General features: G+C 41.2%; 4 protein-coding genes and 3 non-coding genes across 10 annotated transcripts; 1 reads left to right on the top strand and 6 right to left on the bottom strand.

Moving 5' to 3' along the window:
- Positions 1 to 28,400: 28,400 nt before the first annotated feature.
- On the bottom strand, positions 28,401 to 85,076 carry WDR43 (WD repeat domain 43). Its single transcript, XM_007971063.3, has 18 exons — positions 84,815 to 85,076; positions 77,066 to 77,203; positions 71,676 to 71,797; positions 65,864 to 65,984; positions 64,680 to 64,819; positions 60,879 to 60,981; positions 55,672 to 55,736; positions 53,515 to 53,686; positions 52,122 to 52,208; positions 50,752 to 50,883; positions 48,446 to 48,577; positions 41,531 to 41,617; positions 39,876 to 39,907; positions 38,171 to 38,234; positions 35,170 to 35,283; positions 34,363 to 34,432; positions 30,107 to 30,156; positions 28,401 to 30,006 (listed from the first exon to the last, which is right to left on the bottom strand). The coding sequence occupies exons 1-18, from the start codon at positions 85,037 to 85,039 to the stop codon at positions 29,824 to 29,826; spliced, it is 2,037 nt and encodes a 678-aa protein (XP_007969254.3). The 5' UTR covers positions 85,040 to 85,076; the 3' UTR covers positions 28,401 to 29,823.
- LOC119627429 (small nucleolar RNA SNORD53/SNORD92) lies at positions 50,061 to 50,138 on the bottom strand. Its single transcript, XR_005243623.1, has one exon. It is a non-coding gene; the product is annotated as a small nucleolar RNA SNORD53/SNORD92 (small nucleolar RNA).
- Positions 51,313 to 51,390, bottom strand: LOC119627428 (small nucleolar RNA SNORD53/SNORD92). Its single transcript, XR_005243622.1, has one exon. It is a non-coding gene; the product is annotated as a small nucleolar RNA SNORD53/SNORD92 (small nucleolar RNA).
- LOC119627430 (small nucleolar RNA SNORD53/SNORD92) lies at positions 65,144 to 65,228 on the bottom strand. Its single transcript, XR_005243624.1, has one exon. It is a non-coding gene; the product is annotated as a small nucleolar RNA SNORD53/SNORD92 (small nucleolar RNA).
- Positions 85,077 to 109,470: 24,394 nt separating the features above from the next.
- Positions 109,471 to 131,445, top strand: TRMT61B (tRNA methyltransferase 61B). Of its 3 annotated transcripts, none has more exons than XM_007971064.3 (7): positions 109,471 to 110,783; positions 115,587 to 115,689; positions 119,380 to 119,570; positions 128,457 to 128,548; positions 129,968 to 130,194; positions 130,867 to 130,944; positions 131,030 to 131,445. In XM_007971064.3, exons 1-7 carry the CDS (start codon positions 110,010 to 110,012, stop codon positions 131,089 to 131,091), a joined length of 1,527 nt encoding a protein of 508 aa, XP_007969255.3. In that variant the 5' UTR covers positions 109,471 to 110,009; the 3' UTR covers positions 131,092 to 131,445. The 3 variants fall into 3 exon arrangements, with proteins under 3 accessions (XP_007969255.3, XP_007969258.3, XP_007969257.3); XM_007971066.3 differs by having other exon boundaries at positions 110,061 to 110,783; positions 129,968 to 130,167; XM_007971067.3 differs by lacking the exon at positions 115,587 to 115,689 and having other exon boundaries at positions 110,060 to 110,700.
- SPDYA (speedy/RINGO cell cycle regulator family member A) lies at positions 131,325 to 166,921 on the bottom strand. The gene is made up of 6 exons (XM_038006739.2): positions 164,219 to 166,921; positions 161,354 to 161,412; positions 157,793 to 157,878; positions 150,821 to 150,992; positions 141,112 to 141,409; positions 131,325 to 131,416 (listed from the first exon to the last, which is right to left on the bottom strand). The coding sequence occupies exons 1-6, from the start codon at positions 164,451 to 164,453 to the stop codon at positions 131,325 to 131,327; spliced, it is 942 nt and encodes a 313-aa protein (XP_037862667.1). The 5' UTR covers positions 164,454 to 166,921.
- A 13,377-nt stretch (positions 166,922 to 180,298) lies between these two features.
- PPP1CB (protein phosphatase 1 catalytic subunit beta) lies at positions 180,299 to 229,637 on the bottom strand. Of its 2 annotated transcripts, none has more exons than XM_007971068.3 (9): positions 229,419 to 229,637; positions 229,063 to 229,201; positions 204,511 to 204,642; positions 202,446 to 202,676; positions 199,692 to 199,796; positions 197,545 to 197,616; positions 192,991 to 193,142; positions 187,704 to 187,838; positions 180,299 to 182,165 (listed from the first exon to the last, which is right to left on the bottom strand). In XM_007971068.3, the coding sequence occupies exons 2-9, from the start codon at positions 229,112 to 229,114 to the stop codon at positions 182,061 to 182,063; spliced, it is 984 nt and encodes a 327-aa protein (XP_007969259.1). In that variant the 5' UTR covers positions 229,115 to 229,201; positions 229,419 to 229,637; the 3' UTR covers positions 180,299 to 182,060. The 2 variants fall into 2 exon arrangements, with proteins under 2 accessions (XP_007969259.1, XP_072878990.1); XM_073022889.1 differs by having other exon boundaries at positions 229,368 to 229,424.
- Positions 229,638 to 264,032: the final 34,395 nt, after the last annotated feature.

Below are 264,032 nucleotides of genomic sequence, written 5' to 3'. Positions count from 1 at the left end.
GGAAAGAGAGGCCTGGCAAGGTAAGCCCTTGCCCCAAGCCACACAGCTTGTGAGTGAGAGCGAGTCAACCATGGGAACCCAGGGCGGGGATGTGACAAGGCAGGTTTTGGTGTCCCTCAGCTCTGCCAGGGAGACGGTGTGTGTGCAGCTCCCCCAAAGCCCATCCGCACGTCGCTGCTTGAGTCATAGCTTCTAGAACACAGATCCGATGGGTGTGCCCTGCTGGACACCCCTCGTGGCCCCTACTGTCCTTGGAGTAAGGGCCAGACTCAGCACCATGGCCGCCAAGCCCCTCCAATCAGGCCCCACTGCATCCTCCTTCGGCTCCCGGACTCTCCACACTCTGCCTCCACTGGATGGTCGAGCATTATGTGTTCCTGAGGTGAGCTGGCCATGCTCTGTGCCAAGTGCTAGAGACGCAGGAGGCAGCACTACCTGCCCTCAGGAGCTGAGTGATGGAGAAAGGCCCCAGCAGGTAACCTCCTGTTCATTCCTGTGTTACCTGCAATAAGGGGGGATTGATAGCACAGCCCTTAAGAACCAGGGCTCTGAAGCCCCTGGATTCCAGACTGGATTCTGATCCCAGCAATGATATCTTAGGCAAGAAACAAACTCTGAGTCTTGGTTCTTTCACACGCCCAGCAGGGAGACTGCAGATCCTCCCTCCCTGGGGTGGCTCCAGTGACCCTCAGTGTGCCCGCCAGACACAGAGCTGCACTCACCCTCACTGTGACTATGGACAGAGAGCAAATCCCAGGGGCAGTGAGGTATGAAATCCACATGAAATCCCCGAGGTAAGGAGCAGGCCAGGGGAGGAGCATGGGTGGAAACCGCTGAGACAAACACAACCTGGGCCCTGGGCCTCTGGGGGAGCCAGGAGCTGCCTGGAAGGATGGAGGCACTCCAGGTGGAGAGGGGAGCCAGGCTGCCACCTAGAAGCTCTCTGAAACTCCCCTGAAGAGATCTCAGAAAGAGAGGGACATGAATCCAGGCCCCAGTCATTTGTTGTACTTCTTTTCTCATTCTAAAAAAACATTTTCATACTTAATTTGGTTTTCTTTCTTAAAGAAGCCCCCAAATTGTTTAAGCCCCGAGCCTCACATAGCCTGTATCGACCCCTGGCGGAAGGGTGGCCAGACCCTTGGAAGAGGGTCAACAGCTACGGAAGGAAGCCAGGTGTTACCTGTCTCCTCCAGTGCCCAGTGTTCCCAGTCATCGCCCCGACTCTCCTGGGTGTGTTCACACTGGCCTGCCCCCGCCCCCCAGAACCGATGAACAAATACTTGATGTGAATGAATTAAACTGACTCACGATACAGAATCACAAGTTGGGAGGAGGGCTCTTGAAAGCACCAAATAAGTAGCCCCCTCCATATCCACAGGGGATAGCCCCCATCTACCCCAGAAAGTCACTCAAGATTTCAGAAACCAACATTCTGTAACTTTCCATGCTAATGGATTTGGTCAGTGGAAGATTACTAAATTCTGATCCTGTTCCCTCAGTAAAAAATGTCACTAAGCGTCCTCTTGGCCATTGTTGATTTGTAAAGTGAACAAAGCTGTTTCTATATCTAGCAACAAGAGGGACTAGATGCCCTGAACACACTTCCCATTGCAAATGACCTGGACATCCTATATCCAAATAGTCTCCTGAACACGTAGCTGGGCTATTAACAGGGACTCCACAGAGGGGTCTTCTCCTCCCCCTGTTCTGGGATGTAGCTGTCATGCTCCTCTCCTCTCCTGGCCTTTGTTCATGCTATTCCCTCCACCCCAAAAGCCTTTCCCATATCCCTTCCTACCCTTTACTTACACCTATCTCCGACCGGGCGCAGTGGCTCATGCCTGTAATCCCAGCACTTTGGGAGGCCAAGGCAGGCAGATCACCTGAGGTCAGGAGTTCGAGATCAGCCTGGCCAACATGGTAAAACCCTGTCTCTACCAAAAATACAAAGATTAGCTGGGCATGGTGGCGCATGTCTGTAATCTCAGCTACTCAGGAGGCTGAGACAGGAGAATTGCTTGATCTCAGGAGGCAGAAGTTGTAGTGAGTCGAGATTGTGCCACTGCACTCCAGCCTGGATGACAGAATGAGACGCCATCTCAAAACACAAACAACCAACAAAAAAAACCTTGTACCTATCTCCCTTGGCCAATTCCCACCCCTTGCTCCCAAGGGGAGCCCTTGCTAACTGTCTAGAAAAGAGGTGCCTCTCCTCTGCCTTTCCAGGGCCAGCACTTCCCCATCACAGCACCACTAATCCACTGACTGTAACTGCCCGCCCCTGTCCTGGCCCAGCAGCCAGCCACACAGACCTGGACTGTGAGCTCCTTGGGGGTAGGACTCATGCCTTATATCTCTAGAACCAGCGCCAGCCAGGCCCATGATAGACATTAACCTGACTGCACGTGGGGAGAGGAGATGGCTGGCAGCATAAGAACCCCCTTCCCCTGCAACATTTGCCACTTTTTCCAGGACCAGACCTGAGATCCAAGCTGCAGACCAGAGTCTGAGCCCCACACATTGTATGGCAGGGAACAGGTAGGGGGAGTTCTGACCCCCTGGGCTGGCGCTGCCCCCTTATAAACCAGGACCATCCCAGGCCCAGCTGGAGGTCAGATCCCAGGGAGCATGTGGGGTGAGGGCCCCTGGTAGGGACCCTACGAAGTGGAATGCTCAGGCGCCTCCCCTATCTCTGCCTCAGGTACCCATCCCTCAGGAAAATGTGCCCCCCCCAGGCTAAGGATGGTTAGCATATGGCATGGCCAAGTGTTCCAGGCAAGGGGACAGAGAGTTCGTTCCAGTCCTGACTTTGTCACCATTACTGTGTGCCCTCCAACAAGCCCCTGCCCTCCTTGGGCTTCCAAACTGTCATTTGTGATCAGACACTGGGTGACCTCCTGGTCCCTTAGAGCCCTGATGCCCTGTGTTCTGGGCCCCGGCCCAGGCTGAGGAGAAGGGCTGGAAGCCCCCTCCCTTCACAGGCCACGCGCCCCCAGGTAGAAAAGCGGATGGTGCAGGCAAGCTGGCACTGCCTCCAGACTGACACTGTGCGGGCTTATCTCCCGAAATACCACTACCCCACCCCTGCAAGGCCAGCCCCAGCCCGGAGAGCCTGGAAGGCTCTATCGGTACCACAGGCTGGGTGGGGGCGCTCAGACACTGCCAAGGACACAGAACAGGCCCCTCCCAACCAGCACCTGCCACTGGGCTGACAGGTTCCCTGGGAAGTTCCTGGGAAACTCTAGAATAATAGATGCAACCTAAGCACAGGATCCGAGAGAGGACCAGGCCAAGCCCCTCTTGTCACAGATGATGGAGTCACGCGGGAACTCAGTGGTAATGACAGAATGGGGACTAAGTCCTTCTGGTTATGCTGCTTCTGGCCCCAGCTGCCCTTCAGGGCTTCTCGCAACAGAAGCCAACCCCTAACCTCACATGGGGTGTGCCTCTCCCTCCTTTCTCCCCATTCCACAAAAGGACATGTCAGAGAAGAGCAGCTCCCTGCCCCACAGCCACAGGAAAGCTCGAGAGATGGAGGGCAAGGGGAGAGGAGGAGTTAACAGATGAGTAAATAACTCTGGAAGCTAATGGTGAAAAAGAGTTTGATATGTTTTTATAAGAACATGCAAAGAAATAGGAAAATGTATAAAATGCTCCTGAACTTCCAGTTTGTAAAAATTAAGCATATGTTTCACATACTTAAAATATGTACATATTCCTGTATGTATATTATCATTGTTTTAAAAAAGCGTCCACCAGCAGGGCCCGGCGGGGAGCTGAAGTTCTATCCCATCATTAGCAGTGAGGAAAGATGCAGAGCTGTGAGGTGATGTCCCGCTTTTGCTGAGATGGTATCAGCAAGGCCCACGGTGAACTGAACATCCAATCCCACCTAGATCTGTGTGCTAGACCTAATCAGGCTAAATGCCCCGCAAAAAAAGAAGACAGAAGAGGATCTAGAATCTCACAACACAATACCCAAAATGTCTAGGAGACAACTGAAAACCCTCATCACACCAAGAACAGGTAAAATAACTTGAATGAGAAGAGGTAATCAGTGACGCGACGCCAAGATGACAGATTTGAGGATCCCCTAACAAGGATTTTTAAACAGTCATCATAAAAATGCTTCAATTTGCAATTATGAACATGCTTAAAACACGTTAAAAAAAAAAAGTCTCAGCAAAGAAACACGAGACCCAAAGAAAAACAACCAGAAGTTTTAGAACTAAAAAATACATAATTTGTCACAGGAGTAGAGGGAAAAAAGAAAAAAATTTAAGAAAGAAAAATACAATATAAATAATTCAGCATTGATCAGCTATGATCATACCACCGCACTCCAACCTGGGCAACAGAGCAAGACCCTGACTCATAAAAAAAGAAAAGAAATTAAACTTCCATCAAACACAAGCCTTTGTGAGCAATTTCAACCCCCCTCTGGAATGTGATTGACAAATACTTTCCAGAGATTCCCACTCTGTACCTGAGGAGCCAGGCTTCAGGGGAGCTCTCAAAAGCAATTAGTCCCAGTTCGGGGTCTGCAGCCTCCAGACCTGCTGGCTCGAGCTGTGAGCCAGGGCTCCCTGGGAAGGAGAGGTGAGAGGGCGAGGACACCTACTTCCTCCTCAAGGAGATGAGCCAGGGCCGGCCGGGGTGAGAGTCAGTGCCCAGAGACCTCTGTTTGATGTGAATGGAAGAAAAGATTCTTGTTTCTCACAGTTCCCCTGGGTGACAGTTACCATGGATATAAATCAATTTTAGGTGGCTGTCAGTAGCCACATGAATAGAAAGAGTGCACTCTCTTAGAGCCACAGTCAGACAGAGACATGCATGGGGACAGAGTTTGACAGCAAGTTTGACAGTTTGACACTCAAGTCAGCCAATAGAGTGGACGCAGGTGGGTGCCTGGCTCCTGGGAGTGCACCCTGGGCTTCTAACAGGGTGCACACGTGGCCCCACGGCACTCACCACCAGGGAGAAGCAACTTGATATAGTTGAATAGTGATTTCCCCACATTCATAGGCAGGACACCCAGAACTCTGAAAGACATTCCCTAGAATATCCAAAGAAAATGTTCAAAAACAAGCCCCAGAGAGCAGGCCAGGATCCTAACGGCTCATTTAAGAATCAGAGCTACCACTTATTATTTGCCAGTCTAAGCGCTTTACATATTAGCTCATTTATCTTCAAAACAACCCTTTGGATAGGTTCTGTTATTATCCCCGCTTTACAAATGAGGGAGGCTCAGAGAGGTCACTCAACTAGCACTGGTCACAAAAATATTAAAACCCAGCTTATCTAATTCTGTAGCAGCTTTACTCTATGGTCAAGACTTCCGGGATCCAGACCCAGCTCTGTCCCTGGGGCCTCATGCAAATCATTAAACTTCTCTCAATCCCATTTTCTCATCTCAAAAATAGGGGGAAAAATTGTTCCTGCCTATGTCCTGGGACTTTTGTAAGAATTGCATAGAAGGCAACAGAAATTTAGGGAACGGAAGATAAAAAGAAAGGAAATTAACATTCATTAGGCATCTATTGTGTGTCAGAGCAGTTACATTGTTACTTATAAGAGTTATCTCTCATTCCAAGGTGACTTTCTGAAACTTATCTCTCATTCCGCGGTCAAAGACCTTATCAGAGGCCTCGTAGTCAGGCAGCTGGAGTCTAGATTCCCACAGAGGTCTGTCTGGTGCCAAACTTCTGGGCGTTTTTGTTTTTCTTCTTGTGCTCCGAGATGTCACAGGTACAAAAGTTAATGACCCATTGGTGTGAATGGCCCGAGTCCCACTGGGCCTCCTGTCTTCTGGAATCCTCACTTGTTCTGCCAGTGTAGCTTCCAACTTCTGCATTTGGGAAAGGTGCCCACCCAGGACCAAAACCCCCTGCCTCTGACTCCACTGTAGCACTCACGACTGCTGCCCCACATGCTGCCAGGCAGCGACAGATGTTGTGTGGCCTTGGGCAAAGCCCTTGACTTCTCAGACCCTAATAATCTCACATTTCAATGGGGCTAAAACCAGAACAGAAAACCTCTGTGGCAAATTTCAATCCCCCAGAGATGGCCGGCAGTGCAAACCTTGCAAACCTCCTGAGGCCCAGCTAGAATCCACCCGAAACCTCTCTGTACAGCCTATCATGGTGCTCCATCCTAAAATACATGAGGACCTTTGTCCTCTCTGTGAATAATGGATGGCATATTCTTCTGGTGAGACCAAAGAGCAAATATCCTGGCTTCCTCTCATGCTGACCTTCTTGACACTCAGACTGCCTGCACCAATAGCCTCATTCATCCCAGATGCAGAGAGAGCCAGCTTCCGAAATACTGACCACCATCACAGCAGAAGCAATGGCTCTTTAAGGACCCTTTACAGGGAAGTACTTCACCCAGAAGCATGTTCAGTGCGCACTTTTTTCTTTTTCCTTTTCCTTTTTTTTTGAGACACAGTCTCACTCTGTCTCCCTGGCTAGAGTGCAGTGACACAATCTTCAGTCACTGCAACCTCCACCTACTGGGTTCAGTGATCCTCCTACCTCAGCCTCCTAAGTAGCTGGGACTACAGGCACACGCCACCATGCTCAGCTAATATTTTTTGTATTTTCAGTAGAGACGGGGTTTTGCCATGTTGCCCAGGCGGGTCTCAATCTCCTGGAGTCACACAATCCACTTGCCTTGGCCTCCCAAAGTCATACACACATTTCCTAGGGTGCATATGGGTGGGAGGAAAAGGACAAAGGTATAAAGGACCAAGATGGCCTCATTGCAACCAACAGACACACTGAGGAAATGGGCAACCTCCGCTGGGGGTAAGGGGGAAGGACAGGGAGGGGGGAGGGAGGAGGGAAGAGGGGAGAGAGAGAATATGAGAGCAGAACATATCAGTGAATCTAGAAACCAAGGTGGCCAAATGTAGAATTTGCTGTGTGATAAAAATAATAATAATTTAGCCATTAGAAAGAGAAGACCTAGCTGGAAAAGAGATGAACATAATGGGAATAAATGGAAGGTGTGATTTTATATCTATTGCTCTGTTGACTCTATTTAAGCTAGTTTTGTAACATTGCTGAGACTTTTTACTGAGCACCTGAGGGTACTTGTCCCCAGACACATTAAAGACCATCTTATTGGCCCAGCGTGGTGCCTCATGGCTGTAATCCCAACACGTTGGGAGGCCAAGGCAGGAGGATCACCTGAAGTCAGGAGTTCGAGACCAGCCTGGCCAACATGACAAAACCCCATCTCTACTAAAAACACAAAAATTAGCCGGGTGTGGTGGTGTATGCCTGTAATCCCAGCTACTCAGGAGGCTGAGACAGGAGAATCGCTTGAACCAGGAGGGGGAGGTTGCAGTGTCATGAGCCGAGACCACACCACTGCACTCCAGCCTGGGCGATAGAGCAACAGAGCAAGACTCCATCTAAAAAAAAAAAAGACCATCTTATTTCATCTTCATGTTCACCCTTTGAATTGCTCTTATCTTCACTTTGTAGATGAGGAAATTGACACTCGTGGAAGGTAAGCAGTTTGCCAAAGGTCATGGAGTAAGTGCTGGAGACTGGATCCTCACCCCTCTAATCAGTGCTTTTTCAATACTGAATTTCTTTATAGGAAAAGGCACCAGTTAGAATGGCAATCATTAAAAAATCAGGAAACAACAAGTGCTGGAGAGGATGTGGAGAAACAGGAACACTTTTACACTGTTGGTGGGACTGTAAACTAGTTCAACCATTGTGGAAGACAGTGTGGTGATTCCTCAAGGATCTAGAACTAGAAATACCTTTTGACCCAGCCATCCCATTACTGGGTATATACCCAAAGGATTATAAATTATGCTGCTATAAAGACACATGCACACGTATGTTTATTGCAGCACTATTCACCATAGCAGAGACTTGGAATCAACCCAAATGTCCATCAGTGACAGACTGGACTAAGAAAATGTGGCACACATACACCATGGAATACTATGCAGCCATAAAAAAGGATGAGTTTGTGTCCTTTGTAGGGACATGGATGCAGCTGGAAACCATCATTCTCAGCAAACTATCACAAGAACAGAAAACCAAACACCGCATGTTCTCACTTATAGGTGGGAATTGAACAATGAGATCATTTGGACACAGGAAGGGGAACATCACACACCGGGTCCTATTGTGGGGAGGGGGGAGGGGGGAGGGATAGTATTAGGAGATATACCTAATGTAAATGACGAGTTAATGGGTGCAGCACACCAACATGGCACATGTATACATATGTAACAAACCTGCACGTTGTGCACATGTACCCTAGAACTTAAAGTATAATAAAAAAAAAGAAAGAAAGAAAGAAAAGGCACGCTAGGCCAGCCCATGGCCACCTCAGCTAGGGTCAGTGGAGGACATTTCATGATTAGAGCTTCAGAGCTTTAATTTCTACTTTTTTGTTGTTGTTTGTTTGTTTGTTTGTTTTTGTTTGTGTATTTTTTTGAGACAGAGTCTCGCTCTGTTGCCCAGGCTGGAGTGCAGTGGCGCAATCTTGGTTCACTGCAACCTCTGCGTCCCGGGTTCATGCCATTCTCCTGCCTCGGCCTTCTGCGTACCTGGGACTACAGGCACCCACTACCACACTCGGCTTAATTTCTACATTTTTTAAGCAGAGTGGCCTGTTTGATTTTGTTTTGTTCTTATTGTTGTTTTTTGAGACAGGATCTCACTGTGTCACCCAGGCAGGAGTGCAGTAGTGTGATCACAGCTCACTACAGCCTCAAGTGCCTGAGTTCAAGGGATCCTCCCACCTCATCTTCCTGAGTAGCTGGGACCACAGGTGCACTCCACCATGCCTGGCTTTTTTTTTTTTTGTATTATTCATAGAGACAAGGTCTCACTATGTTGCCCAGGTTGGTCTCAAACTCCTGAGCTCAAGAAATCCTCCCATTTTGGCCTGCCAAAGTACAGGGTTTTTTTTTTTTTTTTAATTTTTAAAAGATCCAAATGAATAAACAGTCGAGACTTTGGCAAATTTATTGAAATCTGATCATCTATTTTGGAAATGTTATCTGTTTATGCCCATTCACTTGAACAATGCATTTGATGTCAAGCACCTTGGGAGCCTAAAAATGTAATGTAAAAGCTGCTGCTTTCCTTTTTTTTAATGAAATAAAATTCTTCCTCTTGAAACCTTTTACATTTGCAGACTTGCAGACTTGAAAAAATAAAACATATATAGCTTTCTTTTACACATGAAATTTCTCAAGTCCAGAGCCTTACAAACATTGCTGAAATGCAGTAGGCTTCCCTGTGAAACTCATGAGCTGTCATAATACACATGAAAAATGGATGCCATTTCTCCTGCGCTCTTGAGGAGTAGGCAGCCAGTATAAACCATCATGTGGTACAGATGATATGGTCTTATTTTTATATTTATAGATACATAGACACAGAAAAAAAGTCTGGAAGGATATATGCTAAAACATTAATTTTGCCTATATCAGGATACAGGGGATTGTGGGTAATTCTTGCTTCAATTGTTATTTCAAGATTTTTCTACTGTAAACATGGATTATTTATATACGTTCTTAAATTATTACAATAATTTGGCCAGGCATGGTGGCTCACACCTGTAATCCCAGCACTTTGGGAGGCTGAGGTGGGCGGATCATGAGGTCAGGAGATTGAGACCATCATAGCCAACATGGTGAAACCCCGTCTCTACTAAAAATACAAAAATTAGCTGGGCATGGTGGTGCTTGCCTGTAGTCCCAGCTACTCGGGAGGCTGAGGCAGGAGAATCGCTTGAACCCAGGAGGTGGAGATTGCAGTGCGCTGAGATCACACCACTGCGCTCCAGCCTGGCAAGAGAGCAAGACTCCATCTCAAAAAAAAAAAGAAAAGAAAAAAGAAAAAAATTAAGTAAGCTCATACCTGTAATCCCAGCACTTTGGGACGCCGAGGTGGGTGGATCACCTGAGGTCAGGAGTTTGAGACCAGCCTGGCCAACATGGTGAAACCCCATCTCTAATAAAAATACAAAAACTAGCCAGGCGTGGTGGCGCATGCCTGTAATCCCAGCTACTCAGCAGGCTAAGGCAGGAGAATCGCTTGAACCTGGGAGGCAGAGGTTGCAGTCAGCCAACATCATGCCACTGCACTCCAGCCTGGGCGGCAGAGGGAGACTCTGTCTCAAATAAAAAAGATAAGTGAGCCCTCTGTTTCTGACATGATGGAATAACATGGACCAAATACCCTCTCAGAAGAAACAATGAGAAAACTGGATAAAGTGTGAAACAATTATTTTCAGACACTGGATTACAGGCAGCCCTTCCATTCCTGAGAGAAGGGTAACAGAGGAAGTGAGGCCTCCAGGACTCAGGCATTCTAGACCATGGAGCAGGGAAGGGGTATCCCAATCTAGTGGTATTGAGGAGACCGTGACTGGAATCCAGAAAAGTTGAGGCAGCTGCTCTTAGAGAAGAGGGAGGTAGGCAGAAAGTCTTCTCCAAAAAAACACCAAAAGTCTGCCTGGGAGTCCGCTTGAGTCTTTACTCCACACTCAGATGTGCACAAGAAGGTACAATTCCGGGAAGCCAGGCGAAGAGCTGCTGAGAAACAGTGATCTGAAGGGGTCCCAGGGCTTACACAGCATCTGAGTTCCAACGATTCAGAAAGAGGGATCCCTGTTGACAACTCGGGGCCTTCACTAGGGAACGGGAAAGGCCATGCATATTGCGACACACATGATAAACCCCAGAGCCATCACTAAAACAACAACACAAAGAAGCAGCGCTAACAAGCCAATAGTGGAGATGCAGTGAAATTTTAAAATTATTCAATCCAAAAGTCATGAGAAGAAGGGGGAAAAGGGCAATAAAAACAGATGAGATGGATAGAAAAGAAATAGGAAAGTGGCACACTTAATCCCAATCAAACTGGTAACTAAACTACATGAAAATAGTCTAAACATTCCAATAAAAGGAAGAGTTCAATTGGATAAAAAAGCAAAACCCCACCAGTCAGAACATCAATTATTAAAAAGTCAAGAAACAACAGATGCTGGTGAGGTTGTGGATAAATAGGAAAGCTTTTACACCGTTGGTGGGAATGTAAATTAGTTCAGCCACTGTGGAAGAGGATGTGGGGATTCCTCAAAGATCTAGAACCAGAAATACCATTTGACTCAGCAATCCCATTACTGGGTATATACCCAAAGAAATATAAATCATTCTATTATAAAGACACATACATGCATATGTTCACTGCAGCACTATTCACAATAGCAAAGACATGGGATCAACCCGAACACCCATCTGTGATAGACTGGATAAAGAAAAGGTGGTACATAGACACCATGGAATACCATGCAGCCATAAAAAGGAATGAGACAATGTCCTTTGCAGGGACATGGATGGAGCTGGAAGCCATTATCCTCAGCCAACCAGTGCAGGAACAGAAACCAAACACCACATATTCTCACTTACAAGCGGGAGCTGAACAATGAGAACACATGGACACAGGGAAGGGAACAACACACACTGGGGCCTGCTGGGGGGTTGGGTAGGGGGAGGGAGAGCATTAGGAAAACTAGCTGATGCATTCTGGGCTTAATACGTAGGTGATGAGTTGATCTGCGCAGCAAACCACCATTGCACACGTTTACCTATGTAACCAACCTGCACATCCTCCAGATGTAACCCAGAACTAAAAATTAAAATTAAAACTAAAAAAAAGACCCAATTAGGTGCTGTTTATAACAAAAACACTTTGAAATTAAATGCACAGATAAAGAGGGAAAAAAAGAGATACATCATACAAATAAGAAGCCACTTGAAAAACCAGAGTGGCTACATTAGACAAAGTAGACATTAGTGCAAGAAATGCTCCCTGGTATAAAGATGGACATTTCATAACGTCAGAAGGGTCAATTCATCAAGAAGATGCAACAGCCTTAAATGTGAACATACCCAATAACAAAGCATAGTATACATGCAGCAAGAACTGGCAGAACTGAAGGAAAAACAGAGAAAGGTACATTGATATTTGAATACTTTAATAGACCTATTTCAATAAGTAATGGGAGAAGTAGACACAAAAAGTAGAAAACCTGCACAACACTATCAAGCAATTTGATTCCATTGATATTTACAGATCATTCCACCCAACAATAGCAGATACACCTTCTTTTCTTTTTAGACAGAGTTTTTGCTCTGTCGCCCATGCTGGAGTGCAATGGCACAATCTTAGCTCACTGCAACCTACACCTCCTGGGTTCAAGCGATTCTCCTGCCTCGACCTCCAAGCAGCTGGGACTACAGGCGCACGCCACCACACCCAGCTAATTTTTGTATTTTTAGTAGAGACAAGTTTTCACCATGTTGGCCAGGCTGGTCTTGAACTCTTGACCTCAGGCAATCTGCCCACCTCAGCCTCCCAAAGTGCTGGGATTACAGGTGTGAGCCACCGCATTCGGCCAGATGCACATTCTTTTCAAGTGCATAAGAAACCTTCACCAGCTGGGTGCACTGCATGCCTTGGCTGTCATCCCAGCATGTTGGGAAGCCAAGGCAGGAGGACAGGAGGATCACTTGAGGCCAGGAGTTCAAGACCAGCCTGGGCAACACAGCAAGACCTCGTCTCTACAAAAAAAAACATTAAAAGTTAGCCAGGTGTGGTGGCATATGCCTGTAGTCCTAGCTACTTGGGAAGCTGAGGCAGGAGGATCACTTGAGGCTAGAAGTTGGAGGCTGCAGTGAACTCTGATGGCACCACTGCACAGTTGCCTGGGTGACAGCAAGACCTCATCTCTGAAACAAAAGAAAAAAAGAAGAAACATTTGCCAAGATAGGTCATACACTGAGTCATAAAACAAATCTCAATAAATATAAAGGATTAAATCCTATAAAATATGTTCTCTTAGAACAAAATTAATCAGAAATGTCAAAAAAATCTTTGGAAAATCCTTATATATTTGGAAATTTAAAATCACACTTTTAAATAATCCAGGAGTCAAAGGAGAAAAACAAGAGAAGGAAAAATTAGACAATACTAAGAACTGAATTCTTAAAATGAAAACACCACAGGCTAGGCACAGTGGCTCATGCCTGTAACTCAGCATTTTCGGAGGCTGAGGTGGGAAGACCACTTGAGCCCAGGACTTCAAGACTAGCCTGGGTAACATAGGGAGACCCCAACTCTACAAAAAACAAAATGTAAAAATTAGCCAGGTGTGGTGGCTTACACCTGTAGTCCTAGCTACTCAGGAGGCTGAGGTGGTAGGATCACTTGAGCCCAGGAGGTCAGGGCTGCAGAGCTGCCTGGGCAATGGTGTAAGACCCTGGAGAGAGAGAAAAGGAAGGGAGGGAGGATGGGAGGGAGGGAGGAAAGGAAGGAAGGAGGGAAGGAGAGGGAAGGAGAGGGAAGGAGAAGGAAGGAGAGGGAAGGGGAGGGAAGGAAAGGGAAGGGGAGGGAAGGGGAGGGAAGGGAGAGGGAGAGGGAGAAGGAGAGGTAATCAAAATTTATGGGGTGCAACTAAAGCAGTGCATAGAGGGAAAGTCTACCTTCAGTGCTTACCTGGAAACGATGCAGATCTGCACCAGCAGAAGGGATAAACTACTTGTGGCATATCCACACCAAGACATACCACTCGGCAATAAGAACAAACGACAGATACATGCAACATCAATCAATCTCAAAACCATGGAGGATCCATCAATGGAAAACCAGAATCAAGAGTACATATGTAGGCTGGGCACAGAGGCTCACACCTGTAATTCCAGCACTTTGGGAGGCCGAGGTGGGTGCATCATGAGGTCAGGAGTTCAAGACCAGCCTGGCCAATATGATGAAACCCTATCTCTACTAAACATACAAAAATTAGCCAGGCGTGGTGGCGCATGCCTGTAATCCGAGCTACCTGGGAGGCTGAGGCAGGAGAATTGCTTGAACCCGGGAGGCGGAGCTTGCAGTGAGCCAAGATCATGACAGTGCACTCCAGCCTGGGTGACAAAGTGAGACTCTGTCTCAAAAAAAAACCAACTACCTGTGTATATATAATAAATATAGCAATATCCACAAATTCTCCAACCATGAGACTTACATGTTCCAATAAGATGATATAAATCTCCTCCTTAATGATGATTTTTTAAAAATTTCTGGAAGAATCATAGGCCTAACTTCCCTTCTGACTATAGTCATATTAAACAAGCAGATTGCATCAATGATAAATGTCACTACTGTAAAAACTACTTAAGTTGTAAGGAAATATTGTTTCAGAGACTTAAAATAATAGTAGTTGGAGAAGAAACAAAGAGTATCTTTGTATGATGTTACTTATATGAAGCTCGAGCAAAGACACTTATTCCATAGTGATAGAAAGTATGCCATTGGTTGCCTCAGACTTGTGGGAAAAGAGGGACATTTGGGATTAACTGGGAAGGTGCACAAGGGAACTCTTTGGGATAATAGAAATTTTCTGTATCTGGATTGTGTTGTGACTATACAGGTGTAGATTTCAATTTGTTGAAACTCATTGATCTTTACACTTAAAATATTTTTATTGATTATAAATTATTCCTCATGCCAGGCGCGGTGGCTCAGGCCTGTAATCCCAGTACTTTGGGAGGCTGAGACAGGCAGATCACTTGAGATCAGGAGTTTGAGACCGGCCTGGCCAACATGGTGAAACCTCATCTCTATTAAAAATACAAAAACCAGCCGGGCATGGTGGTGGGCGCTTGTAATCCCAGCTACTTGGGAGGCTGAAGTGGGAAAATCGCTTGAACCTAGGAGGCGGAGGTTGCTGTGAGCCGAGATCGTGCTACTATACTCCAGCCTGGGTGACAAAGTGAGCAAGATTCTGCCTCAAAAAAAAATTAAAAATTAAATAATAAATTATACCTCAAAGCTTTTTTTTTTTTAAAAAAAAAAAAAAAAGCCCTTGTCTACTGCTCTGATGGCTGGGGCCAGTCTCTTGTCACTCTGGAAACTGAGGACACTTGGATTCTACCCAAGCCTCCAAGTAGTGGCGTTATCAGTCTTGGAGCTCCTAGCTGGTATGTGCAGAGGGCCTTGGAGCACTCGGGACAGCAGGGTCAATTTTTTTGCCCAAGTGCCTAGGCTGCTGACTCACTGACTAGAACTGAATCTGGTACTCTTCAGTTTTGCACCAACTCTGCCAAGTCACTCTATCTTATACTAAATATCATACTCAAACCGCCCCCCCCCCCAAAAAAAGAAAGACTTTGTCATTATCTTGCCTTTTGGTGTGTTCCAATATGAAGTATACAGCATCACCTTTGATGTCTTGTCAAATCTAATCAAGCTTAAGACCTGTGCTGTTTCAGACCATAGCCACTAGCTACATGTGGCTATTTAAATGTAATTTAGTGAAAATGACATAAAATTAAAAATTCTGTCACTCAGTCACATTGGCTAGATCTTAGGTGCTCACTGGCCACCTGTGGTGAATGACCCCATTGTGGACAGCACAGAGAATACTTCTGTCATCACAGAAAGTTGTACTGGGTAGTGCCGAGGTACAACTTCCAGATTATAGAAAATACAGAGGGACAGAGGGTACAGGAATGAGTTAAATTCACTTAGGAAAATGGTCTAATCCAGCATGCGGCACATTCAGCAAGACGACTGGCCTGGTGTCCTCCGTGTGTCAACGTTACGGAAGAAACTAAGGGGGCAAGAGGGTAAGGAACTGTTTTAGAGCAAAAGTAACTAAAGGAGACTTGACAAGCGAATCCAATGAGTGAATATGGACTGGATCCTGATGTGAAAAGAAACTGGGCAAGGCGCAGTGGCTCACGCTTGTAATCCCAGCACTTTGGGAGGCCGAGGCAGGTGGATCACAAGGTCAGGAGTTCGAGACCATCCTGGCTAACATGGTGAAATCCCGTCTGTACTAAAAATACAAAAAATTAGCCAGGCGTGGTGGCGGGCACTGTAGTCCCAGCTGCTCAGGAGGCTGAGGCAGGAGAATGGTGTGAACCCGGGAGGCGGAGCTTGCAGTGAGCCGAGATTGTGCCACTGTACTCCAGCCTGGGCGACAGAGTGAGACTCCGTCTCAAAAAAAAAAAAAAAAAAAAAAGAAAAGAAACTGAATATGAACTGGCTATTGGATGGTATTAGGGAATTACGGTTTAGAGCTTCAGAGGTATAAGAATGGTATTGTAGTTATGCAGGAGTCATAATTTTTAGGCATGTCACCTTGAAGTAGTTAAGAGTAAAGTGTTACGATGCCTTCGGTTTACTTTCCAGTAGATCAGCAGAAATAAATACATGCACACAAATATAGAGGAAGAAAAATATAGCGAAATATAGTCATGGACTGCATAATGACATTTTGGTCAATGTTGGACCACATATACGATGGTGGTCCCATAAAATTATAACACAATACCATATTACTGTGCTTTTTCTATGTTTAGATCTCTGTGTTCCAACTGCCTACAACTCAGTACAGGAACATACGGCACAGGTTTGTAGCCTAGAAACAATGCAGGCTACACAATATATTCTACATGTGTAGTGGGCTGTGCCATCCAGGTTTATGTCAGTACATTCTACGATGTTCTCACAATGACACAATTTCACCTAACAACATCTTTCAGAACATACCCCGTTGTTAAGGGTTGTATGACTATATCAACAGTGTTTTCCTTTAAGTGGTGTGTATGAGATCATTACACTATTCTTTTTTTTTGTTTTTTTTTGTTTTGAGGCGGAGTCTCGCTCTGTCGCCCAGGCTGGAGTGCGGTAGTGCCATCTCGGCTCACTGCAAGCTCCGCCTCCCGGGTTCACGTCATTCTCCTGCCTCAGTCTCCCGAGTAGCTGGGACTACAGGCGCCCGCCACCACGCCCGGCTAATTTTTTGTACTTTTAGTAGAGATGGGGTTTCACTGTGTTAGCCAGAATGGTCTCGATCTCCTGAGCTTGTGATCTGCCAGCCTTGGCCTCCCAAAGTGCTGGGATTACAGGCATGAGCCACCATGCGCTGCCTATACTATTATTTTAACTTTTCTGTATATTTGAAATTTTCCTAAGTTGGGAAAAGAAGTGAAAAACCATATTCTTCTCCCTCTCCCCCGCTATCATTGACAGTGTGTAAACTCCTGGTTTTCATGGACAAAGTCTATGGGAAAATCAATGCAGTTGGTGTATGATGTGGTTAATTTCTTTCTTATTTTGGCTTACTATTACTTCACTTTTTAAGGACATAAGGAGGGGGAAACATCAATTCAAGCTTTCTATGCTCAGCAACTGTGTCAGACTAAAGAGCTGCTACCGCTTCTCTTGCCAGCTGGGCACTTTATCGGGTTAGCATCTGTAGCCTGATGGGGAGTGTGGTCCGGTCCAGGGAGGGTACAGCCAGGCCAGGGAAACTGGAGGTGCAGCCACCACCTGGAGACTCGATCTCCTCCCATCAGGATTCCCTCTAGGTCCCTCTCGTCATGCCTGTTGCTGGGCTACAGTCATTCAGGTTCTGCTTCAGGACTTGTACATTGGAAAAGAGCTGGAAGCACTTTGGAGACTCTCTCAGCCAATCCCAGAGGGCTGGCGCACAGAGAGCTCACATCCCCGCCCTCTGTGGGAGTTTAGACAGGAGGAGGCTGGAACCAACTGCTTTCCCAGAAGGCTGGGACAAAAAAGAAATTTGCACAAAGCAAGGCTGGCACCTAGTGGATGCTTTTTATATTGATGTTTGTATTATACTTCTAACCAGAGAAAGTAACCTGGACAATCCCGACAGGCCTGGAGAAGGTGAGAAAAAATACAATTGTAGCACCCTGGTGGTACTTCCCCTAAATTCACCAAATCCAAGCAACAGTAAAAAGCCAGTACACACATGTGCACTCTAAAATCCAAAAACGGAATGTCAGCCCTGTGCAGTGGCTCACGCCCATAATCCCAACATTTGGGGAAGCTGAGCAGGGAGGACCGCTTGAGCCCAGGAGTTCAAAATCTGGGCAACTTAGCAAGACCCCATCTCTACAAAAAGATTAAAAACTATCCAGGTATGGTGGTGCATGCCCGTAGTCCCAGCTACTCGGGAGGCTGAAGCAGGAGGATCACTTGAGCCCAGGAGTCCGAGGCTGCAGTGAGCCATGATCATGCCACTGCACTCCAGCCTGGACAACAGGGCGAGACTCCGTCTCAAAAGAAAAGGGGGAAAAAAAAACCCAGGTCTAGTGAGGGAGAAAGGAACATGTGGAGACACCTGAAAAGAATTTGCCATAGGCTCTCCACTCATTAAAACTCATTTTGGTTGCCTAACACCAGATAATCTCTTACACCTGATTTCCAACTGATCAAGGACATCCGTTCTAAAATGCTCGAGTTGAGAGTTTCTAGAATGGACCTATTTGCCTTTGACTTTCATCACTCTTGCTTCCTAGAAGGCCCTCCCTCCAATCCTAAAATCTTTTAGATCCCTGGCTCTTAATAGATCCATTTCTTTTTTGTGATGACTGTAATGGCTTCACTGGTGAAAGTTAATGACTCATTCTACCTCACGTCCTAATCAGTTGCTCAACTGTGTCTCCCTACTCATCCCTACGCCATAGTCCCACTCCTAGGGACATTCAACACAGTGTAAATGCAGGGCCCTGAGCACCAGCTGTGAGACAGTGGGAATAAAAACCCCCAAAAAAACAAAAAAAAACCACCACTCCTGTCGAAGATACCCTCCCCACCCTTGTAGACCCTCCACTTCTTCCCTATCCTGTGAAACTGAAGTTGGAAATAAACACACAAAATCATTCATTCAGGAGGTAAAAGCGTGGTAAGTACCATGTGTACAAACCTTATCAATGTTGCCCAAAGTGGGATGTTCAGATACACACACTCCTAAAGGAGCAATGAGATCATTTCTTCCAATGTCATGACTCCAGCCAGAGGCAGAAGAGCCACAATTCCCAATTTTTAAAAATCATCATCATGGTATTACTATCATATGAGAGAAGTAAATTTTAATGTTATAATATTCCATCATGAAATCAATTCTTGGCTGGGCGCAGTGGCTCACACCTTGTAATCCCAGCACTTTGAGAGGCCGAGGCAGGCAGATCACCTGAGGTCAGGAGTTCAAGACTAGCCTGGCCAACATGGTGAAACCCTGTCTCTACTAAAAATACAAAAATTAGCCGGGCATGGTGGAGGTGCCTGTAATCCCAGCCACTTGGGAGGCTGAGGCAGGAGAATCACTTGAACCCAGGAGGCGGAGGTTGCAGTGAGCCGAGATCGTACCATTGCACTTCAGCCTGGGCAACAAGAGCAAAACTCCATCTCAAAAAAAAAAAAAAGAAACAAAATCAATTGTGAATTAACATATTGGCTTATCACAAGCCCAGAATTCCCAGAGTACTTTTTTTTTTTTTTTTTTTTTTTGGAGACAAAGTTTCGCTTTGTCTCAAAATCTGGTGGCATGATCTTGGCTCACTACAACTTCCGCCTCCCAGATTCAAGCAATCCTCCTGCCTCAGCCTCCTGAGTAGCTGGGATTACAGATGCCCGCCATCATGCCCAGCTAATTTTTGTACCTTTAGTAGAGACAGGAGTTCGCCATGTTGGCTAGGCTGGTGTCGAACTCTTGACCTCAGGTGATCCGCCTGCCTCAGCTTCCCAAAGTGTTGAGATTACAGGCGTGAGCCACCACGCTCAGCCAGGATTTATTTTTAACTTTGGTAAAAATATTGTGTGAAAGCTCATCTATAAATTGTTACAGCCATACTGAGAGGCAATTTGATGGAACCTATTGAAATTGAAGGTACATGTAACAAGCCCGTGACCAGAATTCCACCTCTCCTTACCCACCTGAGAAAGATGCTGGCACAGGTGCACAGAAGGCAGGCACGAGGTCGCTGCAACTTCACTTTACTGAGAAACTGGAAGCACCCCAAACATCTATCAATCAGGTAATGGTTCAACAGCCTGAGCTACGACCATGATTCTCAGAAGTGCAGCCGGAACACAGCAGCAGCAGCATCACGTGGGACGCATTCTTTGGTCCCCATCCGGTTGAATGAGAAACTCCGGGGTAGGGCAAAGCGGTCTGTGTTTTAACCAGCCCTCCCGCTGATCCTGCTGCAGTTAAAATGAACCTAGTCCTATGTTACTAATTTGGAAAGTCCTCCAAAATATATTGGGTTTTAAAAAAACAACAAACGCAAGCTCAAGTTGCAGAATGCTACATACAGTATACCATTTATGTGGGGGAGAGAAATCACTTATTTTCTAAGAGCACACCTGTATATATACAGATTCACAGGAACGACTTAGAGTCCCAAACTAAAGAAACCATGGTAGCCTCTGCATGTAATCACTAAGCTGGAAGCAGCCCAGGTGACGGGCAAAGTTAATCTATCCTTAGGTGTCATGTTTACATCTTTTTTACAAGAATGTACTTCTATATTACTTGTCTAATTAATATGCATTTCTTAATGAGCTTCCTAGAATAGTCGGTCATAGAGCAGGAAAGAAGAATGGTGGTTACCAGGGGCTGGAGGGAGAGTTCATTGTTTAATGGATACGGAGTTTCAGTGTGGAAAGATGAGAAAGTTCTGGAGACAGATGGTGGTGATACACAGCGTGAATGTGCTCACTGCCACTGAACTGTGTACTTTAAATGGTTAAAATGGTAGATTTTATATTTTACAACTTTAAAAAATAAAAATAAGTGTGTTTTTAAAATGTTAACAGCTGTGAGGCAGCTCACATTCCCAGCTTAATTCCCAATGAAACAAACTATTCTAGCATGAAAACTGCCCTGTTCACAAGGCTCCTGGCAGTCACCAGTGCAGTGTGACCCCAGCCCAGGCAGGGGTGACTGGGCTAGGATGAACACCTGAACCAAAATGCAGTCAATCAGATGTTCCTCCCAGGAACTGGGAGTGTGGACTGGCTCAGGCTCCCAGCAGGAAACAAACACTTTTAAGCAGAGCTAACAGATTTTTATAAAGGGACTACAGTACTTAAAACAGTGTGAGTGGAGTTAAGGGAGCCTACAGGGGAGAGTGAGGCATTCTGGCACAGGCAGAAAGCGACCAACAGAAGGAAATTGTCACTGGACTTCCAGCCAGAGTGAAGGGCACAGCCAGAGGACCAGGGCGGTCCCCACCAAACCACAGCCCTGCAGAGCTCAGCAGGGAAATGTAGACTCTGACCGCGTGGCCTCCCACCCTCCAATCTCCAGCAAGGGAGTTGAGCTGATGCCATCAGTGGAACTCAGCCTCCAAGGGCATAGAGCAGATGGAGAAAGGTGTGGGGAGAGGGCTGGATCTAAGACAGCAGAGAATTCCCAGCTCTCCTAAGAATCGGCAAGTGGCTGGATGATAACATCATAACCTCAGGAACAGTCAGGCAGCCAAACGACAGCAGGAACTCTAAGGCAGCAGTTAAGAGACCACACAGCACTTTGGGAGGCCGAGGCCAGTGGATCACCTGAGGTCAGGAGTTCAAGACCAGCCTAGCCAACATAGTGAAACCCCACCTCTACTAAAAATACAAAAAATTAGTCCGGCGTGGTGGCGGGCACCTGTAATCCCAGCTACTCAGGAGGCTGAGGCAGGAGAATCGCTTGAACCTGGGAGGTGGAGGTTGTAGTGAGCCAAGATCTTGCTCCGGCCCAGGCAACAGTGCAAGACTCAAAAAAAAAAAAAAAAAAAAAGAGACTACACAAAAGCCCTAAAGATTCTGTCTCCTGTAATCCTCCCTGCAGCCAAGCTGTCTCTGTGTACCCTGACAATTCTTTGAAATTGTAATTACACTTGTTTTGCTTAAATGCCCCAATTTTTGTTTCTTACAACCAAATAATCTTTACTTAGCAAAGTGGGAGAATGAAAAGGCAAGAGGCATTTAGGAAAATATTTCAAGAGGTATAAAGACACCAACAATAAAAGTGAATTCTAAAGCCCCCAAAGTTAAAAATAATGTATTGTCAAGAGAGAGCAATGGAACAGAATGGATAGTGCTGAAACAGACTAGGATCCTACCGTAATAAAGCACAAGTGTGCAGGATGGAAAGAATAATCCAGTGTGCAGAAAACGGGCTTTGTGTGTGTGTGAATCCCAAGTTAGAGCCTCATCTCACAAGACACACCGAAAAGAACTCCGTATAGATCAGAGGCAGCTTTCAACTGCCTTAGCACAAGAACACATTTTACATTGTGTACCCCCTAAAACAAGTTACTCTTAAGTACATGCAATGCACTGGCATATCCTATTTTAATTACATTTTCTTCTTTAAAAAGTGGTGGCTGCAACCCACTTTAATGATTTCATAATGCACTGAAAAGTCACAGTTTACTAAAGTGTAAAAAATATACACACACATACACACAGAGAAAACGAGACGAGAACAAAATGCAAGAAATACCTGCCTGGTTTCAGAAAAGGAACTTTTTTTAAGCTTAAAGTTTAAAGGAAAACAGTATCAGCTGGGTGCAGTGGTTAACACATGTAATCCTAGCACTTTGGGAGGCCGAAGCAGGCGGATCACTTGAGGTCAGGAGTTCGAGACCAGCCTGACCAATACAGTGAAACCCCATCTCTACTAAAAATACAAAAATTAGCCAGGCATGTTGGCAGGCAACTATAATCCCAGCTACTTAGAAAACTGAGGCAGGAGAATTGCTTGCAATTCGGGAGGCAGAGGCTGCAGTGAGCCGAGATCATGTCACTACACTCCAGCCTGGGTGACAGAGTGAGACTTTGTCTCAAAGAAAAAGAAAAGTAGTGTCAAAAAAATGAAAAGGCAAAACGTGGAAAATATTTGTGGCATATCTTTGGAAAGGAATGATTCTCTTTTATAAAGACTTTATAGGTAAACAAGACAATGCCTTTTTAAGCATGGACAAGGATCTAAACCCACAATAAAGAAATACAAATGGCAATGAACATAAAAAAAAAAAAGTAGTTAAACTGAGTCATGATGAAATGGAAATAAAAACACTACATATGGAGCCTAAAATTGATGGAACCTTTCTGGAAGGGGATTTTGGTATATTTCTTAAGTCTTAAGGGAGTATGTATGTCATTTTTCTCAGTAACACTACTCCTAGAAATATCTCGTAAGGATACATTTTAAGAAAAATACAAAATGTGTCTGAGAATGTTCCCTCTGGTATTACCTACAACAAATTAAAACATGAGAACAGTGAAAGTATAATATGGGCGGAATAGTGAGAATCACAAACATGATTTCAAAGGATAATTGACAATGATACTGTGTGAAAGATGACAAAATGAATATGTATTGATTCCAGTTTCCTAAGAAAAGCATGTGTATTCATGCAAAGAGAAAAATTAAAAGGAGACACACCAAAACATCATAGTTATCTGTGTCATATGATTTTATTTTCCTTCTTTGCCAAAATTTCCTCAATGAACATGTCACTGGCTTTCAAAACAATAGATTTTTACAGTCTTATTTTTTTAAAAAAAGATTGTATTAAGTTCCCTTTTTCACCTTTGGAAAGGGGAACCGCGTCCACCCATAAGGCTGTGTCTGGATTTCTTGATAACGCCAAAGACAAAAAGGAATTTCCGTTAGAACTTATTCTCCCATCATGTAACAATTAACTGCTCTGAAAATAATCCCTTAGCCAGGCGCTGCACTCTGATGTTCAACGTGTACCCACAGACGCAGATCCATGGGGTTCTTACAGCATCCATGAGACAGGTGGCACTGCTGTTACTCTCCTGTCACGCTCCAGAAAAAAGAAGTTGTGTTATCACTGCCACGCTGTGGGGTGGACCCAGAACTAGCACTCAGCTTCTGGACCCCAGTGCGGTCTCTTCTCACAACAGACCGACTTGCATTCCTGTCTGCCCTCCTTTTATTTCTGGTACCTCATCAAACCACAAAAGTCACCAATTGAGAGATTCTGCCAGTTGCACAACAATGTGACTGTACTTCATGACACAGAACTGCACTCTTAAAAATGATTAACATGGTAAATGTGATGTATATTTTGCCACAGAAAAAAGGGAGAGGCCTTTGTCGAGGTTGAGTCATGAATTACCAAGGTCAAAGTCTGGCTGAATCTATCCAGTTTGTTTTTTAGGTATAACCATATTCCTATGGTACCCATGCTCACCAGCAAGCTATCCCTAAACTATGAGAAAGCACCTTGACCGGCAACCCTAAGTGGGTGCCTGAGGAGAGTCAAAACATCCACATTCCAGCCAGTCAACTGTTTTTTAACAATTCCTGTTACAAAAGGAGAGTGGTTAGCAGGCAGTAAGAGGACGTAGCACAACACACAACGGAGCCAAGAACTCCAACCCTGTCAGTACAGACAGGCCAGACTTCGTCCACACCACCAGCTACAAAGGCCATCCAGTTCATTTCTCTTACTCCACACTCTGGTCCAAACACAATCTTCCAATTACGTAACTGGTTTATTATGCAACTCTCCTGAGTACAAAGAACGGTCACCACCCAACGGGAACATCCTGCTCCACTGAGAGGAATGTTACCTGTCGCAAATAAATACAACATGCAACACAATTTCTCTTGGCAGCCTGGTTAGCGATTCGACTCTGTGAAATTGCATCAGCTCTAGAGACAAGAACAAAATTTGAAGTTTCTGAATCTGCAAAGCTTTGGTCCAGCTTTGGAACATCATGACCACACAGGACCAACTAAGGGAGCTGCTGAGTCCTCATTCAACTTCAGGGCTGCTTCCAGTCTCTGTTGAACTTTCTGGACAGCTCTAGGTCGGGGAGGAATCTCTAACAAACTAAGCTACAACAGGGCCATGGGCAGGCCCGGGGCAACATGTTTTCATTACCTCGTTTTTATTTCCCTTTAAAAGCCCTTTCTAACTTCAGCACCCGAAAGATTATTTCCTCTCCCTTTGAGCCACAATTACCTAGGATATGCCAGGCCATTTTAAAGTGGTAATTTTCAACCTCTGGATTTTTCATATGACATCCAAACAAACTTTATTTTGCACTGCTTTCTACACAATGACTTATAATTGTTGTGGGACCACAGGCGTCTGCTATCATGCCCAGGTATTTATTTTCCTCAGAAATATTTTCATATTAGAAGTTACCCACACACATATGAACACAAGTTATAGTATGGATGAGTACAGCCAACCCAGTGCCCTCACACAGAGTCAGCCGGCACCATGTGAAGACAAAGCACTACCCACCCCACCCCATGCTTTGTCCACACCAGGCGTCCTCTGTCTGAATGACACCTGCTAATCCTGTTACACTGCTACGGCTTCTCATTCTGCCACTGCTTTGTGATCCACTGCACAATTTTGTCAGCATAAGGACAGTGCTGAGGTGCCACAAAAGTCAAAGGCTAACTACATTTGATTAAAATAAAATCTAATTTTATGCCTGAGTTGTCTTCAAAGACATGATCACAAATGGTCACAGGAGGAGCATCGAAAAAGCCACTGCTGCCTGGGTGGGTTTACCAGTTATCTTACCAATTACAACTGAAAGAAACTACAGCTAAGGGATGGCAAGAATTCAAATCTGGCCAGGCATGGTGGCTTGCACCTAAGCACCACGCCCAGCCAGCACTTTGGGAGGCCAAGGCAGGAGGATCACTTCAGCCTAGGAGTTTAGGACCAGCAACATGGCAAAACCTAATCTCTACAAAATAAATACCAAAATTAGCCAGGCATGGTGGTGTGCACCTCTAGCTCCAGCTACTCAAGAGGATGAGAGGTGGAAGGATCACTTGAACTGGGGAAGCATGATCATGCCACTGCACTCCAACTTGGGTGAGAACGAGACCTGTCTCCACAAAAAAAAAAAAAAAAAAAAAAAAAAAAAAAAAAACAAGGGAATTCAAATTTGAAGAGAGTAGAACAAATATCAGTTCCTCCTACCTCACTGTCACTCTTTCTTGGGATCCCTGGGGTCCCTGCTCCTGCCCAGGGCGAGGCCTGGGGGCTCTTTCTCTATTCAGACCACGCCCTTGGGAAGCTCACCCAGTCTTGGACGGCTTTAATGTCACATCTATGCCAACACCAAATTACTACCTCCATCCAACCTCTCCCCCAAGTTACGTGGGTATGTACCTGCATGCCTAATAGGTATCTATAACTCAACATGTCCAGAACTCAGTTCCTGATCTCCCCTCACAAACCCACTCCACCCACAGCAGCATCCAGGTGCTAGCAAAAAGCACCTGTGAATCATACCTGCTTTCTGGCTTCCTTGCACATCTCAAAAGAAATCCCATCAGCTCTAACTTCCACATATCAGAAGTCAACCAATTCTTTCCAACTCCAATACCACCCTGGCCCAAGTCACCATCGCCTTTTCCCTGGATTGCTCTAAAAGCACATTACCGGTTTCTGCCTTTCAAGAAACTGTCCTTCAGTGCTTTCTCAACACAACAGCCAGGACGATACTGAATTCTTAACACAGAAGGCAGACCATGTCACTCTCTCAAACTCTCAGTCAGCATAAGACAGTTCCTACAATGGCCTCAAGGCCCTACACAACCTGACTGCTCACTACCTTCTGCTTTAATCTCCTTTTCTCACTATGTACCACATGGACCGCCTCTCAGTCTTCCATACAGCAGGCTCATGCGGACCTTAGACTCAAGCTCTTTTCTCTTCCCCCAGATAACTACTTCCCAGACACCTCTTCCCAGTCTATATTCAAATCTCTCCCTCTCAATAAACCCTACCCTGATCATGTATTTAATTCTGCAACCAGCACTCCCTCACCCTAACTCCCAGCCTCCTTAATCTGCTATTCCACCTGTAGGTTGCCACCTTCTAACATAGGTCCGTGGCCTGTTAAGAGCTGGGTTGCACAACAGGTGAGTGGAGGGTCAGCCAAAGCTTCATCTGTATTTACAGTCGCTCCCCATCACTCACATCACTGCCAGAGCTCCACCTCCTGTCAGATCAGCAGTGGCATTTGATTCTCACAGGAGGGCTGCACTGTGAGGGATCTAGATGGCATGCTCCTTATGAAAATCTAATGCCTAATGATCTGTCACCGTCTCCCATCACCCCCAGATGGAACTGTGTAGTTGCAAGAAAACAAGCTCTGGGCTCCCACTGATTCTACATTATGGTGAGTTGTATAATTATTTCATTATATATTACAATGTAATAATATTAGAAATAAAGTGCACAATAAATGTAATGTACTTGAATCATCCTGAAACCATCCCCTGCCCCACCCGGTTCGTGGAAAAACTGTCTTCCACCAAACCAGTCCTTGGTGCCAAAAAGGTTGGCATTTACTCACTCATACATTGTTTATGGCCATCATCTCCCTGGTAGAATGTCAGCTTCTCAAAGGCAGATATCCTCCCCTGCTGCTGTTCAATGGTTATGCATCAAGCTACTAAATAATCCCTGACACAGAGTAGGCAATCAAGAAGTACTTGCTGAATGAATGAAGGTAGCATGTTGGGCATTAACCTCCAATGGAATTATAACAACCCTAGAGATATCAATGCACCCAATGTTTCCATTATGAAGTCCCAATTTCTGAGCCTCACCAGAAGTATTAACCGTTCTACTACGGCTTCAAAACCCCCAAAGCTGAGGCCCTGACATCTACTCACATTAAAACCTTCTCATATTCATTTATACCCAAATAATTCTCTTTTAAAAATTCATCTCAAATACCACCACCTTTTTAGGATTGCTACCAAAAAGTATTTAAACCAGAATCTAATCATAAGGAAACAACTGGACAAATTCACAATGTAGGACATTCTACAACATGGCTTAATTTATGTGGACTCATTTAAATATTAAAATACACACACACACAGGATGAGGGTGACTATTCTGAATTATTAGAGCAATATGACAAGAAATTACAATATATGATGACTGACTTGATTGTGGTTGGAGGGCTGAAATTTTTCAAAATGAAAAGTTGGGAAGAAAAATTAATCTCAAAAAAGAAAACACACACAGGAAAAAGACAATGAAATACTCTAAAAATAGAAGATTCTTTTCGTAACAAGACAATTTAACTCTGGATTTTTCTAAACCAAAAAAATAATTAGAAATTACCATATGGTTTGTCATCATTTACTTCTTTAGGCAGAGTTAGGTATAAGGGAAATCGGACTTCTAAGCCAAGTGTCGGTTACCAGTACAGGACTGAATTCACCAGCACGTATCTCTTTCTTTACTGTCACTACAGCCCTGGGTTGTGAAGTCACAACCCAGTCAAGTGGGAATGCATGAAGAATCAACCAGCTACAGCTGACACTAGACTAACACAAATGTCTTGATTCTTCCACTTCGTTGCAAATTCTAGGTTATCCACAAGCTTTGAAAGCATTTTGAAAGCTTTGAAGCCTATTTAATGCCAGGGGAGCAAAATTGCTTTTTAAAAACCTTCACACCACAAGCCCAAACATGTGGCTGTATTCTCCTACATATACCACAAGACAAGCACTGGGTAAAGATGAATATTTATTCACTTTACAAAGAGAATGGTATTAAATTGCCATAAACAGCTCCATTTATAGACAAATATAACTGTACATTACACCAGCAGCTGGTTCAAACTTGCTTTCCCAAGATGCTTATATGGCTCTGGCTCTTAAGTTGAGCACACAAATCTCTGTTCTGCCATTGGTATTAAAAAGTCCCTCAAAGATAATGGTTTTGTTTTACATATTCACAGGTGGGAAAAAATAAATCCATCTGTCCAGCCGTTTCTTAGAGGTGAGCTTCCATCTGCATGTCCCCTAGTGAGCACTAAGCCAATATCGGCTCATTCTTTTAAAAAAAAAAAAAACTACTGATAATTTGCAAAGGCTTTTGTAGCACACCAAAATATTTATACATACATAAAAAATCTTGAGTGAGATTTATCATTTTGAAGGTAAACACATACCCTAACACTGCCAAGAGTAGGTAATGAAAAGGAAGAAAAACATTAAATTATTTAATTATAAAAATATTTTCTTTGGAAAAAAATTCCAACAAGGTTATCATTAATATCTAAAACCAAAGAGAAAAAATAAACAATTGTTCTTTGATCCATTAGTAATTTAAATAAAATGAAAACCTCTTCAAAAGCAGCTATAACTGAATTTTTTTAAAAGTTGCAGGTAATGAGCACTTCTAATCTATATACTGATGATTCTTTACAAGCAATTTGCAGTCAAGAAAAATCCTTAATAAGGCTAATCTAGCTTTTTTAATGACCATAATTTTTGTTTTGTTTTAAAAAAAATACTTCACATGACAGCTTAAAAAATAAGTGGTTATTCTGGGGAAGCACTCCAAATATTCAATCTGACTCATGTCGGATTATCACAGTTAATACACAAACTAGGGATACTGATGATTTTTTTTAATTACCATCATTTTCACTTCAGTTTTTAGTTATCCCTTCATATTTTATGAAAATGTATCAAATTAAATGTACTAAATTAAAAAAATTTTCACTAGTGCTGCTTTGCATCTGGATTTGATGAAAGATACCAACCTGAGATAAGAGCTGACTCCTTCACAACAGTCCAGTTCTTGAACTCCTATGGGAAAGGTCTTTATCTGCACTTGTCAATTCTTGATATAACCAATCAGACTAGGATATTATATTATAAAAATATACCATATATTGGACACTGATGTCAGTACATTGCAGAAAATGTGTCTATATACTGTGTAAAGTTTATTAACATTTGAATGAAACACTCTTATTTACACAGTCAAGTCTGGGGTGCTCAGGACAGCAAAGTGGCATGGGATCCACCGCTGTGAATTTGGAAATGTGCAGCGGTCCTTGGCATCCTGGCACAGAGGCAACCCTCACCACTGGGCAAGGTGAGCCAGAGTTTATATGGTTTGACCGGCTTGCTTTGCTGTCTTCATTCTTCTTCACTTTCATTTTCAGGATCTAAGTCAGAATCTCCATTTAATTCTTTTTCACTTGCTATATCTCTGTCCTCACCATTTTCTTCATCTTTTCCTTCAGCATCCTCATCTTCCTCTTCATCAACGTCCTCATCTTTTTCACTTTCACTCTCCTCCTCATCTTCATCCCAATTATCCTAGTAGAAATACCAACAAGGAAAGCATTCATGAAGGCCTCATTCTTACAGAGTATGAGGATATACAGGCTGATGTATATACAGGGAACAAATCACTCACTTCAGAATCCTTATCTGCTATTTCATCGTCAGACTCCTCTTCAGAAGATTCTGTAAGGGGAGAAAAAATCCAGCCTTAATTTTAGAACAAAACAGAGGGTATGCCTGGAAAATAAACAGAACCAGATTCCTGAACTTACTTTTAGAAATATTATTTATATTTAGCAATTATCCAACTAAGACGTAACTTTAATTTTTTTTTTTTTTTTTTTGCAGGCTGGAGTGCAGTGGAGCAATCTTGGCTCACTGCAGCCTCTGCCTCTCGGGTTCAAGCCTCAGGCTTCTGTGTCAGCCTCCTGAGTAGTCACCACATCCAGCTAACTTTTGGTAGAGATGGGGTTTCACCATGTTGTCCAGGCCAATCTCGAACTCCTGGACTTAAAGGATCCGCTCACATCTGCCTCCCTAAGTGCTGGGATTACAGGCGTGAGCCACCACACCTGGCTAATTTATTCTTACATGTATAAAGGTATATTCATTATATTATTCCTTCAAGATCTCACTGGGCCAAACCAACTAGCCAAACCCCTTACAAAAATCTCATCTTAAAATACTAAGCCATATCAGGGCCACCAAATAGCCCCAGTGGATGAGGAAAACTTCAACACAGAAAAGCTGGCTTATGGAAGAATTAGCATTATTTTTAATCCACAAAGTACTAACAATGTAATATTAGCAACTGATAAATTAGATGTATGATTACTGGGGGGGGGTAAACACTCAAACATTTAAAAAAATTAACACAGCTAGATTATTTTCTAAGCACTAAGGACAATGTATCTCACAATGGAGAGGAAAAAACTGTGAACACGCACAATGTGGTTCTTGGTGTGATATAATATGAGTGATGAGTATTGATGCAACCCCTCCAAAAATAAAATCTAATCAAACCTTTAGACCTCACATTCAGTTTAAAGGAACTGTAGCTTACAGGAGCAAACTAAAAGAAGCCAAAAGGAAGCAAATCCACAACCACAAGGTGGGGCATTCTGTGAAATACACTTCCCAGTCTCCAGCGAAGTCCATGTCATGAAAAGGGGAGTTCTTAAAAACTAAAAAGAGACTTCAGAAACACAGTAACCAGATTCAACCCCATGATGCACAACTCGAGTCTAGTATGGGAAAAACCGCTTTAAAGGATATTTTATGGATAACTGGAGAAAGATGAAGATAAACTGGGCATTGGATAAAACTAAGGAATTGATTTTGTTACGTGTGCTAATGTTATCATAGAATGAGGTTCCTATTTTTTTAAGACATTCTAACATCCTTCTTCTATCTACTTTTTCTTAAGAAAATAAATCATTATCTCCAGATGAAGTTCCCTTACATGCCCATCTCGCCAAGCCCATTCCCCAAAAGAAACCACTATTGTGAGCTTCTCATTCCTCAGTATGCTGTTATAACATATACATTATATTACCCATGAATTACACATGTACATATTCACGAAAGACTTATACAGCAGTTCCCCCAATATGTGTTCCTTTTCCCCAGTTTCAGTTTCCCTTGGCAACTGCAGTCCAAAACTATTAAACGGAAAATGTAACAAATCAAGGATTTCTGAGTTTTCCATTGCGTGCTGTTACGTGCAGCATGGTGAAGTGTCATGCTATCTGGCTCCGCCTGGCCGGAGAGGTAACTCATCCCTCTGTCCAGCTTCGCTGTCTACACTAACCACCCGTTAGTCATTTAGTAGCCACCTCAGTTACCAAACCGAACGTTGCAGTATCACGGAGCTTATGTTCAAGCCACCCTTATTTTGCTTACTAATCCTTTACAATTATACGATGCTATACAGAAGGTATCATTTTATGACTTGATTTTGTAATCAAACTTATGCATGTTAACTCGACCTCGACTCCAGGCACTCTGGCTAAAGTAGTGTTATGCTAAAGGAATAAATCATTTTAAACATGCTCCCACTAATGAAGAATTATGTTGTTTACAAGTCTTTTTCTTAATTATAAAGGCTGCAATGAACATACTTATATAATCTCTTTACATTTATGTTTTAAAGCTATGTTGTCAAGCCTTTTAGCCTTAAAATGCTTTCACATTCTTAAAAAACTGAGGGCTCCAAAAAGTTTTTGGTTATGTGGGAAAAGTCTACCTATATTTATCACATTCAAATTCAATTTTTAAATTTAAGAATATTTAATCTGTTTACAAATGCCCATCCATTACATGTTAACATAAATAATGTTTTAATGAAAAATGGTATTTCTGTGCTCACTTTGGCAACACATATACTAAAATTGAAAAATGGAATTTCCAAAACAACAACAGCAAATTCTACTAAGTGGAGTGGCACTGTTACGAACTTCTCATATTTGCTTCTGCATTCTATTTTTTGGATATGTTGTTTTATTTGAACTATATGAAGAAAATCTAGCCTCCCACAGACAACTGGTTGAAAAGTGGAGGACATCATGAGCCTCTCGAAGAGTTCCGGGCATCCCCATAGGTCCTCTGTTCATACTTGGAGAAGTGTTGGTCCTTGGGACACACAAAAGCACTTCGGGATCCAAGCACTTTGGGATCACTTTGGGACTGCCCCCGATGAATGGAAGGATATGCAAACTGCAAACTTTGAGATTACAAAGTTGCTCTCTAATAAGAATGCACACATACTCCCACCACAGCATGAGTTCCCATTTCCCAAATCATGGCCAACACCTGACCATTTTTACTCTTTTAAATTTCTCCATTTCTCACAATATGGAATGTGATGTGTGATGTGATGATGGTAAAATTTTTTGTTCCATGTAAATTACCGTGTTTCTAACGATTTACTGAGCAGGCTATCTTCTCCACAATGAAGACAATACACACCATCAATTAATACACCAAGAGTCCACAGAGCTGCGGGTTTTTCAGGGGTAACTATGCCAATCCATTGGTCTAGCTGTAACTCTACATCTACGATCAATTTGCTACTCAGGATATTTGAGGATGATCTAAAATGTTCTCTTTTTGACATTTCCAGGTTTTGTTATAAGATTCTACTTGGCGGCTGAGGCAGGAGAATGGCGTAAACCCGGGAGGCGGAGCTTGCAGTGAGCTGAGATCCGGCCACTGCACTCCAGCCCGGGCGACAGAGCAAGACTCCGTCTCAAAAAAAAAAAAAAAAAAAAAAATTCTACTTGGCTCATAAAATGACTAAACTGTTAGTACATGACAAAAAGCACAGCCCAGTGCTGTGGGTCATGCTTCTATTCCCAGCACTTTGGGAAGCTGATGCGAGAAGACTGTTTTTGAGGCCACATGCACAACACCAGCTTGGGCAACAAAGAGACCTCATTTCTACCTTAAAAAAATAAATAAATAAAAAATTAGCCAGGCACAGTGGCTCAAGCCTGCAGTCCCAGCTACTCTAGAGGCTAAAGCAGGAGGATTGCTTGTGTAGGAGTTTGAGGCTGCAGTGAGCTATGATCGACCTCGAGCCACTGCACTCCAGCCTGAGCAATAGACAGACCCTGTCAAAAACAACAACAAAAAAGACTTGTTCTTTGAAGGCTTGATCAAATAACCTTCAAAATTTCTGGGCGTATCTTGTGAGAGGTTTTATAAAGTCAATTTTAGAGCTACTGGCTTTTTCAAACTTTTTATTTCTTTTAAAGTCAATTTTGGTCATTAATGTTTCCTTAAAAATTAACTATACCACCTAGATTTTTAAATGTATTAACATTAAGTTTGTTCATATAGTGTTCTTCTATTTAAATCTTTTCCATACCTGGCCGGGCACGGTGGCTCACACCTGTAATCCGAGCACGTTGGGATCACTTGAGCCCAAGAGTTTGAGACCAGCCTGGGCAACATAGTGAAACTCTGTCTTGACAAAAAATCTCAAAGTTGGTCAGACATGGTGGTAGCACGCCTGCAGTCCCAGCTACTCAGGAGGCTGAGGCAGGAAGACTGCACTGAGCCCAGGAGGTCAAGGCTGCAGCGAGCTGTGAGCATGCCATTGCACTACAACCTGGGCAACAGCCTGAGACCCTGTCTTAAAAAAAAAAAGAAAAAAAGAAAAAAATCTCTTCCATACCTAATGCCCTTTTTTGTCATTGTATTATACTTGTGCCTTTTCTTTTCTTATCTGATCAACCACAGACTTTTGCCATGGACTTGCCTATTTTAATTAGAGGAGGCTTGCCAAAGGAAGATTTTACACTGATGTTTCCACAAAGATAACAGAACTCAGTCACTGAAAACTGAATGTTGTAATTCTAGACTCCATCCCATGCCCCCAATCTTTACCTTCTTCATACACCAACTTTGCCTTCTGTCCAGGGGAAGGTGCTCCCTTTGTTTTCTCTGATGCTGTTACCTGGAAGAAGATGAAGTACTGTTCTGAAGTAGAGTGTAAGCATATCCCAAGTATCACAACCACCAGCATTCCCAACCTTCCCACTGCTGCTAACTCACCCTCCACCACCGTAATGGAGGACTTTCACACAATACAGAGCAAAAAAAAAAATCCTTCAGATACAAGAGAGAAAGAATTACTCTGTAAAGCTGAAAAACTCTGAGGTGATTAGAATATCTTTCTGTGCCAGAATTTTAACTGTATAAATACCCTGTAACTTACTAACTGTATAACAATTGAAACACAACAGTGAGAAAAAAATGTGAGTAAAAGTTGAAATAGGCACAACTAAACTTCCTTACTGTCAAATTGATAAGCTTTCCAAGTTAAAGACTAGATCCTGATTTACCAATTTCTTATTGAAACAGGGAGCTCTCAGCCAGGCGTGGTGGGTCATGCCTGTAATTCCAGCACTTTGGGACGTCAAGGTGGGAGGATCCCTTGAGCCTAGGAGTTCAAAACCAGCCTGGGTAACGCCATCTCTACGAAAAATTTAAAAATTAGCCAGGCATGGTGGTGCATCCCTGTAGTCCCAGCTACTTGGGAGGCACCTGAGCAAGGCTGCAGTGAGCTATGATCACGCTACTGCAGTGCAGCCTCAGCAACAGAACAAGACCCTGTCTCAAAATGATCCCTATTCCTCTCTCCATTCCTACCAAATCCAAAAGTTTTAGCCCAGAACAATACAATTTACTCACTTGTGTAATCAGAAGAATAAGCTTTCCATGAAGGTGTGAAAGTTTCTGAAAAGTTTTGACTCTGCTTTCCATTAACTGGTAGAGCGTCCCCAGCTGGGGTACCAGGTCAGGCAACTAGAGAAAAAAATGATCATTTGGCACTATTAACATATTAGAGATGGCAAACATGCAAATCATGCTCAGCTATGCCTCAGTATTTAGCCACTGCACCACACACATCTGCTTACAAGTACTTCCAGTGGCAGTGGCTACTTGCAACACAGCCTAACAACATCACGAATTTTCACAGAAGACCCTCAATGTCCTAAGAGGAAAAAATAATAGTCTTATAAAAAAACAACGATACAAGTGCAAGAGAGGGAAACTGCAAGGTGGGACTTTTCTGTATTGATTGAATTATTTCAGATAAGGCCAATATCCAGTATAAAGTATACAGGAAATTAAAAATGCCTCTACCACATATCTCCAGGCTAAAGAGGCTTTCCTCTGAATCTTATCCTCTGATGCTAACATATTATCTACCCTTACTATAAGGCCCAAAGAGGTAGAGAAACCTTTTCCCAGCTCCCAGAGACCAGCAGAACACAATACAAAGCTGACCTTTTGCATTTTAAATATACTTCCTGTTAATGAGTCCTCTGAAGCATGCTTACAACATGAAAGTAGGACACTCTCTTTTCTGCTCCCATGTTGCTCTCATCGGAGTCTTTTGTATTGAGAATATTGCTGTTACATTTGGAACACAACACGACTGATAAAGGCCTGGCTCCTCCAGGTTCGTTGAGCAATAAAACAATGGTAATTTGCCTTTCTCATAAAATCTTAAAGGCCCTTGCTCTCTCTACTTTCACACAGATGATCATTTTTAACATTATGAAAGGAAACCATCATGGCCATAATTTTTCTATCCTAGATCAACTATAAAAAGCAACTGGAAAAATATAAATGCCTCTTTTTAAAGGAAGCCATTTGGAAGTCCAGAACAAAGGTCTTCCTGTCCCACTGCCTTCAAACACCTGCATCTGGTTAATTTTCCTCCCATCTCTGGGCTCTAAGAACAATGCTGGCGGCTGGGTGCAGTGGCTCACCCGTGATCCCAGCACTTTGGGAGGCTGAGGCAGGAAGATCACCTGAGGTCGGGAGTTCGAGACCAGCCTGACCAACATGGAGAAACCCCATCTCTACTAAAAATACAAAAATTAGCCGGGCGTGGTGGTACATGCCTGTAATCCCAGCTACTCGGGAGGCTGGGGCAGGAGAATCATTTGAACCCGGGAGGCGGAGGTTGCGGTGAACCAAGATCGTGCCATTGCATTCCAGCCTGGGCAAAAAGAGTGAAACTCCGTCTCAAGAAAAAACAAAAAAAAGAACAATGCTGGCTTTCCCAACTCACCCCCTACCCCTAGGACATGCTTTCATCTGTCCCTGTAGCACTACAGAAAAAGGGACCCCACTCTTTACCCCTGATTAGCCTTTCCCTGCACTCCTGTTTCTGATACTTTAGTAAATAAGTGTTTCATTCAAATGTTAACTTTAAACAGCAGACAGACATGAAAATTAGTAAAGCAAGGTTTAAGGTGACTGCATTCCAATTTATCACCTCCCTTTTGTGTCCCTGGTCAGACTATGAGCTCCAAGAAGATGGGGACCAGAGTGTTTTGTACAGTGATGAATTCCCATGCCTGGCATAGCCCTTGGCTTAGAGAAAGCACTTAAAAATATCTGCAAAGGAAGGAAGAAATGAAGGAAAAGAGCGAGGAAAAACATGGTTTCCTCAATAACTGCTACGGGCTGAGGGGCCCTCCCTATACCATTCTTTGGTCTGTTCTGCCATGACCCTGAATGTTATACCACGACTATTCTGATAGTTATACCTCAGGAGTTGATTCCAGAAAAGACTTCACTACAAGGCCTCCTGGTCTCTCCTCACTTCTAAGCAAGTAACTGAGGCCACATTAGTGTTGCCCCATTTGCCATCCAGATTCCTAAGATTCGACATCTGCTGGGATCGTTCATGCAACTGTAATACCCCTCGGCCACCCTCTTACCAGTGCTCCCAGGTCACCTCCCAAGAATCCTACAGGTTGGGAGACCCAGGATCCATCCTTACTGTTATCTCCACGCCATTTCAGCATCTTACCGAGTTCTCCCCAGACACACAAAGAACAAACTATTGACCTCAAAACGGATTAACCAAGTTTTCCCTAATTCAAGCCACTGAAGGCAAACGAGCCAGTGACAGAGAACAAGGGACTGCGACAAGGCAAGAGCTGGGTGTGACTGTGTTAAGAAGAGCTACAGTTTAAAGAACAATTCAGGATTTTTTTACAACTATCCACTAAAAACTTAAAACTTAATGTAAAACACTAGATAAAGAAAAAGAATTGAATACTTTCATTTCCAGCTTAAAATATGACAGATGTAATGATGTGGCAAAGAACCCAACTCATATTATGAATACAAATTTTTTTTTTTTCTGGTGTTGCTTTCCCTCTTCTATTTGCATAGGCGATCAAGAGCTGACAGCAGCACCAGCAAATCGTCAGGTAGTAAATATTTATTTATGTTACTGTTACCATTAACTACAGTTTATCCTCCTGGGGCAAGGCAGGACAGACATGTTAGCATGTATAAAAACATTTAAAACTTGCCAAGTGTGTGTGTGTGTGTGTGTGTGTGTGTATAGAAAAACATCTAAATCCTAGTACGCCATTATATAACTTTTCTCCTTTCTGTATTTGTAAAGATCTCTATAGAATACATGCTAATTTTTAAATCGGGGGGGCAGGGAGAGACCAATTTATAAAAGGCCACAGCAGTGACATCATGAAAGGGCTCGTGTCATTGCACCTGGAGTAAAACAAAATCTCTAAAGGAAGCATCTAACGGCTGAAGGACAGATGGGGAAAGGATGGTTTTGTTCAGCCATACTTGTCAAAGTTTACAATCCTTATCAAAGCCAAACTATTCTTACTCGGCAACTGAAGCTGAAAAGACTCACCGTGGACAGGTAAGATGCATGAACTGTTAACACACATTTTAGCCACTGAACCATTAGCACAGCACTGGGGAAAAACAAAACAAAACCCAAGTAAACTGATGTTCACAAATTCAAAAGTAAATGCAACTGAGCTATTACAAAAACCCAGACAGACAAGTGAAGATCTATAAATGTTGCTCTGTGAAGATGACTATAATAAATATTATCACTGTGTATATATCACTTTCCGTTTTCTCTTTCAGATTATCTGAGATCTGTGTCATAGATCTTGGGCAGGGATTGGGGGCCACATCAGAGAACAGGACAAAAACCCCTTCCTCTATAACAGTTCAAGAATAAGGTCGGGCGCGGTGGCTCATGCCTGTAATCCCAGCACTTTGGGAAGCCAAGGCGGGCGGATCACGAGGTCAGGAGATCAAGACCATCCTGGCTAACATGATGAAACCCCGTCTCTACTAAAAACACAAAAAAATTAGCCGGGCATGGTGGCAGGTGCCTGTAGTCCCAGCTACTCGGAGGCTGAGGCAGGAGAATGGCATGAACCTAGGAGGCAGAGCTTGCAGTGAGCTGAGATCGCGCCACTGCACTCCAGGCTAGGTGACAGAGAAAGACTCTGTCTCAAAACATAAATAAATAAATAAATAAATAAATAAATAAAGCCCATGTTTTGCTTCATAATTAACTGATATGAGGGCAGTAATCTTCATCCAAATTGAGTTCAACTGGTTTTGCATTTTATGTTAACGATAAACATAAAAACCTATTCTGTCAAGAACAGCAGTTCTCTATTAACATTAAAAGGCAAATACAGACCAAAAGTGTGCAAAAAACAATCACAATTAATGAATTATTTAGTTTTCCTCCTTCGTGAGCTCAGAAGGGTTATGCAGCCCATGAGAAAAAAATTTTTTATAAGAAAACCTACATATTTTACTATCTAGATACTGATGATAATATATATACTATAAGCTTAGGATCTTTAAGATGTCATCTTATTTAAATGTTTGATCAGATTATCAAGAAAAAAGACACAATATTTAGTCTTTTAACTAAAATATATTTTTACAGAGTCTTAAGCAGCTATCAGAGGTTTGGCAGGTACTATAAGCAGCTATTTTGTGATATCAACACTAAGTTATTAAATAAAATAAGACTAATCATTTAAATGACCTGCTAATAAAGCTAAAATATCTATTTAGGCATTCTCCAAAAGAAAACTATAATAAAACGCTAAGAATAAGAATCATTCAACTTAAAATAAGGGAGGTGACAGGGGGTTAATAGTTGACATTTAAAGAGTTTTACTGGCCAGGCGTGGTGGCTCACACCTGTAATCCCAGCACTTGTGAGGCTGAGGCGGGCGGATCACGAGGTCAGGAGATCGAGACCATCCTGGCTAACACAGTGAAACCCCATCTCTACTAAAAATACAAAAAATTAGCCGGGAGCGGTGGCGGGCGCCTGTAGTCCCAGCTACTCCGGAGGCTGAGGCAGAAGAACTGCGTGAACCCAGGAGGCGGAGCTTGCAGTGAGCTGAGAGCACACCACTGCACTCCAGCCTGGGCGACAGAGCGAGACTCCGTCTCAAAAAAAAAAAAAAAAAAAAAAAAAAAAAATTGTTTTATTAGTTAGAAATCAGAACCACCTAATATTTAATTTCATGCTGTCAGACAACACTGTTTTTAAGTCACATGTTTAATCTTACCTATTAGGATGTCCTTGTAACCTCTTTGTAAGCTAAGGGAGAAAAAAACACTATTAACAACAGCACTTCAGACGCAACCAATGCTGTCAATTCCTATGACACAATGACAATACTGAGAAATTATTATTCTAATAAGTAGTCTATTTTAAACCAGCATAATATAGTCTATGAAGACATTCCCAAAATCAGAGTAATTAGCTGATAAAAGTCTAGGATAGGACTTATATGAAGGAATGTCCAGAACTGGCAAATCCACAGGCAGAAAATAGCTTAGTGATTGCCAGGAACTGGGAGAAGGAAGAATAGAGAGTGACTGCTAATAGATACAGGATTTCTTTTTGGGGTGACAATTGCATAACTTACAAACATACTGAAAAACACTAAAATGTATACTTTAAAAGAGTTAAATTTTATGCTATGTGAATTATATCTCAATTTTTAAAATACAAAGAAAAAAATCAAGGTTAGGCAAATTTTTATAGTAGGTAATATTACAAAAACATATGATCACCCTTTTCTATACAAGACACTGCTTTTTTAGGTACACAGTTTTCTCCACCAATAACAGTACACCAGTCCACATGTTAATACTATAACTATACTTGCAAAATACTTCAGCAGCATGTTAGACAAATGGAATCCAAGCATAATTTCTAATTACAAAGAATACACTCTATTTTTAGGCCTAATTTTTAAAAATGTATACCCAGTCTTGTAGGGCAAGTTTCAGTGAAATTATGCATACTTTTTTTTTTTTTTTTTTTTAAGTGAGGGGGCCGGGTGCGGTGGCTCACGCCTGTAATCCCAGCACTTTGGGAGGCCGAGATGGGCGGATCACGAGGTCAACAGATCAAGACCATCCTGGCTAACACGGTGAAACCCCGTCTCTACTAAAAATACAAAAAACTAGCCGGGCGTAGTGGCGGGCGCCTGTAGTCCCAGCTACTTGGGAGGCTGAGGCAGGAGAATGGCGAGAACCCGGGAGGCGGAGCTTGCAGTGAGCCGAAATCGTGCCACCGCACTCCAGCCTGGGCGACAGAGCAAGACTCCGTCTCAAAAAAAAAAAAAAAAAAAAAAAGGTGAGGGGGTCTTGCTATGTTGCCCAGGCTAGAGTGTAGTGGCTATTCAGAGGTACAATCATAGCGCATTACAGTCTTAAACTCCTGGGCTCAAGCAGTCCTCCCACCTCCAATTCCATATTGCCAGTCACAGAGATTAACAACCCATCTGTGATTAAGAAAATCAACACATATAAAAACGGTTTCGGTGTTAGGTTAAGGTACCTCACAGGACATAATGGGAAAAGCCAAAATGAGAATTTGGGAGCTTTATGTTGGGGTGTTTACAACAATTATTCCCATGTAGATAATATCCCGTACAAACAGCATTCTGTGCCACAAGTTCCAAGTGCCTCCAGGTAAACAGACACACAACAGCCATTAGCAGAATAAAGGTAAAACTGCCAATGACATTTCCTTTCACTGCCCCAGGAATTAATCATTTCACTTTTTTTTTGTCTAAAGTACTTTCTTTCATCCATTATTCACTCTAAATGCCATCTGTCCTGACGTATTACAAATCCATTTCTCTAACTACTGAATTTTCCATTTAACTCATGGCATTAGGATGCTAAAATGAAAAAAGCAGTCAGTTACCTCTTGTAACAATGGAATAACAGTATGCAGGGGCATCCTTAATACAGTCTTCTTTATAAGGTTTACATTCCTAGTTTGAAGTACTTTCTGTGAGAAAATAAAAGGATTATTAAGATGAGCATACTCACAAACCAAGGACACTACAGGGAAAAAAAAAAATCTGTAAAAATGAATTCTTTACATCATTTAAGACCAAGGCAATAAACTACAAACAGAATTCTGCAAAAATAAAGGTTGGAGGGACTGAATGGAGTATGTTATATTATGTCCTGTGGTTAACAGACAAGCACAGTCTTTGGGTATCAGTAAATTTACTTCGTTACTGAAGTAATTTTACTTCTTTGTGTTTTATTAAAACATCTCTAGACATTTGAATACAGACATACGCCACTTTAGAGATGTTCCCAAACCTCCATTTTATGAAATTTGAGCTGTATCCCCCCTAGAGTGAGCAAAACAGTAAAATTACTCAGAAAGCAAGAAATCCTTTTAAATTAGGTGTCAAATTTTTGGTAAAATTTTACGCCAATCAAAAGATGACATAATGAGAGCTTGAATCAAAATCCTTTAAGGGTACGTCTATGGTAGAGACCCAGTCTCCACACTGGGTTACAGCAAAGGACACAGAGCAGATCTGTTCTGGTCCTGCCCCTTAGAAGCACATCTTCTGGGGCAGGTTGTTCAACTTCTTCAAGCCCCACATGCTTTATAGAAGTAGAAGGTGAAAATTAGGGTCCTTTTGAAAGAGTTTAGTCCCAGAGAGTCTTTCTAATGGTGTCTGTATTTTTTGGTGATGGTTGTTGCTATAAATGTGCTCAGAATAGAAACAGCAGTGGCACCGAAAGGCAAAAATAGAGAAAGTTAGTTTCCAACCTATTAATGTATTTATTTGAAACAGGGTCCTCATTCTGCTGCCTGGGCTGGAGTGCACTGACATGATCACAGCTCACTGCAGCTTCGACCTCCCAGGCTCAAGGGATCCTCCTGCCTCAGCCTCTTGAGTAGCTAGGCACACCACTATGCCTAGCTAGTTTTTTAATTTTTATTTTGTAGGGCTGGGGTTTCATTATGTTGCCCAGGCTGGTCTCAAACTCCTGGGCTCAAGCAAAGCTCCTGCCTCAGACTCCCAAAATATAAGGATTACAGGCATGAGCCACCATGCCTGGTTTCCAACCTACTTTAACAGTTCCTAAAATATTTTTTCAGAATTCCCTATGGATTTAATTTGCTTGTAAAGCTATCTTTACACTAAGCCCTTCTAAAACCATCAAGTACTATTTAAAAACTATCACTGACACAATTATATAGTTTGTTTCTTATGCAGAAGAAATAAAACATTTTATACATCATTACTGAAGAACTGAGGGATAGACTATACTGATTTAATCATCTTAACCTAAATTTTCATTTTCAAATAACCAGAATACAAGATTCAAAACAAACTATGCTGATATTAACTTTAACAATTCAAGAGGTGCTTGATGACACTAAATACTCCTCAAACCATCTCTTCATTATAAATAACAGCACAAAGTTCCAATAATCTAGAGGCTATAGGAAACATTCTGCATGAACTAGTCTACAAATTATCTTTTGATATACAACATGCTCTTGTAAAGGTCTCCAATTTTCACAAGATGGTTACCCAGACCACCAGGCTTCATTGTCTTAAATGGCCAAATAGAGTGGCAGCGCATCAGGTCAATGAATACAACCCTAAAGAACCCTGAACTTGTTCTCCATTATGTATACCGAGAAACCAGAAAGGACTGAAACATAATGGAAGGTTCAAAGACAGGAGGTTTGTGAAAACCACAAGTGCTCTAAATAGAGAATGATCATATAATTTCTTGTCCAAACTGGGACACTTCTGTGAATGGAAGGAGTCACTATTAATTATACCAAGATGAGAGGTATAAACCAGAACTGGTGCAGACAAAAAAGTATGGCCTAGCTATTTAGAAGTTATCCCAAACTGTAGGGCACAAGAATTTTTAACAAGCTCTTGGATACTTCCATGCCCACTAAAGACCAAGGCTCTATAGTAATGATTTTCTAATTTAAAATAAGCAAATAAAAATACGTTATCCCAAACTAAGTGAAATGATAAAAAACAGAGAAGTCAGCCTCATTCATTTCTGTAAGGATGTATGTAAAGAAACAAACCTAGAAGCCATAGTTACAACTACTAAAAAGGTGGTGTTGAAGACAAGATTTTTCTTTTACAACTTTACTGCAGTACACATGAAGCATAATAAACACCACATACTTAAAGTGTACTACTTGATCAGTTTGACATACTCTTTACCCATGAAACAAATACTATGATAAAAATAAACACTGTTATCACCCTCGGGTCTCCTTGGCTCCCTTTAAATGTATCCCTCCTTCCACACCCATTCCAGGCAGCTAATGAACTACATATTGGTCTGCTTTTCCAGAATTTTTATATAAATAGGAATTCATATTACTTTTTGCCTGGCTTCTTTCTCACAGCCTTAGTTTGAGATTCATGCATACTACTGGTCTATTAATAACACAGTACTTATATTGCTAGATAAACAATTTGTTTCTCCATTCACCTGTTAAAGGACATATGTGTTCTTTCCAGTTTGGGGCCATTACAAAGAACATTCACGAGCAAGTCTTTGTATGAACGTATGTGTGTTACTCTCTTGGTAAATATCTAGCAGCAGAATGGCTGCATCATATGGTGGATATATCCTCAATTTTTAATAAACTAATTGTTTTCCAAAGTAGTTATACCATTTACATTTCCACCAGCAACACAACATATTTGAACTTCAGCTGCTCTACATCCTCACCAACAGATGGTATTATTGTCTGTCTGTCTCATTTTTATCAACCTACAAGGGGTGTATGCAAGCTTTATTTCATTGTGGTTTTAATTTGCCTCTCTGTGATAATTAATAATGCATAATACCTTTACACGTGCTTATTGGCCATTTGAATTCTATTGTGAAGTGTCTGTTCAAACCCTTACCAATTGCTTTTGAGTTCAGATTCAAATCCTTTGTCTAACTTGAGTTGCTAATATTTTGTTACCAGCCCTCAGCTTGTTTTGTTATACTCCTAACACTGTTTTTCCAAGAACAGAAGTTTCTAATTTTGATAAGGTTCAAATGACCAATTTTTTTCTTTAACATTTCATGCATTTTGTGCTATATCTAAGAAATCTTTCTCCACTCCTGTTCACAAAGATGTTCTCCTGTTTTTTCCTAGAAGTTTTGTAGTTTTAGGTTTTATAGTCAAGTCTACAGTCTATTTTGCATTGATTTTGTGAAGGTGAGATAAAACTGAGATCCATTTTTTCCAATTGTATGTGGTCTATTTCTGGACTCTGTTTTGGCCCCTTAATCTATATTTATTTTTTCACCAATATTAAACTATCTTGACTACTAGAGCTTTATTTTGAAATCAACTGGGTGATTCCTCCAACTTGTTCTTTATTTTACCATTTCTTTGGTTATTCAATGTCCTTTGCATTTCCACATAAATTTTAGGATAGGTTTGTCAATTTCTATGAAGGTGGCTGACAAGGACTGCTGGAATTTTAATTGAGAATGGATTAGATATATAGATGAATTTGGGGAGAATTCTTGACCCTTAAAATACAGAATATTCTAACCCATGAACAGGGCTTAGACCTCTATTTACTTAGGTCTTCATTAACTTCTCTCAACTGTTTTAATTTTCAGTGTAGAGACAGTTATATGTTTTAGATATACCCTAGGTATTTTTTGGTACTACTATAAATGGAACTTTTAAAAAATATTTAACTTAAATGCTTTTTAAAATATTTAAAAGTATCTCCTATGGGTGCCATGAATTACATAAATACGCTTCTCTTTTTGCATAAGCTACAGACTAATTCATTGAGTTACAATTCCACCTTCCAAACGCCATTAATGTTAATGCCAGGTTTTCTATGACAGACAGTATTAACCTCTTGCAAGCACCCACGTTGTACCCCTGTCACTGCTCACATTCTTCTTTTGTTCTTATTTTTAATATCCTCATAACTATGTATCCTCATAAGGCAGCTTTTGAGAAGGGGGAAAACTTTTTTAGAGGGAAAAATGTTACTTCCCTCTTTCTTTATTAGAGTACAGAATGTATAAATGCATAATCTCCTAGGTAATACATTATAAGAACGTCCATTCTTTTCTTTTTTAAAAAAGGGTTTACTTGGCTGAGAGCGGTGGCTCACGCCTGTAATCCCAGCATTCTGGGAGGCCGAGAGGGGCAGGTGACCTGAGATCAGGAGTTTGAGACCATCCTGGCAAATGTGGTGAAGCCTCGTCTTTACTAAAAATACAAAATTAGCCGGGTGTGGTGGCACACACCCATAATCTCAGTTACTTAGGAGGCTGAGGCAGGAGAATCACTTGAACCTGGGAGGTAGAGGTTGCAGTGAGCTAAAATCGCACCACTGCACTCCAGCCTGGGTGACAATCCATCAATCAATCAACAGAATAAAAATTTTCTGAAAGGGTTATTTTATGCCAGCACTTTGTGAGGCTAAGGCAGGAGGATTACTTGAGAACAAGACTTTGAAACCAACCTAAGCAACACAGCAGACCCTGTCTCTATCAAAAAAATGTTAAAAATTAACTGGCTATGGCAGTCCCAGATACTCGGGAGGCTGAGGTGGGAGGATCACTTGAGCCCAGGATTTCATGTAGTGAGCTACAATTGCACCACTGCCCTTCCAGCCTAGGTGACAGAGACCCTTGTCTCATTAAAAAAAAAAAGCAGAGGGGCATGTGTATTTTATGCTCTATACTTTTCAAGCACACAATTTTTCATCATTCAACCACTTCTCTATTATTTCTACCTAAGTAACCTATACAATTTAAGAAGTGTTTTCATAAACAGCATTTTACTTTTCCTTTCAACAACCTATAACACTTAATGAAAGTTACACATTAACATCTTTGAAATGTTCCTGCCAAAAATGATTTTAAACTGAATCTCTTCTAGCTTATAGATCTAACCAGATCTAGATCTAGATCGTCAAGCTTCTAGATCTAACCTATATAGAGAATAAGATAGACAAAGCAATGTGTTAAATGATACCACAATGATGCAGTATGCAAAATACTGAACATGGAACTCTCTACTGCGCAAATAACCTAACTTCTCCAAAAAAATAAACTGCAAGACACAGAAGGGGCATACCAACTAAATACAGTGTAGACTCTGTTGAAATCTTGTTTTAAAGAAAGTAATAGGCTGGCACAGTGGCTCATGCCTGTAACCCCAGCACTTTGAGACCCCAAGGCGGGTGGATCACGAGGTCAGGAGTTCAAGACCAGCCTGGCCAACATGGTAAAACCCCGTCTCTACTAAAAATACAAAAATTAGCTGGGTATGGTGTCATGCACCTATAATCCTAGCAACTTGGGAAGCTGAGGCAGGAGAATTGCTTGAACCAGGACCCGGGATGCAGAGATAGCAGTGAGCTGAGATTGCGCCACTGCACTCCAGCCTGGGCTACAGAACAAGACTGTCTCAAAAATAAATAAATAAAGCAAAACTTTAAAAAAAAACTTTGAGACAATCAGGAAAATATAAACACTAATATTTGATAATTTTTAAAGAATTACTTTTTTGAGGTGCAACAATGGATTATGGTTATTTTTTAAAAGGATGTTTTAAGTTGAATGGGGTATATTTATGGATAAAATGTATGTAATCATTTGAGACTTGCTTCACCATAACTTGGGGAGACAAGTGAGACTATCAACAAATCAACAGTTGATTGGCTAGTATTGATAATTTTTGAAACTAGGTAATGAGTTCGTGATGGCCCACTGTACTATTCTAAATGTTTTGAACTGTTTCTTAATAAGAAAAAGCAAAAATTTGTACTCGATTCATTTGTACCTACTGAGGAAGGTTTCAAAGCATAATTAGTAGGCAATGAGGGCAGTTAAGTTATATTCCGTTTCAAAAACACTATTAATTGTTTTCTACAGATTTTTCACCAAATCTTCACCCAGGTTTCTATGCCATGGTAAACTAAAATCTACCTCCACAATACATTCACAAACTATTTTAAAAGTAATTTTAGGATCAATGTACCCTAAAAAAACGGATCAAGTAAAATCAGACACACTACTCACAGGTTATGGATTAAAGTCACACTGACATTCAGTGAAATCATAACACTGCTCTGAGTCATTCAGAATAAACGCATTAGCAAATGTCAACTGCTTTAATCTGATCAGGCAGTACTTGAATCCAACCAGTTTTCACTTAAATGTTCTAGATAGAATGCTGTCAAACTGTAGAATTTACGAGAATCAAACTGAGTAACTTCATACAAGCAGTCACCAACTTACACAGAAATCAAAAATGTCTCCCATTATACAAAGTTTCTAGTAATTTTACCTCTACATATTTTACAACATAACCCCCAACCCTCTTGAATTTTCCCCCAAACCTCCTACCCATTGCCAAGGTTCCACCTCACTGCCCCCTCTCACGGCCAGGGGGAAATAAGTTTCTGGAATCCAGAGTAAAAACTCAGGAACGCATTTTCCTACAGAAAAAAATATAAATTGTGATCTAGAATGCTGAGTATTATCATTCAGCTACACTATGTTTATAAAGGCTTTTATGAACTAAAGCCTAATAACCTAGTAATTCAGAACAGTATTTCTATGAGAAAATGCATTCCAGGTTCAAAATAACTCAATGCAATCCCTTTGTAGGTTGGTGACTGTCTGTATAATGCCACCAAGTGATACATGTTTGACTAAACTCATAAAACATTACATTCCAAATGGCTCTGTAACATGATGGCTCACAGCTGTGAATGTGCTATGTCAATCATTTTCTAAGAAATATTAACCATGTTAATTTAGTTAAAAATTGCTACATACTTACATTTAGCATTTCAAAATCATTACTTTCTAAGCCCTGGGTAAGAAGAACTGGAAAGCTATTCGTCTGGAGGTCATCCTTTCCTTTTTTGCGTGTGTCTATATCCATTGCTCCCAGGCGTTCTTCAATACTAACCTACAGAACAGAAAGGATTGTTAATGTGTTACCAGACGAGACTTAAAGAAGTTTGGAGACAAAAAAAAAAAAAAACAGGATTTACACCTCAACCCTGGAAAACACTAATATGCTCATTCTTATTCCAAGAGAACCTCATTACCATAATGCCAATGTTGGAGACAGGTGAAACATCTGCAATCCAAGCTTCCAGATTCTAGTGAAAAAAACAACGGCCCAAGAAGCACATGGTTTGAAAATGTTCATTCATAAAAATCCTTCAGAAGAGGCAAGGACCTGGCATCTGATTCTAAAACCCAAGACTTAAGACCTATTCTCAGAGAAGCTTGCCCCACTACAACTACCCCTTGGTGTCACCCTCAGATCTGCAGGAGGAAACAAAATATTATTACAAGGGCATAAAGACCGTTATGTTCCCAAAACAATTTGTAAAAAAAAGTCTTCCTATTTTTAACGGTGAGCTCCAAATGATTAGCTAGAATATGCTATACTACAACTAAGTGTCCTTGATAAATACTTAACAGTTATGTGTAAATAAACATGATGCAATTTGCTATACAAAAACTCAACTGTGGTCTCGGTGTGGTGGCTCTCACCTATAATCCCAGCACTCTGGGAGACTGAGGCAGGCGGAACACTTGAGCCCAGGTGTTCAAGACCAGCCTGGGCAACATGGCAAAACCCTGTCTCTACAAAACAATAAGCCAGGCATAGTGGCATGCACCTATGGTCCCAGCTACTCAAGAGGCTGAGGTTGGAGGATCACTTGAGCCCAGGAGGCAGAGGTTGCAGTGAGCTGAGATCAAACCACTGCACCCCAGTCTGGGTGACAGGATAAGACCCCATCTCCAAAAAACAAACAAAAACAACAACAAACACCCTCAATTGTATAGAACTGATTCCTGACCAAATCAAGTCTTACATGTTCTGTCAGCCTCTTAGTAACTAAGTCAAAAAGAAATTTGTTCTATGACTAACAGAGCAAAACAGATGTGCTTGGTTTATCCTAACACAAAAAATATTAAAAAGGACATGGGGAAATTAAGAAGTTGAAACTAGGCCACGCCAAAGAAAGTTGGTACTTTATTTTTAAAGTCATCTATCACGTAACTGAGGAATAACTTTTATGAACACATTATGAACATGTTTTATGAAGCTATGTTATCCCCACCGCACCACCCAATAAACACATTTAAAATCAGTTAAATTATCCTTCGAAGTGGACAAAGAAAAACAAAAGAATAAAAATTAAAGTAAAATCAGCTAAACACACACAGTATTTCTGTAAGAATAAAAGTTAAAATTCCAGATTCCTTATGTAAGAGGGAAGAATGTGAATGGAAGACAAAAAACAACTCTGCACAGACATGTACAGTAACCACAAAGGATTTTGGGAATTGAGAAAAAAATGAAAATCATAAACACTTACGTAGTTATAATGACTATTACTTTTAGAGACCAACTGGCACTAAGTTAGCCAGGATTGCTCAGACAGCCAAGAGAAAAGAGGCATCACTGAAACTCAGCAACATGCGAAACCCAATAATAGTCATCACAGCAAGTCCTGGCTTGACTTATTCCATTTATGTTACCTAGCTAAATACTAACTAATGGTCAAAACAGCACCCTCTCTAGTTACTAAAGGTTCCATCTTCTCCGTTAAACAAAGATGACAATCTAGAATTTTGAAACCTAGGATGGTGAAGATAAAAGAGAGCATAAAGAGCATAACAGCAGAAATCTCAGTAAATTTCTACAGATTTAACTTTGGCTCTATCCAACACACTTATTAGAATTTGCCAGTAATTTTTTTTTCTTTTTTTTTTTTTTTTGAGACGGAGTCGTACTCTGTCGCCCAGGCTGGAGTGCAGTGGCGCCATCTCAGCTCACTGCAAGCTCCACTTCCCGGGTTGACGCCATTCTCCTGCCTCAGCCTCCTGAGTAGCTGGGACTGCAGGCACCAGTCACCATGCTCGGCTAATTTTTTGTATTTTTTAGTAGAGACAGGGTTTCGCCGTGTTAGCCAGGATGGTCTTGATCTCCTGACCTCGTGATCCACCTGCCTCGGCCTCCCAAAGTGCTGGGATTACAGGCGAGAGCCACCACGCCCGGCCATAATTTCCCAGTAATTTTAAATCACAAACTCAAATATATGGTCAAAGTGGTTGCATTACCTCATTTCCCCCTGATTTCCTCTTGCTCTCTACTTGCTCGGTTTGTGGAGGAGCGGGCTTGATAGCTGCATGATGACCAGGAATCCCAGGCACCAGAACTTTTGCTTCAGAATTCATCACTGGTGTCCTCACCTGTTCAACAGGAATAGCCAAAATGTGAAAAAGGAAATCATACCTTAGTCCTTACGTATCCTCAATGAGAAAACAGCTTTTAAAAGGGCTCCTCTCTTGGAAAAATGCAATATAATTAATTTAACATAATATTAATTTAAGACATATTTTAAATTGAATGTTGACAAACTTTTTAGGTGACAATCTGAAAGACTGTGAATTTAAAGCTTACAATACCACATAAGAGTAAAATCCGACTGGCCCGATGGTAGTAGGTTATCAGAACTTATTAATATTTAGTGTCACTAACATTGGTATACAAGCCCCCACTACTAAATTCGACTGGCTTTAAAAAACTACAGATTACATAAGGACACAATGATTTTTTAAAATTTAAAAAGTGAAGTTACACATTTTACAACTACCTCCGGAATTCAATCTCTGCCAGAAATGCTCAGACAGCCAAGAGAAAGGTGTCATCTCTGAAACTCAGCCAGCAGCGAAACCATATGGATGTCATCATAGCATGTCTTGGCTTTCCCTTTCTCATTAAACCATGAAACACGACCCCTACATGTAGACACCAAGTTATATGCAAAATAGAGCACCATGATGATGTTCATATGCTTTTGTAGTGTTAAATTCTAACCCCATGATGGTTTTACTACACCCTGAAATACAGCATTCCTCTCAGCAAAGTAATGCTCTCTTTTTTTTTTTTTTTTGAGATGCGGTCTTGCTCTGTCGCCCAGGCTGGAGTGCAATGGCATGGTCTCGGTTCACTGCAACCTCCAGCTCCCAGGTTCAAGTGATTCTCCCACCTCAGCCTCCCAAGTAGGTGGGACTACAGGCGCCCGCCACCACGCCCAGTTAATTTTTTGTATTTTTAGCAGAGATGGGGAGTAATGCTCTTTTAAGCACTGAGACTGATAAAAACCATCTATTGGTAAATCTGATATTGATATTTATCCCTACATTCTTCCTGGCCCAGACGATTATGCATGGTGGGCAGGGAAGAACCACATCCAAGGTCTTCAACTGCTAGTCTTCTATTCACTCATTCACTCAACAAATCAGGAGTACAATCTTGACATCTAAAAGCATAATCCCACAAAATTTATAAGACAAGAGAATAAAGATATTAAAGAATAAAAAGATAAACTCAGTTTAATCATAATACTAAGTAACAGTTCCATTCACCCAAATTCACCCAAAGAAATATCCTTTTTCTTAAAACTTCGAATTTGTAATGTGCTCACCTTTGTTATAGCTGTTTCTACTTTGGGGGCCCAGCAGTTTGAAATATCTCTTACTAAACACATATGAGGTTCTCTGGAGTTTAAAGCCTGAAAACATATTTTTTTAAAGGGGGAGATGAGAGGAAAGAAAAAAAAAGACAGTGTCAAACAAAGCAAATGGAAACAAGAACAAAATGAAAAATAAATGACTACTTGTGCGTTTTTATAAAATATTAAAAAGTATAGAAGGCTTCCATACTCAATTGTTAACCATGATCACCACTCAGACTGATGGCAGTTAAGACAAATGGTAACTCTGAAGACATTGGGTACCAAGGTTTACTTTCCTCAGCCATGAACTGCTTGAATCTTTCACATTTATTGTTTTTAAAGGTCAACAGAATTTTGAAATGTAACAGGTTTTAAAGAAAACATATCAGTTCATCATCCTTTTAAGAAATAGTCTGTGCTCAAAATAGTAAATGGTTCTACTCTTAACTCTCCTATTGTCCTTTCCATAAGCAAGTCAGAGATAGCACTGATGATTAACAAAATGCATCTGTATGTTCTGACATATTAAATAGGATTGGGGGAGTCAGATGCAGCAAACAAAGATTTAAAGTAATACATAATTCTATATGCCCATGTAATTAATCAATATCGGGAAAGACACAAAACAAATAGTTAACAATGGCTGCAACCAGAGAGGGATGGAATTCACATACAGAAAGGAGCCATGTTTACAGCTTAACACTTTTCTCCCTTTTTTTTTTTTAAATTAAACCATATGTATGTATGCTTGTGTGGGCATATGATAGTCCACTCATAGTCTTGCTAAGGACCATACTAAGTAAAAGTATTTTAAATGCAAGCTTAAGAAATAACGTATTGTACATGCTTATGATAACTCACAAGTCTTCACAGAAATGTCTGTAGTAAACAACGTTAAATCATTGCACTGCCCATTACATTTCCACTTAAAAAATGACTGTTAACACTAAGAGACCCTATTATTAAGATTCATATCTTCGTAACTAGGCAAAATTCAACTAAGTCATACCTGTACTGCCCAACTGGTAAGACACCAGGAACATGTGGCACTGAGCACTTGAAATGTGGCTAGTCCAAACTGAGATATGCCAGAAGTGCAAAATACACACCAGATTTTTAAAACATAGTACCAAGGGAGAGGGCTGATACAAATAACTCAAACAATGGATTCTATTGACCAGGTGTTAAAATATGTTGGATATAGAGCTCTCAAAATTAAAATAAACCATTCCATGAAGAAATCCTTTAATTAAAAAAGAATAAATTATTTATCTTAAAGACCAATGTTGTTATTTTTAAAATCACTCTCTTCCATGGACATAGGGATGCTATATTGCTTTACTCCAGAGTAGCAGCTACGTACCACTCGCTCAATAGTAGGCTGAAACCAACTGCCATATACAAGCAACAATGACATTTTGTCTGAGCAAAAACCAGCAGCTAGAATAGGGATGGGTTTTGGTGTTGATTTCTTGCCTTTCCCAGGTGTTGCTATCTGAATTGTGCAGTTTGAAGTCAAAGGCTTTTTGCAGTACCTGGAAATGGAGGGGGAAATGAGATTAGAGAATCTGAAAAAACGTCTCACACTAACTCTCTGGAACTGACATCAAGTCATGAAATGTGACCCTCCTCTAGCCTCTATACTGCCATCAGGAATCACCTGGGTCTCTGGAACATGAGTGCTCCTTTCAAGATCTCACCTACCTCTACCCATGCTCAAAACCTCACCACCAAAATCAGCCTGGAGACCTACTTCCCCCTCTCTCTCATTTTCTCAGGCCCCACCAAGAACTCCAAACTGCCAAACATTCTCTCGCCACCCTGTACTTCAGGTTCTGTATGGTTCTGTCCGTGCCCTGTTCCAGTCAGTCCCGTCTCCAGTTTTTCCCAACCCCCAAAAGCCTCAGCAAGCCTCTGGAATGTAGTTCCAGCAGCAAAATTATGTCCTCAATGGCTTCTCTAGGGGTTCTCTTCACATTCTTCCTCTACCCTGGCTTGTCCCTGCAGCACTCCCAACTTGTACCTGTTTTCTCTCCCATACCCTTTGTGCCAGTGGCCTTGGACATGATGCAAGTGAGTTCCTTGTTCTTCACTAACACTTTAAAACAAAAGTCTATCCCTTTTTTGTCCCTAAAATCTTTTCAATTCTTGTCACCAGATACCAGCTACCGCTCCCTCCTGCCATCATCCAATGATCTCTGCCGCCATCCACATTTCTTAAAGATTTCAATGGCTTGAGGTCATTACTTCTAATATTACTCTAAATGAATTCCTTTCTTAGTGGTTTCCACACCCAGTGTCCAGGTTGACGGACACTTCTGACACTCAGATCTGTCTACTCCTTTCTCAAACGAACATGCTCCTCACTATTTCAGCCACAAACTCCTCACACCCTACATATCTTATTACCACTTATTCTCCACAAGTGTACATCCTGCATAATATTCCAGGTGTAAGCATCTCATGATCCCTATCTTTCCAATTTACTCCTCCTATCATCCTGACTCCACAATTATCTCTAGACCCAGGATTTGGGATCTCTGCTTTAGCCTTTCGCCCTCTATAGTCTATTCTCAACGAATGACTGTCTTAATTTAGGTCAAAGCTCATCGAATCCTCTGCTTGTAATCCTTCACTGGCTTGCCACTGCCCAGGGAATCCTCACTGTGGCCAGCCACCAAAGGCCCCACTTCTTCTGAGTCTCAATTATATATTCCAGGTACACACATCCTTCTATAAATAAAAGCTTCAAGAGTTACACACTAAAAGGTTAACAGTCACTGAGAGGAACAGAACTCAATGGAGGGAGACTCAGGTTTTAAAATCAAGTGTTTGGGCATCCTGGGTGTTTTGAAATGAGTATACACTTTTTTCATAATCTGTTTATATTTAAATAAATTCCTATACTGGTATTTTAAAAGAAGGGTGCCAACTGACAAGAGGTTAAAACCATTTTAAAGCTTAACTGTGTGCAAAACTGAGTCTCAGACCATGTTTACAGTATAATGACAAGGTTTGGCAAGTTTTCTGAAAAGGGCAAAATAATAAAAATTTCAGGTTCTCCAGACCCCAAATGGTCTCCACTGAATGTGGCCTGCAAGCCAGTTTGCTCACTCCTGGTCTATGACTGCTACACAACCTAACAACAATCCTCCCCTCTGTCCATGAAAACAACAGCACTGGCAAGGGAAAGTAAAGCACGCTCAAAGATCAAGAAAACATCATCAAGGCTCACAAGTGAATCTCTCCAACTGAGCCACTTTCTTCTGAAATGTATCATTAGAATTATCCAACATTTACTAAGGATGCATCATAAAAAGCCACTCTCCTCATCACAAATATATAAATTTGACACCCAGCTTTAACTGGCAATGTATATAGTCATGTGGACAAAGAAAATTGTTATCAAAATAATCTAGCTGAATAGTAATATGATGCAAAGAATAACCTGGTGGGAGTATGACCAAGTAACAAGTCAGGGAAAGAAACAAATTTCTTACTTGGAAAATTTCTTACTTACCCATTTAATATGTGTTCAAAAAGATGGACTTGACCATCTCTGCAAACAACAGCCAACTTGACAGGCTGAAAGAAAAATGTAACCAACGTATTATAATGGATAACATACTCCAGTCCCCAATCTAACTTATGAAAACTCAGCTCTCCTTCTCACCCCATTACATAACCAGAAAAAAATAAAATAAAATAAAAACAGCAAGAATCCATTTAAAAATAATTACCTCTGTCAAAATAACCACTAGTGGTGGTGGTGTCAAGATTCTAGATAAATATTTAAGCCAAGAAGGTAACAATCAAGGAGAATGGGCCCTCGAAGTTAGATGAACAAAGTTACCACCAAGTGCAAAGGCTGACAATGTGGAGCTCACATGCCCTCATGCCGGGAATACAGAAAAAGCCATTTTGCATGTATGGCTAGGAAGGGGTGTTGTAAGCCCTCATCACCTCTCTTCCTCCATCCCCTGTCAACGTAAGTGGCCTAAGCTGTCTGGAGACGCCCCTATCCACCTAGAAAGGGGTGTTATAAGCCCTTACTGCCTCTCTCCCTCCGTCCACTATCAATGAGTGGCCTAGGCTCCCTGCATGCTTCCACCTAACAGACTCTTGCTGTCAGCCTCTCTAAAGCTCATTTTTTAAAATTCTGGAACTTTCTTAAGGAAAGCTTAAATGAAAGTACTTTCAAAACACTGCTATCCCTACTCTAGTTACAAAAGTAATGAGAGAATTCAGGGAGTAGCCAATACATTGAGAGAAAATGAAATATATAAAACATTTTAAGACTAACTTTGCACAACTATAATATATCAATTAAAAACTAGAAAAAAGAGACTAACTTCCATTGTGAAAACAACTTTGACAATGTTTAAAATTCTTTACTGGTGTATTTAAAAATAAGAAATTTCAGAAAGGAGACATTTTATTAGAGAAAATTTCAGTCTTTCTGAGGTTTAGTGCTACATGGCAGTTGTCAGGGAGGGCCAGACACGGTGGCTCAGGCCTGTAATCCCAGCACTTTGGGAGGCCAAGGCGGGAAGATAGCTAGAGCCTAGAAGTTCGAGACCAGACTAGGAAATACAGTGAAACCCCATTTGCACAAAAAATACAATAAAAATTAGCAGGGTATGGTGGGCACACGCCTGTAGTCCCAGCATGAGACTGGGGTGGGATCACTTGAGCCCGGGGAGGTCAAGGCTACAGTAAGCCTTGATGGCACCACTGCACTCCAGCCTGGGCAACAGGGTGAAACCCCATCTCGAAAAAAAAAAAAAGAAAAACAAAGTTTAGGGGAAGAGATCATTTCCCCGTCATCAAATTTTCTAGTTCTCCGTTCTGCAACTTCAACTGACAGGCATCCAAATCTAATCTCCAACTGTCTATAGAGAGGCTGGCAATTTTTGAAGATAAAATAAGCAGATTATTCTGCAATACCATAATCAGTTTTGTTTTGGAATGTTAATTCTAACTTATTGCTGTTAACTACAATCTTATATGAAGTGCTGGAACTAGATCTTGGCTTCCTGATCCATCACTCCTAGTTTAATATGTTAAAAAATTATTTAAAAGGCTGGGCACAGAGGCTTATGCCTGTAAACCCGGCACTTTGGGAGGCCGAGGCAGGCCGATCACAAGGTCAAGAGATCAAGACCATCCTGGCCAACATGGTGAAACCCCGTCTCTACTAAAAATACAAAAATTAGCTGGACATGGTGGCATGCGCCTGTAGTCCCAGCTACTCAGGAGGCTGAGGCAGGAGAACCACTTGAACCTGGGAGGCAGAGGTTACAGTGGGCTGAGATTGTGCCACTGCACTCCAGCCTGGTGACAAAGCAAGACTCCATCTCAAAAGCAAAGCAAAACAAACAAAAAAAACCAGTTGTGCTCCCTCTTTTATTATTGATCATTTTAAATATAATGCCAACAGTATTCCAAGATAAACTCTGAATCAAACCTAAAATTAAATCTAAAAGTAGCAACAGAATTCACTCAGAAAAAAGAAAGTAAAAACTCAGTCTTGCCCAGGCGCAATGGCTTACGCCTATAATCCCAGCACTTTGGGAGGCCAATGCAGGCAGAACACCTGAGGTCAGGAGTTCGAGACCAGCCTGGCCAACATGGTGAAACCCCATCTCTGCTAAAAATACAAAGATTAGCTGGGTGTGATGGTGTGTGCCTGTAGTACCAGCTACCCAGGAGGCTGAGGCAGGAGAATTGCTCGAACCTGGGAGGCACAGGTTGCCGTGAGCTGAGATCGCACCACTGCACTCCAGCCTGACCGATAGAGGGAGACTCTGTCTCAAAAACAAAAAAACAAACCAAAAACACCCCTCAGTCTATTCTCTACATAGACTAGTGGCAAGTTTTACTACTCCAAGGAAAGTGATTTTTCTTCCATAAATTACTTGTATTTAGACTTAAAGAACCTACCTCTAAAAATCACACACACACAAATAAAGGTTTAAAACTTTTGGCCGGGCAGGGTGGCTTATGCCTGTAATCCTAGCACTTTGGGAGGCCAAGGCAGACAGATCACTTGAGGTCAGGAGTTAAGACCAGTCTGCCGAACATGGCAAAACCCCATCTCTACTAGAAAAATACAAAAATTAGCCAGGCGTGGTGGTATGCACCTATAGTCCCAGCTACTTGGGATACTGAGGCAGAAGGATCACTTGAACCTGAGAAGCAGAGGCTGCAGTGAGCTGAGATTGTACCAGTATACTCCAGCCTGGGTGACAGAGCAAGATTTTGTCTAAAAAAAATTACAGGCTTATACCTATAATTCCAGCACTTTGGGGGGCCAAGACAGGCAGATCACTCAAGGCCAGTTCGAAACCAGCCTGGCCAACATGGCAAAACCCTGTCTCTACTAAAGTACACAAATTAGCCAGGCGTGGTAGTGCAGGCTGTATTTTCAGCTACTAGGGAGGCTGAGGTAAGAGAACTGCTTGAACCCGGGGGCGGAGATTGCAGTGAGCCAAGATCATGCCACTGCACTCCAGCCTGGGCGACAAAGAGAGACATTGTCTCAAAAAAAAAAAAAAAAGTTATAGGGGAAAATACCAAAATGTTTCTCACGAGTTCCCTATGATCAGAACGTCCAATCATCAGAATAGTGAGTGCACTGATCACACTGAATATGTACAAGCGTGTCCAACAACTTTATAATAACATTAAATCATCATTGTAATTAAGTGTAGGATTCCTACTAGTTTTCTTTTTTTTTTTGAGATGGAGTCTTGCTCTGTCGCCCAGGTTGGAGTGCAGGGGTGCTATCTCGGCTCACTGCAAACTCCGCCTCCCGGGTTCACAGCATTCTCCTGCCTCAGCCTCCCAAGTAGCTGGGACTACAGGCATCTGCCACCACGTCCAGCTAATTTTTTGTATTTTTAGTAGAGACGGGGTTTCACCGTGTTAGCCAGGAAGGTCTCAATTGCCTGACCTCATGATTCGCCCGCCTCGGCCTCCCAAAGTGCTGAGATTACAGGTGTGAGCCACTGCGCCTGGCCCCTACTAGTTTTCTTAAAGACAAAAATCTTTATAGGGAATCACTGATCTGATCATCAATGGCCCCCACTTCATATTAGAAAGCCAAGTTTATTAGCAACAGAAGCTGTATATATTTATTTATTTACTTATTTACTGAGACGAGGTCTCACTGCCACCTAGGCTGGAATGCAGTGGCAGGATCACAGCTCACTACAGCTTCAACCTCCCAGGCTCAAGCAATCTTCCCATCACAGCCTCCCAAGTATCTGGGACCACCGGTGCATGCCACCATGTCCAGGTAATTTTTTTATTTTTTGTAGAGACAGGGTCTCGCTATGCTGCCCAGGCTGGTCAGGAACTCCTGGGCTCAAGTTATCCACCACACCCAGCCAGAAACAACATTAAACCAAATTTTTTTTAGTTTTAAACAAATGCTTTTTCCCCAAAACACTTTTTCAAAGTATTAAAACATGATGAAAAATGTCTAAATCATCTCTAAATCCTAGAGGTTAATGCAAAATATGCATTTCAAAACTAAACTGAGTTAAAAGTGAAATATCCTTAACTTGCATTAAAAACATGAGATTCTGCGCAAATCAAAATCCTGCAAAGCTTTAGTCAAACAGAAACATCAAGTACTTGAGTGACAACAGGTTTAATCCTTTAATCATCGAATCCCTAATTTTTACATGAAAAATTCTTTTTTTATAGGCAGCAAACAAGAGGACATCATTCTTATAAAATATATACATATATAGGCTGGGTGCAGTGGCTCATACCTGTAATCCCAGCTCTTTGGGAGGCTGAGGCGGGTGGATCACCTGAGATAGGGAGTTCGAGACCAGCCTGACCAACATGGAGAAAACCCATCTCTACTAAAAAATACAAAATTAGCCGGGCATGGTGGCGCATGCCTGTAATCCCAGCTACTCGGGAGGCTGAGGCAGGAGAATCGCTTGAACCCGGGAGGTAGAGGTCGTGGTAAGCCATTGCACTCCAGCCTGGGCAACAAGAGCGAAACTCCATCTCAAAAAAATGTTTTAAAAAAGAGATTATTTATATGTATATATACATAAACAAATACACACACACACACACACACCCCTTAGTTAGGACCTATCACCAACAATTTCATCTGATTAAAAAACAGTATATACATACTCCTAGCAACAAAATCCATCTCAACAACTTTTTTTTTTTTTTTTTTTTTGAGACGGAGTCTTGCTCTGTCGCCCAGGCTGGAGTAGAGTGGCCAGATCTCAGCCTCCCGGGTCTACGCCATTCTCCTGCCTCAGCCTCCCGAGTAGCTGGGACTACAGGCGCCCACCACCTCACCCGGCTAGTTTTTTGTATTTTTTTAGTAGAGACGGGGTTTCACCGTGTTAATCAGGCTGGTCTCGATCTCCTGACCTTGTGATCCGCCCGTCTCGGCCTCCCAAAGTGCTGGGATTACAGGCTTGAGCCACCGCGCCCGGCCTCAACAACTTTTCTTAATTCACATAACGAGTTCCTGAATTTACTACCGTCCTGTACAAAATTTTCCCTTCCCCCATAAGAGATTATCACAGTGATTTAAGTTCCTTTGACAGTCTAAATTTTGTTACAGTTTGTTGTTATTCCCTCAGGTCCTCTCTATTTTTCAAGTCATTAAATCATCAAAACCTTGACTGTAAAAATAACATCTGTGAAACCCAAAAACAAATTCTCAAAAATCGAGCCATTTACCTCTTCTTTGTTTTCTGACAAAGTTAAGTCAATATAGACAGGTTCATCGGTAACTGTAAATGACATCACTGCACTCTTTTCTTTGTTTTCTGATCGGACCTGCCTAGATAACAAAACCAGCAATTAGATCGCAAGACAGATTTAATTTTTTTTTTCTAAAAAGGCAAACACCTAAGGGGGCAGGGAGATCGGCACATGAGATTCCCAATAGCTTTGTCATCTTTTGAAAACTGGTAAAGTGACTAAAGATCAAAACAAGGGAAACATCCATGTCACTACCATATAACATGGTTGCTTGAGAAAAGAGAAAGCAATAATGCATTTGTAGCAGATTTAAACAAGAGTAACATTCTGTTCTTTTCTATTGATCTGTTTGTCTACCTTGATACTAACACCACACTGTCATGATTAATGCTACTTGATAACAGGTCTTGAAATCAATCTTAGTCCTCCAATGTTTTTCTTCTTTTTCAAAATGATTTTGCCTATTGTCATTTGTATTTCCATTTGAATTTTAGAATCAGTTTGTCAATTTCTCAAACAAAAAAGCCTGCTAAGATTTTGAATGGGTCTGCATTGAATCTGTAGGTCAATTTGGGGAGAATTAACATGATAATGGTATTGAGTAAAGAGCACAGAAACAGACCTATATATACACACGTATACAACTGATTGTCACTATTCATGGATTCCTTATTTGCAAACTCATCTTTTGCAAAATTTTATTTGTAACCTCAAAATCACTGTGACAATTTTATGCTCCTTCAGTCATGTAGACTAGTGAAAAATCTGAGTTGCCTAACACATTCAACGTCTTCAGCTAAGGTAGCTACCTTCCCATTGCCGTTTTCATACTATCAACAAGTAGTTCACCTAGTACCATGTTTTTTGCATTTCTGTGCTTTCTTGGAGATTTCACTATTTAAAATGGCCCCCAAGCATACTTCTGAAGTGTTCTATGGTGTTCCTAAGCACAAGAAGGCTGTGATGTGCCTTACAGTGAAAATATGTGTTAAATAAGCTTCACTCAGACATGAGTTGTAGTGCTCTGAATTCCAAGTTAATCAATCAAAAATATATGCATTAAATATCTTTAAATAGAAACAAACATAAAACAAGGTTTTATATATTAATGACAAAAATGTTACAAGTTGGCTATCTTTACAATACAAATAATATAAACAAAAAATAAATAGATGACAAAAATGTTGTAACTGGAGGCTCACAGGAACCTAATCTTCTATTTCCCAAAGGAGTAATGTTATTGCCTAAATCAGTGTTCATGGGGACTTTATAGGACTTAACAACTATAAATGAGAACTGATATAGGGATAAGAGTGTGGGTGCAGGGATGTGTGGGTGTGTGTAGATGTTCGGGGTTACAGGGGGAGGGGTATATGCAAAACCAAGTCAGCAGAGATAATCTTTTCAACAAATGATACTGGGATCCCTGGATATCCATAACGCAAAAACATGACTCTTAACATCATGAGCCATTAGAGAAAGCCAATTTAACAGCACAAAATACCACTACCCACCTATTAGAATGGCTAAAAGTAAATGCTATATCAAGTGTTGATGAGGATGTGAAGGAATTTCCATTTTCATACACTGCTGGTAAAAATGCAGAATGATACAACCATTTTGAAAAAAAATCTGGTGATGTCTTGAAAAGCTAAATGTACACCTATCATATGATCCAGCCACTGCACTCCTAGGTATTTACCCAAAAGAAATGAAATCACATGTCCATATAAAGACTTGTACACAAAAAATGTCCATAGCAACTTTATTTGTAATGGCCCAAAACCTGTCAACAAGTCTGGAAACTGAGAGGTTACAAGAAGACATGAAGACACGCATTCAACATCTTGTTTGTGGTGAGAGTTTCACAATGTGTATGTATGTTACAATTCATCAGTTTGTACATTCTGGTATGTGCAGTTCATTACATGTCAACTATACTTCAATATAGCTGTTTTTAAAATTTAGGTACACATTTTAAAAAATAATATATAACAAACATGATTTACAAACATGACTCAAATCAGCTTCTTTGGAGTCCAGAAGAAAATTAAGAGTTGATTTGATAAATTCTAAATGTTTTCATGCAAAAATTCTGAGTAAGATGCACTCTAACATGAAGTCATTCATGTATGTTCAAAATCTCTGCCATCAGACCACTATACACAGTATCTTGACTAATCAATAGAAGATAGTACTGGGGTTGATCTTTTAATCTTCGCTCAGCAAGAAGCCTTTGCATGTTATGTACTCACAGAAATGTGTCTTTCAAAGGAAATTATCAGGGAACTTTAGGCCTGCTCTACCTATCCCCACGCAAATTTACAGAGCTCGTTGGGCAGCTTTTCAATATGGGTTTTAATATTTTTCTTTTGTGTGTATGGTTAATTTTAAGTTTACTTCCTTTATACCAAGATACTATTCAGGTTCTTAAGATTAACTTTTTTAAAGCAACTTTTATTTTATATTATGAAATTTTGTAGCTGGAGACTCCTACGTATGAGGGAGCCTAAGTGGTAAAACATTTGAGATTGAAGCAACTCAGTAATGCCAGGGAATGCTGGTAGTAGATTTTAATTTTTTAGTACTACTAATTTCTTATGTAATTGTTAGACCCTCTAAAACTAAAAGAATTTATCTCCATTGGCTCTTCTCAAAAATCAAACACGAAACAGAAAACCAAATCTGTTTAATTATAAGAGTCATAATTAGGAATTATGGCTTTGCTGGTGGTTTTGAAGGTAAACAGAGGCCCACATTTTGACTTATGACCCCCACACAACTACCTTTTTAAGGAATACATATTGGATGAGTCCCACTTCTAATGAGTATTATCTTGTATAAATTCATAGTAATTGTATATGGTGAAGAGCATGCTCAATTAATTATTACTAAGATGAGAAAAGTAGAGATCTAAAAAGATCTCTAATCTCTACTTATTTTGTCTATGAATAGCAGGATGGTTTTTTTTCAAGCCAACTTCACCATCAGATGCTGTAATAAAATCCAGGAAATTTCTAAAAAATTTTTTTGATGACTTTGTATCACCGATTTTTTTTTTTTTTGAGACCGAGTCTCTTTCTGTCGCTAGAGTGCAGTGGCGCGATCTCGGCTCACTGCAACCTCTACCTCCTGAGTTAAGCAATTCTCCTGCCTCAGCCTCCCGAGTAGCTGGGACTACAGGTGTGTGCCACCACGCCCGGCTAATTTTTGTATTTTTAGTACAGACAGGGTTTCGCCATGTTGGCCAGGATGGTCTTGATCTCTTGACCTCGTGATCTGCCCGCCTCGTCCTCCCAATGTGCTGGGATGACAGGCGTGAGCCATGGCGCCCGGCCTGATTTTAACTTTTAAAAGTGGTTTCAAAGGGAACTAGTTAATAGCAGCTACTGCAAAAAGGGGTTACTGGAAATTCTCAGACAGCCAAGGAATTTGTATGCCCTCCATAAACAGACATTACTGCATTAACCCAGTGGTGCCACATATTTCAAAATCAAAGGTCTTTCTAAATTTTTTAAAAGTTATTTCTAAATTGCCCAACCACAAAACTATTCAGTCCACTGTATCACTAAACAAGCACAGGAGGCTTTATTACATAATGCACTTAATTTTTTTCTCAGAAAGATCTGTTTTGTAGACAGGCTCAATTCTTTATTATGACTCAATGTAAATCCAATATTAGATACAACAAAGTCCCACAGTCATAATTTACATTAACTACATAAGCTCTGACAGATTCTTTCAATGCTACCTCCCAAATCCAAAAGAACTACATACCAGACATTAAGCAACCGGTCATGTACTGCTCCAGATAAGAAATAAAGACCTGTAATTCCATCAAAGGGCTGGCTCTCATTAGGAGGTCTGATGGTAGTGAACATCAGTGACGAAACTGGCGTTGCATGTCCTGTGAAATGCTAGAGAAAGTTAAATCCCAGTTAGGAGAGCAGATTCAAAGCAGGGACAAAAATTAATAGTATATATGTATCATAAACAAGCCATATGTGATACATATCTGAAAGGAGAGCTTCACAATGAAGTAACTATTAAATTCAATTCTAAGCAAATAAGGCTATTTGTGCTACAATACTCCCACTTCTTAAAAAAAATGCATCTGAAAATACTGAAAATTTAGATGTTCCTTCTAACTCCCATGACCCTACCACTCTGCACCTTTATTTCTTACATTCTTGAATTAAAGATTCACTTAATTCTATCCATTTTAAAAGGCGTACACTTGGGTGCTCAGACACAGCCAAGGAATTGTAGGTCCTCATTTTACTCTCAGTGAGTCGAAACCACAATATTAAGGCATCATCACAGCACCAAATGTTCAGTAAGCCCTGAGTGAAAGCTTTTTCCTCCTCCAAAAATGTAATACTAAATCTCCACAGTCAAATACAGTAAGTGGACTAAATGCTGAAAGTAGGCTAGAAATCAAAATTACCATAATCATCACATAGTAAAAAATTTTTTTATTAAGAAAATCTTTTTTGAGCTAGGCATGGTGGCAAGCGCCTATATTCCCAGCTGCTCAGGAGGCTGAGGTGGGATGATTGCTTGAGCCTGGGAGGTCAAGGCTGCAGTGAGCTGTGATGGCGTTACTGCACTCCAGCCTGGGCGACAGAGAGAGATCCTGTCTCAAAATCTATTTTGTTTTTTATAAGGTAACTTTTTCTTTTTTGTGGATACACAGTTGGTATATATATTTAAATTTCTTTTAAAATCTTGTTTCTTGAATATTGGTTCTATTCATTTTTCCAATACATTTGAAGTAGACACCTGTAGTCTTTTTAACATCAACAAATCAGATTAGGAGGCTAACTTTTGTCCACTAAACTATTTGATGTCCCTGACAATGAAGAATTTGTATTCTTAAAATAATATTTTATGGCTCAAACTTCTGCCTTTCTCCATGTTTACTGTAATTTTTATGCTTACAAGTAATTTGATTCACTCACTCTGTAGACTTCTTTGGTCTCCAAAACCCATAGTTTGATTGTTCGACCAGCTGAAAGCAACATCTTTCCATCTGGGCTGATACATAAGGAACTGACACTGCTATTGTCGCCTTTCCATTTGCTATATTGTGAAGAGAAACAAAAGCATCTCAATACATAAGAGAAAATTTTACTCAGAGCAGAAAATAACAAAAAAACAAACTGAGCAATCATTAAAAATATCACCTCAGGTCCTATGACAATTACATTCCCTAAAAGCTTGTGTCAGGTAACTAACCCTGGATATACCACTGTGATAAAACCTCACTGATTGGGTTCCTTAACACGGCACAATCTCCCTTTGTCAGGCATGCCATAAAGATTCTCAACATATCAGAAAATGGGTGAGTGAGAGTGGCAAGAATGTAAAATGGGTAGTTATACATTCTGTGACCCAGGAGATGAACTTTGTGAAAGTCCAGGAAAGTTCCATACTGGCTAGACCTCCCCAAGCCCATCCTAACCCTATCTCAACTCTTGCTTTCTCTGGAAGGCTGGCCTTTAATTAATTCCCTTAATAACACAAATGATTTCTCAAAAGCTGCAACCGAAAAAGGTTATTTCTACCCCAAATTCACATGAATACACCCCAGTCTGACAGGTAAAAATTAATTAAATACAAATGATTCCTTTTCATCACCTCAAATATGACCAGAAGCTCAAGTCTTTGCTGTTTGTTACTCATATTAATGCTGTCATAGGCAACAGGGAACTTGGCTATTCACTTATACAATCAAGAAGTAACAGCAGGGGCTGGGCATGGCGGCTCATGTCTGTAATCCCAGCACTTTGGGAGATCAAGGTGGGCAGATGGCCTAAGTCCAGGAGTTCGAGACCTCCAGCCTGGATAATATAGTGAGACCCTGACTCTACAAAAACTACAAAAATTAGCCAGGCATGCTGTAGTAGTCCCAGCTACCCAGGAAGCTGAGATGGTAGGATCGCTTGAGCCCGGGAGGCAGAGACTACAATGAGCCAAGATCGCAACACTGCACTCCAGCCTGGGTGGCAGATCAAGACTCTGTCTCCAAGAAAAAACAAGGAAGTAACAGTAGGAACCTTAATAACAAAAGAGGTTATTAAGTGGAAGAAAATGTATGGTTCTGCCAGTCAATACTGGAGTAAGTCAAATTAGTCATTGGAAAAACAAAATTAGATACCTACATTATGCCACACATGCAAAAAAAATTAATTTATTAAATTTAAAAGTATTTAAACAGGGTATGAAAATGTTTTTATAATCCTGGGGTTAGGAAAGGTCTTCCACAACAATTATAAACCAGAAATTATAAAGAAAAAAAGGCCTGATTTAATTACATAAAACTTCTGTTCCACAAATAAGTCATAAAATTAAAATGTAAGTAAAAAGTGACCAGACACAGTGGCTCACATCTGTAAACCCAGCACTTTGGGAGCCGAAGGCAGGTGTATTACCTGAGGCCAGGAGTTCAAGATCAGCCTGGAAAACATGGTGAAACCCTGTCTCTACTAAAAATACAAAAATTAGACAGGGCTGGTGGCAAACACTTGCAATCCCAGGTACTTGGGAGGCTGAGACAGGAGGATCGCTTGAACCCCAGAGGCAGAGTTTACAGTGAGCTGAGATACCACCGCTGCACTCCACCTGGGTGACGGAGTGAGACCTTGTCTCAAAAATAATAATAATAATAATAATATATATGTAAAAAGCTAGAAAAAAGTATCAAAAATATATATTACAAAGGAGTAACATAATACACAAATAGCTTCTTCATATCAACAAGAAAAATAACTCAAAATAAAAATAGACAAAGGATATAAATAGGCAAACAGGCAACTCATAGGAAAAATACAAATTGTTGATAAACACAAAACATTCGACCTCACTGATAATCAAAGAAATGCAGCTATAATGTACGAGAGAACTTTTCCTTTACCCTTACCAGCTTCTACAATTTTTGCCAATTTATCATCAATTCCTACAACTTCAATTCTCATTTACATTCAATATTCAACATATATTCACTATGTTGATACATACATAAAAGACACAATCGCCATTCTGCCTAGAGGAGGCTGATAAGCTTCCTGAAACTTCCCCACTCGGTATTGAAAATGTTAGTTAAGCTAATACCACCTTCTGTCTATCCTCCCCACACCCCAATCCCTCAGGAGCTTTGCAACTCAAAGCATAAATCAGCATCATCTGGGAACTTGTGAGAATTATGCCTTCTCAAGCTCTAACCTAGATACACCTACTAAATCAGATCTGTATGCACAAGTAAGATGTATGTACATTTAAGCCTTAAGAAGCACTAGATGAAAAAATTCCTCTCTGGGAAATGTAACTGGTTCCAGTGGAATGACCTACACATATTGATATTTGAAGGCTTCCCAATCACTCTATAAATGAAGTGCAACAATTGAAAAGTCACAAACTCATAACTAAGCCTTCCAATCAGTATTTTTCCCCCCAAACAGGGTCTCACTCTGTTGCCCAGGCAGAGTGCAGTAGCAAGGTTAACAGCTCACTACAGCCTTGATCTCCTGAGCTCAAGTGACCCTCCTGCCCGAGCCTCTTAGGTGGTTGGGACTACAGGTACACACCACCACGCCTGGCTAATTTTTTCCATTTTTGTAGAGAGGGGGTTCTCACTATGTTGCCCAGGACGGTCTCGAAACTCCTAAGCTCAAGCAATCCTTTCACCTCAGCCTTCCAAAGTGCTGAGATTTTAGGCATAAGCCACCACACCCAGCCACCAATCAGTTTTTTAATGCTTTGTTTCCAAATAGCAACAGGCAGCCCAGGATCTCCAGTGATTTGAAAGATGCCTTAAACATAAAAGAGGCCAAATCAAACAAATCAAAACACACCCACAATAGAGAGGATGTAAGGAACAAAAGAAAATAATTCATGGTCAGGCACGGTAGCTCACACCTGTAATCTCAGCACTTTGGGAGGCCAAGGCAGGTGGATCACCTGAGGTCAGGAGTTCAAGACCAGCCTGACCAACATGCTGAAACCTCGTCTCTACTAAAAATAAAAAATTAGCCAGGCATGGTGGCAGGTGCCTATAATCCCAGCTACTCAGGAGGCTGAGGCAGAATAATCACTTGAATCCGGGAGGCAGAGGTTGCAGTGAGCTGAGATCGCGCCATTGCACTCCAGCCTGGGCAACAAGAGCGAAACTCCATCTAAAGAAAAAAAAAAAAGAGAGAAAGGAAAACCTGAGGATAATCATCATTCAGCAGAACTTACAAGACAAAGAAATCTTCCAAGAAATGAATAAAACTGACTGAGTGATGTGTCTAGAAACAACTGAGAAGATTTATACCACTAATAGAAAATGACCTAGTAACTAATAAAATGAAATTAAACCAAAGCAATTATAAACCCCAAGAAAAGCAAAATTTTGTACAAAAAATATTAAACATAGGAAAGTCTAAGGCTCAGCTGTAACAACATTTAACTAGTCATAACGTAAACAAATACTGCTTATCAAACACTGTGATACGACAATATTGAGAGAATTGAGAGGGGGAAAAGAAGGTAAGAGCTAAATCCTCATCTTCTACAACAGAAAATCAATACATAGTGTCTAGAACAGAAAACAAAATCAAGTAACGGCAGCATAAGAATGCTAAGGATGAAGCTGGAAACATAATGAAATTATGAGACAACACAGTTTAGTATATGAGAGGTCAGGCTCTTGTTTAACCTACTTCAAAACAGCAAAGTGGGGCTAGAGTCCACCTCACAGGCTTATGATTACATACAATAAAGCACACAATGTGTTGAACGGCTCCTTGAACATTACTAGTCCCTATGTGAAGGACTTATCTTTGTGAGCTCTCATCCAGAATACAGTAACACAGGCCCTATCCCAGACCTACTGGATCAGAATCTCTGCAGGCATTTCTAACAGGTTACTAACATAGAAATTATTATGTCTGCTACAAGTAAATGAAGCACAAATACTCACTGAGCCATCAGGGAGAAGATTTACTCACCTGCATCTCCAACCCCAAACCCCCACTTAAATTCTAAGCCTCTATCACCACCCTGTCTGCTGGGTCTTATCTTTCACAAAGTGTTATTTCAAAGCCAACTTGTCTAAAAACCCCAAAACCATTTATCTCTTCTAACCATAATTTCTATCCTCTACCATGCATTACCCCCCAGTACGTCCTCCCTCTAAACTGGTTTACTTGCCTAGTTAGCAAATTTGAAAACTAAACTCAGTATCCCTCCTCCACATCAACTCAATGATTGCGATCATTCCCATTTTAACTTCCCACACTTACCATCCTATAACCGGATTACAGTAACAATCTATCCGCCTTCTCTGACTTTAACTAGCTTCTTTCCCTAAATTGTACACATTGCTGACAGATTACTTTTTCCTAAAGCATTACTCTGAATACTCTATCCCACAGACACTGACCTGCAGTGGCTTTTTTTTTTTTTTTTTTTTTGAGATGGAGTCTCGCTGTGTCGCCCAGGCTGGAGTGCAGTGGCGCGATCTCGGCTCACTGCAACCTCCGCCTCCCAGGTTCACGCCATTCTCCTGCCTCGGGCTCCTGAGTAGCTGGGACTGCAGATGCCCGCCACCATGCCCAGCTAATTTTTTTTTGTCTTTTTAGTAGAGACGGGGTTTCACCGTGTTAGCAAGGATGGTCTTGATTTCCTGACCTTGTGATCTGCCCGCCTCGGTCCCCCAAAGTGCTGGGATCACAGGCGTGAGCCACCAAGCTCACCCTTTTTTTTTTTTGAGACAGCGTCTTGCTCTGTTACCCAGGCTGGAGTGCAGTGGCACAATCACGGCTCACTACAGACTCAACCTCCCAGGCTCAAGCAATCCTCCCACCTCAGACTCCATCGTATCTGGGGTCACAGGCCATGTATACCGCCACACCCAACTGGTTTGTCGTTATTTTTTTGTAAAGAGGTGGTTCTATGTTGTTCAGTCTTGTCTCAAGAAATCCTCCCACCTTGGCCTCCCAAAGTGCTGGGATTACAGGTATGAGCCACTGCACTCGGCCAGTGGCTCTCTCTTGCATACCAGACAGAATCTAAAACCCCAACTATACCAGAACTCAAAAGAGCACGATCTTCTCTGGCAGCTGCAGGACCATGGGCATCATTTTCCTCATGAGTGTCCTCAACTACACAGTAGGTGGAACTGTATTCAACAGCCCACATTTACTAAGCATCTCCTACGCAGCCAACCTCAGGATCAGGTGGTTGAACTATAATCAACTGTTTATAACCTTTATCTACGACACAAAGCCAGGCTCTTAGGATACTTTCACCCATACCACCTACCATCCATTATCCCCTAGTATGTCCCTCCTCTGAATTACTTTACTCTGTGCCAAGTCAATCTTTTACATTCCTGTCTCCCTGCATTTGCTCTTGCCATCTCCCCAACTTCTTTTCTCCACCCTTGAAAGGATTATCCCATCCTCCTCTATCCAAATCTTACCTATCCTGGAAGGTTCAACTGAAATCCCTTCTCCTCCTCCAGGCCTTCCCATCACTACTGTACTCATCTGACGAACAGTCACATGCTACCTTGTGACATCTCTCATACAGTTGCTTTACTTTTGTACCATTTTTAGCTTTTACGTATTTTATGTATTTTAGTATTTTATGTATTAAAATCTTGCATGCTCGATTTGATTAAAGGTTCTTTGAAAATGGAACCTATAACCTTATTAATGTCTGCATTCCCCATAAGTCCAGCATTTATCCACCTCTACTGCATCTCCTGATACCATGAATGTTACTCACCACTTTACTTTGCATGCCTGTACGTTCCATTCCACAATATGCTTATCATCTGAACAACTAAATAAACAGTCACTGTCTTGATGCCACTGTATGCAGTTGACTCTGTTGTCATGTCCACCACTCTGTAGATTAAAAACAAAAATTTAAGGCTGGTCTCAAACTCCTGGGCTCAAGTGATCCTCCTTCCCCACCCTCCCAAGATGCTGGGATTACAGGCATAAGCCAGTGTCCCTGGCCCATACGTGGATATTTTAGATCAGTAGAACTAGATAGAGCCAATCGCGTAGTTTTTTAAAAGGTTCCACTGGTGATCTGAGGCCAGTCACTGGCAGAGGATGTGAAAGGCAAATAGAGGCAACCGTGTTAGAGATGCAGTTAATAATCTGTAGAGGTAGGAGTCAACTCTTTTTTTTTTTTTTTTTTTTTTTTGAGACGGAGTCTCGCTCTGTCCCCCAGGCTGGAGTGCAGTGGCGCGATCTCCACTCACTGCAAGCTCCGCCTCCCAGGTTCACGCCATTCTCCTGCCTCAGCCTCCTGAGTAGCTGGGACTACAGGCGCCCGCCACCGCACCCTGCTAATTTTTTGTATTTTTAGTAGAGACGGGGTTTCACCATGGTCTCGATCTCCTGACCTTCTGATCCGCCCGCCTCGGCCTCCCAAAGTGCTGGGATTACAGGCGTGAGCCACTGCGCCCGTCTCTTTTTTTTAACTGACAAATAAAAATGAAGATATTTATGGTATACAAAAAAAAAAAAATTCAATAAGAAAATAAAACTTGTCTTATATGTTATGATAATATGAACCCTAGAGTCATTACCAAATAATTAACTAAAATGTTAGGCCTTAACTAAAAGCTTTAACCTTTATCCATTTTAGTTTTCCAATATCAAAAATGAGATAAACAGTTTGGGTGTGGTGGGGCTCACACTTGTAATCCCAGCACTTTGGGAGGCTGAGGCAAGTGGATCACCTGAGGTCAGGAGTTCAAGACCAGCCTGACCAACATGGTGAAACTCCCGTCTCTACTAAAAAAAAAAAAACAAAATTAGCTGGGTATGGTAGCGCATGCCTGTAATCCCAGCTACTTGAGAGGCTGAGGCAGGAGAATCACTTGAACCCGGGAGGCAGAGGTTGCAGTGAGCCAAGATCGCGCCATTGCCTCCAGCCTGGGTGACAACAGCGAAACTCCATATCCAAAAAAAAAAAAAAAAAAGAGGGATACACAGCTAGAACTCCAAAATGTTAACTTTCCTTCTTCTCTGTTTAAAAATAAATAAACTGGCCGGGCACGGTGGCTCAAGCCTGTAATCCCAGCACTTTGGGAGGCCGATACGGGCGGATCATGAGGTCAGGAGATCGAGACCATCCTGGTTAACACAGTGAAACTCCGTCTCTACTAAAAAATACAAAAAACTAGCCAGGCGAGGTGGCGGGCGCCTGCAGTCCCAGCTACTCGGGAGGCTGAGGCAGGAGAATGGCGTAAACCCGGGAGGCGGAGCTCGCAGTGAGCCGAGATCTGGCCACTGCACTCCAGCCTGGGTGACAGAGCAAGACTCCATCTCAAAAAAATAAATAAATAAATAAATAAATAAACAAACAAACTACTTTCACACCCCAAGTCAACATTTAAGGTAAAAATCAAGTATACTCAAAAATATTCTTTAAAAATCTCCTATAAAAAAAGTACCAAAGCTATGTCTCAAAACAAAAGTCACTGTTACTTCAGGTAAACACTAAATGCTTACTTGTACTATGGGGCCATAGCATAGAAACAATACTTACACATTTACAGCACAGCAAGATGCCCACTCACTAAGAAGCACGTAGAAATAGAAACTAACTGAGAAGAGCTCATTCATGTTTCTCATCTCACAAACATTCCAGGACTAACTCGCTTAGCAGAATGAGGTACTAAATCACCCACACTGCAAGCATTTCATTCTTTCTACCTAAAGTCACATTTATCCATTATCCATTACCCCCTAGTATGCCTCTCCTCTAAATTAGGTTACTCTGTGCCAAGTCAATCTTTTACATTCTGGTCTCCCTGCATTTGCTCTTGCCATCTCCCCAACTTCCTTTCTCCACCCTTGAAACGATTCTCCACCCTTCTCTATCCAAATCTTACCTATCCCAGAAGGTCCAAATGAAAACCCTTCTCCTCCAGACCTTCCCAAGACTGTTGTAACTCATCTGACAAATAGTCACATGCTACCTTGTGACATCTCTCCTACAGTTACTTTACTTTTGTACCATTTTTAGCTTTATGTATTAAAATCTTGCATGAATAAAGTAAATACATATACAATGAAACATTACTATGTACACAGCTAAGAATAAAAGTGATTACTCAAAATTACTAAAGCTACTTCCAAATAACATTGTTACCACTTCAAAAGAAAAACATTTTAAAATGTTACATTCAGTTACTTTCCTTCCTATCAGCTGTGTACTCAAAGAACTTTTTTTTTTTTTTTTTTTTTTTTTTTTTTTTTTTTTGAGACAGAGTCTCACTCTGTCGCCCAGGCTGGAGTACAGTGGCCGGATCTCAGCTCACTGCAAGCTCCGACTCCCGGGTTTATGCCATTCTCCTGCCTCAGCCTCCCGAGTAGCTGGGACTACAGGCGCCCGCCACCTCGCCCGGCTAGTTTTTTTGTATTTTTTAGTAGAGACAGGGTTTCACCGTGTTAGCCAGGATGGTCTCGATCTCCTGACCTCGTGATCCGCCCGTCTCGGCCTCCCAAAGTGCCGGATTACAGGCTTGAGCCACCGCGCCCGGCCTCTGAGCTAATTCTTATTACACGCAAATAACTAAAAGACATGAACGGATACGTGCCATAGAAAGAATTCAGTTAGAAAATATACCAAAATATTCAACCTTGTTAGTAATCAAAGAAATACAAACCAAAACAAAGTGGCATTTTTAGTCTGTTCCTGTAGCAATGTGTTTAGCCTTATGATGCCCATGCTGGTGAGGTTACATACTACTTATTGCCAGCGGCAGTGTCAACTAGCATACCCTTTTGGAAAGCAATTTAGCAATGTGTTCACTCACTTGTTCACTTACTCATTCAACAAATATTTACTAAATACCACTTACAAGCCAGACACTTTCAATATATTATTACATCTAAGTCTTCATAAAATCATGCAAGGTAGGTTGTTAATACCCACTTAAGGAATGGGTATTAAGTGGAATGAGAAGTTAAATTATTCACACATGAACACACAACGAGTAGGATTCAACCTCAGGACAGGCTAGCTCCAAAGCCTGGTCCTTTTCCACTTTACCATACCATCCCAGCACCCCTCACCCTGACCCTCTTGACTCCTTTTTGATAAATTCATCCCTGTCAAAGATGTATTTACAATCTTGTAAGGTACTGAAATGATATAAAAAGGAGTTCTAGGCTGGGTACAGAGGCTCATGCCTGTAACCCCAGCACTTTGGGAGGCCAAGGCAGGCAGACCACACGAGGCCAGGAGTTCGAGACCAGCACGGCCAACATGACAAAACCCCATCTCTACTAAAAATACAAAAATTAGCCGGCAGTGGCGGTACACATCTGTAATCCCACCTACTCAGGAGGCTGAGGCATGAAAATCGCTTGAACCCAGGAGGCAGAGGTTGCAGTGAGCTGAGATCGCACCACTGTACTCTAGCCTGGGCGACAGAGTGAGACTCTGTCTTTAAAAAATAAGTCTTCTAAGCTCCAGCAGCCACAGCAGCTGAGCGGCTACCACACTGCACAAGATGCTAGGTACCTGCTGACCACAAAAAACCTATCAAATTAAAGGACAGCCTCCTACCTATAGTAGATGTACGAGCTCACCTGAGGACCACACTCAACTTGGAGTGGGGAAGAATATAGGGAAGGATGCCTTCTTGAGATGGATCTCTGAATGCTTTAAAATTCATTTATGGTTGAGTATTATTTTTGTAATATTCAATAAAAAAACAAGTAATACATTCCTAAATGCAAACTTAAAATCAGATTAAAATGTTCATCTACCAAATTATCTGTTTCTTTGTTGTCATGGTTGCTGTTTTAATGGGCTATTCAGTATGAATAATGATACTGCTGAGATAAAGTACTTATCTCCTATCACTGATATTAAGCATAAATTAGTAAAAATTATTCCAGAAAGTATTTTTATACTACATATATAGCATCCCTTTGGCTCACTAATTTTCGGTTAGTAATTCTGTCAATTCATGTAAGAAAAAAAAAAATTCATTGTTTTACAACAATTTAAAAATTTGGAAACCCCTAAATGGTCAACAAGTTAAGTAACATAATGGACTATTCCACTTAATGGGATTTTAGGCTGGCATTAAAAATCTCTACAACCAGTTCTTGACAAATATAAAAGATAGTTATGTTGTAACCTAATGAAAAAAATCAGGATACAAACTAGATGAACAGATGGCCAACTATATTTTTTTTAATGTATGTATAAAGCAAAGAAATACACAAATTATTAAGAAGATCTCTCAGTGAGAGACTTAGGTATAAATTTTTTTCCTTTTCAACTTTATGTAGTTAAAAATTTTCTATAGATAAATGTTACCTAAAACAAAAAACTTAAAACACTCCTATATACAGAAGTCCAGCGAACAAAAACACACTGCAATAGATACTGTCTGAACCAACTAGGCCAGTTCAGTTACTGTCTTCCAATGCCAAACCCGCCCTTTATATTCTGCTGTGATGCTGGGACTCAGCAAACCTGATTTCTGATTTCCCAGCTGGACCCATAGGCTCTGCCAATAGGAATTGCTAGAGGGAGACAAGGATGGAGACAAAAGGGACTTGTCCTTCCTGTCTCTTTATTTGCATCACCCCAACAGTGGTAATGCCCAACAGCAGCAGCTGAACCCAATATGCAATTTTTCCAACCCTAGGAGAACCAGTCTCATCACCTCCGTCAGAGACACTAGCACCAGGCAGCTGAAGCCTCCTTCTCAGTTTGAGGTCTGGATCCCATGCCCGTGGGGCCACTCCTCAAGAGAAAGCAACAGCAGCACAACACCTGCCCCTAAAAGATCTCAGTGTCAGCAGTAACTCCAACTGCCTCCTTTATTCCCCTAGGTCAAGAGTTGGGGAGCTGCTTCCCACAGTTGCTATCTATGATTCCTTAGAGTTCCTGTAACCCTTCCTTATTTTAAACCTAGTCAAGAAGTCTTCATCCTCTGACCCATAATTAAGTACTGCTGTTAACTATTACAGCTTTTACCAAATATTACTATTCAGCTACTTAAACGTAGATGAGACTGAAAACTGTCCCTACAGCACAGATCCATCACATACCTTGAAGTGTTTTTTAATAATCTCTAGTAATCAGCTTCCCTGTCACATCACTTTTAAATAAAATATATACACACTTACTATTAATTTACTGTGTAATTCTCCTTTTACTGTGCTGTATAATAAAATGCTACCAACTGCTGTGCCAAGAGCCAATAAGTCAGTTTGGTTACTCGTTCCTACAGCTTCTGATTTCCTTTTTTTCCTCTGGGGACTTTCCTGGAAAACAAGAAAAACAATGTTTTTATTTAGTATTTCAAACACTAAAACATCATTAATGAACAAATACAAATGCCCACCAGCCAACAAAAGACATTTTAAAAGGCAGGAAGAGAGAAGCTATTGGGTGATTTACTTCTCACTACTTTAAAAAGAAATCCCTCCAATGGGAAGAGAAATTCATAATTCTCTGTCCCCTGTCTCCCACCCCTACGAAAAAAAGACAGCAAATAGGAAAACCTGGTGTGTTCTTGGTACTCTCCTAACAGGTCCAAGAAGCCTCAATGGTGCTCGTCTCAGAAACAGACCACCCCTCCTGACAGGTCCAAACTAAGCGAAGCCTTCACTCCCCAACCAAAGAGATTCATACCCAAAACTCTCTGAATCTGTAAGTCCATACCTCAGCAGCCAACTCTCCTTTTCCCCTCCTAATTTTTCCACAAATTCTAGCTTAGTTGTCGAGAAAAGGGACTCAAAAGTTTTTACCTTTATAAACATGCATTAACTTCAATTTGAGTCAACAAACAGCTTTAACTAGCAGAGCAGCTCAGAGCACACACAAAAGAAGTTGCCCCAGTGACTGGTCCAGGGCTGGCTCGGTGATTCAATGACTTCAGAGACATAAGTCTCACTCAAGTGGCAAATGCCACAAGATTTCTTTTATTTCAAAAGTGATGCTAACAGCTCATGTCTACCCAACAAAAAGACAATGACTCTAACTTAAAAGCACTACATCAGTTTATAATGCTGAATATTTATTACGATTTCAGAAGTTCTCTTCCATGTTTTTTTAAATTACAGCTCACCAGCCTATAAGTTTTTAGCATAAAGTTCTGAGAAATCCATTCTTTCACTGTAAAACAAGCCAATGCCATAGAAGAGAACATCTTCTTCTTAATAGTGTAGGATCTTAGCTCTACAGCACACATGGGCACGCACACAGCCCAAGACATGTAAAAATCTGTCTTAATTCAAAAACAACCAATGACAACCACAACGTTACTAGTGCATAAAGAGTATGAGGGGGGCCGGGCGCGGTGGCTCAAGCCTGTAATCCCAGCACTGTGGGAGGCCGAGACGGGAGGATCACGAGGTCAGGAGATCGAGACCATCCTGGCTAACACGGTGAAACCCCGTCTCTACTAAAAATACAAAAAACTAGCCGGGCGAGGTGGCGGGCGCCTGTAGTCCCAGCTACTCGGGAGGCTGAGGCAGGAGAATGGCGTAAACCCGGGAGGCGGAGCTTGCAGTGAGCTGAGATCCGGCCACTGCACTCCAGCCTGGGCGACAGAGCGAGACTCCGTCTCAAAAAAAAAAAAAAAAAAAAGAGTATGAGGGAGACGAGCACCATTGAGGCTTCTTGGACCTGTTAGGAGAGTACCAAGAACACAAAAGAGTATGAGTGCTTATTAACAGAGTTAAAAAGCACTTCCCAGCCGGGCACGGTGGCTCATGCCTGTAATCCCAGCACTTTGGAAGGCCGAGGTGAGCAGATCACGAGGTCAGGAGATGGAGACCATCCTGGCTAACACGGTGAAACCGTGTCTCTACTAAAAATACAAAAAATTAGCTGGGCGTGGTAGCAGGCGCCTGTAGTCCCAGCTACTCCAGAGGCTGAGGCAGGAGAATGGCATGAACCCAGGAGGCGGAGCTTACAGTGAGTCAAGATTGCACCACTGCACTCCAGCCTGGGAGACAGAGCAAGACTCGGTCTCAAAAAAAATAAAAATAAAAATAAAATAAAAAAAGCACTTCCCATTTTTTTCTTTTAGTTATCCTAGGGGGATGTTACATTTAAAGAATTTGACTCATTGGACACACTTAGATTAACAAAATGCAGTCTAACAAAAAAAGATAACCTTCTACTTACAGGAAAAATAATATACATCTTGCAAGTCTTTAGAAATGTATTAATAAACACAAAAGAGAAGTTACAATTAAAAGCCAAAGAATAAGAAGTCTGATGGTCTCATTTAATTTGTTGAAACATTGAAACCTCAGCTTTAGCAGTGTTCTAGGTACTCGCTTCAGTTACATGAATTTCTAAGACTACCTTTCAATGATTTCAGGGGCAAATGTAATTTCTGTATAAGGTTATAAATACAAACACCTATTTCAGGCAAGGAAAGTGAGTGGAAGTACATCAACCTAGTACCATCTCAGCAGGAAAAGATTCATCTTTTTTAAAAGACTTCAAGAAGGCTGAGCACGGTGGCTCACTCCTTTGGGAGGCTGAGGCAAGTGGATCACGAAGTCAGGAGTTCAAGACCAGCCTGGCCAAAATGGTGAAACCCTGTCTCTACTAAAAATACTAAAAAAATTAGCTGGGTGTGGTGGTGGGCGCCAGTAATCCCAGCTACTTGGGAGGCAGAGAATTGCTTGAACCCGGGAGGCAGAGGTTGCAGTGAGCCAAGATCCTGTCACTGCACTCCAGCCTGAGCAACAAGAGACTCTGTCTCAAACAAAACAAAACAAAAAAGATTCCAGGAAATCTTTCTTCTACTCTTGGTTTTTCCAAATCAAAACTATCTAAATGGAAGTTTCTCAATGTGTGAAACAAAGATAAGCCCAAATATGCATATGCTTTATAGACAATTTGAATTTCCATTAAAAAGCACAAAAAAATTTTAGAAATTTACATAGCCTATGTCAAACATAACATAGTCAAAGCCTTAATTTCTGCATCTGCAAATCTCTGTATTTTTTGGTACAAGCAAGCAGGGGCAGGCAGAAAGAATATCTACAAGATTTATGACCAACTTTGAGGATCACTGGTCTAAACCTAAATAATACTCCAGTTTATTAAACTCAAAGAACTCACAACTCATTTATTTTTCAGGTTGGATAGTCTTTATTCAGCAGGATGAGCATACCTAAAAAGGTAACACATCAATCAGACCAGAAGTGTATATAACCAACGTACATTTTAATGAAAACTAATATTCCAAGTATTACTCATACTAAACATGTTTGAAACCAAGAGTTTAGTGCTGATTATAGATCACAAACTTCTGTTCGCATTTATTATCTAAACATGTTATTCCTGTAATCAAAAAACTTCAATGACTCTCCAGAGAATAAATCAATATGAACAGTTCTATGGCATTCAAAAGCATCCACAATTTGCCTTCAACCCACCTTCTCCAGTCTTATCTCCAATTCTGCCCTTACAGTAACACTCCCTATACACACATTTTCCCATTTTGCTTTTGCTTTTCCCTTCACTTGGGAGGGGACCTTTCCTACTCACATCAATTTTCATTAGTTGAAAATCCTATCCATGCTTTAAGTCGCACCTCAAATACCACCTCCTCCACGGAAATTTCTTTCCCTTAAGACACACGTCATACTCCGCATTAGACACGGCAAATATGAAACGTATTTCTTCTTTTACACCTTAGTCAGTCAGTTGGTGCTTCCTCTTAAGTGCCCAGCACAGATTATACAGATAAATATGTAAAGTAATAAAAAGGTAAGATAAAAAATTTAGTTCATATATTTGTAACTGGAAAATCTCAATTCCTGAAGGCACCAGGAGTGAATATCCCAAGGAGGTGATTTCTCAGACTAAGGCGTCTTTTCCACCATGAAGAGACTGAGTTAAGCAATGAGTAATACTGAAACCTGTCTTACAAGAAAAGCTTATCAGCATTTGATCCATTATCAGCATCTGATCCAGAAACAATAAGGCTGAGGGAGAATCTGAATGGCACATGTGCATGATTTATAAAAGCAAGGAGTTGTACAGATGGGATGAAGACAGAAAAAAAGCACATTCAGGTTATGTGAAGTCTGAATTTGTACAGTAATTAAAGTAATGACTTTTTAGACTGAGATCCCAGAGAAAGGAGTTTTACATGCAGAGTCACTACACTCTCATAAAAATACATGTATAGAAACAAGTTTCACAGAGAAGTTTCTCATGGCTAGCAGTACTGATACTTTCAATTCTTTTTTTTTTTTAAATGTTACAATCCACTAAATTTATTATGCACTTCACTAATGGATCAAAATCTGCTCTGAAAAATACTGAACTCTAGACACCAAAAAGTATGCCAAGTTTCAAGTTTCATTCTGCAATTAGTCTCCTAATCCATTTCTTCCTCTACCTCACTGCCACTGCATGTAAGTTTCTTGATCTACCTCACTGCCACTGTATGTGTGTAAGTTTTTACATAAAATCACATACAGCATTTATAACAAATCAATTAAGTCCTAATACATAGAAACGTCTATTTCTGCCAATCAGATCTATCTGCAACCTTTACTTCTTAGGAAGTTTAACTGTTAGCAAGACCTCAAGACAGACATGTGAACTGTCCTACATCTCTAAGGGATAGTAATGCGAACACCCAGCTCAGATATCCTGTCCAATGTCTGAAATGCCATGTGCTTCATTCAACAAGTACTAAGCTGTACAGGGTCATCCTAATTGCAGTGACAGCAAAGCAGTATAAACACATTTATTATGACAGCCAATAGCAGACAGGTCTGTTAGAGAAGGAAAAGCAGAAAAGTTGGAAGACTTTCAAAAGTTTGAAGACAAACAGCAGCATCGGTTCCTAGGTGGCCGAGCTACTGTACTGTGTGGCTTTGGTAGAGAATATAATTAACATTTCTGCCTCAGTTTACACACATAAACTTGAGGAACTCTTAAAAATAGTATCCATCTAGATAGAGTCCATCCACTTGTATTTTTGCACTTTCCTATTTTCTTGTCCTCATTAAAGGTCCTCTTACCCCTGGCTCCAAAGACCAAATGGAGTGCTCAGCTACATAACATATGAAAACCCTCTAAAAACTATTGTGGCATGAATGTAAAGTACTGTAATCATTCTGTGACCAACAAGAGGTGAGAATCTAATTGTTCTAAACACTCGTGAACCACAAACTTAACCCGTTACCCAAGAAACCCAACACTATCTTTCTCCATTGATGAGTTATCATCACCACACTTTGTCTTTGGGTGGCAAACTGACAATTACTAAACCAAAGGTAGACTATTTTTCTTACAAACTGATTTACCATATTAAATGCCATATTAAATGGTAAAATGAGTCCAGATTCATTCAATAATAACATTAAGCCACTTATTACATGCTATGCCATGCTACACCAGTCACATACACTGCCTAATTTAATCCTGAGGATCCTAAAAGGTGGATGATGTTACTTCTATTTCCAATTTGAGAGTACTATATGCCATCATATACCAGGACCTTAACAAAATGCTGGAAAGTGGGTTCAGAGTATACCCTTTTCATGCCTCATATACTAAGCCTCAAAGATGTAAAATAAAAGGAAGGGTTTAGTAAGATGAGAGCACCTTAACATGTGCCTTTTTTTCTAAGACATACGACTTTTCAATTTTATACCATAATATATGTGCATGTTTATTTTAATACAAGAAAACTGCCTCTCCTTGGTTTTTAAGTCAAACTGATGCTCCAAGAGGACACACCCTCAAAGTAGGAAATGTCTCTACATTCCTTCCAGCTCTCTCAGTTCTGTGACTCAAGACCGAAGAGTAACAAAATTAGGGCACTGGACCAGGAGTTCGGGGCACCTTGACTTTAGAGGCCACACTCCTTTATTGGTTATTAAGGCTTGGGTCAAGTCATTCGACGCTGAAATCTAAAAAAAAAAAATTTGTTTAATGTAGCTCAACTCTCATTTGTCAATGAGGTCCTCAAAATTAAAACAACTTGCTCAATATGACATAACAAGTTTTGAGTCTTAGTTATGAACTCAAATCCAGTTATTTTTCTAATTTACCATAGTGTTGCACATATTCCAAAATTATGACTTTTAATGTGAGGTTAGGAAACTTCTCTTGGGCATACAGTGCAACTGAAAGTCAAGAGAAAAGCAAAGTGGGTGACATTTTTTCCAACCTAATATTAACTATTTTTTGCAGATAACCAAGAACTGGGCTCTCAAGGACCTGAGTTTTAATCCTGGTTCCATTTTTTACTTTATTCAAGTTGCTTAGTTTCCCAGAGTTTGTTTCTTCCCCCCAAACAAGGCAGAAAGTTCCTTCCTTATCAACATTTCAGGACTAACCATACAAATATCAGACATTAATAATACTTAACACTTAAAGCACTTACCTGTCAAGAACTATTCCAAGTGTTCTCTGCATTATTAAATATATTAATCTTCACAACCACTCTATGAAGTAGGTATTATTATCCTCATTTTATAAATGAGGAACCAGAGGCGCAATTACCACTATGAAGCAGAGGCTGGAATCAAATGTAGACAGTATAGCTAGCTCGGGTCCATGCACCTACCTAACCACTGCTCCGTATTTCTCTCAGCATTAGTATTACTATCACTTTACAGGACTGTTTAAATACAAACACAGAAAACTTTGAAAATAAAAGATAAGCAGAGCACTGTAATTCTAACAATAAAAACTGATTTTTTTAAGTTTTGTGTTTGACTTATAAGCCCCAATAGGTTTATTTTATGAATCAACAGAATAAACTATGAAAACGTAGTGTAAAATTTGAAAAATATCTGAACATATCCAAAGTATAGCAACTTAGATGTATCCCTTCTGCCAACCCAAAAATTTAGCAGGTTTCCCAGGTCGTCAACGAGAGTAAGATCTATCCTAAATACGAGCTTTTGCAGTTCTCCATACTGAAACAGCTCACACCACACACCTCAGGATACCTGATGCTTCCAAATCAATTTGCAGTGATTCGGTTTGACTACTCTATGAATGCAATAACCACGTGCGTGCTGAGTTAGAGAGATGGAGCTGAGTGACTCAACTGTGAATGGCATTTACCTGACACGGGTCCCTAACAATGAAAAGCTTTGCCTAACTCGGCAGTTTTCCATCTAAGGGTAACTTCATCTGGCCTCATGAAACATTCACTAAATCAAGCTACTACTTCACTTTACCTCCACATCCTAACACAGACTTCAGATTGGGGTGGGTGGGGAGTGGTGTGATGGGCTTGAAAGCGGGGCGGAAGGGGCGAGCAGATGTTAAAATAAAAAAGCAGCGAGTTCAAAAGGCTGAGAATTCAGAGGTGCCTGGGAAAGGCAAAAGTTAAGAGTTGAGAGTCCCACGACCTGGATGTGGACAAGAACACGTGGTGAGCCGGCACCCAAAAAGGGGGGCAGGAGGGGGAAGGTCCGGAAGCAAGTACAGACTAGTCCACACCAACTGCCCAGGGCAAAACCGATGAGCTGGATCAGTGAGAAAGGAAAGTTAGATAGTCCCAAGATGGGGCTCTATCAAAAACCAGGACTCTGATGAGCAAGCTCCGGCAGAAGCAAGCCGCCCCAGGGGGGCCAGGGGACTCGGCGAACATGGCTGCCCGTCAAGAGTGGGGCCCAGGCCGCATAGAGCCAGCCGGCAAGGCTCGGACACGCGACCGGCCGAGTCGAGCTGCGCCCTCCCTCACTGCCCTCGCGACAGGCCGCACGCGGGGCTGGCGGCTTGGGCCCAGTGCGCGCCGACGCCGCGCTCCGTGCCTTCTCGCCCCGGGCCGCCGAGAGCCATGCGCGATGCCGGGCCACGCGCCACCCGGCCCGGAGGACCGAAGCCGAGCCCGGGAAGGCGCCCGCCCCGCGCTGTCCCGCTCTCTTTACCTTGGCCTGCAGCCGCGCTGGCGCCCAGGCCAGACAGGTGCAGGTACCACTGAGGTGCGCGGAAGGCACGTACTCCTGGTGCAGCCGGTTGTTGGCTGTCTCCCATACTCGTAGGTGACCGTCGGTAGAGGCCAAAGCGAAGTAGGCCTGGCTGTGCGGGGAGAAGGCGCAAGGGACCCCAGCCGGGGCCAGGGGGTCGCCGCTACCGCAGCCGCCCGCCGCCATTGCTGCTCTGGCCCCGCTGCAGCCACGTGTTCGTCCGTGCGCAGGCGCACCGGCGCGGGGCGGGGCCTGGAGGAGGAAGTGAGGCGGAGGGAGCGCCGGGGGCTGAGGGGGTGGCTCTTCGCGTCGCGGGAGAGCTTCGGACGGATGCACCCTGTGGACGGTGGCCCGCTAGGGCCTGCTGCTAACGTTCTGGGGCGGGCGTGGGAGTATGGGAGAAAGTAATTGCAGAATCAAGATCAAGTCCCGTTCCTTTAAAAAAGAAAAAAAAAAAAGAAAGCACGAAAGAGGGTCGGGCGCGGTGGCTCACGCCTGTAATCACAGCACTTTGGGAGGCAGAGGCGGGCGGATCCCCTAAGATCGAGTGTTCGAGACCAGCCTTTCCAACATGGAGAAACCCTCGTCTCTACTAAAAATTAACAAATTAGCCGGGCGTGGTGGCGCATGTCTGTAATCCCAGCTACTCGGGAGGCTGAGGCAGGAGAATCGCTTCAACTCGGGAGGTGGAGGTTGCAGTGAGCCGAGATCGCGCCATTGCACTCCAGCTCTGGGCAACAAGAGGGAAACTCCGTCTCAAAAATAAATAATAATTTTTAAAACTTTTTTTAAAATGATAAGGTAGAACGAAAGGTTTAAAGGAAATCTTCAGCGGAGCGCGGTGGCTTACGCCTGTTACCGCAGCACTCTGGGAGGCCCAAGGCGGTCAGATCGCCCGAGGTGAGACCAACCTAGGCAAAATGGCGAAACCTTGTCTCTACTTAAAATACAAAAATTAACCGGGAGTGGTGGCGCGCTCCTGTAGTCCCAGCTACTCGGGAGGATGAGGCAGGAGAATCCTTGAACCCGGGAGGTGGAGGTTGCAGTGAGCCGAGATCGTCACGCCACTGCACTCCAGTCTAGGTGACAGAGCGAGACTGTGTCCCAAAAAAAAAAAAAAGAGAGAGAAGAAATCTTCACTTTCGAATTCATGATGATTGTAACAACTGCTTCCGTTTTCCCCTATTCAATTCCAGGCTGTAATCATTTACAACACAACAATTTATTCAATTATAATAATGTAAAAGTAATTATTGAAACGGCTATTCCCTCCTGTTTCTCCAGATTTATCTCATGTTGCTACATCAAATAGACATTTTTAGGCACGGGCCCATAGTCTGGAGGCTGAGGGAGGAGGATGGCTTGAGCCCACGAGGTCGAGGCCACAGTGAGCTGCTCCACTGCACTCTAGCCTGGGTGACATAGTGAGATCCTGTATCCAAAAAAGAAAAAAAAGGGGGGTAGATTTTTATGTTTCTCTTAAATATTTCACCAAATCAATGCATTCTAATTCAAGGAATGCCAGGTACTGTTCTGCCCACACAGAGCTTATTGCCTGCCAGGAAAGATAAAAACCACTCTCAGGGCCATTGAAAGGCTCAAACTTTTACAGCTACAGAATGGCATGGTGAGATTTGCATTTTATTGTGTTGTTTTGTTCTGTTTTCTTGTTTGTTTTTATTTTTTGAGGCACAGTCTCACTGTGCCCAGGCTGGAGTGCAATGGCACAATCTCAGCTCACTGCAACCTCCACCTTCTGGTTCAAGCCATTCTCCTGCCTCAGCCTCATGAGTAGCTGGGATTACAGGCGTGCGCCACCACACTCAGCTAATTTTTGCATTTTTGTAGAGACAGGGTTTCACCATGTTGGCCAGGCTGGTCTCAAACTCCTGACCTCAAGTAATCTGCCTGCCTCAGCTTCCCAAAGTTCTGGGATTATAGGCGCCAGCCACTGCGCCTGGCCAAGATTTGCATTTTAGAAAGATTACATGGAGACAGTGTAATGAATGTGTTAGGAGGAAGCTAGGTTGGAGGGTCGAAAACCCAGGTGGAGATGATGGTGAGTGGCTTGGAGAAATGGCGATGCAAGGAAGTTTCAAGAGGTGTTTATTATGTACAATGAGCCAGATTTCAAGTGGCCAAGGGAGAGAGAGAGAGAGAGAGAAAGGGCCAAGGATTACTCACTGAGCCTTTACTGGGAGAGACTGCTTGGTGACCCAATTCACTTAGGATAGTGAATCCTGGAAGATTTTTGTGCAAGAAGATGATAGTGTCTTTAGTCTGGGAATGCTAAATTTGAGACATCTAATTTGGCACTTGGATTCATTCAGTCACTCAAACAAACTGAATGCCTGCTATGTGCCAGGCACTGTTTTAGGGTACCAGGAATCCCCCAGTGATCATGAGAGACAAGATTCCTGCTTTCATGAAGCTTACATTCTAGTCAGGGAAGCACATAATAAACAAACAAAGAAAACTGTATTTCAGCTAGTGCAAGCTGCTATAAAGAGAAATAAAGAGGGAAAACAGAGTTTAAGTATTGGAAGGAATTAGTGACAGCCTCACTCAGACCATGCAAGATCAGAAGGAAGAGCAGTCAATGTGGAAAGAATAGCAAGTGCAAAGGCTGAGGCAACAAAGACCTTGACTAATTGAAAGAAAAAGCTTTGGAGAAACTTAGAAAAATCAAAGGTAGTAGCTGAGTTCAGAGGGAGCCAGATTATTCAGTACCTTGTTAATTAAAGTATTTGGATTTTATTCTAAGTATGATAGAAATAAGCCACTGGAGAGTTGTTTTGTTGTTTTTTTTTTTAAAGAGATGGGGTCTTTCTGTGTTGCCCAGGCTAGTCTCGAACTCCTGTGCTCAAGGGATCCTCCTGCCTTGGCCTCCCAAAGTGCTGGGATTACAGGTGTGAGCCACCGCATCCCGCCCCACTGCAGTTTTGAGCAATGAAATAACATGATCTGATTTATATTATTGAAAGACCTCCTGGCTGCTAGATGAAGTCTGTAGGCAAGAATGAAAGCAGAAAGACAAGGTAGAAGGCTGTGGAGTAGTAGTCAGAACAAGGGCAATGATTGGTAGGACTCTGATGAAAGCAATGAAAGTAGCGAAAAATGATCGGATTCCAAATATAATCTGAAGTTAGAGCCAACAGGAATTGCTACATGAATTGATTATGAAGGGTGAGGAAAACCGATGGATGAAGAGTGACTCTGATGCCTGGGCAAATAAGTGAATAGTGATACCATTAGCTAAATTGAGGAAAGAGTTTTGAGTGGAATGGAGATCAGTGTTCGCACTTGCTGTTCTCTGCACACTGACTGCCCTTCCTTCTGACCTGGCAGGGCCTGAGTGAGGCTTTTCCTAATTCCTTCGAATACTTAAGCTCTCATTTCCTTTCTCTGCTTTATTTCTCCTTGTAGCAGTTTGCACTAGCTGAAATAAAGATTCTTTTTTTTTTTTTTTTTTTTTGAAATGGAGTCTTGCTCAGCCACCCAGGCTGGAGTGCAGTGGCGCAATCTCCACTCACTGAAACCACCATCTCCTGGGTTCAAGTGATTCTCCTGTTTCAGCCTCCTGAGTAGCTGGGATTACAGGCATCCGCCATCATGCCCAGCTAATTTTTGTATTTTAGTAGAGACAGGGTTTCACCATGTTGGCTAGGCTGGTCTCGAACTCCTGACCTCAGGTGATCTGCCCACCTCGGCCTCCCAAAGTGCTAGGATTACAGGTGTGAGCCACTGCACCCAGCCTAGAGATTCATATTTAAATGTGTTTATTATCTGCTTCCCTGACTAGAATGTAATCAGTTTTGGATAGTTAAGTTTGAGATACCTACTATACATTCAAGTAGGGTTGTTCAATAAGAAGTTAAGATATATGAGTTGGGACTTGGAGAAAACATCACAGTTAGATATATGAATTTGGGAAGCATTAGCATACAGATGCTATATGAAACCGTGGGACTGGAATGATCATGTTGAGTGTTAGTATAGATAGAAAAGAATTTAGCCCCAAGCTGTGCCAATCTTTAGAGGTCAGGGAGAGGAAGAGGATCTTGCAGAGGAGATTGAGAAGAGAAAACAGCAAGGCAGGATGAAAACCCAGGAGAAGGAGGTGACCCAGAAACCAAATTTTTATAATTTCAGAAGCAAAACACGATAAAGCCATGTCAAATGCAGCAAAGATGAAAACTAAGAATTAACTAGTGGATTTGGGAAGATCGGGTCATTGATGCCTTCAAAAGCATTTTTAGGCCAGGTGCAGCAGCTCACTCCTGTAATCCTAGCACTCTGGGAGGCCAAGGCAAGAGGATCACTTAAGCCCAGGAGTTTGAGACCAGCCCAAGCAACATGGAGAAACCCATCTCTACAAAAAAAATTAAAAATTAGCCAGGTGTGATGGAGTGTGCCTGTGGTCCCAGCTACTTGGGAGGCTGAGGTGGGAGGATCGCCTGAACTGGGGAGGTAACGGCTGCAGTGAGCGGTGATCTTGCTACTGCACTCCAGCCTGGGCAACTGAGTGAGGTCTTGTCTCAAGACAACAACAACAAAACATTCTTAGTAGAGAGGTAGGGGGAAATTTTTATTGTGAAGGGTAGAGGAGAAAAAGGGAGGTGAAAAACTGAAGATAAGTATAGACAACTACTTCAAGGATTTTTGTTATAAAAGAGCAGATATGAGTTTGCATGAAGAAAGTTCTGAGCTAAAATTATCAGATTTGTTAGTCATAAATATGCAAATAAAAATAAAAGCTTATTGTGCACTTACTATATGTCACTCTCTATTCTAAGTGTTTTATGTGTATTAATTCATTTAGTCCTCACAATAGCCCTGCAATGTAGAAACTATTAATATCTTCATTTTTCACATAAGAAAACTAAGAAGAGCTAGGAAGTAGAAAAGGAGCTAGGTTTCTAACCCAAGTTATCTTTGGGTTCTGACAATCTTACCCAATGAGTACATGTAGGGTTCACATGTATGACCCTCCCATATCCAAGCATATCAATTTCTTAACTTGCTCCTCTTCAATAATCTTGGCCTCTACCCTACATCAGCCAGTCCCTTCCATAGTCATGTCCCATACCTTGTCATTGCAATAATGGCACCAACTCCATAATCTCAATTTCCACACCCCCTCTCTTACCACCAACTCCTATCTTTCCAGTTTGCTCCCTCTAGTTCTCAGTCTCCAGCCCATCTTTCTACCATTGAGTCCACATTCTTTTCACCATCTTTCATTTCTTCTCACTGATGGCTGCACTTCCCTCTCTATGTAACTTAAACTATATAATTATAACCCTCAATTCCCCTGCTGCTTTCTCGTATCACATTCCTACCTTGGTAAAACCACAAGCCTGGGAAAGACTATCCAACTGCAAACACCTGAAGGTCACTAAAGAGAAGCTGTAGCCACTCTATTACGACTTGTTTTCTTTTCTGTTTTTGTTTGTTTGTTTTTTTTGAGACGGAGTCTCTCTCTGTCGCCCAGGCTGGAGTTCAGTGGCACAATCTCGGCTCACTGCAACCTCCGCCTCCTGGGTTCAAGCGATTCTCCTGCCTCAGCCTCCTGAGTAACTGGGACTACAGGTGCATGCCACCACGCCTGGCTAAGTTTTTTTTGTATTTTCAGTAGAGACGCGGTTTCACCGTGTTAGCCAGGATGGTCTCGATCTCCTGATCTCAGGTGATCCACCCGCCTTGGCCTCCCAAAGTGCTGAGTTTACAGGCGTGAGCCACCGCATCTGGCCTGTTTCTGTTTTGATACAGGGTCTCACTCTGTCACCCATGCTGGAGTGCAATGGTGTGACCTTGGCTCACTGCAGCCTCTGCCTCCCAGGCTTAAGCTGTTCTCCCACCTCGGCCTCCCAAGTAGCTGAGACTACAGGCACGCACCACCACACCCGGCTGCATTTTTTGTTTTTTGGGGTTTTTTTTTTTGTTTTTTTTTTCAGAGACAGGGTTTTGCCATGTTGCCTGAGCTGGTTTCAAACTCCTGACCTCAAGCGGTCCACCCATCTCAGCCTCCCAAAGTGCTGGGATTCCGACTCTTATCCACTTGAAATTCACGTGGGAAGTTAATGTTGCCCAGTTATCAAACAACTGTTACTCTAGTCCATTCATTTCCACTAGTTCATATCATCTGTCGCCTCAAGCCTACTCCTCCATCCTCACTCCCAGCAAATGACTTTGCTTCTTATTTCCTGAGAAAATAGAGGCAATAACAAGAGGACTTCCACAAGCTTCCAGTCCCACAGAATCCACCCACCCGTGCCCCATCTCTCCTGCTACTCTGAGTGAACAGCCTATGCTCCTGGCAAAGGCTGCCCCGCATTTCAGTTCTAGGTTCCATCCCCTCTTGCCTAGTCAAGAATATGACTCTAAAAAGCCTTCCCTCTCTGCTAGCATCCATTTTTACCTCTGAACTTCATCCTTCTCATCAAGATATCAACATGCTATTATTTATCCTTTCTAAAAAAAAAAAAAAAAAAAAAATTCCTTTGACTCCACTTCCCCCCCAGTTACTGTCCCAATCTTTCCTTTAAAATGAAATTCAGGCCAGGCATGGTGGCTCATGCCTGTTATCCCAGCACTTTGGGATACCAAGGTGGGAATATCACCTGAGGTCAAGAGTTCAAGACCAGCCTGACCAACATGGTGAAACCCCCACCTCTACTAAAAATACAAACATTAGCCGGGCGTGGTGGTAGGCACCTACAATCCCAGCTATTTGGGAGGCTGAGGCAGGAGAATTGCTTGAACCCAGGAGGCAGAGGTTGCAGTGAGCCAGGTGCCACTGCACTCCAACCTGGGCAACAGAGCGAGACTCCATCTCAAAAAATAAAGAGTACTTGTGGTAAGTGCTAACAAAGGAAAGTACAGGGCATAAGAGAAAGTAGGCTGGCATGGAGGGACAGGGTCAGGGAAGAGCTCTCTAAGGAAACACATCGAAGACATTGAGAAAGGCGGTATTTCACCCTTGTCCAAAGCACATTGTTTCCTCACACAGAAAATCTCGTATAGATCTTTCAGCCACTTTGAGAGACAAATAACAAAGCCAAAGGCAATGCAATTCACCAATGTTTGCTGAGTGCTTTTTTTTTTTTTCTTTTTGAGACAGAGTCTCACTCTATCGCCCAGACTGGAGTGCAGTGGCGCAATCTCAGCTTACTCCAACCTCCACCTCCCAGGTTCAAGCAATTCTCCTGCCTCAGCCTCCTGAATCACTGGGACTACAAGATGTGCACCACCACGCCCGGCTAATTTTTAGGATAGATGGGGGTTTTCACCATGTTGATCAGGCTGGTCTTGAATTCCTGACCTCAGGTGATCCACCTGCCTCAGCCTCCCAAAGCACTAGGATTACAGGTGTAAGCCACTGCACCAGGCCCTGTTGAGTGCTTTTTAGGTACAAAGCAGAAGATGATAAGCACAGAAGTGTAGGCAAATTTTTAGAGGAATTTAGAAGATGGTAACATCTGATTCAGTTTTTGAGGATCCAATGAGGTAGACTTACTAGGTATGAACAAGAGTTCTCGAAAGGGCATTCCAGGCAGCAGGTACTAGAAGAGCAAAGGCATGCAAACAGAAAAGGACGGGGCATATTCGAAGAATAGGAGGTGGTTTTGTCAGCTAGTACCTTGAAAGGAAGTGTAGCCTGGTGCTGAATGCCAGCATAAGGAGTAAAAAGTCATTGAAAGTTTGGGGCAGACAAGTGAATTTATGAGAATCGCACTTTAGGAAAAGGAGTCACGTATCCAACTATCTGCAAGGCATTTGCACATGGACAATTCACCATGAGTGGCTTAAGCTCAATGAGTCCTAATGGAAGTCCCTATAATTCCCTCTAAAACATCTTGTTGCAGAGGCTACTAATTGTACCCTAAATTCCATTTATCCCTAAATTTCTCTACTACATTAAGGAACCTTCCATTTTTACTGGGCATAAACCTTTCCATAACAAAGACTACATTGTCCAGCTTTTTTTTTTTTTTTTTTGAGACAGAGTTTTGCTCTGTTGCCTAGGCTGGAGTGCAATGGCACAATCTCGGCTCAGTGCAATCTCCTGCTCCCGAGTTCAAGCAATTCTCCTGCCTCAGCCTCCTGAGTAGCTGGAATTACAGGTGCATGCCACCATGCTCGGTTAATGTTTGTATTTTTTGTATAGATGGGGTCTCACCATGTTGGCCAGGCTGGTCTCGAACTCCTGACCTCAAGTCATCCGCCCTCCTCGGCCTCGCAATGTGCTGGGATTGCAGGTGTGAGCCACCACACCCAGCCTGTCCAGCCTTCTTTGAAATAAGGTGAGCCCATGTAAGATGGGACTGTAGAACAATATTCTTAAAATGAGACTGTATGCTTTTCTTCACTGTTTTTTCATTATTAATCCCTAGAACTAAATGTGATAGCCAGGACTAGAACATCCACATGAGCTTTGAAGAGAAAATAACACGCTGAGAATGGCAGAGCCACAAGACTGAAGGACCTAGAAACCCAGAAGCATTACATGTGCCCTGGACCAAATCCTTTGGACTTTTTTTGTTTTTGTTTTTTGTTTTTGAGATAGGGTCCCACTCTATTGCCCAGGTTGTAGTGTAGTGGCATCATTATGGCTCACTTCAGTCTCAACCTCCTGGACTCAAGCAATCCACCTTCCTCAGCCTCCTGAGTAGCTGAAACTACAGGTGTGCACCACCACACCTGACTAATTGTTTATTTTTTTAGGGATGGTGTGTGTGTGTGTGGGGGGGGGTCTCACTATTATGCCCAGGATGGTCTCAAAATCCCGGGCTTAAGCAATCCTCTGCTTTGGCCTCCCAAAGTGCTGAAATTACAGGTGTGAGCCACCATGCCTGCACTTCATTTAGATGGGAGAAAATGAACTTTATTCTCCAAGTACTATATGTTAGGTTGTGCAGCTGGACCTAATTCTGCTCATTCTTTCGTGTTCTTTGAGTCTGTTGGTGCTACCACTAGCTGTCCAGTTAGCACTGTAGAAAGCCAGGAGTCAGTCCTCTTTATTCCCCAGCCCCACATCTCACTTCTACCCAAACACATACACACATCGGATAAATCAGCAGATTCTATTTTATCTTTTAAATAATTCCTCATTCAATCTCCTTACCTCCATCCAATTCTATCACCTCTGTTCTTATTTGAGCCTTTATATCTCTCACCTAAGCTGCCACTACTGCTTTTAATTGGACTCTCTTCCTCCAGGCTGGTACCTAAGTATGATCTTTGCAAATCGTAAGTGTAACCATGCCATCTCTCTCTAAGCCCTTCCTTCCCAATCTTGCTGGTATGTACAGGAAAAAATCTACACTGCTTAATACATATGGATTATAAAACTATCTATAACCTGGCCCCTGCCAACCTCCCCAGCATCACTCCCTATGGATTGCCTCAAACATCATATTCCAGATCCTGACCCAACCTGCTGCTGCTGCTGCTGCTTTTTTTTTTTTTTTTTTTTTTTTTGAGACGGAGTCTCGCTCTGTCGCCCAGGCTGGAGTGCAGTGGCCGGATCTCAGCTCACTGCAAGCTCCGCCTCCCGGGTTCACGCCATTCTCCTGCCTCAAGACTCCCGAGTAGCTGGGACTACAGGCGCCCGCCACCTCGCCCGGCTAGATTTTTGTATTTTTTAGTAGAGACGGGGTTTCACCGGGTTAGCCAGGATGGTCTTGATCTCCTGACCTCGTGATCCGCCTGTCTCGGCCTCCCAAAGTGCTGGGATTACAGGCTTGAGCCACCGCGCCCGGCCTTTTTTTTTTTTTTTTTTTTTGAAACAGAATCTTACTCTGCTACCCAGGCTGGAGTGCAATGGTACAATCTCAGCTCACTGCAATCTTTGCCTCCTGGGTTTAAGCGATTCTCCTGCCTCAGCCTCTCAAGCAGCTGGGGTTATAGGCATGCCCCACCACACCCAGCTGAATTTCTGTATTTTTAGTAGAGATGGGGTTTCACCATGTTGGCCAGGCTGGTCTCGAACTCCTGACTTCAGGTGATTCACCCACCTCGGCCCCCCAAAGTGGTGGGATTACAGGCGTGAGCCACCACGCCCAGCCAAGAATAGTCTTTTTAATAAATGGTACTGGGCCAACTGATATCTGCATGAAAGAATATATAAATAAACAAGAAAGTAAACAACCAGTTTAAAAATCAGCAAAAATCTCGAACAGACATTTCACCAAAGACATATGAATAGTTAATAAGCACATGAAAAATACTCAACATAGTTAGCCATTGAGGAAATGCAAGTGAAAACATTAATGAGATACAATTCCATGCCCACTAATATGGCTACAATAAAAAAGATGATGACAACAACAAGTGTTGGTGAGGATGTAAAGAAACCGGAACCGTTGTTCATTTCTTGGGGAAATATGAAAATGTACAGGCTCTTTGGAGAATACTTTGGTAGTTTCTTTTTAAAAATTAAACATGAACTTCCCATACAACCCAGCAATTCTGCTTCTAAGTATTTACCCAAGAAAAATGAAAACATATGTCCATACAAAAACTTGTACATAAATGTTCACAGTATTATTATTTCTGTAGTAAAAAACCATCAACAATCCAAATGTCTATCAACTAGTGAATGGATAAACAAAATATGATATATCCAAACAATAAAATATCATTCAGCAATAGGCTGGGCGTGGTGGCTCAAGCCTGTAATCCCAGCACTTTGGGAGGCCAAGGCATGCAGATCACCTGAGGTCAGGAGTTCGAGACCAGACTGGCCAACATGGTGAAAACCCATTTCTACTAAAAATACAAAAATTAGCTGGGTGTGGTGGTCCATGCCTGTAATTCCAGCTGCTAGGGAGACTGAGGCATGAAAATAGCTTGAACCCAAGAGGCAGAGGCTGCACTAACCGAGATGGTGCCACTGCACTCCAGCCTAGGCAACAGAGCAAGACTCTGTCTCAAAAAAAAAAAAAATATATATATATATATATTATTCAGCAATAAAAATGAAGTATTGATATATGCTACAACGTGGATATAGCTCAAGAATCTTATGCTAAGTAAAAGAAGTCAGATACAAAACAACTACATATTGTACAATGCTATTTATATGAAATGTTCAGAAAGGGCATATTTCTAGAGGTAGAAAACAGGTGAATAATTCTTGGGCTGGGTGGGAACGGAGATGAAGTGTAAACAGGCATGAGGGCGCTTTTTATGATGATAGAAATGTTAGAAATGTTCTTTTTTTTTTTTTTTTTTGAGACGGAGTCTTGCTCTGTCTCTCAGGCTGGAGTGCAATGGCGCGATCTCAGCTCACTGCAACCTCCACCTCCCAGGTTCAAGCGATTCTCCTGCCTCAGCCTCCCGAGTAGCTGGGATTACAGGCGCCCACCGCCATACCTGGCTAATTTTTGTATTTTTAGTAGAGATGGGGTTTCACCACGTTGGACAGGCTGGTCTCGAACTCCTGACCTCAGGTGATCTGCCTGCCTCAGCCTTCCAAAGTGCTGGGATTACAGGTGTTAGCCACCACGCACGGCTAATAGAAACGTTCTAAAACTGGACTGTGGCCAGCTGGGGTGGCTCAGGCCTGTAATCCCAATACTTTAAGAGGCCAAAGCAGGAGGATCACTTGAGGCCAGGAATTTTTAGCCTGGGTAATGTAGTGAGACCCTATCTCTACAAAAAATAAAAAATTAGCCATGTGTGGTGGCACACTCCTGTAGTCTGAGCTGCTCAAGAGGCTGAGGCAGAAGGATCCCTTGAGCTCAGGAGCTCAAGGCTGCAGCGAGTTACAATCATGCCATGCACTGCAGCCTGGGGGACAGAGGGAGACTCTGTCTCAAAAAAATTAAAAATAATAACATAAAGTTGGTTTGTGGTAATGATTGCACAATTTTATTAAATTACTAAAAATCACTGGATTGTTTGCTTACTAAATATTTCTAAATTTTATTAAAATTTAGCTTACAATTGTTAAATTTTATTGTATATAAATTAACCTCAATGAAGTTTAACAAAAAAAGGAAAACTTTTCCTAAGATCGTTTTTTTTTATAGTAGAGTGCTAATAATAAATACAGAAAAAGTCATCAGTGACCGTAAAACTAATCTCAATGTAGCTTCCCATAAATTACTTATTAATTTACAAAGTCAAAATAGTGACTTCACAGTGGAGATAATATAATTAATCTGACTTAACTAAGCCATCAAAGTTAACATCACCAATATAGGTACAAAACGGCAACATATGACTCCTGATATGATGTCTTACGAAGGAAAACTTCAATTCAGTAGTAATTTTTTGTTTATTTATTTATTTATTAAGATAGGGTCTCTCTCTGTCGTCCAGGCTGGAGCATAGCCTCAAACTCCCCGGCTCACGTGGTCCTCCCACCTCAGCTTCCCAAATAGCTGGAGCTACAGGCACACACCACCAAACCTGGCTAATTTTTGTATTTCTAGTAGAGATAGGGTTTCACCATGTTGCTCAGGCTGGTCTCAAACTCCTGGGCTCAAGTGATCCACCCACCTTAGCCTCCCAAAGTCCTGGGATTACAGGCGTGAGTCACCACACTGAGGCTTCAGTGATATTTCTACTAAAAATGCATAATCCAAATCTAATCAGGAAGAAACATCAGTCAATCCAAAGCAAGGAGAATCGTATGGAACAACTGACCTGTACTCTTCAAAACTGTCAAGGTCAAGAAAATAAAGCAAGGCTGAGGAGCTGTTTTTTTTTCAGATAAAAGAAGACTAAAGAGACATGACAACTAAATGAAATATGTGAATCTGGATTGGATTCTGGGCTGGAAAAAACTGTGGAAGATATTATTGGGCAAAATGACAAAATTTGAATGTGGTCTATATCAGATAATAGTATGATAACAACGTTAAATGTCCTTAATGTGATAATCTGTACCGTGATTAGGTGGGAACATGTTCTTGTTCTTAGGATATACCCGCCGAAGTATTTAGGGATAAAGGGATGCCATATCTCTAATCTGCTTTCAAATGGTTCAGTAAGAAAAGTGTTCATGTGTGTGTTATGTGCATAGAGAAAGACGGGGAGGAAAGGAAGACAGAGTGGGAGAGGGAGAGGGAGAAGGAAATCGAGAGAGAAAGAATGAAAAAGCAAACGGGGCCGGGCACAGTGGCTTACGCCTGTAATCCCAGCACTTTGGGAGGCCAAGGCAGGTGGGTCACCTGAGGTCAGGAGTTCAAGATCAGCCTGATCAACTTAGAGAAATCCTGTCTCTACTAAAAATACAAAAAGTTATCTGGGTGTGGTGCCACATTCCTGTAATCCCAGCTACTCGGGAGGCTGAGGCAGGAGAATCACTTGAACCCAGGAGGTGGAGGTTGCAGTGAGCTGAGACCGTGCCATTGCACTCCAGCCTGGGCAACAAGAGCGAAACTCTGTAAATAATAATAATAATAATAATTTTAAAAAAAAGAAAGAAAAAAGAAAAGAAAGAGCAAAGGGATGAAAAAAATGTAAAAAGTTGGGGAATGTGGAAAACAGGTATGGGACACCTTTGTGCACCTTTTTAAATTATATCAACATAAAAATTACAAGAAAGTCTTTCTTGATCCCCCACCTCAAGCCCCACCTGCTTAGGGAATCCTTGTCTGAGTCCGCACTTTGTAGGATTGCTATCATTTCATTCCCCACACTGCATTAAAAGAGCCTGTTCCAGAGCCAATCATTCCAGTGGTAGCTAGCACACCCAACACCTGAGTGGATCATCTTTTTAAAATCATCCTCCTTCTCTACAAAACAAAAATATTTTTAGTAATAATCATAACATGAAACAAATAATAATAAAGATCATGAAAGAAACATGCTGGTAATTTACTTTTATTGAATTTCACATAGGAAGCCCTGCCAGTTAAAAAAGATAAATAAATTAATAATAGATACCATAGCACAAAAAAAGGGGAAAAAAAGTGAGTTAATATTGTTAATTACATTAACTAAATTAAAACATTTTTACAACATAGACCTTGTCTCTACAAGAAAAATAAATAAATAAAAGTTAGCCAGGGCTAGTTGCGATGGCTTATGCGTGCAATCCTAGCACTTTGGGAGACTGAGGTGAGAGAATCACTTGATCCCAGGAGTTCAAGACCAGTCTGAGTGACATAGTGAGATGCCATCTCTAAAAAACAATTTTTTGAGGCCAGGCTTGGTGGCTCATGCCTGTAATCCCAGCACTTTGGGAGGCAGAGGCGGGAAGATCACTTGAGGTCAGGAGTTTGAGACTAGCCTGGCGAACATAGTGAAATCCCGTCTCCACTGAAAATACAAAAAGTAACTGGGTGTGATGGTGGGTGCCTGTAATCCCAGCAATTCGGGTGGCTGAGGCTGGAGAATCACTTGAACCCGAGAGGCAGACGTTGCAGTGAAACGAGATCGTGCCATTGCACTCCAGCCTGGGTGACACAGTGAGATTACGTGTTCATGTTTTTAATTTGCCAGGCATAGTGTTGTGTACCTGTAGTCCCAGCTACCGGTGAGGCTGAGGTTGGAGAATTGCCAAGAGTTCAAGGCTACCGTGAGCTAGGATCACCTCTCTACAATTCAGCCTGGGCAACAGAGGGGAACACAGAGTCTAAACCATAAAATTAAGAACAAATTTTTTTTTTTTTTTTTTTCCGAGACGAAGTCTGGCTCTGTTGCCCAGGCTGGAGCGCAGTGGCCGGATCTCAGCTCACTGCAAGCTCCGCCTCCCGGGTTTACGCCATTCTCCTGCCTCAGCCTCCCAAGTAGCTGGGACTACAGGTGCCCACCACCTTGCCCGGCTAGTTTTTTGTATTTTTTAGTAGAGACGGGGTTTCACCGTGTTAGACAGGATGGTCTCGATCTCCTGACCTAGTGATCCGCCCATCTTGGCCTCCCAAAGTGCTGGGATTACAGGCTTGAGCCACCGCGCCCGGCCTAAAAACAAATTTTTTTTAAAGAGGGAGAGATTATATCTACATATTTGGTCTGTTGCAGTGATGAATAATAACATTAGTTTTGTTTTCAAGCCTCTAACTTCTGCAGATTTGTGATTTCAACAAAATTGATCTTCACATATTCCCATTCAATAGTCAGTGCCGCTAGATTTCTTAATCTGTATTTTCTCACAGTTGATAGACAGCACTTTGTATTCTTTCTATTCACTTTAATTTTGTTTTGTTTGTTTTGTTATTTTGTTTTATTTGTTGAGACAGAGTCTCGCTCTGTCACCCAGGCTGGAGTGCAGTGGTCTGATCTCAGCTCACTGCAACTTCTGCCTTCTGGGTTCAAGTGATTATCCTGCCTTGGCCTCCCAAATAACTGGGATTAGAGACACCCACTACTATGCCAGCTATTTTTGTATTTTTTTTTAGTAGAGATGGGGTTTTACTATATTGGGTAGGCTGGCCATGAACTCCTGACCTCAAGTGATCCGCACGCCTTGGCCTCCCAAAGTGCTGTGATTATAGGCGTGAGCCATCGCACCTGGCATTTTTGAACAATTTCTTTTTTTTTTTTTTCTTTTTTTTGAGACGGAGTTTCACTCTTGTAGCCCAGGCTGGAGAGCAATGGTGTGATCTTGGCTCACTGCAACCTCCGCCTCCCGAATTCAAGAAATTCTCCTGCCTCAACCTCCTGAGTAGCTGGATTACAGGCATGCACACCTGGCTAATTTAGGTTTCTCCATGTTGGTGAGGCTGATCTTGAACTCTCAACCTCACGTAATTCGCCCGCCTCAGCCTCCCAAAGTGCTGGGATTACAGGCATGAACCACCACGCCCGGTCAACAATTTCTTTTACATTAAACAACATATATACAAATAGTTAAGAAAAGTTTTAAAGATAAATTTGTCAGATTCATACAAATCCTGTTTCTCAATAAATGTTAGTAATTGTTATACTCTCCATGCCTTTGTGTCTTTCAGTAACTTTCAGATGTCTAGTAACTTTCAGATGTCTCTATGGTTAAAATATTTTAAACACAAAAACGTCAGTCACAGTATGACAGGATGAAAGCACTTCAAATTCTGCTGCTGCTTCTTTATAATTGATGCGTTATTATTGCTTATTTGGAATCTCCTGTTGTAACACAGGCATATATAGTACCATGGGGGTACTATGAAGTGTGCCCATAGCAAGCTTAAATGATTCTGAAACTTTAAGAACCTAAAAATAACTCTTGGAACTGCATCCACAGTGTCAGGGCCAATTATATAATTACAAATTCTTGGAATTAACTTTCTTTTCTTTTCTTTTCTTTTTTTTTTTTTTTGAGATGGAGTCTTGCTCTGTCACTAGGCTGGAATGCAGTGGCACGATCTCAGCTCACTGCAACCTCTGCCTCCTGGGTTCAAGTGATTCCCCTTCCTCAGCCTCCCGAGTAGCTGGGACTACAGGCATGTGCCACCATGCCCGGCTAATTTTTTGTGTTTTAGTTTGACTGTGTTGGCCTGGATGGTCTCGATCTCCTGACCTCGTAATTCACCTGCCTTGGCCTCCCAAAGTGCTGGGATTACAGGTGTGAGCCACCGCGCCCAGCCAGAATTAACTTTCTTATAGAATACAGTATTTACCAAAGGATAATTAAGATATGCTCATTTGAAGCATAGGTTACATATGCATATACATACATATGTACTTCAAACTCTATAGTAGTAAGCAAAGTGCAGTGTTTAAAACTTAAGCCAATACTAAACGTTTTGGAGGAGAGTACTTTACCACTGACATTGTTTATAATTGGTGGCACACCGTGATTATAAGAAGCAGACTAACTTTTAGTTGGCTATAGTGTTGTTTTCTAATTCTTCACAGACAGTGTACCTCTTTATGGCCTGAATGCTGGGCAGGCAGCTCCCACCACTCTGACCTCGGTATACCATTGTATCTTCCCCAATGGATTGTGAGTTCTTTGGGGGAAAGACCTACTCCCTGCCCCTCTCTCCAATCTCCATATCCCCAGCCTAGCACAATGCATAGGACACAGTAGATTCTCAGCACATGTGCCAAAGTACTCAAACTTTGTGACTATGGAATAGTCTATGAGGAAGATGATTGTGCCTATAGAGGATCTGGGAAGGAAATCCATAGGAGCTGGTCACTGATCACAGGGTATGACAGTATGTCTATCTGTCTAGGTTGGAAGAGAGGTGGAAAGAAAAGAATCACAGGTGAATTGAAACTTTTTAGCCTGAAAATGATAGAAAATCATATGATTTTAACTGATATAGGGGCTATCCGGGGATAAGGCTTCCAGATAACTGGAAGAAGGGGAAAATGAAGGAGAGGTAAAAATGATGAGTTAGTCCAGTTTGATCCATGCTGAATGATGGTGGTGGTGTCTAGCAGACAGTTGCAAAAAATGGAATTTTTTTACTTCTTATAGAGATGAGGTCTTGCTATGTTGCCTAGGCTGGTCTTGGATGCCTGGCCTCAAGTAATCCTCCCACCTAGGCCTCCCAAAGTGCTGGAATTACAAGTGTGAACCATTGTGCCCAGACTCGAAAATATGGATTTTATATTTAATTTTTGCTTAAAAGATTCAAGTGTCTTTTTAATAGTTTTCTATTGGCTTTTTCAAAAATGAACACTGTTTCAGCTACTTTATCCCTAAATAGGTTTTTGAACAGACCTGGGAATGTACCCACTATTTACACCAGATTGCAAAGATCCTATTTATAACTAAGTTTTAGGAATACAACATATTTGTTCAATGGGGATTACCTAAACTAGCTAGCATGCACCCATAAGATAAAATGCGAATTGCCCCAAATCCATTCCCCCCTTCTTCAATAAAAATAGAAGTTCACTTTTAGCTGGTTTATGTCCAGCTGTAATAAAATTTTGCAGCTTCCCTTGCGGCTGGATGTGGCCATGTGATTAAGTTCTGGTCAGTGAAATGTAAGCAGAAGTAATATGAGTATTTTTAGAGACAATTTCAAAGATGGTATGACTTTATTCCTTTTCTCCTTCTTACTGACTGGGATGTAGTATAGCATGAGTACAGGATCACTACAGAATGACCATAGCATAGGATGAAGTGTAGAATGATACTTTAGAGTGTCGCTTTAGCCCAGAATGTCCTACTTCACTTACAGCTAAACTGTATCTTAACTAATACACAATCTTACCATACTGCTTGACTTTACAGAACACAAACAAGAGCCACTTAATTAGGCAAGACTTCTTGTAGTAGGAGAGCTCACCATGGTGATACTTGTACATGGTCTTGCTAAGGTGTGAGCCAAAGCATTTACTGTTGTTTATGTTCAATCATAATCTATAATACAAAGAATGAGAATGAGAAAAGAGTAAAGAATGAGAAGAAGAGAAAAAGGGCGTGACTACAATTTTGCAAAAACTAAACAAAACAAAAAACAGCAATGCACAGAAGAAAGATTAGAACAGAATTTTCCTGGGTATCCAGATAAATCCTCTGGTTGTAAGATATGTAGGATTAGGAGCCAATTATGCAAAGTGAGTGAATGAATGAAGAATGAATCTGCCAAGGTTTTAAGACTTAAAGTTTAGAGGAGCTGACTTTTTTGTTTGTTTGTTTTTTCAGATGGAGTCTCACTCTGTCGCTGGGCTGGAGTGCAGTGGCGCAATCTCAGCTCACTGCAACATGCGCCTCCCAGGTTCAAGCGATTCTCCTGCCTCAGCCTCCCAAGTAGCTGGGTCTACAGGTGCATGCCACCATGCCCAGCTAATTTTTGTATTTTCAATAGAGATAGGGTTTCATCATGTTGGCCAGGATGGTCTTGATCTCTTGACCTCGTGATTCACCCGCTTTGGCCTCCCAAAGTGCTGGGATGACAGGCGTGAGCCACCGCAACTGGCAGTGGAGTTATTTTGTGTGCATTCATTATAAGCTTGATGAACAAAGAGAGTGAACATAAACACAAAGCTTAAATGTCTCACAACTAACTTTAAAATCCAGAGGACTTATTGACGGTGAGTTGGTACACCTGAGAAAGAGATGGAGGGTGGAAAGGAGAAACTCAGTGTGGAGGTTCTCTGAAGCCTAGACAGGAGCAGGACCCTGACTAGGTAGGGGTGGGGCAGATGGAGGTGAGGAGTCAGTCCATTCTCCAAAAGAAGGACCCTGATGAGAAGGAAAGAGGATCTAAGATCTTCCCCCGGAGGAGGAAGGATTGATCAATTCTTGAAACTCTAAAATGATGGCTTACAATGTGCTAACAAACTGGTTTTCATTCATCCTGTGTAATATCCTCTAATTTAGGAACAAAAAAGGGGTTTAGTGAGTGGTGGTAGTGGGTGGTGATAAGAAGACCCTCCAGTTCTCAATATCATCAATTTTTCCTGGATGCCTGTACACATGTTTGAGAAGGTTTTAAAGTTCTCTGAATTTGGATTTGCAGTTTCTAGTAACACAATAGTAAATCCTAGAGGAGAAGTTCTACAGGATCCAGATTCAGGTTTAGCAGCAACTGGGGAGAAAGTGAAAAAGCAGGAGAAAAGCAGGTATAGTCTTAGATGTAGATATTTTCTATTTTGCTAAAATACAGTAAGAAAAAATATGTGAACTTCAACAGTTCTAATAAAAACTAAATGAATGTACAGACACAGAACAAAATACATGATAACTATTAAATATAATTGCACCATGTTTATACATTGAGTTATTTAGTACAGGGGTCTAGGTATCAGTGCTGTTAATTTTCTCATTTTCCACTTTCTTCATTCATTTATTCAACAAATGTTTATTGAGGGATGTTGTGTGCCAGGCACTGGAATTATAATGATGAACAAGACATAGTCTTCTCCCCAACAATTCTATCCTCTATCCTGGGAAATGATAAATAGCAATTTCCATATAGTATGACATGTGCCGTGATAGATTTAAAGACAGGACCCTGGCTGGATGTGGTGACTCTCGCCTATAATTCCAGCACTTTGGTAGGCTGACGAGGGAGGATTGCTTGAGGCTAAGAATTGAGACTGCCCTGGTCAACATAGTAAGACCCTGCGTCTATAAAAATTTTTTTTTTAATTATGGCCAACCGAGGTGGCTCACACTTGTAATCCCAGCACTTTGGGAGGCCAAGGCAGGTGGATCACTTGAGGTCAGGAGTTTGAGACCAGCCTGGCCAACACAGTGAAACCCGTCTCTACTAAAAATACAAAAATCAGATGGGCATGGTGGCGTGTGCCTGTAACCCCAGTTACTCGGGAGGCTGAGGCAGGAGGATCACTTGAGCCCAGGAGGCAGACCTTGTAGTGAGTCAAGAAAATGCTAGTACACTCCAGCCTGGGTGATGGGAGTTAAACCCTGTCTCAAACAAACAAATGGAAAGCATTGGCCGAGCGCGGTGGCTTACGCATGTATTCCCAGTACTTTGGGAGGCCATGGCGGGTGGATCACCTGAGGTCAGGAGTTCAAGACCTGCCTGGCCAACGTGGTGAAACCCCATCTCTACTAAAAATACAAAAATTAGCTGGGCATGGTGGTGCATGCCTGTAATCCCAGCTACTCGGGAGGCTGAGGCAGGAAAATCGCTTGAATCCAGGATCGGGAGGTTGTAGGGAGACGAGATTGCGCCATTGCACTCCCGCCTGGGCAACAAGAGCAAGACCCTGTCTTTAAAAAAATAAAAAAATAAAAAATAAAAAATAAAAAATAAAAAAATTAGTCAGGTGTCGGTGGCACACACTTGTAGACCCAGCTTCGCAGCAAGCTGAAGCAGGACAATTGCTTGAGCTCAGGAGTTTGAGGTTGCAGTAAGCTATGATGGCACCACTGCACTCCACCCTGGGTGACAGAGCAAGACCCTATTTCTAAAAGAAAAACAAAAACAGGCAGAAGCCACTGGGAGCACAAGTGAAAGGAACTACTCTAGGTCTTTTGGGATCAGTACGAAGCCACCATCCCAGTGGCAATGTGAGGTTGATAGCTGGAGGACAAGGGAAAGCTATACAGAATAGAGGGAAGAAGCATGTGCAAAAAGCTAGAGGAGATCACCTATGGAACTAGAACTGGTGGCCTGTTTGGAGACTTTAAAACGCCAGCCATCAGCCATGATATTTATTGAGAGCTATTCAGATTTTAAAGTAATTGCTTGACTAAATGTCACTAGGCAACAGTATCTTTCTTAGCCTTATAATGTAAACGTGGGCCAGGTGGAGTAGCTCACGCCAGTAATTCCAGCACTTTGGGAGGCTGAGGCAGGCAGATCACCTGAGGTCAAGAGTTCAAGACCATTCTGGCCAACAAGGAACACCATCTCTACTAAAAATACAAAAAATTAGCCGGGCATGCTGGCACAGGCCTGTAGCACAGGCCTGTAATCCTAGCTACTTGGAGGCTGAGGCAGGAGAATCGCCTGAACCCAGGAGGCAGAGGTTGCAGTGAGCTGAGATCACGCTATTGCACTCCAGACTGGGTGACAAGAGCAAAGCTCCATTTCAATAAATAAATAAATTAATTAATTAAGTAAACATGATAAGTTGATGATGTATCACAAATTCACCATCAAGATAATAGTTTCAGAGTGCAGGTTGACAATTTCATAGGGAAAACAGAAGTAAAGAAGAATAGCCAGAAATAGAAAGGCACACATAGTGACTTCTTTTTCGAGAATTTTAATGCTCTGAAAGATCATGAATAAATAATATTACTTTCCAAACTGTACTAATGTATTTCATTAGATGTATATAAAACAAAATACTTATAACATTGTGGCTGTTATTCAAACAATGGAAAGAAAGTGATGCCATTTTCCATTTAGTTTGTTTTAAAAATCAAAGATATGTAAATTTACTTCCCATATCTTGTTAGTGTACCTTCTTTTTTTCCAATTCCTGCTTCTTCTGAAATAACAGCCAAGTATCATTTGATAATACTTAAGAAATAATAAAGTAGGTATGATACTTTTTTTTGAGACAGTCTCGCTCGTCGCCCAGGCTGGAGTGCAGTGGTGCCATCTCGGCTCACTGCAAACTCTGCCTCCTGGGTTCACACCATTCTCCTGCCTCAGCCTCCCGAGTAGCTGGGACTACAGACGCCCGCCACCATGCCCGGCTAATTTTTTGTATTTTTATAGAGACGGGGTTTCACCATGTTAGCCAGTATGGTCTCTATCTCCTGATCTGGTGATCAGCCCGCCTTGGCCTCCCAAAGTGCTGAGATTACAGGCGTGAGCCACCACGCCTGGCCGGTATGATAAATTTTAAAACCACCACAGGGCTTAGAGTTTGGGAGGTTCCGGCTCAGACCCATGTTAATCTCCTTAATTTCAAGAATTCTGTAATCAAAAATGAGTTTCTGTCTTAGAAGGCCTATCACAAGAAACAGTAGTGAGAAAAGCCTACAACTCCAGAAAATATTGGTCATAAGAACTTTTCCTAAAAAACAAACTACACAAAGTGAGACATGCAGTTGGGGTGTGGAGAGAGCAGTTTCTTTATTCATTTTTAGAATTGGAAGGGAGAAATCTGGCCAGGTGTGGTGGCTCATGGCTGTTAATTCCAGCACTTTGGGAGGCTGAGGTGGGTGGACCACCTGAGGTCAAGAGTTCGAGACCAGCCTGGCCAACATGGTGAAACCCTGTCTACTAAAAATACAAAAATTAGCTGGGTATGGTGGTGCATGCCTGTAATCCCAGCTATTTGGGAGGCTGAGGCAGCAGAATTGCTTGAACCTGGGAGGCTGACATTGCAGTGAGCCGAAATCATGCCACTGCATTCCAGCCTGGGCAAGAGTGAGACTCTGTCTCAAAAAGAAAAAAAAGGAAAAAAAGAAGGGAGAAATCCTGTTGATAGAGTTTATGATGGCTGATGTCCTAGAAAGTACCAATTAGAAAGTATTAATGTATGTCTTAGAAAGTAATAACGGCCGGGCGCAGTGGCTCACGCCTGTAATCCCAGCACATTGGGAGGCTGAGGCGGGGGGATCACAAGGTCAGGAGTTCAAGACCAGCCTGGCAACATGGCGAAACCCCATCTCTACTAAAAACACAAAAATGAGGCCGGCCTGGTGGCAGGTACCTGTAATCCCAGCTACTCAGGAGGCTGAGGCAGGAGAATCACTTGAACCCAGGAGACAGAGGTTGCAGTGAGCCAAGATCGTGTCATTGCACTCCAGCCTGGGCAACAAGAGCAAGACTCCATCTCCAAAAAAAATAAATAAATAAAAGAATAACAAGATTTATTTCACCAAATTTAAACAGAATTCACATTGACTTCACAGCCCTTTGAATATACTTGAACTTTAAGTTCAACTGTACGGTTGACCAGTCTTTCCAAACAGTGTTACAGTACAAAGAGCGTGGGCTGCTGAACCGGACTGACCAAATGGGAGACTCTGCCATGCCACATGTCAGCTATGCTTCTTGACCAACTTATTATGTTGCACAGGTGGGTCTTGAACTCCTGTGCTCAAGCAATCCTCCAGTCTGGGCCTCTCAAAGTGTTGGGGTTACAGGTGTGAGCCACCATGCCTGGTTTCCCTAAATTACTTAATCTCCCTGGGCCAGTTCTTTTACTCATAGAATGGATCTGTTTCTAACACAGAATTGTTGTAACTTAAATGAGTGTCTAACGTGCCTCCTATTGCCAGACTCTCAGTAAACTTTTGCCCAGTCAACTAATGTCCAGCAACGAGGCTAGTGATTTTTCCTTTTTTTCTTTTTCTTTCTTTTTTTTTTTGAGACAGAGTTTTGCTGTGTCGGGTGGGCTGGAATGCAGTGGTAGATCGATCTTGGCTCACTATAACCTCCACCTCCCGGGTTCGAGCTATTCTCGTGTCTCAGCCTCCTGAGTAGCTGGGATTACAGGTACCTGCCACCAGGCCGGCCTCATTTTTGTGTTTTTAGTAGAGATGGGGTTTCGCCATGTTGCTAGGCTGGTCCTGAACTCCTGACCTTGTGATCCCCCCGCCTCAGCCTCCCAATGTGCTGGTATTACAGGCGTGCACCATCGCACCCGACTAATTTTTTTTCCCGAGAGGAGTTTTGCTCTGTCGCCCAGGCTGGAGCGCATTGCAGGGATCTAAGCTCACCGCAACCTCTGCCTCCCGAATTCAAGAGATTCTCCTGCCTCAGCCTCCCGAGTAGCTGGGATTACAGGTGCGTGCCACCACGCCCAGCTAATTTTTGTATTTTTAGTAGAGACGGGGTTTCACCGTGTTGACCAGGCTGGTCCCGAACTCCTGACTTCAAATGAGCCGCTTGCCTCGGCTTCCCAAAATGCGGGGAGGCTAGTGATATTTAACGTTAAATAACTTTGGCTTCCAAAGATACCTGTTTCCATTTTAAGACACTTCTATTTAGTTTTGGGAGGGTAAACTAGTTATATTTTAATAATGAAAACATCTGTTACATAAGCACATAGTGAGTACTCTAATCGACCTTCTCGGACTCTCCAGGCGTGAGGGGTGGGTGAGGGGACCGGCAGGCTGTCACAGCCCCTTCAAAAGGGACTTGGGGCTGGGAGATGTCGCAGTCAACTGGGAAAGGAGAGCCAATCAGCAAGTGGAGCGTCCCACGCCGTTTGTCAAATGCATCCCCGGATTAGCTCTACTCATACGTATATCTTGGGGGTGACTAGGTGATGTCCGTGTTCAAGACACTAGCGTGCTAAGCCTGGCATTTCAGTTTGCACAGCGCTGTAAGTTTTGTCTCAATCTTCCTGTCCGCCAGCGAACCTGGAGGACGTCTGTTAGCGGTAAATTTATTTATGTATTTATGTATTTATGTATTTATTTATTTATTTTGAGACGGAGTTTCCCTCTTGTTGCCCGGGCTGGAGTCCAACTGCGCGATCTCGGCTCACCGCAACCTCCGCCTCCCAGGTTCACGCGATTCTCCTGCCTCGGCCTCTCTAGTAGCTGGGATTACAGGCATGTGCCACCACGCCTGCCTAATTTTGTATTTTTAGTAGAGACGTGGTTTCTCCAGTTGGTCAGACTGGTCTCGAACTCCCGACCTCAGGTGAACCGCCCGCCTCGGCCTCCCAAAGTGCTGGGATTACAGGCTTGAGCCACCGCGCCCGGCCAGCGGTAAATTCTTTACCCACATTCCGAAAAGGAAAACGGGCGCCCGCGCGCGAGGACATACTCCTTGATGGTCACTCAACCAGGACGCCGCTGCACCGGCGCCACTGCCTGACCTAGCGCACCGCCCCCTCCCCGACGCAGGCGCTGTCGGGCTGCTGCGCCATGCGCGCGACAGGGAAAGGAGGGGTCGCGCTAGGTCTGCGTCACTCGTCTGCGACGGCGCCTGCGCGAAACACCATGCTGATGGGAAGGTGCAGCCGTCCTGTCTTGCTATGCCTGCGGCAGGGACTCGGAACCAATTCATTCCTGCGCGGCCTAGGGCAAGAGCCCTTCGAAGGAGCTCGGTCACTGTGTTGCAGGTCCTCGCCTAGAGACCTGCGAGACGGAGAAAGAGAGCACGAGGCAGCACAAAGGAAAGCCCCAGGAGCAGAGTTTTGCCCATCTCTCCCTCTGAGCATCTCGGACATTGGGACCGGATGTCTTTCGTCACTGGAAAACCTCAGACTGCCTACTCCGCGGGAAGAGTCATCCCCTCGAGAGCGCGAGGACTCGAGTGGAGACCAGGGCCGGTGCGGTCCGGCACACCAGATATCCGAAGATCCTTCGATGCTCTCGCAGGCCCAGTCCGCTACCGAGATCGAAGAGCCTCACGTCTCCCCTTCTTGTTCAACTTCCAGACAGAGACCCTTTCAGGTTGGGGAACTGATTTTAGCTGAGACTGAGAAGAGAGAAACACAATTTAAGAAATTATTTAGATTGAACAAAGTTGGACTCTTAAATAGTAGCTGGGGGGCAGTCCCGTTCAGCAAGATCGTGGGCAAGTTCCCCGGCCAGATTCTGAGGAGTTCCTTGGGTAAGCAGTTCACGCTGAGGAGGCCAGCATTGGAAGACTATGTATTATTGATGAAAAGAGGGACTGCCATAACAGTCCCAAAGGTAATGTGATGGAGATAAGGTGTGTATTGTTTCCAGGAGGAGCAAAGATAGATGCAGTACTCAGTCCTGATTAATGTACTCAAAGCATATCTCAGAACGTTTGGATTTTTTATTGTACTCAGGCTTTTAAGATAAACCAATGGATATAACTTTTACATATCATGATGAAAATTAGCATTAGGAAACGCCCAGATTTTAATTTTAGCTTGGGAGTCTCGATTCCCTTATTTGTAAAATGTGGATAATATTTCAACTTTCTGTTAGGGTGATGTGAACTCATTAGTTACATAGTAAGTACTAATTTTGTTCCCCATTACTCTTAAGTTTACAACTTCAGGACTCAAGAGAATGTTGAACTCTTAGGGAACAATTTTTTAGTACTACTATGATGATATTTTAATAATATTTAATAATCATGTTACAAGAGTATATTTTATCAACAGTAGATACATTACGGTGCTTTTTCCTTTAGGGAAGAAATAGAGTTTTATGTTAAAATAGCTAACATTCAACACCAAACATAAAATGACGTCTTTATTAAAAAGTTAACTGCCTAAAGCCTAGTTTCAGTTTTTTGGTTTTTTGTTTTTTTTGTTTTTTTTTTTTTTTTGGGACAGGTTCTCACCGTGTCATCCAGGCTGGAGTGAAGTGTTGCGATCTTGGCTCACTGCAACCTCTGCCTCCCAGGTTCAAGCGATTCTCCCACCACAGCCTCCTGAGTACCTGGGACTACAGGCATGCGCCACCACCCCGGGCTAATTTTTGTAGAGATGGGGGCGGGGCGGGGGGCGGCGGGGGTTTCGCCTTTACTCCTGGCCTCAAGTGAGCCGCCCACCTCTGCCTCCCAGTGCTGGGATTACAGACGGGAGCCACCGCGCCCAGCCCTAGTTTGAAGTTTATGCTAAGCATCTATTGCTAGCAGATTATTTCAATCCTTAGTCACAGTCACAGTCCTTGAGTAGAATGTTCCTGTGTAACACAACTCCTCCTTTCTCCAGATCAGGATTCATTCATTATTTATTCAGCAAATGATTGACTGCCTTATATACTCAAGGCACTATTTAGGGAAGTATAGTGTTGAACTGCAGTCCTCACTCTCAACATAGACCTTACATTCTAGAAGGGGTGACAAAGAACAAACAAGTAAATGAAAAAATAAGGTCATTTCCAGTAGTATTGTGTCATGAAGACAAATATATTAACAATGACATTGGGGTGACCTGGGGTACGAGCATACTTTATGTCAGGTGAGTAGAGATGGTCTCCAAGGAGGTACACTTGATAGGAAACCTAAATAAGGAAGAGCTTGCCTTGTAAAGATCTAGGATAAGAATTGTTCTTGCAAAGGGAGGAATACTGCAGAGTTTCTGTTGTGGCCTCTGGGTCAGATTAGGGTCCCTCTATGAGGTGTGGTTTGAGTATTTTATTCCATTTGTAGTGAAGGACCATTAGAAGTTTCTGAGTAGGAATCCAGTCTGTATTTTAAATGGTCTACCCAGGGACTAAGAAAACTTTCCTCAGAAACTTAGGCTACTGAGGTATAATAAGCTTTTTTTTTAAAGACAGGTTCTTGCTATATCACCCAGGCTAGAGGGCAGTGGCTCAATCACCTCTTACTGTAGCCTCAACCTCCCGGGCTCCAACAATTCTCACACCTCAACCTCCTGAGTAGCTGGGACCACAGGTGTACGCCACTGTAGCTAATCAAAAAAAAAATTTTTTTTTAGAGTTGGGGTCACCCTAACTTGCCCAGACTGGTCTCAAACTTCTCTAGGCTCAAGGGATCCTCCCTTGAGGGTGCCGGGATTACAGGTGAGAATGACCGCTCCTGGCCATGGTATCGTAAGCTCTTGAAGAAAACTAAAGACTTTTGTAATTTTATCTTGCTTCCCCATGTCTCCTTTCTCCCCATTAGACAAAATCAAGAAAGATTAGTTACATTTCATGAAGTTATAAATATGCATCCTTAGTGTACTTTCTGCCTTTCCTTTTGTTACAGATATAAGTCACATTGTTCTACTCTAAGGAGGAATTTAAGTACTAAATTTGTTAGGTGTTGACTTCTCTTTATAGCTTCCAAGTAGTAGCTGGAGATAGTTTAACTTCAACTTTTACAACTTCGAAATGCTTGAGGGAATACCTCCACTGATGTTTAAAAACTGATCTCCCTGTTAGAATTACATAATTCCATCTTAGTATTAAAAAGTATGACTGGAGGCCGAATGCGGTGGCTCACGCTTGTAATCTCAGTATTTTGGGAGGCTGAGACAGGAGGATCATTTGAGCCCGGAAGTTTGAGACCAGTTAGGGCAACATAGGGAGACCTTGTCTCTACAAAAAATAAAAAGTTAGCCAGGTATGATGGCACACACTTGTGGTCCCAGCTACACAGGAGGCTGAGATGGGAGGATTGCTTGAGCCCAGGAGCTTGAGGCTGCAGTGAGCCATGATCTTGCCACTGCACTCCAGCCTAGGGAACAGTGTAAGACCCTGTCTCAAAAAAAAGGTGAGGGGGCAGGTGCAGTCACTCACACCTGTAATCTCAGTGCTTTGTGAGGCCAAGGCAATAGGACTCCTGGAGCCTAGGGTCAAGGCTAACCTGGCCAACATAGCAGGACCCCATCTTTATAAAAAATAGAAAAAAAATTAGTTGGGCATGGTGGTACATGCCTGTGGTCCCAGCTACTTTGGAGGCGGAGGTGGGAGGATTGCTTGAGCCCAGAAGTTCGAGGCTGCAGTGAGCTACTGTTGCACTACTACGCTCCAGTCTGAGCGACAGGGTGAGACCCTTTCACCAAAAAAATTTGTTTAATAAATTTAAAAAAAAACAGTTCTTATTAATGTCATCCATAATATTCGTGTTGTGTTAACAAAAACAATTCCAATTATATGTTTGGCAAATGGGTCCTCCAAACTATTTCTAGCATAGCCCCTTTTTTTCCTTATATAGCAGAGCTCCCCTACCCCCAGGCTGAGGACTGGTACCAGTGTATGGCCTGTAACAGGGAACCAGACCACACAGCAGGTTAGAGGTGGCAGTGAGCATTACTGCCTGAGCTCCATCTCTTGTCAACTCAGCCATGGCATTAGATTCTCATAGGAGTGCAAACTCCTGTGAACTGCGCATGCGCCAGATGTAGGTTGCATGCCCCTTATAAGAGACTGACTAATGCCTGATGATCTGAGGTGGAACAGTTTCATCCCAAAACCATCACCCTCTCCCCATTGTGTAGAAAAATTGTCTTCCACGAAATGGGTCCCTGGTGCCCAAAAGGTTGGGGACTGCTGTTATATAGTATCTTAATTCTAAATTAGAAGTTCATCATTTGGTCGGGCACGTTGGCTCACGACTGTAATCCCAGCACTTTGGGAGGCTGAGGCGGGCAGATCACCTGAAATCAGGAGTTTGAGACCAGCCTGGCCAACATGGTGAAACCCCATCTCTCCTAAAAATACAAAAAATTAGCTGGGCGTGGTGGCAGGTGCCTGTAATCCCAGCTATTTGGAAGGCTGAGGCAGGAGAATCGCTTGAACCCAGGAGGCGGAGGTTACTGTGAGCCGAGATTGCACCACTGTACTCCAGCTTGGGTGACAGAGCAAGACTCTGTCCCGAAAAAAATAAATAAGTTCATCATTTTGGGCTGTGCACGGTGGTTTACGCCTGTAATCCCAGCACTTTGGGAGGCCAAGGCGAGCAGATCACCTGAGGTCAGGAGTTCGAGACTAGCCTGGCCAACATGGGGAAACCCCGTGTCTACTAAAAATACAAAAATTAGCCGGGCATGGTGGAAGGCACCTGTAATCCCAGCTATTCGGGAGGCTGAGTCAGGAGAATCGCTTGAACCCGGGAGATTGCAGTGAGCCAAGATCACGCCATCGTACTGCAGCCTGGGGGACAAGAGCGAGACTTCGTCTCCAAAAAAAAAGTTCATCATTTTATGCAGTGATTATATAGTAAATTTCTAACTGGTCTTCCTGCCTCTTGATTTTTCTCCAGTAGATCCTGTATTCTTCTGCCAGATTAATCCTCATAAAATGCCATTTATATCACCTCGGTGACACACCCTGTTGCTTATCAGGCCGAGTTCTTTTTTTTTTTTTTTTTGAGGCGGAGTGTAGCTCTGTAGCCCGGGCTGGAGTGCAGTGGCCGGATCTCAGCTCACTGCAAGCTCCGCCTCCCAGGTTCACGCCATTCTCCTGCCTCAGCCTCCCGAGTAGCTGGGACTACAGGCGCCCGCCACCTCGCCCGGCTAGTTTTTTGTATTTTTTAGTAGAGACGGGGTTTCACCGTGTTCACGAGGATGGTCTCGATCTCTTGACCTCGTGATCCGCCCGTTTCGGCCTCCCAAAGTGCTGGGATTACAGGCTTGAGCCACCGCGCCCGGCCATCAGGCCGAGTTCTAATGCCTCATACTGGCATTTAGTTCTCTGCCTATCTCTCCTGAGATAACAAACTGTATTTATTCTACCTCTGCTTTGTTTAAAGCTGTTTTTACCTTGTGATTGTTCCCATAAATTTTCTACTCTTTGTCTTTAAACTAGGCCATCCTGCTGCTCTAAGAACTTATATTGTCTGTAATTTTGGTATTATTCTGAAGTGTTGCCTTATTTGTTAACTGAGTCTTGGATCTCTCTTGTTTCATCAAGTGAAATATAAACTCTGTAGGCAGAGTGCCTGTAGGCAGGTCCAGAGTCTGATTCGTTTTTTCACTCCCTTCTCCATACTCGACAGTGTAAGATAAGACTAGGCGCTTAGTACATATTTATTGGTCGCTAAGTCACCCATACTGTTTTCAATCATAGGATATTAGTATGATTCTCTTGATGATGGATATCAGCCCAGGTGATACTGTTTTGGAAGCTGGCTCAGGCTCTGGTGGAATGAGCTTATTTTTATCCAAAGCAGGTAAGAGATTGGATTGAGCTGGATCTCGGTAACAAAGAAAACGTTCAATTTGTTCATAATAACAGAAAGTTATGAGGATATTTGGGAAAATACCTAATATTGAGGTAGCATTCTCCTAGAATCTGAATGTAAGCAACTGCTTTTCTTTCCATTTTGTACATTTATTCCAGTCAGTCTCTTTCTAATCCTCCCTCCATTTTCTTTGCTTTGTCTTGTTTCCTCCATGCTCTCTAATGCTGCTGCTTTTCTCTTAAGTATACGTTTTATTGGAATATAACATAGCTACAGACAAGTGTGCAGATCGCAAGTGTATACCTCAGTGAATCTTTGTATAGTGACCACTCGTACTTATTACCGAGATCAAGGTAGGGAGTGTCTCTGCCCCACAGATGCCTCCTCGTGTCCCCTCCCAGTCCTTATCATCACCAAAGGAAACCACTATTGTGACTTTTATCACCACTGGTTAGTTTTGCCTCCTTTGAACTTATATAAATGGAATCATACAGTATGTACTCCTTTGTATCTGGCTACTCTCGTTCATCATTATGTTTGTGAGATTCACTCATTGCATACAGCAGTAGTTCTTTCATTTTAGTTGCTGTATAGTACTCTCTTCACAATTTACCCATTTTACTGTTGATAGACATTTGAGTTGGATATTATAAATAGTGCTGCTCGGAACCTCCTTGTGTACTTGTCATGTTATTGTTGAATAATAGTGCCAGATGAATACTTAGCCTGAGGGAATATGGAAGGAGGTTATCAGCTGCTGGGGGGAGAGTTAGACATCATTAGGACCAAAGAATTATAGTAGGTGTTCATAAAGAAATTAATCATAGTACAGAACTATTAAGTAAAAAGCTACATCGTGAAGAATTATCTCTTTTTTTTCCAGAAAGTCTCTAAAAATTGTCAGTTGGTAAAAGTACTGCTTGAAGGTGGGTGTCTGATCAAAAATCAAGAGGTGTATGTTAAACGTATATATTTTTTCGTGTTCCTGCCACTTAATTTCTGGTTACCTTTATGCTAGTTGATTAGTACCCCTTTGCCTACCTAATTTCTCTGAGTGTCAGCGTGGTTTTGGGTGGCCTGACTGTCAGTACAGTGTTCTCTTCCCTACATAATGATAGACTGTTGAATAGTCACAGTACTTCCTTTGAGTAGATTTCATAAAGATTACAGATCGAAATATGCTGAAATTAAACTCACACTTTTTGTTCTTTGACCTAATGTCTTCATATGTGAATATTATCTAGATTATAGTAACCCAGTAAATTCATTCTGGGCTCCTCAATCTTTTGTTTGACTTTTCTGTACATAGTTAAAGGCAGTCATTTTCTCATAATCTATGACAAATTCCTAACTGCACGGTTTCATTTGACAAAGTGGATTCATAAAAATTGGTGAGGACGGATAAGTGCCTTTATTTCTAAAATATATAGTATCAGAAGAGTGTCATGGCTTGAATAGTCCTAAACTATAAATGTGCAAGAAATTATTGCTATTTACCTATGTTATGGATATTTTTCTCCATAATTTCTTTTCCAGTTATTTAGTTCATATTACTTTTTTTTTTTTTTTTTTTTTTGAGACAGAGTCTCGCTCTGTTCCCCAGGCTGGAATGCAGTAGTATGATCGTGGCTCACTCCAGCCTTGACCCTCGGAGCTCATGTGATCTTCCAGTCCCAGCCTCCCAAGTAGCTGGGACAATAGGCACATACCACCAAAGCTGGCTAATTTTTTAAATTTTTTGTAGAGATTGGGTCTCACTGTTGCCCAGGCTGGTCTTGAACTCCTGGCCTCAAGCAATCTTGCCTAAGCCTCCCAAAGTGCTGGGATTACAGGCATGGGACACCACACCCAGCTTATGTTACTATTAACATTAATTTTTATCTCCTGAGAACCTCATAACTTTCAGTTGGAGTTACATTTCAAAAGATACCTTGGAATTTAAACTTCTTTAGTAAACTGTAAACTGATTGATCTGGGATAATCTCCAAATGGTATCAAATCACTTCAGATAGAGGTGGGTGGAAAGTTAATTGCCTTAAGTTAAAATGTAGTACTCCTCTCTGGAATGGCAGTATTACTGTGCTAATTAGTTTAAAAGTTCTTCACACACACACATACACACACACACACACACAAATATACCTTTTGTTTGTTTGTTTGTTTGTTTGGTAGAGACAGGGTTTCACCATGTTGGCCAGGCTGGTCTCAAACTCCTGACCTCAAGTGATCTGCCTGCCTTGCCCTCCCAAAGTGCTGGGATTACCTTGGCGAGCCACTGTATCAGGCCACAAATACCTTTTAAATATGTGAAAGACTCAACCTCATTCATAGTAAAAGAAATGCAAGTTAAAACTACATTAAAAGGCTGAGCGTCATGGCTCACATCTGTAATCCCAGCACTTTGGGAGGCCGAGGCAGGCAGATTTCTTGAGCTCATGAGTTTGAGACCACCTCGGGCAAAATGACAAAACCCCGTCTCTACCAAAAATACAAAAAATTAGCTGAGTGTGGTGGCACACATCTGTTGTCCCAGCTGTTCAAGAGGCTGAGGTGGGAGGATTGCTTGGGCCTGGGAGGCGGGAGGTGCAGTAAGCCATGATTGCACCACTGCACTCAACCTAGGTGACAGAGTGAGACCCTGTCTCAAAAAAAAAAAAAACCTCAAAAATCTACATTAAAAATGATAAACTCTATTCATTTTTTAGACTGACACAGATAAAAAGTTCAAAAACTTTCAGGGAGAGTATGGAGATACAGGTTTTGTTTTTTCTGAGATGCAGTCTTGCACTGTCGCCCAGGCTGGAGTGCAGTGTCGCATCTGGGCTCACCGCAACCTCCGCCTCCCGGGTTCGGGCCGTCCTCCTGCCTCCTGAGTAGCTGGGACTACAGGCATGTGCCACCATGCAGGCTAATTTTTTGTATTTTTTTTTTTAGTAGAGACGGAGTTTCACTGTGTTAGCCAGGATGGTCTTGATCACCTGACCTCGTGATCTACCCGCCTTGGCCTCCCAAAGTGCTGGGATTACAGGCGTGAGCCACTGCGCCCGGCCTGAGATATAGGTATTCTAATACATTGCTGGTTGGCATATAAGTTGACACCACTTATGTGGAGGACAATGTAATATTATGTGAATAAATTCATATGACCCTTGAGCCAGCAATTCCATTTTTAGAACTTTATCCTATAGAGATATACTGGCTTGATACAAAGACGTAGGTATAAGAATTTTCATTGCCATATTGTTTGTATTAGCATATGACTAGAAACAAGCTAAATGTTCATCATAGCCATACACTGGAATATAATGACTGTTAAAAAGAATGCAATTTTTTAAAAAAGAATGCAGTACATCTAGAATCACTAAAATGACATTGTCAGTAAGAAGGAAGGTACAGGACAGTGTGTATAATACACCACATTGTGTATTAAAAACAGAGATAGACACTTGCATGCTTGTATAGGCAGTGACTATCACGGGAAAGGTAAATAGCTGGTAATGTGGTTGCCTCTGAAGAGGGAGGGAGATTAATTGGGGATCAGGGTGAGAGTAAGACTTGTAACATTGAACTATTTGAATTATTTTTTTCACATATGTGTAGTACCTTTGCAAATACGTTTTTGACACTTTTTAATAAACTGATTAACATTGTGAAATATCAAATTATTTTTTACTTAAGTTGGATCACAAGGACGAGTCATAAGTTTTGAGATACGAAAAGACCACCATGATCTGGCTAAGAAGAATTACGAACACTGGCGTGATTCATGGAAATTAAGCCATGTAGAAGAGTGGCCAGACAATGTGGATTTTATTCATAAGGATATTTCAGGAGCAACCGAAGACATAAAAGCTTTAACATTTGACGCAGTAAGTTTTCTAACGTGGGTCCTGCTACTTTGACTACAGACAAGATAGGGGTCAGGCTTCTTTTGCATGGGCAAGGGTCTTCCTTCATTTGCTTCATGTCTATCTCTAGGGATGGAAAGAATATTTTTGTTTCATGCCTTTTAATCTCATGGTGGGATTTTGGGCAGAGACATACTGAGTTACCGAGTTAGGTACTGAAGTTGTCATTGAATGTGGGATGATGACTGAAAACTAGGACCAAAGACTAGTCAAGCATCATGAACCTCAGCATTTCCAGGATAAATCGTACTTTGGAAGCAGCATTGGAAGCATATTGAACCCAGCACCTAACCTGAATTTTGAGATTTGGGGGAATAAGTAGCTTCCATTTGACAAGGAATAGACAGAAGGCATCTTCAACTAGACAGTTAAAGTCAGGATGTCAGGAGGAGTGTGTTCATTGGAGATGTCCAGGGCGGAGGTGTTTATCATGAACAAAGCTCCAGAAAGTGGACAGAGAGATTGTGAGGAAGAGAAACACTGGGAGGTTGACTTAGGGAAAAGAAGCAGAGAAGATGAAGGTAAGAAGATAGATGACAAGAGAGGATGCATTAAGCTGTGATCAAACATGGTGGAGATCTGGGACATGGAAGTATTTGCTGGCTTAAGAGTTTCAGAATTCTAGAGTAAGTTGCCCTATCCTTGGTGATGCCACTTCACAGTTCATAGCTTCACACTATGAACTGAGGCCTTGGTTAGGAGTCTTCCTTCCTTTCCTTAATTGGCTACTGGAAGGATAGACTATTTTGGTGAGAAATGAAGCAAAGTTCAAAGAGGAGAGAAAATCTCCTTCTTTTTTTTTTTTTTGGAGACAGAGTCTCATTCTGTTGCTCAGGGTGGAGTGCAGTGGTACAGTTTCAGCTCACTGCAACCTCCGCCTCCCAGGTTCAAGCGATTCTCCTGCCTCAGCCTCCCAAATAGCTGGGATTATAGGCACATGGCACCATGCCCAGCTAATTTTTGTATTTTTAGTAGAGATGGAGTTTCACCATGTTGGCCAGGCTGGTCTCGAACTCTTAACCTTAGATGATCTGCCTGCCTCAGTCTCCCAAAGTGCTGGGATTACAGGCATGAGCCACTGTGCCCGGCCATGAAAATGATTTTTATCAGCACTGGCTTCTAGCTGTGATATAACTAAAGCCTATAGTTTTAGTGGCACAGCTTCCTGTACAGAAAGACCTCAGTTCATTTTTCTCATCTATGACTTGTTACAGCTCAATAAGGGGGAAAGGGCTCTGTTTAGGTCATCCATAGGAATGTCAAAAATACCTGGGAGATTAAATAGGTCATCAGAATTTCGTTTGATGAGCATGAAACACAACAAAGGATTTTAATGATACCATTGAAGCTTTGTAGAAACCTGCTGAACCATTCCTGATCTAAAAATAATACTCCTTTTTAGATTTATTCAGCTGACTCTCTCTTGAATAATAGTGCCAGATGATTACTCAATATGAGGGAATAGAGAAGGACGGGGGGAGGGTGTCAGCTGCTGGGGAAGAGTTATATACCGTTAGGACCAAAGAATTATAGTTGGTGTTCATAAATAATTATAATACAGAACTTTTCTGTGTGTGTGTGTGTCGCCCAGGCTGGAGTGCAGTGGCCGGATCTCTGCTCACTGCAAGCTCCGCCTCCCAGGTTTATGCCATTCTCCTGCCTCAGCCTCCCGAATAGCTGGGACTACAGGCGCCCGCTACCTCGCCCAGGAGTTTTTTGTGTTTTTTAGTAGAGACAGGGTTTCACCGTGTTAGCCAGGATGGTCTCGATCTCCTGACCTCGTGATCCACCCGTCTCGGCCTCCCAAAGTACAGAACTATTAAATAGAAGCTAGATCATGAATAATTTCCTTTTCTTAAGAATGTTTCTAAAAATTGTACATTGGTAAGAGTACTGCTTGAGGGTTGATGTTTGATCAAAGATCAAAAGGCATATGTTAAACGTAAATTTCTGGCTGGGCGCGGTGGGTCACGCCTGTAATCCCAGCACTTTGGGAGGCCGAGGCAGGCGGATCTCCTGAGGTCAGGAATTCGAGACCAGCCTGGCCAATATGGTGAAACCCCATCTCTATTAAAAATACAAAAATTAGCCAGGCGTGGTGGCGGTTGCCTGTAATCCCAGCTACTCAGGAGGCTGAGACAGGAGAATTGGTTGAACCCGGGAGGCAGAGGTTGCAGTGAGCTGAGGTTGCACCACTGCACTCAAGCCTGGGCGATAGAGCAAGACTCCGTCTCAAAACAAACAAACAAACAAACAAATTTCTCTTTTTTTTTTTTTTTTAATTGTTGCTCCCCTTAATTGTCTGCTTAATTCTTCTCCTAGCTGCCATCTCAGCTTCTGGGACTTCCCTCTTCTAATCCATTCCCCTCATCTCTAGAGTAATTTTCCTAAAATATACTTCTGGGCTGGGTGCAGTGGCTCACACCTATAATTCCAGCACTCTGGGAGACCTGAGGTCAGGAGTTCGAGACCAGCCTGGCCAACATGGCGAAACCCCGTCTCTACTAAAAATACAAAATTTAGGCCGGGCGCAGTGGCTCATGCCTGTAATCCCAGCACTTTGGGAGGCCGAGGCGGGCGGATCACCTGAGGTTGGAAGTTTGAGACCAGCCTGATCAATGTGGGAGGTCAGGAATTCGAGACCAGCCTGGCCAATATGGTGAAACCCCATCTCTACTAAAAATACAAATAAAATTAGCTGGGCGTGGTGACTTGTGCCTGTAATCCCAGCTCCTCGGAAGGCTGAGGCAGGAGAAGCGCTTGAACTCGGGAGTTGGAGGTTGTTGTGAGCTGAGATTGCGTCATTGCACTCCAGCCTGGGCAACAAGAGTGAAACTCCATTCTAAAACAAACAAACAAACAAAACAAAAGAAAGAAAGAAAAATACAAAAATTAGCCAGGCATGGTGGTGGGTGCCTACAATCCCAGCTACTTGGGAGGCTGAGTCAGGAGAATCGCTTGAACCTGGGAGGTGGAGGTTCCAGTGAGCCAAGATTGCGCCACTGCACTCCAGCCTGGGCGACAGAGCAAAACTCTATCTCAAAAAAGCAAAAAAGAAAAAAACAAATATATATGTATATATATATGTATTTCTGATACTGTCATTCTCCTGCTGAAAAAACAATCCAGAGCTTTTCATTCAAAGATTTCTGGTGTCCAGAATCTGATCTGAAGCTTCCTTTTGCTAGTCCTTTATGTAACCTGACTCCATGCCTGCCAACCAAAATGATGCTAAATGAATCAAAACGGTGTTAAACCATAAAGAAAAACAAAAAAGAGCATGACTAATAAAAGAATTTAACACATTTTGGAAACAGCCTAACCATCAGAAGGGAGCGGACACAATGGAATACTAACAATAAATGTACTCTAGCTACATCAATAAATCTGAAAGACTTGGTGTTTGGTAGAAAAAGCATTATAAGAGAGTATGTGAAATGACTACCTACATGGAAAATTTAAAACTACACAACATGTATTGTTTATAGCTATTTACATATGTTGTAGAAGTATAAAATTTGGGAATGTTACCAACTTCTGGACACTGACTGTTTCTGAGGAGAGAAAAGGAAGGGAAAGGAATAGAGGGAGATAAGTTTGGGGTCCATTCAGATTGGTCCACCGCCAGGCTCCATAATCGCCAGTGTAACCTTGGGTAAGTCACTGAATCTTTCCATGCCTCAGTCACCTCATGTATTAAACAGTAATGATAATAGTACCTGTTTCATAGTTGTTGAGGATTAAATAAGAAAATTCATGTGAGCAATGAATAAATATAATAAGTACATAGTAAGCAATGAATAAATGTTGGTTATGATTTTCATCATTTTGATTTTCTTCCTTTCCCCTTTTCTCTGCCTGTTTAAACTCTGTTCTCCCTTCAGAGCTTAAAGGTCATCTCTTGCGTGAAATATCCTGCCTCATCTAACCAGAGGATTATTACCTTCCTCTGAATTTCTGAACCACTTTGTTTCTGGAGTCAATAAGCATTTAAGAACCTGCCATGTGCCATGTGCTGTGCTAAGACAAAAATTATGCATTCAAAAGATACAAAAACAAAAAATGAATAAGAAATATTAAAAAATTAAAAAATAATAGCTGTCGGCCAGGCATGATGGCTCATGGCAGTAATCCCAGCACTTTGGGAGGCTGAGACAGGTGGATCACTTGAGGTCAGGAGTTCGAGACCAGCCTGACCAATATAGTGAAACCCCATCTCTACTAAAAGTATGAAAATTAGCTGGGTGTGGTGGTGGTGCATGCCAGTAATCCCAGCTGCTTGGGAGGCTGAGACAGGAGGATTGCTGGAACCCAGGAGGCAGAGGCTGCAGTGAGCTGAGATCGCGCCACTGCACTCTAGCCTAAGTGACACAGCAAGACTCTGTCTCAAAAATTAAATTAAATTGGCCGGGTGCAGTGACTTACACCTGTAATCCCAGCACTTTGGAAGGCTGAGGCAAGTGGATCATGAGGTCAGGAGTTCAAGACCAGCCTGGCCAACATGGTGAAACCCTGTCTCTACTAAAGATAAAAAAAAAAAAAATTAGTTTTGCGTGGTGGTACACACCTGTAATCCCAGCTACTCGGGAGGCTGAGGCAGAAGAATCTCTGGAACCTGGGAGGCGGAGGTTGCAGTGAGCTAAGATCGCACCATTGCACCCCAACCTGGGCAACAGGGCAAGACTCCATCTCAAAAAAAAAAAAAAAAAAAAAAATTAATAAGATGAAATGAAGTGGACACATAAACAGTTACTAAAAAGACTCAGAAGTATAAAACACCATGGCTGTAGAACTTGGTATGAGGAGATGAGGCTGTAAATGCAGTCATGAGGGGCTAGATAATAAAGTTGTATGTTTATCAAGCTGGATAGTATGGACATTATCTTGTAAGTAGGAGAGCAGACTGTCTAGATTTCTGTTTTAGAATACTGGAGAAAGAATGGAGGCTGGGAGTCTATGCAGAAAGGTATTATAATATTTCAACAAGATATGATGAGGTCTTGACCTAAGCCAATGTCGGTGGGATTAATTTGAGAAACACTGGTGGTAGATTTATGAGACTTTAATTCAAACAGAAGCACCAAAACCCCAGAGTCTCAAAAGAGAATTCTAGGTGAAGAAAATGGTGGCTTCTTGATTAGGCTTTGAAAAAAGAAAATGATGACTCTAAGTTTCTGGTTTGAGTCACTGGATAAATGCTGTTAACTGAGAATTGAGCATTCAAGAGGATTTACAGTTTTTTTGGTTATCTGACTTTGGTCCTTGTCAATAACATAGTAAAACTACAGTCTAAGAGCCCATGTATGTCATCATGTTGACCCTTGATTGTCATTGAAATCTTCACTTGGATATTTATTTATTTATGTATTTATTTGAGACGGAGTCTCGCTCTGTTGCCCAGGCTGGAGTGCAATGGCGCGATCTCGGCTCACTGCAAGCTCCGCCTCCCGGGTTCAAGCATTTCTGCTGTCTCAGCCCTCTGTGTAGCTGGGACTACAGGCACCCGCCACCACGCCCAGCTATTTTTTTTGTATTTTTAGTAGAGACAGGGTTTTGTCATGTTGGCCAGGTTGGTCTCGAATTCCTGACCTCAGGTGATCCACCCGCCTTGGTCTCCCAAACTGCTTGGATTACAGGCATGAGCCACCATGCCTGGCCTCGACTTGGATATTTAATAGGCATCTTAAATACATATCCAAACCTGGATTCTTATTTCCCCCAAGCTTGCTCTCCCATAATCTTCATCATTTTCCTCATTAGTAAATGACATCTCCATTCTTTCAGTGGCTTAGGCTAAAAACTTTGAATTCAGTCTTCTTTTTCTCACATCCTACTGCCAATCCTAATCCTAATTCCAATTGGCTCTGTCTTCAAAATATATACCACTTCTTACCACACCAACTGCTCTTTGCTATTACAAGCCACCGTCATCCTTCCTTGCATTCTCAGTGTTTTCTGCATGTAGATTTTAAAGTGAGTCAGAGTATACTTAATGACAGTGAATTGTACACTTAAAATGGCAATGTTGATTTTACCACACAAAAAGTTTTTTTAAAAAGTTCAGATCGTGTCATTCTTTAAAATTCTTCAGTGGCTTCTCAGTTGAGAAGTAAAGCTAAAGACTGCGTGATTCTATGTAATCTGTGTCCACCACCTTCGATGTCATCTCTTACCACTTCCCCCCTTTTATCTCCACTGCAGTGACAGTAGCCTCAACAGACTTTCCAAGTAGCCTACTACCTCAGACTGTTTGTATCAAATATTTGCTGTTCCCTCCACCAGGAGCTCACTTCTTCCCTACATTTCCATGGGTTAAACTTAATTTTATTTTCTTCAGATCTCTTCACTGACCAGCCTGTGTATAAAATGACACCTCCTTTCCCTAACCTGTCACTTTCTTTCCCTCTTACTCTGCTTGTTTTGTTTGTTTGTTTTGAGATAGGGTCTCACCCTGTCACCTAGGCTGGAGTGCAGTGACACAATCACAGCTCACTGCAGCCTTGATTTCCCAAGCCCAAGTGATCCTCCCTCCTCAGCCTCCCAAGTAGCTGGAACCACAGGTGCACGCCACCACGCCTGGCAGTTTTTTTCTTGAGACGGGTCTCACTCTGTTGCCCAGGCTAGAGTGCAGTGGCGTGATCTCTGCTCACTTCAACCTCCCGGGTTCAAGCTATTCTCCTGCCTCAGCCTCCTAAGTAGCTGGGATTACAGGTGTGCGCCACTGCACCCGGCTAATTTTTGTACTTTTAGTAGAGATGGGGTTTTGCCATGTTGGCCTGGCTGGTCTTGAATTCCTGACCTCAGGTGATCCACCCGCCTCGGCCTCCCAAAGTGCTGGAATTCCAGGCGTGAGCCACCGCGCCCAGCCGAATTTTTTATTTTTATAAATGTGGGGTCTCACTGTATTGCCCACGCTGGTCTGGAACTCCTGGGCTCAAGCAGTCCTCCTGCCTTGGCTTCCCAAAGTGCTGGGATTACAGGCGTGAGTTACCACGCCTATTCTGCTTTATAACTGTTTTTCTTCGTGTCACTCACCACCCTCTGTCCTATTTATTTATATTTTTTAAATTTTTGTTTAATGTCTACCCCTTCATTAGATCCCATGAAACAGACTATAAGTTCCAACTATATCCTTACCACTTAGAAAAATTTTTGTCATGTAGAGAGTGCTTAATAAATATTTGGTGAATTAATAAGATGTCCCTTGACCGATTAGTACTGTTTTTAAAAAACACATAAACAATCTTAATATTTTCTCATTTAGTAAATAGATATGCCAGCATAACTCCAAGCTTTCTGGAGCTAATACGACAGTAAATGTTACTTTATTTTCTATTTTGACCAGATTTATTTTTTGTTTTTAATTAATTTTTTATTTGAAAAATTTTCACTTATCTTTTGTACTTACTGGCATCTTCTGTGACTACAGCTGTGTACACTGCAATTGAAATTGAAAGAAGAGTAAAGAGGAAATAAGGGATATGATTCTTTTTTTTTTTTTGAGACAATCTCACTCCGTCACCCAGGCTGGAGTGCAGTGGTTTAATCTTGGCTCACTGCAACCTCCACCTTCTGGGTTCAAGCAGTTCTCCTGCCTCAGCTTTCCCAGTAGCTGGGACTATAGGTGTGCACCACCACACCTGGCTAATTTTTGTATTTTTAGTAGAGACAGGGTTTTGCCATGTTAGCCAGGCTGGTCTCAAACTCCTGACCTCAGGTGATCCACCCACCTCAGTCTCCCAAAAGTGCTGGGATTATAGGCGTGAGCCACTGCCTCTGGCCAACAATGTGAATTTCTGTTGCCAAAGCTGAAATAAAGCATTTAGATTTACAAGTTTTGGCAATAGACATTTACATTGTCAGCCAGGTGCAGTGGTTCACATCTATAATCCCAGCATTTTGGAAGGCTAAGGCGGGCAGATCGCTTGAATCCAGGAGTTCAAAACCAGCCTGGGCAACATGGCAAAACCCTGTTATCTACATAAGATACAAAAAATTAACTGAGAATGGTGGTGCCTGCCTGTCAGCTCAGCCACTTGGGAGGCTGAGGTGGGAGGGTTGCTTGAGCTCAGGAGGTGGAAGTTGCAGTGAGGTGACATCGTGCCACTGTACTCCAGCCTGGTCAACAGAGTGAAACCCTGTCTCAAAAAAAAAAAAAAAAGAAATTCACATTGTCTCAAATGTTTAAATGTTTTATGTTGTAATGGCATGTTTTACACTTGGCAATATTGATAATACAGGCATACAGGAATCTTTCTTTGGTTATATTCATATATACATACATAGCCAAATCAATATTTCCATATTAATGTGCCAAGTACAAGACATATCATTATGATTTTTCAGTATCATCAAGTACTATGACAAATTATTTTTTCTTCCCTGAGACAGGATCTCACTCTTGCCCAGGGTGGAGTATGATGGCACAGTCATAGGTCACTACAGCCTCGAACTCCTAGGCTCCAGTGACCCTTCCATCTCAGCTTCCTGAGTAGCTGGGACTACGGGCTTGGGCCTCTGCATCCAGCCACTCTTTTTTTTTTTCTCGATAGAGTCAGAGTCTCGCTGTGTTGTCTGGGCTGGTCTCAAATTCGGCCTCAAATGAATCCTCTTGACTCAGCCTCCCAAAGTGTTGGGATTACAGGCAGGAGCCACCTTGCCCAACTGTATAATAATTAACATAACCTTTTGGGAGAAGTAAAATGATAGTTAATAATACTACCTTCTAAAAAATGAAATACCTTGAGTGACTGCTGTCCAAAAGTGTATCATTTCACCACAATAAGAAAACTTATGCTTTATTTAAACGGAATCAGACTGATCCAGTTCTCTTTTCCCCCCACACAGGTAGCTTTGGATATGTTAAACCCTCATATTACTTTGCCTGTTTTTTACCCACATCTTAAGCATGGTGGTGTATGTGCTGTATATCTAGCAAAGTGAGTAATAGAACTGTTCTTCTTTGTAATGTGACTTTTAAGTGCACTTTTGCTTAAGTTCCAAACTAAAAAAAAATTTTTTTTTTTTGAGACAGAGTCTCATTCTGTCACCCAGGCTGGAGTGCAGTGGTATGATCTCGGCTCACTGCAACCTCCACCTCCCTGGTTCAAGCAATTATCCTACCTCAGCCTCCCAAGTAGCTGGGATTACGAGCACCCACCACCACGCCCAGCTAATTTTTTCTATTTTTAGTAGAGAAGGGGTTTCGCCATGTTGGCCAGGCTGGTCTTGAACTCCTGACCTCAGGTGATCTGCTCGTCTGGTCTCCCAAAGTGCTGGGATTACAGGCATGAGCCACCACGCACAGCCAAAATATTCATTTTGTAACTGAATAAAGTGTGCATGGCATTTTATATAACTGTTTTAAAATGACAAGTCCCAAGTTCATTTATATTGTATATTTATTTAGTATTTATTTATTTATTTATTTATTTATTTTTTGAGACGGAGTCTGCTCTGTTGCCCAGGCTGGAGTGCAGTGGTGCAATCTCGGCTTATTGCAAGCTCCGCCTCCCGGGTTCACTCTATTCTCCTGCCTCAACCACCCAAGTAGCTGGGACTACAGGCACCCACCACCACGCCCGGCTAATTTTTTCTATTTTTTTTTAGTAGAGATGGGGTTTCACCGTGTTAGCCAGGATGGTCTCAATCTCTTGACCTCGTGATCCACCTGCCTCGGCCTCCCAAAGTGCTGGGATTACAGGCATGAGCCACCGCGCCCGGCCAGTTTTTTTTTTTAACCTTTTTTTGTTTTGTTTTGTTTTGTTTTGTTTTTTTGAGACAGAGTCTCGCTTTGTCACCCAGGCTGGGGTGCAGTGCTGTGATCTCAGCTCGTTGCAACCTCCACCTCCCGGGTTCAAGTGATTCTCCTGCCTCAGCCTCCCAAGTAGCTGGGATTACGGGTGTGTGCCACCACGCTCGGCTGATTTTTGTGTTTTTAGTAGAGACAGGGTTTCACCATGTTGGCCAGGCTGGTCTGGAACGCTTGACCTCAAGCGATCCATCTGCTTCAGCCTCCCAAAGTGCTGGGATTACAGGCATGACCCACGCCCAACCCTATATTACTGTTTAAATCATTTTTTACATAAATAGTAATATAAGATGCGCATTTTCTTCTGACAATCTGGAAGAAACTTTTTAAAAGTATAATGTGAACAGTAATGTTAAATTGTGGTCTCTGTGTTTGTTTACTTAGAATTTTGTGAAAGTACTTTTTATGCCTCCTAACTTGAATATTTAAACCCTCTCCTGCCTTAATTTAACTATAGTATTTAAATGTGGGCAAGAGGTATAGGGAACTTAAATAAATAGAATGTTATTATTTTAGTAGAAATGTACATTTTTCACTTTTCTGAAAGCATCACACAGGTTATCGAACTTTTAGATGGAATTCGCATCTGTGAACTTGCTCTTTCATGTGAAAAGATAAGCGAGGTCACTGTCAAAGATTGGTTGGTTTGCCTTGCAAAACGGAAAACTGGAATTTTAGCTCAAAAACTAGAACCTAAAATCAACATAGATGTACAACTAGATTCTCAAAAGAAAACTGGAGTTGAAGGTGAGCTGTTTCAAGAGGATGACCGTGGTGAGCTTCAGTTTTACTTTATGCATGTAGTAATAAATGGAGAATGAGTTCCTGAGTATACTGACCAATAGATTATAAAAATATTCCTCCGCAATTTTCTATAGAAATTGAAGTGTGATATTTTGCTAAGATGTATAAGGCACAGAATAATGACTTTTCCTGCCTTTTACATAAAACTCTGATATCTTTGAAGAATTGAGCTTTTTATAATCTTCATATTTTACTTGTCACAAGGAGCTTGGTTTGTGAAATAATTTAAGTATATTACGGATGTTTTATATTTAGATCACTGATTATTACTGAACGGAATGAATTTAATGGAACCTGATAGGCAAATAGCTAATATTCCAAAAAGCAACTTCTAAGATGCTGCTGGAATTCTTGAAAGAACTGAGTTTAGATCTTTGTCATATATGCACATTATTTAGGCCATGAACAAATTTTCAACTATCCACTGATTTATGATATGGGCTTATCCATTTGGTTATAAAATCATATGTTTATTATATAATCATTGACAAATCATTTCTGTATAATAACTGGCAGAGTAGCTCTAAAACAAATACAAGGAAAAAAAGAGAAAAAACTTAGAGTAACTCATATTTTAACAGTTTTGTGAAAAAATTAGAAAATATTTTATGTAGCTTATAGTACATATATTTTTTACAACAGAAGAATCACATTCTGATTTTCCATATGGATCATTTCCCTACATTGCTAGACCAGTACACTGGCAACATGGTCATACAGGTGAGTAATGTTTTCAGAACATATTAAATGGTGTTTTTTCTTCTAATTAATATAATGACTTTATGTTTTTCTTCTCTTAAATTAGCTTTTCTTGTCAAGTTGAGGAAGGTCAAACCACAACTGAGTACTCCAGATGACAGCAACTGACTTGAAGATGGAAAAATATCAAAATAGAACTTTATATTGAAAATCACTACTTTCATAGATTGGCATTTTTAGCTATTACTGTGACTTATATAACTTTTACATATAATTTTGAAAATAACAAATAAAGATGTATAACATGGCAAAACTGCTTAAACGTCCCATTTTGACACTTGTCTTGCAGTGAGTTTGACATTCTGTAGTTAATGATTCCAAATTGGTTTAGTTGGGCCATCTCATTCTTCGCTTCCTGTGAACCACTCCATAGATTTGTCTTTCTTCAAGAAATTAGTTTTCTTTCCTTTATTTGATTGATGGTCATTGACTACTGAAATAAAATATGCATTCTAAGATAAACTTTATGTATCTGTCCATTTTAAATACATCTTATAATGACTTGTATATGTCTTAAAAAATAATAGTCTGGGTTACAGTAAATAATGGGGGGAAACTTAAGAATGATATAATCACCTTAAAAATTGTAACAAAATATGTAACAGCTCTTGTATCTCTTTTATCCCCCTCAGTATCTTTTTAACCAGCTTGAAAGAACATCAGAATTGTTCAGTGTTACTATGTAAATTAAATGTTTGGGGGCCGGGCACAGTGGCTCACACCTTTGGGAGGCCAAGGCAGGCAGATCACCTGAGGTCAGGAGTTCGAGACTAGCCTGGCCAACATGGCGAAACCCGTCTCTACTAAAATACTGAAAATACAAAAATTAGCTGGTTGTGGTGGCGGGCGACTGTACTCCCAGCTACTTGGGAAGCTGAGGCAGGAGAATCGCTTGAACCTGGGAGGCGAAGGTTGCAGTGAGCTGATATTGTGCCACTGCACTCCAGCCTGGGTGACAGGGCAAGACTCTGTCTCAAAAAAAAAAAAAAAAAAGTTTGGGCAATACATTTTAGAAACATGAATTAATTGCAAATGGGACTTATTATATTCATAGGCATCAGTTATTTAGCATTTACCATATATCATACATTGTTTTGAAAACTTTATATATGTTTTTCAGTTACTGTGGACAACTTATCTTTCAGGTTATCCATATTTTACAGATAAACAGTGACTTAGAGTGATTAGGTCACTGTTTAAATATAGATGTTTTATAGGTTTTTGGTTGTGTGTGTGTGTGTGTGTTTTTTTGAGACAGGTTCTCATTCTGTCACCCAGGCTGCAGTGCAGTGGCATGATTATGGCTCATTGCAGCCTCAATCTCCCAGGATCACGCAAGCCTCCCACCTCAGCTTCCCATGTAGTTGGACTATAGGCACATGCCACCACACCCAGCTCATTTTTGTGGGTTTTTTTGGTAGAAACGGGGTTTTGTCGTGTTGCCCAGGCTGGTCTCAAACTCCTAGGCTCAAGCAATCCTTCTGCCTTGACCTCCCAAAGTGCTGGGATTATAGGTGTGGAGCCACCATGCCCGGCCTCTTTTATGGGCTGTAAAATAGTAATGCCTTGGAGGGTAAATGCTACCATTCCTAGATTTATCTCTTAGGCTAGAAGTATTTAAAATTATACATGTGTGTAAATTTTTTATTAAATAACGTATTACAGAACGTAGAACATTTTAAAATCTCTGCCTTTTTAGAGTTTACAGTCTATGATAGAGCTTGACATTAAATAGTCACACAGATATAAAACTAAAACTGTTATAAATTCCCCCCAAAGAAGTACAAGGTACTATGAGTAAACATAATGGGGGACTTTGCTCTAGCAAGTGACAATTGAGCTGAGACCTGAATGGTAAGTAGGAATTAACTACAGCAGGGAAAATGGGAATAAAAAGTGATGCTGGGGTCGAGTGGAAAAGACTGGATAGATAGATAGGGATGAGGCCATGCAAGTTCTTTTTTTTTTTTTTTTTGAGACGGAGTCTTGCTCTGTCACCCGGGCTGGAGTGCAGTGGCCGGATCTCAGCTCACTGCAAGCTCCGCCTCCCGGGTTTACGCCATTCTCCTGCCTCAGCCTCCCGAGTAGCTGGGACTACAGGCGCCCGCCACCTCGCCCGGCTAGTTTTTTGTGTTTTTTTAGTAGAGACGGGGTTTCACCGTGTTAGCCAGGATGGTCTCGATCTCCTGACCTCGTGATCCGCCCGTCTCGGCCTCCCAAAGTGCTGGGATTACAGGCTTGAGCCACCGCGCCCGGCCTGCAAGTTCTTATATGCCTTTGAAGAAATTGGTCTATCCTAAGAAAAATGGGATGCCATTGAAGAATTTAAGTAAGGGGTGACATGTTTAGATCTGTGTTTTGAAAATCACTCTGGCTGCATTTAGACAAGTGATTGAATCAGGAGCAGAGTATTCTGGTGTTATATTTCTGTATGATAACTAGCTGAACATTTATGCAATAATGATGCCTTTATAGCTTTTATAACATTTCCAGATACAGTTATACATTGCTTAACAGCGGCAATACATTCTGATAAATGCATAGTTAGGCAGTTTCATCATTGTGTGAACATTATAGAGTGTACTTACACAAACCGAGGTGGTATAGCCTACTACACACCTAAGTTATATGGTATAGCCTACTGCTCCTAGACTGCAAACCTGGATAGCATGTTACTGTACTAACTACCATAGGCATTTATAAGACAATGGTAGGTATGTGTGTATCTAAACACAAAAAAGGTAATGTGTTGCACTACAGAGCTATGATGTCAGTAGGTGATAGGAATTTTTCAGATCCATTATAATCTTTTCTTTCTTTTCTCTTTCTTTTCTTTCTTTTTCTTTTTTTTTTTTTTTTTTTTTTTTGACAGAGTCTTGCTCTGTTGCCCAGGCTGGAGTGCAGTGGCACGATCTTGGCTCACTGCAACCTCCACCTCCTGGGTTCAAGCAATTCTCCTATCTCAGCCTCCCGAGTATCTGGGACTACAGGCATGTGCCATCATGCCCAGCTAATTTTTGTATTTTTTTAGGAGACAGGGTTTCACCATGTTAGTCAGGCTGGTCTCAAACTCCTGACCTTAAGTGATCCGTCCACCTGCCTCTGCCTCCCAAAGTTCTAGGATTAAAGGTGTGAGCCACCATGCCCGGCCATTATAATCTTAGGGGAAAACCATCCTGTATGCAGTCCCACCTTGAGTGAAATGTCATTATGTAGCGCATGACTATATAGAAGCTCTGAAGTGCTTCTTTTTTTGAGACAGAGTCTTGCCCTGTCGCCCAGACTGGAGTGCAATGGCACGGGCTTGGCTCACTGCAACCTCTGCCTCCTAGGTTCAAGCAATTCTCCTGCCTTAGCCTCCCAAGTAGCTGGGATTACAGGCACACGCTACCATGCCTGGCTAATTTTTGTATTTTTAGTAGAGATAGGGTTTCACCATGTTGGCCAGGCTGATCTCAAACTCCTGACCTCAGGTGATCCACCTGGCTCTGCCACCCAGACTGCTGGGATTACAGGCATGAGCCACTACGCCTGGCCTGACGTCCATTTTTTAATTCCATCATGGAATACTCCCTTTTCTTCTACCCTTCTATTTAGCTAGTAATGAAATTATGTCATTCATTTAATGCTTTGAATGCCTATTATGTGTCAGTCCCCAATTGTCTACTTTGAGAAGGGGCTGGCTTAAAGAGCCAAGAAAAGTTCTGCCCTTCACTCCTGTTTCTTGGAGAATACCTAGTTTCTGTTTGGCACATGGTGCTCAGTAGATGTTGAATTGAACAAGACCTTTTTAACAGTATCCATTCATTTCCCCTCAGTTCCCCCACCCCCACCCCTTTTTTTTTTTTTTTTTTTTTTTTTTTTTTTTTTTTGTAGTTTTCTTCTATTTCTCTTCTTTTTCTTTGGTAGTTGTCCATTCTAGTCAATCAAGGCCCAGTTTAAGCCCTTTCTTCAGCCCTCCTCCAAACAATAAGTGTGTTTACAATCTGGTTTATGGGACAGATACCTTCTAATGTTAGTTTTCTATGTCCATGTCTGGCTGTCCTGTAAACTAAATATTTGAGACTGACTGAAAACTGTCATCCCAATGCCTTCCAGGGGCCCTACCTTTTATACCCAGTAAATAGTCACTAGAAGTTTCCTGATACCTTTAAACCTACACTGGATCATGTTTTTGTTTTTTGAGACAGCATCTCACTCTGTCACCCAGGCTGGAGTGCAGTGGTGCAGTCTCAGCTCACTGCAACCTCCACCTCTCAGGTTCAAGTGATTCTCCTGCCTCAGCCTCTGGAGTAGCTGGAATTACAGGCATGCACCACCACTACGCCTGGCTAATTTTTCTATTTTTAGTAGAGACAGGGTTTCACCATGTTGGCCAGGCTGGTCTCGAGCTCCTGACCTCAAGTGATCTGCCTGCTTCAGCCTCCCAAAGTGCTGGGATTACAAGCGTGAGCCACCATGCCCATCAAGGATCATGTATTGTTTTGTCTGTTGACTTGGTTGTTCTAGAGGGAAATTTAGGTATACATAGTATATAGTTCTGGGATTGTGGGAGGCTTTCATTTTGAACTTCATATTTTCAGAGGCAGTAGGAACTTCTGAAGTTTTTATAGTCATGTAAAAGATATTTTAAGTTAATCTGTTAGTGGTGTCTATGAGAATTTAACTGGAGGAAAAAAACTGTTAAAGCAGAGCTTTCATAGTAATACATATATAAGGTGATTAATAGTAGAAAACGAGCAGACAGTTCGGGCAGGGTGGCTCACGCCTGTAAGCCCAGCACTTTGGAAGGCTGAGACAGGTGGGTCACCTGAGGTCAGGAGTTTGAGACCAGCCTGGCCAACATAGTGAAACCCTGTCTCTACTAAAAATGTAAAAATTAGCTGGGTGTGGTGGAGCATGCCTGTAATCCCAGCTACTGGGGAGGCTGAGGCACAAGAATTGCCTGAACCTGGGAGACGGAGGTTGCAGTGAGCTGAGATCGCACCATTGCACTCCAGCCTGGGCAATAAGAGCAAAACTCCATCTCAAACAAACAAAGAAACAAACAAAATATTATGAAGGAAGAACCAGATAAGCTAGTAATTCATTGGATGCAGAGAGAAAATGTATATATTGAGACTTTTTGACTTACAATGGGGTTATGTCCCAATAAACACTTGTGACTTGAAGATATCATTAAGTAAAAAATGCATTTGGGCCAGGTGCAGTGATTTACATCTGTAACCCCAGTACTTTGAGAGGCCAAGGTGGGTGGATTGCTTGAGGTCAGGAGTCTGAGACCAGCACCAGTCTGGGCAACGTAGGAAGTTTCTACAAAAAAAAAAAAAAAAAAAAAAAAGCTGGGCATGGTGGCACATGCCTGTAGTGCCAGCTACTCAGGAGGCTGAGGTAGGAGGATCACTTGAATCAGAGGAGGTTGAGGCTACAGTGAGCCATGATCGCATTACTATACTCAGCCCAGGTGACAGAGCAAGATCCTGTCTGGTGGGGAAAAAAAGCATTTGGTTGGGCACAGTAGCTCACACTTGTAATCCCAGCACTTTGGGAGGCAGAGGTGGAGGATTGTTTAAGTCCAGGAGTTCATGACCAGCCTGGGCAACGTGGTGAGACCCCATCTCTATTTTTAAAACATATTTTTATTTTATTTTTTTCTTTTTTGAGATGGAGTCTCACTCTGTTGCCCCAGCTGGAGTGCAGGGGCATGATTTTGGCTCACTGCAACCTCTGCCTCCCGGGTTCAAGCAGTTCTCCTGTCTCAGCCTCCCGAGTAGCTGAGACTATAGGCGCCCGCCACCACGCCCAGCTAAATTTTGTATTTTTAGTAGTGACGGGGTTTCACCATATTGGTCAATCTGGTCTCGAACTCCTGACCTCAGTTGATCCGTCTGCCTCGGCCTCCCAAAGTGTTGGGATTACAGAGGTGAGCCACCGCGCCCGGCAAAAAACATTTTTAAAAAGATGCATGTAATACAGCTAACCACCGAACATCACAGCTTAGCCTAGCCTACCTTAATGTGCTGAGAACACTTACATTAGGCTACAGTTCTGGCAGCATCATCTGGCAATACAGTACACTGTCAAAAATTAGTTGTTTACTCTCATGATTTCATGGCTGCCGGGAAGCTGCAGCTAGCTCACTGCCTCTGCCCAGCATCAAGAGAGACCCTGATACAGCTTTCCACTGAATGCGTATAGCAACCATAGGTAAGTCAAGGACCAGCTGTATTTTCAAACTTCTGTCTGCTATTCAGAAGACCCTTCCCTTAATTCTCTGGGCAAAACAGGACTCAGTCAATGCCCAGCTAATATCTTACTTTGAAAAACCTTCACCAAACCTCTCACCCCACAGAATTCTGAAATCTTTTGTGCTCCTCAATGTTGATCATATACTTTGCATAGCTCTTATCATATTAACTTATATGCCCTAATTATGCCTTCATTAAGTGTAATAATTTTAAACCTGGATGACTAGAACAGTGGTAATGACAAAAATAAGTAAGAAAATTCAAAGAATGATTTATTTCTGAGGAAAAATTATTTGGTTTTTAGATTATTTAACAGTTGTAATGTTACATGCCTCCCTATATGATCCAGGACTAAAGCTTGGTATGTATTTTTTCCCTTGACTTCGCTTTAAAATCTCATGGGTCCTCAGATAATACATAATAGATATCTATGTTTCACATGGACCAGCCCAGGCATCATAAAGCTTACAACAGCATATGGTAAGGAGAAACAATTGTAGTTTAGTTATTATAAAAATATGTTATATATTCAGATAGAACTGGGTTCCCATCTTGTTTCTGTTATTGTTTTACCTGGTAATGGTGTGACTTTTCTGAGTTTATTTTTTCATCAGTAAAATGAATATAATAATGCCACTTCAAGATTTCTTAGGGGGTTGGGTGTTAAATGAGATTAAGTATCTAGCATGTGATTGGTGATTGTCATGTATATAAATACGTAAAGAATGTTTCACCTAAAAAAAAAAAAGGAATGCTTCCTCTATCCTTCCCAAAAGTCATTTTTTAAAATTATTATTATTATTTTTTTGAGACAAAGTTTTTCTCTTTTCACACAGGCTGGAGTACAGTGGCACCATCTTGGCTCACTGCAACCTCCACCTCCCAGGTTCAAGCGATTCTCCTGCCTCAGCCTCCCGAGTAGCTGGGATTACAGGCATGCACCACCACGCCCAGCTAATTTTTGTATTTTTAGTAGAGACAGGGTTTTACCATGTTGGCCAGGCTAGTCTAGAACTCCTGACCTCAGGTGATCTGCCCCCTCTTGGCCTCCCAAAGTGCTGGGATTACAGGCACGAGCCACCGTGTCCAGCCCCAAAAGTCAAATTTTTGACAGTATTTTTACCCCACCTTGTCAAATTGAAAAACAGTTTGTTCTTAATAAATGTCATAAACATGTTTATCTGAAACTTTTATTTAAATGTGTTGTTTTTAACAAAAAATATTTTAAGGTAGGAAAATATGTCTTTACCTGCAAATTGAGGAGTTGCTTGCTTGTGTTTGAAAGAAAGGTGGAAGCACTGATCACCATTTATGCTAAGTTTAGCACAGAAGTCTAAAGCAGAGCATAAACTTTTTGTGTCTTTCTTGGAGAATGCTGAATTCAGTTATTTGCAACCACATACTATCAGATGATTCCAACCTTAGGTGGACTGGAGGAAGAAAAGTTTGCTAGTAGAGGTCACTAACTCAGCAGCGGTTTAGGCAGTTAGAGACTCATCCCACTCCTGTAGCATTATGTGTCCCTATTATCCTGCACTCTCCCCTCTACTCCCAATGAGCTCACTCTCCATTAAAACTATAGGAGGAAAATGAATGCATATTTTTACCGGTAAAATATGTGCACAATCAATTTTCCTTTGTATTGCTTACCCTCTGACATCCTGAAACAAAGAGTTTTACAGTTAACCATGGGTTAATACTCAGAATAAAATGGCTATGGGTAAATATTTGTTCCTTCCTGTAGAGGACCTATAAATCCTAAATCATGGCTTTCACCCAGTGAAAGGATGAAAGCACACAGTTCCTTCTACAACTCCCCTAAGTTAATACCCCACTTTTCATCCACAATTCCTCAAAGACCTTTATTTTTTCTCCAAAGTATACTGACTGACAGAGCCCCCTCTTCCCTGGGTGCACTCAAATTTCCTGTTGAGATGTCAAGGCCTATACTATGGAGTGTTATTACCGTTGATATCTACAGTGGTTGGTCTGAATAAAATACGTATAACTGCTTCTCTTTTGCTTTCTGTAAATATCTGTTCAAATTCTTGGAATTCTCTCCCAGCTCACTTCATGTAGCCTTTCAGCAGGGACTTGGTTCTTAATGCTCTCGCCACTTCCTTAGTAGTTGGCTAGAAGGCTTCTGTGGCAGCTTATTTTCACTACCAATGGCAGGATTGCATCAAAAGGGCAGTAGACCATAATATTTAGGAATTCAGGCTCTAGTTTTGAGTCAGAGACCTGGGTTCACATGTCACTCCAGCTCCTTGGGCAAATTATTTAACTTCTCTAAGCTTTAGTTTCCTTATCTGCTGAGTGGAGGTATAGTATTCACCCTAAAGTTGGCTGTGAATATTAAATGATATTATGAATACAAAATGCATTATATATTGCCTTGGACATTGTAAACATTCAGTAAAGCTTACCTATTATAAGGATCAAAGAGTAAAGGAAGCTGGGAGAGGAAGGATGCTAAAAGACAATTTTTTTAAATAGATGGGGTCTTGCTGTGTTTCCCAGGATGGTCTCAAACTCCTGGCCTCAAGTGATCCTCTTGCCTCAGCATAATAAAAAATATGCCTGAAGATGTTGAAAAGGAAGAGACTATACTGCAGTGCAAATTTGTTGAGTGATTACTATGGCCAAGAAATAGAACAATGACTGAGGCATAACCCCTACCTTCAATAATCTTACGGTCTAGTTTCTCCCTTAGTAAAGCTTCAGTAGCCACTCTTAATCTCTTTGTGGTAAAAACAAATAGGTAAAATTCTGAAATAATGCAGGTGTGTTAATTTCTCATGATAGAATTAGAAAGGACCATGAAAAATCTGTCCGCCCTGTCTTGAGATGGGTGAAAATCTGGAAGGCTTTGTAAGTAGAAAGGATCACTGATAGTAGTAGAATATTATTCTAGTGCTATTTCTAGACATTTCTAGAAAATAAATGTCAGATAATACTATATATAAAAATAATTTGAGCGAAATTATGGTGCAGTTGTATTTTTTCCAGCTAATAAGATTCTTTTCTAATTAATACATGATTGCTGAAAGCCACTTAAATCCCAACAAAATGAAATATATAAAGAAATTATGGTACTTATACCACGTCAGAATTAAAAATCAGGTTTTGGGCTGGATGCGGTAGCTCACGCCCGTAATCCCAGCATTTTAGGAGGCCGAGAAAGATCACTTGAGGCCAGGAGTTCGAGACCAGCCTGGCCAACATGGTGAAACCCTTCACTACTAAAAACACAAAAACTATCTGGGCATGGTGGCACATGTCTATAATCCCAGATACTTAGGAGGCTGAGGCATGAGAATCAGCCAAACCCGGGAGGTGGAGGCTGCAGTGAGCAGAGATTGTCCCACTGCACTCCAGCCTGGGCAACAGACTCAGACTCTGTTTCAAAAAAAAAAAGAAACTGGTTTTGGAGGACTCAGTAATGACATAGGAAAATACTTTGTGATAAATGAAAAAAGCAAGCCTAGATATAGTATGGTTCTAATTTTGTTAGAAAAGTATACAGAAGGAAACCAATAGTTGGAAGATGAGATTACAAGTAAATTTATTTTCTTCTTGAAATCCTTTTGAACAAAATAAACATTTCAAAAAAATGATTCAGGCTCTTAAAATACTGAGGCTTATGGTGCATTAGTTTTCAACTTAACATAGGTCACATTAAAAATCTGTTTAGTTGGGTCACCACAAAACAGATATGGACACAAGACAAAAAGTAATTGAAAGGGGAGAAAGTTTCAAGATTAATTTAACTTATATTGTTGAAATATATAAATTAGTATGTATCCCTGCCAGCAAGGACTGACTAGAGCTCAGTAAACAACATGCATAAATCTAATTCTGGCATATTACTAAATCATACCTTGAGAACTGGTATAAGCTTGAGAAGGATCACCTATTATGTCCATTGACAGTGAGTTGTATGATTCCTGAGAATGTTTTTCTGTCACCCCTGCTGTATGACTGGATAAAGATGATGATGAAGACAATCCCAGTCTAACATATCTTCTTTTTTTACCACAGAGTGAACAATCTACTGGTGTGGCACTAGGTCCCCGGGGCAGCTGAACTTCATCTCTGTTGTAGTTTCTGACAGCTCCACTGTGATGAACAGAGCGTTCTCTTTGCCAGATATAATGGGTTGGTGCAATGGCCATAACCTACAATGGAAAGCTTACTTTTAGAATTTTAGTAATATTTCAAAATTTACTAAAATTGAGTTCAAAAATTATAACTCAAGAACAACTGTCTCTAAAGTGAAGATAAAAATCCAAATTGCTGATTTATAAAACAAAACACTTCCAGATAAGGCTGGGAGGATCATCACCAAAAAGTGACTCATTGCTTGGATCTTTAAGACAATAATCAACAAAGTAAATTATTTTAAACAGGAAATAGGACTGAAGCAACCTTCCAGGTTATCGGGCTTTTTATTTTTCAATTCTGAATATTCTAAGTTTGGGAAAGATAATACAGTTACTCCAAAACAATATGTAATTCTTAACTTTGGAATGTATTGGGTTAAAAAACAATTAATTGGCCAGGCGCGGTGGCTCACGCCTGTAATCCCAGCATTTTGGGAGGCCAAGGCAGGTGGACCACGAAGTCAGGAGATCAAGACCATCCTGGCTAACACGGTGAAACCCCGTCTCTACTAAAAATACAAAAAAATTAGCCGGGTGTGGTTGCGAGTGCCTGTAGTCCCAGCTACTTGGGAGGCCAAGGCAGGAGAGTGGCCTGAACCTGGGAGGTGGAGTTTGCAGTGGGCAGAGATCACCCCACTGCACTCCAGCCTGGGTGACAGAGCGAGACTCCGTCTCAAAGAAAAAAAAAAAAAGGAAAAAGAAAAAAGCAAAGATGGGAATGGGTGCGGTGGCTCACGCCTGTAATCCCAACACTTTAGAAGGCTGAGGCAGGTGGATTGCTTGAGCTGAGGAGTTCAAAACCCAGCCTGGGCAACAGTGTTCCTAAAATTTGATACTTGGCCCTCTGTTTTTCTGTGTATATACTCTCCCTCTCTGTGATCTCAAGAGGTAGTAAAGTATAGGTGTTAAAAGCACTGACTTTCAAAACCAACCTAGTCAGCTTCTCCTCTCCCTGGCAGGGAGGAGAATGGGGAGGAATGGGGAGGAGACAGATATAGGCATAAAAAATTAAAAAAAAAAAAAAAAAAAAAGCACTGATTCTGGAGTCAGATTTCCTTGGTTTGAATACTGGAGTGCTGCTTTAATTATTGTGTGTCCTTGGAGAAGTCACTTAACCTCTCTGTTCCTTAGTTTCTTATCTGGGATTACCTAGCTAGATCTAAGAATTGTGAGAGTTAATACATGGGCAATACTTAGAACAGTACCTGGAAAGTTCTTTAAAAGTATTAATATTACTTTCACCTTGAATCTCTTAAATACTCTAAGCATCATTTATATGTAATGACTTTTACCATACCTGTTGACCATTCATTTAATTATATCCAGTTACTGCCTTAAATTCATGTCTATATACCAAATTCCTTATCTCCCCAAAGAATCCAGTTTGCTTCTGTAGCCTTCCTTATTTCCATTATGGAACCCATGACTCGTCCTGTTATATAGATTTGAAACTGACAGTTCCCTCTCCCATGTACCCTATATCCAACTGGTCACCAGGTAATGATAATTATAATTTTTTAACATTTCTAACATGTGTTTCATTTTCTTCAGCACTGCTATCAATTTTCGTCACACCCTTGTTTCCAGCTATAGCAAGTTTAGCAGTTTCCAATACATTCCCTATATTGGATCTCTTCTGCATACTGTCATTGGATTATTCTATCAAAACACACTACTTATCTCATTGCTTTCTAAATTCCTGATCTGGAATCAAGTAATAGATAGTGAAGAACTCAGCTATGATGATATTGTGGCATCTTGGCCAGAATATTAACTGGAATAGAGAAAAACTTCTTGATTAAATTGCTACCCTCCATGATGCATGACAGGGGCTGGAAGTGTAGTCTAACTCTCTCATTAGATAGGCATCCTCCCTAATGTGTGAACCAGTTTAGAAATTAAGCCATCACCAATGTAATAAAATCCCACCTCAAAGGAGTTGTTGATAAGATCATCAGGTAAGAAGATAAAAATCAGAATAAACAAAGAAATAGTCCACTCTTTTCTGGAGAAGCCCTACATATATTTTCCAATTTAATCACACCTTATCTCTTTCCAAAAAAGAATGAGGCAGCTGACAAAAAAGGGGGAAAATATTTCATTGAATTTAGACCCAAAAGGGAAATTTCGACTAAAAGGGGAAAGCAGACATGCCAGTAATAAAATGTAATAGAGTCGATGTGGTCAAGGATAATACCTGGCTTTAGCTTCTTTGCAGCCAAGATTAAAAAAATAAAAGAGACAAATTACAAAACTCATTATTTGAAAAGACAGCACTTGTTTTTTCTTATGTCAGTGGTGTATAATGCAAAGAGCACTAAGTTTAAGTACGTTGGGTCTGCTACTTATTAACTTCATGGCCATGGACAAATCACAATCTTACTAAGCCACAGTTTTTGCATCTGTGAAACGGAGAGAATACTGAGGCTATTTAATTCCCAAGACAAGATATAAATGCATTTTCTAAACTAACCAATATGAGAAGCTTACATGGAGGCTAGATGTCACAGAAAAAAGAGAACACTAGGAAGTCATTAGATGTTCTGGATCTGCCACTTCTATGATTTTGAGTAAATCCCAGCCTCTTTGGTCCCCAGTTTCATTAGCTGTGAAATGGGGATGCCACCACCCTCACAGCTATTTGTGTGATAATTTCTGGGAAAAGTCATAATTTGTAAAGCACTATGCAAATGTGAAGTATTATTATTGTAAGCTAGTTTGTAGCTACTATCCTAACTTGAGGTTATTTTAGGATATGAGACTAAAGAAATGTTTCATTTGGCAGTATGCTAGACTTTCAGTCACAAATGTATAGAATAGTTAAATTTTCAACAGTATGTCTTGCTACTTCAGGAATGGGAATGGGGTGAAATAATACTTCTTTACAATAAACTCCCAGGGCACTGAACTTGGTGTGTTATTGATAAAGTAGTCGTCCAGTGAACACTTAACAGAACAGGATAAAATCTACTAGGCAGTTACCTTTTCTATACTCCAACATGATTCAAATGTACCTTGTTGGAACAGTGGCAGATAGAGAAGCTGTTTTTTGGCTGTTTAATACAGGATTATAGCTGAGATTATAGTTTATTGTTTCCCTATTTCATGGATAAGAAGGTATGAAACAGAATTGGAAGTTCCATTCATTTGATCAGTCAACAAATATTTATTGACTACCCACTATGTGCCAGGCACTGTTCTAGGCTCTGGAGATAGAATAAGAACAAAATAAGGCTGGGCACTCACGCCTGTAATCCAGCACTTTGGGAGGCCAAGGCAGGTGGATCACTTGAGATCAGGAGTTTGAGACCAGCCTGGCCACCATGGTAAAAACCCTGTCTCTACTAAAAATACAAAATAGCCGGGCGTGGTGGTGCATGCCTGTAATCTCAGCTATAATCCTAGCTACTTGGGAGACTGAGGCAGGAGCATTGCTTGAACCCAGGAGGTGGAGGTTGCAGTGAGCCGAGATTGCGCCACTGCACTCCAGCCTGCGTGACAGAATGAAACTGTCTAAAAAAAAAAAAAAAAAAAAAAAAACCCAAAATAGGGTCAGGCACTGTGGCTCACGTCCAGAACTTTGGGAGGCCAAGCTGGGAGGATTGTTTGAGCCCAGGAGTTCAAGGTTGCAGTGAGCTATGATTGCACACTGTAGCCTGCAGCCTGGGTAACAGAATGAGACCCTGTCTCAAAAACAAAAACAAAACAAAACAAACAAACAAAAGCAAAACAAAGATCCTGCTCTCTTGGAATCTGTATTTTAGTGGGAGGAAGTTTGTTAGCAAGATAAATAACTAAAAAGGAGTCTGTTATATGATGGTTGAGTGCTATGAGGAAAATTGGAACTGAGAAAGGGAATACAGAGTAATAGTAGGAGGAACTACTTTTAATTTTAACAGCTTTGAAATGTAATTAAAATACCTTACAATTCACCCAATTGAAATGTACAATTCAATGATATTCAATATATTCAGAGTTGAGCAACCATAACCACACTCAATTTTTAAATATTTTCATCACTCTATAAATAAAGCAATCACACTCCATTTTCTCCTTTCTGTCACCCATAGTAACTACTAATCTACTTTCTGTCTCTGAATTTGTCTATTCTGGACCTTTCATATAAATGGAATCATACAATATGTTGTCCTTTGTGACAGGCTTCTTTTATGTAGCATAATCTTTTCAAGGTTACCTGCATTGTAGTTTGTACCAGGTACTTCATTCCTTTTAATTGCCAAGTAATATTTCATTGTAGGGATATACCTTATTTTGTTTATCCATTCTATCAGCCGATGGACATTTATGTTGTTTCTACTTTGGCTATTATGAATAATGCTATGAACATTCATGTTAAAGTTTTTTATGTGGACATAGTTTTGTTTTTATCCTTTGGCATATATAGCTAGGACTAGACTTTCTGGGTCATATGGTAACTTTATGTTAGCCTTGTGAGGAATTGCCAGACTGTTATGCAAAGCAACTTCCCCATTTTACATTTCCATAAGAAGTGTATGAGTGTTCCAGTATCTCCACATCCTCTCCAATACTTTTATTTTTGTTTATAGCCATCATAGTGGGTGTGAAGTAATATCTCATGGTGCTTTTGATTTGCAATTCCTGACAGCTAATGGTGTTGAACATCTTTTCAAGTGTGTGTGTGTGTTTTAGCAATTTGCATACTTTCTTTGGAGAAATGTCTATTTGGATTCTTTGCCCATTTTTTAAATTGATTGTCTTTTTATTGTTAAGTTGTAAAGCTCTTTGTATTTCTAGATACAAGACCCTTATCAAATAGATGACTTGCAAAAACATTTTTTTCATTTTGTAGGTCATCTCTTCACTTGGTATCCTTTGAAGGACAAAAGGTTTTAATTTTGATGATGTCTATTTTATATCTTCTTTTGTTACTTGTTACTTTTGGTATCATATCTAAGAAACCTAATTCAAGGTCATGAAGACTTATCCCTATGTTTTCTTCTAAGAGTTTTATGGTTTTAGGTTTTACATTTAGGTCTTTGATCTATTTTGAGTTAATTTTTATATATGGTATGAACCAGAGGTTCGGCTTCATTCTTTTGCATGTAGATATCCAGTTGTCCCAGCACCATTTGTTGAAAAGACTACACTTTCCCCATTGAATTTTCTTGGTACCCTTGTCAAAATTCAATTGAACATAATTGTGAGGGCACTTCTATTCCATGGAGGGAGATACTACTCTATATAAGGTGATAAGGAGAGGTCTCTCTGAGGTGACATTTAAGCAGAATCCTGAATGTAGTTAGGAAGTGAAGCATACTGATATCTGGGGAACAACATTCTAGGTTATGGGAATAGTAAGTGCAAAGACCATGAGATGGGAGTGTAACTGGTATCTTTGAGGTAAGGAGGCTGGTGTAGCTTGAATGGAAGAGCAAAGATTTGAGATGAAATCAAAGAGATAAGAGAGGAGGGCTGATAGACCATGTTGGACCATGACAGGGACTTTGTCTTTTACCCTATGTATGGCTGGAAGGTACTGGAGGCTTTTGAATAGAGAAGTCATGATTTGACTTACCTAAAAAAAAAAAAAAAAAAAAAAAATTACTCTGGCAGCTGTATGAAGAATAGATTATAGCTGTGTATGGTGGCTCACACCTGCAATCCCAGCACTTTGGGAGGCCAAGGTGGGAGGATTGCTTGGGCACAGGAGTTTGAGACCAGCCTGGGCAACATAGCAAGACCCCATCTCTACAAAAAATAAATTGGCTGGGCATGGTGGCACATGCCTGTAGTCTCAGCTATTTGGGAGGCTAAGGCAGGAGATCACTTGAGTCTAGGAGGTTAAGGCTGCAGTGAGCCATGATCACACCACTGCACTCCTGCCTGGCTAACAGAGTAAGACCCTGTCTTTAAAAAAAAAAAAAAAGGTGGGGGGTGGGAGAGTCTATTTGGAAACTTATGCCAGTAATTGAGGCAAGAGGTGACAATTTAAAAGTACACTATTAGTGGTGGAGGTGGTGAGAAATGGTAGGATGCTGGATATTTTTTCAAGGTACAAATATAAGAAAAAGAAGGGTAAATGGAAATAATTGTTTTGGCCCAAGCAACTAAAATGATAGAGTTGCTACTTATGAATATGTGGAAGACTGCAGGAGGAGATCTGGAGGTCTGTGTCAAGGAGTCAGGAGTTCAATTTTAGGCATGTTAAGTTTGAGGTATCAATTAGACAAAAAATATCAACAGGCGATTTGGTATGCAGATCTGGAATTGGAAGAAATTATTAGTTGTTAGTGTTAAAGCCTTGAGAGTGAATGGGGTCACCTAATAAGTTAATACCAATAGAAAGGAGAAGAGATCCTAAGTCAGCCCTGGGGCACTCTAATGAAGTTGGTGAAGTAAAAATGAACTGGTAAAAGTGACTGAAAAAAACCTGGTATCCTCAAAACCAAGTGAAAACAGTGTTTCAGGAAGAAATGAGGGATAGTGTCAAATGCTGCTAAATTGAGTAGATTGAGGACTACAAATTAACCTTAGGATTTGGCCATATAGAGATATTTGGTGGCCTCACAAGTTTCTACAGAATGAGGGAAAAAAGACTATATAACAGGTTCAAAGAGAATGGAAAGAACAGAAGTAGAGACAGAATACAAGCAATTCTTCAAGGAGTTTGGTTATAAGGAAGGCAAAGCAGAGAAATGTAGTGGTAGCTGGGGGATAAAGTTTTCATTTTTATTTTTATTGATGGATATTTTAGAGCAATTCTATATTCTGATGGCAGTGATCCAATAAAATAAAAAATGTGAAATGCTGGAAAGGGGACAATTACTGGAATGTGATGTCCTTGAGAAAGCAAGAAAAGATGAGGTCTAGTGCCCAAGTAGAGGGAATGGACTGGGATAGGAGCAAAGATCATTCTTTCACAGTAACAAAGGGAAGGCAGAATATAGGGGTACGCATGTAGGTAGGATGGACGATAAGATGTGAGCATGAGGACAGTCTGTTCTGCTTCTGTTTTCTCAGTAAAAGAGAATAATGCATGATTGTTGTAATTGAAGTATGAGGACAGAGATGGGAGATATTAGAAGTGTACTAGATTTTTCACTTCATTACATTTACAGTTTATTGTTTAGACAATAGATAAGCAAATAAATAATTACAAATTTTATTCAGTGCTACAGAAAGAAACAAAGTATTGTGATAAGGATAACGGAATTAAATTCATTTAAATAAGGTGACCTTTTTGAAGAGGAAAAACAAGTTCCATTAATATTTTTTTAAATGTTGCTAAATTTTAAAATTATGAAAAAGCATTAAGAATAATATAACAAACATCCATATCCCTACTGCCTGGAATTAATGTAATACTGCTATTATTGTTCAAGCCTTTTTTATTTTTATTTTTTGGGACAGGGTCTTGCTCTGTTGCTGAGGCTGGAGTGCAGTGGCATAATCATGGCTCACTGCAGCCTGAATCTCCTGGGCTCAGGTGATTCTCACACCATAGCCTCTCAAGTAGCTAGAACTACAGGTGTGCACCACCACACCTACCTAATTTTTTGTATTTTTTGTGGAGACGGTGTTTTGCCATGTTACCCAGGCTGGTCTTGAACTCCTGGACTCAAGCGATCCAGGCCACCTTAGCCTCCAAAAGTGCTGGGATTACAGATGTGAGCTACCATGCCTGGCTGCCATTTTTAAATTAAAAGAAATAATATAGTTTCTGGTAGATACTAAGTGCTCACTAAGTCAATGTATATTAATGAATAAGTTAATTCTATCAAATCTTAAGATTTGCAAGTATATCAACTAGCCCACATTTATCATATTTTTCTGAACTAATACTAGAGCTTACAGTGACCACTACTTTCCATTTAATTTTCTACTCTAGAATTTTTCTGTAGTTTGAAATACTGACTTTATTAAAAACCAGAACATTTGATGAAATAACTTGATTATTAATTTTTAGTGTCCTGCTGATTTATCCTAATAAGATTTAGCATCAAGGAAACAACATATTCTATGTGAAAAGAGTTATGATTTAAAAAAAATTAAATTGTATACCATTTAATACACATGTTAAATAGTGTTTCAATTTTGGGAACCTGAAATTTCACATACTTTATTGAGCAGAAATTATTATTCATTCCAGTGTTATTCTAATCCTAAATAAGATATTTTGGTCTGTTCATATCACCCTTTTTCAATATACTGATGATCCTTTAGACAGAAGAAATACACTAAAATAAAAGCACTTACTATAAGCCCGGCATGGTGGCTCACGCCTGTAATCCCAGCACTCTGGGAGGCTGAGGCAGGTGGATCACGAGGTCAGGAGATCGAGACCATCCTGGCTAACATGGTGAAACCCTGTCTCTACTAAAAATATAAAACATTAGCCGGGCATGGTGGCGGGTGCCTGTAGTCCCAGCTACTCGGGAGGATGAGGCAGGAGAATGGTGTGAACCCGGGAGACGGAGGTTGCAGTGAGCCGAGATCGCAGCACTGCACTCCAGCCTGGGCAACAGAGCGAGACTCTGTCTCAAAAAAAAAAAAAAAAAAAAAAAAAAATAGGACATACTATAGAAGTAGGCTGCTCTGAAAAATAGAAATAACAATTTTTTGTTTGTTTGTGTTTGAGATGGAGTCTTGCTCTGTTGCCCAGGCTGGAGTACAGTGGACCATCTCAGCTTACTGCAACCTCTGCCTCCTGGGTTTAAGTGATTCTCCTGCCTCAGCCTCCCAAGTAGCTGGGATTACAGGCACCGGCCACCCCATTTGGCTAATTTTTGTATTTTTCTTTTTCTTTTTCTTTTTTGAGACGGAGTCTCGCTCTGTCGCCCAGACTGGAGTGCAGTAGTGCAATCTATGCTCACTGCAAGCTCCGCCTCCTGGGTTTACACCATTCTCCTGCCTCAGCCTCCCGAGTAGGTGGGACTACAGGTGCCCGCCACCACGCTCGGCTAATTTTTTTGCATTTTTAGTAGAGACGGGGTTTCACCATGTTAGTCAAGATGGTCTCGATCTCCTGACCTGGTTATCTGCCTGCCTCGGCCTCCCAAAGTGCTGAGATTACAGGCATGAGCCACTGCATCCGGCCTAATTTTTGTATTTTTGTAGAGATGGGGTTTCACCATATTGGCCAGGCTGGTCTCAAACTCCTGACCTCAGGAGATCCACCTGCCTCAGCCTCCCAAAGTGCTGGGACTACAGCCATGAGAACGGCTTGCCTAGCTGACAGTTTTTAGTTATGGTGATAATAAGACAGCAACATTGTAATACATAAGTTGTATTCATGGTAATGATCAATGGTCTACTCTACATATTAAAAAAAAAAAAAAAAAAAACCCAGAATACTAAAACATTAGAAGCACATTTAAAAAACAAGGATAATTAGATAAACAGAAAACAAAAATTACATATGTAAAGTTTTTTTAAAATTCTTACCTCCTCACAACATCGCCTGCTTACAATAGCCCTATAGTCAATTCTATCCCAGAGCTGGTCCCTTAACTTTAAGAAATTAGGGAACAATTTTCTCCAGTTTTTCCCTAAAGCCCATGGAAAAATTTCATACTTGGTTTCTTCTTCATCTTCTTCAACTGTATTAGCCAGATACCTAACAAAGAAGATCACAACCCAAAAAAGAAATGGGTAAAGGACAGAAACAGGTAGTTCACACACACCAAAAGACATAAAAGTGACTTATAAACACATGAAAGGTGTTCAACGTTACTTAAAGAAATGCAGTTCAAAAATAGAGATTCAGTTAATTTTACCTTGTTGGGTTCTGGTATTTCTTATTCCTACAAATCTTGAGGAGCTTTGTTCTGGGATGCAGTTAAAATTACTTTGAAATAGTCTGATTCTTTCAGATGTTGCTTTTATGATTTTTTAGGTGGATCTGAAACAATGTTCAGTCTGGGGCTAGTTATTCCTCACTACTGAAGCAAGACCTTCCTGAGTTCTCTTCTCAATGCTCCATGAATTATGAATCTTTTCAGCCTGGCTGGTGGGAACAGACACTATTTGCAGCCCAACGTGAATGTTAGGCAGTATTCCTCCTAATCTTTTCTTAACATCTTTCCCCAGATTCAGGTAATTTTCTTATACACATATGAAACTCAGTATTCTGCTAAATACTTGATAGGGACCAGGTAGGCACAGAAGCAGGAAAACATGACTCATCATAAGGAGAATAATCAATCAAAATCAACCCCAAACTGATACCCATGGTTGACATGGTTGACATAAAAGATAAGGACATTGAAACAGTTATAACTATTCTGTATGTTCAAAAAGTTAAGTAGACATATTGAAAATGTACTTCTAGAGATGAAAACTACAATGTCTACAATGAAAAATACACTGATTGGGATTAATGGCAGATTAAATACCACAAAGAAAACATCTGTGAATTGAAGACACAATAGAAACTATTCAAGATGAAATACACAGAGAAAAAAGAAACAAAAATCATAAACACAGGATGAGGGCCGGGCATGGTGGCTCACACCTGTAATCTCAGAATTTTGGGAGGCCAAGGTGGGCGGATTGCTTGAGGCCAGGAGTTGAAGACTTGCCTGGCCAACACAGTAAAACCCCATCTCTACTAAAAATACAAAAATTATCTGGGCGTTGTGGCCCGCACCTGTAATCCCAGCTACTTGGGAGGCTGAGGCAGGAGAATCACTTGAACCCGGAAGGCAGAGGTTACAGTGAGCCACTGAGATCAAAATACTGCACTCCAGCGTGGGCGACAGGGGGAGTTGTCTCAAAAAAAAAAAAAAAAAAAAAAAAAGAAAGAAAGAAAGAAAGAAAGAAAGAAAGAAAAGAAAAAAGTTAAGAAAAAATAAACAGAGCATCAGTTTGATGTGGGACTTCAAGGAATAGGTGGAATTGGAGACTCTGAAGGCCAGTATCAATAACAATGCAGGATTCTTTCAATGCTCTGTAATCTGAATAGGGCAGACAGAAAATCAGGTGGACAGAAGACATTTGAAGGAATAACAGCTGAAATTTTTTGAAATTTAGTAAAAACTATAAACCTACAAAGAAGTTCAATGAACCTCAAAGCACATGAAACATGAAGAAAATTAAACCAACGAACAGCATAATCAAATTGCTCAAAACCAGTGATAAAGAGTAAATCTTAAAAGTAGTCAGAGAAAAAATAACATATTAGATAACACAGGCACCATGATTAAGATGGGGTAGATTTCTCATTGGAAATAATACAAGTCTCACAGATGACTTTCCAAGAAAAACAGGCAACTTACAATAAAAATACTACAAAACACATAAGGGAACAAGGTACCAAGAACAGAAACAGACCCTGAAATCTGAAAGTAATGGAATAGACACAAAATGTAAGAATAACTATTTCCAGTACATGTAAAAAAATTAAAAGTACCTTGATAATATGATAAATGGAAAAGTATATTTGAAAAATAAGAAAATAGAACTTCTATAAATGCAAAATTTTATAATGAAATTAATTAGCATATTAGACACAAGCTGAAGATAAAATTAGTGAACTGAGAGATAAATCTAAATAAATGATCTAAAATGCAGTCCAAAGAAACATAGATAGAAAATAGCAAAGATTGGCCGGGTTCGGCGGCTCACGCCTGTAATCCCAGCACTTTGGGAGGCCGAGGCGGGTGGATCACGAGGTCAGGAGATCGAGACCACCCTGGCTAACACGGTGAAACTCCGTCTCTACTAAAAATACAAAAAAATTAGCCAGGCGTGGTGGCAGGTGCCAGTAGTCCCAGCTACTCAGGAGGCTGAGGCAGGAGAATGGCGTGAACCCGGAGGCAGAGCTTGCGGTGAGCTGAGATGGCACCACTGCACTCCAGCCTAGGCGACAAGAGCGAGACTCCATCTTAAAAAAAAAAAAAAAAAAAAAAAAAAAAAGAAGAAGAGAAAAAGAAAATAGCAAAGATGGGAATGGGTGCGGTGGCTCACTCCTGTAATCCCAACACTTCAGAAGGCTGAGGCAGGTGAATTGCTTGAGCTGAGGAGTTGGAAACCCAGTCTGGGCAACATGGAGAAACCTCATCTCTACAAAAAAATACAAAAAATTAGCTGGGTGTCGTGGTGAATATCTGTGGTACTGGATATTTGGGAGATTGAGGTGGGTGGATCACTTGATCCTGGGAGGTGGAGATCACAGTGACCTGAGATCGCACCACTGCACTCCAGCCTGGGCAAGAGAGTGAGACTGTCTAAAAAAAAAAAGAGAGAGAGAGAGAGAAAGAAAGAAAAAGAAAATTTCAAAAATAAGTGATGTGGAAGACTGAGTGAGGCATAACAAGTTTAACTGGTTTCAAAAGGAGAAAAAGGACATAGCAGAGGTAGAGGAATATTTGAAGAGACAGTGGATAGAATTTTCTGAGTTGTCTGTTGAAAGGCATCAATCTTCATGTCAGGCTCAGTGGCTCACGTCTGTAATCCCAGTACTTTTGGAGGCTGAGGCGGGTGGATTACCTAAGGTCAGGAGTTTGAGGCCAGCCAGGCCAATATGGTGAAACCCTGTCTCTACTAAAAATACAAAAGTTAACCAGGCATGGTGGGACCTGTAGTCCCAGCTACTTGGAAGATTGAGGTGGGAGGATCGCTTAAACCTGGGAGGCGGAGGTTGCAGTGAGCCAAGATTGTGCCAGTGCATTCCAGCCTGGGTGACAGAGCAAGACTCCATCTCAAAAAACAAAAAACATCAATCCTTAATCTTCAAATCCAGAAAGCTTCCCATATCCCAAGTAGGTTATTAAAAAGAAACCAGTGCCAAACACCAAAGAGGTCTTAAAAGCAGCCAGAAGGCCAGGTGTGTGGTTCACGCTTGTAATTCCAGCACTTTGGGAAGGATGGCTTGAACTCTGGAGTTTGAGACCAGCCTGGGCAACATGGCAAAACTCCATCTCTACAAAAAAAAAAAAAAAAAAAAAAAAAAATTAGCCGGGTGTCACGGTGGTATGTGCCTGTGGTCTCAGCTACTCAGGAGGCTGAGGCAAGAAGATCAGTTTAACCCTGGAGGTAGAGGTTGCAGTGAGCCAAGATCATGCTGCTGCACTCCAGCCTGAGTGACAGAGTGAAACTCTGTCTCAAAAAAAAAAAAAAAAAAAAAAAAAAAAAATTAAGAATCTCCTATATGTTAGTAATTGGAAGATGAAATAAAAAGTTACATGTTCCTTGACTATAAGGAGCCTACAATTAAGCAGAGAAGGCAAGTGAGTATGAAACAAATAATTGTGAAAGGTAATGTGGAAGAATGATAATAGAAGTTCAGAGTCTTATAAGAATAAACAGAAAGGAAACATTATAAGACTGTATAAAAACGAAAAGAACTTGAGCTTTAGAACTATGGCTGAGAAAAAATTTAATGAGAACTATTGAGGCCATACAAAAAGTATGATTATACTTAAAATGGAAATTATAATTCATGTTATTTTTAATATGGAGCTTACATAATACAACATGCAATACAACCTTACAGATAATTGTATTGCATAAACTCAATAGTGCTCTACTGGTAATAACTTTATAAAACAAGTGAAACAAATTCAGTTTCAGACATCTAGTAAGATTTAAACTAAAGCTTCTTTTGGTTTGTTTTTAATTCTCAGGTGAAAAAAACCACAAAATAAATATTGCATCAAGTTACAAATACAATACAATACTGAGATATATAAACAGCAATTTAACTTAGTGGTCGATGGCTGAATTTGGTCATTGATAACCATGCCTGAGTTTGTGCCCCTGCTTTGCTGCTTACTAACTTGTTTGCTCTTAGCAAGTACTTAATCTTCCTCTCAGTTTCCTCATCTGTAAAATGGGGGTAATAAAAAATTTATTTCATAGGGAAAATTAAATGAGTTAATACTACATTAAAATTTTTTGTGGTGACTTGCACATAGTACTCTATATCTTTCCAGTTTAGCAATCATCCCAAATTTTGAGTTCATTTTTCCCTGTGTACTGGAAAATGTATCTCCTGAATACATGTAGAAATCAACTTCTTCGGCCAGGAGCAGTGGCTCATGCCTGTAATCCCAGCACTTCGGGAGGCTGAGGCAGGCGGATCATGAGGTCAGGAGATCGAGACCATCCTGGCTAACACAGTGAAACCCCGTCTCTACTAAAAATACAAAAAAATTAGCTGGGCATGATGGCAAGTGCCTGTAGTCCCAGCTACTTAGGAGGCCGAGACAGGAGAATTGCTTGAACCTGGGAGGTGGAGGTTGCAGCGAGCCAAGATAACACCATTGCACTCCAGCCTGGATGACAAAGAGAGACTCCGTCTCAAAAAAAAAGAAATCAGTTTCTTCTAGTCCTTTTTTTTTTTTTTTTTTCCTGACAGCATCTTGCTCTGTCCAGGCTGGAGTACAGTGGTGATCATAGCTCACTGCAGCTTTGAACTCCTGGGCTCAAGTGATCCTCTTCATCTCAGCCTCCCAAGTAGCTGGCACTACAGGCACATGCCACCATGCCTGGTTAATTTTTTCATTTTTATTTTTGTAGAGACTTGCTATGTTGTCCAGGCTGGTCTTGGACTTCCAGCCTGAAGCAATCCTTCCACCCTGCCTCCCAAAGTGCTGGGATTACAGGCATAAGCCACTATACCCAGTCTAGTCCTATTTCTTTAATCACTCTTTGATTCTGAATTAAATACACTTTGAGTAAAAACTTAATCTTCAGTGCTGACAGCTATTGTGATATTCAACTTAAATATTTTTTATATGTGTTCTCTAGTTAAACACTTAAAATTATATTCATGTGGCCAGGCGTGGTGGCTCACGCCTATAATCCTAGCACTTTGGGAGGCTGAGACAGGCGGATCACTCGAGGTCAGGAGTTCGAGACCAGCCTGGCCAACATGGTAAAACCTTGTCTCTACTAAAAATACAAAAAATTAGTTGGGCGTGGTGGCGGGCGCCTGTAATCCCAGCTACTCAGGAAGCTAAGGCAGGAGAATCTCTTGAATCCGGGAGGCGGAGGTTGCAGTGAGCCAAGATTGCACCACTGCACTCCAGCCTGGGCTACAGAGTGAGACTCCGTCTCAAAAAAAAACCATATATATGTATATTCATGCATTCCCAACTGCAGCATTATATCCAGCTATAGGGTAGAAAAGGATATATATATATATATATGTATATATGTGTGTGTATATATATATATATATTTTTTTTTTTTCCCCTGAGACGGAGTCTCGCTCTGTCTCCCAGGCTGGAGTTCAGTGGTGTGATTTCAGCTCACTGCAACCTCCACCTACAGGGTTCAAGCGATTCTCCTGCCTCAGCCTCCCAAGTAGCTGGGATTATAGGTGCCTGCCACTATGCCCAGCTAACTTTTGTATTTTTAGTAGAGATGGGGTTTTAACCATGTTGGCCAGGTTGGTATCGAACTCCTGACCTCAGATGATCCACCCGCCTCAGCCTCCCAAAGTGCTGGGATTACAGGCGTGAGCCACCGCACCTGGCTGGAAATATATTCTCAAATAATACAAATTCTAAATGAATTCTGACCTATAGATTGGAAAATCATTTCACAGGTTACAATGATAATATAAACTAATATAAAGTCAATGGAAGAATTGGAAAACAAATTGTATTCCTTTGTCACAGCTCAGTGTGTTTAGTAAAAGAGCCAGTGAATACCAATGGTATCAAATATGAATAATGCCTATGTTATATATATAGGTCCACAAAGATTATGTTTAGAGCATTTCCACAAGTTGTTCAATGTAAAAGGGCAATGATGATGGTGATTTTTACTATATATTAATGGAAAATTTCAGAGAATATTCTGGTTTGAAAAAATATTTAAGTCACAAAGAGGAGAATTTGGGATAATTTACATGGAAGCATTCTGAAAAATGTAAAACATGCAATACAAACTGAAGTGGAATACTCCAAGAAATCTTGGCCAGGTGCAGTGGCTCACACCTGTAATCTCAGCACTTTGGAAGGCCAAGGCGGGTGGATCACGAGGTCAGGAGATCAAGACCATCCTGGCCAACATGGTGAAACCCCGTCTCTACTAAAAATACAAAAATTAGCTGAGCGTGGTGGCACGTGCCTGTAATCCCAACTACTTGGGAGGCCGAGGCAGGATAATCTCTTGAACCAGGAAGTCAGAGGTTGCAGTGAGCCAGGATCATGCCACTGCACTCCAGCCTGGCAATAGAGCGAGATTCTGTCTCAAAAAAAAAAAAAAAAAAAAAAAAAAGGAAATCTTAGGCATATAGCATAAGTGAAAAAAACATAAAAATATCCTATTAAAGTAAAAAATGTAGAGCATTTATACAAGGCCTATTCAAAGATATACATAAGGTTTTAAACAGCCTGTGTTTTAAATAAGGTGTAATACATATAACAGATAACACAAAAATTACTTAGTAGAAAGTGTACTTACAGAGCAATAAAGAAATTTATCCTGGTATGCTCACTTATAGTAAATTTAGCCCTCTTGAAATAAACAAAGGTCATAGCCAAAAGATACTATAATGAAAAAAGTTAAAAATTAATATTAATATTTTGCTTTCATAAATAAAACTGCTTTAAAATAGTTAACATTAAAATTTTCTGATGAATAAGTTAAAACAATAAAGTGTTACTTATTATAGAATTGTGTACCTACTTTTTGACTTTCTGTAATCCACCATGTGAACAGTGAAAAGTAATTCTTGACTATTTATTATATCATTATTTACTAGAATGGACTCCTAAATTTTATTATTGTCAATAGTTTGAGCTAAAATCCCACTTTTATCTAATTTAAACTTCAAATCTATACAGAAATTGAAGTAACAGCAAAATAAACAGCCATGCATCCTCACTTAGATGCACCAAATTTGCCATGTTTGCTATCTCTATTTATGTGTATGTACGTGTATATATAATTTTTCTAAGCCCTTTGAGTTACAGACATCCATACTTACTTTTTAAAATAACTTCTTAAAATGATTTCCAAATGACTTCAGAAATTAGAATAACATGGTTCTATTTTCATGGGGAGAATGTGTTGTTTTTTTTTTTTTTTTTTTTTTTTTTTGAGACGGAGTCTCGCTCTGTCCCCCAGGCTGGAGTGTTGTGGCCAGATCTCGGCTCACTGCAAGCTCCGCCTCCCGGGTTCCCGCCATTCTCCTGCCTCAGCCTCCTGAGTAGCTGGGACTACAGGCACCCGCCACCTCGCCCGGCTAGTTTTTTGTATTTTTTAGTAGAGACGGGGTTTCACCGGGTTAGCCAGGATGGTCTCGATCTCCTGACCTCGTGATCCGCCCGTCTCGGCCTCCCAAAGTGCTGGGATTACAGGCTTGAGCCACCGCGCCCGGCCAGAGAGTGTTTTCAAGATATTATTAGAAAGATACATCTCTAGCCTGATTATTAGCACATACACCATGTTCTGTCTGTTCAAATTAAAAACAAGTTACAATAATGTATCAGATTATCTCTCATAAGACATTTATTCATCCTATTGTAACAGGCTTTGCCACAAAGGTGATACCAAGTTTTCACAGTAACTTCCAGTAAAGTACTCTTGAGATAGTGTTAAGATACAGTAGTTACTTTTCAAACACTGCCCCCTTCTGCGCAACAACTTTAATGCACCTTAACACTGTAAAGTTTAAAACTTTCTGACCGGCGCGGTGGCTCAAGCCTGTAATCCCAGCACTTTGGGAGGTCGAGGCCGGTGGATCACAAGGTCAGGAGTTCGAGACCAGCCTGGCCAATATAGTGAAACCCCATCTCTACTAAAAATACGGAAAAAGTAGCCAGGCGTGGTGACATATGCCTGTAATCCCAGCTATTTGGAAGGCTGAGGCAGGATAATTGCCTGAACCCGGGAGGCGGAGGTTGCAGTGAGCTGAGATCGTGCCACTGCACTCCAGCCTGGATGACAGAGTGAGACTCCATCTCAAAAAAAAAAAAAAAAAAAAAAGAAAAAGAAAAAAGAAAAACCATCATAACTCCACATGAATTGTATATGATATTACAGCATTACTGTTAATTTTTAAAAGTATTATGACATTGTAATTGTTTTAAAATAGCCCTTAACTTTTAGTGATATATTGTGAAATATTTATGGAAAAATGTTAGGATGTCTGGGATCAGCTTCAAAATAATCCAGTTTTTGGTGAGAGGCATTAGAAGAAACAAGAATGGCCACAGTTGATCTACTGTAGCTAGATGAGAGGTATATGGAGGCTGTTTGTTCTATTTACTTCAAATTGTGTATGTTTTAAATTTTCCAAAATGAAATTTAAAAAATTTTATAAACCTTCTTCTAGTGTATCCCTGTCATCTTAAGCTTAAATAAAAATGTTTACCCCAGTACTTTGTATTTAATCACAAGCTAACCTTCCATTCATTCCCTTTACTGTTGGCTAGTAGTGATGTAAAGTCACGCTTAATTTTCAAATATGACTGCTTGGTACAAAATGGCATTTACAAAGCCGAAAATTCTTAGCACAAGAAATTTTTTTCTAAAATAAAAAGCTGAAAATTTTATTTTATTATTATTTTTTTGAGACAGAGTCTTGCTCTGTCACCCAGGCTGGAGTGCAGTGGCTCCGTCTTGGCTCACTGCAACATCTGCCTCCTGGGATCAAGCAATTCTCCTGTCTCAGCCTCCCGAGTAGCTGGGACTATGGGTGCGCGCCACCACACCCGGCTAATTTTTGTAGTTTTAGTAGAGACAGGGTTTCTCCATGTTGGCCAGGCTAGTCTTGAACTCCTGATCTCAGGTGATCTGCCTGCCTCAGCATCCAAAAGTGCTAGAATCACAGGCATGAGTCACAAAGCTGAAATTTTAACCATTCAACAAAATCTAAAGAACATAGAAACATCGCTGCTCCCAGTGTGTAAGTTAGACATTCTTTTATAAAACACTGATTCCTAAAGAACATGTTAAACTAATTTTACCTACAAAATTACTGAGATTTGTTTTCTCTGAGTTACTTACAAAATACTAAAATGCAGACTAAATCTCAGAATATTTTTTCTCCACAACCTGATAAAAGGTAATAACTGATCAAAATGTATTAAGTCTATACTGATTTTTTGTTTGTGTTTTTGTTTTTGTTTGTTTTTAAGACAGGGTCTTGCTCTGTCACCCAGACTTGAGTGCAGTGGTGGTATCACAGCTCACTGCAGCCTTGACCTCCCTGGCTCAAGCAATCCTCCTGCCTCAGCCTTCTAGGTAGCTGTGACTACAGGTATGAGTCACCATGTCCAGATAACTTTTTTTTTTTTTTTAATTAGAGACCAGGTCTCCCTGTGTTGCCAAGACTGGTCTTGGAACTCGTGGGCTTAAGTGACCCTCTTGCCTTGGCCTTCCAAAGTGTTGGGATTACAGGCATGAGCTGCCACACCTGTTCTGCTTTCTGTTTTCAATACAAATACAAATTTAAGGTCATTTAAATGTAATCAATAATATTCTACAATTCTTCAAGTATAGACTCAATCTATGCTATATGTTAATTCCAAAAATTAATGTGTAAAGATTCTGCTTCGAAGGAGCAGCGCAGGCTAGCTCTTACTTTTTTAATTTTTAAATTTAATTAATTTATTTAGAGACAGAGTCTTGCTCTATTGTCCAGGCTGGAATGCAGTGGCACAATTGATCATAGCTCACTGTATCCTCCAACTTCTGAGTTCAAGTGATCCTCCCACCTCAGCAGGGTGGCTGGGACTACAGGTGCATGCCACCATACCTGGTTAATTTTTAAATTTTTTGGAGATGGGGGTCTCACTATGTTGCCCAGGCTGGTCTCCAACTCCTGGCTTCAGGTGATCCGCCCACCTCAGCCTCCCAAAGTTTTGGGATTACAGGTGTGAGCCACTGCACCTGGCCGCTAGCTCTTTTCTTAATCATAACTAATAAAATAGAAAATTCTTATAAGGTCTCATTAAAGCTCTAATGGTTCAGTTACATTATAATGCTGGTTAATGGTTATACTGTTACCAAATTTACCTTGTCTGCAATTTTACAGCAGCAGTCCATCCACAAGAAATCTTGAATTAAATCGTCATCTACAACAAAAGATAGCTATAACTTGTCTTTAAAAACAGAATGTTTCCTTTTGAAGAATTTCTATGTCAAGAGATTATACACAGTGCTTAGAAATAAAACAAAAATGAATGAACCAGTGTTGTCTGAGGTGGAATTTTCAGTTCTTTGGTGTATTTACCATTGCAAGGACTGTACAAAAAACTACTGCTTTATCCTTCATCAACCCATCTGATTTGCCTTAATATATGGCTCAGACTGGAGAATGGCAGAAGTGTTTGGTTTACTGAATATCCAATAGTATTTTTTAGTTTTGCATTCTTCTCTCCTATTTCTCTATTCCACTTTCTATTATTCAAATACATACAAAAATGTCTACATAAAAAGGATTCATAATTCATTAGTTATTTATAATTAACATTTTGAAAAAATTTTTAGGATAAAAAGATCAACAAACACATTGTCAAAATAATAACATCTAGAAAGTAGGTAAAATGTTTATTTCAATTCTAAAGGGCTAAAATATATAGTCTCAAAATATATTAATAGTTGTCAGAATGTAATCTAGAAAAATCTGCTTTTTTCCATTCCCTCTTTCTCTTTCTTTTCTTTTCTTTCTTTTTTTTGTTTTTTTAAGAGACAGGGTCTCACTATGTTGCCTAGGTGGGCCTTGAACTCCTGGGCTCAAGTGATCCTCTGGCTTCAGACTCCTGAGTACCTGGAACTACAGGTGCATGCCACCATGCCAGTCTCCTCTCTTTCATTTTAAGTAAAAAGGTATAACTTCTTTATATTCATTTGTGTACACTAAAATATCAATGTAGTCACATGGAAAGTTCCAAGAATAACTACTGATTTCCTGAGAACAGTAATTTCTGACTTGCTAATTGTTTTTCCTTTTTTAAATAGGGTCTCACTTTGTCATCCAGGCTGGAGTGCAGTGGAGTGATCTCGGCTCAACTGTAGCCTCAACCTCCTGGGTTCGAGATCCTCCCACCTCAGCCCCCCAGATAGCTGGGACTACAGGTGTGCACCACCATGCCCAGATAACTTTTTTTTTTTTTTGTATTGTAGAGAGGGGATTTTGCCACATTGTCCCAGGCTGGTCTTGAACTCTTGAGCTCAAGCGATCCACTTGCCTTGGCCTCCCAAAGTGCTAGGATTACAGGTATGAGCCACCATATCTGGCTTTTTTTTTTTTTTTTTTTAAGACAGAGTCTTGCTCCGTCGTCCAGGCTGGAGTGCAGTGGCATGATCTCAGCTCAGCTGTAGCCTCCACCTCCCAGGTTCAAGCGATTCTCCTGCCTCAGCCTCCCAAGTAGCTGGGATTACAGGCATGTGCCATCATGCCCGATGGGGTTTCACTATGTTGGCCAGGCTGGTCTCAAATTCCTGGCCTCAAGTGATCCGCTCCCTCAGCCTCCTAAAGTGCTGGAATTACAGGCATGAGCCACTGCGCCTGGCCCATTAATTCTATTTATATTTCTTTCTTTTTTTTTTGAGACAGAGTTTCACTCTTGTTGCCCAGGCTGGAGTGCAATGGTGCAATCTCGGCTCACCGCAACCTCTGCCTCCCGGGTTCAAGCAATTCTCCTGCCCCAGCCTCCCGAGTAGCTGGGATTACAGGCATGCGACACCACACCCGGCTGATTTTGTATTTTTAGTAGAGACAGGGTTTCTCCACGTTGGTCAGGCTGGTCTTGAACTCCTGACCTCAGCTGATCTGCCCGCCTCGGCCTCTCAAAGTGCTGGGAATACAGGCATGAGCCACCGCACCCAGCCTCTATTTATAGTTCTTAAGTTACCTAAAATGGTACAGCCAGGTATTTTCCCTTGTTTCTCATGATGAGTTTTGGTACTAAAAAAGTTTGCAGGTAATACTTTTGTTCTGCTCTTAATGAAAAGAAGGGGAAATTTTATTAACATTCTAAATCCTGATGGGGAAGCATCTTTATATCTTTTTCTACTTACATTCCTTACATTTTTTTCCTTTTTCATCTTTTCATTTTGCTTTTCTTTAAATCGTTAACTAGCTTGCTTTAATGCACCTGACCTTCCTCTAGAAACAAGGAAGCTTGTTACCTAGATCTACCAGACTGTAGCATCTACTTGACTTGATTCATTACTCCAGATATTTTTCAGAACTCATCTATCCTACCCTTTTTTCTAATCTGTTTACCTTATTACCCTACCTCCAAAAAAAAAAAAAAAAAAGAATCCCTCTCTTTCCTGGTTAGGAGTACAGTACTATAAAGAAGTTTCTTTTTGCCAATGTTAAGAAATGTATCAGCAAAGTAGCACTGTCTCATAACCTAAACAAATTCAAACTCAGTTTCATTATATGGACATAATAAAACATAGTTAATTTTTAACAATGTTCCCAAACTGTTATCCTGAAACTTCTGTAGTGTGACCAAGCTTCCTATTTTTCTTGGGTTTAGCAGAGAAAGTCCTGGGAAACCCCTTAGGCTCAGTCAAACTGGGTCAGTTAGCTCACCTGAGTCTTTATGTAGTATTTAACTTTAGGTCAAACAAAACTCATGCCATGGGCTATGAAGTTGAATTTCCCAGAATTTACATTTGACATTTGGATTTAAGTAGTCTAGAAGCCAGATGAGTATGAATTTTTAATCCATAAGGAAACAAACAAAAACCCGACATTGAAAAAAAAAAAAAAAAAGAGTAAAACGAAAACAAATTTGGTTGGAGGTGGGAAATTTAATACAAAAATAATGATATCCTCTTTGATTAGCATGAAAACAATTAGATGTTTACATTCTAGGTTTTTAGTACTTTATAATTACCACTATTACAATATTTTAAACCTACCAAATAATTTAAAGAAAGCAGTCATATCCTGACGCTGTATAACCAGACAAGGTCCTTTGGGGCGTTTAGATTTGTTGTTATTATGTGTATTTTTTTCAAATGCTTGCCAATTATCTTTAAAAATAGGACGCTTCATAGTAATGGGCTTTTTAGGCTGATGTGATCTATTTGACCCTGATTTTACATAAACAGTGACAGTAGGTGGTGTCTCACAACACATCTGATTGTGCCTCATTTTGGTTTCCCAATATTCCTGTAAAATAAAACATACAATTATTCATCACACACATTCATTTCATATAGAAACAACTGGATGATACTACCATATGCAGTCATATGTTACTGAACTTGTCATTAAAATGTTATTTGTGACAGTGACTCCCATTAAAAATTGCTTTTGAAATTCAGTGCTAGGAAAAGCTATGCTTCCTTTGGGTAACAAATAGACATCCTCTTCCCAAATAATAAGATACTGTATGCCATTTTGCTTTGGCTACAGAACTCGACCAAATTTGAAAGTTAATTATAGAAATGATGCTGACTTCATAATTTATTTGTGGTTTTCTTTTTTCCTGCTAATTTTTTCTATTCTGCTTGAATTGACATAATTTTATTATATGGTTGCTATATGCCACCTCAAATTTTTTATAAACAAGGAAAACTATTTCCAGAACTTATTATCAATATCAAGTATTATATTACAAAGCACCCCCCCCCATACCTACACACACACAAAACCCCATATCTCTTTATTGGTAAATTCCTTGATATATTATAAAATTCACTTATTCAATAAGCATTTATTGGTATTTATTGAAAAGCTGAAAGCAATTCTAGCAAAATGCAGATGAGCTTTGAAGGCCTTTCATAAATTGGTCTAATTTTTATTTTACTTACTTTTCTGTTTTCCTTTTTTTCTCGTGTATGTGTGTGTGTTTGAGACAGGGTCTTGCTCTGTCACCCAGACTGGAGTATGCTGGCATGATTACAGCTCACTGCAGCCTTGACCTCCTGGGCTCAAGTGATCCTCCCACCTTAGCCTCCATTGTAGCTGGGACCACAGGTGTATGACACCACACCTGGTAAATTTTTTAAATTTTTGTAGAGATGAGGTCTTACTATGTTGCCCAGGCTGGTCTCAAACTGCCGAGCTCAAGCCATCCTCTTGCCTCAGCCTCCCAAAGTGCAGGAATTACAGGCTTGAGCCACCATGACTGACTGGCCTGTTCTAATTTTTAAAGTTGTAAGTGTATGACAAAGCTATTTGAGTGACTGATTATAAGTGTATATGAATGTATGTTGTTATAATCTAATAAAATCTGAGACAAAGTTAATCTATCAATATTTAATAATATACGTAATCATCACCTTCTTTGGTGGTGAATAGTTCACATAATTACTACACTTAGTATTATTTTTGTGGTCAAATATTTCTAGGGTAATGGGAAATGGAGGTATGAATAGGCAACACAGGAAACTACTCTAGGACCCTACTGAGAACCTCTGAATGCAACCTCACAGTGACTCAGGCAGCCATGCCTCCCTTGGTGTTCAAGGAGTGAGGTATAGATAGATTCCCCTTCCTGACCCTCAGAAATTTCCCTGCTGAAGGAAGGACTGGAAAATAAGATTGGATATAGTAAGGTTAGAGCAGCACTGTCCAAAATATAATGTAAGCCGCATATGTAATTTTATATTTTTAGAGCCACCTTACAAAACAGATAAAATAACTTTTAATAATAAAGTTTATGTAACCCAATATGTCCAAAATACCATTTTAACATGTAATCAATATAAAAATCAATGAGATAGTTCACATTCTAAGTCTTTGAAATCTCCTGCGTGTTTTCCTCTTAAAGCATATCTCAAGTCTTTTTTTTTCTTTTTGTTACTTTAGATGAATATGCTTACATACAAATCCCAGTTCTGATACTAATTTTTCAACAGTAAAAGTGAAATGCAGTCCTATTTTTAAAAATGAAGTAATTTGTAAGAGAAAAATATGCTCCTTCAGTTTTTAAAGTAAAAATTAAATTATTCAGTTTCAAGTGTTTAATAGCCACAAGTGGCCAGTGGCTACCACATTAGATAGTACAGGGCTACATTTTGAAGAACTAGGCAGAGGAAATTATACTTATCTAACTGCTCCTCTCATCCCATCTTTCTTCCTAGATCCTAAAGTCCTGCCAAATTGAAGGCAATTATGTACTTAGGGTGCGGGTTATAAACTCCATAGAAAGAGGAATAGGTGATAAATTGAGTCTTGAGACTTGAGTAAGAACTTTCTGCTCTTTCCTGCCCACCTCATCTGGGAGACAGCTGGAGGTTTCATCTGCATATATTTTTTTTAAAGTAAGAGCAGCCTTAAATCCAGATAGAAGAAACTAAACAGTAGTCAGGCTTCTCAAATTCTAGTGTGGACTTATCAGTGGTATAGTACCGTGGCTAAGAATTCTGCTTCAAATTTGAGTGTTGGGGCTAGACTTGGGTGGAATGTACCAGAACACAAAATAACTGTGGCACATATTCCAGAAGATAAGTTTTACTCAATGCTAAGTAACCTAAAATAGTGCTTTCATATTAAAACAACCATGGATATATCATAAAATATAATCCAAATTTTCTATCAATCAAAAAGGTAAAATATGTCCGTAGTAGGTGTCTTTTTTTTTTTTTTTTTCCGAGACAGAGTCTCGCTCTGTCGCCCAGACTGGAGTGCAGTGGCCGGATCTCAGCTCACTGCAAGCTCCGCCTCCCGGGTTCACGCCATTCTCCTGCCTCAGCCTCCCGAGTAGCTGGGACTACAGGCGCCCGCCACTTCACCCAGCTAATTTTTTGTATTTTTTAGTGGAGACGGGGTTTCACCGTGTTAGCCACGATGGTCTCGATCTCCTGAGCTCGTGATCCGCCCGTCTCGGCCTCCCAAAGTGCTGGGATTACAGGCTTGAGCCACCGCGCCCGGCCCCGTAGTAGGTGTCTTTACACTATTCCCTTATGTATGTTATGTATGTGTTGGGATATTTCATATACAGTTTCAGAAAACTGAATGAGAAGAAAATGTCTGAAATTCCCCAAGAGGAGCTTCATTGACATTAATAAGCAAACACTGGCAGGAAAGTTGGGTAGAACAAGCTGAAGGAGAGAAGCTATCAATGCTAGTCTTGGTCAATTTCTACCTAGGGGTATCTTTTAATTTTGCTCTTCGTTTAGATATACTAAGAGAATGAGAGTTCTGATAGAGCAAGCAAGAAGAAAAGAACAAAAACCAAATTAAAATATGAGCTGGCCGGGCGCAGTGTCTCAAGCCTGTAATCCCAGCACTTTGGGAGGCTGAGACGGGCGGATCACGAGGTCAGGAGATCGAGACCATCCTGGCTAACACGGTGAAACTCCGTCTCTACTAAAAAATACAAAAAAACTAGCTGGGCGAGGTGGCGGGCGCCTGTAGTCCCAGCTACTCGGGAGGCTAAGGCAGGAGAATGGCATAAACCCGGGAGGCGGAGCTTGCAGTGAGCCGAGATCCGGCCACTGCACTCCAGCCTGGGCGACAGAGCGAGACTCCCGTCTCAAAAAAACAAAACAAAACAAAACAAAACAAAACAAAACAAAACAATATGAGCCATGAGCCATTTTAGGAAGGGCAAGAGATGGGGCTAGAAGAAGTAGGAGAAACTATGCTCATCAGGTAAAATCCTTTAATGATTTTAATTTTACTATTATTATTATTATTATTTTGAGACAGAGTTTCACTCTTGTCGCCCAGGCTGGAATGCAATAACTCGATCTCGGCTCACTGCCACCTCTGCTTCCTGGGTTCAAGCGATTCTCCAGCCTCAGCCTCCTGTGTAGTTGGGATTACAGGCGCCCGCCACCATGCCCCGCTAATTTTTGTATATTTAGTAGAGACGGACTTTCACCATGTTGGCCAGGCTGGTCTCCATCTCCTGACCTGAGGTGGAGATGCCGCCACCATGCCCCGCTAATTTTTGTATATTTAGTAGAGACGGGGTTTCACCATGTTGGCCCGCCTTGGCCTCCCAAAGTGCTGGGATTACAGGCGTGAGCCACCACACTTGGCCTCCTTCAATTAATTTTTATATGGGCTCCATGGACATTAAAAAAAATCATACCGGGCCGGGCGCGGTGGCTCAAGCCTGTAATCCCAGCACTTTGGGAGGCCGAGACGGGTGGATCACGAGGTCAGGAGATCGAGACCATCCTGGTTAACATGGTGAAACCCCGTCTCTACTAAAAAATACAAAAAACTAGCTGGGCGAGGTGGTGGGCGCCTGTAGTCCCAGCTACTCAGGAGGCTGAGGCAGGAGAATGGCGGGAACCCGGGAGGCGGAGCTTGCAGTGAGCTGAGATCCGGCCACTGCACTCCAGCCTGGGCGGCAGAGCGAGACTCCGTCTCAAAAAAAAAAAAAAAAAAAAAAAAATCATACCGGAATTCATACTTGAATAGGATGTCTGGGATTTTTTTCTTCGTTTTTCGTTTTTCTTTTTTTTTTTTTTGGTAAGTATATCACAAAAATTCGAGAGGCATCTGAAATAACCTCTTCTCTGGGGGGGTACTATAAAGGGTGGTGGTTCACAGCCATAAAATGAAACAAGCAGAAGTTGTTTGGGTATTCATTTGCCTATATGGAAAACCTAATAGCAATATCCATTGGCATCTCAGGACAGGCAAGTAAGCCTTAACTTCCTTATGAGTGCAGGCACACACACAGAATATGTGCCAGACACTGATGAATGTGTTATATGCATTATCTCATTTAACTCTCAAAACATCTCTATGTGGTATGTATTATTTTATCCTTATTTTCTAGATAAGAAATTTGAGGCTTAGAGAAGTTAAATTTCCCAAAGGCTTATAATTAGTAAGTGATAAAGCTAGAATTTGAATGCAGAACTGACATCAAAGTCCCATATTCTTTAACCAGTAAATCACAGTTTTAAATATTAAATACAATCATGTATAAAACACTTGACACATAGCACTTCAGTATTACTTACCGTCACCTTGCCAAGAAAACAAAACCAGCTAACCCCAGCTATAAGGCGATCTCGGCTCACTGCCACCTCTGCCTCCCGGGTTCAAGCGATTCTCCCACCTCAGCCTCCCGAGTAGCTGGGATTACAGGCGCCCGCCACCATGCCTGGCTAATTTTTTAAAAATTATTTTTTGTAGAAACGGGTTTTATCTCAGCTCACTGCAACCTCCGCCTCCCGGGTTCATCCGATTCTCCCGCCTCAGCCTGCCAAGTAGCTGGGACTACAGGTGCCGCCACCTCACCCGGCTAATTTTTTTTTTTTTTTTTTTTTTTTTTTTTTGTAGAGACGGGGTTTTCGCTGCGGGCTGCTCTCGCATCCTGGCCTCAAGGATCCGCCCAACTCGGCATAAGGCTTTTTAAAAGGTTGAGACTAGGGGGCCTCCAGTCCTACTGGATGTCATGTAAGAGAATCTTCGCGAATTCTGAGACATGGGCTAAGGGCCTGGTACCGAGGCACAGCACCTCAGATCTCACGATTCTGGGGCAGACGATCTTGGGGGCAAAAAGAGGTGTTTAATGGCACATAAGGAGGTAGGATTTATTAAAAAGACCCCCAAATCTCCATTCCCCCCACAATAAAGGCGGCGGGCACACGTGGAGACGGGAGCTCCAGCCCAGGGCCCTCCCTCTGAGCAGGCGGCCGAGCTTCAGGAGCAGCCTCCGGTCTCGGCCCTGCCCGTCCTCCCCCTGGTACCTCCACCTGCTACGCCGCCGGGCGGAGGGCGGCCAACGCCCCAACCTGCGCGGCCACTGCTTCCCTCGCCAGGCCCCGCAGCCCAGGACTCGCTGTGGGGAGCGCGTGTGTCGTCGCCGCGAAGGCAGCTGAGGGCGCCCACGGGAGGCGGCGTGAGGACCAGGCTGGAGCACCGCCTTCTCATCTAAGGCGGGCGGTGGGGTCGCCGGCGAGCGAACCCAGGGACCAGGCATACTCGAAACTGGAGATTCGCCTGCGAGGCCCTTCCCGGGGGCGAGCACAGGTACCTGCGGAAGCCCGGGGCTGCGCGGGAGAGGGCAGGGCAACGGCGGTCAAGCCTCGGCCGCAGCGCTTCGGGCCTCAGACGGTTACTCGCCGGTAGCTCGCCAGCAGCGGTACCCGCTCGAAGGTCTCCCGCCAACCCCGAGCGAGGGAGCGCGAGGCCCGCAGGGGCCAATCAGCGCGCAGAGCAGGCCGAGGGGGCGGGGCCTGCCTGGGAGTGCGCGCCGGCGAACCCCGCCCCTACCCGCCCCCCGCCCGCCCGAGCCTCGGCCGCGGGCCTCCCTCCTCCGTTATCCCGCTTGCCCGCGCAACTCACACAACCCTCCTCATTCGACCTACCCCCGTTGGGCAGGTCTCGCAGGCAGGCTTGCGTTGGGGCCGTTTACTTCCCTTCGACTAGACAACCAGGCCCCGCGGGGCTGGGGCTGCGGCCTCTCCTCCCCACCCGGCACACGCGGGCACAGCGCGGTTACCCGGGTTACTCAAAAGGAAGAGTCCGCTTGAACTGAGAAAAGCACAACGTGTGAATGCGGTGGCTTCTGGGGAGAAGGGGCCATTGTATTGTAACTGTGAATCTGTAGCAGTAATCTTTTTGGCTTTGTCCTAGCCTTTGGCCAACTGGGTGCTTAATACATGCATGTCGAATGAACAAATAAAAAGAAGTCTTCACAGCTGTTTGATCCCCCTATCCTTATGTCTCTAAGGTAAAACCGGCTTTTTTTTTTTTTTTTTTTTTTTTCTCTTTTGAGACGGAGTCTCGCTCTGTCGCCCAGGCTGGAGCGGTGGCACGATCTCGGTTCACTGCAACATCTGCCTCCCGGGTTCAAGCGATTCTCCCGCCTCAGCCTCCTGAGTAGCTGGGACCACAGGTGCCGCCACGCCGCCTAATTTTTAAACATTCCTTGTAGAACGGAGTCCTTCTATGTGGCCCAGGCTGGCCTTGAACTCCTTGACTCAGGCGATCCTCCCATTGGGATTACAGTCCTAAATCACCACACCCAGTGTAACCTTTTTGTCTCCATACCACGGCTTTTTTCATGTTGCTAGTCTTTCCAAACATTTTCAATGACTGCATAATATTCCAGAGTGGATGGACCACTTAAGTCATTTCAATACTTGGATTGCTTCCAGATTTTCTGGCTAATACAATGATTACTCTTAAAAGGCAACCTGGCTCTGCCTACTTGTGGTACTTCCAGCAAATAGCTCCTCAATCAGCAGTTCTGAAGAACGAGTTAATTCCTTCTTGTGCTTCCACACACAGCACAATAATGGCAAATTCACCTACAAGTACGAGGAGGGGGCCAACTGGGAACTTACTTTTCCTTACATATGCCTTTGACTATTTCTCCCTGGCCTATAAATGGGAGAATGGGCCAAGAAGCATCAACTGGTTGTGAAAATCTTGAGGAAAATGGGTGCTTCCAGCTTCATTCCTCTGGCTTTTCCCTAAGGATCCTTCCTGACTTCTCCCTGTTCCTCCCCTTGTTTTTGCAAGGTACAGGTGCTGTGATGATTAATTTCCAGCCTCGAGTATAAAATATCTCCTGAACAATGAATGTCCACTCCATGAGAAACACAGAGGCATGGCGAGTATCACAATGATGAAGACAACATGGCCTTACCTTTCTAGAGTTTCCAAGTTAGACAGATATGGACACGACTAAAATACAAGGCACAGTGAGTTGTGCCATGAGGGAAATGCATGTGGCTGTATAGTGCACAAAGTACAGTTATGAGAAGGTTCTTTAGGATCCTAAAATCTTCACAAAGGAAACATGTAAAATTTGCATATAAAAGCCAGCAAATACACATAAATGTTCATTGAGCTATCAGGGAAGCAGCTTATTAAGTTTTGACATCAAGTAAAGGGTGACTACCAACTAAGCCTTCTTCAGTGTTCTCATTCCTGAGTTTTTGTTTTTTAAACTATGTTGGTGTGTGGAGAAAAGTGAATATACTTTAGAATCATATACACTTGGTTTGAATTCAGGCACTACCATTTTACTAGCTGTGTGAACATGGTCAAATCATTTAACCCCAGCACCTCTCATTAAAAGTAGGGTGAACCATTATGGAAAACAGTATGGCGATTCCTCAAGGATCTAGAACTAGATGTACCATATGACCCAGCCATCCCATTACTGGGTATATACCCAAAGGATTATAAATTATGCTGCTATAAAGACACATGCACACGTATGTTTATTGCAGCACTATTCACAATAGCAAAGACTTGGAATCAACCCAAATGTCCATCAGTGACAGATTGGATTAAGAAAATGTGGCACATATACACCATGGAATACTATGCAGCCATAAAAAAGGATGAGTTTGTGTCCTTTGTAGGGACATGGATGCAGCTGGAAACCATCATTCTTAGCAAACTATCACAAGAACAGAAAACCAAACACCGCATGTTCTCACTCATAGGTGGGAACTGAACAATGAGATCACTTGGTCTCGGGAAGGGGAACATCACACACCGGGGCCTATCATGGGGAGGGGGGAGGGGGGAGGGGGGAGGGATTGCATTGGGAGTTATACCTGATGTAAATGACGAGTTGATGGGTGCAGCACACCAACATGGCACAAGTATACATATGTAGCAAACCTGCACGTTGTGCACATGTACCCTACAACTTGAAGTTTAATAATAATAAATAAATTTAAAAAAAAAAAAAAAAAGTAGGGTGATACCACCTACTCTGTAAAAGCGTCTGGGACAAATTTGATAGTGATCAAACTAGCAGTGCACTGGTCCACAGTAGGTGGTGTTAGCTAGCTTCCTTCTTGCCTCTTCTCATTTGACCTGGGATTGGATGAGGAGAACTCAAACATTTAACTGAACTATTTATTCCTTTGTCTCTAAGCATGGCTTTTCCCCACTAAAAAAGCATTGATTGTCCATAACTTGATCATCTCCTGCACTGTGTCCTGCAGTGCCTCCAGGTTGTCCCCATTCTACTTTCCTAACTCTCCTTTCCTAAATGTATCTCCTCACTATTATCCAGTAAGAATGAAACACTCATACTTGTGTTTCTCTGAATGTTTTGAACTTTCCCACTTCTTTGACCTTGCATATACTGTGGTGTGCTCTCTTCACTTTCATTTAAAATTTCTGTCTGGTATCCATCCTTTGAGACCCAGCTTAAATTAAACAGCTCATCATCATTTGAGTGCTTAGTAAGTGCAGGCGTGTGCCGCTCTTGAATTTCTGTAGCATTTCCTGAAATTCTCATTTATGTAATCTTATTAACCAGCTTTTAAAAATAAAAATATTTGTGTATACAGATACAATTATATATAAATGGGATCATATACATACTTAAAAAATGTACAAAACAATACATGTAGCCTATGTGGAGGCTGAGACATAATAAAAACTTGTGAAACCACCACCTACCAAAACACATGAACCTAACATGCAAGAGACAGGACATCAACAATACTGTTGAGATTCTGTATGCTTCTCCTTCTCCCATTAGGATTCCCAGGAGGCGACTGTTTCCCATTCTCTTTTCTTTGCGTATCCTAAAACACAAGTTTTGTGAACTCTTCAACCTCAGTATTCCTCATAGGTTTAGCCATGCTAATCTATAATACTGTGAATCATTTTCATTGTTGCCTTCTGTTCTAGAAATACACCATAATATTCCAATGCTCCTCTCAATGGGCATTTGGGTCATTTTTTGGGGGGCATTTGGATCCTTTTGCTACTGTGAATGCTGTGAGCAATGCCTCTGCAAGGCCGTATTGTTTAAGTTCTGATTAACTGCTGGTCTGATTGGTGAATGTCTCTGACTTAAAATCAAATATTTTGACTACTTTGCTTGTTTATGCACCATGGTGCACTTTTTCTATAAATGCTTTAAAGTGAAGTTGATAGGTTGTAGGGCATGCACATGTTCAACTTTAAAAGGTTATAAATGCTAAATTCATTTTCCAAGCAGTGTTACCAATTTTAAGAGTTCCCATTAGTTTACATCTTGCCAACTTATTTTCAGGCTTTCTGTGACTAGATGATCTTTTAAAGTGTAACAGAGAAGACAACTCCAGATTTTCTCTTCAGCACCCTTTTCTAGTAAATGGTTCTACCCAACCTCCTAAACCACTTGAATGCAGGGATAGTTGCTATGTTCATGCAATATCCCTTCCCTCTCTTACTTGATGGAGTTGTAAGGGCCTTTGAGATAAATTGGGCCAAATTTCTTTTATGTAATTCTGCACTGAGACCATGTATTCAGCCTGGGTGACTGTTCTTCTAAGTTAAAGAGATTAAAAACTCTGAGAAGTACTAAAAATAGAACAATTGGCAGGGCACGGTGGCTCACGCCTGTAATCTCAGCACACTTTGGGAGGCCGAAGTGGGTGGATCACCTGACGTCAAGTGAAACCCCATCTCTACTAAAAATGCAAAAATTAGCCGGGCGCGCTGGCGCGCTTGTTATCCCAGCTACTCGGGAGACTGAGGTGGGAGAATTGCTTGGACCCAGGAGGCGGAGGCTGCAGTGAGCAGAGATGGCGCCACTGCACTCCAGCCTGGGTGACAGAGCGAGACCCGTTCTCAAAAAACAAACAAAACAAAAGCAACAATAACAAAAAAGAACAATCATTCTAACAAGATAACTGTATTCAATTTCTGTCTAGAATTGTTTTCTCCACTGTATCAGACTTTTTTGTTCCTTACAGAAAAGATGATTTTTCTCCATACTGCGTATGACATAACACTTGTGCTAGATGAGGCAACAGCCTCTCCAAGTTTGATTCCTAGTTTTAAGTGCTCATACTTACTGGGTGAATTCTCAAAGACAAAATATTACATAAATTATACAACTTTCCTAAAATATGTGAGGTGGCTCACTACAAAGGTGACATTAAGATCAATAAAACAGGAGACTACAGAAAAGGGGAGGCAAGAAAGTAATCATAAGGATCTTGCAATGTTTGTTCTCAGTAACAGGCAACTTCTCCACTATGCCTGTCAGGTGCTAGCTGCAAAATGCTCCTTCAAGTATCTGAATACCTCGGGCTTTTTTTTTTTGAGATAGTCTCGCTCTGTCACCCACGCTGGAGTGCAGTGGCGTGATCTTGGCTCACTGCAACCTCCACCTCCCAGATTCAAGCAATTCTCCTGCCTCAGCCTCCCGAGTAGCTGGGATTACAGGTGTATGCCACCACGCCTGGGTAATTTTTGTATTTTTAGTAGAGACAGAGTTTCACCATGTTGGCCAAGCTGATCTCGAACTCCTGATCTCTAGTGATCTGCCCGCCAAGGCCTTCCAAAGTGTCGGAATTACAGGCGTGAGCCACTGTGTCTGGCCGAGTTCTTGTATTTACCAATATTTTACAAAGTAGGGGCCAGAGTTTTGATAAACCATTTATTTTGGCCGAATAGACTCAAATCAATTTTCTCCTTGAGACTTCAGCATTCTTGTCGTAAGAGACGAGACATGAGGATAAAGAAAAACTGGAATTTTATTATTTGTGGTTAATTTCTTCAGGTCAAGGTGTCAAAACAGTAATACGAGTAGAGATTTTTGACACCCACTTGCCATTCATTAAGCAAATATCTGCAGGCCTTCTATGTGGCAGGTGCCACTCTACGATGAGGAGATACGAATCACTGAACAAAAGAGGAAAAAAATACCTGCCTGGGTGCAATGGCTCATGCCTGTAATCCCAACAGTTTGGGAGGCTGAGGTGGGAGGATCACTTGAGCTCAGGAGTTGGAGACTAGCCTAGGCAACATGGTAAAACACCCCACTCTACAAAAATTAGCAGGTGTGGTGGCACATGCCTGTAGTCCCAGCTATTAGGCAGGCTAAGGTGGAAGGATGGCTTGAGCCCAGGAGGTTGCAGTGAGCTGAGATTGTGCCACTGTGCTCCAGCCTGGGCACCACAGCAAGACCGTCTCAAACAAACAAACAAAAAACAACAACAACAAACTCTGCCCATAGGAGCTACATTCAAGTCACATACAAGACTGATCTAGGCCTTACAGTTTTAAAGACAAATATAACAAAGTTTTGCTTTTTTTTTTTTTGAGATGGAGCTTCCCTCTTGTTGCCCAGGCTGGAGTGCAATGGTGCCATCTTGGATCACTGCAATCTCCAGGTTCAAGTGATTCTCCTGCCTCAGCCTCCCAAGTAGCTGGGACTACAGGTGTGCGCCACCATATCCAGTTAATTTTTGTATTTTTTTTTAGTAGAGACGGGGTTTCACCATGTTGGCCAGGATGGTCTTGATCTCTTAACCTTGTGATCAGCCCACCTTGGCCTCCCAAAGCACTGGGATTACAGGTGTGAGCCACCGCACCCAGCCGACAAATACAACAAAGTTTTAAAGGAGCATTCAACATCCTAATGGATCTGTATAACAAATAATTGGTATGTTAAAATTAAAATGGGCTGGGCATGGTGGCTCATGCCTGTAATTCTCCCAGCACTTTGGAAGGCCAAGGGGGCAGGATCACTTGAGCCTGGAAGGCTGAGACTTCAGTGAGCTTTGATTGGGCTACTGCACTCCAACCTGGGTGACAGAGTGAGACCCTGTCTCAAAAAAGGATTACAATTTGTGTTGTCAGTGAGCATACCCAGAGTTTGGGGAATTCGCTAAAAGCAGATCAGGGTCTTCCACACAAAACAGGCTTTACAGTACAGCAATAAAGACTTTTTAACCTAGTTCTTTAATATGACCAATAGAATTAATTTCAGGGGAATTATCAAGCTCCAGTTAAGAGATGTGCTACAAAATCTGAGGCAATTACACTGGGAGGCAGACTTGTGTTTCTAAAATTTCTTATTGAAGTCAGGTAACAGTAATATATGCTGGGCCCAGTTATATGTTGGATCCTGAGCCTCACACAAGACTTTCTGATAATCTCAGTTCCTTATTAAATGTGACAAGCTACATTTCCTAATGTGTAGCTAATTTTTAAGTTGGTAAATTGAGTAGTTATGAGTTTCTACAAGACATAAGTTTTCTCCAGCAACTCCACCCTGCACATCCTCCTTCTCAGGGATTTTTATTAAACTAAGAGCTAGAGAGACAAAGTTTATATTTATTCAAGAATGGAACAAGTGTCAGTCTGTCAATAATCTGCTGGTAAGCAGCAGCACTGTCAGAAACTATGCCAATGGTCAGTTTGAGTTATATATATATATATATATATATATTTGAGGTAGCATTTCAACACTCTGGTTTTGTTCCCTTGGCTTTTTCTTTTTTTTCCAAAAAATATACTAGAGATATAAGACTTACTTCAGATTAAACTTGTTACATTAATAAAACACTCCTGGCCAGGTGAGGTGGCTCATGGCTGTAATCCCAGCACTTTGGGAGGCCAAGGCAGGTAGATCATGAGGTCAGGAGTTGGAGACCAGCCTGACCAACATGGTGAAACCCCATCTCTACTAGCTGGACGTGGTAGTGGATGCCTGTAATCCCAGCTACTCGGGAGGCTGAGGCAGGAGAATCACTTGAACCCAGGAGGTGGAGGTTGCAGTGAGCCAAGATCGTGCCACTGCACTCCAGCCTGGGTGACAAGAGCAAGACTCTGTCTCAAAAAAAAAAAAAAAGAAAGAAAGAAAGAAAAAGAAAAACACTCCTCTGGACTGCTTTTTTCTGTTGCACTGTATTACTTGCCTTTGTGTATTTGTCGAGAATCAGTGTTTACATGATAGACCATAAATTAGTGTGCCTTTTAATAAATTTGTACAATAATCTATGAAAGTTCTAGATATTTAGCTGTGATGTCACTGCTTTTGGAGGAAAAATTTGTCCTGAATCATTCTGATTAGGCAGCTGTAAAAATTAATACATACTTTAACTTGCTGATCCTATGCCAAGCTTGATTGAAAAGCCTCCAGGAACAGACCTTGGGTTCCCACCTTTTTGCATGTAATATCTGAAAGGAATGCTGAACCTATTAGCCTCAGGCAGTTAGTTTGTTCTTTTACACACACACACACACACACACACACACACACACACACCCCTTCCCCACCCACACCCCCTGTTCACTTGCTATCTTCCACCCTGTATGCCCCACACAATGTGGTGTTATAAGTAAGATTTCACAACCACATAAGCTAGCAAAGATCCCTAAGAGGAAAGAAGCAAAGATTTATGGTCATTTTTGTAAAAATAAGGTTTAATAAAACATCAGCAATCTGCATGAGAAGGTAAATTACAATGAGAAACTTAAAAAGCTTATGGTCTAAGTCAACCAATGTAGAAGGTACTGGTTGAAGAAAACAAGCTCTGACTTTTAAAATTTCCTAACCAGGGGATTTATTTAGAAATTCTGGCATTCAAATGTACATGTAAAATCCAATTTAACAGATCAAAATTGTTACACTAAGTTTCACTTAGTATCTAAGTATTCAATCACAATTGTATCTAAGTTTCACTTTTGTTGAAGAAACATTATAAAGGTAATTAAAACTCTAGGCCTATACTTATATGGAACTAATTTATTTCCTATTTAACTACTGTTCATTGCGTAAAGTATGTTGTCCCAATTTTCAGCTGTTTTAAGAAATTATAAAACATTGAGATCTACTAGGAAGAGGGACAGCCTATTTCTAAGTGATGCCACTAGTACAATCAGGCTTGGATTAAGTCTCTTCTCAGGGGCATCTTTGATTTAGCCATTGACTCACAAGGAAAACAGGAGATGGATTTGGTTAGGGAGCAACAGCAAATTCAGCCTGATCATATTCCTACTCTAAACACATTTTCAGCACAAAGATGTAAAAAAATTTTTTTTTTTGGTTCAAAAGTTATGGTTGCCATGGAGACAAAAAGAATATACCTGAATTTATAAACTGAGACATATTTCAGTTCCTTGGCTTAAAATAATACATCTTTATATTCTTAGGAGACATATCTCAAGATGTTCCTTGCTTTGCCTTGAATACAAATTTTTTTGAAAAGCGTATGTTTCTCCTGAACACACTCATATTTCAAATTTACCACCTATTTTAAGCTTTAAAATTCTTCTTGCCAGCATTTTTCAGCAAAAAATAATAATAATAATTTCATGAATGTTTAGGTACTTTTTACAATGAAGGGACATGGCAGCCACTACTGGGTAGTTGGCTAGGCTCTAAATACCTGATGACTCAATGCTTTGCACAAACCAGTCTTGCTGATTATTAAAATTTGTCCCTGGACAAAATTAAAGCAGCGCATGTTAAGGCTTCAAATGCAAAGGATTCACTGTAGTTGATTCTTTCAAGAATAGAAATCGACCATAACTTTGCTTTATAATTCATGTGATATACCACATTATAACAGATATCTACCATGTTTCAATGATTTCTGAATGTCATAACATTTGAATTAAATTGTATACAAAAAAATCACTAACCTGAAAAAAATCAGAGGAAAGAACAATATAAATTAGTGACACTGGAATTACAGAATAATTTTCTCCTAAGAAACAAAGTTTTATTTATTTCAAGTAGTGTTGCCAAGCAAATATTTGTAAAGAACACATTTTTATGACTGGAGGCTGTTTAAGTGGTTTTAAGAGTGCTTGAATAATTTTTAAACATGATAAATTTCCATCCTTTAAATTTAATGACCAATATTAATTAGCTCAGTGATTATTTTTTCACATTTAGTCTTTAAAAAAAAAAAAAAAGATTCCTATTAACCAACATACTTAGTCTTGACCCGGATGAATTTACAAAAGCCAGACAATGGGATACAGATTAATGTGGTTTAACTAATACTGAGATTAATCAACATTGCCCTTTTTCCCTGCCAAAGGCTTATTTTCTAGACCTGCTTCACTATGACTACTAAAAGAGTACAACTAAAATTTTATTAGAAATCGCTCAGCTTACACACTCCAATCAAGAAGTTATTTAAATCACCTCAGATAAAAGCTTTGTGACCTAACCTAATACATCATATGTAGATCATGAACACTTTCAGAAAAGAATCATTTCAATATGTCAAGGACATAGTACCTATGTGAATAAAATGTGTGCTTCAATGTCTCACTGTAAGGAAAAAAATAATCAGTCAGGCTTCATATCAATTAGACAACTTTTACTAAATGAGAAAACTACATTTAAAATGTGCTTTAAAACAAAACGGAATTAGAAAAAAAGACATATGCATTTTAAAGAACTTTTGCACTGTGCTGAAAATGAAATATCTCTTGCAGTAATACAATGTGCCAATTCATAAAATATAAGTTAACAGGTTTCTCAATTTAACATTTTCAAAGACGATATTAAGGTCAAAAATGTCACATCTATGGTAGCACATATAGAAGGGCATTATAGATATGATGTCCATCCCTATGAAGCTTACAAATTTGACAATGCTCAATAAAAGCTTTTAGAATCACATCCAATAGTGTCACAGCCAAAGAATCACAAATCTGTGTCCTGTAAGTTCTCTCCTTCTAAAATCTTCATGTTAACTTTTCTACGCGTTGCCATTTGTTAATACTAACCCTTAAAAAAAAAGAATAGGAAAAGAAAGGCTGCAATAAACTCTTGATCAGGTACAGAAATTATTGCTACTATAGTTCACTACAAAGCATGTCTATACAATATCATATGACCTTTGATTATGAAAAAATCAGAATAAAAATCTTTAGTGACATAAGCCTTACAATCGTATACAACATTCACATGGCAATATTAGACAGTTAAGCACCCAATACCCATAGTTGACAAAATGTCCCACTGACCAGCATTCATTTAAATACATCCTTCGTATAGAGGGAGAAAAAAGAGATAGTGTCAGCTTTCCAAGGCTTGTCAAAAAAGGATTCTCATGTACTGTTGATCTAAAAACAAACAACAACAACAACAACAAAAACTCAAAAAAAAAAAAAAAAGAAAAAAGAAAAAAAGAAAAAAAAAAAAAAAGAAAGAAAACCAATGCAGGTGAAGGTGTTACCAGGAAGTTAAGCATGCCAAAAGGTGTTCCGTGCGAATGAAAACCTAAAGCCAAGGTACCACATAATCACATTACCAACTAGTTGGGTAATACTATATGAGCCTTATCTTAAAGTTAAATGAAATGCTACTGCACAATAGAGCATCAATAAGTTAAAAATTAGAGTGCACAAATCCCAATCAGTGGCAATTCCTGTATAAAGCAAAATATTCACTATCAGCTGTAAAGTTTGCCCAGTCAAACTGTATGATTAAAATCACTGGATTGGACAATGTGCGTTTTTTAAAACAATCAATCTCTAAAATTCCTTTTTAATGTAATGAGGCGTAAGTTTTCTTAGTAAGATTAAACAGATATCTAAGTAGATAAGCAAGGGAAAATAATAGTTGGTGAATGTCTGTAAAGCTCTTCCCATATTTCACTTTTAAAAATGTTTAGGGAAAAAAATTAGAAGTATTTGCCATTATTCTAGTGAAAACAAACAAACAAAAACAAAACAAGCTCAAAATAATTAAACAACCAAGCAACACTAAAACCACATTACACAGATGGATCATCATGCTTTCATCTGGTTTAACTATCACATCTAGTTTAACTGGGATGCTCTTCAACTTTAAAAATTGTGATACATGAAGATGTAACTTTAATGGATAATTTTGAATTTGGATTTAACTTTGTTGACTATAACAGAGTATACTTATTACAATACAGTGTAGCACATCTTTCTATTAGAAAAAAATTTAAGATCCTTTACCCGTCTCCTTAAGTTAAAGGTGTGACATCATAAAGGGTGTCAAATGGCTGGATGGTTTTACAGTGCACACTTATATATTATGAAGATGTCCTTAACAAATCTGACGGTTTCTTTACAGAATTCCTTTCTTCACCTTTTCTTCGGTGGATTAGCTGTTCGAGGTGGAGTGACAGGACGTCCAGAATTCAGTCCACCATACTGGTATTTAGCTTTCTTTTCAGATGGTTTCAATATCTTAAAGTAAATTAATAACAAATAATGTTATTCTTTAATATGCAATAAGTTAAGAAAATTGTTACAATTGTGAGTTTTTTCAATAAATGGCATAAACTGCAAAAGTGCAATAAAAATGTAGAATAGCAAAGCTCCATAAACATTTCTTACATTTAAAGTGTGCAAATGTCTGAACTTTGTCATTCCACTCATATTTTAATAACAAAAGTACACGAACTCTATCAACTATCCAATCCTTAGATTTAGTAAAAAACTTTTTAAAATTAGTGTATCTGTGCTGTGAGGAAAAGAACTCTGGTTTAAGAGTCAGAAGATCTATGTTGTCATCATAATTCTGATATAGTAACTTAGGAGGGTAACTAACTTACAAGTCACAAACTCTTCAGATCTTATTATTTACATATAAATACATCTTTCTGCTTAAAAAACAGCTTTATTGATACAAATCTAATTTTAGAACATTTCTGTCACCCCTAAAAGAAAGCCTGTTCCCATCAGCAGTCACTCCCCATTCCCGCTCTCCACTCTCCAACTAACTTTTAGAGTTAGTTGCTCTAACTCTAAGCAATTACTAATTTATTATCTGTCTCTACAGAATTGCCTATTCTGAAGATTTCATATAACTGGCATCATATAATATGTGGTCTTTTGTGACTGGCTTCTTTCACTTAGGTTTTCAAAACCAGTTTTGAAGTATCAGTCCTTCATTCCTTTTTATTGCTGAGTTGTACATTGTACAGTCCATTGTATGGATGTACCACATTTTATTTATCCATTCAGTAGCTGATGGACATCTGAATTGTGTGAATTTTTCAGCTATAAGGAATAATGCTGTTGTGTACATTTATGTAACAGTTTTTGTGTGAACATGTTTTCATAATCTTGGGTATACACCTAGTTAAAACTGCTGCATCATATGAGAACTCTATCCCCACCATTAATGTATGAAGATTCTAATGCCTCCAAATCCTTGCCAAAACTTGTTACTGTCTGGCTTTTTTATTATACTAATTCTGGTGGATGTAAATAGAGCTTTAACTTACATTATACATAAAAAAGTCATGATTTTCCAAAAATAAAACAGTATAGAAAGACAAAGTATTTTTTAAAAAACTATTTAGAACATAATAGTGCCTCAGTGAAAAGAAGATATTAATCCAACACCACTATGACAACTGCTGGAAGGATAAGGTATGGTTACTATATTTAATTTGTAAATGAGCAACCATTTACCATTCAATTGTACTAATTGATGGAAACAGTATAATATGATAAAGAGAAAGAGGAATGGGAAAGCCCCAATGCATTTTACGAGAAATATAGTGTGTGTACATCATAGACATAGAATAGCCTTTGCAAGAGCAAAGTACTGAAGCTGTTTTACTCAGTGAACAAGAATGATCTGTAGTAGCACACTAAAGCTAAAACTGGCTTCTTTTTAAAATGTAAATGTTGAAACCAAAAGTTGGTTCTTCAAAAGAATAAACAAGATAGACTGCTAACTAGATTAAGAAAAGATCCAAATAAGCACAATCTGAAATGACAAAGGTGACATTACAACCAACCCCACAGACATGTAAAATATCTTGAGATTATAAACATCTGTGCACACAAACTATAAAACCTAGAAGAAGTGAATAAATTCACAGAAACACATACCCTCCAAAGAAATGAATAAATTCATAGAAACACACGACCTCCCAAGACATGAATAAATTCAAGAAACACAACCTCCCAAAAAAATGAATAAATTCATAGAAACACACACAAACTCCAAGATTGAACCAGGAGGAAATTAAAATCCTGAACAGAACAATAACAAGTTCCAAAATTGAATCAGTAATAAAAAAATCTATAAACCAAAAAAGCCCTGGCCCAGAAAGATTCACAGCTGAATTACATCAGATGTACAAAGAGCTAGTACCAAACCTACTGAAGCTATTCCAAACAATCCAGGAAAAGGACCTCCTCCCTAACTCAGTCTACAAAGCCAGCATCATTGTAATACCAAAACCCAGCAGAGGCACAGTGAAAAAAGAAAACCTCAGGCCAATATCCCTTATGAACACAGATGCAAAATCATCAACAAAATACTGAAACCGAATCCAGCAACACATCAAAAAGTTAACTCACCACAATCAAGAAGGGTTTATTCCTGGGGTGCAAGATTTCAACATATGGAAATCAATGTGATTCACCTCATAAACAAAATTAAAAACAAACACCATATGATCATCTCAATAGATGCAGAAAGGCTTTCAATACAATTCAACATCCTTTCATGTTAAAAACCCTCAACAAATTAGACATCGAAAAATTAGAAACATACCTCAAAATAGTAAGAGCCATCTGACAAACCCACAGCCAATATCGTACTAAAAAGGGAAACGCTGGAAGCATTCCCTTTGAGAACTGGAACAAAAGACAAGAATGACCATTCTCACCACTCTCATCCAACAGAGTACTGAAAGTCCCTGCCAGAGTAATCAGGCAAGATAAAGAAATAAAAGGCACCCAAATAAGAAGAGAGGAAGATAAACTATCTTTACTGACAATAATGATTCTATATATAGAAAACCCCAGACTCTGCCAAAACGTGCCTAGAACTGATTAACAACTTTGATAAAGTTTCAGGATACAAAATCAATGTATAAAAACCAGTAGCATTTCTATACACCAAAAACATCCAAGCTGAGAGCCAAATCAAGAACTGCATTTACAATAGCCACAAAAAGAATACCAAGGAATACAGCTAACCGAGGAGGTGAAAGACCTCTACAACTATAAACCACTGCTCAAAGAAATCAGATATGATGCAAACAAATGGAAAAACACTCCATGCTCATGGACAGAAGAATCAATATTGTTAAAATGTCCATACTGCCGAAAGTAGTTTACAGATTCAATGCTCTTCCTATCAAACTACCAACGTCATTTTTCACAGCATTAGAAAAAAACTTTTCTAAAATTCGTATGAAATTGAAAAAGAGCCTGAATAGTCAAAGAATCCTAAGCAAAAAGAACAAAGCCAGAGGCATCACACTACCCAACTTCAAGGTATACTATAAGGCTACAGTAACCAAAACAGCATACTGGTACCAAAACAGACATACAAACCAATGGAATAGGATGGAGGCAGTCAGAAATAAAGCTGTACTCCTGCAAACATCTGATCTTGAACAAAGTCAACAATAACAAGCAATGGGGAAGAGACTATTTGATAAAAGGTGCTAGGATAACTGGCTAGCCATATGCAGAAGACTGAAACTGGACCCCTTTCACCATATACAAAAATTAACTCAAGATGGATTAAAGATTTAAATATAAGACCTCAAACTATAAAAATCCCAGAAGAAAACCTAGGAAATACCATTCTGGACACTGGCCTTGGGAAATAATTTATGACCAAGTCCCCCAAAGCAACTGCAACCAAAACAATGATTGACAAGTGGGACTAAAATAAACTAAAAAGCTTCTGCACAGCAAAATAAATTATCAACAGAATAAACAGACAACCTATAGAATGAGAGAAAATACAAACTATGCATCCAACACAAGTCTAATATCCAGACTCTATAAGGAACTTAATTCAACAAGCAAAACACAACCCCATTAAAAATGGGCAAAGGACAAGAACAGACACTTCTCAAAAAACAAACATGCAGCCAACCAACGTATGAAAAAATGCTCATCACTAATCATTAGATAAATGTAAATCAAACCACATGATATTGTCTCACACCAGTCAGAATGGCCATTAATAAAAAGTTAAAAGATAATAGATGTCAGCAAGCTTGCGGAGAAAAAGGAATATTCAAACATTGCTGGTGGGAGTGTAATTAGTTCAGCCACTGTGGAAAGCAGTGTGTAGATTTCTCAAGGAACTTGAAACAACCACCATTCGACCCAACAATCCCACTACTTTGGGTAGGTACAAAAAAAGACAAGCACTTGTATGTTAGTCACAGCACTATTCACAATAGCACAGCACTATTCACAATAGCAAAGACATGTAATCAACCTAGATGTCCATCAACAGTGAACTGGATAAAGAAAATGTGGTACATATACACTATGGAATACTATGTGACCATAAAAAGGAAGGAAATCAGGTCCTTTGCAGCAACATGGATGCAGCTGGAGGCCTTTATCCTAAGCCAATTAATGCAGGAAGAGAAAAATCAAATACCACATTTTCTCACTCATAAGCAGGAGCTAAACACTGGGTAAACATGGACATAAAGACGGCAACAACAGACACTGGGTACTACTAGAGTGGAAAGGGTGAGGAGGGGTGTGAAATGAAAAACTCTATGCTCACTACCCGGGAGATAAGATCATTCATATACCAAACCTCAGCAATATGTAATTTACACATGGAACAAACCTGCACATGTACCCCCTGAACCTAGTAGCATATATAAATTACAACAAAAGTGAGCAAAGAACCCCTGTACATGGTATACAATGTGCTTCCTCAAAAACAAACAAAAAACTCTAGATTGTTCTTAATTTAGAATGTTTTTAAGCACAATGTCTTTAAGCACAATCTGTCCAATACTGAAAAAGAAAAATATTAAGTGATAGATTATGATTATGGCCAAAAGCTAATTCAAACTCCAGTAAATTAGTAAAAATGCTGGAAAAAGCTGATGTGACTGTGGCTGACTCTGGATTTGACTGATACCATGTCATGTATCAAAAAAAAAAAAAAAAAGAATCTGAGTATTATATAAAAAAAAAAAAGTTCCTATGACATAAATGGGGAGTTTAATATTATTTTGAAAGTTTTTTTTCCTTAGGAAACTATTTTTTTTTTTTTTTTGAGGCCACGTCTTGCTCTGTTGCCCAGGCTGGAGTGCAGTGGCGTGATCTCGGCTCACTGCAACCTCCGCCTCGTGGGTTCACACCATTCTTCTCCCTCAGCCTCCCAAGTAGCTGGGACTACAGGTGCGTGCCACCACACGCGGCTAGTTTTTTTGTATTTTTAGTAGAGATGGGGTTTCACCGTGTTAGCCAGGATGGTCTTGATCTCCTGACCTCATGATCCGCCCACCTTAGCCTCCCAAAGTGCTAGGATTACAGGCGTGAGCCACAGCACCCAGCCAGAGAACTATTTTACTTTATTTTCATCAAGAGAATTAGAAACATTAAGAGAGTTTGTAATTCTCTTTTCCCAGTGTCCGTTCTACCCATTTACTTGGCAAAAGAAAACAAAAGCCTAAACTATTCATTACATTCACATTCTTTTAGTAAGCCACTATTCAACAGGTCATACAGGAATTTTAACAATTTAAACATCTGAATCAAGAATGACTGACGTAACTTAGGTTCCCTAAAACGGTATTTGGTATATACCACAAATGCTGGAAACTTTGTGACTGAAAACAGAACTATCTAATGAGTTTGAGTGGTAATCACTTCTGAATTAAATAGACTTTCAACACTTGCTCAAGGAAAGTTCCTAACTTTAAAAGGAATTCTGATAATAGTTTTTATTAGATTTCTAGTTTTTATATATTTATGTTTACATCATACCTGAAATGAACACATCAAAGTTTCATCCACACTCATCATTCCACCAGCATTATCAAACTCGCCACAGTAATTTGGGGCTGAAAATAAGGTTACCAACTGTCGTTTAGCAAAAAATTCATATCCATCTTCCACCACCTGTTAAAGGAAATGTCAGAAGAAAAAACATCTATTGGTAAGTAATTCTGAACCATCTATACTAATTAAGATTAAAGTGGCAAAGACTGTGCCCCACCTTACCCTCAAACCACCCTGTTTTGTTTTGGAAGTTGTGATTTTTATTCTAAAACTTTGCTTAGAACATTAAAATTGGTGTGCCTTTTCTATAATGGCAACAATTTAGCTTAATTGGAATACTAAATTCATCACTCCTGAAAGCTTAAAAATCATGCCATTTGCAAGGCTCCACATGAAACAAAATATACTAATAGGAATCATGACTACAGGGAGCTGGGACACTAAGTACTTTTATTTTTTTTTAAGTTTTAATTTTATTTTATTTTAATTAATCTACATGTGTTTTGGAGGGACACCAATTACTACTTTGATGAGGGTATTATAATCCAACTACAGAATCCTTCATTAAATGAGCAACAACCAGACAATGAAAGACTTTGCAAAGAGCTTACTTCTTGCTTTGCTTTTAAAATATCTATGATTATTTATTATATGGCTACATACTGAAAACACTACTGGCTACACACTGAAAGTATTGCTAAGTTGAGTTTAATTTACACAGATCATGCTCCTTAAATTAACTGCCAACAGATTGTATTTTTATTTTTATTTTTAATTTTTTGAGATGGAATCTTGCTCTGTCACCCAGGCTGGAGTGCAGTGGTATGATCTCGGCTCACTGCAACCTCTGCCTCCCAGATTCAAGCCATTCTCCCGCCTTAGCCTCCCAAATAGCTGGGATTACAGGCACCCACCACCAAGCCCGACAAATTTTCATATTTTTAGTAGAGATGAGGTTTCGTCACGTTGGCCAGGCTGGTTTCGAACTCCTGACCTCAGGTGATCTGCCCGCCTCAGCCTCCCAAAGTGCTGGGATTACAGGCATGAGCCACCGCGCCTAGCCTTGATGAGTTAACATTTCTAGAACTAGTTGTCAATTTCTGAGTAATTTAAACAACTTTTCTCTCAGTCTACAAATTTGAGGTACGCAATAATATGTAAATATTTTATGTTTATTTATGGTGGGCAGGATTATTTTTAAATTTATTTTAGAGATCCTTTAATTAGCAAAACTATCCTACACCACTTGCTAACACAAAAAAGCAATTACAAAGGCATTTACTTATTAAAATAACTCCTACCTCAGTACTAGGAACATGCTTCTGTTGAAATTACCTTATGGTACAATTTAGATGAACCTTTTCTCCTAAGACCATAGCCACATTATCTAATCCCTGTGACTCCTGACCGACATAGCGCATGGTACTCATGTTTTTAGTTGCTTCTGTGTGTTTTTGTGTGGAGACAGGGTCTCGCTCTGCTGCATAGGCTGGAGTGCAGTGGCACAATCTTTGCTCACTGTAGTCACGACTTTCTGGGGCTCAAGAAATCTTCTCACCTCAGCCTCCTGAGTAGCTGAGACCACAAGTGTGTAGCACCATGCCTGGCTAGTTTTTTTGTTATTTATTTATTTATTTATTTATTTATTTATTTATTTATTTATTTATTTATTTTTGAGACAGAGTTTCACCCAGGCTGGAGTGCTACCGTGCGATCTCGGCTCACCGCAACCTCCACCTCTTAGGTTCAGGCCATTCTCCTGCCTCACCCTCCCAAGTAGCTGGGATTACAGGCATGTGCCACCATGCCCGGCTAATTTTGTATTTTTAGTAGAGATGGGGTTTCTCCATGTTTGTCAGGCTGGCCTCGAACTCCTGACCTCAGGTGATCCACCCGCCTCAGCCTCCCAAAACACTGGGATTTCATGTGTCAGCCACTGTGCCCAGCCAATTTTTTGTATTTTTTGTAGAGACAGGGTTTCGTGTTTCACTGTGCTACCCAGGCTGGTCACGCACTCCATGTTTTTAGTTCTTGGTTTGTTAGTTTGCTTACTTGTTCATTCTGTCAAATTTTCTTTTTTAAAGGCAGTATTTGTAGAATTTGAGAGACAATATTTGAAAATAAGCACAATAGGAGGATTTTGGCAGTTTCTGGAAAACAGAAGACCAGCAAGCTAGTGTAGTTCAGAAACCTGATTTTTAAAAATCATCATTTATTTCTGAAAAGAGCAGTGAATAAAGACCTATGGCTGAAAAAAACTGATTATCAGGGGTCATTTTAGTTATGAAACTTAGCAATTCTGCCTTGTTATCTAATAAATAGAAGGCATATTTATCAAAATCATAAACACAGTTTTACTGATTTAAAAAACAGTTTGCTGGGCTGGGCGCAGTGGCTCACGCCTGTAATCTCAGCACTTTGGGAGGCCGAGGTGGGCAGATCACGAGGTCAGGAGTTCAAGATCAGCCTGGTCAACACAGTGAAACCCTGTCTCTACTAAAAATACAAAAACTAGCCAGGCGGGGTGGCGTGCACCTGTAGTCCCAGATACTCAGGAGCTGAGGCAGGACAATCGCTTGAACCCGGGAGGCAGAGGTTGCAGCCAGCCGAGATGGTGCCACTGCACACCAGCCTGGGCGACAGTGTGAGACTGTCTCACAAACCACCACCACCACCAACAACAACAAAATACTACTTTGCCAAACAACAACAACAAAATACTACTTTGTCAAAAGCAAAGGATGTGGGAACATGACCTCATTTCAACGGAACCACAAAAAAATCCTGCTAAATGAAAGTGGCATGTAATATACAATATGCAAAGAATGAAAAGCACTTGTATCACTTAGGATCAAAGAAAGAGGCAGCAGTAGTGTGTGTCACGGGGAGTAAAGCTCCAGAAAAAAAGGGAAGTACTGTGGGACAGCATATACTTAATTAAATATGCTTTTATTAGTTAATTTATTCAACACTATGTGTGCATGATACAATATGCTACAATGTCAGCAACTGTACAAATCAACAGAGATTCAAAAACAAGTCGTAATCCCTTCCTTAGAGAGTATGCAACCTAGTGGTGGAGGCCATAAAAGATAACCAAAAACCCTAAACTGTATAAATGTTTTTATAATGAAAAATTTCAAATATACACAAAAGTAGATCAAGAAGACTTGAATTAACTCCTATTAACTCATCAGCCTAATTCAATACTTTTCATGATTTTGCAACATTTGTTTCATTTATCTTCCCCCTCCCCTTTTCTCTTTGCTGGTATTATTTTAAAGCAAATCTCAGGCATGTCATTTTACCTCTACACATTTGAGTATGCACTCCTGGAAAAACACAGACATTCTTCTTACATAACAATTAATGATTATGACACAGCCAAAATAATTGATACCGGCCAGGAGCAGTGGCTCACACCTGTAATCCCAGCACTTTGGGAGGCTGAGGTGGGCAGATAACCTGAGGTCAGGAGTTTGACACCAGCCTGGTCAGCATAGTGAAACCCTGTCTGTACTAAAAATACAAAAATTAGCCGGGTGTGGTGGCAGGCACGTGTAGTCTTAGCTAGTTGGGAGGCTGAGGCAGGAGAATCACTTCAACCCGGGAGGCAGAGGTTGCAGTGAGCGGAGATCACGCCACTGCACTTCAGCCTGGGTGACAGACTGAGACTCGGCCTCAAACAAAAATAAACAATTAAAATAAACAATTAAAAGATTAAATAATTGATACCTATTACCGAGTCTACAATCAAATTTTCTTTTTTGAGACTGGGTTTCACACCCATTGCACGAGCTGGAGTGAAATGGTGCAATCTACACTCACTGCAACCTCCGCCTCCCGAGCTCAAGCGATTCTCCTGCCACAGCCTCCCAAGTAAGCTGGGACTACAGGTGCACGCCACCACACCTGGCTAAGTTTTGTATCTTCTGTAGAGACGGGGTTTTGTCATGTTGCCCAGACTGGTCTCCAACTCCTGGGGCTCAAAGGATCCACCCACCTCAGCCTCCCAAAGTGCTGGAATTACAGGCATGAGCCACTGCACCGAGCCACAATCAAATTCTTCAATGGTCTAAAAAATGCTTTTTTAAAGTGTGGTTTGTTCTTATCAAAATCGCCATTATGCACAAAGACCATACAAAAATGAGGCTGGGCACAGTGTGCTCAGGCCTGTAATCTCAGCACTTTGGGAGGCCGAGACGGGCAGATCACTTGAGCTCAGGAGTTCAAGGCCAGCCTGGCCAACATAGTGAAACCGTATTTCTACTAAAAATACAAAAATGAGCCATGCGTGGTGGTGTGCGCCTGTACTCCCAGCTGCTCCGGAGGCTGAGGCAGGAGAATCACTTGAGCCTGGGAGGTGGAGGTTACAGTGAGCAGAGATCGTGCCAGTGCACTCCAGCCTGGGCGACAGACTGAGATTCTATCTCAAAAAAAAAAAAAAAACACAAAAACACAAAAAACAAAGAAAAAAAAAATCTAAATCATGTCTACAAAGCTTCAAAGCAGCACTGAAAATTTTGTTAGATTTGCTGTATACTACAAAAACACATTTTTTTTTTTTTTTTTTTTTTTTTGAGACTGGGTCTGGCTCTTTCACAAGGGCTGGAGAGCAGTGGCATAAACATGGCTCATTGCAGCCTTGATCTCCTAGGATCAAGCGATCCTCCCACCTCAGCCTCCCATGTAGCTGGGACCACAGGTATGCACCACCACACCCAACTAAATTTTAATTTTTTTGTAGAGATGGGATCTCATTTTGTTGCCCAGGCTGGTCTCAAACTCCTGTGCTTAAGCAATCCATCTACCTCAGCTTGCCAAAGTGCTGGGATTATAGATGTGAGCCACCACGCCCAGTCCCCAAATATTTCTAAACATTTCCTCTTTTAGGGTGATAAAAGGTTAACAAATCATTAGATTGTTAAGTGTGAGATCCAGGAACTGGCTCTGCCGCCTCTCCTACTGCTTTCCTTGTACAACTCATTTAGGTTTCTCAGATATGTTTCCTCAAAACAAAATGAAAGGACTTATGTGAAGTTAACAAATAATAAATGTTTAAGAGTCCAGGTGTAGTGGCACACACCTATAGTTCCAGCTACTTGTGAGGCTGAGGCACGAGAATTGCTTGAACCCAGGAGGCACAGGTTGCAGTGAGCAGAGATTGCGCCATTGCACTCCAGTCTGGGTGACAGAACAAGACGCTGTCTGCCCTCCTCGTCTGCCCCCCAAAAAAGAAAAAGAAAACACTTAAGAGTCTTATCTTTCATACCTGATGAGCTCGACAAATCAAATCTAAATCATGACGATTCAGAAATTTACTGACTACATCAGCTCCAAAAGTAAAGGAAACACCACGATCATTTTCTCCCCAGCCTTGCACATCCTTATCTGGATCAGACCATAGCAGATCACAGAGCAAACCTTTAAAGGACAGAAATACAGCAATTAAGAACAAAATTTACAGATTTATAGCACATCTACATCAAATTTCAGTTCCTCTCTGACCCTCTTACTTTTTACTAAACAATGACAATCACTTGCCCAGCCTATGTAACTCATATTTTTGTTAAAGCAACCATACAAATATAATCTTCCATGGCCTCTTAAGGTAGTGCTTTCCAACCCTTTCCACATATAGGAAATATGTGTATGGCACTTATAGCACAATAATATATGGAAAACACTGTTCATCTTTTGTGTAGTTTCTCCGTATGAATAACCAAAGAACCCAGCAGCATTTCCTCAATAGTTCATCCTTTCCTTACAGTTCCACTGTTTCTGAGCACCAGTCTATTCCGTAAGTCTATTTTATTCATCCCTGAGCCAGTAACAGACTAGAGCTTTTAAACAAGTCTTTATATTCGGCAGGGCTAGTATCCTCCATTTTTTTTTCTCTCAAGATTGTCTCGGTTACTTTTTGATCTTTTGTTCCTCCAGATTAACATTAAAAACAATTTGCCTAATTCCATAAAAAACTCAATTGTGATTTCACTGGAATTGTATTTGATCTACAGATCACTTGAGGGGGGAAAAAAACCATTTTCTACTGAGGCCCTGAGGATTTTATTTTAAATGTGGAAGAACAAAATCAGATCAGATCCTTGACTTTGGTAATGTCTGGAGCCTTGGAAAAGAGGTCACGGTTAAAAATATTTACCTGAGTATTGTTATCATATTAATGGTAATGGAAATCTTAAGAGGGACTCAGACCACCTTGGGAATACAAAGTGAGAAGACCAGTAAATGAATTCTGAGGACTCCAAACATTTAATAGGCAGGCAGGTGAGGGAGAATGAACATAAGTATTGAGAAGGAATGATCAAGACAAAAGGCTTAGTAAAGGTATTCTGAAAGGGGAAACAACTGTCCTAAAGTAGGACATGTGCCATGAACAAGGGCAGTAGGACAAAGACCAAAAATGTGCCACTTACAATTAAATCATCAGACCTTAATGCAAGTTTCTTGGTGATTGAGGGTAACAGAGTGGGCGAAAGTCCAACTGTAGTGATATTAAAAGAAGGGTGGATGTTGAGATGATGATAGTGATTTTCTAAGAATTATAGTGGCTAAGAGAAGACATGTGTGTGTGTGTGTGTGTGTATATATTTATTTGAGACGGAGTCTCAGGCTGGAGTGCAGTGGCACAATCTCGGCTCACTGCAAACTCCATCCCCGGGTTCATGCCTTTCTCCTGCCTCAGCCTCCTGAGTAGCTGGGACTACAGGCACACACCCCACACCCAGCTAATTTTTTGTATTTTTAGTACAGACAGGGTTTCACTGTGTTAGCCAGGATGGTCTCAATCTCCTAACCTCGTGATCCACCTGCCTCAGTCTCCCAAAGTGCTGGGATTACAGATGTGAGCCACCGCGCGCGGCCGAGAAGATATTTTTTAAAAACTAGGTCAGTTTTAAGAATTTTAAAGAATCCATAAACATCACAGTATGGTTTAGGAGGGAACGACATCTTCATTTTCAGTTACAGTACATCGTATCTTGACAGAGGCATTATAAAACCATCTGTAGAATTAGTGGCAATGTACTCAGTTTCTATTGTTGATATATCCCAAGCTTCCTGTATGATATTTTAAGAAATTCACTAGCACACAAAATCCACTGGAACAGTCAGTCTCAAATCGTAAGCCCTTTCTGGTTGAAGCTGACTCTTCGAAAATATACACACACCCAGTGCTTAATAATGCTCTCACACTTTCCAGCCTGTTTCCAGTAGAAAGCTAAGGTATTAAGAATCTATAATTTCAGTGTGACAATAAAACTGGATAAAATTAGAATACAGTTTAAGGTTTAGGAAATATGACAGTTTGGATGCATTAAAAAAATCAAATAATGGTAGCAGCAACAATCTGGAATTCTTTAACCTTAACAGGGTCAAGATAAGAATTTCAGGCCGGGTACGGTGGCTAATGCCTGTAATCCTAGCACTCTGGGAGGCCAAGGTAGGCGGATCACCTGAGGTCAGGAGTTCCAGAGCAGCCTGGCCAACATGGTGAAACTCCGTCTCTATTAAAAATACAAAAATTAGCTGGGCAGTGGCAGGTGCCTGTTATTCCAGCTACTCGGGAGGCTGAGGCAAGAGAACTGCTTGAAACCGGGAGGCGGAGGTTGCAGTGAGCTAAGATCACGCCACTGCACTCCAATCTGGGCAACAAGAGTGAAATTCCGACTCCAAAAAAAAAAAGTTTTCAGTCAAGATTCATTGTTTAATGAGCTAGCATCGCAATCAACTAGTTTCAAATAATGTATTAATTTATAAATTAAATTTCTGAATGTCGCAGACACTATCAAAGATTAAAATAACCGTTTTCAGCATCTCAAAAACTTCTCATTAAAATATGCTAAAATAAAATATGCTAAAAATAGAAGCCTAGCATATCACACTTGAAATTTACATCTGAACTAGAAACAAATTCTGAAGAATGACTAATACATATTTATATTATACCTTATTTTAAAAATAGCACTTTGGGTGTTTTTTGAAAGACAGGGTCTCACTCTGTCACCCAGGCTAGATGCAGGAGCACAATCACAGGTCACTGCAGCCTCAACTTCCTGGGCTCAAGTGATCCTCCTGCCTCAGCCTCCTGAGTAGCTGGGGCACCACCACACGTGGCTAATTAAAATTTTTTTTTTCTCTCTCTCTGTAGAGGTGGGTGTTATGTTGCCCAGGTTGGTCTCGACTCCTGGCCTCAAGTGATCTTCCTGCCTTGGCCTCCCAAAGTGCTGGAATTACAAGCACGAACTAGCACACAAGGCCTAAAAACAGCGTTTTAAATAAAATACTATTTAAATACTAGTTTCTATTACATTTAGTCAAATGTATTCTATAATTACAATAAAAAACTGTGATAAAATGCATACTTTTAAAAATAATCAACACAAGTCATATTATGTAAAAAAGCTCATAACGCAGGCCAGGCGCAGTGGCTCACACCTGTAATCCCAGCACTTTGGGAGGCCAAGGCGGGTGGATCACGAGGTCAAGAGATCAAGACTATTCTGGCCAACATGGTGAAACCTCGTCTCTACTAAAAATACAAAAAATTAGCCAGGCGCAGTGGTGGGTGCCTGTAGTCCCAGCTACTCAGGAGGCTGAAACATAAGAATCACTTGAATCCAGGAGGCGAAGCTTGCAGTGAGCTGAGATTGCGCCATTGCCCCCCAGCCTGGTGACACAGAAAGACGCTGTCTCAAAAAAAAAAAAAAAAAAAAAAAAAAAGCTTATAACACAATTTATTACAACATACAGTGTATTACATGGCTACTGACATCAGAAGATCTATACTATTTATAATGGTTGATGTGTAGTTCTGAGTAGCATTTTTTGTGGTGGTTGTTTCATTTTTTTTTTTTTTGAGATAGTTTCACTCTGTCGCCCAGGCTGGAGTGCAGTGGTGTGATCTCGGCTCACTGCAACCTCTTGTCTCCCAGGTTCAAGCAATTCTCGTGCCTCAGCCTCTTGAGTAGCTAGGACTACAGGTATGCACCGCCATGCCCAGCTAATTTTTGTTATTTTTAGTAGATATGGGGTTTCGTCTTGTCTGGTCAGGCTGGTGTCGAACTCCTGACCTCAAGTGATCCTGTCCACCTCAGCCTCCCAAAGTGCTGGGATTACGGGCGTGAGCGCCACTGCTCCCAGTCTTCCCACAGATTTCCAATGTAATTTTCACAAAACTGACCACAGGTCTCTGAAGAGCCTTAAGAGCTCTAAAAATTTAAGCCAGGTACAGCCCATGCCTGGAGTCCTAGCTACTTAGAAGCTGAGGCAGGAGGATTGCTTGAGCCTAGGAATTTGAGTCCAGCCTGGGCAACAAAGAGAAATCCCTCCCACATCCCCTTGAAAAAAAGCTCTAAAAATTTGAAATAGAGGATGCAGAAAATAACAAAAAACTACTAGACAATTGAAAAGAAGGTAGTTGTATCCTTGCCTAAGAAGCAGAGAACAGATTATTTTAGTTAAAAAACTTTTGGCTAATTTAACAAGTTTTTGAAAAACAACCAATGCCAGGATGAACGAGAGAATTTAGAAAAACAGATGAGGACTCAATAGCAACATCTTTTTTGTGATCAAATAAGGGTGACAGAACCATATTATGACTATAAATAAAAAGGTTCCACATTTTGAAGATCAGTGCAAAGTGAAAAACTTTGTATTACTGCAAATAAAGTAATCTGCAGCTGGCTTACTAACTATAAAAAAACCTCTTTTATTTATTACATAAACCAATCCTACTTCCACTAAATGTAATCAGGTTCAAATATGACAACACTTTACACAAAATAATTAAACTTCTCTCTATACTTACCTGTATCAGGGACATCAGTAGGTCTCATAATTCTCCGAATCTGCTCCATAGATTGCAGGTCTGGTGACAATCCTAAAAATAAAAAGATGAGACATAGTACTGATAGCTAAAAATTTCAGTATTTTAATAGTCACTGAATAAGAAGCATACAATCAAAATAGATTCACCATGTGAAATCAAAGATACTGAAAAGTGTCCCATTTAATGTCTTTCTTTTTTTTTTGGGAGTCTTACTCCATCACCCAGGCTAGAGTGCAGTAGCGTGATCTCAGCTCACTGCAACCTCCACCTTCCGGGTTCAAGCAATTCTCCTGCCTCAGCCTCCCAAGTAGCTGGGACTACAGGCACGCGCCACCACACCCAGCTAATTTTTTGTGTTTTTAGTAAAGATGGGGTTTCACCATGTTGGCCAGGCTGGTCTCGATCTCTTGACCTCATGATCCGCCTGCCTCGGCCACCCAAAGTGCTGGGATTACAGGCATGAGCCACCGCGCCTGGCTCCTTTTAATGTCTTAAAGGGCAACATAGAGTTATTAGGAATCCCACTTTGATATAATAAAGCATTATAATTTTTTTTTTTTCCATTTTTCCCTACTAGGGAAAAGAAATTCCTTTATATTTCAAAAGACTTCCTAAGGAAAAAAAACCCACCATTCTTTTTTCCAATCATTCCCTGGCCTTCATAGAAACATAATCAACTGCAACCCTTCCTACCACTTTTGCCAGTTCTTACCACTAATCTTAAACATTTCAACTTCTAAGTGGAAGGTGCCCCACTTGGTTCCCAAAGACTAAGACCTTCTTTTCACATCCCACTCCAACATGTTCATTATCTTCATGAAGTCACAAACTACTGATCAGAAGGATTAACAGGAAAAGCTCATAAAAATACTTTGCAATCTTTAAAGTGGTATATAAGCTACTATTCCTCTCTGGTAGGCAATCCAAGTATCATCACAAGGAAGGAAGCTAAACATTGATATCCATACTGCTACACTTCTATCCTTAGCTAGACTAATGTACACGAACTACAATTCATTACGTGTTTAGTATCTACTGGAAAACATATTTCAATTAATATAGTGAATTATGTTCTGCCAGAGAATAAACCATTTATTACCTCAGGCCTAGGCAAGTGCATCTAGCTTTTCAGCGTTTTTCCACTTTAATTCTTCCTGTATACTGATGAAAAACTAATTTTCTTACACTATTTCCATTAAATTACTTCCCTGTACAAAAACCCAATATGGTTATTAAATCATTCATCAAACTCCTTTGCTCAATATTCAAATCTCCACAATCTGATCCCATCATTTCCCAGCATGTACTTGACCTTCTATCTAGTCAGGCCAGTTCTTACACATTCCCTAAACTAGCAACAAAGAGTGTCTCAAGTCCTTTTAACTTCTCCAAAGTCTATTTATCCTCTAAAACCCATGCCTCCATACACGTACGTGCCCAGTCTTTCCTTCTCCTGACTTCTCATAATTAGTGTCTTAGTAAGTTCTGACATATTAAGTACCTTTTATTATTCAATTATGTTCCATAAATATCTTAGCAACAGGTTTTTAACTCTTCAAGATCGTCAGATCATACATTATCTACATATTTTCATGGCATCTAGCCAGGTGTTAGACATATACATTAATTTTTCAAATAAACTTTCAAAATAAACTTCAAGCTTACTTCATAAGCCATACAGAGTAACTTACCAATCTACCAAAAATTATTTTATTATTAACACTAAAGCAAACATACTATATGAAGCCTAGAATTCTTGATATACGTTAATATTAAACTCAATTTTATTTGGATTCTGATGAAAGATTTCAATATGGGCAGAAAGATAACGATCCTCTCATTTTCACTAACAAATAGCAGGGGTGTCTTTCTGTTAAAACTTGAGGCAAAGGAGACTTTCTCAAACAACTCTAGTTATCCTCTTTATATTCGAAACTGTATTTAATTTTCATTTATAAATAAATTTCTAATTATTAAAAGAGGTTTAGCCATGCTTAAAACAGTTTTAATAACTTGAGTTTTCACACCAGCACTGCTTTGTTTTCCCACAGTCTCTTAATTATTATAGGTATTTTCCGAATAATAGAAGAATACAAAAAATCTGTAAGGTAAATTTACTAGTCTACCTCCATGACAACAGAAGATTTTCTCATCCACAATGGCTGCTATAGGCAGACAGTTAAAACAATCAGTGAAGGTCTTCCACAATTTAATATTAAATCTTCGTTTGCCTATAAAAAGAACAGATAGAATAAATTAAAAAATCTAAAACTGTTCTCATCAGTTATCTCAAAGCCACAGGATTATGAATGATTTCAATTTTCTTCTTCATGTTTATCTATAAAGAACTTTTTCTATAATGCATAAATGTTATTTATATACTTTCAAAAAGGCAACAACTATAATAAACATTCAATACCTCCAGTAAAGTTACCAAGACTTCAAAGATGGTGCTGGGGGGTAGGGGTGGGATGGGAAGATGTTGGTCAAAGAATACAAAGTATCAGTTGGGTAGCAGGAATAAACAGAAGATCTATTGTATAACATAGTGACTACAGTTAACACTATATTGTATCCTTGTAAAACACTAAATTTTAAGTGTTATTTTCTCCCAAAATGCTAACTTTTTGAGGTAATGCATATGTTAAATCAGCTAGATTTAACCATTCTGCAATGTATATATACTTCAAGACATCATGCTGTACATTATAAATACATACAATTTCTGACAACTTAAAATAAACCTAATCAAATTTAACACTTAAAAAACAAAATCCAAAGACTGTGCTAGGTGTTTTATGAAATACATCAAACAATTTTTGTCTTTTAAGATCACTTATATTACAGCAATTTTTAAACAGTCTAATAGGCTCTTGGCTCATTTTTTTCCCTTCAATATGTGGACTAAATACCTAGCCAAACAAGCAAGCAGAAGTGAAAGGGTGCCTCTGGAAACTGTCCATTTTAACACTAATGCATTGAGTAACACAGTATAAACCTACTGCCAAGGAAGGAAAATTTCCAAGTGTTTAACTGGTATTCTCTCTTGTGTGAATTACAACTTGGCATTATAGGAAGTATAAATAGAGGCACAAAGGCTATAATTTTCCTATAGCCTAGCATAAAAAGCTACGACAAAGACAACCTCAAGTGTATGTTCACCTTTTTAGAGTTACTCAATTTTTCTGAATTTGGTAATAAAGTACAACTACTAAGCTAGGGAAGGGATGAAAGACACAAGTACTAACTTCCTGTGCTTTTATGCCGCCACCTGCCCCTTAATGAGTAAGTACAAAACTCAAAGCACTGTTTACAAGTTGCTCTCCCATACATTATTTCATTCGATGTCATTTCTACCCCCAAGGACATTCTTGCCCATCTTTTATCCTTTAAAAATATATTTCCACTTCTGATGTAGCTTTAGGAAGAATGTTGTAGTTTGATGTACTCCAACCCATTTCCTCTGTTAGTCTAAGTAATTCAAACCATACACTACACCTCAGAAACAAAAAATAATATAAAATCAAACACATAATCATTTCTATTAGAATGTAAGCTCATGGCCAGCGCAGTGGCTCACGCCTGTAATCCCAGCTCTCTGGGAGGCCGAGGTGGGTGGATCACCTGAGGTTGGCAGTTCAAGACCAGCCTAACCAACACAGAGAAACCCCATCTCTACTAAAAATACAAAATTAGCCAGGCAAGGTGGTGCATTCCTGTAATCCCAGCTAACCAGAAGGCTGAGGCAGGACAATCGCTTGAACCCGGGAGGTGGAGGTTGCAGTGAGCTGAGATCGCGCCATTACACTCTAGCCCAGGTGACAAGAGCGAAACTTCGTCTCAAAAAAAGAAAAGAAAAAAGAAAGGCTATTTTCATTAAGCACTGGAAGCCTGAAAGAGCCTTTTTTCACTACAAGGACATACAATCCCAGCTAGGCCGATGACCTGCTATTTGGGTGGACAGGTAAGGCCAATCAGTGCTGGATAAACACTTGCGGGGAAAAAAAAGAATGTAAGCTCCATGAGAACAGAGATAATCTGTATTGTGTCTTGCTTCATGCACTGTGTTCACAATAGTGCCTGGCACATGTAACACACCCTCAAACTTCGTCAAATCATTATGTAAATCAAGGAGATATGAGTTTGAATAGGTCTCTAACATAATTAAGGACTGAAAAAAAGCAAAAATAGATTCTAATAGGGAAGACAGCAATAAAAAAAAGAATTCAATTTGAAAATTATAATTGATTCTAATTAACCAAACATATACTTACTCCCGTACTCTAATAAAACCAAAAGACCAAATTTGAACCTAGTATTTTAATAATAACACTTGGAAACATACAATACCAAATCGGTGATTTCCTACTAATGAAAAAGAGAGTAAAATAAGGATACCCCAGAGTATTCAGTATCTTTGTCTTCCAAGGTTTATAGACACATATTTAAATTCTAATATTAAACTCTGACTTTTAAAGAGTTTCACAGAATTTCTCAATAATTCTTGTGACACAGGACTAATAGAGCTTCTGTCATACCACAAGAATGCTGAGAGCTAAAACCTTAATGGACACTAGAAAACCAAGGGCCACTGTCTACGGTGACTTCTGTTTCACCTGCATAGTTTCTAGATAAACTAATTTTAAAAGAGCCTCTTCAGCCAGGTAAGCTGCAGCCAGTCAATCTGAAACATGACCAAGGAGATCTCAAGGAACCAATTTAATTAGTAACATGTTTCCCAGTTTCACATTTCTCTTCCTGGCCTATGCCTGATAGATCTTATTTTGAAAAAACTCTGAATCAAAGGAATTCTTTTGAACCAGAAAATTATTAGGCAATGTTTCCATAAATTACTTTTCTAAGTCTTTATTTTCACTTACACTCATCATAGAATCCATAAATGCGATTGATGCTAGCACACTCATGGTTTCCTCTTAAGAGAAAGAAGTTCTCTGGATATTTGATTTTATAAGCCAATAGCAAACAAATGGTTTCCAAAGACTGCTTTCCTCTGTCCACATAATCTCCTAAGAAAAGATAGTTGGCTTCTGGTGGGAAACCTCCATATTCAAATAATCTCAGTAAATCCGTATATTGTCCATGAATATCTCCTAAAAAGAGAAAAAGTCAGTTTTAGAAAAACTGGTTACTGTTATAAGCAGCTTCTATGAAATGATTCCCAATGTTCACATCCTGTGTAATCCTCCCCTGCCCTTGAGTATGGGCTATATTTAGTGACTTACTTCTAACAAGCAAAAGTGAGATGGGCTGTCACTTCCAAGATTAAGTTACAAAAGACTATGACTTTCATCTTGCTTGCACTCTCTCACCTTCTTCCATGCTCGCTGATGAAACCAGCTGTCTAATGAAGCATCCCACGTAGCAAAGAACTGAGGGAGGCCTCTGACCAACAGCTCATTTGGAACTGAGGCTCTTAGTCCATCAGCCTATAAGAAACTGAATCCTTTCACAGTTCAACCTTCAGATGACTGCAGCCCGAGATCACGCCTTAATTGGAGCCTTGTGAGAGACCCAGAGCCAGAGGACCCACTAAGCTGTTCCTGAATTCCTGACCCACAGAAATTGTGAGATGGTAAATTAATGTTGCTGTAAGCCACAAAGTTTTGGAACGATTTATTATACAACAATAGATAACTAAAACAATCTTATTATCTGGTAGTTTAACTTACGTCACTTTTTAATGCCAAATATGGAGACAAACAGTAAAACTTTAGAAATACGTAGTACAAATAACTTCTATTAACTTCAAGTTATTTCTATATTACATTTTAAAGAAACCTTCAAAGAATACTTTAATACTTAATTCTAATTTTAAGATCACCTCTAAGTAACTACAGTTGCTTCATTTAAGTTTATACAGGGGACTGATTATTTTCCCCAAATTCCGAACTACTACCTCTTACTTAAAGGTATGATATTCTAAGTTAATTGATCCATTCAACAAACATTTACCGGCCAGCTGCAGTGGCTCATGCCTATAATCCCAGCACTTTGGGAGGTCGAGGTGGGTGGATCACCTGAGGTCAGGAGTTCGAGACCAGTCTGGCCAACATGAAGAAACCCTGTCTCTACTAAAAATACAAAAAATCAGCTGGGCATGGTGGCACACGCCTGTAATCCCAGCTACTCAGGAGGCTGAGGCAGAAGAATCACCTGAATCCGGGAGCTGGAGGTTGCAATGAGCCGAGATCATGCCATTGCACTCCAGCCTGGGCAACAAAAGTGAAACTCTGTCTCAAAACCAACCAACCAATCAACCAACCAAAAAACAAACATTTACTTAGCTAGTATTTCTTATTTGCTGGGCACTGTAAAAAAGCCACTGTAAAACTTAAAAGAATACAAGTTATAAAGTAGCATAATCTTCAAAACAAATTTAAATAACATAAAAGTTAGAAGACACAGATGTTGCCATACTGACCCTCTAAATTATACACCTATTTTTCTCTAACCAGTGTAGTAAAATGCCCTTTTCTTGACATCCTTGACAACATTAAACATCAATCTTTGGTTTTCTTTTGTAATCTGACTAGAGTTGGAGACTTGTTTTAAATTGCACATCACTGATCACTAAAGAGGCTGAGGTCCTTATGTTTACTGGCCATTTGAATTTCTTCTAAGATCTTCCTCTTCCTATGTTATTTTTATATACTACTGTCTTTCTCTTATTTATTTCTAAGAACTCTTTATATATTATAAATAGAACTCCTTTTATCTGTTGTATATATAGCAAGTACTTTCACCTTGTCTGTAACTTGTCATTTTTATAAGTTTCAATTTTTATACACTTTTATTTAGTAAAGCCTACTGATCGGTTTTATACAAATTTTCAGAAAATGTTTTTCTCTAGATCACCCTCAAGGTAAACATGGGAGGAAAAACATGATTCGAAAGAGTTGTTTCCAACTTTATCCATTTACATACCACAAATTTTCAGCGGTGCTTCCAATTCCAAAAGAATAGGCTGGCTGAGAAAGATCTCCCGAGACTTGATACATAAGCCCCGAACTTCTGCTTCAGTCATCTGCACAATCTTTCCTGGACGACATCCTCGTACTGACAAACAATAAATAAAACAGTCACTTTTCTAAAATTTACTCATATAATAATATTTTACAAAGAGTCATGCCCACATTTTAAAAATCAGAAAACTCACACAGGTAGCAAACGACCCTATTTGGTCCCATGGTTTAAAATAATGTTATTCTATGATCTTTCACTTCTATTTTCAATGTTACTGGCTCCTGATGATGCTCCTTAAGTCTTCTGTTGATGAAATGCAGTCCTGTTTTTTGCTGTACTGTGGCCATCCTGGGGCCTAGTAGCCAAAGAGACCTAAAAGATTTCAGGGCCGAGCGCAGTAGCTCACACCTGTAATCCCAGCACCTTGGGAAGCCGAGGTGGGCAGATCACCTGAGGTTGGGAGTTCAAGACCAGCCTGATCAACATGGAGAAACCCCATCTCTCCAAAAATACAGAATTAGCCAGGTGTGATGGTGCATGCCTGTAATCCCAGCTAATCAGGAGGCTGAGTCAGGAGAATCGCTTGAACCTGGGAGGCGAGGTTGCAATTAGCTGAGATTGCCCCATTGCACTTCAGCCTGGGCAAGAAGAGCGAGACTCCGTCTCAAGAAAAAAAAAAAAAGAAAAAAAAAAAAGAAGAAAAAAAAAGATTTCAGAGCCCACACCCTTTAAAGTGTGGCCTGCTTTCTTATCCTGCATCTAGTAGGATGTCAGAATAGCACCATTAAGAACAACGTGCTATGAAGAAAAGGAGATTAAATTGTAATTGTTAGTGATTTAGCTTCACACTTTCTTGGAATGTTACCAGCAGTCCCCAAAATTTTAGCTACTGCTATCTCCACTTTCTGATCAAAACAAATACAAAAAAGATATCAGCTATGTATTAAAATTTAACATATTGTTAATATTCCCAATAGAGCATTATATTAAAACTTCTAAAGGCTATTTAGACGGACTGAGGTATTTTTGCATTACTGAGCCATAAGATAATATGGTTTCCAGTAACTTGTGGGATGAAGGGGAGTGGAATGGTGCATGGAGAGAGAGAGGAGTTCCTTACTTGCTCCACTGAACTCAACTTGTAATCATTTTCTCTCATCACCATCTCCCCTGACTCCCTTTAACCTTAAATTTACTGCTGAGCTCTCATTTAATCTTAAGTGAAAGGGCATTTAAGAAAAGAAAATAGGCTGGGAGCAATAGCTTGCACCTGTAATCCCAGCACTTTGGGGGGTCAAAGCGGGAGGACTGCTTGAAGCCAGGAGTTCGAAACCAGCCTGGGCAGCAAAGCAAGGCCCCGTGTCAACAAAAGACTTTTTTAAAAAACAGAATTAGCCTAGCATAGTAGCAGAGTTGCTTGAGGCCAGGAGGTTGAGGCTGCAGCGAGCTATGATGGCACTAGGGCATTTCAGTTTTGCTGACAGAGCAAGACCCTGTCTCTAAAGGCTGGGCATGGTGGCTCACGCCTGTAATTCCAACACACTGGGAGGCCAAGGTGGGCAGATCACTTGAGCTCAGGAGTGAGAGGTCGCCCTGGGCAACATGATGAAACCCCATCTCTACCAAAATACAAAAAGTTAGCTGGGCATGATGGTGCATGCTTGTGGTCCCAGCTACTCAGAGGCTGAGGTGGTTCACTTGACCCCAGGAGGCAGAGGCTGCAGAGAGCTGAGATTGTGCCACTGCACTTCAGCCTGGGTGAGTGAGACCCCATCTCAAAAGTAAAGTAAAATAAAATAAAAGTCCATATATTTCCTGCTAAAAATTGCTGATTCCTTTGTCAGGTCAATAAGAGGCTTTAAAAAAAAAAAAAAAAGGGCCTCCACATGCAAAAGTTATATATTCCATTAACATGTTAATATAAAAGCAAAAAGGAGGCAATAAAGAGGAGACACAGATAACATTCAAATGTGCTTTAGCAAATATGCTAGTTTATAAGACTATCCCTGAAATTCAAAACAATGATCCAGCAGAACTGCTTTTATTATGAGAACTGACATAGTTTCTTTAGTGCTCATTCTCAAATATCAATTACCTACTTCTGATGCACATTTGGGGTTTTCTAACACCAAAAAGACATCTCAGCTTTAGTTTTAAATGTGGAAGATTTTAGTTTAAGAAAAAAAAAATGTGGCTGGGCGCGGTGGCTCACGCCTGTAATCCCAGCACTTTGGGAGGCCGAGGTGCGTGGATCACCTGAGGTCAGGAGTTTGAGACCAGCCTGGCCAACATGGTGAAGCCTTGTCTTTACTAAAAATACAAGAATTAGCCGGGAGTGGTGGCGGGTGACTGTAATCTCAGCTACTTGGGAGGCTGAGGCAGGAGAATTGCTTGAACCTAGGGGGTGGAGGTTGCAGTGAGCTGAGATCGTGCCATTGCACTCCAGTCTGGGAGACAAGAGCAAAACTCTGTCTCAAAAAAAAAAAAAAAAAGTATTTGCCTTGGAAGAATTAAAGGTCTCAGACTGCTTTCAGACAATAAACACACAGCTAAAAGTACTTACAAACTGTATTAACTCATTCAACAAATGCTTGAGAGGCTACTATGTATCAGTTGTTCATAGAGATAATAGCAATGAACAAGAAAAACAGTAAATTATCAAAACTTAGTTGTAACTTGACTACTAAGTCAAAAGACTAATGTGAGTCACTTCAGTATGTCAATTTAAAACATTCAAATGACAGTGGCGAATATTTTACCTAGTATTTATTTTACTCCCTCTGTATAATTTTGACTTCTCAAGTAATTGTGTAACTAACATTTTTACAGAGCTATAAAGTGCTTCAACTTGTAAGTCATGCAAATCCACAGAAACTAAAAATTTACCAAAACAAAAAACAAAGACACACTGCACAGAAACTTTGACTGTAGGATGCACATTTCTCCCTCAATTAATATTTCTGAAGTTGTGAGATTCTTGCAATTAAAAGCTTCTTACAATTATAATTGGCAGTCCCCCCCCCCACCAACTTACTGGCACATAAAAGTGTATTTAATAATCAGTCACATCTGAAGAATTGACGAATGCAGTTAGAGAAGCTAAACGTTTTCCCAATGTTTAAAACTCTGATGAGTTTTAGAAATTAGAAATAAATTAGCCAAAGGTTGGACAAAATAAGGCAGATGTCTCAGGGCAATCCCAGCTGTCTTCCAATTCAAAAGTCCTGCTCCTTTATGTACTCTCAAGAGTTCTGAAAAAAGGAAGAAATCATCCGGGCAACCTGTTACATAGGGCAACTAGACTGCTATCACAGCATCCATGAGGGATTCCAGTGTTTAGATATCTGAACCTTGCTGGATTTTAAGACACTATAAATCGGCATACTTCATTAGGTACAAAGCACCTTCACATCAATCATTTCATTCAATCCTTTTCACACTCCAGGATCTGAAAACGGAAGCGATTATCTCCACTGCACAATGACAGAGATTAAATAACTCGCATAAGATCACAGTGCCCAGGTTTTATAAGACTGATGGGAGTGAGAAGCAGCAGAGGAGGATTCAGAATCAGTCTTCTAACTCAAAGGCCAGTACTTTTTCCACTTCACCACGTAACATTTTTGGATCAAAAATTTCCTAGAAATTTTCAGCATGTTGTAATTTCAGACCAGATAAAATCCCATTATAGCAAATATCTACCATACTTATTACTGTTTAGAAAATATTTTAACATTTTACATACATATAGTATACTAACTTTACGGGTGTAACTCAATGAATTTTAAACTATCTATATACTTGAGTAACCACCATCCAGATCAAGATAAAGAATGCTTCCTGCAACCCTGAAGATTCCCTTGTGCCCTAACCATGACAGTAATGCCTAAGGTTACTATCCTTACTGCTACCAGTATATATTGATTTGACATATTTATGAATTAGACTTTTAGATAAAAAGAAACATGAGAATGCTCTTTTGCTCATTATTGCATCTGTGACATACACCCATATAATTGTGTTTAACAGTCACTTGAAATACAGGCTGAGAATCCCTAATCTGAAATCCAAAATGCTCCAAAACCCAAAATTTTTTTAGTGCTAATATGATGCTCAAACAAAATGCTCACTGGAGCATTTCAGATTTCAGATTATCCAATTAGGGATGCTTAACTGGTAAGTATAATGCAAATATTCAAAAATCTGAAAAAATCCAAAATCCAAACACTTGGGGTCCCAAGCATTTTGGATAAAAAATATTCAATCTGTTTTCCATTGTATGAATATATGACAGTATCTTTACTACTCTATTTGGATTATTTCAAGTTTGGGACTATTACAAATGCTATGAATAGCCATGGACATATTTATCTTAGGCATGTATATAACAAAGCAGAAGAACTTCTCAGGTCACAGAGAAGGCTTATTTTATTAAGTAGCAGACACCATCAGTTTCCCAAAGTGGCTATACCAATTCATAATCCTCCTAACACCATTGCTCCACATCTTTACCGATACTGCAAATTATCAGTATTTTTAATTTTAGTCATTTTATTGGGTGTATGGTGGTATTCGTTGGATTTAATTTGATATCCCCAAGGACGAAAGTTGTTGAGTACCCTTTTTCTTTTTCCTTTTTGAGATGGAGTCTCACTCTGTCACCCAGGCTGGAGTGTAGTGGCATGATCATGGCTCACGGCAACCTCCACCTCCCCGGTTCAAGGATTCTTCTGCCTCCTGAGCAGCTGGAATTACAGGTGCACACCACCACGCCCAGCTAATTTTTGTAGAGACAGGGTTTCACTATGTTGCTCAGGCTCATCTCGAACTCCTGACCTCAAATAATCTGCCCACCTCGGCCTCCCAAAGTGCTGGGATTACAGGCGTGAGCCACCGCGCCTGGCCACTGAGTATCTTGTTCATGTGCTTAATAGACCATTTAGGTTATCCTTTTCTTTTTTTTTTTTTTTGACAAGCCCATTTAAAGTCTTTTGTTCATTCTTTAAAACTGGACTTTTTCCATCTCTACTATCTTTTGATGAACAGAAGTTCTTTAATGAATTTAAATCTTACAACATCTTAATTTAGTCAATCTTTTTTTGGTTAAGGCTTTTTGCATCTTATTCAATAAATGTTTGCCTTCTCTAAAGATATTTCCTTATGTTTCCTTCCAGATATTTTATTGTTATAGCCCACTTCATTCTATAACCCATCTCAAATTAATTTTGTGCATGGTTTGATGTAAAGGTCAAGGTTTCTATCCAAGCAGCTATCCAGTTGATTCAGCACCATTTATCATAAAGATCATCCTTTTCCCCAGTGAACTGCAATGGCAGCTTTGTAGAAAAATCAGGTGACCATACAGGAACAGGTCTGTTTCTAGCCACTTACATAGCTCATTACCCCATTTGTCTATTTTTTCATCAATACCACAATGTCTTAATTATATAGCTTTTTATAAAGTCTCGGTATCTAGTAATATAAACATCCCAATTTTGTTATTTAGATTTTCCTTTTGAACTTTCAAATACGTTTTAAAATTGGCTTGTGTCTATCCCCACCACCCCTAAACTTGTGAGGTTTTAAATTGGGAATAAGGCCGGGTGAGGTGACTCATGCCTGTAATCCCAGCACTTTGGGAGGCCGAGGTGGGTGATTCACCTGAGGTCAGGAAGAGACCAGCCCGGCCAACATGGTGAAACCCCCCTCTACCAAAAATACAAAAATTGGTCAAGCATGATGGCGGGCACCTGTAATCCCGGCTACTCAGGAGGCTGAGGCAGGAGAATCGCTTGAACCCACAAGGCGGAGGTTGCAGCAAGCCAAGATCACACCATTGCACTGCAGCCTGGGCAACAAGAGTGAAATTCCGTCTCAAGAAAAAAAAGAAAAGGAATAAATAAGTTAAATCTAGAGAGAATTGACATGTTCACAATTTCAAGTCTTCCAATCCACGAATATGGTATCTCTCCATTTATTTACTTCTCTCAGCAATGTTGTACACTCTAGTATGGCAGTTTTTCAGTTTTTCATTAAATTGATTTTGGCTGACATCTGTGATGTCATTTCTTTCAAATGTACTGAGGTCTGCTTTATGGTATAGTATATGGTATATTTCAGTAAATGTTTCATACATATTTGAAAAGCATATATATCCTGCAATTATTGAGTGAAGTGTTCGATGTCTGCCAAGTAGGTGAGGGTGGCTGTGCTGTTGAAACCTTTATCCTTGCTGATTTTTTCCTGTTTGTTCTACTAGTTACTGAAAGAGGGGCACTGATCTACTATGGTTGTGGTTTTATTTTAACTTTTTATAACAGTCGTCAACCTTTCCTTTTAGTTTTAGACCTATATTATTGGATACATAAAAATTTAAGATATTTTTCCATTAAATTTATCCTTTTAGCATTATACAATGCCCTTCTTTGCCTCTAGTGTTACTTCCGGTTTTAGAGCTTTTTCCAACATAAATATAGCCAACTCAGATTTCATTTGATTAATGTGTGCATGATATTCTCTCCCCCCGCCCCCCGCTTTTTTTTACTTCCTCATTTGTGTCCTTAGATTTAAAATATATCCCTTGTAAACAGTATCTATAATAGTTAGGTCTTCTGATCTCTGCATTAATGTCAATGTTTGCTCCTTTCTTTTTTTTTTTTTTTTGAGATGGAGTCTCACTCTGTCACCAAGGCTGGAGTGCAGTGGCATGATCTCGGCTCACTGAAACCTTTGCCTCCCAGATTTCAAGCAATTCTCCTGCCTCAGCCTCCCAAGTAGCTGGGATTACAGGTGCCCACGCCCAGCCAATTTTTGTATTTTTAGTAGAGACGGGGTTTCACTATGTTGGCCAGGCTGGTCTTGAACTCCTGACCCTCAGGTGATCTGCCCGCCTTGGCCTCCCAAAGTGCTGGGACTACAGGTGTGAGCCACTGCACCCGGCCAATGTTTGCTCCTTTCACACTCAATATAATGACCAACGAAGTTGGGTTTAAGTCTAACATTCTGTCATTTGTTCTGTTTGTCCCATCTATTCATTCCTTTCTCCTTTCCTGCATTTCTTTAGAGTAATCAACTATTTTTTTTACTATTCCATTTTCTCCTCTATTAGCTTTTCATTATACATTCTTTTTTCATTCAGAGGCTGCTCTAGAGATTACAAATACTTTTGACTGATTACCACCCTCCAATCTTTTGTTCTACAGTTGTATTTTTGTTTCCACGTTTTAAATCCCACAAGCCACAACTATTATTTTAAACAGAATTTGTACTTACTCACATTCATCCTTAGCACTGTCCATTTCTTTCTGCAGTTCTTTGCTTTTATGTTATTTTCTTTCAACATGAAGAACCTGCTTTAATATTCTCTAGTGCCAGCATATCAGCAATATATTTTCTCAGTTTTAGTTTGCCTTTATTTTACTTTACTACTGAAGAATATGCTCACTAGATTTAGAATTCTAGCCCAGCCTGACCAACATGGAGAAACCCTGTCTCTACTAAAAATACAAAATTAGCCAGGCATAGTGGCACAAGTCTGTAATCCCAGCTACTCAGGAGGCTGAGGTAGGAGAATTGCTTGAACTCGGGAGGTAGAGAGGTTGCAGTGAGCCAAGATCACGCCATTAGCCTCGGCCACAAGAGCAAAACTCCATCTCAAAATGAAGAATTCTAGGTTGTCGTTTTTTTCTTTCACTACTTTAAAGAAAATGCCATTCTATTGTCTTCTGTCTTCCACAGTTTCAGGTGATAGATGAGCCATCATTCGTATTATTGTTCCCTGAAGCTAATGAATTTTTTCTCCTGACAGCATTTAAGATTTTCTTTCTCTTGGATTTTTAGCAGTTGTGTTCACCATGATTTTCTTTCTATTTACCCTGCTCGGAATCACATAGCTTCTTTAATATAGGCTTTGATACCTCTGTTTTGGAAAATTATTAGTCAATATTCCCACCCCATTGTATGTCTATCTCCTCTCTTTCTAGGATTCCTATTATACCTGATAGACCTTTCCACTGTCTATCAGAAATACATTAGTCTCTCATGCTCTCTTCTCTACTTTGTTTTTTTTATGTCAGCACTAAATAATTTCTATTGGTTTTTTGGACAATTCAGTTTCATTAGCTTGTCCAAAATAGCGTACCTATTTTGGTGAATGGAATACTGAATTATGGGTACAAAATTGTAGAAATTTTAGATAAGACCTTTCTCCAAAGAAGGTTGTTTCCTTTTAGCAGCAGCACAGCAGTAACTCATTTTCCCGAGGGCTGGTCTGTTTTAGTTTTGCCTTCAATCTTAGGGAGTGGTAATGATGGGGTCACAATGGACGACTCATGGTGTAATAAGGCCTTTCTAACTTGGCAGGATTTGAACTTCCATTTTTGCCTCTCTGGCATTAGATAGATACTGAAATGTCTGCTCAGATCTTTAGCTTCTCAGCTACTGTTTTCTGCTGGGTTTCTTCTCTTGCTTATGTGTACCTCTGAAGTCAGTCAATGACTTTAGAGGGATCTGACTGCAGACTTGAGGTTAGATTCTATGTGGTTCTCTCCTCTCCTGGACTTAAGCTTCAACTGCTTTAGTGGTCCCAAACTTTCTTCCTTAGCCCAGTGAGACTGTCACTTTTTATTTGGGATCATTTTCCCTATGCCACAAACTAGGAAATGCCTCCAGGGAAAGAAGCCAGGATGACTGGTGAGCTCACACTACATGCTTCCCTTGTCAAAGATCAAAACGTCTCAACAATTTTCTGTGTTGGTTGCCTCTTCAACAATGGAATGGCTGCTGAGAAGCACACAAAATGTGATTATGCATACACTAGAAATTCAGGTGATTACATTTAAAAATTTGAGGAATGACTTGTCAAGGACTAGACACCATGGCTCCTAACTCCAATTTATTTCGCCTGACTTAATCAGTCACACAACTTTGGTGGGAGCACCAAGGTTTCCTGACTTCCAGTAAGGTAATCTTTCCACAATCATGTTCACGTTAGGAAAGGCAGAAAAACACCACCAGTGTTCAGCAAACTAAGGCCAACGGGTCAAATCTAGCACGATGCCAGTGTTTGCATGGCTTGGGGCCTACGAATATTTTTTTACATTTTTTAAATGATTGCAAAAAGCAAAACAAAAGAATCCTTTGTGACATATAAAAATTATATGAAACTCAAATTTTAGTGGCCATAAAGTTTTACTGGAGCATAGTCACTTATTTATCACTCGACACATTCATGCTATAATGGCAGCTGAGCAGCTGTGATAGACCACATACGGTACTCTCATCACTTCACACTGCTTTTTGGTGCGTCACAAATTATAGAGATGAGGTTACAACCTGACAGCGTCATGGGTGCCACGATTATTGCTGCACAGCAACATTTTACTTACTTTTACTACCAGTGCATGCTCATCAAGTCAAAGCAAGAAAAGTGGACTTTGAATGTTGTGTTTTGTAAGACACAATAAAGTGTTGATTATTTTATTATTTAATTGAGTGCTAAGGCATTGCAGTCATTATGTAGCTGTGCTAAAAAAACACAACATATACTGATGTTATCAGATGGAGCACTCACCACAGCATTCCCAATTCATAGTAAAGCAATGGTGAGGGAGGTTTTTAAAAAATTAAAACGAAATCTCATCACAGCAGAATTTCTTCACAAAAACGAAAATGAGTCCGCAACTCAAGTTTCCAGGTGGCTCATTTGTTAGCCAAGTTAAGTCATTTATCAATGGTGGGTTAATTAAATTGTGTCCGATTGGAAAAGCTGAAGAATTATGTATGTCTTGAGACAATAAACTTTTAAAGGCCATCAGCCTTTCTGTAAAAAGGGTGTAAAAAAGAGTTAAGGACATTGTGAGCAAAATTAGTAAACAATTAAAAAACAAGACAACCGGTTCTGAGTGGTGTTCCCTGCCTCTTGATGACAGGTGTTAGCAATACTTGTTATTTGGGGAGCCAATCCTGATTTGAAGTGACTGAAAAGTTACCCTCTATAAATAATCTATGTGGAACCAACTACAGGCAAGAATATTCTCAAAGCAGCTGAGAAAAACTATTTTAGTACCACCTGAAGTGGAATCTGCTAAAATATGTCACAACTGATGATGGTAAAGTAGAAAAATACTTAGTTGGACTATTTTACAAAATCTGAGAAAATGCAGGATGTTTGAAGTCTGGTGCAGTTTTTTTGTGGAAAAATATCTTAATCAGGTATTACTGAACCAGAAGCATCAAGGATCAACTTCATTTGCTCTAATGAACTTAACCACTGTCAGTTTCATGAGTATTTGTTAGTAATAAAAGCTGTATATCCTCATTTGGCCAACCACACAGGATTTTGATGGCTTAGCAGTGACAGCTTTATTGCAATTTATTTGCATTCAGGGCTGATACTGAATTTTTTCTAAACAAGAAGAACCACCCTCAATCACTATTACCAAACACAGAAGAGTTTTAGAAATTAGATTTTGCAGCAAATCTAGTAATTTCTTACCCTTTTAATTTCAGGTAGCCTCCATTCTACAAAATAGAATGAAAGCTCCCCTGAATGTTTTAAAATAAATTCAGCCTAAAATTGTAAGGCAAAAAATATATATATGAGAAACTTCTATTGTGGTAAGTCATTCTGACAACTAATACTGTCTGAATTAAAGAAGTTGTTTAATTTTTTACTTTTTGAGATGGGGTCTTGCTCTACTGCCCAGGCCAGAGTGCAGTGGTGTAATTAGGCTCACTGCAGCCTACTGGCTCAAGACATTCTCCTGCCTCAGCCTCTCAAGTAGTTGGGACTCTAGGCACATGCCACCACACCTAGCTAATTTAATTTGCTGTAAAGACAAGTCTCACTATGTTGCCCAGGCAGGTCTCAAACTCCTGAGCTCAAGTGATCGCCCTGCCTCAGCCTCCCAAAGTGCTGGGATTAAAGGTGCGAGCCACCACACCCGGTCAGCAAACTGCTTTATATATATAACCCGTGCTGTCAAGTTAAAACAAGTCAGATCTTCATTCCCACACAATTTTGCAGCAGACACATTTTTCAAACTCAAACTAGCATTCTTCAAACCTTGACTCAAGCATAAAAAAATTTCCATATATCAAAATCCATTTAACTGTGCAGCTGAGGAGCTTCCACCTAACCCTCTATTGGAAGTGATTAATCTGCAATGTAATGACATGCTAAAAGGCAAATATCAGGAGAATTCCATAAATGCTTTCCAAGTGATGAATATGCAGTTTGTTCCTATCTGTGTAAAATGACATCTTCTAACATGAAATAAATAGAATCACACTACAGATCAGCATCAAGAGATGACCACTTGCAATCAATTTTGATGACAGAACATTAACTTTGAATCTTAATTAAGCAAAATGTTTATCCTCTCCCAAAAGAATTCTGTCCTTTACTCAACCATTATATTTTACATTTTGTATCAGTGTAAAAATTTTTCCCTTGTAGGTCTTTCCAATGCACATATCCAAGGGATGTGATATATACGTGTCTGTGTGTTGTATGTATACTAAATTTTTCACTAACCTTCTGCTACTTTCCCCAGCAAGTTCTTACTTATCTAAAACAGAAAGGATGGCAAGAAAAAAGCACTAATTCCAACACCTATGCACGGTGTCTCATAAATTTTTTTTTTTTTTTTGAGACAGAGTCTCACGCTGTCGCCCAGGCTGGAGTATAATGGCATGATCTTCGCTCACTGAAACCTCCACCTCCTGGTTTCAGGTGAATCTCCTACCTTGACCTGCTGGGTAGGTGGGATTACAGGTGTGTGCCAACATGCCCAGATAATTTTTTGTGTTTTTAGTAGAGACGGGGTTTTGTCTTGTGCCCAGGCTGGTCTCGAACTCGTGACCTCAAGTGATCTGCCCACTTTGGCCTCAAAAAATCTTAGTAATCTTCACTGACCACTGGTATTCTAACTCTCACTCAACCCCCACCCCTAAGATTACATACTAATGAATGGCAGTTAAATCTAGACATCCTAATTTTTTCCTAGCATTTTCACCATATTTAGCACAAAAGCTTGCTTTTAAGTAACAAAAAGGCAGAAAAATAAAAATTCTACCATTGGCTAAAATGTGGAGTCTTTTTTTTTTTTTTTTTTTGAGATGGAGTCTCGCTCTGTTGCCCAGGCTGGAGTGCAGTGGCACAATCTTGGCTCACTGCAAGCTCTGCCTCCTGGGTTGACACCATTCTCCTTCCTCAGCCTCCCGAGTAGCTGGGACTATAGGTGCATGCTACCATGCCTGGCTAATTTTTTTGTATTTTAAGTACAGACAGGGTTTCACCATGTTAGCCAGGATGGTCTCAATCTCCTGACCTCGTGATCTGTCTGCCTCGGCCTCCCAAAGTGCTGGGATTACAGGCGTGAGCCACCGCACCCGGCCCCCTTTGTTTTTTCATTCTTTCTCTCTCGCTTTCCTTCTCCCTCTCCCTCTCCCACTCTGTCTTCCTCCCCTCCTCCTCGTCTTTCTCTATGCACACAACACACACATGGTTTTAAGTGAAAAAAAATTAGGCAGCTGCCATACTTCCCTCTCATTTTAGGCTTGCCTGTTAAGAATAATTAATGTGGGCCTGGCGCGGTGGCTCACACCTGTAATCCCAGCATTTCGGGAGACTGAGGTGGGCAGATCATGAGGTCAGGAGTTCAAGACCAGCCTGACCAACATGGTGAAACCCCTTCTCTACTAAAAATACAAAAATAAGCCAGGTGCGGTGGCACGCACCTGTAATCCCGGCTACTCGGGAGGCTGAGGCAGAAGAATCACTTGAACTTGGGAGGCAAAGGTAGCAATGAGCTGAGATGGTGCCACTGCACTCCAGCCAGGGTGACAGTGAGACTCCGCCTCAAAACAAAAGAATAACTAACGTGGATTCAGAGCCCAAAATGGCCGTTAGCGGCTCTGTGTAATACCACAAATTGACTGTAACATTGTGTATATATAAAAAAAAATATATATATATATATATTTTTTAACTGCATTGACATCTGCTTTGATAGTACAAAAGCAAGGATGGGTAAAACTGTTAGTGTCTCAATACACATCAAGTCAGTGGCACCAAACCCCACTGGTAGTCACTGTGTTGTTCACAGCAACACACAAAAGTGAAACACGAAAAAGGCAGCTTCATGTATGCCCTTCGGTAAAGCAGTAAAAATGATCAACTTGATTAAACTTCGATCTTTGAATACACCTATTTAACAATCTACATGATAAAAGGGAAATGCCCACAAAGCACTCCCACTGCATCCCAAAGTACAATGGCTGTCGCAAAGGAAAGCACTCCTGTGACTCTTTTAGTTCCAAGCTGACCTAGACACTTTTTTTCACTAAACACTTTTACTGGAAAGTATAACTGACAAACTATGGTTATTCAGACTTAGATATTCAACAGATACGCGTGAAAATGAACAAAGTGACCCTGTTATTTCAAGGAAAACAACTGACAGTACTTGTTGCCAACAGTAAAATTCAAGCTTTCAAGTTACAAACCAAAATTCTAGAAACCCTGTAATCAGCACCATGAATCTGACAGCTTCCCCATAGTTAAGGACTCTTCTGATGAGATCTTGTAACATCAACAAATGTCATTTCTGGATACTGTATTACATAATAAGCTGTTTCAACATCTGGACATCTGCATAACTCAGCTGAATCAGTATTATCCAAATGAACAATGCATATTATAAAGTCACGTGTAAGATCCATTTAAAGTACAAGAAAGATCAATGGATTTTAATGTAAGAGAACAAAAAAATTCATGGATATAATTTCAGATTCCACATCTCTTTTAAAATTAACCTTTAAAAAACCACCACTTGCTAATTGTTGGTAAAAACATCAGAGAATACCCACAATCATCTAAAAGAGCTATTAAACTACTACTCCTTTTTCTAACTACGTTATCTGTAGGAATACAGATTTTCTTCATATTCAACTAAAACAACGTATCAAAAGACTGAAACAAAACAGAGATGTGAATTCAGCTGTCTTCTGTTTAAAAGACTAAATTAGATTTGTGTAAAATGATGGCACTCTTCTCACATTTTTGCTTTAGAAAAGTTATCTTCATAAAAAACATTTATGCTAAAATGTAATAAGTTGCTACTTAAAGAACAGATATGTATTTATTTAGAGACAGAGTGTCACTCCGTCACCCAGGCTGGAGTGCAGTGGCACAATCTCAGCTCACTGCCACCTCTGCCTCCTGGGTTCAAGCACTTCTTGTGCCTCAGTCTCCCAAGCAGCTGGGATTACAGGCATGTGACACCACGCCCAACTAACTTTTTTATATTTTTAGAAGGGATGGGATTTCACCATGTTGCCCAGGCTGGTCTTGAACTCCTGGCCTCAAGCAATTCTACCCGCTTCTGCCTCCCGAAAAGTGCTGGGATTACACGTGTGAGCTACCACACCCAGCCAAGAACAGAAAGTTTTAAATTCTCAGTTTTAACTTCTAATGCAACATTGTTAAATACCTCACATAAATAAAAGCTCGTTTTCAATTCTTTATACATATGGAGAATTTGAGAGTAAGGGGGTCTCAAGACTCAAAGTTTAAGAAACACTGCCCTATAGTTCTTGGCCAAAAGCAAGCACACAAGAGCGCAAAATCACTTTTCACCATTTTAACCTACCTAGAAATACCTGTCCCTCTCAGCACCAACACTGATATGTCAAACCAGATTATAAACGCTGAATAACGGGAATAGTAACGAAACTGTTATACATAACTTACATACTAGAATGATGGTCATATGCAATAAACAGAAAGTGCAGGAAACAGTATCTGTCACATACTTACAAGAAAGCCTTCTCGAAATTAGTATAGGGAAGTTCCAGGACTCAGTGGCACAAAGAGCTCTCTGTTACATATTTCCTAGCTCAGGTTTGTACTAAGCAATAATGATGGCTAACATTTTCTGACCTTTAATGTGTCAAGAATTGTTTGAAGGCACTATCATATATGCAGAAGAAACTGGGGCAGGGCTGAAATACACCCAGAACCTGTGTCCTTAATCATTATATAAGATGGCATCCCAATGTATCAATATTTACTAATATTTCTTGAGTAAACACTTAACTGAGTAAACATCTGATTATCATTCAGGATTCACATAATTCTAGTAGTTGGGGGTCCGAAATTCACAAAAGTGATTCCTGTCATCTAAAATTAGACCTCACTCTTTCTCACTGATAAGTTTGCAAGTTTCTCCCCCTCAGAGGCGCGATGGCTCATGCCAGTAATCCTAGCACTTTGGAAGGCCAAGGTGGGTGAATCATCAGGTCAGGAGTTCAAGACCAGCCTGGCCAACATAGTGAAATCCCATCTCTACTAAAAATACAAAAAATGAGCTGGGCCCACTGGTGGCAGGCGCCTGTAATCCCAGCTACTCATGAGGCTGAGGCAGGAGAATCGCTAGAACCCAGGAGGCAGAGGCTGCAGTGAGCCGAGATTGCGCCACTGCACTCTGGCCTGGGCGACGGTGTGAGACTCTGTCTCGGGGAAAAAAAAAAAAAAAAAGGTCTGGTCTTTTTGTCTCGCTAGTTTGGCTCAAGTATCGATAGTAATTCAAATAAAAGGCTCGATGCAAACCACATTGAGGAAACATACAAGTACCTATAAAGATTCCTTCTTAATTTACTATTTAAAGTTTTAAAATAAGTGATTACAACTGCTAGATATGATATTAGTGAAAGTTATGTAATATCTGACATCCCTTACCTTTGATATGAAAACTTAGATTTTGATTTCTCCAAATCTTGAGAATGAGAGATAGGACTACGGGGAAGGTTAAAATGGTGTCAGACAAATACAGTTATACATTGTTTACCAAAGGGATACTTCCTGAGAGATGCAGTTAGGTGATTTTGTTGTTGTGCAAACATCATAGAGCGGATTCACACAAACCTAGATGGTATAGTCTATTGCTCTTAGGCTACAAAGCATGATGCACACTATGTTACCGTACTGAATACTGTAGGCTACTGTAACACAGTGAGTGCTTGTGTATCTAAACACAGAAAAGGCACAATATATATACAGTAATAAAGATAAAAATATTTCTTTCTTCCAGAATTAAGCTTTGCTTACTGTTAACATTTTTTACTTTAGAAACTTAAAAATTTTCTTAAACGTTCTGAATTTTACAGTAACAATTAGCTTAAAACAAAAACATATCATACAGCTGTACAGTATTTTCTTTATATCCTTATCCTATAAGCCTTTTTCTATTTTTAAAAATATTTTTTACTTTTTAAACGTTTGTTAAAAACTAAGACATATACATACACATTAGCCTAGGCCTACAGAGTCAGGATCATCAATATTCCACTTCCACATCTTCACTGGAAGGTCTTCAGGGGAAGTAACACACATGGAGCCATCACCTCCCAGGATAACATTGCTTTTCTCCTGGAATGCCACCTGAAGGACATGCCTGAGGTGGTTTTAAGTCAACTAGTTTTTAAAAATAAGAATACACTCCAGAGCCCAGGGCCCGGTGTGGTGGCTCCCACCTGTAATCTCAACACTTTGGGAGGCGAAGGTGGGCGGATCACCTGAGGTCAGGAGATCAATACCATCCTGGCTAACATGGTGAAACCCTCTCTCTACCAAAAATACAAAAAATTAGCCAGGTGTGGTGGCGCACGCCTATAATCCCAGCTTCTCAGGAGGATGAGGTAGGAGAATCGCTTGAACCCGGGAGGCGGAGGTTGTGGTGAGCTGAGATCACGTCATTGCACTCCAGCCTGGGCAACAAGAGCAAAACTCCGTCTCAAAAAAAAAAAAAGTAAATAAATAACATAGCTGTTTATTACCACTATCAAACATTATGTACTCTATATAATTGTGTTATACTTTTTTTCTCTTTTTTTTGGAAATGCAGTCTCACTCTTTCACCCAGGCCGGAGAGCAGTGGTGCAATCTTCACTCTTGGCAACCTCCACCTCCCAGATTCAAGCGATTCTCCTGCCTCAGCCTCCTGAGTAACTGGGATTACAGGCATATGCATGCCACCAAGCCCAGCTAATTTTTGTATTTTTAGTAGACATGGAGAGTCACCATGTTGGCCAGGCTGGTCTCAAACTCCTGACCTCAAGAGGTTCACCTGCCTTGGCCTCCCAAAGTGCTGGGATTACAGGCATGAGCCACCACGCCTGGCCTGTGTTATACTTTTACACAACTGGCAGTGCAACAGGTTTATACCAGCACTACCACAAACGTAAGTAATGCGTTGCACTATGACATTATACCTATGATGTCACTAAGTGACAGGAATTTTTCAGTTCCATTCTAATCTTACAGGACCCCTAACTATCTTACATGAAGTCCACTGTTGACCACAACATCATTTGATGGAGCATATGACTATACTCAAAGCAAGAAAGTGTTTTGGTCACCTTGCAACTGACCAGATGGGAACTTCTGTTACTTAGGGATATTCTGACTAACATTCTTAGAACAAAATTCCTTTATGGTGAAATATGCTATGTTAAAATCTCCCAATTATGCAAGTGTGGGTATGCATCAAAAACCAAAGGCTATTCCCTCTAGGATATGCACATATCATTAATATCTCCATTTGTCTTTGCACAGATGCAGGTAAATTTGGCAAGGGAGGGTTCTGAGGCCTGTGATATTCATGAGGGTTATACACACTCTCATAATAGTTTAGAGGCAGAATAAAGGACAACAGCCCCCGCCCTTTTCCCTCCTGTATGACAAGTACCCATCTAGACCAAGGACTGACTTCCTCTATCAAACCAGGAAAAAAATGGCTACTGGTTGTTTACACTTGAATAAGCCTTGAAATGGCTATTTAAAGCTGCTAGAAGCAGTGGTTGCTGCCTAAGGGTATAAATTTGTATCCAATCACAAATCCTAGAAGACTCGACTGGGAATCCCTATCCACCACACCACTGCTAAACCTAATGACATTTATGAACTATTTCTTCCTCTTGCCTCCCTATATGCCACCAAGATTCCAGAATAACCTTTCAGAAATATATAAAGAATTTTAGTCAGTATTTCTAAATATCTTAACATTCCTTCATACCTGTATTATTTTACCTCTGTTAAAAATGCCTGAGAATGGGGCTGGGTGCCTGTAATCCCAGAACTTTGGGAGGCCAAGGTGGGAGGACTGCCTGAGCCCAGGAGTTTGAGACCAGGCTGGGCAACAAAGTGAGATTCTGTGTCTACCAATTTTTTTTCATTAGTGGTACATGCCTGTGGTCCCAGCTACTTGTGAGGCTGAGGTAGAAGGATCACTTGAGCCCAGAAGGTTGAGGCTGCAGGTGAGCCGTGTTCATGCCACTGTACTCCAACCTGGTGACAGAGCCAGACCCTGCCACCAAAAAAAAACAAAATAAATAAAAAATGCATGGCATTGGAATGTATACTCTTAAAAGTAATAAACGTGGAGAGTAAGAAAGAAAAAGACCTACTAGATGCAACTATCTTCCCAATTAATCCTGAATCTTAATATAGTTCTGTCTCTAGATTCAATTTAAATAATGTATAAATTCCAACGAATTTTCATCTTGGATTTAGATATTGACCAGAAAAGCTCCAGGTCTGCCTTCAGATAGCAAAATAAAAACACCCCTGGGCTACTTCTTCAAACTGTCAGTTTCCCTTACTCGCTGAACTAATTCAGAGAAAACAAACACCTAATCTCTGAATCAGTTAAAAAATAAACCACGACCTTTATGTCTCCTCTAGTATCTCATCCAGAAGAATCAACGAGATAAAATATTCCTTGGGTGATCTCCCCCACTCCCCAAAGTGCTCTTTTTTTCTAACAAGTCTAGCTGTACATCCACACACAATACTTTCCCTACAGAAGTGGAGGTTGTCAGGAACAACTGACACTTCTTTCAAACTGCCTAACCTTTAGACTGCTGGTCGGAATTAAACAATTTACTCAGTAAAGTGGCCTTAAACAATCTGGCAGTTCCTCAAAAGTTAAACATAGGGTTACCATATGACCTAGAAATTTCACTCCCAGCTATATACCCAAGTGAACTGAAAGTATATGCCCACAAAAAAAACTTATACACAAATGTTGACAGCAGCACTACAAGTATTCACCAGCCAAAAGAAGAAAACAAAATGTCCATCAACTGATGAATGAATTAAAAATATGATATATACATACAATGGAATATTATTCAATCATAAAAGAATAAAGTACTGCTACATACTACAACAAAGATGAATGCTAAAAACATTAAAAGCAACCAGTCACAAAAGACAACATATTGTACGATTTCATTTGTATGAAACATCCAGAATAGGCAAACCTAAGAGACAAAAAAGGTAGATTAGTGGGGGCCAGGAGGGAATGGAGAGAAATGGGAAGTGTCTGCTACTGGAAACAGGGTTTTTTTGGGGGGTATTTGTGTATGAAAATGTTCACTGTGGTGATGGCTGCACAACTCTGTAGTATACTAAAAATCGTATACTCTAAATAGGCAAACTGTATGGTATGTGAATTATATCTGGATAAAGCTGTCATCTTAAAACAGAGGGCTTTAATACACTTTCATTAATCTATTTCACTTTTTGGCCGGGTGCAGTGGCTCACGCCTGTAATCCCAGCACTTTGGGAGGCCGAGGCAGACAGATCGATCACGAGGTCAGGAGATGGAGACCATTCTGGCTAACACGGTGAAAACCCGTCTCTAATAAAAATACAAAAAATTAACCGGGCCTGGTGGCAGGCGCCTGTAGTCCCAGTTACTAGGGAGGCTGAGGCAGGAGAATGGCCTGAATCCGGGAGGCGGAGCTTGCAGTGAGCTGAGATCATGCCACTGCACTCCAGCCTGGGCGACAAAGTGAGACTCCGTTTCAAAAAAAAAAAAAATCGATTTCACTTTTCAAATCTATTCATTTATTTTTTTAGCCTTCAAAAGGACACTAAAAGCTGGGTACAGAAGCTCGCACCTGTAATCCCAACACTTCGGGAAGCCAAGGCTGGAGGATTGCTTGAGCACAGGGGTTCAAGACCAGACTGGGCAACCAACATAGGGAGACCCCGTCTCTACCAAAATAAAAAAAATTAGCCAGGCGAGGTGTCATGTGCCTGTGGTCCCACCCACTAAGGAGGTTGAGGCAGGAGGACTGATTGAGACCAGGAGGTAGAGGCCGCAGTGAGTCATGATCAAGCCACTGCACTCCAGCCTGTCTTGAAAAGGAAAAGTTAAAAGTGTAGCCTGTCAGCCTAACTAAATCTTAAGAGTACTATACATGTTTCACGAGAAAAAAAAGACACTAAAAGATCACAAGCAGTGTCACAAATTCAGACATTTGACAGGTCAAAGTTAAATGAAAAATGAATTTAAAAAACAAAACAGGTACACACATATCCCAAGATTTTCATAAAACTGTAAGTGGGCCAAAAATGTAACACAATCACATTCTGCTATGGAACTTTACACAGTGCTAATATTCTACAACTCATATTGTAATAGTCAAGTTCGGCTTCGTGGTAATATGTTAAAAAACACTTGAAGAAAAACTTTTCTATCACACAGCAAATCGCTTTTGGGTATTTCTGAAGACAATTCAATGACAAGGGAAAATGTTCATGATGTAACACTACATGAAAAATTAACTCATAAAGTTATGTAAGAAATATTCTAATGACGTAAAGCACATGAATTTTACAAAGTATACTTTAAACAAAAACATCAAAATTTCAACAAGTTAGCTCTTGATTGTGGAATTACAAGGGACTTCTTGAAAGAATGCTGCCCTTTCATAATCAGAAAAAAGCAAATTCTAAACAGTTTCATATTATAACATATATGATACATAATAGACATACTATATGAACTAGCACATTCCAGTTTTTAAATACCTGGATCAAGACTGTGGTTGGGAACAGAGCTGGCACTATCTTATTCACCCAGCAGCAATTTTCTATACTAACCTCCTCCCAAATGCATTAGATTCTACTAATTTCACTTCACTTCCTCCAAAATAAACTTAGCACTTATAGTTTGAATGAAGTTCCCCCAGGTGATTCTGCTATACTCTCATTTCCCACCCCTTTGAGAACCACTCATCTAAGAAAGAAGCTTTTACGGGATTTTCCAGAATAGTCTACAAACTAGCTTCAATTTAAATGATCAAAACACTATGATAAGCCACAAGAATGTGGCCAACAGGGTCACTACAGGGGATAAAGTAGAAGTCTTTGGTTTTTAGTTCCAAGCAAAACTTAATCCAAGAAAACATACTGAAAGAATATGCACCATCCAAATAATAAAATCAGTATTTGTTTTACATTAAATGGCATGTATGTATTAAAATGACCTAAAGGACTATTTGAAAACACCATATCAAGGTTGGGCATGGTAGCACACTCCTGTAATCCCAGCACTTTGGGAGGCCGAGGCGGGTGGATCACTTGAGGATGGAAGTTCGACACCAGCCAGGCCAGCACGGTGAAACTCTACTAAAAATACAAACTTAGCCGCAGTGTGGTGGCACACGATTGTAGTCCCAGTTACTGGGGAGGCTGAGGCAGAAGAATCGCTTGGACCTGGGGGGGCGGAGGTTGCAGTGAGCTGAGATCACCCCACCGCACTCCAGCCTGGCTGACAAGAGAAAAACTCTGCCTCAAAAAAAAAAAAAAAAAAAAAACTTATCAATAATATGCCCACCTAAAAAAGAAAAACAAAAAGCAACTCATAAAATGTAGTCACCAGAAGTGTGTACAACTGATCGGCGATTTAATATAGTAAAAAAGAAAAAACAATCAGGAATATGTTGTGGGGCTACAATCAGTATTTTAAAATGAGATCAGATCCTGCTCAATGTTCTCCCCAACGCAGAGAAATTCTTGCCAAATTTTTACTTACACGTTCATTTGACACTAAAAACACTAACCACAGTTACTCTTGCTAGGCAGCTTTATGAAATATCATGAACTAGAATGTAATATCATTGAAAATCCAGGTGGACAAAATTTTCTTTGAAGATTAAAAATAATTATTTACTAGAAAATTCAAGTCTGCTCTGGACAAGTCTTCCCATAGGCCTCGATTTGGGAAGGAGGTGAAAAACCAAGAATATTTAAGAATCCCTGGGTAGCACTGTCAAACTAAATATGCTTCTGTAGGATGAAGAAGTACTGAAACCTACTGATAGAATGTGTGAACACAGAACACAGAGAAGGCTGAAAAAGCCTGAAAGTCACTTGTTTAGACTCGGAGCTCCTTGAGTGAAGAGACTGTGTCTTGTCTTAGGATTGCTGGTGCCTGGCAAGGACGAGATCAACATGTTAACGCTTGCTAAATTGAGAGAAACGTGTCTGGACTACAATTCTTACCCCCCTCCCAAAAAAAGGAAAGAAAATTGTACAAAACCAAATATTTAATTTGAATTCACAAAAACAAATGGAATCACTTAGACTATTCTTCCCCCAATGTCTTTTCCAGTAACCTTGCACAACCCACTCGTGAAGTTTAAGTACCTGTAATCATAAAAAGGTGCATCTAATTTAAAAGGATACAAACATTTTAAAACATAAATCTGTTTTATGCCTATAAAATAGATGGAAAATGAAATAAAATATAAAGAAGTTGAGATACAAATACATTTTTAAAATATTTAAATTTACAAGCAAAGTTTAAAATATATAAAATGGGGTCCGGCGCGATGGCTCACGCCGGTAATCCCAGCACTTTGGGAGGCTGAGGCGGGTGGATCACGAGGTCAAGAGTTCAAGACCAGCCTGGCCAAGATGGTGAAACCTCCGTCTCTTCAAAAACACACAAAAAAATTAGCCGGGCATGATGGCGGAGTGCCTGTACTCGGGAGGCTGAGGCGGAAGAATTGCTCCAACGCGGGAGGCGGAGGTTGCAGTGAGCTGAGACCGTGCCATTGCACTCCAGCCTGGGAGACACAGTGAGACTCCGTCGGGGGGGGGGAGGAGCGGGGGAGAGTAGGCCTCTACTTTCCCAAATGTAAACAAGACATATACATTTTTAAATTAACTGTATTTCTCTCATAGAACAGTTACAAAATACAATTTTTCTTCAAAGCAAATTTCTCAAAGACCCAGCAAGATGTTCACATCTGAAACAAAGTCTTAGGTAGTGAACACTGACTGCAGGCACCAGGGGGCCTCCCAGGAATAACTTGATAGTAAAGGAAAAGGTAAATAAGAGTTCCTGGTAAAACTTTTGCTTCCTATTCAGTCTCAAGACTGCTGGATGGCTTTCACTTCTGGAGCAAATATACAGTATTTAGTTACAGAACGGCTACACACAGAACTTGGGTTTTAGACACTGATACATTCGTTGAAAAAAACCAGTTACCCCTCCCCCATTAAAATATTCTTTGATGATTTTCCAAATTTAAGTACATGTTGCTTTACTGTAGCAAACAATTATCTTAAGGTAATTTGAAAGCAAACAGTACACATGCAATCCTTCGATGGCGGCTAACAAAGAGGCCTCTAAATTGTTTAAAAGGGATTAATGGCTTTTCTACACACTCACAAAACAATTAGTGATGACGAAAATTTTAGGGTAGAAGGACTGTTTGGCATTTAACTTGGAATAATATCCTGCAATGAATCAATACATTTAACTCCTGGCTAGTCCAACTCTTCGCTTTCCCCCCTTGCCTTCCCACCAACATAAAACTATTCGATAAGAACACCAGGGCCCGGAAAGTTCAAATGCTGCGTAGACTTGCAAATACCTTTCGAACACAAGACAGGCTTTAAAAATAGATCTTCACTAAGTTCTGCAGAAATTAAGCTCTGCTCAAATCAAACGCAAAAGCCAACATCTACATACATCACATTTCTTACGTGCATCTTCAACCTGATCAAATATTTTGTCTTACAATTTTTTTAGGCCAAATAACAAATAGTAGATAAATTCCCGCTAATTTTATCCTCTCTTTCAGAAGAATCCATTCTATGGCATCGTGTAAAAATGCAGAGCAGACGAAGCATTCCTCTTACGGACAGGTTTATATATATATACATAAAATTCACTCCCGGAACGACAATCGGAGGCAGCCAAGGGCAATGCACAAAGAGAACAGAGAAGAAACATTGATTCCACGGACACACAAAGCCCGGTGGCAGGCATCCTCTCCCCCTCCTCGGAGGGGTCACCGGAGGCGAGCACGACGGCGCGCGGACCCCGGCGGCCTTTCCGAAACGCTGTCTCCCGCAGACCCGCTCCGCACAGCCGCCGGCAGGCGGTCCTGGCCACCAAGGGTCCGCGGGAATGGCCCCCTCTCCCCCGATCTCCCCTGACCGCGCTCCCGGAGGCCGCTCCCCGGCGCCTAGCAGCCTCCTCGCCCCCTCCTCGGCTGGTCTGCCGCGCCGCGCTCCCAGAGACTGTCTCGGGGCGGGAAAAGAGGTCCCCTCGCGTTTCGGCGGCGGAGGTGGGCGGAGGTGGACGCAGGGGTCGGCGGCGGCGCCCGACCTCCCTCCGTCCCGCGGTCCGGCGAGCACTCACCCTCCAGCAGCCGGGTGATGAGGCTGTCCACGTTCAGCTCCCCGTCCGCCATCTTGTCGGCACAGACTCTCCTTCCCAGCAGCGGGAACAAGGGCTTCTCGGCGGCGGAGGCTGCGGCGATGGCTCGGCGTTCTCTCACCTACAAGTCACGCGGCGTTTCGACCCCGGCTCCAACTCCCCCTTTTCCCGGGCCCTCCCCCCACCCCCTCCCCGCCGGGTACCGAGAGCGCGCGCACACTCGGAGGCACCCACGGAAAATAAATAAATAAACAAGAGGGGCCCCCACAAACAGGGCCGCGTCAGACCAAGGCCGCCACCTCCTCGTCCTCGGCACCGCCCAGCTCCGCAAAGCTCACCAGCGCCGCCGACGGCCCCACCCGCAGAGCCACTCACTCCGCACGTCCCTTGCGCGCCGCCGCGTCACGCAGCTCTCCGCGCAGGCGCGCGGCGCGCTCCCCGCCGAGGTTCCCCTCGACGCCTGGGCCTCCGCGCAGCCGCACTGGAGCGGCTTCTGCCGCCGCCGTCTTCGCGCAGGTGCGTCGCCCTCTCTCTCCACGTACACGGCACCGAGTTTCGCTGCCGCGGCGCAGGCGCCAAGGAGGTTCCCGGCTTTGCCGCTCGGAGGAAGCCCCGGTTACGCAGAGCGCGCTGGGGCAGGGCTCACCTTCCTCCTCCTCTGCTTCACTGGCGTTGTCCAGAGGTGGTGGTTGCACCCTTTTGGCCTCGCTTTCCTTTTCGTGGCTTCATACCTTAGATCTGCAAGCAGATCCTCGTGTTTCTTCCGTTAGCCGGGAAACGCGAACTGCAGCGTTTGGAACCCGGGTTTGCGCTTGTGAAAAGCAAGAAGGGGTTAACTCTGCTTGAGTTCGACATTGCAAATAAAGGTCTTTAACCCCGGTGGTTCTACAAAATTAGTTCCGCAGGGATTCTGGTTGAAAGAAGAGTTAAAGTGGGCCCTGTAGGAGTCAGCAATAATACAATTTTACATGGGTGCATATGGCTGCCTGTGTCTAGCGCTTTCACACATCTTGTATCTCCATCCACGCCGTGGGTATCTTTTTTCCACAGTGTGTTTCTGTTGCTGCTTCCAGTATATTGCTTAATCATCCTACCTGGTAATTATTTATGCATTTTTCTCCCACTCTCGACTCAGCTCCTAGGGGATAAAAACACACTAACTTATCTTTGTGCCCACAGCACCCACCAAATATTTCCATCACGTAATACTGCCTCTAGAAAGGCAGGAGGAGAGGCAGTCACGCTAAGGATCTAGGCAAGCCAGATCTTTTGTCCTGTTTTAGGAGGTGGCCAACCCTTACTTATTCCACAGGTGTTTTTCCGGAAACTCAGATCTAATATTGCCCCAAGTCCAAGGCAGTACTTCTCCCACTCACATATCACTAGTAGTAGCTAACATTTGTTCATATCCCTGTATGTGCTGTGCCACTGTTTTAAATGTTACACCCGCGTTACCTCATTTAATCCTTATAACAGCCCTGTGAGGTAGGTACTATTATTATCTCTGCTTTGTAGATGGGATTTACCGAGGCACAGATGGTTAAAAAACCTAGCCCAAATCACACAAGTAAGCAGCAGAGCTGGGATTCAAACCCAGGCATGTAGTGCTAGAGTCTGCATTCTTAACAATTGTGATATTCTCCCTCTCCGTGAATGTGGGCTGAGATGCTGAAACAGGCACGTGCTGTGGGGGAGAAGCAGCTTTGTCCAACCAAGTGCTTTCTAATGTCCAGATGACATAGAGCTAGGATTTCCTAATGCTTTTTTCCCCCTAGTTTTCTCTCCATTTCAGGACTGAGTTTGTGCATCGATTGTGAACACAACAGGCAGTAAGCTATAATGGTGGTCCTCGCTGGAGTAGTTTTCACAGAGTCTGCAGTAATTTGTGGAGATGAACTGGCAGTTCTCTGTAGTTTTCATAGATCACTGCCAGTTCATTTTGAGGCCTTCAGGAGTGAAGACCTGGGTCATCATCGCTCTTTGTTGTTTTATTAAATTTATTACACCCTACTTTATTCCAGAGGAAAGGATTTAACGTAGTTGACATAAATGTGTACAGCAGGGTAAATTAAAAATGAGTACAGAGAAAAATAGGATGAAAGAAAACTGTGAGTGGGAAAGATAAGATTAAGCCAGCAGTTTCGTATGCAAAATGCATGGTGTAAGGTCCTATTGGTTTGCTGGAGATAGGCCACACATATGACTCCCAGTTTTCTAGCAACCAAGAAAAAGATCAGTTGCAAGTAGAGTAGGTGTTTTGGCTAAGCTGGAACTAGGACTTGAATATAGCAGCTTGTGGAGTTATGCCGCTTGCCCAGATCTCTTCCTGAGCCTCTTTAAATGTAACAGAATGCCTGGGAGCATGTAAATAGATGCCTACTTGGCCTCTAATTTTCATGGGGCCAATGAATCCCATGAAAAAGAACTTCGAACCCTGTCCACAGTTAGAGTTCAAGTGTATGCAGACATGTTTAAAGGACAAGGGACACCCAAAGGAAACGATTGCACATTGAGAAAGCGAGCATCCGAGAGAAGATCACAAGTGAAGCAGAGGGAGGCCGGTCTCAGCAGAGTTTTGGAGGTCGTGAGAAGAAGAGATAGGAGATAGGAGAGTGGTTCTGCAGATATAGGAGAGTAGTTCTGAGTACTTGCCTGCTGATGTTACCTTCTCCACCCCCACCAGGTTTTCCAGTGCCTGGAGTTTTGGGCAGGAATGGGCCACTGTAAGAAAGAGCTTTATCCCTAGTGGCTCAGCCAACTTTTCTGTGGGATCTCCCTCCAAAATAATTATCTAAGAGTTCAGAATGCTTCAGATTTTGAAGTGAAACTGGTACATAAATTAAATGTTACTTAATAACACAATAGTTTCTGGGGCAGCTCACCATAATCCCAAACATTATCTGCCATCCTAACCCCCTTCAAAGTAAAATGTGTTTACTGAAGGAAGTTGGGAAAATGAAGAAAAAAATACAAAAATCACCTGTAATCTTACTAGGCATAGATGGAGTTTTCCTGTCTTATTTCTGAACGATGGTTGTTAAACATTTACCAGCACACCCTTAGGCTTAGGGAGGCATCTGGGTCATGCATGTTAATATACTTGGGCAATTCCAGAAATGTCTATGAAGGGAAACTCCTGTTCTTTATCTAGACTTCCTGATTGTAAGGGGTTTGGGCATCATGACTTCGGGGTCTTAATAAAATTATTATTTTATTTTTACTAATAGCTAATGTCTCTACCTATCAGATAAAGGCAAACCAGTGCTCAGAGAAACCCAACCTTCTCTGTATTGAGACCAGAGAACTGTCTCTATGGATAGTCCTCAGAGAAGGCATTTTGGAACACAGTAAGCAGCAGCCTGGTGACTCTGGTTAGTAAACACAGCAAAGACTTTCATAGGGATGTTTTTCTCGTATGCCTCTCAGTATTAGCCAGTAGCCAATCTGGTGTGAAAGTGAGGAAGTTTAGGTAGCAAAATGTGGAGGTGGTGACATATAGTTTCTTGCTGCTCTGGCTTAGTCCAAGATGACTTTTAAATGAATGAATCAACATTCACTGGGCTGTCCTTCCATAAATATGATTCTTCTCAATCAAGTGTTTAATAAGTCTTAAGTAGCAGTAAGTTTAAATTTTACTAGTTGTATCTGCAGAGCAGCCATTCTTTATATTACATGCCTTAAGCTTTTATAGTCAGCGCAATTCAACAAAATTGAAAAACCAGACAGGGACATATATGCATCAGTAGGAGGCCACCCCTCTCAATACAGAGCCAGGCCTAGGTGGTACAGCCAGGCAGGGCCAAGATTTGTTCTTAAAATTTAGTTTTGGTTTCATTTCATTATACATATGAGAATAGTCAAGGTGCCAAAGTTATCAGCTAAGCCATAAGGCATGTCCTCGGCCAATTTAGCCCCCCAGGATTATAAGGCAAATATAAATAAATGCTTCCTTCCCTGCCCTTGGTCAATAACCTCCCCTGTGGCCCCAACCCACTCTCTCTTCTCTCTCTCTCTCTGTTTGTCTTAAGCTAACTCCATAGTATATCCGTATCTTTCAAGATAAACTGGTTGAAAAATAAATGTCTAGTAATGGAAAGAGTTAACTGACTATTTAGAACTGTTAACTATAAGGCAATTAAAGCTACATGAACAGCTACCACAAGTAATGACTATTTAATTGTTGAAGAGTTGATCTGTGGCCTTTTTTTCTCCTAATTAGATTACAGGGCCAGTTGCCTTTGTTACAATAAAAGCAAGTCATCTACACAGGTAAGAATGTTTCTCTTTTATTGCCCCCCCCCCCCCCCCCCCCACTGAAACAGATACCAGGAAATAACTGTTTGGTGAAGGAAAGTATACAATATGTGAATATTTGTTACAAATAAAACAATGTACTGTAAATATTTTGTTTCTTTTTTTTTTTGAGACAGAGTCTTGCTCTGTAGCCCAGGCTGGAGCGCAGTGGCAGGATCTCAGCTCACTACAAGCTCTGCCTTCCGGGTTTACACCATTCTCCTGCCTCAGCTTCCCAAGTAGCTGGGACTATAGGCGCCCGCCACCTCGCCCAGCTAGTTTTTTGCATTTTTTAGTAGAGACAGGGTTTCACCGAGTTAGCCAGGATGGTCTTGATCTCCTGACCTCATGGTCCACCTGTCTCAGCCTCCCAAAGTGCTGGGATTACAGGCTTGAGCCACCGTGCCCGGCCAATATTTTGTTTCTTGTTGCTCTGTTTCTCCTGTAGTATATCCAAATCACATATAATTCACCTTTTCAGTTGGAGGTTTACTGCTAAATGGCTTAAATTTTTTTTTTGAGATAGAGCCTCACTCTGTCACCCAGGCTGGAATACAGTGGCTCATTCACAGCTAACTGCAGCTTTGACCTCGCAGGCTCAAGCAATCCTTCTACCTCAGCCTCCCTAGTAGCTGAGACCATAGGCACGTGCCACCACGCCTGGCTATTTTTTTATTTTTAGTAGAGACAGGGTCTCGCCGTGTTGCCCAGGCTGGTCTCGAACTCGTGGGCTGAAGCAATCCTCCCACCTTCGCCTCCCAAAGTGCTGGGATTACAGGCGTAAGGCACCGTACCTGGCCCTAAATGGTTTTTATAAGTCTCTGTTTCAATTGGATTTTGGTAGATAAGACAAGGAAGGCATTAATTTTTTTATGTAGTTATAAAATGAGTAGCTTCTCATAATATATGATACCACATTAAAATTAATAGCATATGTCTGTTAAAACTAAAGCCAGACTATTTGTGAGCTGTGAAATATATTCATCAGGGTTACATCCAACACTAATAGGTCTTTTATGTAGGAAACACTGGTTAAATAGAATATTTATTAATTATTATTTAAATCTTGATTTAAACCAGATCCAGTCTATCATAATAAATTCTTAATTGAAATGCCCTATGGTACTTGTTATTTAAGAAAACCTTACAGTGAATAGAACTCTGAGGCAAAAAGAATAATGAACCAATTAAGTATTTATGAAACACTTAGTGAGTCTGAGTCTGTGTTGAAGAAGAAATGACTTCCCAACTTTCAAGTTGTTTAATGACTATGTGGGAAAATGACCACAAAATGACTTGGATAGTGGGAAAAGCATTGGCTTAGAGGTGGGAGACCAAAGCAGCTGAATAACCTTAGACAATTCTATCTTTCTGAACCTTGGATTCATTACCTACAAAATGTGCCCATTAATAAATGATCTCCAAAGCTTCTTCCAGCTCAAACAAGTCTATGATTGTAAGACATACAAATAAAACCCAAAATGTAACATAATATTGTACATGCCGTCCCCAGCTCAGGAACTGGATCAACTCCAAAGGGTCAATTGTTTGGAACATGGAATATATTTTCCCACAGAGACTGTGGTACAAATGGTGGCTAAACTCTCAGATCAGTCTGCAAAATCAATTTAGTCCTTAATGTAACTATAGAAGAGTGTCCATGGCAATATGGACTCTAGCCACCAATTATAACAGACTTGATGGGGAAAATCTATTGAGGATTCCTATTTGGCATGTCAGAAAACATCTCTCAGTGTTTTCTACTACCTTGAGCAATAGGCGTGAAGACAATTCTAGTTCCAATTTACAGACAGACCAGGACCCTATATGGGAGACAAAGGCTGGGCTGGCAGCATGGAGGGCAAGGGATGCTCTGATACCTTTGAATCCTTGGGGGGGCGGGGGGGATGAGGGCAGGGTGAGTGCGGGGGGTGAGGGCAGGGCATAGTGGGCTGAGCACAGTTCTTGACGTCTTGGGGTTTGGTTGCCAGGAAGGAACTGGCTCCCAAACCAAAGGATAGGGAATGTGAAGGCAGAAGGAAGAAAGGCAGTGAACATATTGTGTTGGGAACTTTTAAAAAAATTCTACAATTACTTTTAATCTCACTCACTTTGCAATTGAGGAAGTTCTGATCTAGAAAGGTTAAATTATGGCTGGGCGTGGTGGCTTATGTGTGTAATCCAAGCACTTTGGGAATCCTAGACAGAAGGCTCCCGTGAGCCCGGGAGTTCGAGACCAGTCTGGGCAACATAGCAAGACCTCATCTCTACTAAAAAATTTCAAACTTGGCCAGGCCCTGCGGCATGCACCTGTAGTCCTAGATACTCTGGAGACTGAAGCAGGAGGATCCCTTGAGCATATGAGGTTGAGGATGCAGTGAGCAATGATCATGCCGCTGTACTCCAGCCTGGGTGACAGCAATACCTGTCTCTAGAAAACAAAAAGAAAGTTAAATTGCATTGATTTGCTGAGAAAACTAGGACTTGAATCTCAATCTCTCCATCTCAAGATTTTACTCGAAAGCTTTCATACTGTGCAAGAGCCTACTCTTTTTGTCCCCTCTCCTTCCTGCACAAGAACATCTAGAACCTCGGGTCCCCATGCCCACCCTTATTCCTATTTTTCATTCTGTGCTTTTCAGGCCAACCTGGTCAGCGATTAGCACAGCATTTTTCTGTTTTGCCCCTGTGTGTTTTAATGGTGCCATCAGCTCAAAGAATGACTTTATTGTTGTTAAAAAGAGGTTGCTCTCGCCCCTAATATGCCAGTCCAGGTTTTAACAAACCACCTAGAGAATGTGATTGAGTGATCCCAAGCTCTAGGAACATTTGGGTACTTCTAGTAGTGCCATTCCTATTAAGACAGAGCCCAACCTGGCTGGGAGATCCTATGTCCCAATGCCCAGGTGACAGGCATTCCTCATTTATCAGAAGGGTTCCTGGCTGGAGGTTCGTAAGTGTACCATGTGCTGGGAATTTTTACTGACATGATCACGATTAATCCCTCAGAAAATCCTGCGAAGTAAGTAGTTTCCCTTTTATAGATGTGGTAATGAATCAAGGCTCAGAGGCTTTGACTTGTCTTTAGGCACCAGGTCAGTCCAATTCTAAAGCCCTGTCTGGAATACCCACGCAGTGTGATTTAGAGATGCTGGGCTAGTTAGGTGGACTAGCTCTGGGACTCTGTTGTGAGAAAAAGTGAGTGGCGGTGGGATGGGGCAGCGGATGTAACTTGATGGCAAGGATTGTTATCTTACAGCAGGAAAATGGGTGAGGCGGAGCAGAATATGGGTGGTTCTGGCAGTGGGACAGAGTCTTCAGAAATGAGAAGGAGAGGTCATCCCCAGCGACCTCAGGGGAAAAGTAGGGAATGTCTTCCCTGCACATCTGAGGGGGCTTCTTGGCCAGACAAACATTCACAATAAGCAACTCTTTTTTGTCCACATTCCTTTTTTAAAAATTTTTATTTTCGGTTTGGTGGTACACGTGAAGGTTTGTTACATAGATAAACACATGTCATCAGGGTTTGTTGTACATATATTACATCGCCCAAGTATTAAACTCAGTACCCAATAGTCCTCTTTTCTGCTCCTCTCCCTCCTCCCACCCTCCCGTCTCAAGTAGACCCTAGTGCTTGTTGTTTTCTTTTTTGTGTTCATAAGTTCTTAGCATTTAGCTCCCACTTATAAGTGAGAACATGTGATATTTGGTTTTCTGTTCCTGAATTAGTTTGCTAAGTATGATAGCCTCCAGCTCTGTCCATACATCCATGTTCCCTCAAAAGACATGATCTTGTTTTTTTTGTTGTAGTTGTTAGTTTGTTTTTGAGACAGAGTCTCACTCTGTTGTTTAGGCTGGAGTGCAGTGCCACGATCTCAGCTCACTGCAACCCCCGCCTCCTGGGTTCAAGTGATTCTCCTGCCTCAGCCTCCTGAGTAGCTGGGCTTACAGGCATCTGCCACCATGCCCGGCTAATTTTTGTATTTTTAGTAGAGACAAGGTTTTGCCATGTTGGCCAGGCTGGTCTCGAACTCCTGATTTAAGATAATCCACCTGCCTTGGCCTCCCAAAGTGCTGGGATTACAGTCATGAACCACCACACCTGACTTGATCTTGTTCTTTTATGGCTGCATAATATTCCATGGTGTATATGTACCACATTTTCTTTATCCAGTCTGTCATCGATGGGCATTTAGGTTGATTCCATATCTTTGCTATTGTGAACAGTGCTGCAATAAACATTCACATGCATGTGTCTTTATCTTAGAATGCTTTATATTCCTCTTGGTACATACTCAGCAATGGGATTGCTGGGTTGAATGGTAGTTCTGCTTTTAACTCTTTGAAGAATCACCATACTGCTTTCCACAGTGGTTGAATAAATTTACACTCCCACCGACAGTGTATAAGGGTCCCCTTTTCTGCGCAACCTCACCAGCATCTGTTATTTTTTGACTTTTTAGTAGTAGCCATTCTGACGGGTGTGTGGTGGTATCTCATTGTGGTTTTGATTCGCATTTCCCCAATGATTGAGCTTTTTCTCTTATGCTTCTTGGCCACATGTATGTCTTCTTTTGAGAAGTGTCTAGATGTTCATGTCCTTTGCACACTTTTTAATGGGGTTGTTTTTCTCTTGTAAATTTAAGTTCCTTATAGATGCTGGATATTAGACCTTTATCAGATGCATAGTTTGCAAATATTTTCTCCCATTCTGTAGGTTGTCTGTTTACTCTGTTAATAGTTTCTTTTGCTGTGCAGAAGCTCTTAAGTTTAATTAGCTCTCATTTGTCAACTTTTGCTTTTGTTGCAATTGCTTTGGTATCTTTGTCATGAAATATTCACCCATTCCTATGTCCAGGATAATATTGCCTAGATTGTCTTCCAGGGTTTTTATAGTTTGGGGTTTTGCATTTAAGTCTTGAATCTATCTTGAGTTGATTTTTGCTTGCATATGATGTAAGGAAGAGGTACAGCTTCAGTCTTCTGCATATGGCTAGCCAGTTATCCCATCACCATTTATTGAATAGGGAGTCTTTTCCCCATTGCTTGTTTTTTGTCAGCTTTGTCAAAGATCAGATGGTTTAGATATGTGGTCTTATTTCTGGGCTCTCTATTCTTTTTTTTCTAAGACAGAGTCTCCCTGTGTCGCCCAGGCTGGAGTGCAGTGGTGCGATCTCTGCTCACTGCAACCTCCGCCTCCTGGGTTCAAACAATTCTCCTGCCTCAGCCTCCTGAGTAGCTGGGATTACAGGCACACACCACCACACCCAGCTAATTCTTTTTGTATTTTTGGTAGAGATGAGGTTTCACTGCGTTGGTCAGGCTGAAACTCAAAACTCAGTCTCAAACTTCTGACCTCATGATCCGTCTGCCTTGGTCTCCCAAAGTGCTGGGATTACAGGCATGAGCCACCACACCTGGCCTCTATTCTGTTCCATTGGTCTATGTGCCTGTTTTTGTACCAGTACCATGCTGTTTTGGTCACTGTAGCCTTGTAGTGTAGTTTGAAACCAAATCGAGCAGCACATCGAAAAGCTAATCCACCACGATCAAGTAGGCTTCATCTCCAGGAAGCAAGTTTGGTTCAACATACAAAAATCAATAAATGTGATTCATCACATAAACAGAACTAAAGACAAAACCACATGATTCTCTCAATAGATGCAGAAAAGGCTTTTGATAAAATTTAACCTCACTTCATGTTAAAAACTCTTGGGAAAGTAGCTATTGAAGGAACATCATACCTCAAAATAATAAGAACCATCTATGACAAACCCATAGCCAACATTATACTGAATAGACAAAAACTGGAAGCATTCCCCCTGAAAGCCGGCACAAGACAAGGATGGCTTCTCACCACTTCTATTCAACATAGTATTGGAAGTCCTTGCCAGAGCAATCAGGTGAGAGAAAGAAATAAAGGATATCCAAATAGGAAGAGAGGAAGTCAAACTATCTCTGAACACAACATGATTCTGTATCTACAAAGCCCCATAATCTCAGCCCAAAAGCTCCTTCAGCTGATAAACAACTTCAGCAAAGTTGCAGGATACAAAATCAATGTACAAAAATTACTAACATTCCTATACACCAACAACAACCAAACTGAAAGCCAAATCAGAAAGGTAATCCCATTCACAATTGCCACACACAAAAATAAAATACCTAAGAATGCAGCCAACCAGGGAGGTGAAAAATCTCTACAAAGAAAATTACAAAACACTGCTCAAAGAAATCAGAGAAGACACAAACAAGTGAAAAACATCCCATGCTCATGTATAGGAAGAACCAATATCATTGCAATGGCTATACTGCCCAAAGCAATGTACAGATTCAACACTATTTCTATCAAACTACCAACAATATTCTTCACAGGACTAGAAAAAATTATTTTAAAATTTATATGGAACCAAAAAAGAATAGCTAAGGCAATCCTAAGCAAAAAATAAAGCTGGAGGAATTTTTTCCACATTCCTATGCCAGACCTGTATGACCAGTGCTCAGAGGTGTGGTTCAGATCCTAAGTTTTTTAGAATCCCAAAGAAGGGGAGGCAATGAGGTCAGGCAAAGCCTTAATAGCAGTGATTCCACTAAAGGATTTGAACTGGGTTGTGAAATATTATGGGATTTGGATTGGTGGCTTTCTTGATACATAATACTTGTATATTTATGGGATATGTGTGATATTTTGATACATGAATACAATGTGTGATGATCAAGGCAGGGTGTTTAGGATATATATCACCTGAAACCTTATCATTTCTTTGTGTTGGGAACATTTCAAATCTTCTCCTCTAGCTATTTTGAAGTGTACAGTATATTGTTGTTAACTATAGTCATTTACTGTGCTATTGAACACTACAACTTATTCCTTCTAACTGTGCATTTGTACCCATTAACCAATCTCTCTTCACCACCATCCCCCCAACCCATTCTAGCCTCTCTAGCTACCATAATTCTACTCTCTGCCTCCCTGAGATCAACTTTTTTAGCTCCCACATATGAGTGAGAACATTCAATATTTGTCTTTCTGTCTTCTGGCTTAGTTCACTTAACATAATGACCTATAGTTGCATCCATGTTTCTGCAAATGACCATATTTCATTCTTTTTTATAGCTGAATCGTATTCCTTTGTAGAATATATACCACATTTTCTTTTTCCATTAATCCATTGATGGACTAGATAAGTGATTTTTTTTATTGAAGTAGCTGCATGTTTGTTGTCAGAATCACCTAGGGAGCTTTATTCAAAATATCAATGTTTAATTTATCCTCCTCCCCCAAGAACATCTTAACTATTTCTCAGCACTGGGAGTAGAGGAGCATATATTTTGTAACAATATTCAAGGAAATTCTGATAGGGACCCATTCATCCCTCAGGCCTTTTCACTGATAAAGATTTCAAAAAATAAAAGATGTGAAAGAGACTGATTCAGCTAGAAGAGATGGGGAGGGCTCTTCATGTGAAGGGATTGTGAAAGAGAGGAGACTGGGGTGCCTGGAGCAGAGGGTGCATCAGAGGAAGTAGTAGGAAATAGGTTGGGGTAATTAAGATGGGGAAGTCAAGAAGAAATTGGAATGCTAGGTCAGAGTTTAAACCAGATGTTGTTTGAAATAAGAAGTTATTCATGCATTCATTTGTTCAATAAATATTTATGAGCACTTACTCTGTGCCAGGCATTGTGTCGTGGACTGGGGAGACAGTGGAGAATTAAATAAAGCTCTTTCCCTCATAAAGCTTATATTCTGGTAGGAGGGGAGAAATGACCAATCCATCCTACTTTGCCTGGGACATGAATACACTATAATTTTATTTATATATACATATATATATATATATATGTATATATATGTATATATATGGGAAGAGATGGTCTTTTCAATACATGATTCTGGAGTAATTGAATGGTCTTATAAAAAAAAATGAACTTTGGCCTTTTTTCATACCGTATGGGAAAAATTAACTTGAGATGGATCGTAGACCTAAATGGCAAAACAATAAAGCTTCGAAAGAATACACGGAAGAATATCTTCATGACTTTATGGCAGTCAAAGTTTTCTTCTTTTTTTTTTTTTTTTTTTTTGAGATGGAGTCTCTATTGCCCAGGATGGAGTGCAGTGCTGTGATCTCGGTTCACTGCAACCTCCGCCTCCCAGGTTCAAGCAATTCTCCTGTCTCAGCCTCCTGGGCAGTTGGGATTACAGGCGCCTGCCACCACACCTGGCTAATTTTTTATTCTTAGTAGAGACAGGGTTTCACCATGTTTGCCAGGCTGGTTTTGAACTTCTGACCTCAAATGATCTGCCTGCCTTGGCCTCCCAGAGTGCTAGGATTACAAGCATGAGCCACCACACCCAGCCAGATTTCTTAAACAAGATCCAAAAAAAAAAAAAAAAAAAAAAAAAAAACTAACCATAAAAGGAAAGATTGATGGATTCATTAAAATTAAGAACTTTTGTGAAAGGGCAAGTCACAGACTGAGAGAAGGTATTTGCGATCCACCTCTTTCTTTCTCTGTCCAATGAAGAATTCAAATTCTATAAACCAATAAGGAAAAGACAGACAACCCAATTATAAAATGGGCAAAACACTTGAACAAGCATTTGACAGAAGAGGATGCCCAAATATCTAGTAAGTATGTGAAAAAGGTACTTAAGACATCGTTAGTCACCAGGCAAATGCAAATGAAAATCACAATGAAATACCAACCCACACTCTCCAGAATGGCTAAAATTGAAAAGACTGATGATATCAAGTGTTGGTGAGGATATAGAGCAATTAGAACTTCCACACATTGCTGGTGGGACTGTAAAATGGTACAACAACTTTGGAAAACTGGCACATCTATGAAAGCTAGATCTAAGCCTTCTCTATGGCTTAGCACTTTCACTCCTAGGTATATACCCCCCAAAATGAATGCATATGACCATTTCAAGAGGTGGACAAAATGTTCTTGACAGTTTTATTTTTAATAACCAAAATTTGGAAATAAGCCAAATAACTCAGTGGGGAACTAATAAATAAATTACAGTTTATTCATGTGGTAGAATTTTTCACAGTAAAAACAAAAAACCATCTACTACTACATGTAACAACATGGATAAACCCCACAGACATTATGAGTGAACAAAGACAGATTTAAAAAGTATGTATGGACTGGGTACGGTGGCTTGTACCTGTAATCCTGTACTTTGGGAGGCCAAGGTGGGAGGTGGTTTGCTTAAGCCCAGGAGTTCAAGACCAGCCTGGACAGCATTGTGAGACCCCATCTACACAAAAAATAAAATAAAAAATTTAGCCAGACATGTCGGCATGTACCTATGGTCCCAGCTCCTCAAACCAGGGAGGTCGAAGCTGCAGTGAGCTGTTGATCATGCCACTGCATTCCAGCCTGGACAATAGAGTGAGACCCTTTTTTAAAAATATGTATGATTTCATTTTTATGAAATTCAAAATAGGTAAAACTAATCAAAAGTGCTATAAGTCAGAAAAGGATTTATCTCTGGGTCATAGGGATATTGGCTGGGAAGGGACGAATGAGACCTTTTTGGAGTGCTGGAATGTCCTTTTTTTCTTTTTCTTCTTTTCTTTTCTTTTTTTTTTTAAGATATGATCTTGCTCTGTCACCCAAGCTGAAGGGAAGTGGCATGAACATGGCTCACTGCAACCTCCACCTCCTGGACTCAAGTGATCTTCCCACCTCAGCCTCCTAAGTAGCTGGGACCATAGGTGTGTGCCACCATGCCCGGCTAATTTTAAAATTTTTTGTAGAGATGGTGTCCCACTATGTAGAGTCTTCTTTATATTGATCGAAGTGGCAGTTAAACAAGAATATACTTACATATAAGTGTACCAAAATGTATGTTTAAGATTGGTACACATTGCTATATATATTATACCTTGATAAAGACTATTACAGAAAATTTTAATTTTCTTCTTTTTGCTGTTTTCTAAGTGGTCACACCTTTTTCTTGGCTATATTTCCAAAAGTTTAAACTGAAGACATAAATTATAATGAAAAGAAAAACAATAAAGGTTATTATTTTTAAAGCACTAGAGCTGAATCTCAGCTACCTATCTAGATCTCTTGGCCTGAGCCCTGGACCCAGCTAAAAATAGTTCAGAGCCTTGCCAGCTGGGAGCTGGGCTATGTTTAGCAGGAACTGGCACACGAGTGAAATGGGGTGGAGTCAAGTAGACACTTTGGATCCGGTAGGCATAGCTTTCCCACAGGAGACTGTTTAGGCCATGCCTGGCATCAGTAACTCAGGCTGTTTCCCACACTACAGGCCAGCACTGTGGGCTCTCAGTTTATTGGGAAATGGAAATAAAAGGGAAGGATAAAAGTCCACTGGGAAGCAAACTGGACAGAAAGGAACTCTGAGCAGCTAAACTCTGGCTAATCCCAGGGTATACCTGCCTTCTCTCTTCACCGGGTTAGACTTTTAATTTTTGATTTGGTAAATTTGAATTCCTTTTTCAACAACTCATATAAAAATGTTATGTTTATGTTTAGGGAGGCCGGGTACTGTGGTTCATGCCTGCAATCTCAGCACTTTGGGAGGCCGAGACGGGCGGATTGTTTGAGGTCAGGAGTTCAAGACCAACCTGGCCAACATGGCCAGTACTGTGTCTACTAAAAATACAAAAATTAGCCAGCTGTGGTGGCACACGCCTGTAATTCTAGCTACTCAGGAGGCTGAGGCAGGAGAATCGATTGGACCTGGGAGGCGGAAGTTGCAGTGAGCACAGATCCTACCACTGCACTCTGGCCTGGGCAACAGGGCAAGACTGTTAAAAAAAAAAAAAAGAAAAGAAAAGAAAAAAGAGTTATGTTTATGTTTGGGGAAAGCAGGTGCAGAATTATTTAGATTGCAATCATGAAAAGTTCCTGGGTGGTTTTGCTGCCAAATTAGCTTAACCTGGGGAATTCACTTCGGGTAACTTCCTCCTCCTTTACTGTGATCATCCAAAAGGCAGGGATGGCTAGTATAATTATCCTTGTCACAGGGATGCTTAGAGGCTTAATTAATGTTCATAACCCACTTTGAAGTATTCAGATGAAGAGACAGTTGATAGAAATGGTGGTGTTCTAAGTTCTACTTACAAACTGTGGCAAGTTGCAAAGCAAATTTTGAAGTTATTTTTTGGTACTCTACTTCCAAATATACTAGCATGGCAACTCCAAGATCCACCCTGATTTAGTTAGAGTCACTGCGACTCAGACAATTTAGAGGACTCTATTTCTACATTTTGTTCACTTTAATTTTTTTAAATTTTAAAAATTTTAAATATTTGTTTGTTTGTTTATTTATTTGTTTGTTTGTTTTGTTTTGTTTTTGAGATGGAGTCTTGCTCTGTGGCCCAGGCTGGAGTGCAGTGGCGTGAGCTTGGCTTACTACAACCTCTGCCTCCTGGGTTCAAGTGATTCTCCCACCTCAGCTTCCAGAGTAGCCAGGATTACAGGCATGCACCACCATGCCTGGCTGATTTTTTTGTATTTTTAGTAGAAACGGGGTTTCACTATGTTGCCCAGGGTAGTCTCGAACTCCTAACTTCAGGTGATTCGCCCACCTCGGCCTCTCAAAGTGCTGGTATTATAGGCATAAACCACTGTGTGCAGTCATTTTGTTCATTTTTAAAAGGAAGGTGTAAATATGAGGTGTTTTATAACAAGTGGCTTTTGGAGGAATGACACTAAACAAGTTGGTATGTGGCTACTGTCAGCAAATAGAGAACTTTTAGCCCACAACTAAGATGCAAAACAACTTTCAAGTTAGGGGAAAAAATGTGCCAAACTCTGAGATCAAATGTAAACTTTAAGCCAAACACTATGAATACTATTAGAAACTTTTTTTTTTCTTTCTTTAGAGACGGGTTCTTGATTTGTTGCCCAGGCTGGAGTACAGTGGTGTGATCATAGCTCACTCCAGGCTTGAATTCCTGGGCTCAGGCGATCCTCTCACCTCAGCCTCCCAAGTAGTTAGGACTATAGGCACATGCACCACACCTGACTTCTAAAAATATTTTGGACAGATGAGGTCTTTCTATGTTGCCCAGGCTGGTCTCAAACCCCTGGCCTTAAGTGGTTCTCCTGACTCAGCCTTCCAAAGCACTGGGATTTTAAGTATGAACTGCAATGTCTGGACTAGAAACCTTTCTAAAATAAATCCATTCTGCTTCATCATTTGGAGATGGCTTAGGATACTGTCTTTTCCATTCTTGAGAAGGAGAAACCCTGAAATATTGTCAATAAAAACCTATCTGGGAGATGGCACTAAGACTCTGTCAAGGATGTAGTCTCCCTTTATGTAGTAACCAATGCATTAGGTTTTGCTTAATTAAAAAAGAATCAAGTCTGCAAGCAAACAAAAATGTGGTGGGCTGAATAATGAAAATGAAAATGATGGGCCGAGTGAGTGGCTCACGCCTGTAATCCCAGCACTTTGGGAGGCTGAAGCGGGTGAATCACCTGAGGCCAGGAGTTCGAGACCAGCCTGATCAACATGGTGAAACCCCATCTCTACTAAAAATACAAAAATTAACCAGGCATGGTGGTGTGCGCCTCTAGTCCCAGCTACTTAGGAGGCTGAAGCAGGAGAATTGCTTGAACCAGGAAAGCAGAGATTTCAGTGAGCTGAGATGGCACCACTACACTCTAGCTTGGGCAACAGAATGAGACTTCATCTCAAAAAAAAAAAAAAAAAAAAGATGATGCTAATGGTGAAAATACTAATAGCCATCAGGTATTGAGGGCTTACTAGGTGCTAGACACTGTTCTAAGAGCTTTATATGTCTTGACTCGTCTGATCCCACCAATAACCCTAGAAGATAGAACCTACTAATATCCTTATTTTATGGACAAAGAAACTGAGACTTAGAGAAGTTAAGTAACTAACTTGCTTACGGTTATACAGCTTACCAGCTAGCAGTGGTTTTCAAAACACTAGTGTGTGTTACACTTCTCCAAAAAGCTAGTTAAAATTCGTATCTTAGCTCAAGACCAGAAATTCTGATTAGAAGTGTGAGATAGGGTCTAGAAAAGTGCATTTTGGCTGGGCGCGGTGGCTCACGCCTGTAATCCCAGCACTTTGGGAGGCCGAGGTGGGCAGATCATGAGGTCGGGAGATTGAGACCATCCTGACCAACATGGCAAAACCCTGTCTCTACTAAAAATACAAAAATTAGCTGGGTGTGGTGGTGCGTGCCTGTAGTCCCAGCTACTTAGGAGGCTGAGGCAGGAGAATCGCTTGAACCAGGGAGTTGGAGGTTGCAGTAAGCCAAGATCGTGCCACTGGACTCCAGCCTGGTGACATAGCGAGACTGTCTCAAAAAAAAAAAAAGAAAGAAAGAAAGAAAAAGAAGAATGCATGCATTTTTAATAAATCCCTGGAAACCTGGTCAGCATAGGGAAACCCTGTCTCTACAAAAAGTTAAAAGATTGGCTGAGCATGGTGGCGCATGCCTGTGGTCTCAGCTACTCAGGTGGGTGAAGCAGGAGGGTCACTTGAGCCTGGGAGGCTGAGGCTGCAGTGAGCTGTGATTATGCCACTGCACTCCAGCCTGGGACACAGAGTGAGATCGTGTCTCCAAACACAAAAAATAAAAATAAATCCCTGGGACCAGGTGTTATGGCTCACACCTATAATCCCAGAACTTTGGGAGGCTGAGGTAGGAGGATCACTTGAGGCCAGGAATTAGAGCCCAGCCTGGGCAAAATGGTGATACCTTGTGTCTACAAAAAGTTTAAAAATTAGCCGGATGCAGTGGCACGTGTCTGTAGTCCCAATTCCTTGGGAGGCTGAAGTGGGAGGATTGCTTGAGCCCACGAGTTTGAGGTGGCAGTGAGCCATGATTGTACCACTGCACTCCAGTCTGGGTGATAAAACAAGACCCATTCTTTAAGAAAAAACAATAAACAAAAATAAAAATAAATCCCCAAGGCAAATCAACTGTAGGAGGCCATTAGACCACTCTTTGGGAAGTAGTGGCCTAGACCTAGGAAAAGGAGAGGCTGGGAGTTGAAATTTTCCAGTGTTTCTCCAGCATTTATTGGCCTTCCCTGTCCAGCCAAATAGCAGGTCATCAGCCTAGCTGGGACTATATGTCCTTGTAGTGAAAAAAGGCTGTATCAGGCTTCCAATGCTTAATGAAAATAGCCTTTCTTTTCTTTTTTTTCTTTTTTTTTTGAGACGGAGTTTTACTCTTGTTGCCCAGGCTGGAGTGCAGTGGAGCAATCTCAGCTCATTGCAACCTCTGCCTCCCAGGTTCAGGTGATTCTCCTGCCTCAGCTTGCCTAGTAGCTGGGATTACAGGCACCTGCCACCATGCCCAGCTAATTTTTTGTGTATTTAGTACAGATGGGGTTTCACTATGTCGGTGAGGCTGGTCTCGAACTCCTGACCTCACATGATCCACCCGCCTCAGCCTCCCAAAGTGCTGGGATTACAGGCATGAGCCACTGCGCTCGACTGAAAATAACCTTTCAAAACATCCAACTTGATTTGTTCAGCTTCCATATATAACATTTAACCTTCTGATTTTAATATGGTTTCTTAAATAGATTTTTTCCTACCAGGAAGAGCAGGTGCTGACCAACAGACATGAATTTCAGCCTGATAGTTATAACATTCACAGGAATGAATAAACGGCATTGTATTTTATTAATCAGTCTATTATAACTCTGATTAATGTAAATCAATTTCTCAGAGCCAGCTCTCTTTTAAATAAATGGAGAACAATGAGTTTTATGAATTTGCAATCTTTGGGCCCAGCACGCATTTTGAGGCCTCATTTATGCTTTCCTTAGTATACACATATCACTAAGCTGGGAGGCACATTTTGAGACCCAGAATCCTGACACCTCCATGCCTTCAAAAGGATAAGTTTATCAAGTTTAATAAAACAATTCATGAAACATCACTCACCTGGGTCCTCCTCTACCTGTGACTTTCAAACACCTGTGACCTCTGAGATATTGAGGGGCATGGTGATACATTTTTAACATCTTTGCCCTTTTGCTCTTTTCAAATGCCACTTGTGGCTGAGTGTAGTGGCTCATGCCTGTAATCCTAACACTTTGGGAGGCCAAGGCAGGGAGATAACATGAAGCCAGGAGTTCAAAACCAGCCTGGCCAACATGGCAAAACCCCGTCTCTACTGAAAATACAAAAAGTAGCTGGGTGTGGTGGCGCATGCCTGCAATCCATGCTACTTGGGTGACTGAGGCCGGAGAATCGCTTGAACCCAGAAGGCAGAGGTTACAGTGAGCCAAGATCACACCATTACACTCCATCCTGGGTGACAGAGTAAGACCCTGCCTAAATAAATAAATAAATAAATAAATAAAACAAAACATGCTACTCATCTGCTTTGGTATGAGGTATAACCTAGAAAATCTGGAAAAGACACACAAATGAACTTTGCCAGAAACAAAGGTGTGGAGACTAAACCAATCCATATTACACACCTAACTTTCCTCATTATGTATTTTTCTGCAAGGGCAAAAAAAAAAAAAAAAATGAGGCAGGGTAAAGCAATGACAATTTCCATGGTCTCTGTAAATGAGGAAATTGTCAAAGGTATTTGCCACTGATACACTCCTCATCCTATACCTTTTTTTTTTTTTTTTTTTTTTTTTTGAGACAGGAGCCTTGCTCCATTGCCCAGATTACAGTGCAGTGGCTTGATTACAGTTCACTGCAGCCTCGACTGTCTGGGCTCAAGTGATCCTCTTGTCTCCTAAGTAGCTGGGACCACAGGTGCGTGCCAGGCTAATTTAAAAAAATTTTTTTGTAGATACCGAGATCTCCCTGTATTGCCCAGGCTGGTCTCAAACCCCTGGCCTCCAGCGATCCTTCCACCTCAGCCTCCCAAAGTGCTGAAATTATAGGTTTGAGCCACTATGCCCAGTTTCTTCTGTGTTCTCAATGGACAACTTATTATTACTGCTACTCTCCTGCTTGCCCATCAGTCATACTCTGACTGCGTTAGCTTTCTTTCTATTCCCAGCACTCCCCAAACCTGTTCTTCCTTTTGGGTCTTTGTCTGGGGCCTTGCTCTAACTGTAATGTTCTTTACCCCTAGATTCCCATGATTGGCTCCTCCTTGTCCCTGAGTCTCAGCTAAAATGTTATGTTGCAGAAAGACCTTCACTGATGATCCCATCTAAAGTAATCACTCTCTTTTACCCCATTCATTTTATTATCTGCATAGCATTTACCCATTGCTGAGATTTTTCTTATGTATCTTTTAAAAAAAAATAATAGGCCGGGCACGGTGGCTCACGCCTGTAATCCCAGCACTTTGGGAGGCCGAGGCGGGCGGATCACAAGGTCAGGAGATCGAGACCACGGTGAAACCCCGTCTCTACTAAAAATACAAAAAAATAGCCGGGCGAGGTGGCGGGCGCCTGTAGTCCAGCTACTCAGGAGGCTGAGGCAGGAGAATGGCGTGAACCCGGGAGGCGGAGCTTGCAGTGAGCCGAGATCCCGGCCACTGCACTCCAGCCTGGGCGACAGAGCGAGACTCCGTCTCAAAAAAAAAAAAAAAAATAATAATAATAATAATAATAATCTATCTCCTGTCAACTAGAATGTAAGCACTGATAGGGCAGGAATCTTTTATTACACTGTATTTTCACTATTATATCTACAGTGCCAAAAACTATCCCTAACACAGGGGAGATGCTCTATACATGTTTGGGGAGGAGGGAGGAAGGAAGGGAGGGAGGAAAAGAGGGAAGAAGGAAAGAAGGTGAAAAGAAAGGAAAGAAAGGAAGACATTTGGGAAGGATGTTTCTGATCTGAGGCTGACTGTTGGAGGCATCCAACTGGTTATTATTTTGCTTAACAGCAAAATATTTTTATCCACCTCCTTTGGAAACAAGAGATCTTAAAGATGTTTTGAGTTGATTACATAAGACTATTTAACAGTGGTTATGAAAACAGATGAGTTATCCTGAGAGGCTTTACTAGATATTTGTCATCATGAGCTCAGTCTCACAAGTTATTACAATAAGAAATCAGGAAAAACTGCTTATGTGTTTGAATTCAAGTAGCTAATTCTCAAAATATAATAAAAACAGTTGCACTACAGATTTTCTTTCAAAATAGTTCAAAAATACCCTGTTGGCAGCAAAGGGAGTAATAATAAAATGTCTTCTAAAAAACCTGAAAATAGGAAACAAATTTGCCTTCTGAAAGTTAAACCAGTCAGATACACACACACACACATGCACACATGTGGACATGCACAGAATCACACAGAGATTAGGCTAAACCCAATGAAGGAGTCAACTGAGAGATAACCAGTGTATACCTGAAGACTTTGGGAATACCACTAACTTCAGTGACCTGGGAGTAATCCAGGAAGGCAATCACCAGAATGTGTTTGTTAATTTGATCTGTCGTATGGAGAAAGTCTGGATGAACAGAGGAGGAAGGCAGAGAGCTGTCAGCCTGTAGCCTGGAAAACCTCAACCTAAGAAGCAAGAAGTGGGTAGCACACTCCCAAATACTGTTCAAGAGAGAAGGGGCCTTGGCCTAAAGATCTGAGCTCTCAGGTCTCTGTGGCAAATGTATCTTTGGATAAATCATCTACCCACCTCTCCTTACTCAGATTTCATGCTCCACATGGCTCCCTGTGTGCTCAAGCCTCATTATAGGAAGCAAAGACTCTAGTCTGCTGATGTGAAGGCTCACCTGTTAGCTGGTTGCATTTCTGGTTACATGGAATGAATTTGAATTCTGGCTATACAGCAGTCTCTGTGAGCTTGGATTAGTATGAGTTTACCTGTGAGATAAAGTTCCAGAGCAGAGTGACTTGTGACTTGTGCTGGGTCCATACTACGTGGCAGACAGTGGACCAGAATTTATACCACAAATCCAGGTTGGCTCTGAGAAGACACTGCCACTAAGGATTGATCTAAGCTTAGTTCCCTTTCAAGTTCACCAATTGTATGACTCACACGACATTGAATGAGGGGAAGACTAAAGGCCGGGAGAGTGATACCAGCTGAACTCACCTTCTTCAAGAACCCAAAAGACCCCAATGGATAAGATGTGGATACTGTAGTCGATGGGTCAGTAAACTTTTTCTGTAAAGGGCCAGAAAACAAATCTATTAGGCTTGTGGACCACACACAGCCTCTATTACCTATCAGTTATCTTGTTGTAGTAGTAGTAGTTGTTGTTGTTGTTGTTGTTGTTGTTTTTGGGGTGAGAATCTTGCTCTGTTGCCCAGGCTGGAGTGGAGTGGTGTGATCTCTTCTCACTGCAACTTCCGCCTCCCAGGTTCAAGGGATCCTCCTGCCTCAGCCTCCGAGTAGCTGAGATTACAGGCGTGCACCACCACGCCCAGCTAATTTTTTGTATTTGTAGTAGAGATGGGGTTTCACCATGTTGGCCAGGCTCGTCTCTAACTCTTGAACTCAAGTGATCCGCCCACCTCTGCCTCCCAAAATGTTGGGATTACAGGCATGAGCCACTGCACCCAGCCTTATTATTATTGTTATTGTTATTATTATTTTGAGACAAATTCTTGCTCTGTCACCCAGACTGGAGTGCAGCGGTGTGATCTCATCTCACTGCAATGTCTGCCACCCAGATTTAAGCGATTCTCCTGGCTCAGCCTCCAGAGAAGCTGGGACTACAGGCATGCACCACCACGCCTGGCTAATTTTTGTATTTTTAGTAGAGACGGGTTTTTGCCATGTTAGTCAAGCTGGTCTCAAAGTCCTGGCCTCAAATAATCTTCCACCTTGGCCTCCCAAAGTGCTGGGATTACAGGCATGAGCCACTGTGCCCAGTCTGTTATTTATTTTTTATACAACTCTTTGAAAATATAAAAACCATTTTTTGCTCCTGGTACAAAAACAGGCTCCTGGCCACATTTGGCCTGAGGAGGTGCAGTTTACTGACCCCTGCTGTAGTCCTGAGCTGGCCACTCATTTATGGGGAGACCACAGACAAACTACTTTAATTAGTTTATTCATAAACAAACAGTACATTCATAATTTGCCTTATTCCACTCCAGGTGTGTGACCACTGACTTCGCCAGGCTGTGAGGCCAGATAACCAAATATGAAAACTGGGTGGGTCGAGCTGTAGAAGCTGGAGGCTGAGAGTGTCTTGTACTGGCATGGTGCGGTGTGGCTAGCCAAGGAGACATATGACCCCAAGAGGGGCCAGACAAGAGCTGCTGTCTTTGAGAACACTTCGGAAAACAAGCATTGTCTGAATAAAGTCTTGACTAAAGATAAGACTTCCTAGATAAAGCTAAGGAGAAAATGCTCTTGGTCAGGAATCTCAAAGATCTCTGAGATATTTCCTAAGGCCCTCTCAGCTACACACTTACCCTTCTGTGGGCTTGTAAATGCCTGGCTCTGTAGGGCCCTATCAGCTCTCTCCCATTCATCCAGGTAAAGGGAGCTGTCCTAGGAGTTTGGAGAACATACCCAAATTGCACCTCAATGAATGGGGATCGCTGGAAACTGGATCTTCTGGAACCCAGCTATAGTTAAATAGTTTCCTTGAGTGGGTAACAAGACTTACTGAAAGAAAGGAATTGAACCAACTTTGCTGTTTGTTTTTTTGGATAAGTTTAGTAGGCAGTCTAAATATGTCATTCCTATTACAGCTTTTTCATTACATATTTTATTCTTTGGAATTTAAATCACTTAAAACTTTTATTTATTTTAACTCAAAATATGCAGATGAGCAGATTCATGTATGACCAGAAGGTAAACCAGGATCTCAGAGCAGCCGGAGAGGTGGTGACAGAACTGTCAATGGAACCCTGGGCTCCGGATTCTAACTCCTTTTCACTCACTCTTTTTTTGTTGTTGTTTTGTTTTGTTTTTTTTTCTTTTGAGATGGAGTCTTGCTCTGTCACCAGGCTGGAGTACAGTGGCACAATCTTGGCTCACTGCAACCTCCGCCTCCCGGGTTCAAGCAATTTTCCTGCCTCAGTCTCCCAAGTAGCTGGGACTACAGGCACCCGCCACCATGCCCGGCTAATTTTTTTATTTTTATTTTTATTTTTATTTTAGTAGAGACAGGGTTTCACCATGTTGCCCAGGCTGGTCTCGAACTCCTGAGCTCAGGCAATCTGCCCACCTCGGCCTCCCAAAGTGCTAGGATTACAGATGTGAGCCACCGCGCCCGGCCTATTTTCACTCTTTATTGCAGTGATTCTTGAATGCTGCTATAGATAGGGATGAGGACAGGGTGGGGTGGGGAACTCTGTGTAGTTTGAAAAAGATTTTATCCCTCTTAATTCCCAGTTGAAATTCACTGATCTACAATTCATCTGATTTTGCCTTGGTCTTCTTGAAACCTCTTCAAACAAAACAAAACGAAAAAATAACACTCAAGCTGGAGAACGGTTCTACTTATTCAGAAGTGGCCAGCAGAAGAGCTATAGAGAACAGAGTGATACCTGAATCAGCAAACCCTATGAGCTTGGATGATTCAAACCAAGCTGTGGCCGGGATCAGCCTCATTCACTGGCAAGAACCCGCCCAATAAATCGCAAGATAGAACCACTTTAAGTCCTCTCTTTTCTAAAATAGAAGACAGGAGTGTGTCTCCTACTCATTGTGTTCATTTCAAAAGGATCAAAGACAAGTAAATTTTTTTAGAATATGAATCTGTGGCAAATAGATAACTCGAATAAGATAAAATCATTCTCCATCAAAGGAAGGTGGATTGAAGGGGTAACACACTCTCGAAATACCCGCAACAACACCTCACCCCAACAAATAACATGTAAATGTGAGATTTCAAGTAGGTTAATAACATAAAGAGAACACTCAGAGGAGCCAGGAAGAGACTCTGGCATCAACATTATAGAAGTACTATGGCTGACCAGGCGTGGTGGCTCACACCTGTAATCCCAGCACTTTGGGAGGCAGAGGCAGGCAGTTTATTTGAGCTCAAGAGTTCGAGACCAGCCTGGGCAAAATGGTGAAAACCCATCTCTACTAAAAATACAAAATTTAGCTGGGCGTGGTCGTGCGTGCCTGTAATCCCAGATACTCAGGAGGCTGAGGCACGAGAATCTCTTGAACCCGGGAGGTAGAGGCTGCAGTGAGATGACATTGTGCCCCTGCACTCCAGCCTGGGCAACAGAATAAGAGCCTGTCCCAAAAAAACAAAACAAACAAGAAAAGAAGTAACTATAGCCACATACAGTGTAGCTATTAAACACCTTATTTGAAATAATATGAGCTGCTACCTAGAATCATATACATTTTAGAGTTTGGATCGACCCTAGAGACATTTTACAGGTGAAGAAACTGAGTCTCTGCTCTGGACTCAGTATCTGAGTGCTGGGCTGGACCAGGAGCCTTGTGTGTGCCTCTAGCACAGCATGTAGCATAGAATGCTCTAACCTGAGCTCCTGGACTGCAGACCGTATTCTTTCTCTTTCTATTCCTAACAGCTAGAAAAGTGTCTGGCACTTAGTAGGTGTCTAGTAATGTTTAATACACCAATCAGAAGAAGCAAGAGTGTAAATCCTAGGACAATAAGAGAAAAAATTCAGAGGAAAAATCCTTCTCTGATCTCTCAGAGCATGGTAGGGTGAAATTACCCAAAAAAGCAAAAGTGAAATTGACCTCAGTGTGGCTTTTTTTAGGTGAACATCCCAGTCACAGGTAAGCATTTGCCAGACTGCCCAGAGCGATCTCTTCATCACTTCCATCATCGCTATTAATAACACGGCTTGCTTATTCTGTCTTATTTGAGTATTAGAATGAGTTCACTTGCAATTAAGTTCCCTGCTTTAATTAAAGCAGAAATAAAAAATAGGTAGACAAGTGACTTTCATTCAAGTTTTTCAGACGTTTCACTTTTGAAATCTGAAGTATTAAGTGTTAAGCTTTGTTTGAAGTTAAAAGTACAGATTATCTCATCATGGAAAAGATTAAATTATAATGCTATCTACCTTATGATTAAAATGGCTTGTCAGATTTTAGTAGCTGTTGGGAAAGAATCATATCTTTTCTGTATCTAAATTGTTTGATTCTTTTCCCTGAAAGGACAAAAAAATACTGTGAACCCTTAATTTCAACAGCACAAAGAATTGTGCCTTCCATATTTATAAACTAGCCACAGGACAAAGGGAAACAATATGGAATTAAACATTACATTCTCTTAAGAAATATTTTCTTTCAGGGTTACATAAATATCTTTATGCTTTTCCATTTTCTTTTTGAAACAGAGTAACCCTATGACATTTCAAAGTGAAATAGCTACACACACACAGTTTTTATAGAGAGGCTAGGATGACTTTTTTTAGAAGTATAATTAACCACACACACAGCATATTATTCACTGTCCTATGACCTTTGTTATTTAATTTCGTATTCTGAAAATGTTTGCTTCTAAATTTACTCAGGAAAATGAGGAAATGTTATGGTTGCTTTGCTGGATGTATATTACAGTGAAGTATACCCAGAATAGTTTTCAAATGTGGATGTTAAAAAATATGCGTCGTTTGCCTGCTTTGGCATGCAAAAGATTTAACAAAAGCATGGTAATTTGGATTTATCAGAGAGACCCCCAGCCAAGGTCTTGAAAAATTCTAAGTAACTATAAAGTATGGTGCCTGGTGGGGTCAAGGAGAGGAGCACACCCACTGGAGTAGGGGACAAAAGCCAGTGGCTGTGGATGTCCCTGAAAAGTCTCCCTCCCCCTGCCCTCCCAGCCCCCACTGCTGTCCCTCCTATTCCATTTCCTCCAGGGACCATGATGTGGCTGGAGTAGATCAGGGGTTAAACATATATACATATATTTTAAAAGTTGTACAATCCCTTCCACTAAAACAAAAACATAAACAAAAACCCTCTATTACACAGCAGGTGAAAAGGACCTCCTGTGGTTTATCTGTGGTTTGGGGGTGGGGGTCAGAGGCACCTCAGTGGAACCTAGGAATATATGAAATGAAATTTTGGAATGTCTGCTCTAATATGCCTGCCACTAGAAGTTGGGTCACTTTCCTTACTCTAGTGTGATGCCATTGCCTAGGCCAGAGCCACATATATGGGAGTGCAGGTTGTGCCCTGTGCCAGGTGCCCAACCAAGAGGGCCATTAGGGATAAAAATCCGGCCCTGGCTTCTCTTGCTGAGCCTGGCTCCCTGGTGCAGAGCTAATTCTGCAGGGAGGAAAGGGCCTCCTTTGTGTTATGTCTGCCTGGAGGGAATGTGGTTTTCTTTTTCCTTTTTTTTTTTCTGAGACAGAGTCTTGCTCTGTTGCCCAAGCTGGAGTACAGTGGCAAGATCTCGGCTCACTGCAAGCTCTGCCTCCCAGGTTCACGCCATTCTCCTGCCTCAGCCTCCTGAGTAGCTGGGACTATAGGCGCGCGCCACCACACCCGGCTAATTTTTTGTATTTTTAGTAGAGACGAGGTTTCACCATATTAGCCAGGATGGTCTCGATCTCCTGACCTCATGATCCGCCCATCTCGGCCTCTCAAAGTGCTGGGATTACAGACGTGAGCCACCGCACCTGGCCTTTCTTTTTTTTGAGACAGAGTCTTGCTCTGTCACCTAGGCTGGAGTGCAGTGGTGTGATCTCAGCTCACTGCAACCTCTGCTTCCTGGGTTCAAGCGATTCTTTTGCCTCAGCCTCCTGAGTAGCTGGGATTACAGGCACCCACTACCTCACCCAGCCAACAGGGTTTCACCATGTTGGCCAGGCTGGTCTCAAACTCCTGACTTCAAGTGATCTGACTGCCTCGGCCTCCCAAAGTGCTGGGTTTACAGGTGTAAGCCACTGCACCTGGCCAAAAGCCAAAACATTTTAATAAAAATGTGCTCTATACTTCAATCCTGACAAATCTGTAACATCATAAAAAACATTTGTTTTGTTTTGTTTTGAGATGGGAGTTTCACTCTTGTTGCCCAGGCTGGAGTGCAATGGCACGATCTCAGCTCACTGCAACCTCCGGCTCACTGCAACCTCCACCTCCCTGGTTCAAGCGATTCTCCTGCCTCAGTCTCCCGAGTAGCTGGAATTACAGGTGCCCACCACCATGCCCAGCTAATTTTTTTGTATTTTTAGTAGACACGGGGGTTTCACTATGTTGGCCAGGCTGGTCTTGAACTCCTGACCTCATGATCCTCCCACCTCGGCCTCCCAAAGTGCTGGGATTACAGGCATGAGCCACTGCGCCTGGTCCATTAAAAACATTTGTAAAGCTATGGTGTTGATAAAGTATTATGAAAGACAGCAAAAAAGAGGGCCAATTTTTAGTTATTATTGCACATGTTTAGAGGAGCTAGTGACATTTTGTATGATTAATAAAAGACATTGTTTAATAAAAGACATTGTTTATGTCTTTATTTATGTATTCCACAACATTTATTTTATTTTCTCCATTTCAGGAAAACCACTATGTTGTTACAATAAAGATTTTCATGTAATTTGTGTTCAGCTGATAGTGATAATGTGACAAGTTAAAAATGAAAGTAATTGTGTATAAAATTTGAGTATACTTTCATCAAAATGTAAGTTAAAGTGATTGTAAATTTTAAGATCATAATCACTTTGTATATCTTCAAGAAAATTATTGTTTTAAAATATTTATATCTATTAAATTTAGAAGGCAAAATAAAAAATAATATATGAATACAAACATTTTAAATAAAAATCATTTAAATAAAATTGAACTTTTTTTTCTTTTTAAGAGGTCTTACTGTATTTCCCAGGCTGATCTCAAAGTCCTTGGCTCAAGCTATTCTCTCACCTAGGCCCCCCCAAAGTTCTGGATTACAGGCATGAGCCACTAGCCTTGGCAATATGGTGAAACTCCATCTCTACAAAAAATACAAAAATTAGCCAGGCATGGTGGTGCACACCTGTAATCCCAGCAACTTGGGAGGCTGAGGTGGGAGGATGGTTGAGACTAGGAGGTGGAGGTTGCAGTGAGCTGAGATTGTGCCACTGCACTCCAGCATGGATGACAGAGCCTGACCTTGTCTTGGGAAAAAAAAAAAAGTATTAAGAATTGTTTGCTATTGCAAAATATCCTCAGTCACAATGCACAATGTGCAACTGTTGCAAATGCCACTTAATTCCCAAGTAACTCCAGAACTTGGAGTTGGAAAACAGAGAAGCTGGAAAAGGGATCCTCAGCATTCCTAGCCAATGATACTTGGTAATGCAAGAATCTATTGCATTCATATTCTCTGAGAGGAGGAATTTGACAACTTAATTAATTTGTCCTTTTTTATGTAAGAGTTTCTGCCACTCAAATCTTTCCAAAGCCATTTTTTCCCCTAATGTCAGCAGCAACAAAACCCACAAAGCTTCTTGTTTTGAAGACATAGGGCAGGAGAGATACAGAAGTGTTTCTGTGAATCCTGAATGGTGTTATCTCAAGAAGAAATGTTTAGGGTCATGAGTTGCACTGGACCAGCATGGAGGGCTGGATCCCAGGGTCAGAGGCACCGCCATGTCTTTTATTTTATTTTATTATTTTTTTCTGAGAGAGAGTCTTGCTTTGTCACCCAGGCTGGAGTGCAATGCTGCAATTTCGGCTTACTGCAACCTCTACCTCCCAGACTCAGGTGATTCTCCTGGCTCAGCCTCCTGAGTAGCTGGGATTACAGGCACGTGCCACTGTACCCAGCTAATTTTTGTATTTTTAGTAGAGACAGGGTTTCACCATGTTGCCTAGGCTGGTCTTGAACTCCTGACCTCAGGTGATCCACCTGCCTTGGCCTCCCAAAGTGCTGGGATTACAGGCATGAGCCACCGCGTGCGGCCACCTCCATGTCTTTTAATTAGCTTTGTGTATGTTTGTTAAACGTGGAATACAGGTCAGAGGTCTCTGCTGTTTGCATTTCACGGTGCTACTATCTGGAAGTTTAGGAGAAATCATTCTTTAAAAAAAGACTGTGTCAGAATTCAGGCACAGGTATTTACATGGTAGAATGCCCACTTTAATTAGCAAATTACAAACAGAAGTCGTGCTGAAATTTTGCTTCTCATTTTTCTATGACAGTAGTTTTCTTGTTTTTTGTTTGTTTGTTTGTTTTTGAGACGGAGTCTCGCTCTGTCACACAGGCTGGAGTGCAATGGCACAATCTCAGCTCACTGCAACCTCCACCTCCCGTGTTCAAGCAATTCTCCTGCCTCAGCCTCCTGAGTAGCTGGGATTAGAGGCGCGCACCACCACACCCGGCTAAGTTTTATATTTTTAGTGGAGATGGGGTTTTGTCATGTTGGTCAGGCTGGTTTTGAACTCCTGACCTTGTGATCTGCCCACCTCGGCCTCCCAAAGTGCTGGGAAACATTTAACTTTTTGAGGAATTGCTAGATTATTTTTCAAACTGGTTATACCATTTTGCATTCCTGGCAGCCATGTATGAGCATTCTGGTTTCTCCATATCCTCACCAACACTTGTTATTTTCTGTCTTTTTTATTATGGCCATCCTGGTGAGTGGAAGTGGTATCTCATCATGGTTTTGATTTGCATTACTCTGAAGGCTAGTGATGTTGATAGTTCTTTTTATCTAGCTATTTCTGAAGACAGAGAAAGAATGACAATGCTTGTGAACATCTTCATTCAATACTGTGCTCATAGTCTTTAGATATAGATTAATTCATAGAATATAAACATTAGAAGGGACCTTAGATCCAGGTCAGGTACCTGCTTTTACCATAGCTCACCTGCAGTGCTGGGTGTCAACTACTTCCACTTGTCAGAAGGTTCTCATCTTTGGTGAGTTTTGTTTTAATTTTTTGAGATGGAGTCTTGCTCTTGTCATCCAGGCTGGAGTGAAGTGGCATGATCTCAGTTCATTGCAACCTCTGCCTCCTGGGTTCAAGCGATTCTTCTGCCTCAGCCTCCTGAGTAGCTGGGATTACAGTTGCCTCCACACCCAGCTAATTTTTGTATTTTTAGTAGAAACAAGGTTTCACCATGTTGGCCAGGCTGGTCTCAAACTCCCGACCTCAGGTGACCTGCCCGCCTTGGCCTCCCAAAATGCTGGGATTATAGGCGTGAGCCACTGTGCCGGCTGACTTTTTTATTTTTAATGAAATCTTTTTCTGAACTTTTTTTCCAGAAACTTTTAGTCACTAAGCCAAGCTTTGCTCTCTGAAGCAAGGCAAAGCTCTCTCTTCAGAACTCAACATTCCTCTCCTTCATTCGGCTAGATCCACAGATATATTTTTAAAGACAGCTTTGGGCTCGGTGCGGTAGCTCATCCCTATAATCCCAATACTTTGGGAGGCTAAGGTGGGCCGATCACTTGAGGTCAGGAGTTCGAGACCAGCATGACCAACATGGGGAAACCCTGTCTCTACTAAAAAATACAAAAATTAGTCAGGTGTGGTGGTGGGTGCCTGTAATCCCAGCTTCTCAGGAGGCTGAGGCAGGAGAATGGCTTAAACCCAGGAGGCGGAGGTTGCAGTGAGTGACATCTCGCCATTGCACTCCAGTCTGGATGATACAGTGAGATCTTGCCTAAAAACAAAAACAAAGAAGCAAACAATAGTTTTGGCAGCCCACTAAGTTGTTGCCTTTTTCTTTTTCCTGTTGAGTTAATGAGCCTAGCTTGAGGCTGCTATGCAGATCTGGCCACATTTACCAGGCAGTAGCAGCTCAGCTGGGATTCACCTGGAAAGCGGGTAGATCAGAAGGTTCCAGACCAAAGTCTGGGCAGAGGAGGCTTAAGTAACTTGGAGAAACATACTCTGAAATTACCCGCATGTTTTTTTCCAGTCACTGTATTTTGAAATTTCAAACCATTTTAAACAAGGGTATGTGGTTTTTATGTTTACTGAAAAGGAATAATTTTTTTTTTTTTTTTTTTTGAGACAGAGTCTTACTCTATCCCCCAGGCTAGAGTGCAGTGGTGTGATCTCAGCTCACTGCAACTTCCCTCTGCCAGGTTCAAGCAATTCTCCTGCCTTAGCCTCTCGAGTAGCTGGGGCTACAGGCCTGCACCACCATGCCCAGCTAATTTTTGTATTTTATTTTTTAAGTAGAGATGGGGTTTCACTACGTTGGCCAGGTTGGTTTTGAACTCCTGACCTCAAGTGATCCTCCCGTCTCAGCCTGCCAAAGTGCTGGAATTACAAACGTGAGCTACTGTGCCCGGCCAGGAATGAATGTTTTTAAAAATGTTGAGAATGTAGTGTATAAAAACAGGGTCTCTGCTCTCCTGCTTACTGTATAAAAAAGATACATTTATGTCTTTTCACTCAACCCGGCATACTTTGAAAAGGCGCCTGCTGTGGCTTCGTGCACATGTGACTGCATAAGTGTGTGTCTCTGCATGTTGCCATCAGTCAATTCGTCTACCCAGTCTTCCATGAATATGGCCTTGCCTCTCTGAGTTATTGGTGCCCAGTTCCCACTCTTTACACCTCTAAAGAAAGAGAGGATGCCGGCCGAGCGCAGTGGCTCACGCCTGCCAGCACTTTGGGAGGTCGAAGTGGGCGGATCAAGAGGTCAGGAGATCCAGACCATCCTGGCTAACGTGGTGAAACCCCGTCTCTACTAAAAATACAAAAAATTAGCCGGGCGTGGTGGCGGGCGCCTGTAGTCCCAGCTACTCAGGAGGCTGAGGAAGGAGAATGGTGTGAACCCAGGAAGTGGAGCTTGCAGTGAGCTGAGACTGAGCCATTGCACTGCACTCCAGCCTGGGCGACAGAGCAAGACTCCATCTCAAAAAAAAGAGAAAAGAAAAGAAAAGAAAGAGGATTCCTTCTCCTGCTTCTACTTAGACCCTGGAATCCAACCGTCATCTTTGTTCTCTCAAACCTTCCTCCATCTGGTGGATCTAGAGGAATCCCACCTTTGATGTGGGCAAAACGTCTTTCACCCTAAGCTAATTTCTTTCTCTCTCTCTCTTTTTTTTTTTTTTTTTTTGAGACACAGTTTCACTCTTTTGCCCAGGCTGGAGTGCAGTGGCACAATCTCGGTTTACTGAAAACTCTGCCTCCTGCCTCAGACTCCCAGGTAACTGGGATTACAGGCAGGTACCACCAGGCCTAGCTAATTTTTGTATTTTTGGTAGAGACGGGGTTTTGCCATGTTGGCCAGGCTGGTCTTGAATTCCTGACCTCAAGTGATCCACCCACCTTGGCCTCCCAAAGTCCTGGGATTACAGGCGTGAGCTATTGTGTCCAGCCATAATTACTCTTATTTTGTATTCCCGACCCTACATCCCTCCTCATCCAAACTGATGCTTTTCCCTTCAAGGCACCATGCCCCATTCCTTCCTGTCCCTGGAATGAACCAGGCTGATACTTCTTTTTGCTGGGCTGGTCTATCCCGTTGGAACACTCTTGCAGCTGTTGTCCCCTGGGCTCACTCCTTTTCATGACTCAGATCCCAGCTCAGCTATCACTTCCTTTGAGAGGCCTTCCCCAATGGCCCTCAGACAAAGCCCAATGACAGCCGGGATTTCTGTCTGTTTCATTCATGGTAGTATTCTCGTCATCTAGAACAGTGCCGGCACATGGCAGGCACTTGATGAATCCTTGAAACTAAAGGAGCTTCTGTAAAAGAAGTACTAGGTTGCATAATTTCTGCCATTTTGAGTGAGACCAGAAAAGGACTGAGAAATCAACAAAGAAAGGAGAAGCAAACAAGAGGGGAAAAGACATGGCAGGGCAAAGGACAGAAATGGGTAGTTGGAGAGCAAACGGGGGACAGGGTTTATGGCCTGTTCTCTCCTTTTCCTGAATTGGAAAATGCTTTCTGCTGTGATTAAAGCAAAAACCAGGCTTAACTTGAAGTAAAGGATATCAAAAAGAAAAAAATATATAGAAAAGAGGACAATCCCCCCATTCTTCTAGCTTCCGCTTTCAGTTTTCATCAACAAAATAAAAATTGGTTAGATAGGTATCAATTCCCACTGCACATGAGAAAATTGCTTAATTAAAAGTATCAGCGCAAATTGGATCCAAAATCAAGGGGCACAGTTTTGTCTAAAAGAAAGAAAGAAAAGCAATCCCTTCTAAAGTGCAGATTATTCTGCCGGACTAGGTATGAAAGGGGAAAAAAAGAAAAAATAAGTGTACATTATTTTCTAAAACTTTTTGGCTACTCTGTAAGATATTTTGTTCACAATTGAGTGAATTACCAGCCATGGTAGAGACTGACAATATATAAAGGATGTTCTCAACTCAGCCTGTTGTGCAACCGTTCTTGATTTCTTGTGTCAAACTGGATCTTCTGCTTCCCTTGCCAACTGAAATCAAATGGGTGTGTTAGGTCATAGCGCAACTATGGGATAGTTTCCACATTTGTTTTTCTTTCTCCTTTCTGACCTCCTGTTTATTACATATAGCAAGTCAGATTGTAATTTGAAAGTGAGGAACTAAGGCAGCTTGCTAACACACTGAGGCTGAGCACTGCTGCTCGTATTGTTTAGACCTTTTGACAGCCAAAGGGTATTAGTCACATGATTGTTTGGGATGTGCAATCATCCGAGGCTAAAATGACATCACCAGAGTGCATTACACTGGAACTTAGCAAATCTGCACTGCAGGATTTGCCAAGGAAAATTAAACTGGTAGCTTTCTAAACTCCTCTCATCTCCCATGTGATTAGTAATATTTTTCTAGTGACTTTTATTTTTTATTTATTTTTTTTTTTTTTTTTGAGACGGAGTCTCACTCTGTCGCCCAGG

The sequence above is a fragment of the Chlorocebus sabaeus genome, chromosome 14 (assembly GCF_047675955.1).
Source record: "Chlorocebus sabaeus isolate Y175 chromosome 14, mChlSab1.0.hap1, whole genome shotgun sequence".
Taxonomy (NCBI): Eukaryota; Metazoa; Chordata; class Mammalia; order Primates; family Cercopithecidae; genus Chlorocebus; species Chlorocebus sabaeus.
This window is presented reverse-complemented; position numbering and strand designations above follow the sequence as displayed.

Coding starts and splice junctions, on each gene's coding strand:
- SPDYA (XM_038006739.2), bottom strand. CDS start 164,453: ATGAGGCACAATCAGATGTGTTGTGAGACACCACCTACTGTCACTGTT. Junction 150,993..157,792: donor ATAAATTTCTTTATTGCTCT/GTAAGTACACTT, acceptor CTTCTTTGTTAG/GTATCTGGCTAATACAGTTG. Junction 131,417..141,111: donor AGCTTATACCAGTTCTCAAG/GTATGATTTAGT, acceptor ATTTTATTTCAG/TAGTCAATGACCATCAATCA.
- WDR43 (XM_007971063.3), bottom strand. CDS start 85,039: ATGGCGGCGGGCGGCTGCGGTAGCGGCGACCCCCTGGCCCCGGCTGGG. Junction 77,204..84,814: donor CAGCGCGGCTGCAGGCCAAG/GTAAAGAGAGCG, acceptor CTTGTTTTCCAG/GAAAGTCCCCAGAGGAAAAA. Junction 60,982..64,679: donor GACCGGTTGCTTAATGTCTG/GTATGTAGTTCT, acceptor TTTGTTATCTAG/GCAGGTCCGATCAGAAAACA.
- TRMT61B (XM_007971064.3), top strand. CDS start 110,010: ATGCGCGCGACAGGGAAAGGAGGGGTCGCGCTAGGTCTGCGTCACTCG. Junction 115,690..119,379: donor CTTATTTTTATCCAAAGCAG/GTAAGAGATTGG, acceptor TTTTTACTTAAG/TTGGATCACAAGGACGAGTC. Junction 130,195..130,866: donor GTTTCAAGAGGATGACCGTG/GTGAGCTTCAGT, acceptor TTTTTACAACAG/AAGAATCACATTCTGATTTT.
- PPP1CB (XM_007971068.3), bottom strand. CDS start 229,114: ATGGCGGACGGGGAGCTGAACGTGGACAGCCTCATCACCCGGCTGCTG. Junction 204,643..229,062: donor CATCACCCGGCTGCTGGAGG/GTGAGTGCTCGC, acceptor ATTGTTTGTCAG/TACGAGGATGTCGTCCAGGA. Junction 182,166..187,703: donor CTTTGATGTGTTCATTTCAG/GTATGATGTAAA, acceptor ATTTACTTTAAG/ATATTGAAACCATCTGAAAA.